At 38.0% G+C, this 285,472-nt stretch overlaps 2 protein-coding genes, 1 long non-coding RNA gene and 3 pseudogenes across 7 annotated transcripts; all 6 read left to right on the top strand.

Moving 5' to 3' along the window:
* Nucleotides 1–29,890: 29,890 nt before the first annotated feature.
* LOC140627678 (cytochrome c oxidase subunit 8A, mitochondrial-like) lies at nt 29,891–30,085 on the top strand. The gene has a single exon (XM_072816158.1). It carries the CDS (start codon nt 29,891–29,893, stop codon nt 30,083–30,085), a length of 195 nt encoding a protein of 64 aa, XP_072672259.1.
* A 17,959-nt stretch (nt 30,086–48,044) lies between these two features.
* Nucleotides 48,045–48,653, top strand: LOC140628488 (nucleophosmin pseudogene; annotated as a pseudogene).
* A 7,031-nt stretch (nt 48,654–55,684) lies between these two features.
* Nucleotides 55,685–241,175, top strand: LOC140627956 (uncharacterized). 5 transcript variants are annotated; one of them, XR_012026433.1, is made up of 5 exons: nt 55,685–55,809; nt 59,690–59,819; nt 117,203–117,339; nt 198,089–198,298; nt 241,046–241,175. It is a non-coding gene; the product is annotated as an uncharacterized lncRNA (long non-coding RNA). The 5 variants fall into 5 exon arrangements; XR_012026432.1 differs by lacking the exon at nt 241,046–241,175 and adding an exon at nt 133,944–134,012 and having other exon boundaries at nt 198,089–199,451; XR_012026431.1 differs by lacking the exon at nt 241,046–241,175 and having other exon boundaries at nt 198,089–199,451.
* Nucleotides 56,401–130,272, top strand: LOC140627955 (elongation factor 1-alpha 1 pseudogene; annotated as a pseudogene).
* LOC140627954 (heat shock cognate 71 kDa protein-like) lies at nt 165,387–168,034 on the top strand (annotated as a pseudogene).
* Nucleotides 241,176–259,738: 18,563 nt separating the features above from the next.
* Nucleotides 259,739–260,531, top strand: ZCCHC13 (zinc finger CCHC-type containing 13). Its single transcript, XM_072817631.1, has one exon. It carries the CDS (start codon nt 259,836–259,838, stop codon nt 260,349–260,351), a length of 516 nt encoding a protein of 171 aa, XP_072673732.1. The 5' UTR covers nt 259,739–259,835; the 3' UTR covers nt 260,352–260,531.
* The last annotated feature ends 24,941 nt before the right edge of the window (nt 260,532–285,472 follow it).

Raw genomic sequence — 285,472 nt, 5'->3', positions numbered from 1 at the left:
AATGTTAGCAGTTTGCTAGAAGGAACTTTGGGAGAAAATAGTATTCCCTGCAGCAGTGCAAAGAGGTATGAGTTCTGGAAGTGATAAGGTTGTGGAAAACTACAAACTCTGCACATTAACTATCCAAATGTAAATGTCTTAGCAGTGGGCACCACCTACTGGAAGGCTTAGAAGTAGGGGTGTGGGGATGTCTCCCCATCTAGTGCATAAAAACCCAGACAAATACAATTATGCACATTAATAGGAAAAGTGAGGGGCCAGCAACCCTGGTATATTGCAAAGACATACAACAGGGTAGGATGAACTAAACTCCAATTATGTACATTAATGTTCAAGGGATATGGTATGGTTAATTAAAACCATGTACCTTGTACAAATATAAGGAACTCAAAGTAATGGGCACTCCCTGCTAAAAGGTAAAGGGAGTGGGGAGAGGGGTGTCCTTATTTAGTGTACAAGACCATGTACAAATACAATTAGGCCTAATCACAAGCCATGAAAAAAGGCCTTAGTGACCAGTATCCTTGCTTTATTATAAAAGGGGTCTGACAGTAGTACCTTATTCGATGGAAGGAGCCATGTGCAATTAGGCACATTAATGTCCATGGTGCATAGCTGTGGTCAGTTACAGTTGTGTTCCTTGACTGTTCAAGTGTGTAACAGCCTTGTAGAGGGGCCACTCCCTGCATAATATTAAATAAAGGGAGTATGGAGAGGTGTTCTTCTCTAGTACACAGAAATCCAGACAAATACAATCATGCACCTCAACAGGCCAAGAAATGGGGACCTTATGGGTCAGAATTCTCTGTAATACTTCAAAGGCAGTGTAAAGGGGAAGAATCCTAATGTAATTGTTATCATGCACATTAACTGTTTGAGAAAGGGGCCTTAAATTGACAGTATCCCATGCAGTAAAGCTTAGAGGCTGTGAAGAGTCAGGGACCCAAGTTAACTCAAAGGACAGTGGACAACTGAAACTACACACATCCAGAGTCCCAAGAGAAAGGCTCTAAAGTGATCAGTCACCTCTGCTTCAATAAGTGCAAAGTCCTGAACTAAAAGGCACAGTTATGGACAACTGAATATGTACAAGACAAGGAAGGTTGTGCACATTAACTGTTTTAGTGTATAAAATCTTGAGTAGTAGGTACCTCCTGCTGGAATATCAATAGTATGGGGAGGATCCTTACCTGGTGCACAGATAAGAGCAAATGTAAGTATGCACATTAACAGTTCAAGAGAGTGAATCTTGGCTAGTCGGAAGCCCCTGCAATAATGTAAATGGGGCAAGGAGATGAGATCCTATTCTAACATAAGGGAGCATGGATTACCGTAATTATGCACATTTAAACTGTGTAGGGAAAAAAAATAAACTGTGTAGGAAAAGCAGTCATAGTTGGTCAACACCCCTGACACGGAGAAGGTGTGATGGGGCTGGGATTCTAGTGCAATTGGGCACATTAACTGTCCAACAGAAAGACTTCAGGTGGTCAGTACCCTCTGGTATAGTACTAAGAAGTAAGGATATTAGCTTATCAAGAGGGCATATGCACATCAAGAATCCCAAGAAAAGAACTTTGAGATACCAGCATTCTCTGATGTAATATAAAAAGAGTGGGAAATTAATTTGAAGAGAAGGATTTTGCACACAAATAGTTCCAGAAAAAAGTGAGGTAATTAATACAAAGAGAGTACAAGGAACTTAAATGAAAGACACAGTGTGGTCAATTACCATGGTTCACTTTATCCTAGTACAAAGGTCTTAAATAAAGTGCATCCACTGCTGAATATAAGGGAAATTAGTGAAATCTTATCTAGTGCAGAGAAAAAGGAACAAATGCAATTATGCACTTTAACAATGCACAAAAGGGGGGGGGCTTGGTGTTCAGCATCCCTTACCATAATGCTAACAGGGTGTGAGTGGGATACACCTTTAATAGTCCCAAGTATCTTCTGCGGTAATGCAAAGAGAGTTGGGGGAAATGGAATGAGATCATAGACTAAAAAAGGAACCACTGTTGTAACTCAACACAAAAACTGTCCTAAGTACTTTCCCAAGTAATGTAAAAGGAGTTAGAAGGCATGGGATCCTAGACTAAGAGAAGGGGACCAAACCTGCATTTAAGCATATTCATAGTCCCAAGTACTCTGGGTGATAATCCAAATGAACTTGAAGAGCATGGAATCCCAGACCAGCGGAAAGGACCACACCTGCAAATGGGACCTTTAACAGTCCCAGAAAGTAGAGGGGATGGGATCCTGGACCACAGCTGCAATTAACACCTTAACAGTCCCAAATACTTTCCCAGGTAATGTAGAGGGGGTGGAAAGTCATGGGATCCTAAATTACAAAAGGGACCACAGCTGTAAGTAAGCACTTTAACAATTCCAAGTACCCTGTGCTATAATGCAAAGACAGAGGTACATGGAAAACTATACTAACAAGGGAACCATGGCTAAAATTAAGCAGTTTATCTGTCCCAAATATACCCCCAGATAATGTAAAGGGAGCTGGTGGGCATGATATCCTACAAGACAGAAAGTACCATAGCTGCAGCAGAGCATTTGACAGGTCCAAGTACTCTCTGCTATAATACAAAGAGAGTTGGAGGTATAGGAATCCTAAACTAACAGAAAGGAACACAGCTGTGATTAAGCATATTTCAGTACCAAATCTGCTCCCAGCTAATATAAAGGGAGGAGGTGGTCATGACTAGCAATATGGATCACACCTGTACTTAAGCACATTAACAATACCAAGTACCATCTGCTGTAATACAAAGGGAGTTAGAGGGCATTGGATCCTAGACTAACAGAGGGCACCATAGATGCAAATGAGCACTTAAACAGTCTCAAAAATCCTCCCAGGTAATGTAAAGGGAGTAGAAGGGGATGGGATCCTAAACCAATGAAAGTTACTACACCAGCAATTAAGTATTTTAACATCCCCAAGTACCCACTGCTATAAAGCAGAAGAGTAAGAGGGCATGGGAAATTATAGACACACAAAAGGGACCACAGCTCCAACTGAGCATTTAAACAGTCCCTAATACATCCTTAGGTAATGCAAGGTGAGCTGGAGGATGTGGGATCCTAGGTTAATAAAAGGGATTAGGATTGCAATTAAGCCCATTAAAAGTCCCAAAGATCCTCTGCTGTAATGGAAAAGGAGTTAGAGGGCATGGGATGCTAGACTAACAGAGGGGAGCACAGCTGCAAATGAGCACATTACAGGCCCAAATCTGTTCTTGATAATGCGAAGGGAGTTGGAAGGGACTGGAAACTGGACTGACAGAAGGGACAACTGTAATTAAACACGTTAACATTCCCAAATCTCCCAGTAATGTAAAGGGAGAAGAGAATGAGGTCCTAGACTAACAGATGGGACCATACCTGCAATTAAATATTCTAACACCAAGTACCATCTGTTGTAATTCAAAGAGAACAGGAGGGCATGGGAAACTATACTAACAAGTTGTTCAATTTAGTGGTGCAGCCCCCTCTAACACTCTCAAAAATCCTCCCGGGTAATGTAAAGAAAGTAGGAAGAGATGGGATCCTAGGAATTACAGAAGGTACAAGAGCAGCAATTAAGCATCTTAACAGTCCCAAGGACCCTCTGTTGTAATGTAAATTGAATAGGAGGGCATGGGAAACTATACTAATAGAAGACACAACAGCTGCAATTAAGTGATACAACAGTCTCAAATACACTCCCAGGTAACACAAAGGCAGTTGGAGGGCCTGGGATACTAGGCTAACAGAAGGTACCGTAGCTACAGTTAAGTCTATTAACTGTCCCAACGCCCTCTGCTGTAATATAAAGGGAGTTGGAGAATACTAGGATCCTCTAACAGAACCACAGGTTCTAAAATTAAACACATTAACAGTCCTAAGTAGCCTGTGCTGTGTGTAGGTGTTGGAAGACACAGGACCGCAGACTAACAAAAGGGACCACAGTTGTAAATGAGCACAATTTAGTAGTCCCAAATCCACTCCCAAGTAATGCAAAGTGAGTAGGAAGGGATGGGACCCTCGACTAAGAAAAGGGACCACAGTTGCAACTAAGCACTTTTAACAGTCCCAAAGACAATCCTAGGGAATATAAAGGGAGTTAGAGGATAGGAGATCCTAGACTAACAGAAGGGACCATAGCTGTAATCAAACACCTTAGAGGTCTGAAGTACCCTCTGCTGTGATGCAAAGGAAGTAAGAGGGCGTGGGAAACTAGATTAACAGAAAGGATTGTAACCACAATTAAGCACATTCACAGTCCCAAATGTCCTGTCATAGAATGTAAAGGGAGTAAAAGGGGATTGGCATCCTAGACCACAAAAGGCACCACAGCTACATTTAAGGACCTTTAGGTGCCAAGTATCCCCTGCTGTAATGCATAGGGAGTTGAAGAGGATGGAATCCTACAAACATAAGGGACAGAGCTGCATTTAAGCACATTAACAGTCCCAGGTACACTGTTGTGCTAATGCAAAGTGAATAGAAGGGGATGGGATCCCAGATTAACAGGAGGGATTGTAGCTATAATTAAGTCCCAGGTACCCTCTGCAGAAATGCAAAGGAAGCAGGAGGGAATTGAATCCTAGACTAACAGAAGGTACCATAGCTGCCTTTTAAGGACCTTAAAGATCCCAACTACCCCCTGCTGTAATGCATAGGGAGTTGAAAAGGATGGAATCGTACAGGAACATAAGGTACGGGAGCTGAATTTAAACATATTTACAGTCCCCTGTACCCTCTGCAGTAATGCAAAGCAAGTAAGAGGGGATGGGATCCTAGACAAACAGAAGGGACTTATAGCAGCAATTAGGCACACTAACAATCCGTAGTATCCTCTGCAGCAATGCAAAGTAAGAGAGGATGGGAACATTAACAGAAGGGGCCATAGCTGAATTTGAGCGCCTTTAAAGTCCCAAGTACCCTCTGCAATAATGCAGTTAGGTGGGGACCCGGTCCTAGGTTAACAGAAAAGATATTAAGCACATTAACAATCCCTTGTACCGTCTGTGGTAATGCAAACAGTGTGGAATGGAATGGGATCCTAGACTAACAGAAGGGATTGTAGCAACAATTAGGCACACTAATAGTCCCAAGTATCCTCTGCAGTAATGCAAAGTAGGAGAGGATGGGAACTTAAACAGAAGGGGCCAGAGGTGCATTTAAAGCACTTTAAAGGTCTCAAGTACCCTATATGTAATGCAAAGTAAGTTAGGTGGGGATGGGATCCTAGACTAACAGAAAGCACCATAGCTGAATTTTAGCACATTAAAGGTCTCAATTACCCTCTGCTGTAATGCATAGGGAGTTGGAGTATAAAATCCCTACACTAACATATGGGCTGTAGCTGCATTTAAGCACATTAACAGTCCCATGTGCCGACCATGATCATGTAAAGGGAATAGGTGGGGATGGAATCCTAGTCGAACAGAAGGGACCATAACTACATTTAAGCATACTAATAATCCCTTGCACCCTCGGTGGTAATGCAAACTCTGTAGGAGGGGATGGGATCCTAGACAAACAGAAGGGATTATAGCAGCAATTAGGCACATTAACAGTCCCAAGTATCCTCTGCAATAATGCAAAGCAGGAGAGGATGGGAACATAAACAGAAGGAGACACAGCTGCTTTTAAGCATCTTAAAGATCTCAAGTACCCTCTGCTGTAAGGCAAAGGAAGTTAGGTGGGGATGGGATCCTAGACTATCAGAAGGCACCATAGCTGTATTTAAGCACCTTAAAGGTCCCAAGTACCCTCTGCTGTAATGCATAGCATGTTAGAATGGAATTCTACACTAACACAGGGGATCATAACTGCATTTAAGCACAGTAACAGTCCCAAGTACCCTCTACAATTATGCAAATGGATTAGGGCAGATGGAATCCTAGGTTAACAGGAGAGACCTCAGCTGCCTTTAAGGCACATTAATAGTCCTTTGTACTTTTTGTGGTATTGCAACCCCTGTAGGTTAGAAGATCCTAGACAAATAGAAGGGACTATAGCAGCAATAAGGCACAATTAGCAGTCCCTTGTACCTACTGTGGTCATGGGAACTCAGTAAGAGAACAGGATCCTAAATTAACAAAAGAGATAGTAGTTACATTTAAACACTTAATTGTCCCTTGTACCTTCTGTAACAATGCAAATGGTTTAGAAGAGGATGGGATTATAAACAAACAGAAGGGACTGCAGTGGGAATTAGGCACATTTACAGTCCCAAGTACCTTTGCAATGATGCAAAGGAAGTAGGAGGGGATGGGAAAATCACCTAACAGAAGGGCTATAGCTGCATTTAAGCACCTTTAAAATCCCAAGTACCCTCTGCTGCAATGCATAGGCAGTTGGAGAGGATAGAATCCTACACTAACTTAAGGGACCATGGCTTCATTTAAGCATATTAACAGTCCCGTGTCCGCTCCATGATAATGCAAAGGGAGTAGGTAGGGACGGGATCCTAGTCTAACAAAAGGGACCATAGTTGCATTAGAGCACATTAAGAGTCCCAAGTACCCTCTGCAATAATGCAGAGTTAGGTGGGGACCAGGTCCTAGGTTAACAGAAGAGATCTTAGCTGCATTTAAGCACATTAACAATCCCTTGTACCCTCTGTGGTAATGCACAGTGTGGAACGGAATGGGATCCTAGACTAACAGAAGGGATTGTAGCAAATTTTAGGCACACTAACAGTCCCAAGTATCCTCTACAGTTAATGCAAAGTAGGAGAGGATGGGAACATATACTAACAGAAGGGACCAGAGGTGCATTTAGCACCTTGAAGGTTAAAACTACTGTAATGCATAAGGCATTGGGAAGGATGGAATTCTACATTAACATAAGGGTCTGTGGATGCATTTAAGTACATTAACAGTCCCATGTACCCTCCATGATAATGTAAAGGGAGTATGTGGGGATGGGTTCCTAGTCTAACGGAAGGGACCACTGCTATGATAAGTTCATTGACAGATTCAAGTACCCTCTGCAAAATGCAAAGAAAATTAGGTCGGGATGGGAACCTAAGTTGACAGAAAAAACAACAGCTGCATTTAAGCACCTTACCAGTCCCTTGTACTCTCTTCGGTAATGCAAACCATGCAGGAGAGGATAAGAATCTAGACAAACAGAAAGGACTGTAGTAGCATGTAGGCACATTAACAGTCCCAAGTAGCCTCTGCAGAAATGCAAAGGAAGTAGGAGATGGGAACAGAAACAGAAGGGGCCATATCTGCACTTAAGCACCTTAAAGGTCTCAAGTACCCTCTGCTGAAATGAAAGGAATTAAGAGTGCATGGGGAAACTAGGTTAACAGAAGGGACGAGGGCTGCAAGTAAGCTCATCAACAGTCCCAAATACCATCTGTTCTAAAACAAAGTAAGTCATAGGGCATAGGATCCTAGACTAACAGAAGGGACTGTAACTACAGTTAAGCACATAAACAGTCCCAAATGCCCAGCCATGTAATATAAAAGGAGTAGAAGGAGAATGGGATCCTAGACTAAGTTGGCACCACAGCTACATTTAAACACCTTAAAGGTGGCAAGTACCCTCTGCTATAATGCAGAGGGAGCTATAGAGGATGGAATCCTATATTAACATAAGAAACAGAGCTACATTTAAGCACATTAACAGTTCCACGTACACTGTCATTCTAATGCAAAGTGAATAGAAGGGAAGGGGGTCCCTAGGGAAGGGACCACAGCTAAAATCAAACGTATTAATAGTTCCAAGTAGCCTCTGCTGTGTGTAGGAGTTGGAAGGCAGGGGACCCCAGACTAACAAAAGAGACCACAGTTGCAACCAAGCACTTTTAACAGTCCCAAAAACAATCCTAGGGAATACAAAGGGAGTTGGAGGATAGGAGAATCTAGACTAATAGAAGGGACCATAGCTGTAATCAAACACCTTAGAGGTCTCAAGTAATGCACAGGGAATTATAAAGAATGGAACCGTACAGTGATGTAAGGAACCATAGCTGCCTTAGAGGACATTAACAGTCCCAAGTATCCTTTGCAGTAATGCAAAGGAAGTTAGATAGGAATTGGAACCCAGGTCAAGAGAAGAAGCCATAGCGGCCTTTAAGTACAGTAACAGTCTCTCTTGCCTTCTGTGATAATGCAAATGCTGTAGGAGGGGATGGGATCGCAGACAAACAGAAGGGACTACAGTGGCAAGTGGGCACGTTAACAGTCCTAAGTAGCCTCTGCAGTAATGCAAAGTTAAGAGGGCATGGGAACATTAACAGAAGAGGCCACAGCTGCATTTAAGCACCTTAAAGGTCTCAAGTACCCTCTGCTGTAAGGCAAAGGAAGTAGGAGTGCCTGGGAAACTAGATTAACAGAAGGAACTATAGCTGCAATTAAGCTCATTAATAGTCCCATTGTACCCTTCATGATAATGCAAAGGGAGTAGGTTGGGACAGGATCTAACAGAAGGGACCTGAACTGCAATTATGCACATCAACAGTCCCAGGTACCCTCGAGAATAATGCAAAGAGATTTAGATAGGGAAGGGATCAGAGGAGACCTTAGCTGCCATTTAAGCACATTAACAGTCCCTTGTACTCTGTGTAATTCAAACTCAGTAAGAGGGAGGGGATTGGGATCCTGGACAAACTGAAAGGACTCTGACAGCAATTATGCACGCTACAGTCCCAAGTATCCTCTGTAGAAATGCAAAGGAAGTAGGAGGGGATGGGTTCCCAGACTAACCTAAGGCACCATAGCTGCCTTTGAGGACCTTAAAGATCCCAACTACTCTGCTGTAATGCATAGGGAGTTGAAGAGGATGAAATCCCACACTAACTTAAGGGACAGAGCTGCATTTAAGCACTTTAACGGTCCCATGTACTCTTTCTGCTAATGCAAAATGAGGAGGAGGGGATAGGATCCTAGACTAACAGAAAGAATAATAGCTGCAATTAAGAACATTAACATTTACAAGTATTCAGTGCAGTAATGCAAAGTAAGAGGGGATGGGAACATAGACTAACAGAACTGACCATAACTGCCTTAAGCACCTTAAAAGGCCCAAGCAGCCTCTGCAGTAATCCAAAAGGAGTTAGGTGGGAATGGAATTCTAGGTTAACAATAGGAGACATTGGAGATCACAATTTTGCACATGAACAATTTTAAGATAAGAGCCTTAGGTAATTAACACCTTTTAAGATGTAAAGATAGTGCAGGGTTCCTGATACAAAAAACACAGTCTAATCAATTAACAGTGTATACATACACTGTCCTAAGTGTATAGCTCCTGAGTAGTAAAGGTCCCCTGCTAAATTACAAAGGGAGTGGGTGTGGCTAGTTCACAGACCGTGTGCCAATGCAATTTGAAAATTATCAATTCAAGAGGATACTTGAGTGATCAGCCCACATTATAGTATGCAAATGGGATACAGTGGCCCTTTCAAATGGACAGGACTCTGCACAACTGCAACTGTGTAAATTAACTGTCCAAGAACTGAGTTTCTGAATAATCTGCACTCCCTAACAATATCCCAGAGAGGTTAGAATGAGGTGGGATTCCGTTTTTTATTGCACAGCACCATGGATATATGCAATTATGGACATCAACTGTTTAAGAGAAGTGACCTTGGGTAATCAGAACTCATAAGCTATGGCATAAAGATAAGGTTATATCCCAGATTAACTGGTGGAACCATGGGAAATGAGGATTTTACATATTAATGCAAAGTGGTAAGTAGTCTGTACTACCTACGAGTAATGAAAAGAGCATGAGTGGGTCTTATCTTTTAGGCAGGACCATGAACAATAATGATTGTACTCATTAATATCCCAAAGTAAAGGACTTTGAGGATGAGCACCTCTGCCATAATGCAAAGAAGCTGCAAAGGACTTGTGTAATGAACAGGGATATGGACAATTGGGATTACACTCATTAATAAATCAAGGAACATGGTCCCAGGTAGTTAGCACTTCCTAGTAGCAGTGCCAAGGAGACTGAGGGTCACTAATCACTGGACAAGATAATGTACAATTTAAATCTGGTATTTAATCCCAGAAGCAGGACAAACATGGTAGGGTGCCTTTGTTTACAAAACAAGGCTGATACAACTGGGATGAGCATGTTAACTGTTTAAAGACTCATGTTTTCTGCAGCCACTCCTGAATTCAGCAAAAGGGTTTAGGACTGTGATCTTAGCCAATAGGTGGGATTATGGACAATTAAAATTTCACTCAGTGTAGTGTTCAGGTGATCAGCACAATATATGAAGACTGCCCAGAAAACTGGGGCTGGGGTTACTGCAGCAATGACAGAGGAATGGTTTCTCCTTCCTCAAAGGCAGGGGAGAGATGATGAATAACCAAAATTATGAACAATGGGTGTCTGATATAAAACTCTCAACTAACACTTTCTAACATTAACACAAAGGTACATGGATTGTTTGTTCTAACATGGGATAGTGGACAAATGTAATTGTGTACATTAAAAATGAGGACTCAGGTAGTCAACTCATAAAATCAGCAATGCTAGAGGGAGAGAGGGTATTCAGTCTTATGGATGAGCAATGGATAAATTATTTTTAGCACCAAATCAATGCCAATTGGAATAACTTTACGGGTGGGGGCTGGGGCTGGGGCTGGGGCCGGGGCCGGGGCTGGGGCTGGGGCCGGGGCCGGGGCCGGGGCTGGGGCCGGGGCCGGGGCCGGGGCTGGGGCCGGGGCTGGGGCCGGGGCCGGGGCTGGGGCTGGGGCCGGGGCTGGGGCTAGGACTGGGCAGATGGGGCTAGTACTGGGCAACTAGCGGTTAAGGCTGGGCTGGGGCAGGGCTGGACACAAGGCAGGGGAAGGGGTGGTGCTAGATGTGGGGGCGTTGCTGGGAGCAGGGCTGGGGAGCATCTGGGGACTGTGGAGGCCAGGCACCACGGAAAATTTAAATTGTGGACAGTTGACAATCAGTAATGGGAAGTGCTGGTGCTAGAGGTCGGGGCGGGGGTTGCTGGGAGCAGGGCTGGGGAGGATCCGGGAACTGTGGAGGCCAGGCACCACGGAAAATTTAAATTGTGGGCAGTTGACAATCAGTAATCTTTGACTAGAGGAACAAGACCACAGCAAGTCAAGTTTCCTGATAGAGAAGTTATTAATTAGTGCAGCTTTCAAGATGGGAACAAAGCAAGGCCTGGACTGGAGTGGGCCTTCAAATATTCCTTATTACATTTGATCAAGTTAAAATTTTAATTATTTCTGTGTCCTAAGACTTCAAAAATCCAAAAGGAAGTAGGTTATTAGGTCAATTTGAAAGTTAAAAAATAGTAAAAAGTTTTTAAATGCCAGTTTGACTTTGAATATCTAAAGCCCAAAAAATGTTTAAGCAATTTATAAAGAAGAAATTGAAAACTTTAAGTAATTTTAAGGAACCCAAAAATGAAAACTCATTAAATGTAATTGAATTCTACAAATAAGCTCCTAAATACATTCCCAGAATAGTCACTTAAAGCTTAAAACCAATACTAGCAAACTACATAATCAAACCATGTAAGACTGACACCCAAGAAATAAATATAATCAAAATCCGACCCCAGCATTAGCCATGGGGTAGGTGTTCCTCTTGAGGAAGGTAGAGACTCCTCTTCTGCCACCTGTTGGCCAAGGATCATCGTGATCCATTTTGGTTCTTGCCAGGACTCACCACCAGGTTCACACCTGGCAGGCATGGAGCACTGCCCCTAGCCATATTGCAGAAGAGCAAGGGCGGGGGTGGGGGGGCAGACTAGCCTTAGGCCATGGCACCAATGCAGAGAAATGGGGGTTAAGGTTCAGCCCATAGCCAAATATCCAACACTGCCAGAAGCAACGCTGGAGGGGAGGGAGCAAATTAGAGGGGAGGGAGCAAGTGAGAGGGGAGGGAAGTGGTAAACACAAGTGTCCTTGGAAAGACCTTGGGTACCACCCACTGGGAGAAGACGTACAAACATGGCTCCTCTGCTTCCTCCTGACTGGCTGAATAAAGACGGCTGTGTGGTGCTATGCTAACTCACACAGTCTAATTCCATCCTCCAGTAATTGGCTATGCCCAATTCTACCACCCTTTCTGATTGGGTGGGTCATGCGGCAATCCAACATTGTCCATCCCACCTTTCTCTCACTTTTCGCGGCAAACACGACAATGCCCGCCATCTTTAACAATGCGGCAGGCCCACCTGGTGCAAAGCCCGCCAAGAATGTACCGGGCAAAAATCCCCGCCATGACGTCCACGTGACAAACTGCCATGATATCCAAATGACAAGGTCTGCCATATTGTCCCTGCGGCAAAACCTGTCAGGAAATGCACACGGCAAGACAAAAGCCCGCCATGTTTTACACTGCGGCAAGTACTCCAGCCGCCATCTTTTACTATGTAACAGAATATTTGCACCGCCATGCTGTGCACCAGAACAAAGACACCACCATGATGTGGCCTTCCCGCCACATGAACACTGCGGCAAAATTGGGTCCGCCATTTTGGACACTCTAACAAAGCAGAGAGCCATGCTGAGCAATGCCGCAAACCCAAAACCGCCATTTTGAACCCTGTGCCTAAGTCTTCTCCCTATTATTTTCGACCAGCCTCTTGCAACATGACACAAGACCATACTGTTTTTCTACCTCATGATACCACGGTTCACGCAAAGCTTCTAACAAGCCCCCAAATCAGCTCATTCAAAACATTTAGCTAATGCAACGCATATAACTGCCTCTGCCTGTCCCGTTATCCATATTAGTTCCCTAATTTATAGTTGGCACAAACAACTAGCTCTCAGCCGACCAGCTAAAGTGGCCGCCATCTTTCCTCCCCAGCCTACCTAACCCCTTAGCCTAACTGCAAAGTCATCTCCCAGCCAAAGCCGTAGGTCCACTCACACAACACCAAACGATTAGCAGCATAAATTTGCAGACATTCCAGATAGCTCAACGAACCACAAAAAACAACACTTCCATCCATAAAAGGCCCCGATGGGCAATGAGAAAAAAAAAATCTAAACAGGTATCCACAGCCCCGATGGGCAAGGAAAAAAAATTAAAAGCAGGTATCCGAGGCCCCGATGGGCAAGGGAAAAAAAAAATAAAAGCAGGTATCCGAAGCCCCGATGGGCCAAAAGTAATTTTTTTTAAGCAGGTATCCATTGCCCCGATGGGCCAGGGAGTTGGGGGGGGGGGCACAGCAGGTATCCGAGGCCCCGATGGGCTAAGGGGAAAAAAAAATAAAAGCAGGTATCCGTGGCCCCGATGGGCAAATTTAAAAACAAACAAACAAAAAAAAAGAATTAAAAGGCAGGTATCCACAGCCCCGTTGGGCAATAATAATAATAATAATAAAACCCGGTATCCGCAGCCCCGATGGGCAAAATATAGAAAAAAGAAGGAAAAAGAAAAGCAAACCACGAAAAAACAGAGGCATCAACCAAAAATCATTCCAATGAAAAATTCTTTTAAAATGGAAAATTGCCTAAAAATATCCCAAATACCTGAAAAATAGGGAGGAGGTGTCAAGAAAACACTCGAAGAAAGTTCAGAATTGTTAAGATATTTTATGGAATTTGGGTGAATTTTCTTAAAGAAATACGGCATAAGGGGTGATTGGAGCTGGAAAACGTTCCAGAAAGAACCACACGGGCGAAGACACCCACTGTTAGCGAGCTACCATCTCGGGAAAGGAAGAAATATGGCGGCAGCAGCAAATTGCAGTGCTTTAAGAAGTGAGGGGGAGGGAACCTGAGGGCGGAGGGAGTAGAAGAGGAGTGGCCTAGAAGATTGAAAGCCAGACATCTTTGTGGTTTAACTGGTTCAAAATTTAACCAGTAACAAGAAAAAGGGATATTTCAAGAAAACAGCAACGTTAGAAAGAACACTAGACTGGAAGTAGCCTTCATTGCTTGAGCACAAATTCAATGGGCTTTCAATGGGTTCTTATCTATAGAATAGGGACGTTGAGGAAGTCAAATTAGATAACTAATGCTAAAATTCTCCACAAACAACATAGCAAATGAAAGGGTTTTAGTTTAGTTTGGTTTTGTTTGAAATGGGAAGAAGGAGGAAGTAAGCTTTGATATGTTGATAAAGAATCCCAATACCTCTTTCAGCCAGAAGGTATAACTCCCCCACCACAGCTAGGAAGGGTACTACATTAAGGTTAGAACCCTCTCCAAAGGACTTTCCCTTTCATTATCTAATGAGATAGTGCCCGTTTGTTCCTATGTTTGATAGATAATGAAGCTGTTATATGATATGCATGAGGTCACACACCATGATTTTGAGTCCGTGTATTTTCTACTCCAGCATTCTGCCTTTGTATGGCCCCCGATCATGGAGATGTAGAAGTGCTTTTAAGTCAAACGGTGAGCAAGAGAAAGGAAGGAACAGAAGGTAATTCACAGAATGTCATTTTGGCCACTAAATAATCAAGAAGCTGTACTGTCTGTGATCTGTTTGCAATTTTTAAACCGTGAGTCCTTAATCTTTTAGTATTTTCCTATTTCCTCCATGAATCTGATGACCCCCAACATTGAACCAATCCTAAGGTCACAGAAGTGAAGTTCACTCACTGACAGTAACTGATAGGCAAAAGCTCTTATAAAAGCCAAAATTGCCCCCCAGAAACCTGGCTATTTCAGTGAGAAGATTCAATCTCATAAACTTTCCTATATTATGTATCAGAGAAACAATGGAGAACCAGAGGGAAACAATGAAAACTAAGTATCACACAATGATTCTTAGAAAGAGGATACATTGCCTTCCCACTGGCTGAACTAAAAAGTGTAACTATTAACCCAAATGCTATCAGGTAAGCAATACCCTCCAGTCTCCAGAAAATAATAAAGTATATAAAATTTTCTTCCTCAGGGACACCTGGGTGGCTCAGTGGTTGAGTATCTGCCTTCCGCTCAGGTCATGATCCTGCGGTTTTGGAATTAAGTCCTGCATCGGGCTCTCCACAGGGAGCCTGCTTCTCCCTCTGCCTGTCTCTCTGTCTCTCTCTGTGTCTCTCATGAATAAATAAATAAAATATTTTTTAAAAATTCTTCCTTAAAGGATACATTCCATCTTCTAAGTGCTCTTGGTTCACCCACAAAAAAGCATCTGACATGTTATTCCAAATGAGGGAAATTGTGTTGTACAAGTGCTACCCTTGAGAAGACAATGCTTAACACAAAGAGAATCTATTAACAGAATTTCAGTCTGGAGGATAATTTTCCACAAGAGCCTTCCTGAACACCCAAAAATTAACTGTGGAGCAAAAGCCAACAAACAAGACCTGCTATGCTTTCCAGATTTGGGACAGGAAATGGAATTATAATTCTGAATGTCTTTAAGATTTCACCCTAATTTAAGTTTTCACAAGTTTCTAGTGAAAGAAATAGGAGGAAAAGGAATCCTGTTGTATAAGTTAGTAAATTGAGATTGAGGGATACTGGTTTCTTTGTGTTTGGCTTAAAAGCTAGTGACAGCATGAGGATCCCAGAATAAAGACTTATAGCTTTGGTTGCACTTTAGTGAAATAATACTGTTGATAAAACTGCCTCGTGTATTAGACGTCTCTAGTGAGAATTGTGGAATTTGTGTGGAGTTCTAAATCACTGTAATGAGGGACACCTGGGTGGCTCAGTGACTGAGCCTTTGGCTCAGGGCATGATCCCGGAGTCCTGGGATCGAGTCCCACATTGGGCTCCCCTGGAGAAGCCTGCTTCTTCCTCTGCCTATGTCTCTGCCTCTTTCTCCGTCTCTCATGAATAAATAAATATTTAAACTAAATAAATAAATAAATAAATAAATCACTGTAATGATCATGTTGCATTCCAAAAATAACCATACCTGTAAAAGTCAGTCGCTACAACCACTTTGATATCACTCAGTCATCAGAGAAAAACAATGATTATATAAATACTATTCCCTTAACACGGGGCCTCTCGGCCTGGATTTACCAGTAGGACTTAAAAAGCAAACCAACTATCATCAGATAATGTTTATCAGGTCACCTGAACAAATCTTAAACTCCTTCTTTATAGGCCATGAACTAATAGTATTACCAGGAATCTGACCACCCCTCCCAACATAGAACTTAATGTGTTTCAGCTTATTGTGTCTTTAGCATAAGCTACCAATCATTAGGGTAACGAGGCCTGCCTAATATAGCTCTGTCCAATAGAATATTCTACAATTTTGGTAATGTTCTATACTTTTTAGATCTTGGGTTAAAGAAACTTTTCTTAAAAACAAGATTCAGATCATCAGCTACAAAAGATTGATAAATTTGACTTTTTGAAATTAAAATGTTTTGTTTCACAAAAACACCTTAAAAGGTAAAAGAAAGACTATAAATTGGTTGTCCTGGAGTTCTGCAGCCAGGTTCTAGTTCCTGGAGAGCAGCCAACCTAGCAGTTTACTTCTATTGGGTCTCATAGTAATTTCTTTCATGGGATTGGGTGAAATGTGGCCACCAAAATGGTGACGACATGCTGATTCTCAATGACTGTCAATGACATCAGACACAGGACATTTCCAGGCTCTGGGCTATTCAGATCCACAGCCAACACAAAGAACTGTGGAGGCAAGAAATCTTTATTCTTTTGATACAAATCGGTTCCAAAGAGTCATTGCATTGGAAGTTATAACAGTGTTGCTACCTTTTCTTATAATGGGAAGTATAAAATTAGCCAGGTATGGTGCATTTGACAAAAAAAGGAACTTGAAAAAATGGTTTTGGGACCTGAAAAAGAAGAGGTGGTACATGGCCATTATTAAGAATTTTCACATGAACTGTTTAATAAACAAATCTGCAACTACCTCTTTCTACACATTATTCTAAATCTTCTTTGCTAAATTACTACACCTCACATGGACCCATGAATTTTATAATACATTTTAATTAGTTACATTGAAAGGATTCCTCCAAATTTTTGCCTAAGATCCTGTATGCCTTAGAGAAGCCCTGCTCGCTCCTACCACTTATCACCTTTGGGCTTTAATTATTCCTCCCCCACCCCCACCCTCAGACCACAGTCCTTTACTTCATGCTCTTCCCTTTGCCTTTACTACTACTTGGCTTTTTTCTGTGGCTATACCCTCGCTGTGTCCACACCTTCTACTTTGGGCTCCCAAATGCATGGAGTACACCAGGAATTACATAGGAGGAAGGAATCAAGACCTGTTTCTGAAAGATTCCAATTATTCTACTTTTAGGCTTGTCATTTTGTTAACCTAGAATTCCTCTCCTCAACTAGTTTAAAAAAAAAAAAAAAAGGCAAGAACTACCTGACTTAGCCAGCAGATGGCAGCATGAAATTAACAAAGAACAGCCAGCCAGAAGAAAAGGAGTCAAAGTCTTCAACTAATCTGAACTAAGGTCTGAGTTGAAGGGGGAAACGTTCATACAAGTTCAGTAACAGAAAAAAAGAATGAAAGAAAAATACGCAAACCCCTCTTATTTGAACAGTTCTCCTGAGTGGAAGTTTGTTCTTGGCTTCAAAGCAGTGCCACTGAAAAAGGACTTTCATAAAGCGTTCAGAGTCAAATTAACAGACTGGTGGGGGCCCTGAAAGCCATCATTAATGAAAAGCAGTTAAAGGAACTAGGACATATTATGGACATGAGAATACTTGTGGAAGGGTTCTTTACAATTCATAAGGACCGTCTACAATGGGAGAAAAATGATGAGCTGTGTTGTGTATAGCTTTATATAAATAAGGATGTCTGAATACTCTGAGTTGTCCAGAGATGGAACAAACTACCCCCAAAACTGGTGAGATGCTAATCTCTGAAGGTAGGAAAGCCAATGACGGAATTAGTGGGTATGCTACGAGAAGAATCATCATATAGAAAAGTCGGATCCCGTGCCCTGTAAGGATCTTCTAACTAGCTCAAGATCCTCTATATGGGATCTTACCTTTTTTTTATTTTTGTAAGGTTGTAATAAATAATTACAATTATCACATAATAACAGCTGATCACTGTGATCCCATAGTAATAAGTGATTCTTATGATCAATTGAAGGCCAAAAATTTAGATAACCTAGATAAAATGGACAAATTCCAAGAAACACACAAACTACCAAATTTGCCTCAAGAAGAAATAGTAAATCTAAACAAACTTATACCAAGTGAGGAGATTGAATCAGTAATGAAAAATCTCCCAACAAAGAAAACTACAGGACCAAAGGGCTTCACTGGGTAATCTAACAAAAGTTTGAGAAAAAATCAACATCAACCATTCTCAAACTACTCCAAAAAACAAAAGAATAGGAAACACCTCCTAACTCATTCTATGACACCAAAGCCAGATGAAAGCATCACAAAAAAGAAAGCTACAAACCAATACTGTTTATGTACACAGATGCAGAAATTCTCAGCAAAATAGTAACAAATCAAATCCAGCACCATATAAAACATTTATACACCATGACAAATTGGAATTTATCCAGGAATTTAAGAGTATTTCAACATCTGAATATCATCATCTTAATTTATATAGAAAAAAAACATTTGATAAAATCCAACATTTTATTGACACAAAAACAGTCACAAGCTATAAATAGAAGAGAACTTCCTAAACCTGTTGAAGGGCATTTTTTAAAAAATTAAAAACCCACAGCTAATATCACACTCAATGGTGGAATTCTGAAAGCTTTTCCCCTATGACCAAGAACAAGACAAGAATGCCCATTTTCACCACTGCTTTCAACATTGTCCTGAAGAAGACCTAAAACAAGCAATTGGGCAAGAAAAAAATATACAAGACATCCAAATTGGAAAAGTAGAAGTAAAACAATTTCTATTCATAGATGACTAGATGATATATATATATATATATATATATATATAATCTTAAAGCAATCAAAAATATTATTAGTGCTAATAAATGAATTCAGCAATGGTACAGGATACCAAATCACAGGATACCAAAGACAACTGTCTTTCTCTACATTAGCAATGAATAATTTGAAAAGGAAATTAAGAATATTATGCACAGTAGCCAAAAGATGGAAACAATCCAAATGTCCATCAACTGATGAATGGGTAACAAAATGTGGTATAGCCATACAATGAAATATTATTGAACAATAAAAGGAATAAAGTGCTGAGATATGCTACAAGGTACATGAACTTCAAAAACATTATGCTAATTCAAAGAAGCCACACACAAAAAGATCACATATAGCAACATTCTATTTATATGAAATATCTGGATAATGCAAGTCCAGAGCCAGAAAGGCGATTCATGGTTGCCAGGGCCTGGAGGGAGTGAGGGGAATGGGGAATTGCTCAATGGAAGAGTTTTTTGTTTAAGGTCATGAAAATGTTCTGGAACTAGATATTGGACTTGGTTGCACAGCATTCAAAGGTACTAAATGTCACTGAATTGTACACTTTAAAATGGTTCAAATGGTAAGGTTTACAGTATGTGTATTTTATAACAATTTTAAAAAGAAAATGTTGGCCAAAAATGGGGGAGGTCATGGACATATTGGGGCCCTGGCCTATATTTAAATAGTTTGATTTCCCTAATAGAAGCCCAGCAGCTTCCAGCCATTCCAGCTACCCCAGCTAAGGCACCAAACAAGTGACCAAAACTATCTTGGGTTTTCCAGCCATAGTCAAACACCTGGTTAGAAGAAGCTGCATGAATGACTCCAGACAATACCATATTAATCATAACTGCCCAGTTGAGCCCACCCAACTCACAGAATCATGAGAAATAATGAATTGTTGATGTTTTAATTGTTGATGTGTAGCCCCAGGTGATTTGATAGCACATCAAAGTTTACCTCTCCAGAAAGGATGGGATAGGACGAGACTGCAGCTCACCTCTTTAAAAAGAATTCAACAAATAAGTATAACCTTGAATAAAATAATCCACCAGAAACTGACCTGGTCTCAATTTTGAGTAGCGTACACTATCAGTAGTAAAAGAAGAATGGCCATAGTTGCCAAGCATACTGTTTCTCTCTTATCACCTCTCAGATTAATTCTATTCAAATTAGTATATTCGACTGTTTCACATAGTTTTTTGTTGTTGATGATGGTATCTATCAGTCTAATAGGCCAATAGGCTAGATCAGTGGTTCTCAAAAAGGGATAGGTCCAGCAAACCAGCAGCATCAGAATTATTTCAAGTTGTTTCATTGTGTTAGCTTCCCTTCTCTGCAATGATAACTACCATTGAACATATATTCCATGTAAAAGCTTTAAATATATTATTTGACTTGATGTTTACAAGAGGCATTATGAGTAGTCTTCATCATACAGATGCAGAAATCAATCTCAAAGATATGAGGTGATCTGCTCAGGATCACGCAAACTAGAAATAGAAGGGATTGACATTTGAACCTGATCTGTCTTAATGCCAGAGTCCATGATAGAAGCACTACTTCACATTGTCTCCAAAAATCTATCCTATCCCGTGGGTGCCAACCATACCAAACTGCCACATGAGGCCCTATTGTGGATTCTTAAAGTCAGGAAGGAAAAAGAGACAAAATAAGATCTTAAATTCAGAGCTGCCAACTCCAACTTTTTAAAACCTAATTCTATCTTAACTTGTCTAAGAATACTTCCTAGGAAGCCCAAACCAAAATTAATTTCTGATTTTCTCATACTTCTACAGTTTGTAACATATGACACAATCATCCTAGCTTAACCCCCTGGCCTTTTGAGATTTAGTATTGTAAGCTCTGTATGTCAACTCAAAGTAACAAAACAAGTGTTACATAAAGTTGCTTCAAAAATGGCTTTCATTGGGGTGCCTGGGTGGCTCAGTTATTTAAGCAACTGACTTGATTCCAACTCAGATCATGATCTTAGGGTCCTGGGATCAAGCCCAACATTGGGGTCCAGGCTCAGCGAGGAGTCTGCTGGAGAATTCTCTCTCTCCTTCTGCCTCTCTCCCCCGGTCATACTCTTTTTCTATCTCTGTCTCTATATATCTCTCACTCTCTCAAAAAATAAATAGATCTTCAAAAAATGGCTTTCATCTTCAACAAATGGTATTGGGAAAACTGGACAGTTACATGCAAAGGAATGAAACTGGACTACTTTCTTACCCATACACAAAAATAAATTCGCTGGACACCTGGGTGGCTCAGCAGTTGAGCGTCTGCCCTCAGCTCAGGGTGTGATCCCGGGATCCCAGGATCAAGTCCCACATCAGACTCCCTGCCTGGGGCCTGCTTCTCCCTCTGCCTGTGTCTCTGCTTCTCTCTGTCTGTGTCTCTCATGAATAAATAAATAAAAATCTTTAAAAATTTTTTAAAATAAATTCACAATGGATTAAGACCTAAATGTGAAAAAAAGACCTAAATGTGAGACCTGAAACCATAAAGATTCTAGATGAAGAGTGCTTGGGTGGCTCAGTCAAGTGTTTGGCTCTTGATTTCAGCTCAGGTCGTGATCTCAGGGTAGTGAGATCAAGCCCTGCATCGAGCTCTGTGCTGGGCATGGAGCCTGCTTAAGATTCTCTCTCCCTCTGCTCTCTCCATTTATGCATGTGCTCTTTCTCTAAAATAATAATAATAATAATAATTTTAACATTTAAAAAATAAAAAAGAATACATTTTTTAAAAATCCTAGAGGGGCGCCTGGGTGGCTCAGGTGGTTAAGTGTCTGCCTTCAGCTCAGGTCATGATCTTGAGGTCCTGGAATCAAGCCCCAAGTTGGGCTCCCTGCTCAGCAAGGGAGCCTGCTTCTCCCTCTCCCTCTGCCCCTGCTCCGGTACTCTGTCTCTCACTCACTCTGTTAAATAAATAAATAAAATCTTTTTAAAAAATCCTAGAGGACAGCACAGGCAGTAACCTCTTTGGCATTGGCCATAGCAACATTTATATATATATATGTCTCTTGAGGCAAGGGAAATAAAAGCAAAAATAAACTCTTGGGACTACATCAAAATAAAAAGTTTCTGCACAATGAAGGAATCAATCAATCAAACTTAAAGGCAATCTATCGAATGGGAGAAGGTATTTGCAAATAACATATCTGATAAGGGGTTAGTACCCAAAATATATAAAAAACTAATACAACTCAACACCCAGAAAAAAAGGGAACTCTTGCCAACTGTTGGTGGGAACGTAAATTGGTACAGCCATATGGAAAACAGTATGGAGAGTCCATTAAAAACTAAAAATAGAATTACCATACAATCCTGCAATCTGGATATATATACAAAGGAAATAAAATCTGTTTCTCAAAGAGATATCTGCACTCCCACATTCCCTGCAGCATGATTACACAATAGCCAAGATATAGAAACAACCTAAGTGTCCATCGACAGATGAATGAATCTAAAAAATGTGATTGTATATGTATATATCTGTGAACACACATAACATTTACATGTGCATACACATTATTTAGCCATAAAAAAGAAGGAAATCCTACCATTTTCAATAACATGGATGAACCTGCAGGGCATTGTGGTATGTGGAATAAGTCAGACAGAGAAAGACAAATACTGTATGATGCCACTTATATGTAAAACACGAGAAAGTCAAATTCTTTGAGTACAGTGGCAGTCACCAAGGGCTAGAGTAGGGGAAATGGGGAGATACCAGTCTAAGGGTACAAACTTTCAATTATAAGATGAATATGTTCTGAGGATCTAATATATAGCATTGTGATTATGTCACTATAGTGGACTGAGACTCCACTCTCCTATCTCCTGGGACTCCAGATTTCAGTTCCCCATCCATTTCAAATCCTGTCTTTGGTTAAACATATTTCTAGCATTGGCCTACTAATCACAGGATACTCTAAGTCTCTGAATGATAGTTCAGGTCTAGACCTAGTAGGCAAACCTAAAGAACATTTCCAATGTAGCTTCACTTAAATCTTCTTGTACTCCAAAAGCATGTTTTCTAATTAGTCAAGTGGCTTTAAGCATACATTCCCTGGAAACATGACAAACTCATACTCTCCCATGCATAAATCCTTTTTCATTTTCTTTTTTAAAAAGATTTATTTATTTATTTTTATTTATTTATTTATTTATTTATTTATTTATTTATTTATTATTTACGGAGGGGAGGGGCAGAGGGAGAGAATCTTCAAGCAGACTCCTCGCTGAGCACAGAGCCTGACTTGGGACTCCATCTCAGGACTCATGAGATCATGACTTGAGCTGAAACCAAGAGTTGGAGTCTTAACCAACTGAGCCACCCAGGCATCCCTCCATTTTCAAAATAAGCAAAACTAAAACCATTTGCAAGCCTTAAAAACAGCTACACATTATTCAAACCTTATGCACCTTTCCTTGGCAACTTACTTCCTGCCCCACCTTTTTACTGCTCTTTAGTATCATTCATTAAACACATAATTGTTGCAAAAGTAGCTCTTCTGCTCAGAATTGAGTGGAAATAAGAGTTAAATGAGTTTGGGGTGCCTGGATGACTCAGTTGGTTAAACATCTGGCTCTTGGTTTTGGCTCAGGTAGTGATCTCCATCAGGGTTGTGAAATCAATGCCCAGTTTAGGCTCTGCATTCAGGGTGGAGTCTCTCTCTTGGAATTCTCTCTCTCCCTCTCCCTCTGCCCCTCACCACCTGCTCACGTTTTCTCTCTCTCAAATAAATAAATAAATAAAATCTTTTTCAAAGAGTTAAATGAGTTTCTCATGTCAAAATTTTTTGAGATTATTATAGATTGACTGACATGCAGTTGTAAGACCTAATACAGAGACACCATGTGTCATTTACTCAGTTTCACCCAATGGTAAAATCTTGCAAAGCTTGATAAAATATTATAACCAGAAAATGATGCCGACATAGCCAAAATACAAAACATTTCTGTCCCTTGAAGAATGGCTCCTGTTGTCCTTTTCTATCCACAGCCATTTTCTTGTCCTACCCTCTCCACACACATCCTGAGCCCTGGCAATCACTAATCTATTCTCCATTTCTATAATTTTGGCATTTTAAGAATGTTATATAAATGGAATCATACAGTGTAACTTTTGGGGATTGGGTCTTTTGCTCAGCATAATTCAATGGAAATCCACCCAAGTTGTCATATGTATCAATAGTTCATTCTTATCGCTTAATAGTGTTTCATGTTATGGATGTGTCACAATTTGTTTAACCATTCACCTGCAGAAATACATCTGAATTGTTTTCAATTTTTGGCTATTATGAATAAGGATGTTATGAACATTCATTTACAGGGTTTTTATGTAACCACAAGTTTTTATTTCTCTGGGATAAATGCCCAAGAATGGATTTGCTAGGTCATATGATAGTGCATGTTTAGTCTATAAGCTGCCAAAGTGTTTTCCAGAGTGATTTACTATTTTACATTCCAGCTGCAATATATAAGTGATCCAATTTCCCTGGCCTTTCACAAGCATCTACTGTAGTCACTAGTTTTCATTTTAAGCATGTTAGTAGATGTATAATGATATTTTATTGTAGTTTAACTTGTATCTCACAATTGGCTAATAATGTTAAACATCTTCACATAGACTTATTTGCCATCTGTATAGGCACCACAGTGAAATGTCTTATCACATTTTGGTGTCAAATATATGAATTCTTTGCCCTAAGATCCAAGGATTTTCCTCTATATTTTTCTGAAAATCATATAGTTCTGCATTTTGCACTTAATTTTGTGATTCATTTTGAGTTAAATGTTAAAAGATATGAGACTCAAGCAAAGGTTCATTTTGCTTATTTATGTCCAATTTATGTCCAATTGTTCCACCATCATGTATTTAAAAGGTTTTCCTTGGGGCAACTAGGTGGTACAGTCAGATGACTCTTGGTTCTGGCTCAAGTCTTGATCTCAGGGTCATGAGATCCTGCTTCGGGATTCATGCTCAACTTGGAGTCTGATTGAAATTCTCTCCCCCTCTCCCTCTGCCCCTCCGACTCATGCATGTGTGCACTTTCTCTCTCTCTCTCTCTCTCTCTCTCTCACTCTCTCTCTCTCTCTCAAATAAGTAAACCTTTAAAAAAAATTTTTAGGGACACCAAGGTGGCTCAGATGGTTGAGTGTCTGGCTTTGGCTCAGGTCATGACCTCCAGGTCCTGGGATCAAGCCCCAAGTCAGGCTCCTTGCTCAGCAGATGAGTCTGCTTCTCCCTCTCCCTCTGCCCCTCCCTCTGCTTGTGTTCTCACACTCTCTCAAATAAATGAATAAAATATTTTAAAAATAAAAATTTAAAAAGTTTTTAAAAAGATTATCCTCACCCCATTGAATTGCTTTTCCAAATTCAACAAAAACCAATTGTACATATTTGTGTGTGTCTATTTCTGGGTTCTCTATTCTCTTCCACTTATCTATGTGGCTATATCTCTTCCAATACCATGTTGTTCTGATTACACTAGATAGGTAGTAGGCCTGTATCAGATAGAATAATTATTTGTAATCTATTTTTTCTCAGATTGTTTCAGATATTCTAGTCCTCTGTGAAACGTGTGATTTGCTTCACTCTTCCCATATAAATTTTAGAAGTCTTTCTGTGTCTATAAAATGAGCTGTGATGTTGATAGCAATGTTATTAAACTCATAGATCAGTTAGGGAAGCTTGACATAGTTACTGTGTTGAATTTTCCAATTCATGTACATGGTTAGTCTTTCCAATTATTTATGTCTTCTTTGCTTTGTTTCATCAATACTTAATATTCAGCATACAAATCCTATATGTGTTTAATTAAGTTTATACCTAAGTATTATTTATTTTCTTTGCGGTGTTTATAAATGCTATAGCATTTTAAATTTAGTTTCTACGTAATTACTGTCAGAATATCAACTGTCAGAAATTCAGTTGATATTTGTATGTTGATTGTGTAGCCTGATGCATTGCTGAACTCATTCATTCTATGAGACTTTTTGTAGATCCCTCTGAATTCTCACATAAACAATCATGTCTTCTGGAAAAAGAGACAGTTTTATTTCTTTCTTTTAAATTAGAATGCCTTTTATTTATTTTTCTGTCCTTACTGCAGTGGCTTGAACTTCCAGTAATATATCAGAGTGATAAGAGCAAACATCGTTTCCTTTCTCCCATTCTTAGGGGGAAATATTCAATCTTTCACCATTAAGTATAATGTTATCTATTGGTATTTTTAAATGCTTTCTATCAAGTTGAGAAATTTCCTCTCTATTCCTCATTTTCTGAAAAACTTTATTAGAAATTGGTGATGGACTTTATTCTGAAGGTGTTGGAAAGGTATAGAAAAGTATTTTTTATCAACAGATTTCAGCACTTAGGGTGAATTTCTGACAGTTAAGATGGACGGATTATATCCAATAATGGGTCAATATTCAAAATATACAAAGAACTTATGGCAACTCAAAATCAAAAAGAACCCAAATAATCCAATTAAAAATGGAAAGAAGACATGAACAGACATCTCTGCAAAGAAGACATACAGATGGCCAACAGACACATGAAAAGATGCTCAACATCACTCATCATCAGTGACATGCAAATCAAAACCACAATGCAATATGACCTCACACCTGTCAGAACAACTAAAATCAAAAATAAAAGAAACAACAAGTGTTGGAAGGATGTGGAGAAAAAGGAACCCTCATGTACTGTTGTAGGAATGCAAATTGGTGCAGCCATTATGGAAAACAGTATGGAGGATTCTCAAAAAACTAAAAATGGAATTAACCATATGATCCAGAATTCCATTACTGGATATTTACCCAAAGAAAACAAAAACACTAATTTGAAAAGATATATGCACCCCTATATTTATTGCAGTATTATTTACAATAGCCAATTTAAGGAAGCAACTCAAGTGTCCATTGATAGATGGATGGGAAAATAAGATATGTCAAACACACACACACACACACACACACACACAGGAATATTACTTAGCCACGAAAAAGAATGAAATCTTGTCATTTGCATCAACATGGATGGATCTAGAGGGTATAATGCTAAGTGAAATAAGTTGGTCAGAGAAAGACAAGTGCCATATGATTTTGTTCACATGTGGAATTGAAGAAATAAAACAAACAGACAAAGAAAAAAGACAAACAAAAAAACAGACTCTTAAATATAATGAACAAACTAGTGGTTGCCAGAGAAGTGGGTGAGAGGATGGATGAAATAGGTGAAGGGGATTGAAGGTATACTTATGATTAACACTGAATAATGTATGGAATTGTTGAATCACTATATTGTACACTTGAAACTGATATAACACTATGTATTAATTATACTGGAATTTAAAAAAATAAGTGAAAAGATATATATTTTTTAAATATGGACTGATTGGAACAGACCAAGTAGGGAGTTGCTAACTTTTCTTGTGGTCATCCTCTCCTGCCTAGTCCTACACTTAATATCCTTATTCAGATCATAGATTAATGAGGAGAGCTCAGGAAGTTAAAATCTGACAGAGAGGAGAAGGTAATAAGCACCCCCTAGGAAGGGAAATAGCCATTTCTAAGCCTGCCTGCAAAAGTACAAGATCCTTTGTCCACAGAAGGCATTCATGACTGGATCTTAGGAGCTTATCTCCTAATTCAGTAGCAGCAGTCTGAGATAACAGATCAGACACTTGGTGGAAAAAGCCATGAACATACTAGAACCTCAAGTTACAGATCAGCTGGGAAGACAGTCTACAAAATTAGCTATAATGTTATACAAAAAAGAAATAAATTCTTCCTTCCTGGTACCTGGGTGACTCAGTGGTTCAGCATCTGCCTTTGGCTAAGGTCCTGATCACAGGGTCCTGGGATCGAGTCCCACATAAGGCTCCCACAGGTAATCTGCTTCTTCCTCTGCCTATGTCTCTGCCTCTTCTGTGTGTCTGTCATGAATAAATAAGTTAAATCTTTAAAAAGAGAGAGAGAGAGAGAGAAATTCTTCCTTCCCTTTTTTAGGGGGGAAATCTTCCCTTCCCTCATGCCATTTTGTGCTCTAGCATACTGTTCAACCCATCCAATGTCCCATGTTCCAGAACCTTTCAGTTATTTCTTCAGTCCCAACTCCTCTATTAAATTGTATCCACCCTTTCTCCAGTTAACTCAGATAATTTGAAAAGAGCTAAGATTTTGATGACTAATTGTGAGTTAATAAGTTTGTCTACCACTCTCAGATAACATTTTGCATTTTGTAACTTTTTTATGTAAATTAAGCTCTACACTCAACATGGGGCTCAAACTCATGCCTCTGAGATCAAGAGTCACATACTCTACTGAGCCAGGCAGGCATCCCCCAAATGTTTGCATTTTGGCAAAATCTGATTGAGGTGGAATTCCAAATATAGGTGTTGTATATGTGGTTGCCTATTCTTCCCAAATGCAGGACTGACCTTGTGATACAGGATGGTATACCACGTCCACCTGGTTCTGGGAATCATATTGAAGTCAGATAACTCTTCACTGACTTGCTATAACCAGTGGAGGGATTGATTGGATCACAGAAAGGACCAAAGCTAGACTGTTAACTTGATGTTTGACTTAAGTGCACAGACACTTTCATTTCTGGGCCTCTCTGTGGTGTTCCCTGACCATTGAGCCACACAGGCAGCAGTGTTCTGGACTTACCTCTCTCTTCAGTTTCAGGAAAGATTCTTCATACATTAGCTTTATATGATAATAGAGTGGAAGGCTTTGTCCTCTACTACATGTATTTCAGGCAGGCACCAGGGCTTTCTAGGCTGCTCTGTTCCACTTCTATACTCCCATTGTAGACAGGCTCAGCCTTCATCACAACTCTCGTCTCCAACTACCCAACATACAAGGTCAAAACTGGAAGGTATTTTAATGATTACTGAATAAACTTTTTCCTTTCACAGATGGGGAAACTGAAGCCAACACAGGAGCAATGGCCTTCCCAGGGTCATGTAGCACATTCTAGCAAAGATGGAACAGTGGTTTTCCTATTTCCCCTTACACTTTCTTCTTTCCTGCCTGCATTTCTGTGTGGTAGTGAGAAAATTCATGTTTCTTTTGCCTCTAGCCCTCTGCCCTCATTCTAGTTTTCAGGACCCTAGGCTCTAATGCATTTATTAACTAGCCCTAGATCAGGTTCCCTCTTCTATGCAAATACTCTTCTTCCTTACCCTCTTCTCACCCTTATATATTCTACTCACTTAGCTCATGCCAAAGACTACAGTTTCTGTCACCTATCTGAGCTGGACAAAGTTTTATGGTCATGACTCTGGGAGCTTTAGAGCCTCTCCAATGACCAACCCCATGAATAAGACAGGGCTTGGAGGATGCCTGGGAGGCTCAGCAATTGAGTGTTTGCCTTCAGCTCAGGGCGTGATCCCTGGCCCAGAGATCGAGTTCTGCATTTGGCTCCCTGCAAGGAGCCTGCTTCTCCCTCTGTCTCTGCCTCTCTTTCTGGGTCTCTCATGAACAAATAAATAAAAATCTTTAAAAAAAGACAGGCTTTGGGGTTCTGAGTTTCCAGCTTATGCTCTTTCTGCCTTTTTTACTTATCACACTCACTTTTCACATATATGTGCTTTCTACTTCAGCCAAACTTTGCACCTTCCTATTTCTATGCTTTTACATGAAAAGTACACATTTTAATATAAAGTCCAATCCAAGTCTTACTTCTCCTTGTAGCATTATCTAATGATCACATCATGAGAAATTGTTTCCTTCAATCAACTCTTCTAGCATTTTATTTATTTTTTTTAAGATTTGATTATCAGTGGCGAGTCTGCTTCAGGATTCTCTCTCCCTCTGCTCCTCCCCCACTCTCAAATAAAGAAATAGAATTTTTTAAAATTTAAAAAATAAAAGTATTTCTAGAGTGCTTATAGTGCTGTATCTTTGAAAGCAGGGGACATGGCTTATTCATATTTGAATGTATCCTTGGCTCTAGTCCCAGTGGCTGGCACAGAGTAAGAACTCTTTAATAAAGAAATGGTTCCCAAACTTGAGTTCCTGTGGCCACTGTCTGAACTCATTCTGTGTGCTCATGTCTGTACTGACAGCATTGTTGCTGAGGGGCCTGACAGGCCTAGCCTGGAGGCTCCTGGTACCGTGCCTAGATCCATTCCACTGGCCATGGGAGCAGCTCAGGACCATTGGGCTCACCTCCTGCTTCCTATGTTTTCTCTTGCCATTGGTCTGGGTCCTGTCACATTTGGAGAGCTACAAGAAGTGGGAGTGAAGGGGGCTGTCCTGTCTCTTGCCCTGTGACCTGAGCACCCTTGGCCTATCTTGATCATGTTTGCTGCATTCTTGGCTGGCCTTCCCTAGATCATGTCCTTCAATTACAATGATCTCTTCTGCAATCATAACCTCTTGATTTCTCCATGGTGACATCCTGGAACTACATATATTGGTTTACAAGGCCCTGCTTGGTAGGTCCTCCACGTAATAATAAAATCTATTTAAATCTGAAAAAATAAACAAGTAGACCCTATTCAGCATCTTTCCCTTCTTATTTCTTATCAGGAATGAAATTTGTATGAGTTTCCATAAAAATAGCATTTCTGTTAGACTGACAGCCTCACTAAAATAGTGGTGAAGCTATAATGTATTTTATTGAAAAACAAGATATATTTGTCATTTAATGGTTCCTCTTCTCGCATTCACTTATTTAGGAAAACATCAAAATTTAAGAGCCAAATATTACCCTTCATAAATGCATACATAAACACACATTTACAGAAATTTAGCTGTTACCACACTAAAAAATGATATCAATATTCTGCCTTGCACCTAGCTGTCTTCTTCACTTTATTATGCATATCCCAGGGAACCTAAACTCGGAGGAATGGTAGGTAGGAGAAAAACAGCTAAGAACATTGCTAGGGATTTACCCCAAAGATACAGATGCAGTGAAACGCCAGGACACCTGCGCCCCAATGTTTATAGCAGCAATGTCCACAATAGCCAAACTGTGGAGGGAGCCTTGGTGTCCATCAAAAGATGAATGGATAAAGAAGATATGGGATATATATACAATGGAATATTACCCAGCCATTGGAAATGACAAATACCCACCATTTGCTTCTACGTGGATGGAACTGGAGGGTATTATGCTGAGTGAAGTAAGTCAATCGGAGAAGGACAAATATTGTATGGTCTCATTCATTTGGGGAATATAAAAAATAGTGAAAGGGAATAAAGGAGAGAAAATGAGTGGGAAATATCAGTGAGGGTGACAGACCATGAGAGACTCCTAACTCTGGGAAACGAACAAGGGGTGGTGGAAGAGGGGATGGGGTGACTGGGTGACGGGCAGTGAGGGGGGCACTTGACGGGATGAGCACTGGGTGTTATACTATATGTTGACAAATCGAACTCCAATAAAATAATATACAAAAAAATTTGAAAAATTTAAAAAAGAAACAGAAGCAAGAAAACACAACAGGGGTTTGGGGGGGGGATGGGGAAAATAAGACTTCAGAACAACTAGACTATGATGCTGTGTTGTTTACCAGTTTTGGGAAGGAGACCCTTGGGATCATTTGAGGAAAGGAAGAGGTGAACTCAAATGAAATCTCAGAAGTAAGGTCATACCTTTGATTTTAGAAATAGATGAATAATTTGGAAAAGAGAAAAGAAGCCTTAAAGAGCAACTGCAAGTGGGGTATTCCTTAAAGTACTGAGAAACAGTGAAAATTTCAGGGGACCTAATTCTACCTTTTCCAAGCTAAGGGACGGTGTAATCTGATGGAAAGGCATCAGAATGTATGAAGGGATGGATCTTCTCAGAAGGTTTCTGCTTCCATAAGAAATAACCAATAAGAACAGAAACCACAAACTTAGAATCGAGAAGTTTTAGTAGCAGAGGAAGAGAAAGAAAAATCCTCCATTTCTCAGTTCACCATTTCTGACTCTTCAGGTATAGATAACAAATGCCTTGCTCTTAGAGGTCAGACCCTGTGTGTATATCGGTAGATTTGGGGTGAGAAAGGAGCCTCCTCCTGTGTTTTCCCCATGTCTCCCTTGCTGCTCTCCACCCACCTCCCACTGACCCAAGCATTGTTGATGACCTTGTCAACCACTCCAAATATACTTGTGGTGCACCTCCTGACATAGCTTCTAGAAATTATCAAACATACTCCCTGCCAGAGATCTTGGAGTAAATACTATCCAGGTCACTGGGAAGCTACGAAATCCCTTCTGGTGATACCTCATGGTTCCACAGCATGTCACTCCTGTTGGCTACCAGCACTATAGGGATGTTGGGGCTCAGGTTGATCAAGTGACTATTCTAGAACAGGAGGTCCATGAGGTCATAGTTCGTGATAGAGTAGATACAGACAAAGCCATCAACCCAGGAGAGGGAACAGCCAATTTGCTCAGGGAAGATGACAATATTACTGTTCTTCTTTATATATAAATGAAGGTAAAGGAGAGAAGCAAAATGAAATATGGTTGGGCTCCGGAGAGATGCCCCTGGAGCAGCATGGTTCTGGCTAGAGCTCTTATAGGCAAATTTGTATAGATACCTGAGTTGGAATTGTAGAATTGAAGGTATAGGCATCCTGGGTAGGAATAGTGGGGAGGAGAATATCTAAGACAAAGTTGAGTTTAACCTTACTGCATTAAAGAAGAAAAATACCTAACAGGTCCATATCACATGTTCTTGCCTACTCTCCGCCTCAAAATTCCTTGGCTGAGGGGTTTAGAGGTAGTTACTAGTCTGAACAAACACTAAACAGCTTCCTCTCTGGAAAGTTTTGGCTACATTTACAAATGAAATATTTTCCACCACTAATTGTATGATCAAATTTATATCACTTTGGAAGTTTCTGAGAAAAATCCCAAGTAGAAATGTCTAATCAAAAACTGTAGACTCAGGGCACCTAGGTGGCTCAGTCATTTGGGCATCTGACTCTTGGTTTTGGCTAGGGTTATGATCTCAGGGTCATGGGTTTGAGCCCTGCATCAAGCTCTGCACTCATCAAAGAGTCTGCTTGAGATTCTCTCTCTCTCTCCCTGCCACTCCCGCTAACTCACACACTCTCTCTCTAAAATAAATATTTTTAAAATACCCTGAAGACTCATCTACTTATTTTCTCTTGTTTTGCTTCTTGAGAAAACTTCTGAATAGAGATTTATTCATGAGTGTGCCATTGAACACTTCTGAATTCTGGGATGCCAACCATTAAACTCTATCTCTGTCTGTCCCTCTCTCTCTCTCTCTCTCATACACATACACAGACACACAGACATACAGACACACACACATTCTGAGCTACAGTCACTCAAATGTGTAGCACTTGGCTCTGGGACTAAAACTTTAGAGCTACTCTCTCAAAACTTCCCCCTCCTTGCTCCCTACTTCTGCCTCTATTCTTGGACATTTATTTCAGCACTTGCTCCTATCATTCTAACCCTTCTAACTTTCCACACCTGCACCCATAGTCACCTACTTCTCATTCTCACTCACTCCTCTTTTATTCCTCATTTTTTCTCATCCCTACTTCCCCCATTAGAAAATCCCAAATCTCTAGCCCTATGTGCGAGCTGACTTGAATAGCCATTGTTCTGCTCACCAGAAAAAGATCAATCTGAGAAAAAGAAAGACAAACATATTCCAAACTCGTTCTCATTTTCTTCTATTTTCTCTCCATTTAGGAGTGGCATTATTTGTGGGGTACCTGGGTGGCTCAGTCGGTTAAGCATTGGCCTTTGGCTCAGGTCATGATCCCAGGGTCCTGGGATCAAGTCCCACATTGGGCTCCCTGCTTATTGGGGACTCTGCTTCTCCCTCTGTTTCTACCGCTCCTCCCTGTTCATGCATTCTCTCTCTCTTTCTCTCTCTCTCTCTCTCTCTCAAATAAATAAACAAAATCCTTTTTTTAAAAAAAGAAGTGGCATTATTTGCTAAAATCAGGTTGTGGCATCAAACACTAAGGAACAATCAAGTCTTTTGGTGAAAAATATGACCTACCTACTCAAGCTAAATGAAGAAATAGCTGAAGATACAGAAATCAAAGATAGTTGGGCAGCCTGGGTGGCTCAGCGGTTTAGGGCCGCCTTTGGCCCAGGGCCTGATCCTGGAGTACAGGGATCGAGTCCCACGTTGGGCTCCCTGCATGGAGCCTGCTTCTCCCTCTGCCTGTGTCTCTGCCCTCCACCCCCCCTCTCTGTGTGTCTCATGAATAAATAAATAAAATCTTTTAAAAAAATCAAAGATAGTTGAACACTCAGACATGCATCTCGATCTTTCTTGGTTAATGACAAATGGGTAAAACCTCTAATGAGTAAATTAGGAGGTAAACCTGGAGAGAAGTGTGAAGTGAATTGGGATTCAATAGAAATTGTAATTTCATTATGTCTGTGAACAGTATACTGAAACTCTTGGAGCTTATTTTGTCTTTTTTTAAAGTGAAGTGCACCATTTTATACTTTGTGGGACAGGCATAAAGGGTAAACAATGACAAGACAGGCATAAAGGGTAAACAATGGCAAGGAGGTTTCAAACAGGAAATATTTTTTGCTCCCTATCTAGAATCTCTGGCTTTTCCTGCTCAGTTCTTAGCCTTAATATTGAGGTATCTGGGCCTCCATAGGTGGCTTTCAACTCACTATCATACTTATTGTAGTTTTATAACCAATTGTTCTTCCAAGAGTATGTCCATCAAATCCCTTGGGAATCAAGCCATAGGAAGTTATATAGGGCAGAGTCCTCCTCCCAGGTTGTGGCTGGAAAGCCCATCTCCTTCTTTATACTGAGAAATTGGGACCTTGACAAACAAATGAGTTTTGCTGGAGCCAGTGTGACATACATAGAAGTAAATCAATGAGGAAACTGGTAAAAATTGTTCTTACATTGAAAGACATAAATGGGGGTAACTTGGACCTGGAGATAGATCTGTTCTTCCACCTATGGAAAGTAAATGGAGATATAAGGCACCTAATCAACAAAACAGAGGTCAAGACTCACTGTGTTGTAGTAGAAAACATAGATCAGGGAATCAGGAGCCATTTGCAGTTCTACAACTTGCTGTGTAACTTTGGACAAATCCTGTCCACATTATGGAACTCAGTTTCCTAGATAAGAATTGAGAGAACCGGATATATGATCTCTAAAAGTTTTCAGATAGAAATACCTGTCTACGTGGGAAAATGGTCCACATTCCATTCATTAATAGCCAGGAAATGGGTCAGGTTTTAAATGTCAGGTAAATAAATGAGATGGGAGTGGACAAGGCACTTGAGAGATATGCGTGTCTCAGGAAAGGAGAGATGCTAGGATTCAGCTTCACCTGCTATCTAATTTTTCTGAGACTCACTTCTCCCTCCCTACCCAGTGCCACTAGCACTCACCTTTTGGTCTAGTCTTAGAGGTGGACACCTGGCTATCCACTGGAGATGTAAGGCCTAGGCTGCTACTTCTCAAAATGGTATCCAGATAATTGGGATCTCCATGGATCTGTCATAGAAAATTCAGTGGATCTTGGTGGTATAATCAGCCCAGAATCAAGGTCCAAGGAAGGAAAGCTTCATAAGGGAGAGGGTTGGCTGAGCCTGGCTGCAGTGAGTCTACCACTCACTGCCCTTGGAGATTCAAGTACAGCACCTTTCTTTCGCTTGGCAATGCTTCTTCTACCAGCTTGCTATGGTACCAACCTAGAAAATCTTAGAAAAATAACTCTTGGAGCCATTTAATCACTTCCTAGAAAAATGGCATAAGTCATAGAGTGCCAAGAAAGCAATGCTATGTATAACTTAAGATTCTTTCCCATAAGCACATACATTATATTTTAATATACATATGTGTACACATTAGACACATATTCACATACAGATAAAAACACATACAGAGGAGGAAAGAATGTGTATGTGTGTGTTTTCTGTGCCTTTCCCAGATAGCCCACTCAGACTAAAAAAGAAAACTTTTGCCTTACCTCATTCTTACTCTCTCAGGGGATTTTTAAAAGATTTTTTATGTACTTATTTGATAGAGATAGAGAGCGAGAGAGAGCGCGAGCAGGAGGAGGTGCAGAGGCAGAAGGAGAAGAGGCTCCCTGCTTCAACACCCAGTGAGCCTCCATCCCAAGACTCCAGGATCATGACCTGAGCTGAAGGCAGACACTCATCTGACTGAGCCACCCAGGCACCCTCTCAGGGGATTTTCTCCTCTAACTCCACATCATTAAATGGATTTTCTAGGGAGGCAGGCCCATGGGGATCTGGGGAGAGTGCCTCTCTGCTAGAAGATATAAACCTGAATGCTTCACCTCTTTTGATGTTTCGGCTTTGTGTGAAGAACAGACACAAAGGCTAGAGAGAAAGAAGAATAAAGTACAGGAATTTCAGGATGGGGAGGGGAAAAGGGTAGAAGAGGAATTAAAGGAAGTTTATAAAAACTTTTCCACAAGGCATTTGTTCCCTGCTTTTTGAGGAGAGTAATGTTGAGAAGATCCTCAGGAGCTACACTCACTAGTATTAGCCTCATGTTTTCCAATAAAATGATCAGTGAGAAAGCTGTGCACCAGAGCTGTACAGCAAGGCAAAGACAACACCTTATACTACCTTATCCTCCTCTTGACTTCCCTCTGTAGAAGCCCTTGGAGAAAAGTCCGTTTCTTTGGTTGAAAGATTGACTTATTTGATGGTGAATAGATCTTTGTTCCATCCCAAGGCAGGCAAATCTTGAAGAATGGTGATTTTCCTAAACAGTTCTTAGCCAAGCCCCAGGAGAGAACAGAAGCAATAGGAAAAGTAGGGAAAGTACCAACCCCCTCTCATGTGAGTTTCTGCACAAATAATCTACCCATAGGCTCTGGGACTTCATCACCCACTTCAACCTGATTGGTGCCATCCTTCTCAGTAAAATTCCTTTGCCTTCCCCCCAAAAAGCTCCCCCCATCAGCCAAGCCTCTTAGTTGTTCATTGTGTGGTGAGGAGAGGTGACCCCAGGGATTCCATTGCCCTTTATCCTCCTACCCCAAATACACATATTTACAGGATGGTCTCTACCTGGCTTCCCCCGGCACCACAATCTTCATGCTTTTTTGGGTGGGGAAACCAGGATGCGATACTCTACAACAGCCATTGGGTGAAAGTTGGTAGAAAACTAAGAAATGGCTGAGGTGGATATGGGCCACCATGACTGCGAGGTCAAAGGCCAAAGATTTCTTAGAGATCTTCAGTATTGCCACTACCATTTCTTTCTTCAAGTGTCACTTCTTCACTTTAACTTTCTGTATCCAATCTCTCTCTCCTGCTTGCAGCAGAAGGGAATCAAGGAGGTATTGATGGGTCTTCTGCAAGAGTAGCCCTCTTCTCTGACTGATGGCAAAGTTGCAAAGAAAAAATATTTTTATCCAGTGAAAGCTGACTTCTCTAAGTCCAAGCCAACCCAAAGTTAAGTTGGGTTGTTCTCAAGACCAGAGAGGGAATGCTGGCATGAGTAAAAAAATAAACTATCAGTACTCCATCTTCCTCACCCCAAGTTTAAATATAGAATGTCTCAGTTGAAAGGCAATTAGGGATCCGAACTTAAATCCTTTATTTGTATAGTTAAAGAAACTGATGCTTGAGGCACGTGGGTAGCTCAGTCAGTTAAGCATCTGCCTTTGGCTCAGGTCATGATCCCAGGGTCCTGGGATGGAACTCCACATCGTGTTCCCTGCTCCTCAGGAAGCCTGCTACTCCCTCTGCCTGCCACTCCTCCTGCTTGTACTCTCTCTGTCAAATAAATAAATAAAATCTCAAAAAAAAATGAGACTCAAAGACTTACTTGCTGGGCAGGCATTTCAAGATGGGGCACTTGGGAATAGGCATGTGGAAAGTCAGGGTCAGAGCTGGGGCAAAAATTCAGGTTTCCAGTTTTCCTATCCACTATGGTCCTCATTGCCACTGTTGGGCTACTTTCTTTAAGTGAAAATTTTGCAGAATTGGAAAGGGGTTAGGTTGTGTGGGTGCCAATTGGCCAAGAAAGAGACAAAAAGCAATCAAGTAAGTACCTTTCTAGGGTGACCTTTGGGCAAACAGACAGGTCTTTTGAGGTGTATTCAGGTTTACTGTTGTCCCAATTTTTAAATAAAAATGTCATCATATGGAGCATACATCCTCTAGTTGTCCATAGTCTCTACAACTCCCTACTGTCTTCTCTCTGGTAACTTAATTCATTTATGTTACCTCTCTGGCCCCGGGAAAAAAGTTGATTGACCAACTGGAGTTATTTGAGGGCAGAGACGATGTAAAATTCATTATCTCTTTATCTCCAAATAGGAAATGGTAGGGAGAAGGCATTGGGAAATTCCCATCCACAACCTCAAGGCGTATCTTTTTGTGACTACTTGTCACAACTTTAGGAACTACCCTTAACCTTCATTAAAAATTTATTTCATCTGGAGATGTGTGTGTGTGTGTGTGTGTGTGTGTGTGTGTGTGGAGAGAGAGAGAGAGAGAGAGAGAGAGAGAGAGAGAGAGAGAGAGAGAGAGACACTGCCAGAAAAGAGAAAGGAGGAGACAAGGAATGATTTGTTTATTGAGAACTCACCTCCCTCATGAACCTAGAGGACATTATGCAAGTGAAAGAAGCCAGACACAGAAGGACAAATATTACATAATACCACTTATATGAGGAATCTAAAATAGTCAAACTCTTGGAAGCAGAGAGTAGAATAGTAGTTGCTAGGGATTGAAGGTAGGGGGAAATGGGCACAGAGTTTTAGTTATACAAGATGAATAAATCCTACAGATTCACTGTGCAGCGTAGTGCCCATAGTTAGCAATACTGTATTGCATTTGCTAAGAGGGTAGATCTTATGTTAGCTCATCATAAAAAAATAAGAGGATGGGGGGAACGTTTTGGTGGTGATGGATATGTTTATGGCATAGACTGTGGTGATGGTTTCATGGGTGTATACTTATCTCCAAACTCATTATATTGTATACATTAAATATATACAGCTTTTTTGTGTTAATCATACCCCAAAAAATAGTTTTTAAAAAAATAGTAAATAAGGTGGAGGCAACTGACTTCTTTCCTCCTGAAATTCCTGCCTGGGTTTCTTGTTATGATGATGGTACAGTCAAAAGGCATATCTACAATCTGAGCCATACTGCTTAGAACAATAACAATATGATATTCTAACTATGTGGTACTTTAGTTTGGCATTTTACCCTTTTTCACATGTGTAAATACTCTCACTTATCTGAAATACTATATAATCCTATGAGTTAGAAAGAGCAAGGAGGAGGAAACATGATCAGAAAGGTTATTTGTCCAAGGTCACAAATACGTGAATAGCCAATAGGCCCCTAGCTCTACTCCTGACTTATAGTCTGATCTTTTCTTCTATACTAAGTCAATATTTTTCTGGAGGTGTTTCATTTATGAGTATATCTTGTCTTTACAATGAGTCTATGAATTTTTAGAAGGCACGGATCATGTATTACTCATCTCTGTATTCCTTGAAGCATCAGAGTCTTGCATAAGGCACTTAATAATTACTTGTGGTTAATTGATTAGCCAGTATATCCACTCCATCCTGCTCCCAATACTGGATATCATATATCTATAACTTCTAAGTGTCAGTGTTTAACCTTTCATTTTAATAAACTTTTGCTGGGTGTGAAAATAATTTGCAGGGCACTATGCTAAGCCCTGCTCTAGAAATTAAAGCTATAAGTAAGATAGGGTCTCTGTACTCAATTAGCTTAAAGTTTTGTCGGAGGTGCCTAAAGACAGGAGAAATAGAGGGATAGAAATAAGGGAAAGGCCCTGGGACCCTGTCTTTTCTCTTTTATTCTAAACATCAGGTTGGGCCCATTTCTGCAAGTTACTATGGTAACAGGACAAGTTTTAAGTTTCTATTAAAATTACTGTCTTTCTAGAAGTGAGCTTTTTTATATCTAGGCTCTTTCTTTCCTGGGGAATGGAAGTAGGGGGTTAAGAGAAGACATGGCCTCAAATTGGTGATATAGCTTCCTCGGAACAACCTGGCCAATTTTATTATAGAGATAGACTTATTCTTCTGAGAAAAAGTTGACCCTGTTGTGGTTATTATATCTAAAATAGCTATCTAGGGGTGCCTAGGTGGCTCAGTTGGTTAAGTGTCCACTCTTAATTTTGGCTTAGGTCATGATCTCAGGATCCTGAGATGGAGCCCTGCATTAGGCTCCATGCTCATCAGGGAGTCTGCTTGAGATTCTCTTGCTCCCTTTGCCCTTTCCTCCACATGGGCTTGCTCACTTTCTCTCTCTCTAAAAATAAATAAATAAAACTTTAAAAAATGAAATGAAATAACTACCTAGATGGGGTGCATCATGAGCAGTGGATATATTCTTCTCTAAGAGGCCTCAGTGTCCTTTACAAAGTAATTTTACCACTACTTTCACTCCCTCTCCTGATTCTGATCAATGAATTAACCAAGTCATAACTGAGCACTGAGCCAGGCAGTATTACACAAGTACAGAGATTTAAAAATTTAGACTCTTGGGGGATCCCTGGGTGGCGCGGTGGTTTGGCGCCTGCCTTTGGCCCAGGGTGCGATCCCGGAGACCCGGGATCGAATCCCACGTCGGGCTCCCAGTGCATGGAGCCTGCTTCTCCCTCTGCCTGTGTCTCTGCCTCTCTCTCTCTCTGTGTGACTATCATAAATAAATAAAAATTTAAAAAATTTAGACTCTTAAGCCCTTGCTGATCTACAGGGAAGAAAGACTAAAGTGGATAAAAAATAGGTTTCACACAAAGCAGTTATATTCCAAGAGCAAAATGAGGGGTACTGATAGTTAATATTACAGTTCAGAGAAGGGGAAGATGCTGTGGTCACAAAAGCTTTCAAAACTAAAGTCTTAAAATATGGGTAAAATTTCGAGTGGTGAAGAGGGGAAGTGGTCAAGGGCAGCCCAGGCAAAAATAAAGATACACAGAAAAGGTATTATGGAATACTATGTAAATTGATTTTAGGTGAAGTAGAAGGAGGGTAGTGAGAAACGAGGCTGGACCAGACACAGGCACCCAGGAATGGTTTGATCTAGCTAAAGAGCTTGGATTTTAATCAGGAAGCAGTGGCAGCTGTTTGATATTTACAGTCTTGATTGCACTGTCACTTCTATATGTTCCAGCTCCTCTACTGGATTCTAAGGTACTTCAAGATGAGAATGGTATCCTATGTCTTTGTACTTCCAGAGTACCTAGCAGTGTAAATGAAAGGACCAGAGATATGAAGGAGGAGCTGGCAGTTGATTTATGAGCTGAATTCCTGATTTTGTTTGTCACCATATGTTAAATTATTTTTTTTAAGATTTTATTTATTTATTCATGAGAGACACACACAGAGAGACAGAGACACAGGCAGAGAGAGAAGCAGGCTCCATGCAGGGAGCCCAATGTGGGACTCAATCTCGGGTCTCCAGGATCACGCCCTGGGCTGAAGGCAGGCGCTAAACCACTGAGCCACCCGGACTGCCCACCATATGTCAAATTAGGTATATGAGACAGAAAGAGGTCCCACTATCCACCTGAAAATTTAGGATAAGTGAAAAACAACTGAAAACTTGAGTTGAACTTGAGGGAGACAGAGACAGAGAGAGACCGAGAGGTCCTTTGCCTATGTATGAAATCAAAGCCTCTTCAGAGAATGACATGCTCTTGAGGAATTCAAGCTTTGCTCTCTAACTAAAGGTGGTAAGAGAGGTCTTAAGACTTGTTCTCCTTGGGCATTTGTAAACTGTTATGCAAAGTTATTTGTAGGGCAAGTAGCCTTCGTGCAACCTCTAAAATTTTACCTTGTACAGTCTCTAACTTACAAATACTTGATCACAAATGATATTTCATATTGGCATCTACTGTCACCTCTACTCTTCTCTTCCCTTACATACTTCCCTCTTCTCCAAGGCCCCTGATGCAACAGGCAGTTGGGCCATTGAGAAGCAAATAAAGTGAATTTTCAGAAAATCTGTGGGAGGAAGGGGCAAAGTTAAACTTTGGAGAAATAAAGTAGGTAAGAGTAGGTTCCCAAGTAGGTCTTGACCTCTGTCCCTAAATATCTTTCATCAAATGGCCTGAATTATTCTCATAAATTTGTTATACTGCCTGAAAACAAACTATATGAAATCACTTTTAGATTAATAAGCACCTTCTTTCTATGTATATAAATACCTCTAGTAGAGTTAGAACAGCTACTAGACTTTTATTTATTAGTATAGTTATGTCAAATAATGGTCCATTGCCTACAGGCTATAATTAGCTTACTTTGCCTCGTGACACATAAATATTAGGATATCTGGAACTGAGAGTTTAGGTTCTGGTAGCAAGGGTAGGTCATTCTGTGAGGCCTAGCAGACTTTCGTGGTATGATAGGAAGAAATTTAAGATGGCCTTCTAAAGATTCCTGGGTTCCTTGTGTACACACACACCTTTTATCAGTTATTTGATCAAACACTCATCTAGTGTTTTTGCAGATGAAATTAAAGTCCTAAATCACTTGACCATAAAATAGATTTTATGGGTAGGCCTGATCTAATCAATGGGATCTTTCTTTAAAAGTAGAAAGTTTCCTCAACTAGTGACAATGCAGGCAGTCAGAGATTTGAAGTACTAGCGGGATTTGATGTGTAAAAAGTTTTTTGTTGTTGATTTGAAAATGGAAGAGGATAAATGGAAAGGAATGTGAGCCGCCTTTTGGAGCTAAAAGTGGTCCTTGATTGACAGCTACTCAGTTCTACATATGCAATAATTGAATTTTGTTAACTTGATTGAGCTTGGAAGAAGACCATGAGGCCCAGATGAGAATTGCAGCCCTGGGCAATACCTTTATTTAACCTTGTGAGACCTGAGTAGAGGATTCAGTTAAACTATACCAGACCTCTAACTCATGGGAACTGTGAGCTAATAAATGGCTATTATTTTAAGCCACTGGTTTTGTGTTATTTTGTTATGTTAGCAATAGAAACTAGTACGTAGGTAGGTGATCTCTTAGGATGAACCTGAGGGTTTTGGCACTCAAGAGCCTGAAAGAGGAGCTCTGTAAAGCAAGGGGCTACAAAAAGTAAACTTACCTATTTGAATATTTTGTTGGTGGACTGGCTCTCTGCTCAAGAAAAAGAGCTTGGATTTTTTCCCTTCCCTCCCCCTATATTCCATCCCATGAACAAGACCTTCTTCTAAGACCTAATGCTTGGATCAGTTCTATTATTCCTATGGTTTAGTTCTACAAAAGTTTGATTTCTACAGTCTGGCCTGAGAGTTTAATTAATATGCATAATGCTGTTTCTATGGGAAGATGCAGTCTGAGTTCCCAAGAACTTAAAATCAAGTTTTTGGAACAAAACCCACTCGTTATAAAAATAGACTGTACTCATTTTAATAGAATATAAAGCCATAAGCCAAAGGGATATGCATATATATATATACATATATGTGTATATGTATGAAATATATATACGTAGTTCAAAGAACCTGAGAGCTGTTATTTGGGAGTGAAAGGGAGAGGAGGAACAAGTCTTTTAACAAGGCCTCTTATAGTGTAGTATATCATGGATCTTGATCCTAGTTGCCTATATTTCAATCCTAGCTCTGTCACCTGCCAGTTATGTGACTTTGGGCAAGTTGCTTAATCTCTCAGTGCCTCCTGTTCTCCATCTATATAATGGGATAGTAGAACAATCTCATAGGGTTTCTGAACAAATAAGAGCAGATACACATAAAGTTCTTAGACTAATACTTGGCATACAACATAAGGGTTAGTTATTACTGTTATAAAACCTCAGAAACGTTTATTCTTTCTTTTTTTAATAAATTTTTCAGAAACTTTTTTATAGTGTCTTTTGCCTCTTAGCTTTCTTAGACATAGCAGTTCAGTTTAGGGGTGCCTGGCTGGCTCAGTTGGTGGGGTATACAACTCTTGATCTTGGGGTTGTGAATTGAAGTCACATGTTGGGTGTAGAGATTACTTAAAAATAAAATCTTGAGGAAAAAATCTAAATTAGTTCATCTTTAAAACTTTAGTTATTTTAGCATCCAGGAATTTACAGTCTTGGAATGTTAGGACTATCTTTAACCATTCCACCCAGAGATTCTCTAGGCTAAGGCAAAGTTAGTATGTTCTTTTTATGTAGACCAAATTCTATCCACCTCAATAGAGGCCTGATACCTTTCTGTGTAGTCACTAAGGAAGAGCAATTCATATTTGTTTGTTTGTTTGTTTAAGTGAAAGAGTATAAAGGTGAGGAGAGTAAAGCAGGAGATGACTTTTAAAACCTCAGTCTTTAGGGTATGCCTAGAATCTAAGTTTAAAGTGTGAAAGTGATCTGATTGAGAAGCCTGAGATCTGAATGAGGATATTATGACTAAATTTAGAATTTTGCTTTTCACTCTGTGGCTGAAGCTTTCAACCCTAATTCAAAATGCACAGCCCATTTGAGCCAACTTGCAACACTCTGGCATATCAAAAACAAATAACAAATAACCATCCTTGTCACAGAGGACCTAGTTTTAAGAACAGCATAAGATAACTTAAAAAGCTTATTAGGGACGCCCGGGTGGCTCAGCAGTTGAGCATCTGCCTTTGGCTCAAGGTGTGATCCCGCGGTCCCTGGATGGAGTCCCACATTGGGCTCCCTACATGGAGCCTGCTTCTCCCTCTGCCCATGTCTCTGCCTCTCTCTGTGTGACTCTCATGAAAAAATAAATAAAGTCTTTAAAAGAAGTTTTTTTAAAAAAAGCTTACTAAAGAAGCCACAAGAGGTATCGGCAGCACATAGCTTTTTCTAAACATTTTTACGAGATAAATGCAAATAAATCACAGACATGTTTTGTATTTTCCTGAAATTAAACAGAGTACAATAGGCAATGAGGTCTAGTTCACATTTGAATAGACTGAGTTTTTTGTTTAGAAGTGATCAATAATGCCATTATTATTCTATTTGGCAAAAAAGCAAGAGGCTGGCAAAGAACTTATGAAAAGGAACTCTAGTATATCCCAGCACAGTTGTATATATCATTTAACTAAGGATGTAGTTACTGACTCCTGCCTCCTTTATACCTTTCAAGTGTTGACTGTGTTTTTGGAAATACCCAAGAAAGCAGATTTTGAGGGGTATGAGGGAGGACAGAAAATGAAACTCATCCAAGCATATCTCTTATAGCTCCAGCACTGTGAGACAAGGAGAATAGGCAAGTCCCTGTGTGTAGAAGTTGTAGGATGTAGTGAAAAGATTATGAAACCTGGATTCTAGTCCTCACTACCATTCAGCATAACCTCAGTTTTCTCATGTGTAAAAATGAGAATACCAATCTCTACTTAATCAACTCAAATGAGTATTGTGAACATCCAATGAGATCATGGGTGAGAGAACATGCTTGTAAACTATAAAGCACTGTGCAAGCCCTAAAACTTCCCCTCCTCTGTGCATTACCTCATACATTTATCACAATACTTGACATTGTACAAAATGAGGTCTTTACTGGTCTATCTCTCCTACCAGATTGTGAAGTCATTAAAGGCATGGAACATGTCTATCCTTTTCGCTGCTATACGCCTGCACCTAGCCCAGAGCCTGACACAAAGTAGGTAGGTATTTAATAAATATTAAATTGATCATAGGAAATTCATATTAAAAAGTCACAGGTATTTTTTAAGATTTTATTTATTCATGAGAGACACACAGAGAGACAGAGATATAAGCAAAGGGAGAAGCAGGCTCCCTATGGGGAGCCCAATGTGGGACTCATCCGGGACTCCGAGATCATGCCCTGAGCCAAAGGCAGATGCTCAACTGCTGAGCCACCCAGGCTTCTGAAAAGGCACAGTTTGCTTTTATGGCCCTTAAGATTTTTTCCCAGACTTTTTTCATCCCTGGTGCTCCTTCTGTTTCAGAGCCTTATTGTCTGACACTTTCCTATTAAGAAACACTCTGGAGAAAATAACCAATAACTTTACTACAAGATGTCAATAATGGACAAAACTTACTGAGATATTTTCTTCTTCCTCTTGAAGAATTAGCATTCCTTTTTTTTATGAATTTATTTTTTATTGGTGTTCAATTTGCCAACATATAGAATATCACCCAGTGCTCATCCAATCAAGTACCCCTCTCAGTGCCCAGATCACCCAGATCACCCAGTCACTCCGACCCCCCGCCCACCTCCCCTTCCACCACCCCTAGTTCGTTTCCCAGAGTTAGGAGTCTCTCATGTTCTGTCTCCCTTTCTGATATTTCCCAAGGAATTAGCATTCTAAAAGGAGTGAAGAATTTAGGCTAAAGGGACAATCTTTAATGGTTGGAATTTCAGGCAATTTTGGGCAACATCTGAGTTTATGCAAGAAGCCTTTGGGAGTCACTGATTTCCAGAGCCAGGAAGGGTGAAATATGGCATTTGCCTTGGATGTAAAATTTAAGAGAGCATCAAAAACTCAGTAATAAATAAGATTTCAATATTTGTTTACTCATTTAGTTTCATTGAGATATAATTTACATACCATAAAGCTCACTCCTTTATTTTTTTAAAGATTTATTTATTTATTCATGAAAGACACAGAGTGAGAGACAGAGGCAGACACATAGGCAGAGGGAGAAGCAGGCTCCATGCAGGGAGCCTGATGTGGGACTTGATCCCAGATCCTGAGATCCCAGGATCACGACCTGAACCAAAGACAGGTGCCCAACCGCTGAGCCACCCAGGCTTCCCAAGCTCACTCCTTTTAAGTGCACAATATAGTGGTGCCTGGCTGGCTCAGTCAATAGAGCATGCAATTCTTGATCTCAAGGTTGTAAGTTCAAGCTCTATGTTGTGTGTAGAGTTCACTAAAAAAATACGTAAATAAAATTGTAAAAAAAAATAAAGTGCACAATACAATGATTTTTAGTATATCTAGAGTTGTGCAATCATCACAATAATCTATTTTTAGGACATTTTCACTGCCCCAGAAAGAATCTTTGGACCTTATAAGTGTCAGTTCTCATTTTCATCAACCCCTAACCTCTCTCCTCCTAGCCCTAGGCAACCACAAATATTTTGTGTCTCTATATATTTGTCTGTTCTAGACATTTCGTGTAAGTTATAGAATATGTGGTCTTTTGTGATTGGCTTCTTTAATTTGGTATAATGTTTCCAAAATTCATCCAATGTGTGAATATACTAAATTTTGTTTATCCATTCATCAGGTGATGGACATTTGACTCATTTCCACTCTTTGGCTATATGAATAATGCTATTATGAACAAGTTTTTCTGTGGGCATGTTTTTCATTCTCTTGGACATATACTTAGCAGAAGAACCTTTGGATCATATATTAACTCTAGGTTTAATTTTTTGAGGAACTGCCACACTATTCCTCATTTTACATTCTCTCTCTTTCTTAAAGATTTTATTTATTTATTCATGATAGACACAGTGAGAGAGAGAGGCAGAGAGACACAGGCAGAGGGTGAAACAGGCTCCATGCCGGGAGCCCAACGCGGGACTCCATCCCGGGACTCCAGGATAGGCAGGCGCTAAACCGCTGAGCCACCCAGGGATCCCTTCATTTTACATTCTCACCAGAAATACATGTATGAAGGTTCAGTTTCTCCACATTCTTGCCAATGCTCGTTGTCTTTCGGTTATGGCCATTCTAGTAGGTGTGAGGTCATGAATGCAATATTTCTTTAAAATTAAAAAAAATTTTAAATTTTATCCATTTATTCATGGGAGACACATGGGGGTGGGGGCAGAGACACAGGCAGAGGGAGAAGCAGGCTCCATGCAGGGAGCCTGATGCGGGACTCAATCCCAGGACTCCAGGATCATGCCCTGGGCTGAAGGCAGGTGTTAAAATGCTGAGCCACCCAGGGATCCCCTAAAATTAAAATTAATGTAAAAATCTATGATGAACAAAATATTGAAACTTTTAATAAAAACAGAAACTGCAGTGCTGTGCTGAGCCATATTAGAGCCTGAGGCAAAAGGAAATATGTGTGTTCCCATATACATGTTTCTACTTATTTTTTTGTTTCTACTTATTTTTAATGGTCATGAAAAAAAACTTTGAAAGTACATTTTATGAATGCAAAGAGATATGAATATTCTTCCTGAATCTGAACATAAAATAAAAAGAAAAGTAAATAGCCTCTGGTGTGATTCCCTCCTGTGTGGCTGTTCTGTGGAACAGTAGTCGTGTGCCTCCTTCTGCCTTCTCTCCCAACTAAGTGCAAACTACCACCCCATGGAAGATTCATTGGACATGGACATGAGCCCCTTGAGGCTCCAGAACTATCTTTTCGGTTGTGAAGTAAAAGCTGACAAAGATTACCACTTTAAGGTGGATAATGATGAAAATGAGCACCAGTTATCTTTAAGAACGGTCAGTTTGGGAGCTGGTGCAAAGGATAAATTGCACATTGTTGAAGCAGAGGCAATGAATTATGAAGGGGGTCCAATTAAAGTCACACTGGCAACTTTGAAGATGTCTGTACAGCCAACAGTGTCCCTTGGGGGCTTTGAAATAACACCACCTGTAGTCTTACAGTTGAAATGTGGTTCGGGGCCTGTGCATATTAGTGGACAGCACTTAGTAGCTGTGGAGGAAGATGCAGAGTCAAAAGATGAAAAAGAAGAGGATATGAAACTCCTTAGTATATCTGGAAAGCATTCTGCCCCTGGAAGTGGTAGCATGTTTCCACAGAAAAAAGTAAAACTTGCTGCTAATGAAGATGATGATGACGACGACGACGACGACGATGATGATGATTTTGATGAATATAAACACAAAAATCTTCAACAAAATACTATCAAACTGAACCTGGGAACATATAAAGGGGATTATATGTCATGAAGAAGTGGAATTTATTACAGAAATACTAGATTGGTTCAATATATAAGAATCAATCACCCTATTAATAGAATAAAGTGCAAAAAACACATGATCATCTCAGTAGATGTAGGAAAAAACTTTAACAAAATCCAAACCCCTTTCATGACAAACAAAACAAAACAAAAAACACTCAACAAAGTAGGAATAGAAGAGAATTTACCCAAACTGAAGAAGGGCACCTTTGATGGCTGAATAATGGCTCCTGTTCTAATTCCTAGAAACTGTGAATATGTTACTATGTTATTTCACATAGTAAAATAGTCTTTACAAGATGTTAGTAAGATCTTAAGATGTGGAGATTATGCTGGATTATTTGGGTGTGCTCAATGTAATCACAAGTTTCCCTATAAGAGGAAGGCAGGGGATCAGAGTCAAAGAGAGAATATGAGAGATTAGAGACGATGTTACACTACTGAATTTGGAGATGGAGGATGGAGCCCATGAGCCACGGAATGCATGTAGTCTCTAGAAGCAAGAAAATGCAAGGAAGCAGATTCTTCCCTAGATCCTCCAGAAGAAACAGATCTCCTGACATCTTGTTTTTAACTAAGTGCAACTGATTTTAGATTCCCAACCTCCAGAAATGTTAAGAGAATAATTTTGTGTTACACTCAATCACTAACTTTGCAGTAAATTGTTATAGTGGCAATAGGAAGCTAATACAGCACCAATAAAAACCCTTTCTTCTTAGATCAGGAATAGGCCAAGGATATTTTCCTCTCACTACTTTTTTTTTAAAGATTTACTTATTAAAAAAAGAGATTTATTTATTTATTTGAAAGAGAGAGTGAGCACAAGTGTGAGGAGCAGAGGGAGAAGGAGAAAGAATCCCAAGCCAACTCCACGCTCAGCAGGGAACCTGCTATGGGGCTCAATCTCTTGACTCTGAGACCAAGACCTGAGACCAAGGGTTGAACACTTAACTGACTGTTCCACACAAGCACTCCTTACTCTTCCTCTTCTATTCTATTCACTCTTGTAGTAGAGATTCTGTCCAGGGAAATTAGGAAAGAAAAGGGTATAAAATAAATCCAAATTAAGAAAGAAGTAAAACTTCACTGGATTCTACCCTTGAAATTAATAATACAGTATAAATCAACAAATTGAATTTAAATTAAAAAAGAAATAAATAAAACTATATCTACTTTTTTTTTAAGATTTTATTTATTTATTCATGAGAGACAGAGAAAGAGGCAGAGACACAGGCAGAGGTCGAACCAAGCTCCATGCAGGGAGCCCGGGTCCCCAGGATCACGCCCTGGGCTGAAGGCAGTGCTAAACCACTGAGCCACCCAGGCTGCCCCTCTATCTACTTTCAAATGTCATAATTTTGTATACAGAAAATTCTAAGGAATCCATAAAAATACTAGAACTAGAACTAATACATCATTTTGATAGGGTTGTACAATACAAAACCAACATACAACAGTTATATTTTCACACATTTGCAATGAACAATCTGAAAGTGAAATTAAGGAAGCAATTTTATTTAAGGGATGCCTGGGTGGCTCAGTGGTTGAGCATCTGCCTTCAGCTCAGGGTGTGATCCCAGAGTTCTGGGATTGAGTCCCACATTAGGCTCCTACATGGAGCCTGCTTCTCCTCCCTCTGCCTGTGTCTCTGCCTCTCTCTGTATCTCTCATGAATGAATAAATAAATAACCTTTAAATTTTTTAAATTTAAAATAGCATCAGAAACACTTAGGAATAAATTTAACAACAAAGTACAAAACTTATACATGAAAAAGGTACAAAATATCATTAATAAAAATTTAAGAACTAAATATGTGGGAAAACATCCATTCCATGTTCACGGATTGGAAGACTTAATACTGTTATGATGTTGATACTCTGCCAAATTTTGTACACATTCACCACAGTCCCTATTGGTGCACCTGGATAGCACAGTTGGTTAAGTGTCTGCCTTCGGCTCAGGTCATGATACCAGGGTCCTGAGGCTGAGCCCTGCTTTTCCCTCTCCCTCTGTTACTCCCCCTGTTTGTGTTCTCTCTCTCTCTCAAATAAATGCACAAAATCTTAAAAAAAAAAAAAAAGAAAACCAGATCCTATCAAAATTCCAGCTTGATTATTTCAAAAATTGCCAAGGTGATCCTAAAATTAATATGAAACCACAAAGGACCAGAATATTTATTTTTTAAAATATTTTATTTATTTGTTCATTAGAGACACAAGGAGAGAGAGGCAGAGACATAGGCAGAGGGAGAAACAGGCCCCATGCAGGGAGCCTGATGCAAGACAGGATTCCAAGACTCCGGGATTATGCCCTGAGCCAAAGGCTCAACCGCTGAGCCATCCAGGAGTCCCAGGACCAGAATACTGAAAACAATCCAGAAAAAAAGGAATACAGTTTTAGCACTCATACCTCTTAATTCTAAAACTCACTTCAAAGCTACAGTAATCAAGATTTGTGTTAGAGTCATAGGTTAGAAATATAAATAAATGAAATAGAATTGAGAGTTCAGAAATAAACCTTTAAAAAAAAATAAAAGAAATAAACCTTCACATTTTATGATCAATTACCTACAAAGAAAGACTGGTTTTTTAAACATATAGTGCTGTAACAACTGAATATTTACATGTGAAAGAAAGAAGTTAGATACCTTTTTTCCACAATATACAAAAAATATTTCAAATTAGATTAACAATCTAAGTGTAAATGATAAAACTATAAAAATCTTAGAAGAAAACTTAGGTGTACATCTTCATGCCCTTAAGTTATAGAATAGTTCCTTAGATATGATATCAAAAGTCCAAGGAATGAAAGGAAAAACTGATAAATTATACTTAATCAAAATTAAAATCTTTTGTGCTTTAGATGACACATCAATAAATTGAAAAAATCCATAGAAAAAGAGAAAATATTTGCAAACCACATATCTGATAATGAACACATATCCAGGTATATATATATATATATATATTTCAACTCAATAGTAAAGGACCAATAATCCAATTGGAAAATGAGCAAAGGATATGAATAGACATTTCTCCAAAGAAGATGTGCAAATGGCCAATAAGTACATACAAAGATGCTCTACTTTGTTATCCATCAGGGAAATGTAAATCAAAACCACAATGAGATACTACTTCACACCTACTAAGCTAACTATAATTAAAATGACAAATGTTAATGAAGATGTGGAGAGATTGGCACTCTGATACTTGCTGGTGGTGATGTTAAAATGGCACAGTGCCTTGGAAAACAGTTTGCAATTCTTCAAAGGGTTCAACATAGGGCTACCATATTATCCAGCAATTCTATACCCAGTTATATGCCCAAGGGAATTGAAAATGTATCCACACAAAAACTTGTACACAAATGTTCATAGCAGCATTATTCATAAGAACTAGTAAGTGGAAATAATTCAAACATGCATATTGGAAAACAATATGTTGTGTTTCCATACAATGAGATATTATTTAATCATAAAAGGAATGGAAAAAAGATAAAGTACTAATATATGCTATATCATGCATAAGCCCTGATAATATCATGCTAAGCGAAAAAAGCCAGTCACAGAAGACGACCTGCTGTATTATTTAATTTACAGGAAATTTTCAGAAGGGATCTGAAATACATAAAGACAGAAAATAAATTAGAATTTGCCACGGACATGTTTTTCTTTTAAAAAGCTTTTATTTATTTATTCATGATAGACACACACAGAGAGAGAGAGAGAGAGAGAGAGAGGCAGAGAGAAGCGGGCTCCCGTGGGACTGGATCCCGACCCCAGGATCATGCCCTGAGCCAAAGACTCAACCGTTGAGCCACCCCAGGCATCCCAATGCCAGGGACTTGTTTGTGGGAGGAAGGAGAGGGGATGAGTGATTATGGGTGTATGGAGTTTCCTTTTGGGGTAATGAAAATGTTCTGAAATTAGATAGTGGTGGTGGTTACACAAATCTGTGAGTGTACTAACAACTACTGAATCATACTCCTTGAAATGATGAATTTTATAGTATGTGAATTACGTTTCAACAAAAGATCTTCAGGACAGGTCAACTTTACACAGAGGAAGTTGTGTGATTTTACAAGTCTCATTATACATCTTCATTTTGTATAAATGCCCTCAACAGTTCAAAGCACATTTATAGATGTCTTCTTGTTGTTGTTCTTCCCATACCCTACATCACTTAGTACAGTGCCTTGCAACATGTATCATCTTAGAAATCATTTTAGGTGTGAAATGTATGTACTATATGTATTAAATACTTTTTCATCTTCTTGAGTCTTCTAATAAAAAACATTATCTAGCTTCATGTTTTATTTTTCTCCACTGATCTGTAATTTCCCTGAGGCTAAGAATCATGGTAAATTCATCCCCATCTTTTTATATCAAACCTTACTTTTACTCCCATCTTAATCCTAGTACAGTGTCTGATATAAAGATACTCCTTGTAATTCTTCTAAAACTCCTTTTATTTTCCCCTCCCCAGCTTGAGCCTAATCTTGAGGACCAATACTGGGTTTCATTCATATTTGTATTCTCTACCACCGTCTTGTGTAGCCCTATTCTTTACATGCAAGTTCTTTTTTATTTTAAGATTTATTCTTTTTATTCGAAAGAGTGCACAAGTGCACTCATGTGAGCTGGGGAGAGGGGTGCAGGGGGAGGGAGAGGGAAAGAGTCTCAAGCAGTGTGGAACCTGACTTGGGGCTCAATCTCACGACCCCGAGATTATGACCTGAGCTGAAACCCAAGAGTTAGATGCTTAATGGACTGAACCACCCAGGCACCCCTACATGCAAGTTCATAATGAATGAATAAATTCTGTTATATCTGGTCTCCTGTTTGCCATATCACTTGTACCTTTTCTCAATTCATGTCTCAAATCAATGTATTCCAGTCTAACTATGCATGCATCTATCATTTGGACTGTCATATACAGGTTCATTACTCATTTGCTTGTGTTAAAAAATAAATGCAAAAGTAAGAGAAACTATTGTCCCAGAGATCATTGCCTGTGAAATTATCTTTGTAAATTCTCCAACTGAGAGTCTGCCAGTTGATGGTGAAACCCCAACTCTTCTTTTCCCTATTTGGATTTTATATACTTGGAGGAGTCATTTTTCTTACCTTTGAAACAATTGCAATGAAAGAGGAAAACTGGGATCTTAGAGAGAATGGAGCAGGTACTAATTGGACCAGGAGTCCAGGAGGACAACAGGATCAGCCTTGAAGAGCAAATATTGTAGCCTGGCCAGAAAATTCTGTCTCTGGTGTTTTCTGGAGGCATTTTTCTTGGCATCAAGGCAGGTAGACTAGGAGAAATATGAGTGGGTAGAGGTAAGGGTATGAAGTTTCTACCTTTGCTGTGAATTAACAGAGCTTTTCTCCCCATAGGTCTCCTGTTACAGCACTTTTTCATTTGAAACACCACTAAATAAAACAATGCATCAGGGTTCCCCCCCTAAAATTAACTAACAATTTCATAAGCTTATTGTTCTATTAATGCTTCCTGCTGTTTATTTATTTACATGTATTTCCTTTAAATCCAAATGGTCATTTGTTCTAGACAGAAAAAGTTATGACAGTCATCAGAGTAAAACTGAAATAGGTTTCACTTAATGTTCTCCACTTTTCTACCTACCCTTAAATTGCCGCAGAGAGATGTTGTATACCTAGTTCAAAATAAATACACTTTGTAGTACAACCAAATCCCCTGCAATACTCAGAATTGATTTTCCATTTATTCTAAATTGTTTGACTCCCTCTTCTCTTAGGATAAGTTATTTCTCAAGAGATCAGGAGTTTTCTCTGCAATTGTCTTCTAGTGGCCTGCCCTACCAGTTTCCAAGATGTGCTCAAACTTGTCTAAACTCCAGGTAATTACACACCTCAAACTTAAGCTAAGACCTCTTCATCTCACTACATGGATTACTGACAATACAGAATGGCACCAGTATTTTACACAAGAATGGCCATAAATCAAGGCCCAGAAGTTTACACAATTATCTACGATTAACTTCTATTTGAGAGTGACTATTATCAAAATAAAAAAAGAGAGTAATGATGAAAATAAATAAAATACGAGGTATTCGGTATTCTATGCTGGGTTCTTGTACAAACCTAGAGATAACATTTGAATGGAGAGAAAAACTATACCTTTGGAAAGGGATCAGGACTGCTAACTTGTCTTTTCCATACTTACACAGCACAAACCCTCACCCACCACTCTTTCACATCATTCATGAACAATGCTTCACAAAGAAGTTTCAGCCTCGTTTTTAAAACATGTTTAGTGTATTTTCCTGCATGGAGTGGGACAGAATAAAATAAACGTTTTTAGAGGTTTCTTAAAAGTGTCAGGGCTGAGCTCAGTCAAAAGAGGAAAGAATTTTGGGCCAGAGAACAGCATCTCAACCCCTTTATGAAGTTGCTTTCTGTCACAGAATTAAACAAGGAAGCAACTTGTTTTGAATCCAGTTTTGTCACTGACTTACTATATGAATTTAGGCTCACACTCTTTCTATTTTTCCTATCTTTTCAATTAGTCGGATGAATTAGACCTCGATCTCTAGCAGAACGGGGCTCACTGAAGCAAAAAGAATTAGGTTCTGTGCACTCTAACATGTACTAGCTGTTGCAGCTTTTGGAAAATTGGTCCACTTTTCTGGGCTTAGTTTCTTCATTTGTAAAATTGGGAAACTCAGTTCCCAGCTTACCTTATAGTATTATAATAATTTGGTAAAATAACAGAAAGACAGTTTTGTCTATTATAAAATGCTGTACATGTATGAGGTAACTGAAAGTCGAGGAGAACCAGAGATATCTAGAATGTAGAAAGAAGAAAGGAGTAGTGGCAAAGGTAAAACAAATTTGGGATGAAAAACTAAAAGGAAAAGAAAGAAAAGAAGCAAGAATGAGGCAATTTCAATGAGGACAAAGGTTGTGCCTAAAAGGAAGGGCACCGGCTCTGGAAAACTGGGGGAGGGGCCGCAGGCAGGCTGGGTCACGTTGTTGGCGGAGCCATTTCAGCAGTGCACGGCGGTTGGGCGCGGGACTTATTTTGCTGTAACGCCCGCTCCAGGCTTTTATCACTTTTTCCCCTAGAGCTCATCTAAAACCTAAGATGGCGGCTTTCGTACTGAGAGGGTGAGTACTGCCAGCTTACTAGGTTTGGAAAGCAGCCAATGAACAAATCTGAGGAAAGTACAGAAACTCGCCAACTTTTGTTTTGTGGTGAGTGCTAAGCTTCACATCCGCCAGAGAAATGTCCGGTAGGAAGGCTACACACTTCGGAATCGCGTGGCCGGCCTGGGGAGGGAGGAGAAGCCGGCCTGTTTTTCATTTTTCTGTCTCTCACCTTTTTTTAAAATATCGGAAAGTAATTTCCTTATTTAGTCACCTTACCACCACTGATGAAGCGGATAGTAGCTCGTAGAAGAGATTCTGAGCCGTTTCCCTTTCATTTTTCCTTGTTTAAATGGGTTTTTATTGACACCATGCGGGCCCAAAATGAGAGATTTTTTTTTTCTCCCCACAGCGCTTTCAGGAGCAGCCTAACCTGTTGGACCTACTTTCCCTTATTTTCTTCATGCTGTATTTCGCTAGCAAACGTTGTAGTTTTGATAAACTAATCAATTTTAACATACTCATTGTAGGCTAGATTTAAAAAAAATTTTTTTTTAATGTCCTTTATGTTTCAGATGACTTCTGGGTAATATAATACTTATCATTTGTTTTGAAAGTGCATTGTTCTGTTCAGAGGTAGGTGTGTGCGTGCGTACAGGTAATCTCTGAGGGAATTGTTAAATTATTTTGTGTCTTACCTTGATTACTCAGTAGGAAAAGAGCTAGATTTTCCGTGTTCAAATCTCTTGGTGAAAATAAATTTATATTAAGCATAATATTTTTGGGGGAAGACAGTAAAAAATTTGCAACTTTGTTTTTATGACGTGTAACTGGAAACAACCTGCATAACCTTCTATAAAATGTTTGAGTAAATTGTGGGACGTTTGTGTCTATGCAATACTTTGCAGCTCTAGAAACAGATTTACCTCTTTACACACTTTTGATCTAGAGAATGCTATTACAATAGTTACGTGAGAAAAGTAAGTTGCAGATGCCTAGTATGATCTTGTGTCTTTGGTGGAAGAGGTGATGAGGGAGTATAAGATTAACTTTTTTCCTTTGTCTTTTTTGGGGGGCTTTCTACATATGTTATGAAGTACTTAAGATATATAAACATAACTAACTTAATGAGAGATACAAAAAAAAAAATACAGTATTCACCATCCAAACATAAAAATAATACATTGCTATAATAGTTGAAGTTCTTTGTGTACCCATTCCTGAATGCATCTCTTTTCTTCCTTCATCCCTAGAGGTAACCATTATTTTAAACAGTGGTTTTATTTCCCATGCATTTCTTAAACTTTTGTGACGTGTGGAACTACTTCTAGGATGGGTAATTTTTAAATAAATTTTGAAGATAAATTTTTAAAAGAAGTGTCAATAAAGATGAATTTTTAATTTTTAAGTGCCTGTTATCTGGATTACAGTAACAGGGGGCATTTGAAGTTTCTCCTAAGTTGAAGGCAGAATCTAATTAAAAAAAAAAAAAAAAACAACACAGGAAATGTTGGAAAGGAAGTAGAGAAATTGGAACCCTGGTACATTGCTTTTGGGATTTAAAATGGTGCAGCCACTGTGGAAAATAGTATGGGGATTTCTTTTTAGGTTACACATGGAATTACCATGCTTCTTGCCAACACTTGTTATTCTTTGTTTTTGTTTTGTTTTAAGAAAATTAGAACCATTTTAATAAGTTTGAAGTGGTATGTCATTGATTAGATTTGCGTTTTCCTAAAGACTGACTTGGGGCATGTTTTCTTGTGCTTGTTGATCATTTGTTTTCTTTGCAGAAATGTCTATTCCGGTCCTTTGCCCATTTTTTAATTTGGGTATTTTTGTTGGTGAGTTGTAAGAATTATTTATATATTCTCAACTGTTATATATGGTTTGGAAATTTTTTTCCCATTCTGTAGGTATTTTTCATACTTTAGGATGTCCTTTGGTTTGGTGTACAATTTTTAAAAAATTTGAAGCCCAGTTTGTCTATTTTTTTCTTTCGTTGCTTGTGTTTTCAGTGTCAAATCTAAGAATTTTTTGTCCAAAGTCATGAAGATTTATCTCTATGTATTCTTCTAAATACTTCATAGTTTTAGCTCTTATATATATGCCATTGATTTATTTTGAGTTAATTTTTATATATGATGTGAGGTCCAGCTTCATTTTTTTATATGCACATAGCCAGTTGTCCCAGCACCATACATCGAAGAGACTTGTCCACTCCCTATTGAATGGTCTTGGCACTCTTGTTGAAATCAGTTAGCCATAGATGTATATAGGTTTAGCTCAGGTCATTCAAAATTATTCCATTTGTCTCTGTATCTGTCATTATACTAGTACCACACTATTTTGATTACTGTAGATTGTAGTAAGTTTTAAAATTGCAAAGTGCCACTCTTTTAACTTTGTTGTTCTTTTTCAAGATTATTTTGGCTTTTCAGGGTCCCTTGCAGTTCCATATGAGTTATAGGATCAGCTTGTTCGTTTCTTTTTAAGTCATAGAAAAAAAACGAGGAGTTGCAAACCAAAAACACAATAGTACTGGCTTTTATATTTATCTATGTAGTTATCTTTACCCATGTTCTTTATTTCTTCCTACGCTTTTGAGTTACTTTCTATTATCCTTCCATTTTAGCCTGAAGAAGTCCCTTTGGCAGTTCTTGTAGGGTAGGCCTATTAGGAAGAAATTCCCTCAGATTTTCTTTATCTGGAAATGTCTTAATTTTTCCTGTCTGTTTTGATAGATAAAATATAATTCACACGCCATACAATTACCCACTTAAAGTGTACAGTTCAGTGGTTTTTAATCTATGTACAGCCATCACTACAGTCATTTTAGAGTATTTTCATCACCCCAAGAAGTCCATGCCGTTTAGCCATAACTGCATATCCCCTTGAACCCTATCTGCTCAGCCCTAGGCAATGCCTAATCTACCTTTATTCTCTATAGATATCTCAGTTTTGAACATCCTGTATGAATGGAATCATATAATACGTGGTCTATTGTGATTGACTTCTTTCACTTAGCATAATGCTTCAAAGTTCATGTTATAGCGTGTATCAGTACTTCATTCTATTTATGACTGAATAATGTTTCAAATTATGATTTACCGCATTTTGTTTATGCATTCATTCATTGATGGACATTTAGGTTGTTTCCACCTTTAGGCTATTAATAATTCTGCTAAAACATTCATGTATAAATTTCTTTGTAGACATGTTATCATTTCTCTAGGTGTATACTTTTTTTTTCTTTTGCTAGGACTCTTTCTAAACAAGAAAAGTTCTCTAGGTGTATACTTAAAGACTGTTTTTGCTGGGTCATATGGTAGCAATGTTTAATTGCCTGAAAAACTGCCTGATTCTTCCAAAGTGGCTGCGCCATTTTACAATCACAGCAGCAGTGTATGAGGGCTCTAACTTGTCTACATTCTCACCAACTCTTGTCATTATCTGACTTCATCCAATTCTAGCCATCCTAGTGGATGTGAAGTCGTATCTCATTGTAGTCTTTTTTTCCCACAAGGTTAATCCTCAGAAGTTGGTCCTCAGGGAGGGGCAATTTGAATATGCCCACAGTTACCCTGGGATGACTGGTTTTGTTAAGGTTGTCTTTCCCTGTCCACACCCAGCAGCCAAGATCCCCTTACTGGGAACTAATTGTTTTCCACAACGCCCTGGGGCATAAACTACTTTGAATGTTAATCCAATCAAAATGTGGGTCCTTTGAAGAAATAGTTTTTGAGGTTAGTATTTGATATTTGTTCTGACCCCAGGAGGGCTCCTCCCACTTGTTTTAGTCTGCAGTTCTTTTCTTGCAAATTAGCTTACCTACAGTTAGTTCAGCCTCTATATTTTGAATCTGCTAACTGGCTTTTATTACAACCTCACTGTTTTTTAGGTCTCCTTTAGACTTGGGACTTTCTCCATGCTCTTGCAAATGAAGTCAGTCCTTTTGGGAAGAAATTAAGAGCTATCTGTTTTAATGTCTACTTCTTCGCTCAAACAAAAGCCTGGTCTCTGGTGATGAGGTAGGAACAAGGCAAATTTCTTTCTGAGTGACAGTAGGTTGTGGAGGGGCAAGTGCAGCCAGATGTCATCAGGGTTTGCTTTTCTCTCTTCACAACCCAGGACAAGGATGGTCAGGGCCCCAGTGTTTTCCATGCACCACACCCAATAAATTATACATTCTACCGGGGGGGCTGAAAGGGCTGGAACTCCTACCTTTCAACCACACTTGCCCAGGACTCTCAACCCTGTTAACAGGCAGCTGGGGGCTGGATAAGAAACTGTTCCTCCTGGGAGGAAAGCCCTCTGAATTGGGTCTTGGTGGGAGGGGTGGAAAGGGAGCCCTGTGTTCTTGGTTGCAGGAATCTGGAGTAGAGATTCCCTTTCCTTGAGCTCAAGATGAGAGAGGGAGGGAAGGGGAATGGTCTTGGTTCAAATAGAGACTCATCTTTGTTAGTGGATTTTTTTTTTTTTTAGGTTTTATTTATTTATTCATGAGAGACACACACAGAGAGAGAGAGGCACAGATACAGGCAGAAGAAGAAGCAGGCTCCATGCAGGGAGCCTGACATGGGACTTGATTCCGGGTCTCCAGGATCACACCCTGGGCTGAAGGCGGCGCTAAACCGCTGAGCCACCCGGGCTGCCCTGTTAGTGGATTTTTGAAGTTGTTCTTGACTATATGTTTCATTTGCTGTTTGTCCTTAGATCAGTTTCCAGAGGCTTTAAATGGCTTTTAAAGAAAAATAGTTTTCATCACTTTCAGTGGGGAGCAGCAGGTCACTCGGGTTCTTCATGCTGTCATACTATAAGCTGATCTTTTTCCTTTAGTTTTGAAAGATATTTTTATCAGATGTAGATTTATTGGTTGGCAGCTTTTTTCTTTCAGCAGTTTAAATATGTCATTGCACTGCCTTCTGGCCTCTGATTTCTGATAATGGGTTGCTTCTCTTTCCTTGCTCTTAGCATTTTTAGGGGGAGGATTTCAACAGTTTGATTATACTACATCTCATTGTGCACGTCTTTGAGTTTATTCTCTTTGGGGTTCATTGAATTTTAAGATATGGAGATTGGCTACTATTCAGATATTCTTCATGAATCATTTTGTTCTAGCCTCATTTTGCATGTGTTGGTACACTTAATGTTGTCTCTTAGGCTCTTTTCATATTCTTCCTTTTTTTTCCTTTTCCATTCCTCAGACTGAATAATCTTAATTTACCTATCTTCATGGTCCTTTATTTTTTCTTCAGCCTATTGAAATTTTATGTTGAACCCCTCTAAAATTTTTCATTTCGTTTATTGTGCTTTTCAGTTTAGAATTTGTATATGTTTCCTTTTTGTAATTTCTATCATTTATTGTTATTTTCTGTTTATTGATATGCTGTTCTCTTGGTTTTTGTCCATGGTTTCTGTTAGCTCTTTGGCATATTTATGATAGTTGATTTTTCTACAAAGTTTAATGTCCGGGCTTAGGGACCCTTTCTGCTAACTTTTTTCTTTCTGTGAATGGGCCATACTTACTTGTTTGTTTAGATGCCTAATAATTTTTTAATGAAAAATTTTCTTGAAAAGTAGGCACTTTGAATTTGGTAGTATGGTGGCTCTGGAAATCAGTATTTCCTCTCTCCCTAGGGTTTGTGTTGTTGATTATTGTGGGGTGCAGTCATCTGCTTGTTTAATTACTTTTCTAAACTATTTTTGCAGACTATATACCTTGTCATAGGTAGTCATTAAAGTCTCCATTCCATTATCTTAGTTGTTAGGCAGTGGCCTGATAAGATTTCTTTATTTTTTATTTTTTTAAAATATTTTATTTATTTATTTGTGAGAAACACACACAGAGAAAGGCAGAGACACAGGCAGAGAGAGAAGCAGGCTCCATGCAGGGAGCCTGATGTAGGACTCGATTCCAGGACTCTAGGATCATGCCCTGGGCTGAAGGCAGGTGCCCAACCACTGAGCCACCCAGGTGTCCCTGATAAGATTTCTTTAAATGACTTTTTTCTTTTCCTTTTTTCTTCTTTTAAAGATTTACTTATTTATTCGTGAGAGACAGAGGCAGAGACATAGGCAGAGGGAGAAGCAGGCTCCTCACAGGGAGCTGATGTGGGATTCGATTCCCAAACTGGGATCATGCCCTGAGCCAAAGGCAGACGCTCTACTGCTGAGCTACCCAGGCATCCTGATTTTTTCTTTTTCTGTTTTTTTTTTTGGTCATCCTGACAATTTTTGTGTTTGAGTTTTAGTGGTTGGGCTTTGTATATATACACACACACATATATTTTTAAAAATTTTTGTTATTTATTTATTCATGAGAGACACAGAGAGAGAGGCAGAGGGAGAAGCAGGCTTCCTTCAGGGAACCCGATGTGGGACTCAATTCCAAGACCTTGGGATCACTACCTGAGCCAAAGGCAGATGCTCAACCACTGAGCCACAAGGTGCCCTTAGACTGACTGACTGACTATCTATCTATCTATCTATCTATCTATCTATCTATCTATCTATCTATCTATCTATCTATATTTTAATTTATTTGACACTGCAAGAGAGCACAAGCAGGGGTAGCAGTAGAGGGAGAGGGAGAAGCAAACTCCTTATGGGGCGGGGCAAGATGTCGGAAGAGTAGGGTCCTCAAGTCACCTGTCCCCACCAACTTACCTAGATAACTTTCAGATCATCCTGAAAACCTACAAATTTGGCCTGAGATTTGAAGAGAGAACAGCTGGAATGCTACAGAGAGAAGAGCAGACTCCTTGGCGAGCAGGGAGCCTGATGTGGGGCTCTATTCCAGGACTGCAGGATGATGACCTGAGCCAAAGACAGACACTTAAAACTGACTGAGCTATCTAGGCACCCCCAAAATTTGTATTTAATGTAAATTTTGATATATTTGGATTTAGGTTTACTACTTACTGTTTTCTGTTTCTTTTTTGTTCTCCCCCCCCCCTTTTTGCATTCTTTTGGGTTATTTGGATACCTTTTAGTTTTCCATTTATTTTATTATTTTTAACTGTATCTTTTTATATAGCTTTTTAAAGTATTTGCTTTAGGGGTTACACAATACATATTTAAGTTTTGACTGTCTCTTTGACCCTATAATTTGGAATGTAGAAACATTAACATCATTTAGGTCCTTTAACTTGCTATCTTTTATGCTGTAATGTCATGTATTGCATTGGCATACATTGAAAACTATCAGAAGATGTTCATATCTTTTGTTTTCATCCTTAAAATAATTTTAAAGAATTCAAGAAAGATAAATAATCTGTTGGATTATCCAGATAAATATTTGTTACTCTTTATTCTTGATGATTCAGGTTTCCTTCTGGTATTTCCCTTCTACATGAAGCACTTCTTTTAGCAGTTCTTATAGAGAAGCCCTCAGAGGCTATATATTCTTAGTTTTCTATCATCTGAGAATGTCTTTATTATATTTTCATTCCTGCTAGTAATTTTTCTCGGTAGATTATTTTAGGCTGATATTTCCTTTTTTCAGCCATTTAAATATGTGTTACTTTGTTCTGGCTTTTATAATTTCTGCTGGGAAATCAGTTATTTGAATTATTATTTCTCTATGTGGTAGTATTTTATGTTTCTCTTACTGCTTATATAATATTTGCTTTGGCTTCACTTTTTGGCAGTTTCATTATGATATACCTGACTATGGATTTCTTTGTTTATCCCTTTTGAAGTTTTCTTGGTTTCTCGAATATGTAGGTATGTCTATTGCAGATTTTAGGAAGTTTTCAGGCATTTATTTTCTCAGATATCTTCAGTCCTACTCTCTTTCTCTTCCTTCTGTTATTATAGTTCCCTGAGCCTTTGTACATTTATGCTCAATATTTTCTCTATTTGATAGTTTTTATTTATCTCTTTAAGTTCTTTTGCCATCTCCATTGTGCTGTTGAGTCTGTCCATTTATGTTTTAATTTTAGTTACCGTATTTTTAACTTTAAAATTTTCACTTTTTGAGCGGGGAGGGTGCCTGGGTGGCTTGGTTGGTTGGTTAATCTGCCTCGGCTCAAGTCATGATCCTGATTCCTGGATCGAGCCCTGCATTGGGCTCCCTGCTCAGTGGGGAATCTGCTTCTCCCTCTGCCCCTCATCCTGCTTGTCCTCTTCCTCTCGAGCTCTCTCAAATAAATAAAATCTTAAAAGAAATTTTAAAATTTAACTTTTTTGATCTATTTATCAGCAAGATTTTCACTTTAAATATTTGTTGCCAGAAATTTTGTGATTGCTTGTTTCAGCATTTCCCCCCCCACATTTTAATAATAGTTGTTTAATAATTGATAGTTTTAAGAACTGTCCTCTTGCTGGCATTCTTTTTTTTAAGTAGGCTCCATTCCCAGTGTGGAGCCCACTGTGGGGCTTGAACTCCTGACCCTGAGATCAAGACCTGAGCTGAGATCAAGAGTCAGAAGCTTAACTGACTTAAGCCACCCAGGCACCCCTTGTTGCCATTTTTCATGATTTAATTCATGTTATGCTGTCCTGGCAATAATGCTACAGAAGTAATGCTGTGCCATTCTCTGTGTATCATATGTACGTGTTGTCATTATGTCTTAATACATATGATGTTAACTTTTATCTCTTGGTTAAAGTGTACCAAAGTTTTCTACTGTAAAATTACTATTTTTTCCTTTCAATTTTGTATGTATCTTGTGGGGATATACTTTGAGATTATGCAAATGCAATGTTTCTTATACTTTTACCCACTGATTTTATCCCTCCATGCCTCTTACTTTCCATAATGATTATGTTAGTGTTTGTTTCAAGGTTATTCAGGATTTCCAATATTCCTTCTGTGTTTAATAATTGCAAGTCTGTAAGGAATAGCTGTCTTTTCTCCCCATTTTATTTACTTAATCAAATATTTATTAGTATGGACTCATTGATACTTATTTCATTGTTTTGGTTATAATCTTAATGCTATCATTTTGTTGTAATAACTATCAGATTTAGCCCCTGGACTTTTCTTCAGATTGCCTCCTGTGTCCTTTTGATATGCTTCCATGTTTTTTGAGCATTGTCCTCCTTTCTTATACGAATATGTGTTAGGCACATCTTATTTTTTCCTCACCCAACTCCGGAATCAACCATTTTTCAAAGGAACCCTGATTCCTGTTATTGGAGAATGGTTTTTAGAAGACACTATTTGTGTGCTCATTGTTTTGGGGATATCATTGTTTTTAGGTCCTCTGAACCGTTAAGAAGTATATGTTTGTAGTCACATGTAGACACCATTCTTTCTGTATTTTTCTGTACATATGTGTATGTGTGTGGTTGTATGTATCTGTAAAACCATGTATTCATATTAATATGTGTGATTCCAAATAAAAGCACAGGGTTCTTTCTCTTCTAGTCTTCCCATTTTTCTTCATTGTAATTCCTTTTTATGGAAGTAAAAAACCTGGTTCTTACTATTCTTGATATATATACTTCCCTTAATTTTAAAATGTTAGTTTTCTGATTGTTTTTATGTTTGAAACAGAGAGTTTTAAAATTACCAGAATATTCCCTCTGAGGAGCACATTTCCTAAGTAGAGTACAGTATTTGTGTACAGTTCATCTTTAGTCTTAAGTTTATAGTAAAACATAATGTTTCTAAAGTTACTTAGTTCTTTACTTAGTTCTTATATGCCCAGTTAAATTTTTTATGTTCCCCATTAGTTTCACAGTTTGGTTTGTTGTTTTTTGTATTCCATTTTGGGTTTTCCCCCACGTATTGGTTATGTTGAAATACACATTTATTTTTTTGGTTGTGTGAAATACTACCATAGTTCTAAGTGTCAGACCTATACAAAAAGGCTTATAGAGAGAAATGTCACTCCTCAAATATTATACATAAGAAAAACATTCCCTATATATAATATAATCAGTCTTAGTAGTTTCTGCTTTATACTCCTTGAATTTATACTCCTTGAATTTCCTTTGCAGAAGTGAACTTATACATGCATAATTTTGTATATCTCATTTTTTTTCTTACATGAGAGGTTGTATTCTGCAGCTGATCTCTTGAAATTTGATTTTTTTTTCCATTTCTAGTATATCCTGGAAGAAGTTGCGCTGTATCAGGTAATAGAGATCTATAGAGATCTTTCTCATTAAAAAAAAAAATTATTGCTGTACATTTTTTTATTGCTTCATTGTTTTTTTTAATAAATTTATTTTTTATTGGTGTTCAATTTACCAACATACAGAATAACACACAGTGCTCATCCCATCAAGTGCCCTCCTCAGTGCGCGTCACCCATTCACCCCCACCCCCCGCCCTCCTCCCCTTCCACCACCCCTAGTTCGTTTCCCAGAGTTAGGAGTCTATGTTCTGTCTCCCTTTCTGATATTTCCCACCCATTTCTTCTCCCTTCCCTTATATTCCCTTTCACTATTATTTATATTCCCCAAATGAATGAGAACATAAACTATTTGTCCTTCTCCAATTGACTTACTTCACTCAGCAGAATACCCTCCAGTTCCATCCACGTTGATATTGCTTCATTGTTTTAATTCACTATAGTTTATTTAATCTTACGGGTATGGAGAGTTAGATTCTTTTCAGTGTTTTCCAGTTGCAAACATGGCTACAGAGAATAGCTTTGCATATATATATTTTTGTATTGTTGAAGATGGATCTGTGGTATAGACTTCTGTAAGAGTTGTTAATTGCTTTTAAAGGCTGTCATTTTCAGTATTGCTAAATATCCCTCCAAATGATTATAAACTTTGTATTCATACCAGCCTTGTGGGAGAGTACCTATGTCCTTATACCTTCACTGAGTATAGTTTTATTTTTTAATTTTAAAAAAAGATTATTTATTCATAAGAGAGAGTCAGAGACCTAGGCAGAGGGAGAAGGAGGCTTCCTGCTGGGAGCCTGATGCAGGACTTGATCCCAGGATCCTGGGATCAGGCCCTGAGCCAAAGGCAGACACTCAACTAATGAGCCACCCAAGCGTCCTTTGAGTGTACTTTTAAACAAATGAAAGATTTTACAAAACATGGTGTATTTTTTGCAATTAACAATAAACCATGATCATGAATGTATACATATGCATACATAATGCATAGATGCACACCTGTGCATATACTTGCAATGGTTTCTTTTTTCTCCTGTATACGTTTATTATTTAAACAAACCTCTCTCTCTCTCTTTTAAATTTTTTAATTTAATTTTAAGGATTTTGTTTATTCATGAGAGACACAGAGAGAGAGGCAGAGACGCAGGCAGAGGGAGAAGCAGGCTCCTCTCTGGGAGCCTGATGTGGGACTTGATCCCGGGACCTCGGGACCACACCCTGAGCAGAAGGCAGACGCTCAACCACTGAGTGACCCAGGTCAACCACTGAGTGACCCAGGTGTCCCTTTCTCTCTCTCTTTTTTTTTTAAAGATTTTATTTATTTGAGAGAGAGAGTGAGCGAGCACATAGGAGCAAAGGTGAAGGGTAGAGGGAGAGGGACAAGAAGACTCCCTGCTGAGCAGGGAGCCTGTTGTGGGGCTTGATCCCAGGACCCTGGAATCATGATCTGAGCCGAATGATGACTTAACCAACTGAGCCACCTTGGTGCCCCCAAGCCTCTCCTAATGAAATTTTACATTTTTTTTACTCTTATATACAATGGTGTGAATAATTATAGTGTTTGTGTTTTGTGTTATTATTGGAGTCACAATCTAAAATCAGTTTCTTTCATCAGTGTTTTATTTGGTTTTCAGTGTACATATCTTTCACCTTTTTGGTTACATTTATTTGTAGGTATCTTACGGTTTTGGTGCAATTTTAAATGGGATTAGTTCCTTGATTTCCCCTTCTGGTGCTTCATTATTGGTATACAGAAATGCAACAGATTTCTGTTTGTTGATTTTATATCTTGCGACTTTACTGAGTTTATGTGTTCTAGCAATTTTTTGGTGGAGTCTTCTGTCTTGTCTATGTGGAGTATCATGTCATCTGCAGATAGTGAAAGTTTGGCTTCTTCCTTGCCTATTTGCATGCTTTTTCTCTTTGTTGTCTGATTGCTGTGGCTAGGACTTCCAGTACTGTATTAAGTAACAGTGGTGAGAGTGGACATCCATGTCTTATTCCTGACCATAGAGGAAAAAGCTCCCAGTTTTTGCCCATTGAGGATGATATTAACTGTTGAGTTTTTCATGCATGGCCTTTATTATGTTGAGTTGTGTTCCCTCTATCCCTACTTTCTTGAGGGTTTTTATCATGAATGGATGTTGTACTTTGTTAGATGCTTTTCCTTCATCTATTGAGAGGATCATAAAGTCTTCTCCTTTCTTTTATTAATGTAGTGTATCATGTTGATTTGCAAATATTAAATGAGTATTACAGCCCAAAAATAAATCCCACTTGATCATGGTGAATGATTCTTTTCATTTACTGTTGGGTTTGATTTACTGGTATCTTGTTGAGAATTTTTGCATCCATGTTCACCAGGAATATTCATCTGTATTTCTCTTTTTTAGTGGAGTCTGGTTTTGGAATCAAGGTAATGCTGACCTCCTAGAATGAACTTGGAAGTTTTCCTTACATTTCTGTTTGTTGGAACAGCTTCACAAAAATATGAATTCTTTATTTTTTTATTTTTATTTTTTTTAAGATTCTATTTATTCATGAGAGACAGAGAGAGAATGAGATTGAGAGAGAGAGAGAGAGAGAGAGAGAGAGAGAGAGGCAGAGACACAGGCAAAGGGAAAAGCGAACTCCATGTAGGGAGCCTGATGTGGGACTTGATCCCAGGACTCCAGGATCACGCCCTGGGCCGAAGGCAGGCGCTAAACTGCTGAGCCACCCAGGGATCCCCGCAAAATATGAATTCTTTAAATGCTTGATAGAATTCCCTTGTGAAGCCATCTGGCCCTGGACTTTTGTTTCTTGGGAGGTTTTTGATTACTGATTCAATTTCTTTATTGGTTATGATCTGTTCAAGTTTTCTATTTCTTCCTGTTTCAACTTTGGTTGTTTATATGTTCCTAGGAATTTATTCATTTCTTCCTTATTGTCCCATTTGTTGACATATATTATTTCATAATATTCTCTTATAATTGTTTAGATTTCTGTGGCTTTGGCTGTTCTTTCTCCTCTTTCACTTGTGATTTTATTTATTTGGGTCCTTTTTTCTTTTTGGTATGTCTGGCTAGGGGTTTATCAATTTTATTAATATTGTGAAATAAACAGCTTCTGGTTTCATTTATCTGTTCTGTTCTTTTAGTTTCTATATCATTTATTTCTGCTCTAATTTTTATTTCCCTTCTTCTAATAACTCTAGCCTTTCTTTGTTCTTCTTTTTCTAGCTCCTTTAGGTGTAAGGTTAGGTTGTCTATTTGATATTTTGATATTTTCTTGATTCTTGAGGTAGGCCTTTGTTGCTATATACTTACATCTTCTGATGGCTTTTGCTACATCCCAAAGGTTTTGGACCATTGTGTTTTCATTTTCAGTTTCCATGTATTTTTTAAATTTATTTTTTAATTTCCTGGGTGACCAGTTTACGTTGTTAAACTCTATGTATTTGTGGATTTTCCAAATTTTTTCTTGTGCTTGACTTCAAGTTTCTTAGTGTTGTGGTCAGAAAAGATGCATTGTATTATCTCAATCTTTTTGTCCTTATTGAGGCCTGATTTGTGACCTAACAAGTGATCTATTCTGGAGAATGTCTCATGTGTACTTGAAAAGAATGTGTATTCTGCTGCTTTGGGGTAAAATGTTCTCAATATATCTGTTGAATCTATCTGGTCCAGTTTGTCATTCATAGCCATTGTTTCCTTGTTGATTTTCTGCTTAGATGATCTGTCTATTGATGTAAGTAGGTTATTAAAGTCCCCTACTCTTACTGTATTGTTATTCCTGAGTTCCTTTATTGGATTGGTTATTAATTATATATATTTCGGTGCTCCCAAGTTGGGGGCATAAATTTTACAGTTGTTGGATCTTCTTGTATGAATTGTCCCCTTTATTATGATTCAGTGTCCTTCTTCATCTCTTGTTATAGTCTTTAGTTTAAAATCTAGTTTTTCTGGTGTATTGCTACTCTGGTGTTTTTGACCTCATTTTATGGTAAACGTTTCTCCATTCTCTCAGTTTCAATCTGCAGGTGTGTTTAGGTCTAAAATGAGTTTCTTACAGGCAGCATACAGATGGGTCTTGTTTTATTGTTTTACTAACCATTTTGTTACCCTGTGTCTTTTGATCAGAGCATTTAGTCCATTTACATTCAAAGTGATTATTAATAGATACAAATTTATTTTATTTACATATTTATTTATTTATTTTAGATACAAATTTAATACTGTTTTATTACTTGTTTTGTCATTGTTTCTGGAGATTTTCTGTTCCTTTCTAGTCTTTGTCACTTTTTGTCTTTCTTTCCTACCCAAAGAGTCCCCTTTAGTATTTCTTGCAGGGCTAGTTTAGTGGTCATGAACTCCTTTAATTTTTGTTTGGGAAACTCATTTTCCTTCTATTCTGAATGATAGCCTTGTTAGTTAGAGTATTCCTGGCTGCAGATATTTCCCATTCAGCATGTTGAATATATCATACCACTCCTGTCTGGCTTGCCAAGTTTGTTTGTTTGTTTGTTTCTTTCTTTCTTTCATTAAAGGCTTACCAAGTTTCTATGCAGACATTTGCAGTTAACTTTATGGGTCTTCCTTTGTAAGTTTAGGGACTACTTCTTTCTTGCTGCTTTTAGGAATTTTCCTTTGCAAATTTAACTACAATATGTCTTGTTATTAGCCTGTTTTTGTTGATTTTGATGAGAGTTCTCTGAGCCCCTTGGATTTGGATGTCTGTTTCCTTCCTCAGATTAGGGAAGTTTTGAGTTATTATTTCCTCAAATAAACCTTCTACCCCTTTTTCTCTCTCTTCTTCTGGGACTCCTATGATACAAATATATTATTACATTTGATGGAGTCACTGATTTCCCTAAGTCTACTCTTGTTTTCTTCTGGGATTAATTCCTCCTTCTTGGCACTTTGCCTAGGGCTGTCTTCTATGTGTTAGAAAAGCTTGTTATTTTTCCTGCTCCCAAGAGTAATGGCTTTATGAAGAAAAGGTCAAGTAGTGTATATACAGCCTGATGCTTCAGTGAGAGTCTCTAGTGTGTGCTGCATACACTCTGCTGCTATGTTTTGACTATTCTTTCCCTTGGGTCAGTCATCTCCAGAGGTTCTCCTTGCCTGCAGTGGGCAATGTTTGGATCTTGGCCAGAATGTGGCGATTTTTAACTAGGTGTGCTCTGGTCTGCTTGTTACAGGAGACCTGATTGTACTTCCACTGTAACTGAAGCCTTGCAGAACTTTATGGTTGGGGGACACCTGGGTGGCTCAGTCACTTAAGCATCTGCCTTCAACTAAGGTCATGATCTCAGGGTCCTGCTCCCTGCTCAATGGGAAGCCTGTTTCTGCCCTTCCCCCTCACTAGTGCTCACACACTCTCTCTTTCTCAAATAAATAAATAAAATCTTAAAGAATTCTATGGTTGGTAGACATCATACATGCAGGGCTTTCTACTGGTCTTCTGGGGAAAAGGTGTGCTGTGCTTTTCCTTATGTATACTTGGCAGGAGTGTGCATTAGCAGCAGAGTGCATGGGGTGGGGGAATTGATGTAACCAGATAAGCAGGTTAGACTGCCAGGTAGCCTGTCTTGGCTCTGTTTTGTTTATTGAAGTTGGTTTATGATGGGGGAAGAGGGTTGGTGGTGGATGGAAATGGTGCCAGCCAGTCCCTTTTTCCTTGGAGAGGGGAGTCTATGTTTGCTGCTCTCAGTGAAGCATTCCCAGAAGAATGAATAATTTCTTCCTGTGTGTCCCAAGTATTTTTTAGATTACTGTTTTCATACTGTTTGTCTCCAGGTTGCTTGCCTTCCTGGAGCAGATCATTGTGCTTTGGCCTGTATCTCACCCAAGCTTGCTGACTTTTAAAACTCTAAACTAGGGGATCCCGGGTTGGCTTGGCGGTTTGGCGCCTGCCTTCGGCCCAGGGCATGATCCTGGATTCCCGGGATCGAGTCCCGCGTCGGGCTCCCTGCGTGGAGCCTGCTTCTCTCTCTCCCTGTGTCTCTGCCTCTCTCTCTCTCTCTCTCTCTCTCTCTCTCTGTGGGTCTCTCATGAATAAATAAATAAAATCTTAAAAAAATAAAACTAAACTTTAGGAAACTGGTGTGCTGGGGACTTACAATGGTCTTCTGAGGTAGGGTCTCAGCATACTGGAACTAATGCAGGTTTGAGCAAGAAGGGCAGTCATGCCAGAGTTCAGGGCTGTGGTATTTGTAGCAAAGCAGGCTAAATAGCCAGTTTCTGATTTATCTGCCCTCAGCCGGTATCTCTGTACCTATGCTGAGGGACAGGGGAGGGAACTGGCGGCTGTGGCTCTTTTGTCTCCAGAGAGGCAATGCTTCCTCTCACAGATATGATCCAGAAGAGTGAACAGTATGTCCCCATGTGCTATAGGAAGTCTTCAAATGGCACCATCTGCTCTGGGTGGCTTACCTGCCTTCTCTCCAGGAGTAGAGCATTGCCCTTAGGTCTGTATCCCAGCCAAGCCAATGGACCTCTAAAACTCCAGCCTTTAAGCCCCGCTGGTTACAAAAACTCTTGAAAATCAGCTTCTCTGGTTTCCCTAGCCAGTGGCTTTGGAGAAATGTTCTTGTGTTTATCCCTATGCATACCACTCTCCATTGCCTTTATCTGAGACCAGTGCTTCCTCCCGGCACAGCACCTGCATCCCATTTTTTCCCCAAAGCACATTTCGATACTTCCTAGCTTCTTCCATGTGGCTTCTTCTCTCCCTCCAGTTGTGCAGTTTGTTCTGATAATTCTCAGGTCGATTTCTTGGCTATTCAGAATGATTTGGTAGTTACCTAGCTGTGTTTGAGGGATGAAGCAAGCCTAAGGTCCTCCTACTGTGGCGTCATCTTAGCTCTTCTTATTTTTTCCCAATTTTCATATTTAAAAAATATTCCCAATTTGGTGAGGAATGGTATTCCAGTGTTTTTTAAATTTGAATTTCTGAAAACTTTGAGTTTAAAGTTTTTCTCATTTTAAGTATCATTTTTATAGGCTTTTCTTTTGTAAGTAGTTAATTCTTTTTTTTCCCATTTATCTGTTCGATTTTTGATAATTTTTCCTGCAATTTTAAAGAATTCTTTATGTTTAATGGGATGTAGCCCTATGTAGAGATAAATTACAAATATTTTCCTTGAGTTTAATTATCTATCTTCCTTTTTTTTTCAAATTAGATAAAATTTATAAATTAAAATTGACTGTACTTTAGTTTGTCCACTTGTTGAAGGACTTCTTGGTTGTCTCCAGTTTTTGGTGGTGAATAAAGCCTCTGAGTATTTCATACTAATTTTGGTATGGCTATGTATTTTTGGTTTGTCTTGGGTAAATACTTAGGGATAGGATTACTGTGTCATATTGTAGGAGTATATCTAATCCTAAAAGAGACTGCCAAATAGTTTTTTTTTTTTTAATTTTTTTTTGCCAAATAGTTTTCCAAAAAGGCATCACTGTTCTACATTCCCACTGAAAACGTATTCCCATCTGAGTTTCCAGATGTTCTACACCCTTACCAGTACTTAATAGTGTTTTTTAAAAGGCCACTCTAATAGGTGTTTCAGAGTATTTTATCATTTTATTTTATTTTATTTTATTTTATTTTATTTTATTTTATTTTTTGTATCTTATCATTTTAATTTGCATTTCCCCAGTAATTATGATGTTGAATATCTTTTCATGTGTTCTTTGACATTTGTATCTTTAGTGACATGTCTGGTCAATTTTTTTGCCCATTTTCAATTGGTTTGCTTGTCTTAGCATTGATATAGAATGTTTCTTTATATTCTGTAGATTTTAGTCCTTTGTCAGGTATATGTATTTTGAATGTTTTCTCCCATTCTCTGGGGTACCTTTTGGTTTTCTTAAGGATGTCATTAAAAGATCAGAAGATTTTTGATGAGATCTGTTTGATAAAGTTTTTCTCTTTTTTGGATTTTATTTATGAGAGAGAGAGAGCATGTGAGCATGAGCAGGAGGGAAGGGCACAGTGAAAGAGAAGCAGACTCCCTGCTGAGCAGGGAGCCTGATGTGGGACTTGTTCCCAGGATCCTGGGATCACAACCCGAGTAGAAGGCAGATGCTTCACATCTGAGACTGAGCCACCCAAGCGCCCAAGTTTTTTTCCTATATGGTATGTACTTTATGTTTTTGTTTTTTTTGTTTAAGTTTTTATTTAAGTTCTAGTTAACATATAGTATAATATTGGTTTAAGGAGTAGAATTTAGTGATTCATCACTTATAACACCCAGTGCTAATCACAAGTGCCCTCCTTAATACTCACCACTCATTTAGCCCATTCCCTGCTCACCTCTCCTCAGCAACTCTCAGTTTGTTCTCTGTAGTCAAGAGTCCCTTATGGTTTGCCTCCCTGTCTTTTTTTGTTCTTTACCCTATATTCGTGTGTTTTGTTTCTTAAATTTCACAAGTGAAATCATATAGTATTTTTTTTTCTCTGTCTTATTTCACTTATACTTTAACTCCTTCCATCATTGCAAATGGCAAGATTTCATTCTTTTTGATTGCTGAGTAATATTCCATTGTATATATTTACCACATCTTTTTTATCCATTCATCAGTTGATGGACATTTGGGCTATTTTCATAATTTAGCTTTTGTGGATAATGCTGCTGTAAAATATATCAGGGTGTATGTATCCCTTCGAATCAGTATTTTTATATCGCTTGAGTAAATACCTAGTAGTGCAACTGTTGGATTGTAGGGTAGTTCAATTTTTAACTTTTTGAGGAACCTCCATACTGTTTTCCAGAGTGTCTGTACCAATTTGCATTCCTACTAACAGTATAAGAGGGTTCCCCTTTCTCCACATTCTTGTTGACACCTGGTATGAGATATCTCATTATAGTTTATATTTGTACTTCCCTGATGATGAGTGATGGTGAGCATCTTTTTATTTATCTCTTGTCCATCTGTATGTCTTCTTTGGAAGAATATCTATTCATGTCTTCTGTCCATTTCTTAACTGGCTTGTCTTTTGGAGTTTTATAAGGTCTTTATAGATTGTAAATACTAATTCTTTTTTTTTTTTTTTTTTAAATACTAATTCTTTATCAGATATGTCACTTCTCCCACTGTGTATGTTGCATTTTCGTTTTGTTGATTGTTTCCTTTGCGGTGTAGAAGCTTTTTATTTTAATAAAGACCTAATGGTTGATTTTTGCTTCCTGCCCCCTCATCTTCAGAGACATGTCTTGTAAGAAGTTGCTAAGGCCAGTGTCAAAGAGGTTTCTGTCTGTATCGTCCTCTAGGATTTTAATGGTTCCTTGTCTCACATTTAGGTCTTTCATCCATTTTGAATTTGTTTCTGTGTATGGTGTTAGAAAGTGTTCTAGTTTCATTCTTTGTGTTGTTGTCCAGTTTTTCCAACACCATTTGTTGAAGAGGTGTTTTTCCCATTGGGTATTCTTTCCTGCTTTGTTGAAGATTAGTTGACCATATAGTTGTGGATCCATGTTTTTTATTTAATGAATATTTTCCTATGCCAAAGTAGAAAAAAAATTCTATGTTTTCTTCCTGTTTTATAATTTTACTTCTTACGTTTAGGTCTTTAAATCCATTAATTAAAGTTAATTTAATTTTTATTTATAGAATAGTTTTAAACTTACAGAAAAGTTGAGCAGATAGTACAGAGTTCCCATACTACTCCCCTCATCATACAGTTTGCCCATCTGTCATTACTGTGGTTCATTTATTACAGTAAATGAACTTACAGTCATATTATTGTTGACTATCATCTATAGTTTAAGGTTCATTCTTTGTGTCCTACAGTTCTAAGAGTTTTGACAAATGCCTGATGTTATGTATGTAACATTACAGTATTATACAGAATATTTTCCCCTGTACACCATCTGTTCATCCCTTCCTATCCTCTGCCTCCCCAAAGTCCCTGGCAGCCAGTGATCTTCTACTGTCTCTATAGTTTTTCCTCTTCCATGTTATGTAGTCTGAATTATATAGTATGTAGCCTTTTTAGACTGGCTTCTTTTATTTAGCAATGTGCTTTTAAGATCCTTCCTTTTTTTCATGGTTTGATAGCTCATTTCTTTTTATTTTTTATTAAATTAATTAATTAATTTTATTTTGTTTATTCATGAGAGAGAGAGAGAGAGGTAGAGTCACAGGCAGAAGGAGAAGCATGCTTCATACAGGGAGCCCAATGTGGGACTCGATCCTGGGACTCCAGGATCATGCCCTGAGCCAAAGGCAGACGCTCAACTACTGAGCCACCCAGGCGTCCCTAGCTCATTTCTTTTTAGTGCAGAATAACAATCCAGGGTGTGGGATGTACCATAGTTTATATACCATTCACCTATTGAAGAACATCTTAATTAATTCTAATTTTTGACAATTGATGTATTATTAAGTAAACCCATATCTTTATGAATAAAAGCTACTATAAACGTCCTTGTGCAGGTTGTTGTGTAGACCTAAATTTTCAGTTCTTTTGGGTAAATACCAAGAAGCATGATTATTGAATTGTATGGTAAGAGTATGGTTAGTTTTGTAATAATTGCCAAACTATCTTCTACAGTGGCTGTGGTATTTTGCATTTTCACTAGCAATGAATGAAAGTTTCTGTTGCTCTTTGTCCTTGCTGGCATTTGGTATTATAAATTTTGTTTTGCTTTGGTTTTTGTTTTTGCTTCTTTTTATATTTTAGTCATTTTGATAAGTGTGCAATGATATTTCACTGTTGTTTTTATGTATTCATGAGAGACACAGAGAGAGAGAAAGAGAGAAGCAGAGACACAGGTAGAGGGAGAGCAGGCTCCATACAGGGAGCCTGATGTGGGACTCGATCCTGGAACTCCAGGATCACACCCTGAGGCGCTAAACCGCTGAGCCACCCAGGGATCCCCCTTGTTGTTGAGTTTTAAGAGTTCTTTGTATATTTTGGATACATGTCCTTTATCTGATATGTGTTTTGCAAAATTTTCTCTTAGTCTCTGGCTTGTCTTTTCATTTTCTTTGTACTCTCTTGTACAAAGCCATGCCGCTTATTTTAGTTAAGTTTAACTTATCAGTCATTTTTTTCATGGATCATTGTTTTGCTGTATGTAGATTATACTTAAAGGAAATATTTAAAACAATTATGTATAAATTGGGGAGAGTCAAGAATCATAAAGGAGGAAGGGTGGTTTCTGCACTTGATTTGAAATAGTAAAATGTTGATAGTAGACTGTGGTAAATGATGTGTGTGTTCATATACGTATTTTTTTTTTTAAAGAAAACTAACAGAACAGAGGAAAAATAAAATGGCAGAGATTAGCCCTAATATATTGACAATTACATTAGATTTAAATGGTCTAAATGTACTTCAGACACTTAAAAACAAGAGACTGTCACTTAAAAGACAAGAGACTGTCAGAGTAATAGCTATGACCCGATTATATGCGTTAATAAGAAACTCCCTTCAAATATGATTACATAGGCAGATTGAAGGTAAAATTGTAGACAGAGATACACCATAGAAACCTCAATCAGGGCAGCCCCTGGTGGCTTAGCAGTTTAGCGCCGCCTTCAGCCCAGGACATGATCCTGGAGACCCAGGATCCAGTCCCACATCAGGCTCCCTGCATGGAGCCTGCTTCTCCTCTGCCTGTGTCTCTGCCTCTCTCTCTGTGTCTCTAATAAATAAATAAAATCTTAAAAAAAAAAACCCTCAGTCAAAAGCAGTAGTGACTTATTTACTTTTTTTGTTTTTTAAGAATTTATTTTTAAGTAACTCTACACCCAGCATAGGGTTTGAACTTACAACGCCAAGATTAAGAGTCACATGCTCTAACTGACTGATCCAGCCAGGTGCCCCAGTAGTGACTATTTTAATATCAGATAAAGTGGGTTTTAGACAAAAGGAAATTATTAAAGAGGAGGACAGTTGGTAATGATAAAATTTACTTAGGAGATATGGCAGTCCTGAAGTGGCTGGGTGGCTCAGTTGGTTAAGTGTCTGACTCTTGATTTTGGCTCAGGTCACAATCTCAGGGTCCTGAGATCGAGTTTGGCATTGGGCTCTGCCCTCAGATTCTCTCCTTCCGCCCCTGCCCCCACCACTCTCCCACTTTCATGCTCACTTGCTCGCTTTCTCTCTCTCAGAAAAAAAAAAGATATGGCAGTTCTAAAGTGCATGTATCAAACAATAGAATTGTGAGACTTCAGCAGTCTTTTCACAATTGGCAGAAATGTAAGACGATATCAGTATGTGTATAGAAGAACTCAACAGTACTGTAAACCAATGAGATTTAGTTGGCATTTATAGAACATTTGATGTTAGCAACTATAAAGAATAGACATTATTTTTTAATTACTGTGGTTTATATTTTAGTTTTAAGTTTACAGAAAACTTGAGAAAATACAGATAGTTCCTGTAATCCTCTCACACGCACCTCTGAATAAAACCAGTTTCCTTTATTATTATCTTGTATTCGTATGGTACATTTATTACAATTGAGCCAATATTGATATATTAGTAACTGAGATCTATAGTTTACATTGCATTATACATTGTATTTTTTTTAAAGATTTTATTTATTCATGAGAGAGAGAGAGAGGGAGAGAGAGAGACAGACATAGGCAGTGGGAGAAGCAGGCTCCCTGCAAGGAGCCCGATGTGGGACTTGATCCTGGACCCTAGGATCATGCCTTGAGCTGAAGGCAGATGCTCAACTGCTGAGCTACCCAGGCATCCTTATTTGTTTTTGATAAATTTGAAATTACATGCATTCACCATTACAGTATCATACAGAGTGGTTACACTATCCCAAAAATTGTTTGTTTGTTTATAGCATCTTATTTATAATGGTAACAATGTAGAAATTCCCAGATGTCTGTTATTTTTTAAAATTTATTTCATTAATTTTTTAGAATTTATTTATTTGAGAGAGTGAGCCAGCACAAGCAGAGGGGAGGGGCAAAGGGAGAGGGAGAAGCAGACTCCCTGCTAATAAGCAAGGAGCCTGCCTGATACAGGGCTCTATCCCAGGACCCTGAGATCATGACCTCCGTTGAAGGCAGCCGCTTAACCAACTCAGCCACCCAGGTCCTCCTTCCCACATGTCTTTTAATGGTTGGATGCCTAAACAAATTGTGGTACATTCATTGCAAGTTGTTAAATTAACATTTTTTAAAAAAGATTTATTTGATCATTAGAGAGTGAACAGGAATAGGGGCAGAAGGAGGGAATCCCCAAGCAGACTCCCTGCCACGTATAGAGTCAGACTGGGGGCTCGATCCTACAACCCATGAAATCACAACCTGAGCTGAAGCCAAGAGTGGGATGCCTAACTGACTGAGCCATCCAGGTGCCCCAAATTAACATTAAGTAGAGTCCCTTGGGATATTTGATGGTGAGCCCAGGTTCTATAAGAGACCACAAGGCAAAATTGAAATAGGGAAATTCATTACTCACAGGTCCTTCGAGGTAAGTGTACCACACATCTTGAGGGGCCACATGAGGAAATCAAGGCAGGGTACAGGTAGACAGCAGTTTAGGACCTGGGGACATGCCTTTGTTAGGGTCTATAGCTAGTGCTTTGGGGTTTCTGGGCTAAGACTGGATTGGTCAATTTAAACCAAGAGAAGCAAGGTTTTGGTAAGCTTCTCAGGGGTCTAATATAAGGAGGGCACAAGGGAAAAGCTCTGGGAGGCAAGGGAGACTTTAGCACAGGGCCATTGGGGAAGTCATATCAGGACTTAACATGTAGTTGTGACTCTGCAGTCTGTTATCTAGGGCATGTGTTTGCATGAAGAGCTAATGTCAGTTTAAGGCCCCTTCAGGCATGTTGGTCAACCAAAATGGATGCCGAGGCAGCAATACCATGGAGAAGCTTAGCTAAACTCTTGATATGTGTAATACCACTTAGAAGTAAAAAAGAATGAAGTTGACACAACAACTTGAATGAATCCCCAGAGAATTATGCCAAGTGAAAAAAAATCCAGTTGCGGAAGGTACCATTTATATAATCTGAAAATGACAAAATCACAGAAAGGGAGAATAGAGTAGTGATTGTTAAGTTTCAGGGGTGGGGTTGGGTGCAGGAGGTTAATGGGTTATAAATGATCACATGAAATCTCTGTGTTAATGAAAATGTTCTGAGGGCATCTGGTTGGCTCAGTCGGTTGAACCTCTGCCTTCATCTCAAGTTGTGATCCCCGGATCCTGGGATGGAGCCCCACAGCCCCATGTCAGGGTCCTTGCTCATGAGGGAGTCTGCTTCTCCCTCTCCCTCTGCCCCTCTTTCTGCTTGTGCACGTGCGCGTGCTCTCTGGCTCACTCTTTGTCTCTAATAAAAAAAAAATTTTTTTTTTTTTTAAATTTTTTTTTTTTAAATGAAAATGTTCTGCATCTTGACTATCAATACCAGTATCCTGGTGGTGATGTTGTAGTATGCTTTTGCAAGCTGTTGCTATTGGAGTAATATGGGTAAAAAGTAAAAAGGTTATCTTTGTAATTTTTACAACTGCATTGAATGTACATTTATCTCAAAATTATAAGTTTAGTTAAAAACACTCTGGTCTTCAATTACTGATTTATCAAACCTTTTTGTGTGGATTTCAAGTTATCTGGACAAGGCTTCATTTTAAATGCAAGTATGATACCATGTCTGGAACTCCCAACTTTTTAAAAAATATTTTAGTTATTTATTCATGAGAGACACAGAGAGAGGCAGAGACATGGAGAGGGAGAAGCAGACTCCATGCAGGGAGCCTGATGTGGGACTCCATCCCGGGACTCCAGGATCACGCCCTGAGCCGAAGGGAGACGCTTGACCGCTGAGCCACCCAGGTGTCCCGTGGAGCTCCAACTGGTTAGCCAGTTAATATGTTTTGAACACAGCTCAAAAGTAGAATAAAAAAATATTTGAATAGCTTAGAGAGGTACAACAGTGTCTGCACTAAAATTCACTTTGAATTCATTTCAGTGTATTTCTTACTTGGAGCCCTTCAGTGCATAATTTTAATAAATCTGGTTTCTAAGTCCATGACAGATTATAGAAAGTAGGAGAGGAGTGATAGCATGATACATTGATCATTACTACAAATGCAGCTCATACATAGCTTAACTGCAGGTAAGGAGACAAATATAAAATAAGAGTAGTCTGGGACAATTTAATATAGAGGGCATCCAGAAAAGGTTACGTTATAGTTATCTTTTCTGTTTTGTTAGGCAGAAATGTATGTTATGCATTTTAGGATTCTCTTCTAAGGTTAAAAAAAAAAAAGTTTGCATATGGTATGGAAACTCAGCTATTCAGAAGACACAGCTTTTGTAGTTCCTGGGAGGAGTGAGAAACCCTTATTGATTTGGAAATGAAGTGTGATTTTTGTTCATTTCTTTTTTTTTTATCCTTTGTTTTCTGCAAAACAGGTTAAATGATAGTAAGTTATTATTGCTTGGATTGATGTAGACATCAGTAGTACTGTTGGGGAAGGGCAATAAGCTGTTAGAGTGTAGTTGCAGTTCTAGGGGAACATAACACCAGACATGGTGGCCAACAGTATAATAGAGTTTTCAGTGTGTGGGCTTTTTAAGGAAACTGCAAAGTGGAAAATATTTTCAGAATAATATTATGTTATTACTTTACTTTTACTGGGTTGACATCTGCACGATGGTGTCAAAGCAGCAGGAAATAAATCTTCTCCCTGAATACGAAGGTGGTGGTATCAAACTGTACCAGTAGTCATTTATTCTTCACTATGCACTTCTACAAAAAAGAAAATAATAATAAAAAGTCAGTTTTTCTTAAAAAATGTTTTTGAGCAATAAATGTTATTAATTATGTTAAATATAGACCCTTGAGTACATGTCTTAATAATGTGTGATAAAAAGGGAAGTAAGGGGGCACCTGGATGGCTCAGCAGTTAAGCTCTGCTTTTGGCTCAGGGTGAGATCCTGGAGTTCAGGGATTGAGTCCCACATAGGGCTCCCTGTGTGGAGCCTGCTTCTCCCTCTGCCTATATCTCTGCCTCTCTCACTGTGTCTCTCATGAATAAATAAATAATATCTTAAAAACATGAATCATTTTTGCAAACTGAGTTATGATGATTGCCTTGGAAAATCACATGTAGCATCATAGAAAACTGCTACTCCATTTACTTACAACAGCTTACTTAGAAGAATAATTATTAGACAAACTATGGTTTTTCATATTTGGATATTAAGCATATGTTTTTTCTAAGTAAGTAAGTGAGCTTCAAGGAAAACAACTGATAGTATGTGTTGCCCATTTAAAATTTTAGCTTTCAAACAAAATTTAGAATTTTTGCATACCTAATGTCCATCTGTGTGAGCTTTTTAGCTTCACCAGTATTTAAAATTAAGACTTTTCTGATGACATGAGAGATCTTAATAAATATGATTTTTAAAATATTGTCTAATGAAACAGGCCAACATTTTGAAGACCTGCATTACTCAGTAAACCAATATTTTCCAAGTGATCCTTATTGGATGTTCTATAATCATTCATGGGTCAAATTGAAAGGGCAAGACAGACCAGCGGATTTTAAGATAACAGGGTATGAAAAGTTATGTTTTTAGGTTCCTACATTTCAACTAATCTTTGAGAAACCACCAGCTATTTCGAGTTTTGGTATAGTACCATTGAAGAATATTCATAATCATATGAAAGGATATTAATATATTTTTTTCAACTTCATATCAGGTAGGATGTTCTTCATATATATTTCCACCCAGTTAAAATGTTTCGTAATGGCTTGATTGTGGAAGCAGATATGAAGCTCCAGCTGTCTTTTTTTTTTTTTTTAAAGATTTTATTTATTTATTCATGAGAGACAGAGAAAGAGAGGGAGGGAGGCAGAGGCATAGGCAGAGGGAGAAGCGTGATGGCGGGCCTCAGTCCCAGGACTCTGGGATCATGACCTGAGCCAAAGGCAGATGGTCAACCACTGAGCCACCCAGGTGCCCCTCCATCTGTCTTCTATTAAACCAAACATTAAGAATTTTAAACATATATAAATGTATGTAAGACAGTGCCATTCATCACTAGGGTTATTTGGTTTTTAAAAGTACAATCATTTTACACAAAAATTTGTTATGTATGTTATATTTATTATGTATGTGATATATTAGGGCTACCATGAGGATTATCAGTAAATTAATTATTTATCATTTCAGCTAAATTAATCATTAAGTTGATTAATTATTAATAGATATTTTGGGGACACCTGGGTGGCTCAGCAGGTGAGCATCTGCCTTTGGCTCAGGTGTGATCTTGGAGTCCCAGGATCGAGTCTCATATTGGGCTCCCTGCATGGAGCCTGCTTTTCTCTCTGCCTATGTCTCTGCCTCTCTCTCTCTGTGTCTCTAATGAATAAATAAATAAAATCTTAAAATTAGATATTTTAAATATTTAAAAGACTTTTTAGTTTACTTTCTCTTGTAATAAATCAACTAAAGCTCTTTCTTTTCTCAATAATTTTTAAGACTAAACTCTTCTAAAAACTTTAAAACCACTGGCCTAAAGTGCATGTTTGAAGGTAGGGGACAGGGAATGTGTGTCCTATCTGGCCTGGGAATCAGAGGGATGGGATCCAAATTGGTAGGTAGAGCATTTCAGCAGGAAACTTCTAGGTAGTTACATTACTCAGGCAGAGAGATACTAGCGCATTGTTGTCCGTTGATAGTTGGTTTAGATTGGTGCAGGGCCCAAACCAAAGGATTGAGGTAGAGGATAAGACTCCTAACAGGGATGAAGGCTAGTCACATAGACTGAGAAGAGGAAAGCTCCAGTTTGGTGAAAGCATAGGTGGTCAGGGCCCATCTTTGTCATACTACATAATCAGATTTTGTAGTGAAGTAGTTTTCAGTCTTACCCATTGGTAGAGAGTGGAACTCCAGAATTACTCTTTCTATAGTCAGTGCTCAGCCTCAGAGAATCCAGCTGATTAACCTGCAATTTTATGTTGGTAGCTACTGAGCTGTTTATTTATAGTAGTGTTTGGACTTAGGGAATATGCTATTCCTTCATATTTAGAAGTCTCTGCATTTCTATCTTCTTGTGCTTCTTTTATGTGATTCTGAACTGTGTAAAATGCAGTTTATAAGTTAACTAAACGATAGTTTAATGAGCCAGAGAACTAATGGCACATATTCCAAGATACAGATGTACTTCTTATAATTTAAATTTATTCATTTTTTAAGTTTATTTTTTATTGGTGTTCAATTTATTGGTGTTCAATGAGCAAATTGATGCTCATCCCATCAGGTGCCCCCCTCAGTGCCCATCACCCGGTCACCCTCACCCCCTGCCCACCTCCCTTTCTACCACACCTAGTTCGTTTCCCAGAGTTAGGAGTCTCTCATGTTCTTTCTCCCTTTCTGATATTTCCTACCCATTTTTTTTCCTTTCCCCTTTATTCCCTTTCACTATTTTTTATATTCCCCAAATGAATGAGACCATATAATGTTTGTTCTTCTCCGATTGACTTACCTTACTCAGCATAATACCCTCCAGTTCCATCCACGTCGAAGCAAATGGTGGGTATTTGTCGTTTCTAATGGCTGAGTAATATTCTGTTGTATACATAAACCACATCTTCTTTATCCATTCATCTTTCGATGGACACCAAGGCTCCTTCCACAGTTTGGCTATTGTGGACATTGCTGCTATAAACATCGGGGTGCCGGTGTCCCGGCATTTCACTGCATCTGTATTTTTGGGGTAAATCCCCAGCAGTGCAATTGCTGGGTCGTAGGGAAGATCTATTTTGAACTCTTTGAGGAACTGCACACAGTTTTCCAGAGTGGCTGTACCAGTTCACATTCCCACCAACAGTGCAAGACGGTTCCCCTTTCTCCATGTCCTCTCCAACATTTGTTGTTTCCTGTCTTGTTATTTTCCCCATTCTCACTGGTGTGAGGTGGTATCTCATTGTGGTTTGGATTTCTATTTCCCTGATGGCCAGTGATGCGGAGCATTTTCTCATGTGCATGTTGGCCATGTCTATGTCTTCCTCTGTGAAATTTCTGTTCATGTTTTGGCCCATTTCATGATTGGATTGTTTGTTTCTTTGGTGTTGAGTTTCATAAGTTCTTTATAGATCTTAGATACCAGCCCTTTATCTGATAGGTCATTTGCAAATATCTTCTCCCATTCTGTAGGTTGTCTTTTAGTTTTGTGGACTGTTTCTTTTCCTGTGGAAAAGCTTCTTATCTTGATGCAAGTCCCAATAGTTCATTTTTGCTTTTGTTTCTCTTGCCTTCATGGATGTATCTTGCAAGAAGTTACTGTGGCTGAGTTCAAAAAGGGTGTTGCCTGTGTTCTCTAGGATTTTGATGGAATCTTGTCTCACATTTAGATCTTTCATCCATTTTGAGTTTATCTTGGTGTATGGTGCAAGGGAGTGGTCTAGTTTCATTCTTCTGCATGTGGATGTCCAATTTTCCCAGCACCATTTATTTATTTATTTATTTTAAAGATTTTATTTTATTTATTCATAGAGACAGAGAGAGGCAGAGACACAGGCAGAGGGAGAAGCAGGCTCCATGCACCGGGAGCCCGACGTGGGACTCGATCCCAGGTCTCCAGGATCACGCCCTGGGCTGCAGGCGGCGCTAAACCGCTGCGCCACCGGGGCTGCCCCCCCAGCACCATTTATTGAAGAGACTGTTTTCCAGTGGATAGTCTTTCCTCCTTTGTCGAATATTAGTTGACCATAAAGTTGAGGGTCCACTTCTGGTTTCTCTATTCTGTTCCATTGATCTATGTGTCTGTTTTTGTGCCAGTACCACACTGTCTCGATTCAGGTTTGTAGTACAACCTGAAATCTGGCATTGTGATGCCCGTGGCTCTGGTTTTCTTTTTCAATATTCCCCTGGCTGTTCGGGGTCTTTTCTGATTCCACACAAATCTTAAGATGGTTTGTTCCAACTCTCTGAAGAAAGTCCATGGTATTTTGATAGGGATTGCATTAAACGTGTAAATTGCCCTGGGTAACATTGACATTTTCACAATATTAATTCTTCCAATCCATGAGTGTGGGCGACCACGGACTAGCTGGAGTAACTGAACTAAACCAGGTCCGGACTTGCGTCCCTCATTCACTCAAAAGGCTCGGGAGCCTAAAGGGTGAATAGTTGGTTGACGCTTGAGAAAGGGCTTGAGCAGTGGTTCTCAGGGCTCGCTTGTACGTGATTGCCGACATAACACAATAGATATATCTTATCTGGCCTGGTCATAAATGTAAATATGGGTCTGTGCTGTCCTTGCTGGTCTGTTTACCATATCTAATATTCCTTTGAAGTATGCACATGTGAAGCAACAAGCTTATCTATTTACCAAGATCTTCTGGCACCCGTGAATCTGTCTTACATGCTGAGAAAGGGAACTTTGGAGGGTTTCACAAACATGCTAAAAATAGATACCTTCTTAACTTTGTTTTGCCCATGCTATAAAATGTTGTAGAACCTTGAATAAAGCTGGCATTCCTTGGACATCATCCACGTGTCCCTCCTGTCCCCATCTCTTTACTTTTCTTTTATTTTCCTCATCCCCTTACCCTCGGGACCCTGATCGTGTTGCCGCAGAGTGCGCAACACATGAGCATGGAATATTTTTCCATCTCTTTGTGTCTTCCTCAGTTTCTTTCAGAAGTGTTCTGTAATTTTTAGGGTATAGATCCTTTACCTCTTTGGTTAGGTTTATTCCTAGGTATCTTATGCTTTTGGGTGCAATTGTAAATGGGATTGACTCCTTCATTTCTCTTTCTTCAGTCTCATTGTTAGTGTATAGAAATGCCACTGACTTCGGGGCATTGATTTTGTATCCTGCCACACTGCCCACTTGCTGTCTGAGTTCTAGCAATCTTGGGGGGGAGTCTTTTGGGTTTTCTACGTAGAGTATCATGTCATCGGCGAAGAGGGAGAGTTTGACTTCTTCTTTGCCAATTTAAATGTCTTTTATTTCTTTTTGTTGCCTGATTGCTGAGGCTAGGACTTCTAGTACTATTTTGAATAGCAGTGGTGCAAGTGGACATCCCTGTCTTGTTCCTGATCTTAGGGGAAAGGCTCCCAGTGTTTCCCCATTGAGAATGATATTTGCCGTGGGCTTTTCGTAGATGGCTTTTAAGATGTTGAGGAATGTTCCCTCTATCCCTATACTCTGAAGAGTTTTGATCAGGAATGGATGCTGTAGTTTGTCAAATGCTTCCTCTGCATCTATTGAGAGGATCATATGGTTCTTGGCTTTTCTCTTGCTGCTATGATGAATCACATTGATTGTTTTACAAGTGTTGAACCAGCCTTGTATCCCGGGGATAAATCCCACTTGGTCATGGTGAATAATCTTCTTAATGTATTGTAGGATCCCATTGGCTAGTATCTTGTTGAGAATTTTTCCATCCATGTTCATCAGGGATATTGGTCTGTAATTCTCCTTTTTGGTGGGGTCTTTGTCTGGTTTTGGAATTAAGGTGATGCTGGCCTCGTAGAACAAGCTTGGAAGTATTCCATCTCTTCTATCTTCCCGAATGACTTTAGTAGAATAGGCATGGTTTCTTCTTTAAATGTTTGTTAGAATTCCCCTGGGAAACCATCTGGCCCTGGACTTTTGTGTCTTGGGAGGTTTTTGATGACTGCTTCAGTTTCCTTGCTGGTTATTTGCCTGTTCAGGTTTTCTGTTTCTTCCAGTTCCAGTTTTGGTAGTTTGTGGTTTTCCAGAAATGCATCCATTTCTACGATATTGCCTAATTTATTGGCATATAGCTGCTCATAATATGTTTTTAAAATCGCTTGTATTTCCTTGGTGTTGGTAGTGATCTCTCCTTTCTCATTCATGATTTTATATTTGAGTCTTTTCTGTCTTGTTTTTAATAAGGCTGGCCAGTGGTTTATATATCTTATTAATTCTTTCAAAGAATCAACTCCTGGTTTTGTTGATCTGTTCTACAGTTCTTCTGTTCTCTAATTCATTGAGTTTTGTTTGAATCATTATTAACTCTCTTCTTCTGCTGAGTGTATGTCTTATTTGCTGTTCTTTGTCCAGTTCCTTTAGGTGCAAGGTTAGCTTGGGTATTTGAGTTTTTCTGGTTTTTTGAGGGATGCTTGTATTGTGATGTATTTCCCCGTCAGGACTGCTTTTTCTGTATACCAGATTTTGAACGGTTGTATCTTCATTCTCATTAGTGTCCGTGAATCTTTTTAATTCTCTCATTTCCTGATTGACCCTTTCATCTTTTAGCAGGATGGTCCTTAACCTCCACGTGTTTGAAATCTTTCCAAACTTCTTCTTGTGATTTAGTTCTAATTTCAAAGCATTATGGTCTGAAAATATGCAGGGGATGATCCCAATCTTTTGGTATCAGTTAAGACCTGTTTTGTGACCCAGTATGTGGTCTATTCTGGAGAAAGTTCCATGTGCACTTTATAAGAATGTGTATTCAGTTGGGTTTGGATGTAAAGTTCTGTAGATATCTGTGAAATCCATCTGGTCCAATGTATCATTTAAAGTTCTTGTTTCTTTGGAGATGTTGTGCTTAGAAGATCTGTCGATTGTAGAAAGCACGAGATTGAAGTCACCACGAATAAGTGTATTATTATCTAAGTATGTCATAACTTTGGTTATTAATTGATTGACATACTTGCAGCTCCCACATCTGGGGCATATATATTGATGATTGTTATGTCCTCCTGTTGGATAGATCCTTTAAGTATGATGGAGTGTCCCTCTTCTTCTCTCACTGCAGTCTTCGGGATAAACTTTAGTTTCTCTGATATAAGGATGGCTACCCCTGCTTTCTTATGAGGACCATTTGAATGGTACATGGTTCTCCAACCTTTTATTTTCAGGCTTGAGGTGTCCTTATGTCTAAAATGAGTCTCTTGTAGACAGCAAATAGATGGGTCCTGCTTTTTTATCCACTCTGAAACCCTGTGCTTTTTGATGGGGTCATTAAGCCCATTCATGTTCAGAGTTACTATTGAAAGATACGAGTTTAGTGTCATCATGATACCCATTCAGTCCTTGTTTTTGTGGATTGTTCCCTTTGACTTCCTCTTTCTTTTACAGAATCCCCCTTAGTATTTCTTGCAGAGCCAGCCTGGTGGTCACATATTCTTTCAGTTTCTGCCTATCTTGGAAGCTCTTTTATCTCTCCTTCCATTCTGAATGAGAGCCTTGCTGGATAAGCTATTCTTGGCTGCAGGTTTTTCTCATTTAGGACCCTACATATATCCTGCCAGCCCTTTCTGGCCTGCCAGGTCTCTGTGGAAAGGTCTGCTGTTAATCTTACATTTCTCCCCATAAAAGTTATAGATTTCTTGTCTCTTGCTGCTTTAAGGATCTTCTCTTTATTTTTGTAATTTGCAAGTTTCACTATTAAATGTCGAGGTGTTGAGCGGTTTTTATTGATTTGGGGGGGGGGGGTCTATTTCCTGGATCTGAATGTCTGTTTCCCTTCCCAGATTGGGAAAGTTTTCAGCTATGATTTGTTCAAATACATATTCTGGACCTCTGTCCCTTCAGCGCCCTTGGAAACCCCAATGAAACATAGATTTTTCTTCCTGAGGCTATCACTTATTTCCCTTAATCTATCCTCTTGGTCTTTTATTTATTTATTTATTTATTTCATTTTTTTATTTTTATTATTATTTTTTTTCCTCTTGGTCTTTTAATTGTCTGTCTCTTTTTTCCTCAGTTTCCCTCTTTGCCATCAACTTGTCTTCTATGTCACTCACTCGTTCTTCTACCTCGTTAACCCTCGTCGTTAGGACCTCTAGTTTGGATTGCATCTCATTTAATTGATTTTTAATTTCTGCTTTAATTGATTTTTAATTTCTGCCTGATTAGATCTAAATTCTGCAGTCATGAAGTCTCTTGAGTCCTTTATGCTTTTTTCTAGAGCTGCCAGTAGCTTTATAATGGTGCTTTTGAATTGGCTTTCTGACATTGAATTGTAATCCAAATTTTTTAACTCTGTGGGCAGAGGACTGCTTCTGATTCTTTCTTTTGAGGTGAGTTTTTCCTTCTAGTCATTTTTCTCAGTGCAGAGTGGCCAAAACAAGTTGTATTGGGAAAGGGAGAAAAAGAGAGAAGAGAAAGAAGAAAAGAAAGAGAAAAATAAAAGGGAAAAAAAAGAGAAGAGAAGAAAAGGAAAAAAAGGGGGGCAAGCAAAACAAAAAACAAGGGGGAGTATCCTCTGATTTTGTATACTGTAATCCCTTGATTTCCCCTGTATCTTTCCAGTCTGCTTGGTGAATAATTTGTTTTTCCCCTTGTCCATCTAGCTGGTCTTCTGGGGGTGGGGCCTGCTGTGCTGATTCTGAGGTGTGAGCACTTGGGGGAGCTGCTCAGCCCCGTGCCTGGTGCAGGGCTTAGTGGGAGTTGTTTATCCTATTTATCCTGTGAGGCCACTGTGAAGCTCATTGGAGGTTGTTTATCCTGTGAGGCCCCAGAAGGAACAACAACAGTGGAGGTGGCCAGCTTTCCAGCCCTAGAGTCAGCTCCTGCAGTAACTCCTAGAGCTCTTGGTCTGCAGAGGCCTGGATGCTCTGGCGACGAGGGCCGCTGATCTGCACAGCTCGGGGCCGCCTGGTGGCAGGAGTGTCTTTGCTGTCCTGTGCCATCCTGCCTTCTTCCTGTCCTGGGGGGAGCGCCGGATCTTGTGCTGTGTCCCTAGCGCCCTGGGCTCCCAGGACTGCGCAGTTGGAATCCCGCTCTCAGCCCCGCAGCTCCATCCACGGAGCTTCTGCCAGAGCCGAGTCGGAGCTGCTCCTGGGTCCAGCCGGGCGCGGGCTGCAGCCCTTTAGGGAGCTTCGGCGCGGGGTGTGGCGCGCTCTCCCTCTGGGTGCAGTTCCTCTGTTAGTGTCCCTGGGAGCCTGAGGGCATCCCCGCCCTGGGATCCTGCTTCCACTCCCTTCCAGTGCCTTTCCATCTGGGAAGATTGGTGAAGCTCCTGCTTCTCCAGGAAGGGGCTTTCCTGTCCTGGAGGCACTCGCCCCGCAGCCTTAGCCCGGCTCCTCGCGGGGCCCCTCCCCCTTGGATGCCTTTTGTTTCTTTATTTCTTTCTCCCCCCCCCCCCCCCCCCCCCCCCGTCTTCCTACCTTGATAGAAGCGCGAACTCTTCTCACTGTAGCATTCCAGCTGTTCTCTCTTTAAATCTCAAGCCTAATTCGTAGGTTTTCAGGATGATTTGAAGGTCATCTAGGTAATTTGGTGCGGACAGATGACTTGGGGACCCTACTCTTCCACCGTCTTGCCCCGCCTCCGTTATGATTTAAATTTAAAAATAAACATCTACCATGTAATAGAGTTGTATGGTTTCATAAGATTGTTTAAACCAAAACAGAGTTGTCGGATTTCCCTCACTCCTGAATTTTCCATTCTCAGAGCAAACCAAATCATGATGAAATTTCAGTTGATTTTTCTCTTCGTCTTTTTTTTTTTTTTAAGATTTTATTTATTCATGAGAGACACAGAAAGGGAGAGAGGGAGGCAGAGACACAGGCAGAGGGAGAAGCAGGCTCCATGCAGGGACTCGATCCCAGGTCTCCAGGATCATGCCCTGGACTGAAGGCAGCACTAAACCGCTGAGCCACCCCAGCTGCCCCTCATTTGATTTTTCTGTTAGTTAGATCTGTGTATCTAAATGATATGCTGGGGTAGCTTTTTTTTTTTAATTTTTAATTTTTAGCCATTATGTGTTGACTGCCTATCTTGGAATTTAATTCTCCTTCATACACATACCCTTCTTTTTTTTTTTTTTTTTTTAATTTTTTTTTTTTTTTTTTTTTTTTATTTATGATAGGCACACAGTGAGAGAGAGAGGCAGAGACACAGGCAGAGGGAGAAGCAGGCTCCATGCACCGGGAGCCCGACGTGGGATTCGATCCTGGGTCTCCAGGATCGTGCCCTAGGCCAAAGGCAGGCGCTAAACCACTGCGCCACCCAGGGATCCCTACACATACCCTTCTAACCCCCACCCTGAATTCAGCTATATTATATACATGCATACTCAACTGCTGGTCATTTCCATTATCTTAATATATTTGTATCACGACATTTACTTTCTTACTATGTAGTGTCTAGGTTTTAAATTTTTCTTTACATTTACTGAAGTATAATTTATTTTTTTTTATTTTATTTATTTTATTTTTATTTTTTAAATATTTTATTTATTTATTATTGAGAGAGAGAGCGAGAGAGAGATAGAGGCAGAGACACAGGCAGAGGGAGGAGCAGGCTCCCTGCATGGAGCCTGACATGGGAATCGATCCCGGTTCTCCAGGATCAGGCCCTGGGCTGAAGGCAGGAGCTAAACTGCTGAGCCCCCCGGGCTGCCCTATTTATTTTTTTAAATTTCTTTTTATTGGAGTTCAATTTGGCATCATATTGCATAATACCCAGTGCTCATCCCATCAAGTGCCCCCCCCTCAGTGCCCGGCACCCAGTCACCGCAACCCCCCGCCCACCTCCCTTTTCACCACCCCTTCTTCGTTTTCCAGAGTTAGGATTCTCTCATGTTCTATCACCCTCTCTGATATTTCCCACTCATTTTCTCTCCTTTCCCCTTAATTCCCTTTCATTATTTTTTATATTTCCCAAATTAATGAGACCATATAATGTTTGTCCTTCTCTGATTGACTTATTTCACTCAGCATAATACCCTCCAGTTCCATCCACGTCGAAGCAAATGGTGGGTATTTGTCGTTTCTAATGGCTGAGTAATATTCCATTGTATACATAGACCACATCTTCTTTATCCACTCACCTGTCGATGGACACCGAGGCTCCTTCCACAGGTTGGCTTTTGTGGACATTGCTGCTATTAACATTGGGGCGCGGGATCCCTGGGTGGCGCAGCGGTTTGGCGCCTGCCTTTGGCCCAGGGCGCGATCCTGGAGATCCGGGATCGAATCCCACATCGGGCTCCCGGTGCATGGAGCCTGCTTCTCCCTCTGCCTGTGTCTCTGCCTCTCTCTCTCTCTTTCTCTCTCTCTCTGTGTGACTATCATAAATAAATTAAAAAAAAAAAAAAAAAACATTGGGGCGCAGGTGTCCTGGCGTTTCATTGCATCTGTTATCTTTGGGGTAAATCCCCAGCTGTGCAATTGTTGGGTCGTAGGGAAGATCTATTTTGAACTCTTTGAGGAACCTCCACACAGTTTTCCAGAGTGGCTGCACCAGTTCACATTCCCACCAACAGTGCAAGAGGGTTCCCCTTTCTCCACATCCTCTCCAACATTTGTTGTTTCCTGTCTTGTTAATTTTCCCCATTCTCAGTGGTGTGAGGTGGTATCTCACTGTGGTTTTGCTTTGTATTTCCCTGATGGCCAGTGATGCAGAGCATTTTCTCATGTGCTTGTTGGCCATGTCTATGTTGAAGTATAATTTAAATAATATAAAATTCATGCTCCTTAGTTTTATACTTCTGTAAGTTTTCAGAAAGGGATTTCACAGTATAACTATTAGTGTAGTCAAATATAAAATTATTTTATAGCCTTAAAATTTTTTCTCATGCTCCTTTATAGTTAGCACTTTCCCCTCACCCTCTAATAATCCCAGTACTATTTGGTGAAATCCCGTGTTTTTTTCCCTTGAACTCGTTTACATCAGTGCCACAAATTAATTGACCATATATGTGTGGATCTATTTCTAGATATGCTGTTTTGTTCCACTGATGTTTGTGTCTATCATTTTTTAACACAGAATAAATAATAAGTTTTGAAATCAGGTAGTGTGAGCGCTCCAATTGTAGTCTTTTTTTGTTTTAAAGATTTTATTTATTCATGAGAGACTTCGAGAGAGAGGCAGAGACATAGGCAGAGGGAGAAGCAGGCTCCACGCAGGAAGCCCAAAATGGGACTCAGTCCCGGGACTCCGGGATCTCCCTCTGAGCCAAAGTCAGAGTACTCAAGCTCAGCCCCCCAGGTGTCCTTTGTTGTTGTTGTTGTTGTTGTTTTTTCAAAGCTCTTTTGGCTATTCTAGTTTCTTGGTTTCCCATAACTGCCCTAAATATCCCTTGTGCTCTGCCCATTTGTGCTTCTGTTCTCCCTTAGCCTCTGGCAACCACCGACTGATCTTTTTACAGTCTCCATGGTGGTTTTGTCATTTCCAGAATGTCAGATATTTGGAATCATACAGTATGTATTCTTTTCACATCTATTCCTTTCACTTCGTAATATGCATCCAAGGTTCTTGTTGTCTTTTTATGGCTTTATAGCTCTTTTCTTTTTAGTGCTGAATATTCCATTATCTCAGTGTACCAGTTTATTCATTCACTTGCAGAGGGATTTCTTGATTGCTTCCACGTTTGGGCAATTAATGAATAAAGTTGCTATAAACATCTGTGTGCAGGTTTTTGTGTATATGTAAATGTTCAGCTCCTTTAGGTAAATACCAAGAAGTGTGATTATTGGATTGTATTGTAAGAGTGTGTTTAGTCTTGTTAGAAACTGTCAAACTATCTTAAAAAGTGGCTGTAGTATTTTGCATCCCCACTAGCAATGAATGAGAATTCCTATTGCTCCACACACTCTTCCGTATTTGGTATTTTCAGAGTTCCAGATTTTGATCATTGTGATGGATATATAGTGGTATCTCGTTGTTTTTTTTAATTTTTAATTTTTTTATTTTTTATTTATGATAGTCACACAGAGAGAGAGAGAGAGGCAGAGACATAGGCAGAGGGAAAAGCAGGCTCCATGGACTAGGAGCCCGACGTGGGATTCAATCCCAGGTCTCCAGGATCTCGCCCTGGGCCAAAGGCAGGCCCCAAACCGCTGCCACCTAGGGATCCCTCTCCTTGTTTTAATTTGCATTTGGATAACAGTCTTTTATCAGATAAGGTCTTTTACAAATGGTTTCCTTCAGTTGGTTTCTTTTTTTTTTTTCTTGATAGTATCTTTTGCAGAGCAGAAGTTTTGAATTTTAATGAAGTCCAACATCAAAATTTGTTTTCATGGATCTTGGTGTATCTAGAACATTTTCACCATACCAAGTTCATCCAGATTTTCCCCTGTTCTTGGAGTTTCATAGTTTTGCATTTTATATGTAGGTGTATGATCCATCTTCAGTTAAGTTTTGTGAAGGCTGTAAGGTCAGTGTCTAGATTTATTTTATTGCATGTGGATGTCTAGTTATTCAGTCTCCAGTTATGGGTAAGAGTTTTTTTTTTTTTTTTTTTTTTAACTGTACTACCTTTGCTTCTTTTCAGAGACCAGTTAAATAGTTTATGTGAATCTATTTCTGGGTTTAGACTCTCTATTCTGTTGATGTTTGTCTATTCCTTCACCAATAGCACAGTGTCTTGATTACTATAGCTTTATAGCAAGTCTTGAAGTCAGATAGTGTCAGTCCTACAACATTATTTTCAGTATTGCATTGGCTACTTGGGATCTTTTACTTCTCCATATAAAATTTAGAACCAGTTTGTTGATAATCTGCAGAATAATTTGCTGGGATTTTGATTGGGATTACATTTAGTATGTTGAAGCAAATTGGGGCGAACTGACATCTTGATAATACAGATGGTCCACAATTTATGATGGTTCAACTCAGATTTTTCGACTTTATGATGTTGGAAAAGGGACATGCATTTAGTTGAAATTGTATTTCAGATTTTGATTTTTGATCTTTTCCCCGGCTGGCAATATCTAATGTGATACTCTTGTGATGCTGGGCAGTGGCAGTGAGTTGCAGCTCCTGGTCAGCCATGAGATCATGAGGATAAACAACCCAATATGTATAAAAGCATTCTGTACTCATATAGCCATTTTGTGTTTTTTTTTCCCTCACTTTCTGTATATTATTCAATAAATTACATGAAATATTCAGCACTTCATTATAAAATGGGCTTTTTTTTTAACAACAACAAAAAAATATTTTATTTATTCATGAAAGACAGAGAGAGAGAGAGAGAGAGAGAGAGGCGGAGACACAGGCAGAGGGAGAAGCAGGCTCCATGCAAGGAGCTCGATGTGGGACTTAATCCTGGGAATTCGGGATCACGCCCTGAGCCTAAGTCAGATCTCATCGGCTGAGCTTTCCAGGCGTCCCTCATCTTTTTTTTTTAATCGTGTCATCTTTGAACAAAGACAGTCATACTTCTTTCTTCCTAGTCTGTATTCCTTTTCTTGTCTTTTTGCATTAGTTACGACTTCAGTTCAGAAAGGAGTAGTGATAGATAGACATCTTTGTTTGCCTTCTTGATCTTTTTAGGAATTCTTCCAAATTCTCACCATTAAGTATATTGTTAGTTGTAGTTTTTTTGTAGAGGCTCTTTGTTAAGTTGAGGAAGTTCTAGATTCCTATTTTGCTGAGAGTTTTTTATCATAAACGGGTGTTGGTTTTTGTCAAGTGCTTTTTTCCTGAATCTCTTGGTATGATCTTTTGATTTTTCTTCTTTAGCAGTTGATGTGATGGTTTACATTCAAGCAATTTTCTAATGTTAAATTAGGTTTGCATTCTTCAGACCAACCCCACTTTGTCATGGTGTTTAATTCTTTTCATATATTGTTGGACTCAAATTCCTAATTTGTTGCAGCTTTGTTAATGAGAGTTTGACATGTTGTATTTTTTTCTTGTAATGTATTTCATTTTGGTGTTAGGGTAATATTGGCCTCATAGAATGAAGAAGTATTTCTTTTGCTTCTATTCTGGAACATATTTTAGAGAATTGATATTATTAAATGTTTGGTAGAATTCACCAGTAAACCCATTTGAGTGTGGTGCTTTCTGTTTTGGAAGCTTAATTTCTGATTCCATTTCTTTAATAGAGGCCTAATAAGATTGTGTGAGTTTTGACAGATTATTAGAAGTATGTTATTTAGTCTGCATATATTTTGGGGTTTTCCAGTTACGTATCTATTGTTGATTTCTGGTTTAATTCCATCGTGGTCTGAGAGTGTATATACAGACCACAAGAAGGATGTTGTTATCTGTATCTTTCCTGGTTCTCTCTCGTAAACTTCTTTTTTTTCTAAACATTTTAAAATTTATGTAAAATTTTTTTTTAAATTTTATTTATTCATGAGAGACGCACATACACAGAGAGGCAGAGACACAACACAGGCAGAGGGAGAAGCAGGCTCCATGTAGGGAACGTGATCCAGGACTCAAACCCGGGACTCGAGGACCACGCCCTGGGCCAAGGGAGGCGCCAAACTGCTGAGCCACCCAGGGATCCCTATTTTTAAAATTATTTAAAAAGGATTTTATTTATTCATGAGAGACACAGAGAGGGAGAGGCAGAGACATAGGTAGAGGGAGAAGCAGGCTCCGTGTGGGGAGCCTGATGCGGGACTCAATCCCAGGACCCCAGGATCACAACCTGAGCCAAAGGCAGACGCTCAACCACTGAGCCACCCAGGCATCCCTCTCTGGTAAACTTCTAACTGGTGTTTTTTAGCTTATTGCTCTCAGTCTCCACTTAATTGCTTACCACCAAAATTTCTTTTTTTTTTTTTAATTTATTCATGAGAGACGAGAGAAAGGCAGAGACATAGATGGAGGGAGAAGCAGGCTCCTCAAAGAGATGCGGGACTCAATCCCTGGATTTAGGATTGTGCCCTGAGCTGAAGGCAGATGTTCAACCTCTGAGCCACCCAGGTGTCCCTGCTTACCACCAAAAATTCTGTTGTTTTGGGGGGTACTCTTAGGATTGATCTTTCCCCCAGTGTATTCCAAATTAAGTCTAAGAGATACCTTCTGAGCTCTCTCTTGTTGTAGCTTATCTCTGTGCCTTGGCAAAACCTCTGCACTGCGGCTCTGGAGCTGAGAGGAGAGGAAATGGCTTATTTTTCTCAGCATGACACCCCTACTTAGCAAGCTAGGTGGTCTGGCTAGGATAGTAGCTTCTAGTTTTCCTAAATGACTATTTTCACCTTCAGGTTAAGTTTTTCCTTTGTACAGTGTGTCAGAGAAGGCCTCTTTCCACATTACAGTTCCTCTCATATACAAAAATATCTTTTTTTCTTTTTTTTTTTTTTTTTTTTTTTTTTATGATAGTCACAGAGAGAGAGAGAGAGGCAGAGACACAGGCAGAGGGAGAAGCAGGCTCCATGCACCGGGAGCCCGACGTGGGATTCGATCCCGGGTCTCCAGGATCGCGCCCTGGGCCAAAGGCAGGCGCCAAACCGCTGCGCCACCCAGGGATCCCCAAAAATATCTTTTAAAAAATCTATGAAAAGTTGCTGAGATTTTGATTGGGATGGCATTGAATCTATAAATGATTTGTGGAGATATAATATCTTAGTCTTCCATTTCATAGGCATAGTATTTCTCCCTATTTATCTAGACCTATTTTGATTTATTTCATTAATATTTTGTTGTTTCCACATATAGTTCTTGCACATATTTTGTTACATTTATACTTAACTTTATTTTTGGGGGTGCTATTATATATTATTTTTATTTTTTCATTTCAAATTCCAATTATAGCCATATATAGGAATATGATTGACTTGTCTTTTTATGTTCTGCTTCTTTGCTAGTCTCACTTTTTCATTCTTAGAGGATTGTGGTTTTTTTTTTTTGATAGAATATTTGAGATTTTTTGGACAGACAGTAATGTTTCCTGCAAGTTAAATTTCCTTTCCAGCATGTGTGCCTTATAATAGTTTTTCTTGCTTTATTGAACTTGTGGGCTTCCCAATACAATGTGGAATGGGGTAGAGAGGGAGAACATACTTTTGTTCTTTCCAGTCTTTGTTAGCTGTAGGTCTTTCATAGTAGGTTAAGTACTTAGCACTCTTTTTAGTGTTCTGGGAGTTTTTGTTTTTGTTTTTTTTTAAGATTTATTTCTTTATTTTAGAGTGTGAACACGTGTGAGAGGAAGGGCAGAGGGGGAGACAGAGAATCTGAAGCAGACTTTCAGCTGAGTGAGGAGCTGACTCAGGGCTCAATCTCTTGACCTGGAGAGCACGATCTGTGCTGAAATCAGGAGTAGGGTGCTTAATGGACTTCACCATTCAGGCACCCCAGTGTTCTGGGAGTTTTTATCATGAAAGTATGTTGAATTTTTCATATGTCTTTTTCTGAATCTACTGATTGTATGGCTTTCTTCAAATTGTTGATAAGGAATTTCATTGATTTTCTTTTTTAGAAAGGAGGGGCAGAGAGGGAGAGAGAGAGAATCTTAAGCAGGCTCCACACCCCCAGTGCAGAGCCCAATTCGAGAGGCTTGATTTCAGAACCCTGAGATCATGACCTGAGCCGAAATCAAGAGTTGGAGCCAACTGAGCCACCCAGGCACCCTGAATTTCATTGATTTTTGAATGTTGAACTAACCTTATGTTTCTTGGATGAAACCCATGTGATTGTAATACATATATTTTTTATATTACTGCATTTTATTTGCTAACATTGGCAATTTTTACATATGTATTCATTAGAGATGTTGATTTGTAATTTTCTGGTAATATTTCTCTTTGGATTTATGAACAGGGTAATACTGGCTTTATAATTGGGACATGATCTTTCCTCTTCTTTTTAATGGAATTGATTGTGTAGAATTGGAATTATTTCTTACTTGAAAGGTAGCATTTACCAGTGAAACTGTGTAGGTGTGAAGTTTTCATCTTTTGGTTTGTAACTTGCAATCCAATTTATTTACTAGGTATAGAGCTATTCAAGTTTTCAAGTTTTCTTTTCTTTTTTTAAAGATTTTATTTATTCATGACAGACAAAGAGGGGGAGCGAGAGACGCAGAAATACAGGCAGAGGGAGAAGCAGGCTCCATGCAGGGAGCCTGATGTGGGACTCAATCCCGGGTCCCCAGGATCACGCCCTGGGCTGAAGGTGGCGCTAAACCGCTGAGCCACCCAGGCTGCCCTATTCAGGTTTTCTTGAGTGAGTTTTGGTGGCCTTTCAAATACCTGTTCCATTTCATCTAATTTATCAAATTCATGAACACATAGTTGTTTGTAGTATTTCTTCATTTTCCTGTCTTCAGCATCATTTGTGACACTGATGATTTATAGCTTCCCTCTGTCCCTCTTTTTATGGTCAACCTGGCTGCAAGTTTATCAATTATATCAGTGTTTTCAAATAATGAGCTTTTTATTTTATTGATTTTTTGGTATTGTTTTTGTTTTCAGTGTCTGCTGTAGATCTTTATTTCCTTTCTTTTGCTTGCTTTAGTTTTGATTTGCACTTTTTCTTGTAGATTCATTAGTACAAGCCTTGGTTATTGATTTTAGTTGTTATTTTCTAGTATATTTAATGCTATAAATTTCCCTGTTAGCACTGCTTTACCTACATCCCACAGATTTTGATATATTGTATTTTCTTTCTTTTCTTCTTTTTCTTTCTTTTTTAAAAGATTTTATTTATTTATGTGTGAGAGACACAGAGAGAGAGGCAGAGATGTAGGCAGAGGGAGAAGCAGGCTCCCTGTTGGAAGCCTCTGTGGGACTTGATCCCAGGACCCTGGGATCATGCCCTGAGCTGAAGGCAGACACTCAACCACTGAGCCACCTAGGCGTCCCGATATATTGTATTTTCATCATCTTTTTGTTTTTTTTTTTAATTTTTTAAAGGTTTTATTTATTTGTTCATGATAGACGGAGAGAGAGAGAGAGAGAGAGAGAGAAAGAGGCAGAGACACAGGCAGAGGGAGAAGCAGGCTCCATGCAGGGATCCTGATGTGGGACTCCATCCCGGGACTCCAGGATCATGTCTTGGACATGAAGGCAGGCGCTAAATTGCTGAGCCACCCAGGGATCCCCTCATCTTTTAGTTTAATGCATGTTTTAATTTCCCTTAAGACTTTCTCTTTGATCTGTATATTATTTAGAAGTTTGTTTTTTAATTTCCAATTATTTGGGAATTTTCCAGATACCTATCTCTTGATTTCTAATTTACTTTTGTTCTGATAATACTTTGCACTTTTTTTTTTATTCATTGAAATTTGTTTTATAAACTAGAACATGATCTTTCTTGGTGAATGTTACACATCTGTATTTTAGAAGAATATGTATTCTGTTGTTTGGAGTGTTTTTTTTTTGTTTTTTTTTTCAAGAGTTTATTTATTTGAGAGAGAGCAAGAAAGCAGAAGCAGAGGGAGAAGCAGAGGTAAAGGGAAAAGCAGGCTCCCTGCTGAACAGGGGGCCCGATGCTGGTCTTGATCGCAGGACTCCAGGATCACGACCTGAGCCAAAGGCAGATACTTAACCGACTGAGCCACCCATGTGCCCCATGTTTGGAGTCTTATTTCAGCATGTCAAGTTGGTTGAGTATTATCAAGGCCTTCCATATCTTTTCCGAGTTTTCGACTGTATTCATTTTTGAGACAGCAGTGTTGAAATTTCAAAATCATTGTGGATTTACCTGTTTATCTTTACATAGCTATAATTTACTCTTATGCATTTTGAAAATCTGTTGTTAGGTACATGTACATATGCAATTACCATGTCTTTGGGGATGTTACTCCTTTATTTTTTCTTAAAGTTCCTCTTTGTCCTCTGATAATATTTTTGTTTTGATGTCTGTGTTGTTTTTTTTTTATTTTTTATTTATTTATTTTTATTTTTATTTATTTATGATAGTCACAGAGAGAGAGAGAGAGAGAGAGAGAGAGAGAGAGAGAGGCGCAGAGGGAGAAGCAGGCTCCATGCACCGGGAGCCCGACGTGGGATTCGATCCCGGGTCTCCAGGATCGCGCCCTGGGCCAAAGGCAGGCGCTAAACCGCTGCGCCACCCAGGGATCTCCTGTTTTTTTTTAAATAAAGATTTTATTTATTTATTCATGAGAGACCCAGAGAGAGAGGCAGAGACATTAGGCAGAGGGAGAAGCAGGCTTTGTGCAGGGAGCCTGTTGTAGGACTCCCATTTCAGGACCTGGGGATCATGACCTGAGCCGAAGGCAAACACCCAACCACTGAGCCACCCAGGCGTCTCTGTGTTTTAAATTAACACAGATTCTCAACCTTTTTTTTTTTTTTTTGGTTAGTGTTATTATGCTATATCTACTTTGTCTTTCTACTTTTTCTCTTTGTGTTTGTATAGTTTGTATGTTTGTGTTTCACCGTAAGCAGGTTGGTGGATGGATTTTTAGGTCAGATAAATAGATTAAGTAGGTAGGTGGTTTGGCTTGTGTTTCACTCCATATGACAGTATCTTTTTACTGGTATATTAGAGGATTCCAATTTTTAAAAATGTTCTACAGAGTGCTACTCATTTAAAGTGTGCAAATAAAACAATTCTTAGTAAGTTTAATGAGTTTTGCAACCATCAATCACCACAGTCCATTTTTATAAGATTTTCACCACCTCAGTAACATTCTTCATATTAGTTTATATTTAACCTGCATTCCCACTCTCAACCCCTGGCAAACACTAATCTACCTTTGTTTCTATAGATTTACTTTTTCTGGACCTTTCATACAATTGGAATTATCTGGTACATAGTCTTTTGTGTTTGAGTTCTTTTACATAGGTTAATTAATTTGACATTTATCTGTATTATTATATGTATCAGTTTTTCACTTATTTTTATTCATGAATAATATTCAGTTATATGAGTATATCACTTTTTGTTTCTCCATTAAACAATTGATAAAAATTTGGGCTTTCTGTTTAATTGTCTGTTATAAATTATGCTTCAAAGGACATTCACTTGGAAATATTTATCTGGATTTTTTTCCATTTCTTTTGAGTGTAAATAGTTGGATTGTATGGTAGTTTATGTTTAAATTTTAAAGAAATGTCCGAATTGTTTTTCAAAGTAACTAGAACATTTTATATTTCAACCAACAGTATGAAGGTGTTGATTTTTATATCTTTGTCTATATTTGTTACTGCATTATACTGCATTAAAATTGCATCTCATTGTAGTTTTATTTGCATTTCATTTCTTCAGTGACTAATAAGTTAGGGAGTTTTTAACTATTTTTATTAGCCATTATATATCTTCTTTTGTAAAATATCTATGTAAATATTTTGCCCAAGGAGCGCACCCAGCTGATTCACTTGAAGGAGCATGCAACTCTTGATCATGACTTCGATCCCCACGTGGGATGGAGAGACTGTAAATAAAACTTCAAAAAAATATTTTGCCCAATTTTTAAGTAGATTATTTGCTTTCTTTTTTTTTTTTCAAGATTTTGTTTATTTATTCATGAGAGACACAGAGAGAGAGAGGCAGAGACATAGGCAGATAGAGAAGCAGGCTCCATACAGGGAGCCTGATGTGGGACTCAATCCCAGGACCCTGGGATCACGCCCTGAGCTGAAGGCAGACGCTCAACCACTGAGCCACCCAGGCATTCCTGGGATTGACTTCTTAATTTCATTTTTTATGTTCAATGTTCATTGCTAGGTTGTAGAAAAAGTTTGTTACTGTATATGGATTTTGTATCCTATAGACAGCTCTCTCAGCTAACAGATGAAGGAAATATACATATGCATACTAACATATATACACATATTTGCAAATATTTTTATATTTATCCATCTGTAGTTATATTAAGCTAAACATGAATTCACATTGATGTCTCCAATTCATCCATTGCCATATTAGTAATTCTAATCATCTCCCCTAGTTTGGTCTATAATCTCCCACTCCTGCAGGGAGCAATCTGGCTCCTAATATTTGTTGTCTAATTGTTTAATTGACCTACATATGTATTGCAGTCTTACTGTATTGCATTACAATATTGCATATTGTAATTAATTGTTTAATTGACCTACATATGTATTGCAGTCTCAAAACTTTCAGAAGAGTTTTACACCTGTGGGAAACAATCTTAACTACTGGAGTATAGTGCTTATGGATAGCTTCTTTTTGCCTTTAGTCTTACAGACCCAACTCATTAATGTTAAGAGTCTGGATACTTTCCCCCCTAAGATCAGGAACATGGTAAGCATGTCCTTTCTTGCCACTCGTACTCAAAATCATGCTGGAAGTCTTAGATAGTTCAGTCAGACAAGAAAAAGAAATAAAAATGTTGATTGGAAAGGAAGAAATAAAACTATTTTTCTTTATAAAAGATTATGTAGAAAATTTTGGAGCATCTCCAAAAACTGAGAATAAGCAAGGATAAGAAGGATGCATGGTACCTGTTGAATATCCAAAAGCTAATGGTTTTCTTATAAGCCAACAATAAACAATTAGAGTATGTAATTTTAAAAATACCATTTCTAGTTACAGCAAGCAAAAGTGAAATACTTAGGTATAAATCTAACAAAATATGTACAGGATATATTGTTGGAAAATTAGAGAATACTAAGGAACAATGTCAAAGAAGATCTAAATGAGATATATTTTGTGTTCAGGAATTGGAAGACTCATTATTACTAAAATGTCTGTTTTTCCCATCCTCATCTGTAGATTGCAATTTCCATCAAAATTCCACCAAAATAAAAAACATTCCACCACAATATTTTGTAGTTACTTTATATGGAAAGGCAAACACTGTAACAAGTAATATAGTGTGGAAGGAGTACAAAGTTGAAGGACTCAAACTACTTGGTTTCAAGACTTAATATAAAACTACAGTTACGAAGATAACATGTTACTGGTAAAAGGGCCCGCATGTAGTCATGCAAATATTGCAAACTGATCTTTGACAAAGGCAAAAAGAGTTCTGAGTGGTGAAAAGATAGTCTTTTCAGGTAGTGTTAGAACCAACTGTACGCTCACAGTTTAAAAAGTGCACTTAGAGACCTTACACTTTTATCAAAAATTCATTCAAAATGGATCACAGACCTTAAATATAAAATGGAAAACTGTAAGACTTTAAAAGCAAATACAAAAGATATGACCTTGGGTTTGGTGATGAGTTTTAGATCCAACATCAAAAGTGTAATTCATGAAAGAAGAAGTTGATAGGCAGGATTTTATTAAAAATGTTTGCTCTGGGGGATCCCTGGGTGGCTCAGCGGTTTAGCGCCTGCCTTTGGCCCAGGGCGTGATCCTGGAGTCCTGGGATCAAATCCCACATCGGGCTCCCTGAGTGGAGCCTGCTTCTCTCTCTCTCTCTCTCTCTCTCTCTCTCTGTGTCTCTCATGAATAAATAAATAAAATCTTTTTTTTTAAAAAAAGTTTGCTTAGAAAACAGTTGTCAAGAGAGAATGAAAAGACAAATCACAGACTCAAAAAAATTTTTGGCAAAACCCATATCTGATAAAGGACTTTAATATACAAAGAACTCTTAAAACTCAGTAATAAGAAAACAACCCAATTAGAAATTGGGCAAAAGATCTGAATATACACCTCATGGAAGAAAATACAGAGATGAACATATTTGCTCATTTGCAATTAGAGAAATTCAGTTTAGAAAATGAGAAATTCCCATACTCATTATGATTAAAATTTTTAAAACCCTAAAAATACCAATTGCTTGCTAGGATGTATAGCAATAGGAAACTCTTAATTTCTAGTGTAATTTTTAGTTAATTTTAAAATTGTTGCTCAGGAAATAATTGTATCTTTTAGGCAGTTCTCTTTTATTTTAGAAGAAAGTAAAAATTATATTTTGTCATTTACATTTATCTGTGTAATTAGCTTTTCTGAATCTTTATTTCTTCATGTAAACTTTTTTATTTCTTCATATGGATTCGAATTAAATCATTCATTTTCAGCTTGAAGGAATTTATTTTTTTCTTATGGGCAGGTTGACTAACAGTGAATTCTCTTAGTTATTTGTCAGTCTTAATTTTTCCTCATTATTGAAAGATAGTTTTCTGGATATAAGCAGCAGCTACTGCTGCTGCTGCTGCTTTCTTTCTTTTCTTTTCTTTTTTTTTTTTTTTTTAGCACTTTGGGTATACCAAGTACTGTCTCTGGTCCTCATTGTTTCTCATGAGAAATTACCAGTAAAGGTTTTCTTTGGGTTACTTGCATGTTGTTTTTCTGTTGCTGCTTTCATAATTTTTGCTGAATATGACAAAATAGTAGTGAAAAAAATCAAAGTAGATAAAAAGATTAATACTACATCTCTGAATCAGAAGATTTGGTAAGATATCAGATCTTCCAAATTTCAGCTATAGATTCAATAGTTGTGTCAGTCAAAATCTCACCAGGCTTTTTTTGTAGATACTGATTAGCTTATCCTAACATTTATATGAAAATGTAAAGAATCTAGAATAACCAAAACAGTTCTAAAAATGTAAAAAAGTTCAAAAGAAGGGGTGCCTGGGTGGCTCAGTTCATGATCTCCAGGTCCAGGGATCAAGCCCTCTGTCTGGCTCCCTGCTCAGCAGGGAGTCTGCTTCTCCCTCTCACTCTGCCCCAACTCTTCTATGCTCTCTTTCTTTCAAATAAATAAACAAAATCTTAAGAAAATATGTGAAAGGGCACACTATACCTGATTCATAGACTTAGGAAAAGGTAATCAGTATTTGGTATTGGTGAAAGGAGAAAAACAAAAATCAGTGAAACAGAGGAAAAAGGGCAGAAATTATTTTCAAGACAAATGCAAAGACCATTCAGTGTTGAAAGGATAATCTCAAAACAAAAGCTTCTGAAACAATTGGAGGACCTCATGCCTAAAGAAAGTGAGCACATTTCACTTTTTATACTAATATTAATTAAAATGAATCAGAAAAATTATATGATATCTAGAGGAAAACCGCTTCAGTTTTAGAGTACTAAAGGCACAATACTAATGCTAATTGATAATTTTTTTTTTTTTTTACAGTATGGGCAATTTTTTTTTTACCAGTTTATTTTTTAGGGCCATTTTAGTTTTATAGCAAAATTGAGAGGGAGGTAGAAAGATTTCTGTATACTCCCTCCCCCCACATATGCATCACCTCTCCCATTATCTACATCTCCCAACAGAGTGGTACATTTGTTACAACTGATCAACTTACATTAATTACTCACATATCATCATCTAAGGAAGGGTATTTACATTAGGGCTCACAGTTTGGACAAATGTATAGTGATATGTATCCATCACTGAAGTATCATACAGTCTCTTCACTGAAAATCCTTGTCCTTCACCTATTTATTCCCTTCCTCCAGCCCCCAACTAATGGCAACCACTGATTTAACTGCCTCCATAGTTCTGATTTGAATGATTTTTCCCCTTCTACTTTCTCCTTGCATCTTAGATTGGGTAGTTGCTGTTGACCTATGTTCAAGTTCCTGATTCGTTGTGTTGAGTCTACTTATGAGCCCCCTTAAAGGCAGGCATATTCATTTCTGTTAACATGTTTTCAATTTCTACCATTTTCTTTGATTCTTTTTTATACTTTCTAATTCTTCTGATATTACCTACATGATCTAGCCTGTTTATGTTCTTAACATGTCCTAGTTATTTTAAATTCTCTGTTATTTTTACATCTCATATCTGAATCTGGTTTTGAAGATTGCATTTTTTGTCCCTTAGTTTTTATATACATTGTAATTTTTCTGAAAGATATGTTAATGTAATAGAGTAGGTACTGAAGTATTTAAGTTTTTATTTTAATTCCAGTTAGTTAACAGTGTTAAAGTGTACAGTATACTGTTTCAGTGCTTCCCAACATCACCCTGTGCTCATCACAAGTATACTCCTTAATCTCCATCACCTATTTAACCTATCTCCCCATCCACTTCCCCTCTGGTAACTGTCAGTTCTTTGTAATTAAGAATCTCTTGATTTGTCTCTATTTTTTTTCTTTGCTTGTTTGGTTTCTTAAATTCTACCTAATGAGTGAAATCATAGGGTTTTTGTCTTCCTCTGAGTGACTTATTTCACATAGCATTATAATCTCTGGCCCCATCCATATTGTTGGAATGACAAGACTTCATTCTTTTTTATGGCCGAATAATATTCCATTATACATATACCACCTCACATTTATCCATTTGTCAGTTGATGGACACTTGGGCTGCTTCCATATCTTGGCTGTTGTTTTTTTTTTAATATTTTTTAAAATTTTTATTTATTTATGATAGTCACACAGAGAGAGAGAGAGAGAGAGAGAGGCAGAGACACAGGCAGAGGGAGAAGCAGGCTCCATGCACCGGGAGCCCGACGTGGGATACGATCCCGGGTCTCCAGGATGGCGCCCTGGGCCAAAGGCAGGCGCCGAACCGCTGCGCCACCCAGGGATCCCCCATATCTTGGCTGTTGTAAATAGTGCTGCTATAACAATATGGGTGCATGTATCCCTTTGAATTAGTGTTTTTGTATTCTTGGGGGTAGATACACTGGATCATAAGGTAGTTCTATTTTTAACTTTCTGAGGAACCTCCATACTGTTTTCCAGAGTAGCTGCCCTAGTTGGCATTCCCACCAACAGTGCAAAAGTGTTCGTTTTTCTCCACATCTTTACCAACACCTGTTGTTTCTTCTGTTGTTGATTTTAGCAATTCTGACAAGTATGACATGATCTCATTGTACTTTGGTTATTTTCTTGATGATAAGAGGTGATGAACATCTTTTCGTGTTGTCTTTTGGTTATTTGTAGGTCTTCTTTGGAAAAACACCTGTAAATATCTTCTGCCTATTTTTTAATTGGATTGTTTTGGGGGTGTTGTGTTAAGTTCTTATTTATATTTTGAATACTACGCCTTTTTTTAAATAAATTAATTTTTTATTGGTGTTCAATTTACCAACATACAGAATAACACCCAGTGCTCATCCTGTCAAGTGCCCGTCACCCATTCACCCCCACCCCCCGCCCTCCTCCCCTTCCACCACCCCTAGTTCGTTTCCCCGAGTTAGAGGAGTCTTTTTCTTCTCTCTTCCCTTATATTCCCTTTCACTGTTATTTATATTCCCCAAATGAATGAGAACATACACTGTTTGTCCTTCTCCGATTGACTTACTTCACTCGGCATAATACCCTCCAGTTCCATCTACGTTGAAGCAAATGGTGGGTATTTGTTGTTTCTAATGGCTGAGTAATATTCCATTGTATACATAAACCACATCTTCTTTATCCATTCATCTTTCGATGGACACCGAGGCTCCTTCCACAGGTTGGCTTTTGTGGACATTGCTGCTAGAAACATCGGGGTGCAGGTGTCCCTGCGTTTCATTGCATCTGTATCTTTGGGGTAAATCCCCAACAGTGCAATTGCTGGGTCGTAGGGCAGGTCTATTTTTAACTCTTTGAGGAACCTCCACACAGTTTTCCAGAGTGGCTGCACCAGATCACATTCCCACCAACAGTGTAAGAGGGTTCCCTTGTCTCCACATCCTCTCCAACATTTGTTGTTTCCTGCCTTGTTAATTTTCCCCATTCTCACTGGTGTGAGGTGGTATCTCATTGTGGTTTTGATTTGTATTTCCCTGATGGCAAGTGATGCAGAGCATTTTTTCATGTGCATGTTGGCCATGTCTATGTCTTCCTCTGTGAGATTTCTCTTCATGTCTTTTGCCCATTTCATGATTGGATTGTTTGTTTCTTTGGTGTTGAGTTTAAGAAGTTCTTTATAGGTCTTGGAAACTAGCCCTTTATCTGATACATCATTTGCAAATTTAAACGTTGATAGAATTCCCCTGGGAAGCCATCTGGCCCGGGACTCTTGTGTCTTGGGAGGTTTTTGATGACTGCTTCAATTTCCTCCCTGGTTATTGGCCTGTTCAGGTTTTCTATTTCTTCCTGTTCCAGTTTTGGTAGTTTGTGGCTTTCCAGGAATGCATGCATTTCTTCTAGATTGCCTAATTTATTGGCGTATAGCTGTTCATAATATGTTTTTAAAATGGTTTTTATTTCCTTGGTGTTGGTAGTGATCTCTCCTTTCCCATTCATGATTTTATTAATTTGAGTCTTCTCTCTCTTCTTTTTAATAAGGTTGGCTAATGGTTTATCTATCTTATTAATTCTTTCAAAGAACCAACTCCTGGTTTTGTTGATCTGTTCCACAGTTCTTCTGGTCTCGATTTCGTTTAGTTCTGCTCGAATTTTAATGAACTCTTTTCTTCTGCTGGGTGTAGGACCCATCTGCTGTATTTTCTCTAGCTCCTTTATGTGTAAGGTTAGATTTTGTATTTGAGTTCTTTCCAGTTTTTGAATGGATGCTTGTATGTATTTCCTAAGGGGGATGTATTTCCCCCTTAGGACTGCTTTTGCTGCATCCCAAAGATTTTGAACGGTTGTATCTTCATTCTCATTAGTTTCCATGAATCTTTTTTTTTAATTTTTATTTATATATAATAGTCACACACAGAGAGAGAGGCAGAGACATAGGCAGAGGGAGGAGCAGGCTCCATGCACCGGGAGCCCGACGTGGGATTCGATCCTGGGTCTCCAGGATCACGCCCTGGGCCAAAGGCAGGCAACAAACCGCTGCGCCACCCAGGGATCCCTCCATGAATCTTTCTAATTCTTCCTTAATTTCCTGGTTGACCCTTTCATCTTTTAGCAGGATGGTCCTTAACCTCCACGTGTTTGAGGTCCTTCCAAACTTCTTGTTGTGATTTAGTTCTAATTTCAAGGCATTATGGTCTGAGAATATGCAGGGGACGATCCCAATCTTTTGGTATCGGTTCAGACCTGATTTGTGACCCAGTATGTGGTCTATTCTGGAGAAAGTTCCATGTGCACTTGAGAAGAATGTATATTCAGTTGAGTTTGAATGTAAAGTTCTGTAGATATCTGTGAAATCCATCTGGTCCAGTGTATCATTTAAAGCTCCCGTTTCTTTGGAGATGTTGGCTTAGAGACCTATCGAGGGTAGAAAGAGCTAGACTGAAGTCACCAAGTATAAGTGTATTATTATCTAAGTATTTCTTCACTTTGGTTATTAATTGGTTTAAATATTTGGCAGTTCCCACATTCGGGGCACATATATTGAGGATTGTTAAGTCCTCTTGTTGGATAGATCCTTTAAGTATGATGGAGTGTCCCTCTTCATCTCTCACTACAGTCTTCAGGGTAAATTTTAGTTTATCTGATATGAGGATGGCTACCCCTGCTTTCTTTTGAGGACCATTTGAATGGTACATGGTTCTCCAACCTTTTATTTTCAGGCTTGAGGTGTCCTTCTGTCTAAAATGAGTCTCTTGTACACAGCAAATAGATGGGTCCTGTTTTTTTTATCCAGTCTGAAACCCTGCGCCTTTTCATGGGGTCATTAAGCCCATTCACATTCAGAGTTACTATTGAAAGACATGAGTTTAGTGTCATCATGATATCTATTCAGTCCTTGTTTTTGTCGATTGTTCCATTGAACTTCTTCTTAAAGGGGAATTTTAAGAGTCCCCCTTAAAATTTCTTGCAGAGCTGGTTTGGAGGTCACATATTCTTTCAGTTCCTGCCTGTCTTGGAAGCTCTTTATCTCTTCTTCCATTTTGAATGAGAGCCTCGCTGGATAAAGTATTCTTGGTTGCATGTTCTTCTCATTTAGGACCGTGAATATATCCTGCCAGCCCTTTCTGGCCTGCCAGGTCTCTGTGGAGAGGTCTGCTGTTATCCTAATACTCCTCCCCATGAGAGTCAGGGATTTCTTGTCTCTTGCTGCTTTAAGGATCTTCTCTTTATCTTTGGAATTTGCAAGCTTCACTATTAAATGTCGAGGTGTTGAACAGTTTTTATTGATTTTAGGGGGGAATCTCTCTATTTCCTGGATCTGAATGCCTGTTTCCCTTCCCAGATTAGGAATGTTTTCAGCTAGGATTTGTTCAAATACATATTCTGGCCCTCTGGCCCTTTCGGCGCCCTTGGGAACCCCAATTAAACATAGGTTTTTCTTCCTCAGTCTGTCGTTCATTTCCCTTAGTCTGTCTTCATGGTCTTTTAGTTGTCTCTTTTTTCCTCAGTTTCCCTCTTTGCCATCAACTTGTCTTCTATGTCCCTCACTCGTTCTTCCACCTCGTTAACCCTCGTTGTTAGGACTTCTAGTTTGGATTGCATCTCATTCAATTCATTTTTAATTTCTGCTTGATTGGATCTAAATTCTGCAGTCATGAAATCTCTTGAGTCCTTTATGCTTTTTTCTAGAGCCACCAGTAGCTGTATAATAGTGCTTCTGAATTGGCTTTCTGACGTTGAATTGTAATCCAGATTTTGTAACTCTGTGGGAGAGAGGACTGTTTCTGATTCTTTCTTTTGAGGTGAGGTTTTCCTTCTAGTCATTTTGCTTAGTGCAGGGTGGCCAAAAACAAGTTGTATTGGGAAAAGGAGCAAAAGAGAGGGGAGAAAGAAGGAAAGAAAAGAGAAAAAGAAAAAAGAAAAAGAAAAAAAGGAAAAAAGAGAAGAAAAAGAAAAAATGAAAGGGAAAAAAAGAGGTGGGGGAAGCAATCAGAAATCAAAAAACAAACAAACAAACAAACAAACACGGGGGAGTATCTTCTGTTTCTGTATACTTTAAGTCCCTTGACTTCCCCTGGAACTTGTCCTTCTAGCTGGTCTTCTGGGGGAGCGGTCTGTTGTGCTGATTTTCAGGTGTTAGGACTTGGGGGAGCTGCTCTGCCCCCTGCCTGGTGCAGGGCTCAGTGGGGGTTGTTTACCCCCTGAGGCCCCAGGAGGAACAACCCCAGTGGCTGCGGCAGCTCTGGAAACCTGGATTTAGCTCCCACAGTAACTATGGAGTTCTCAGTCTGCAGGGGCCTGGAGGCTCCGGGGGCGGGGCCGCTGATCTGCTCAGCTCGGGGCAGGAGCGTCCTTACTGTCCTGGGCCCTCCCGGCCTCTGCTTGTCCCGGGGGGAGGTCGGATCCTGGGCTGTGTCCTGGAGCCCTGTGCTCCTGGCCTGCACTGTTGGATTCGCGCTACCAGCCGCGTAGCTGCCTCTCCGCAGAGCTGCCGCCCGAGCCTCTCTGAGCTGCTCCCGGCCGTGCATCCCCCTCCACGGAGCCGCCGACCGAGCGCCCCGAGCTGCTTCTGGAGCCGCGCAGCCCCCTCCGCGCGGAGCCTCTTCCTCTGCCAGAGCCGCCGTCGCCGAGCTGCTCCTGGGGCCGCGCAGCCCCCTCCACGGAGCCGCCAGCCGAGCCCCTTGGAGCTGCTCCTGTGTCAATGTGTGCACTGCAGCCCTTAGGGAGCTCGGCGCACACTCCCCGGGACGCAGGTGTCTGTTCGTGTCCCAGGGAGCCTGAGGGCATCCCCCCTCCTGGGGTCCTGCCTTAACTCCCTGCGGGTGCCTTTCCGCCAGGAAGATTGGTGCAGCTCCTATTTCTCCGGGACGGGGCTCTCCTGTCCTGGGGACACTCGACCCGGCCTCAGCCCGGCTCCTCGCGGGGCCCCTCCCCCTTGGATGCCTTTTGTATCTTTATTTCTTTTTCCCCGTCTTCCTACCTTGATAGAAGCGCGAACTCTTCTCACTGTAGCGTTTCAGCTGTTCTCTCTTTAAACCTCAGGCCACATTCGTAGATTTTCAGGATGATTTGAAGGTTATCTAGGTAATTTGGTGAGGACAGGTGATTTGGGGACCCTACTCTTCCGCCATCTTGCCCCTCCTCGAATACTAAGCCTTTATTGGCTATGTCATTTGCTGATATCTTATTCCATTCTGTAGGTTGCCTTTTGGTTTTTTCATTGTTTCCTTTGCTGTTGAGAACTTTTTATTTCAGTGTAGTACCAATATCTATAATTTTTGCTTTTGTTTCTCTTGCCTCAGAAGGGTTATCTAGAAAGGAGTTGGTACAACTGATGTATCAAAGAAGTTACTGTCTGTGTTCTCTTCTAGAACTTTTTTGGTTGCAGATCTCACATTTAGGTCTTTAATCCATTTTGAATGTATTTTTTATGTGGTGTAAGTCAGTGGTCCAGTTTCATTCTTTGTATGTTGCTGTCCAGTTTTCCCAATACCATTTGTTGAAAAGGCTTTTTCCTATTGGATATCCTTTCTTGATTTGTCAAAGATTAATTGACAATATAATTGTGGGTTTATTTCTGGATTTGCTGTTCTTTTTCTAGCTCCTTTAGGTGTGGGGTTAGATTTTTTTTTTCTTCTTGAAATAGGCCTGTATTGTTATAATCTTCCCTCTTATAACCTCTTGCTGTGTGTCCCATAGGTTTTAGATCACTGTTTTTATTTTAATTTATTTCCATATATTTTTAATTTCTTCTTCGATTTCCTGGTTGGCCCATTCATTGTTTAGTAGTATGTTATTTAACCTCTATGTATTGTGTTTCCAGAAATTTTTTCTTGTGGTTGACTTCTAGTATCATAGCATTGAGGTCCGAAGATATGCATGGTATGATTTTGATCTCCTTGAATTTGTTGAATTTTTTTTAATGAATTATTATGGCATCTGTTCCGGAAAATGTCCCATGTACACTTGAAAAGAATGTGTATTCTGCTGTTTAAGATGGAATGTTCTGCATATATCTTTTAAATCTGTTTGTTCCTGCATGTCATTCAAAGCCATTGTTTTCTTGTTGATATTGTTTAGATGATCTGTCCATTAATATAAGTGAAGTGTTAAACTCCCCTACTATCATTATAGATATATAGATTATTTCTGTTATGTTTGTTATTAACTGTATTACATGTTTGCGTGCTCCTATGTTGGGTGCATAAATATTTATAATTGTTATATCTTATTGTTCTATTTTCACTTTTATAATTATTTAGTGTTTTTCTTTTTCTCTTGTGACAGGCTTTGTTTTAAAGTCTGTTTTGTCCAATATAAGTATTGCTACTCTGGCTTTCTTTGACATCCACTTGCATGATAGATGCTTCTCCAACTTCTCACTTTCAGTCCACAGGTGTCTTTAGGTCTAAAATGAGTCTCTTGGTCTCTTCTAGGCAGCATATAAATGGGTTTTGTTTTTTTAATCCATTCTGTAACCCTGTGTCTTTTGAGTGGAGACTTTAGTCCACTTACATTCAGTATAATTATTGATAAATATTTATTGCCACTTTATTACTTGTTCTGTGGTTTCTGAAGATTTTCTTTGATCTTTTTTTTCTTTCATGTTTTGCTGATTTACTTTAGTGGTATATTTGGATATCCTTTCTTTATTCTTTGCCTGTATATTAGTGGGTTTAGACATATCATTACCAGTAGGTTTATATATAACCTCTTCACTAATTGCAGTCTATATTAAGTTTATGGTCATTTAAATATGAACCTATTCTTTACTCCTCTGCTCCCCATGTTTCTAGGTGTATGTTTGTTATTTTCATATCCCCCCCTTTTTTGGTTAGGTTCTTGACTGATTTTTTACAGAAATACTTATTTTTACTGCTTTAGTATTTCTTACTTTTTTATTTATTTGAGAGAGAGACAGCATGAGCTGAGGGAGAGGCAGATGAAGAGAGACAAGTAGACTCAATGGAGCCCAACGCAAGGCTCCATCCCAGGATCCTGGAATCATGGCTTGAGCCAAAGGTAGATGCTTAACCAACTGAGCCACCCAAATGCCCTTATGATTTTTACTTTGTACTGCCATTTTTTGTCTTTCTTTTCCATCAAAGAGTTTCACTTAATATTTCTTGCAGGACTGGTTCATCGGTCATGAACTCTAATTTTTGTTTGTCTAGGAAACTGTTTCCTATTGTGTGTGATAACCTTGCTGGAAGGAGTGTTCTTGGCTGAAGATTTTTCTCATTCACCATTTTGAATAATCATACCACTCTCTTCTGGTTTGAAAGTTTCTGTTGAGGGATGCCTGGGTGGCTCAGCAGTTGAGTGCATCTCCCTTCAGCTCAGCTCGTGATCCTGGAGTTCCAGGATCGAGTCCCACATTGGGCTCCCTGCATGGAGCCTGCTTCTCCCTCTGCATGTGTCTCTGCCTCTCTCTTTCTCTCATGAATAATTAAATTAAAATCTTTAAAAAAAATTTATGTTGAAAATCTATCTGTATGGATTTTCCCGTGTAAGTTAATGACTTCTTTTGTCTTGATGCTTTTAAATTTTTTTCTTTGTCTCTATATTTTGCAAATTTAATTATGTTTTGTTACATATATATGTCTTGGTGTACGTCTACTTTTGTTGATTTTGATGGGTGTTTTCTTCCTCCTGAATCTGGATATCTGTTTCCTTCCAGATAACGGAAATTTTCAACTATAATTTCTTATTATCTGCCCCTTTTTGTCTCTCTTCCTTTTGTAGGACTCTTATAATATGAAAGCTCTTATATTTGATGGAGTCACTGAGTTTCCTAAGTTCTCATTTGACATAATTATTTTCTTTCCCTTTTGTTCAGCTTGATTACTTTGCATTTCTCTGTCTTCTAGGTCACTAATTCATTCCTCTGTTTCTTTGATTCTGCTATTCATTCTACAAGTGTGTTTCTCATTTCATATAAAGCCCTTTATCTCTGCTGTGTTATTCCTTATCTCTGTGTTAAGGGTCTCATTCATGTTTTCTACTCCTCAAGTCCAGTGACTATCCTCGTGATCATTGCTTTAAGTTGTCTGTCATTTTCCTTCTGTTTTGCTTAGATCTCTGGTTGTGGTCTTGTCCTGTTCTTTCCTTTGGGATAAATTTCTCTGTCTCCTCATTTTGTCTGCTTTTCTGTATCTGTTTCTCTGTGTTAAGAAAGTCAGCGGCCAGCCCAGGTGGCTCATCGGATTAGCGTCTGCCTTCAGCCTGGGGGTGATCCTGGAGTCCCAGGATTGAGTCCCACGTCACTTCCTGCATGGAGCCTGCTCCTCCCTCTGCCTGTGTCTCTGCCTCTCTCTCTCTCTCTCTCATAAATAAATAAAATCTTTTTAAAGAAGTCAGCTGTGTCTTTTACATTTGAAAGTAGCAACTTTACGAAGAAGAGGTCCTAGAGTGCCCTGTAGTGCAGTGTTCCCTGTTCCCCAGAATCTGGCACTTTAGGAGAGTATCCTGTGTGTGTTTACGCCCTAATGTTGTGTCTGAGTCACTTTTCCTTTCAGTGCAGGTGTCTACAGTGACTCTTTACCTGCCTGTTGTGGGTTTTACTTGCTCTTTGTGGTGGTAGTGGGACCTAGGCAGGCCAGCTTGAGGAGGCATGCCCACCAGGGGACTTGGGAGCAGGGTGGTGGTGTTAGCAAAGTTTGAACTGGCCATTAGTTCTGTGCTGGATCTCCTGAAGCTCTGTGGCAGCTAGGGGTTAAATTCAGTGGCTAGGGGAACATGCAGGTGGGTGTGGTGCATGATGGTGGCTGGGGACACATTGGCTGGACATAGTGTGGTGGGTGGGTATGACTCACAACTGCAGCTGTGCACCCTGTTGGCTGGGTGGGGCGAATTCAGGGGTTTAAGAAGATTTTCCCTGAGGCCAGGGCTGAAGCTAGCAGGCTTGAAGTGGGGGAGTCTTCAGGAGACATCTTGGGCAGGGTGTACTGCTAGCAGGTTAGGTTACAAGTGTCTATGTAGCCGAGCAGCCCTGCCATCCACGGGTAGCTCTGTGTTTATGCTGGGGGTCAGGGGAAGAAAATGGCACTTCCTCACTCCCTTGATTTTGGAGAAGTCCTTCAACATACTCTGAAATCAGAATGAACAGATCTGTTTCCCATTTGCCCCTGGTGTTGTATAAACTTCCGTTTTTATGTTGCCTTTCCATGCAGGCTGCTGTCTCTTTAAGGCCAGTGATCCAGCTATAGCTAGCCTTTGTGGTTTACCCAGTGCTGCATCAGCCCACTTTTAAAGTTACAGGCTCCCAAGTCCTACTGATTTTACACACTGACGGAATTCAGCCCTTTTGGTATGTATATATGTATGTCTGTTTGTATGTAGTTAGTTTTATTGGAACAAAGCAACTTGTACACTTTTAACATTTAAAACAGCATCTGTCCTTTCAAGTGAAACACAAAGAAAATTTAAAAATAAATAGGAACAAAACTGTCATAGAGAATGTCAATTTCAACTAAGATCCTATAGGTTCTGTTGATCTATGGAGTGGCACAGGGCTCTAGTCATAAGTAGAGAATATAATTTTAAAAGTGTCATCTTAAACTGTAAGGATAACCATTAAACATCAAAATTAAACGTGTCATAACAGAAGCCATGTTGTCAAAATGCCCGCTTAACTCACCCAGGCATCTCAAATCCACCCTTTGTTAATCTTCAGTAATCCCATTTTTAAAATTCTTTTTTTAAATAAGAGAAAGTAGAGAGATCTTGGCAAATCCTAACTGTCTATATTCACATAGAGACACAGTGTAATTTCTGAGCCCAATATACAGAGAGAGGAGGAAAAAAGCTAGAATTCTGTTCATACCTAGAATTCTGTTCACTACTATACAGGGGCCTAGCAATTCTCCAGCAGGTTTTCCTTTTTTCTGACAGAGCACAGTAGTTGATTTCATAATGTTTTTGTTGAGAATGGAAGGGATAAAAATGAATTTGGAAAGGAAAGTGGTAGAGATTCTTTTCCCATTGTATTCTGCTGAGGGTTTTTCCTCCCAACATAAGTTCAGAACCATGTTAAAAAAGGAGAGAAAAGTAACTTCAAAAAACAGAGTGAATGAGCAGAAGAGGAGGAAAAATGAAGACTGCAACTTGCTCCCAAGGACTGTAGAAAATTAAAAAAAGGAAGGTTGGAATACATTAGTGTTCTATTAGTTATCATCTTCATCCTCCTGACCTTCCTCTGCTCCCTCATCCTCTTCACTTTCATTCTCATCTCCTTCTTCATCATTATCTTTTTTTTTTTTTTTAAGGATTTATTTATTGGGGAGAAAGCAAGTAAGCAAGGGGAGGCGGGAGAGAGAGAAATCCTCAGGCAGACTCCTGGCTAGATGAGGAACATCATCTCATGATCCCGAGATCCCGAGGTGAAACCAAGAGTTGACACTCAACCGACCGAGTCCCCCAGGCATCCCTTCATCAGTATTTTCCAGTCCTTTGTCATCATCACCATCTTCTCTTTTCCCCTTCATCATTCATATCTGGAACCAAGTAGTACTGTAATGGATTTGGCCCAATACCATCTTTGATATAACCTCTCCTGACTCATCTGCACCAGCCCATCTGTTTGTTTTTTTTTTTTTTTTCCAGCCCATCTGTTTTTTAAAGCCAAACATGGGATTCTTCCTTGTGTGAGCTCCCTGGTGTTAAGAGTCCATTTCTTTGCCCTCTCTACATACATGCAGCTCCCTCCCCTCCTGTGGGCAGCCTCTCAGTGCCTTTCTGACCTTCCTAAGCTTTCAGATGCAGCTTCTTCTCTAGATTTACCAGTGGAGTTTTGTTAGTCTTTGGGTTCTCTGATTTATTGGTTTGGATGAGGATGATATCTAGTTGTAAACATAGAATAGGGTGAGCTCAGGGTCCTACTCTGCCATCTTCCCCCTCCTCCTGATGTAAATATGTGTTATTCTTTGAGAAAATTACACCTTTCCTTTTTCTAGGCTATTCATGTAGAATTTTATGTCAAACTAGTCAGAATTGGGCTGGTTTTAGAGTTTGTTACTATGGTTTCTCTCTGCAGCAGAAACTTGGAACCATGTAATGATATTTTATTGTTGTGTCCCTGTGTGGTTTTGGGTTTCTCCCTTTGCACTGCTTCCCAGAGAAGGTCTGTCTTCAGCTTTCCTCTGTATTCTTCTTATTTCACTCAGTGCTTGTCAGCATATGTTTGGAAGTAGAAAAGGGGACCTTTTTTTTTTTAATGTTTGGATTAAGACTCAGTTTTAAGCAGGCATTGTGAATCTGTGTTTAGGGGCATGGCCTTCACAAGTCTTCTTGCACCTTCAATTATAATGCTACTGCCAACATGTATTTTGGTTCCTCCTCCAGGACTAAAGCTTTCGTTGCTTTTTCACCCCTTACCCAGATATAGTTGGTTCTCACCACTGTGTCCCCACATTGTGCTCCTTAGGCTTTTATTCCTTAGGGAAGATGGGCCTGGTAATAATTTTGGATTGCCCTCTATTCCTCTACTCAGTGCTTCAGAGTACAGGTTTTAATGATCTTCCTTTTGGTTTAAGAATTTTTTTTTTTTTTTTTTTTTAAGAGAGATAGGAAGGATCCATATGGGCAGAATTTTGGCATTACTTGCTGCTCCCCTCCCCCAAATAGCACCAAGGGAATCTTTCTCTGTGATCTTCCCTGTGGCCACCTGTTTGTAAAAACTCCATGTTTTTTGAAACGCCACCTCCACCAAGGGCTTGTCATTCTCATGATAGCCTACACTTGGCACTTAGCAGTATAATTTTTAGTTATACCTTCCTTCTTTCTTGCCACTTTTTGTGGCATTTGTTCCAGTGATCAAATGATCAGATTCTGTTTTTCACTGTAGGTATCTATCTTTCTTTAAATTTCTATATAATTTTTTGCTCTATGACTTTACTTATATGGTTAATAAAATCTGTAATTTGCAATTTGTCAAGCCCTTTTCTTAAGGGATGTAATGAGATGTAATGATGCTATTTGTAGCTTTCTACATGTCTGAGCTGTGTTGTCTTTGTTATTGTTTCTGTTTTTTATTTTTTCTTTTGTATTATTAAATATTTTTAGTATTCAATTTTAATGTTCTTTTAAATTTTTTGGTTATAACATTTAAATTTGTTGCAATAGGGATTACAATAAACATACCTAGTAATCACCTAACAGTTTATATAGATTTAATGTTTTACCACATTTTTTTAAAAAGCCATACTTTTTTTAAAAAAGCCATACTTTTTAAAATGATTTTTTAATAGTTGCCATGTGTTTTATATTTATATATTTTGAAGGCCCACCAGACTGTGTTATGGTTTCTCCTTTTAAGAGTCTTATGTATAATAAAGACCTTAGCAGGAGAAAAATGACCTTTTATATTTATTCAGTCATTTACCAGTTTTGTTCTTCATTTCTAAGGATGTTAGCTTCCCCTGGGTATCATTCACCTTCAGAGTAAAGAACTATTATTTCATCTCGACTTCATTTACAATGAATTCTCTTCATTTTCTTTAAGAATGTGTTCATTTCATCTTCATTCCTGAAGGACTTTTTCACTGGATAAAAAAGTGTTAGATGATGTTTTTTCTTCTTTCAGCACTTTGGTTTTTAATTTTTATTATTTTATAAAGATCTATCTATCTATCTATCTATCTATCTATCTATTTTAGAGAGAGAGACTATGTGGGAAGGGGCAGAGGGAGAAGGAGAGGGAGAGAATCTCCAGCAGACTCCTCACTGAGGCTGGAGCCTCACTTGGGGCTCAATCCCACAATCCTGAGACCATGATCTGAAATCAAGAGTCCGATGCTCAACTGACTTAGCCACCCAGGCGCCCCTCTTCGCCCCTCTTGTTTCAACACTTTAAAGATGTTTTTCTACCATTTCTGTTTTCCATGGTTTTTGATGAGAAGTTTGTGGTAGTTTGAATTGTTGATAATCCATCTGAACTATGTTGCTTTTTGTAGCTGCTTTCAAAGCTTTTTATTTTTGTTTTTTAGCAGTTTGACGGCTGAAGGTGATATTTCTGAGTGTTTTTTTTTCTTTCAGTTTATCTTGTTTGGATTTCCTGGATATAGTTGAATATGTAGATTTATCTTTTATCAAATTTGGAAAGTTTTCTGGTACTATTCCTACAAACATTTTTTTCAGTATAATTTTTTTTTCTCATTCTGGCACTCTGATGACTTGTACGTTAGACATTTCAATATTGCCTCCTAGGTTCTGAGATTCTGTTTTGTTTGATTCTTTTTGTTGTTCTGTTGCTTAGAGTGGGTAATTTCTGTTGATCTGTCTTCAAATTTATTGACATTCTTTTCTTGTCTCCATTCTGCTATTTAAGATCTCAAGTGAATTTTTTAAAAAGATTTATTTATTTGTTTGTTTGTTTGTTTGTTTGTTTGAGAGAGAGCATGAGCATACAAGTAGGGGGGAGAGGCAGAGGGAGAGAATCCTCAAATAGATTCCCTGCCGAGCATGAAGCTGACATGGGGCTCAGTTTCATGACTCATGAGATCATGACCTGACCTGAAACTAAGAGTTAGACACTTAACCAACTGAGCCACCCAGGTGCCCCCTCAAGTGAATTCTTTTTAGCATAGATACTGCATTCTTAGTTAAGAATTTCAGTTTGGGGAAAAAAAAAAGAGTTTCAGTTTGGTTCTTTTTAAGTGTTACTGAGATAAAATAATAGATTTATTCATTTTTTTGTGCACAATGCATTTATTCATTTAGTAAATTTGTATAGTGTGCAGCTGTCACCACAATCCAGTTTTAGGACAGTGTATTATTTCCAAAAATTCCATCAAGCTCATTTATAGTCAGTCCTATTCCCATCCTTAGTCCTGTGTTACTATTGATCTCTGTAAAAATTAGCCTTTCTTTGATAATTCATATAAATGAAATTACAGAATATTCATGATATTTTGATCTCTTTCACTTATTAAATTTTTTTGACGTTTATCCTTGTGGTAGCATGTATTAGTATATATTTTTTTATTTTTATTTTTTTAGTATATATATTTTTAGAGCTAAATATTATAGATATACCACATTTTTGTTTCATAATTCAACATGACAGAAATTTGACTTATATTCCTTTTATTTCCTTTGGCTATTATTAATAAATGTTGCTATGAAAATTTATGTACATGTCCTTTTATGTTTCCATTTTTCTTGAATGGAATAGCTGGGTCATAGGGTAAATATTCAGTTACCTCTTAAAGAAACTGCCAAATTGTTTTCCAAAGCAGCTGTACTATTTTACATTACCAACTGCAGTATGTGAGGGTTAACATTTCTCCACACCTTCATCATCATTTGCTGTTGTCTGTCTTTTTGATTATAGCCAATTTAGTGTGAAGTGGTATTTCGTTATGGTTTTATTTTACATTTACTTAATTAAGCTCTAATGAGATTGAGCATCTTTTCATTTGCTTATTGCTCATTCATACGATTTTGGTGGAATATCATTTAAATCTTTTTCCATTTCTAATTTTTTTCCTAATACATTGTGAAATTGCTTTATATATATACATATATGTATTTTGAACACAAGTCCTTTATCAGAAATATGATTTACAGATACTTTTGTCACTATGTAACTGGTCTTTTCATTTTCTAGAGTGTCTATCTGAAGCAATAAATTTTTTTTATTTTGATGAAGTCCAGTTTATCCGTTATTTTCTGTAGCTATTCTTTCATCAATTTTATATTATCTTGATTATTGTAGGTTTAAAGTAAGTTTTAAAATATGGTAACAAAAGACTCACTACATTGTTTATTAAAAAAAATTGAAAGTGTTTTGGGTATTCTGTGTGCCTTGCACTTATGATCAGCTTGCCCTTTTTTTTTTTTTTTTAAAGATTTTATTTACTCTTCAGAGACACAAAGATAGAGGCATAGTCAGAGGGAGAAGCAGACTCCCTCTGGGGAGCCTGATGCAGGATTCAATCCCAGGACTCAAGGATCATGACCTGAGCCAAAGGCAGATGCTCAACCACTGAGTGGCCCAGGTGCCTCGCCATCTTTTTTTTTTTTTTTTTTAAAGATTTTATCTATTTATGGGCAGTCTGGGTGGCTCAGCGGTTTAGCACCGCCTTCAGCCCAGGGTGTGATCCTGGAGACCTGGGATCGAGTCCCATGTCGGGCTCCCTGCGTGGAGCCTGTTTCTCCCTCTGCCTATGTCTCTGCTTCTCTTTCTCTGTGTCTCTCTCATGAATAAATAAATAAAATATTTAACAACAACAACAAAAAGATTTTATTTATTTATGTGAGAGAGAGCATGAACAGGGGGAGGGGCAGAGGGAGAAGTAGGCTCCTCACCAAGCAGGGAGCCTGATGCAGAGCCTGATTCCAGGACCTGGGATCATGACCTGAGCCAAAGGCAGATGCCCAACCAACTGAGGCACCCAGGGACTTCCCCATATTTTTTTAATACAAAAAAAAGCCTGCTGGCATTTCAGCATGGATTTCATTGACTTTATAGATCAATTTGTTGAGTGTTGTCTTTATAATAATATTGCATCTTTCAATGCAGGAACATAAGGTTTCCATATTTTTTTGTATTGTTCAACATGTAAATTGTTTTTTCTTTTGTGAAATTTATTCTTAAATGTTTTATTATTTTTGATGTTACTCAGAATGGAGTTCTCTTAATTCATTTTTGGATATTTTATTGCTTGTAAAGAAATAAAATTGATTTGGAGCCTTTAAAATTTTTTTTATTTTTAATTTTTTTGAATATAGTTCACACACAATGTTACATTAGTTTCAGGTGTACAACATAGTAATTGAACAACTCTAAACATTATGCTGTGCTCACTACAAGTATAGATATCTGTCACCATACAGTGCTATTACAATGTCACTGACTATATTCCTTTATTTTTTTAATTTTTAGTTTTTATTTAAATTCTTGTTAGTTAGCATGCAGTACAATATTGGTTTCAGGAGTAGAATTCATTAACTCATCACTTAATGTACAACACCCAGTGCTCATCATAACAAGTGCCCTCCTTGATATGTATTACTCTTCTCGCCCCTCTCCCATCCATCTCCCTCCATCTCCCCTCAGTTTGTTCTGTATTGTTAAGAAACTCTTAGGGTTTGTTCCCTCCCCTCCCCATATGTTCATCTGTTTGTTCTATTTTTAACTTTTTGGGGAACTCCATACTGATTTCCAGAGTCGGTGTACCAGTTTGCATTCCTGCCAACAGTGCAGGAGGATTTCTCTTTCTCTCCATCCTCACCAACACCTGTTGTTTTGTATGTTGTTAATTTTAGCCGTTCTGACAGGTGTGAGGTGGTATGTCATCGTGGTTTTGATTTGTATTTCCCTGATGATGAGTAATGTTGACCATCTTTTCATGTGTCTGCTAGCCATCTGGAAGTCTTATTTGGAAAAGTGTCTATTCATGTCTTCTGCCCATTTCTTTCTTTTTTTTTTTTTCTGCCCATTTCTTAACTGGATTGTATGTTTTTTGAGTTTAATAAATTCTTTATATATTTTAGATATTAACCCATTATCAGACATGTCATTTGCAAATATCTTCTTCCATTCTGTAGGCTGACTTTTAGTTTTGTTTATTGTTTCTGTCATTGACTATATTCCCTTTGGTCTAGTTTTTATTCTCATGACTTACTCATTCTATAACTAGAAGCCTGTATCTTTCACTCTCCTTCACCCATTTTGCCCGTTTCTTCACCCCCTATGTCACTCCCCACCATTATGGCAACCATCCTATATTTATAAGGCAATCTGTTTTTTTGTTTATTCATTTGTTTTGATTTTTGGATTCTTTTTCTTTTAAAGATTTTATTATTTATTTATTCATGAGAGACACAAAGAGAAAGAGAGAGGCAGAGACACAGGCAGAGGGAGAAGCAGGCTCCATGCAGGGAACCTGACGTGGGACTTGATCCCGGGTCTCCAGGATCACATCCTGGGCTGAAGGCGGCGCTAAACCGCTGAGCCACCCGGGCTGCCCCTGTTTTTTAGATTCTACATATGAGTGAAGTCATAGGGTATTTGTCTTTCTTAGTCAAATTTTACTTAGTGTCCTACCCTTTAGGTCCATCCATGTGTTGCACATGGCAAAATCTCATCCTTTTTAGGGCCAAGTAATATTTCATTATACATACATATATATCTTACCTTCCTTATGCATTCATCTGTTGGTGGACACTTGAGTTGCCTCCATATCTCGATTATTGTAAATAATACTGCAGTAAATATAGGGGTGCATATAATTTTTTGAATTTGTGTTTTCATTTTCTTTGGGCAGATACCCAATAGTGGAATTAATTGGATCATACAGTATTTCGGTATTCAAATTTTTGAGGACCCTCCATACTGTTTTCCACAGTGGCTATACCAGTTGACATTCCCATCGTAAACATGAGGCTTTCTTTTTCTTTACATCCTTTTTTGTCTTTTTGATTTTGGCCATTCTAATAGGCATATAGCTCATTGTGGTTTTGATTTATATTTCCCTGATGCCAAGTGATGTTAAATATTTTTTCTTGTGTCTGTTAGCCATTTGTACGTCTTCTTTGGAGAAATGTCTGTTCATGTCTTCCCATTTCTTGCCTGGATTATTTGTTTTTTCGGTGTTGACTTTGATTAGTTCTTTATTGATCTTGAAAACTAGCCCTTTATATAATAGGATATTTGCAAATATCTTCTTCTCCTGGCGGTTGTCTTTTTATTTTGTCCACTGTTTTCTTTGCTGCACAAAAGCTTTTTTATCTTGACAAAGTCCCAATAGTTCGTTATTGCTTTTATTTCTCTTGCCTCTGGACATGTGTCTAATAAGAAGTTGTGGCAGCCAAGGTTGAAGAGGTTGCTGCCTATGTTCTCCTCTAGGATTTTGATGGATTCCCATCTCATAGTTAGGTCTTTCATCCATTTGAGTTCATTTTTGTGTATGGTGTAAGAAAATGGTCCTTTCATTTTCTACATGTGGTTGTCCAATTTTCCAAACACCATTTGTGAAGAGACTGACAAAGATTATATTATTTTTAATTAAAGTTTTAAAGAATCCTTTTTTGCATTGGGTTTGCCGCCAGAACACAGGTGTTGTGAAAACCACTGCTAAACCTAAACCAAAATGGGAAAGGAAAAGACTCACATCAACATCGTCATCATTGGACATGTAGATTCGGGCAAGTCTACCACTACTGGCCATCTGATCTGCAGATGTGGTGGAATCGACAAAAGAACTATCAAAAAATTTGAGGAGACTGCTGAGATGGGAAGAGGCTCCTTCAAGTATGCCTGGGTCTTGGATAAACTGAAAGCTGAACGTGAACGTGGTATCACCATTGATATCTCCCTGTGGAAAATCGAGACCAGCAAGTATTATATGACCATCATTGATGCCCCAGGACACAGGGACTTTATCAAAAACATGATTACAGGCACATCTCAGGCTGACTGTGCTGTCCTGATTGTTGCTGCTGGTGTTGGTGAATTTGAAGCAGGTATCTCCAAGAATGGCAGACTCGTGAGCATGCCCTTCTGGCTTACACACTGGGTATAAAACAACTAATTGTTGGTGTTAACAAAATGGATTCCACTGAACCACCCTACAGCCAGAAGAGATCTGAAGAAATCGTTAAGGAAGTTAGCACCTACATTAGGAAGATTGGCTGCAACCCTGACACAGTAGCATTTGTGCCAATTTCTGGTTGGAATAATGACAACATGCTGGAGCCAAGTGCTAACATGCCTTGGCTCAAGGGATGGAAAGTCACCTGTAAAGATAGGAATGCCAGTGGAACCACACTGCTTGAAGTTCTGTATTGCATTCTTTCACCAATTCGTCCAACTGATAAGCCCTTGCATCTGTCTCTCCAGGATGTCTACGAATTTGGTGGTATTGGTACTGTTCCAGTGGGCTGAGTGGAGACTGGTGTTCTTAAGCCTGGCATGGTGGTCACCTTTGCTCCAGTGTTACAACTGAGTAAACTCTGTTGAAATGGACCCTGAAGCTTTGAGTGAGGCTCTTCCTGGGGACAATGTGGGCTTCAATGTCAAGAATGTATCTGTCAAAGATGTTTGTCGTGGCAGTATGGCTGGTGACAGCAAAAATGACCCACCAATGGAAGCAGCTGGCTTCACGGCTCAGGTGATTATCCTGAACCATCCAGGCCAAATCAGTGCTGAATATGCACCTGTGCTGGATTGTCACACAGTTCACATTGCTTGCAAGTCTGCTGAGCTGAAGGAGAAGATAGATCGTCGTTCTGGAAAAAAGCTGGAAGATGGTCCCAAGTTCTTGAAATCTGGGGATGCTGCCATTGTTGATATGGTTCCTGGCAAACCTATGTGTGTTGACAGCTTCTCTGACTATCCTCTCTGGGCCATTTTGCTGTTCGTAACATGAGACAGACGGTTGCTGTGGGTGTCATCAAAGCAGTGGACAAGAAGGCAGCTGGAGCTGGCAAAGTCACCAAGTCTGCCCAGAAAGCTCAGAAGGCTAAATGAATATTATCCCCAATACCTGCCACCCCAGTGTTTATCAGTGGAGGAGGAACGGTCTCAGAACTGTTTGTGTCAATTGGCCATTTAAGTTTAATAGTAAAAGACTGGTTAATTATAATAATGCATCATAAAACCTTCAGAAGGAAAGGAGAATGTTTTGTGGACCCTTTGTGCTTTTGTGTGCGTGTGTGCCAGTTTTAAGTTATTAGTTTTTAAAATCCATACTTTCTAATGGAAACAACTTGACCAAAAATCTGTCACAGAATTTTGAGACCCATTAAAACAAGTTTAATGAGGAAAAAAAATAAAGTTTAAAAAAAATCTCTAAATTATTAATAAAATTCTGCAAAGAGGTATAATCCAAAAGTCACCCAAACACACACAGAGTATATTTAAAACATTTAAAGAATTATAAAACAAAGAGATAATCAAAATATCATAATGTGGTAGACCTACATCCAAACATATCTGTAATTAGATTAAATGTAAATGATGAAGCAAACCTTAGAGCCTGTCAGATTTGATTAAAAAATTATAACCCAACTGTATGCTATCTACAGGATACCCTATTTCAATATCCTAACATAGATATCTTAAAGGCAAGAGATTAGAACTTGATATAGCATGCAAACACCTATCAAAAATGGTTTGGGGAGGTTCAAGATGGTGACACAGGGTAATGCTGAACTCAGCTCCTTTAGACACCAGATCTATACTTATATATAGAATAATTCCTCCTGAAAAAGAACTGAGGGCTAAACAGCTTCTGTATAACAAAGGACAGAAAGAGACAACATAGAGAATAGTTGGAGACACATCGTAGTGAACATAAACCCACCCCGGATGCTTACAACTGCAGTAGGGAAGGATAGTACTGAGGGACCAGGAGCAGATTCATCTGTCCTGGGCCACAGAAAAACTGTATTTGAAAGAGGCAACTGGAATATAAAGGAACCAGTCCTCTACCACATGGTAGGTGGCCTGCTGGAATTCTCTCCAGGGTTGGAAGCACTGATGGAGCACTACTGTTTATATTTCCTCCCACTTTGGTAGTGCAGACAGTAGGAGGGCCTTGGCACTCTCACTGGCCTGCTACCTCAGTAAGCCCCAGCATCCTAGCCAGGTTTCATTCTTTTATATGTAGCTGTCTAGAAACTGGGCCACTTTCTTATACCATATACAAAAATAAAATCACAGTGGATTAAAGACCTAAGTGTGAGTCCTGAAACCATAAAACTCCTAGAATAAAACATAGGAAGTAATCTCTTAGACATCAGCATTTCAACATTTTTCTAGATATGTCTCCTAAGGCAAGGGAAATAAAAGCAAAAATAAACTGTTGAAACTACATCAAAATAAAAAACTTAGGCACAGCAAAGGAAACTATTTGTGCAATAAGGCAACCTACTCAGTGGAAGAAAATATTTGCAAGTGATGTATCTGAAGAAGAGTTAATATCCAAAATATATAAAGCTCTGTACAACTCAGCACCAGAAAACAATCCATTAAAAAGTGGGCAGAGGATCTGAATAGATTTTTCTTCCAAAGAAGACATACAGATAAGACATGATGCATGAGAGTATGTTCAACATCACTAATGATAAGGGAAATGCAAATCAAAACCACAATGAGATACCACCTAACTTCAGTCAGAATGGCTAATATCAAAAAGACAAGTTTTGATGAGGATGTGGAAAATTGGGAACCCTTGTGCACTGTTGGTTAGGAATATAAAGTACAGCCACTGGGGAAAATAGTATGGAGGCGCCTCAAAAAAATAGAAATACCATATGAGCCCATAATCCCACCACTGGGTATTTACTAAAGGAAACAGAAACACTAACTCCGAAAGTTCTATGCACCCCTCATTTTAGTGTAGCATTATTTACAATAGCCAAGTTACGGAAGCAACCCAAATGCCTCAATAGGTGAATGGACAAAGGTTGGTATAAATGTATATATATTTATTTACACACACACACACACACACGGAATATTAGCCATAAAGAAGAATGAGATCTTGCCATTTGTGACAACATGGGTGGACCTAGAGGGTGTTACTCTCAGTGAAATAAGTCAGTCAAAGACAATTTCCAATATGATTTCACTTATGTATAGAATCTAAAAAGCAAAACAAATGAACAACAACAAAAAAACCTTGGAAGAATCATAAATACAGAGAACTAACTGGTGGTTGCCAGAGGGGAGGTTGGTGGGGATGGGTGATATATGCAAAGGGGATTAAAAGGTTACAGACTCCCAAGTTATAAAATAAAGTCACAGGGATGAAAAAAATACAGCATAGGGAATATAGTCCATGATATTGTAATATGGCATGGTGACAGGTGGTAATTACATTTATCATGTTGAGCACAGGGTAATATATAGAATTGTTAAATAACTATTTTGTTCACTTCCAACTAACAGAACGCTGTCAACTATACTTTAATTTTAAAAAATGTCTGAGTGGCTATATCAGATAAAACAGACTTCTGGATAAAGGGGTATTACTAATGTTAAAGAGGGATGTTATTTCCTGATGATAAATGAACAGAGTAGACAGTAACCACAGATGTACATATACCTAATAAAAGTGATCCCAAATACATGAAATAAAACTGATAGAACTGAAGGAAAACACAGACAAATCTATAGTTATAATTGTAGAATCTATATTGCTATCAGTATTTGACGGACTAGAAAAAAATTTTCAGTGTTTGACCTGTTATGTTAGAATAATGTACTGAAAAAAAAAAAAAAAAAAAAGAATAATGTACTGAAAACAGTATAATACATTCTTTTCACATGCACATAGACCCTAGACAAGATAGACTCTATTTGGGGCTATAAACAAATGAACAAATTATAAGTAGTTGGCATAATTTGAGATATGTTCTGTAACCATAACAGATTTAAATAAGAAATATATAACAGAAATATTTGGAAAATCTCCAAATATTAGCTAAATTGCAGATTTCTAAAATCAGTACACAAAGGAAGCCTCAGGAATGAAAGTCTAATATATCAAATTATTTGTGACACCATCTAAAGCAGTAATTTAGTGGGAAACCTACAGCATTTAATATTTATGTTAGTAAAATTGGAAATATCTCAATCCATTAATCTAGGCTTCTGCTTTAAGAAAACCGAAAAAGAGAGGAGGAACTAAAACCCAGAGCATATAAGGAGATATTAGCAGAAATCAATGAAATTGGAAACAAACACTGAAAAAAAAATCACTTAAGCCAAAAGCTTCTTCCTTATAGAGGTATGAGTAGTATTGATAAATTTGTTGCTGTGTATGTGTGTGTGTTTGTTCATCAAGGGAAAAAAAATTCTCAATGAACAAATAATAGGAATTAAAGAGAGGCTGTCAGTGTGGACCTTGCAGAATTTTAAATAGGTGTAAATATGAATAATTCTGTGGCACAAATATGACATGAAATGAACCCTTTTTGAAAACTATCAGAAGCTTGGGACACCTGGGTGGCTCAGCAGTTGAGTGTCTGCCTTTGGCTCAGGACATCATCCCAGAGTCCCAGGATCAAGTCCCGCATCAGGCTTCCTGCATGGAGCCGGATGTCTGCCTGTGTCTCTGCCTCTCTCCCCCTCTGTGTCTCTCATGAATAAATAAATAAAATCTTATTTAAAAAAAAAAAAAAGAAGCTTACCAGAATTCACTGTATAGGAAACAAACATGACTATTTCTGTCACTGTTAGAAAATTAAATTGAGCTACGTACTTTCCAACAAAAATTCCTAACCATAATTGTTTCATTGGTGGATCTGAAATATCTAAGGATGACGTAATAGCAATTTGCAATATCTTTTTCATGAAGTATAAGAGAAAGTTATATTTCAACTTCATTTTATGTGGCCAGCATTACCCTGATACCAAAATCACAGAAAAGTATCACAAATAGAGACTGTAGAATCATATTACTCAAGAACATAGAAATAAAAATTCTCTATTAAGTATTAGCAAATTGTATTCAGGTTAATACATGATAACATTTGGTCTGGTTCAGAATCGAAAGACTAAGTCAATATTTGGAAGTCAAATCATCATACCCGCAAACTGAAAAGGAAAACATATCTCAATAGATGCAAAAAGAAAAGCATTTGACATTATTTAAATCTATTCCTTATAAAAATTGTTAGCAAATTTGGAAGAAGGCAACTTTATTAATGTGATAAATGTAATCTTGTAAGCATGGATGATTATATTAATTATTAAAGACCTTTCTAGGAATAGAAAGTGAGCAAGTATTTCATATTTTTTTTTTTTTTTTTTTAGTATTTCAGATTTTACTACTACTATTCCGCTTAGCACTGGAAGTTCTATGCAGTTCCCTAAGGCAGGAAAAAGCAATCAAAAGTATATAGTGTATTTCTAAATACTAGCCATGTATATTTGAAAATCAAAATTTAATTTACAGTAACTGTCCCCCCCAACCCATGAAATACAAGTAAGTCTTGATTTGCAGAATATTATGGGACTGTAAAAGTGACTGCTAGCTGAAACCATGCAAATCAATGTTTATTAATTGAAAAATAATAATTGTTCTGTAACCTGAAAAATTGTGTCAAAATATTAAAAATTCTTATTGTCAATTATAAATGAAAACGTTTAAAGAATGTTTACTTTATTGCATGCAATAAAGTATAAACATTAGAATCATTTAAAATTGAGTATTTTATTTCATTAAAAATTGTCATGTTTCAATAGTGCTTTCTTGTTAAACTTCTAGAAAGGAGTATCTTATACTATAGTTGGCTAAATTGGCCCCCCTTTCTAAATTTAGATTTCCTTCCAACATTTCATCTTTTATGCTTTCAATGTTATGTATTTCTGAAATTCTCTTTAATATAATTTTTTTTTTGCTGATGTCACTCTCTATTGGATGTCTTCATTCTTTTCAGCACAATTACGATTCTCATTTATATTGATAAGTTTCTACAGGTGCTTATGTAGAATTCTCATATTATGATAATGTGAACATTCCCATTGTTAGCCAGTTATAACTATGTTTGCATTAAATTCAAATTTCCCATCTAGTAATATTTATTACTGCACTTTCATCTCTCAGTCTTTTCTGTTTTTTGATTGTGTATTTTGAAAGATGTCATTGGGTTCATCACTGAGGCAAGGATGCAACATAGCTACATGTTTTGTTTTTTGTACAACTCAATAATTGTTTTGCTGTGACCAATCACTTATAGATCTTAGAAGTAGTGAGGGTTTCAGTTTTGGAAGATGTCAGTCTATCCTAAAAATAAGTAAAAACTTGAACAGACTGAAAAGTTAACAGTGCTTCTTGGATCTGTAATAGAGGAGAAGACACAGGACAAATTGTTGCTCCCGAGTGTGGAGGGAAAAGTGAATATAAGGAGTCATGACTTAGTAGAGCAGAGATGAGCAGAAACCACTGCAGGAACCAGTGTCAGGATAGGAGAACCTAACTGTAATTGATGAATTGCTGGAAGCTTAGTGAGGACAAATGTGGGAGTTAAAAACTCCAGGGGGTTCAGTCATAGACCCCCAGAATATTGTGAGAATTACCTCCAGAGCTACATACTGGAGACAAATACTTTCACACTTCTGTCAGAGGGAAAGCAAAGGGAACCATTTTGAAATAAGCTAGAGTACTCTGTTCTTCAGAAGGACTGACCTCAGAAGAAATTCTATAAACAGAGCCTAAGTTACGTGGGGAAGAGAAATACCCAACTACAGCTCTTTATTGCCATGTCGCCTCATCTACTGGAACAAGAATAAAACTGAGAAACTTGTGGAGTCAGATAAGTTCAGAGACATAGACTCACTAAAAGATTGATATTTAATTGCAGGACTATAAAATGTTTCTCCTTCCCTCACACTTCATCATCATATCACTAAAAACCTGTTTACAGCTGTCATGAAAAAAATGAGGCTTATCTACAAGGGAAAAAATGAATTTGAAGACACAGAGCAAGTATCAGTACCAAAGATACCAGGGATGTTGGAATTGTCAGAATTTAAAACAACTGATTAGTATACCAAAGGCTCTAATAGGTGAAGTAACATTCCAGAAGAAATGAGTAATATAAGCAGAAAGGTGGAAATCCTAAGAAAGAACAAAAAGAAATACTAAGTATCAAAAATACTATAACAAAAATGAAGAATGCCTGTGATGGGCTTGTTTGTAGACTGGACCCAACTGAGGAAAGAGTTTCTGAGCCAAGAGACATATCAAAAAACTTTTATAAACAGAAAGGAAGGCGAACAAAAGACTGAAAAAGTAGAGTATAAAATAACTAATACTTGAAGTAATAATGACTAAAAATTTCTCCCAAATTAATGTCACCACAGATCTAGGAAGCTCAGCAAACACCATGTGTAGGATAAATGCCAAAATCAAAACAAAAAACCCAACTGTACTGAGGCATATTCTTTTTAAATTATAGAAAAACCAGAGCTAGAAAACCTGGAAATAATTCACAGGGAAAAAACACCATACTTACAGAAGAACAAAGGTAAGACACATTTTACTTCTCAGGAAACATGCAAGTGAGAAAGTGTACAGTGAAATAAAGTTATTAGAGAAAAAATAGAACCTAGAATTCTGCACCCTATGAATTTATTCTTCAAAAGTGAAGGAGAAATAAAGATCTTGGGCAAACAAAACTTGGAATTTTTTGCTAGTAGACCTTCCTTGAAAGAAATATTAAGTTATTTAGTGAGGGAAAATGATAAAGGTTGGAAAATTGAACCTACATAAAGTTAAGGAAGAGCATCAAATAAATAAGTGAAAATGAATAAAAACTTTTTTTTCAAAGACTTTGTTTATTCATGAGACAGAGAGAGAGGCAGAGACATAGGCATAGGGAGAAGCAGGCTCCCTGCAGGCAGCCCAAAGCGAGACTTGATCCCAGGATCATGTGAGCTAAAGGCAGATGCTCAACCACTGAGCCACCCAGGGGCCCTGAATAAAAACATTTTTTATTCTTAATTGATCCAACAGGTAAAGTTTGATAATACTAACAATGTATTCCATTATGTAAACATACTCATATGTATATGTTTTTGACATATCACATGCACATATGTATATGCTTATGTATACATACATATAAGTGAAATGAATGAAAGCAGTGATACAAAGAGTGGAAGGGAGGAATTAGGATTATTTTGTTATTATGAGGTACAACACCCAGGAAATGATATGGGGTTGTTTGAAAACAGACTTAGATTAATTGTAAATGTATATTGCACACTATGACAGATGCTAAAAAATAGTTACAAAGGAAATGTAACTGATACACAAAGGGGATAAAATGGAATCATATAAAAAAACTCTAAAAAAACCAACAAAAGGCAGAAAATGATTGAAACAAAAATAGGAACAGAGTAAAAGGGCAGCAAATAGAAAAAAAGGAGTGAATATGGTAGATACTAAAGGAATTGTATCATTTTCAACTTCAGTTGTCTAATTGCACCAATCAGGAATTGTTCAGAGTAGGTAAAACAACAGCAACAACAAAAAAATCAAGACCCAACTGTATGTTACCTACAAGAAATGCATTTTAAATATAGACACATATAGGTTAAAACTAAATGCATGGAAAAACATACTGACACTAATGACAAAAAATGGAATAGTAGTTATGTTGGTTCCAGATGGAGTAGATATTAAAGCAAAGAAAGTTATCACGAATAAAGAAGGACATTACATAATGATAAAAGGTTCAATTCTTCAAGAAGACATAACAGTGTTAATGTACATGCATTTCACAACTGAATATCAAAGTATCTGAGGCAAAAACTATTTGAATTGCAAGGAGAAATAGATTATCCCATTACAGTTGGAGACTTCCAACACTTGTTTCAGTAGTTCACAAATCCAGTAGGTAGAAAACCAGTAAGGACATACTGGAAAGTAATAACACCATCAATCAACTGGACATAGTGAGTATCTGTAAACTACTTAATCCTACAACAGACACATTCTTCCAAGCTAACATGGAACACTGACCAAGGTAGAATATATTCTAGGCCATAAAACACACTTTAACAAATTATTTAAAGAATTCTACGGTGTATCCTCTAAGACCACAGTGGAATGAGATTAGAAAATAATAGAAAGATATATGAACAATCCCCATTATGTTGAGATTAGCAATACATTTCTAATTACCACATGAGTTAAGCAATATCATGAGAAATTTAAAAATAATTTAGAACTAAATGAAAATTGAAACCATACTTACCAAAATGTGTGAGATGTAGTGAGAACAGTACCCAGAGGGAATTTTCCAGAAGAAAATCTACAGCATTGAATGCATATATTAGAAAGCAGAATAAGAGAAATCATAACAATTAGAATAGAAATTAAAAGATAAAGACAAAATAAGTGAATCCAAAAGTTGGTTCTTTGAAACGATTCATAAAATTCATGAAACTATCCAGGCTAACTAAGAAAAAAACAGGATGCAAATTACTGATACTAGAAGTGAAAGATGGGACATCATTACAGATCATGTAGACACTGGAATGGTAATTAAAGAATAAACAACTCTATGCCCACAGATTTGATAAATGGAACAATTCCTTAAAAGACACAATTTGCCCAAACAATAAAAATAGACAATCTCATTAGGCCTATATCTATGAAAAAATTGAATTAATAATTAATAACCTTCCAAAACCAAAAGCACCAGTCCCAGGTTGTTTCCTGGTAAATTCTACCAAACTTTAAAGGACAGGAGGATACTAATATTTGTCAACAATCTTATAGGATAGAAACTAAGAGAATTTATCCTAACTCATTTATGAGGTTACCATTACTGTAGTATGAAAACCGGACAGGGGAGGGCAAGATGGCGGAAGAGTAGGGGTCCTCAATTCACCCAGCCCCACCAACTTACCTAGATTACTTTCAAATCATCCTGAAAATCTGCGACTTCGACCTGAGATTTAAAGAGTAACAGCTGGAACGCTGCAGAGAAGGGCTTTCGCTTCTAACAAGGTAGAAAGGCAGGGGAAAAAAAAAGAATCAAGTAGGGGAGGGGCCCCGGGAGGAGCCCGCTAAGGCCTGGTGGCGAGCCTCCAGGACAGGAAAGCCCAGCCCCGGAGAAGCAGGAACTTTAAAAATTCTGAACTGGATTCTTCCCGAACTGAAAGGCGCTTAGCAGGGAAATTGAACAGAATTGTAGGAGTGGCAGTGGAGGCTCCAGTCTCCTAGAGTCACTAATAGAGGAAGTGCGCTCCCCGTAAAGCGCACCACACCCCAAGGCGAATCTTGATAAAGGGGCTGGAGTGCATCCCGCCGGGCCTCGGGAGAAGCCGGTCGGTCAGACAGCGTCTCCGGACAGAGGGGTCTGTGCCCTGCTGCCTTCACGAGCCACACCCCGGGAGCACGATTCCAGCAGCACAGGCCCGGGATCCTAGGGCACCGGGTGGACATAGCCCGGACCCTGCACTTCCCTTGGGAAAGGCGGAAGCGTTGAGGACACAGGACAGCTAGGACTTTCCTGCTGCCGGGCACCCCCAAGCTGTGCAGGTCAGAGCACGTGCCCGGGAGGACCTAGACCAGTGCGGACTCGGGATTGCGATAGGTACTCCAAGGAGCTGACTCCAGAGCTGGAGACCTGGCGGCCGCCAGCGTGGTGGTTCCTCCTGGTGTCACCCTGTGCCTGGGAGGGTGGTGCCAAGGGAACAGAGGCCTCACGGGGTAAACAGCTCCTACTGAGCCCGGCAAACGGCAGGGGGTGGGGTAGATCCCCCAGGTGCACACACCTGAGAATCAGCACAGCACGCCCCTTTCCCAGAAGACCAGCTGGAAGGACAGGGGAAGAGCAAGTTCTTCACCAATCAGCACTGGCAAGCTACACGGGAAGTGGAGGGATTTACAGTATATAGAACCAGAGGGTACCCCTCTTTTTTTCTTTCTTTTTCCAGTACAACTCGTTTTTATAAATTTCCTTTTTTTTTTCTCCTTTCCCACCTTAACTACAATATTTTACCACCTCTTTATTTTTAAGATTCTTCCCTTTTGACTTTCATATTTCTGCAATTACAAGTACTAGATATATTTTCCAATTCTAGATTCCCTTCAACATACTCAATTTTGGGAGATATACAACATCTGATTTTGTTGTGTGTTTTTTGTTTTCTCTGCCTCATTTTGTTCTACAGTGGCGGAAGTTAATACCGTCTATCACATGACCAGTATGCACCCAGAACACAGCAGTATGCTGTGCTGCTTCATTCTGTGAGATTCCTCATTTCCATTCTGCACCCCCCTTTAACTCATTTATGTTTTGGTTGTCAATGTTGGGGCCCTCTACAAGTATTCCTGGTTTATATAAATTTGGGACTGAGCATCTGCTAATGTACTTAACATGTACTTAATATACTCAGAACCAAGAGGATCACCCTCTAGAACCCCACAGGTAGACTACGTTCTCCCTCCACTACAACTTGGTCACCAACACCATCTGCCAGTCCCCCCCCTTTTTTTCTCTTTTTTTTTCTTTTTTCTTTTCTTCTTTTTCCTCTCTTTAGGATTCCTGGCCTTTTTATTTTTACTACTTTGTTTTAAAATTTTTCTCTTTAGTGGTCCTTTTGTTTTATTTCATTCTGATCTTTGTTTTCAATATCTGGTCTCTGACCTAGGCAGAATCATCTAGGGCGAAATTTACTTAGGTCGTGGTTGATATTCTTGACACAGCCTGCTCATACAGGCACTCTGCACTGAGCAAAATGACTAGAAACAAGAACTCACCACAAAAGAAAGAATCAGAAAAAGTACTCTCTGCCACAGATTTACAGAATTTAGATTACAATTCGATGTCAGAAAGCCAATTCCGAAGCATAATTATAAAGCTACTGGTGACTCTGGAATAAAGCATAAAGGAATCAAGAGACTTCATGACTAAAAAAAAAAAAAAAAAAAAGAGAGAGAGAGAGATTTCATGACTGCAAAATTTAGATCTAATCATGCCAAAATTAAAAATCAGTTAAATGAGATGCAATCCAAACTGGAAGTCCTAACGATGAGGGTTAATGAGGTAGAAGAAAGAGTGAGTGACATAGAAGACAAGTTAATGGAAAGAAAGGAAGCTAGGGGGGAAAAAAAGACCATGAGAAAAGGTTAAGGGAAATAAATGACAGCCTCAGAAGGAAAAATCTATGCATAATTGGGGTTCCAGAGGGCACTGAGAGGGACAGAGGACCAAATTTGAACAAGTCATAGCTGAGAACTTCCCTAATCTGGGGAGGGAAACTGGCATTCAGATCCAGGAGATAGGTCCCCTCCTAAAATCAATAAAAACCGTTCAACATCTCAACATTTAATAGCGAAACTTGCAAAATCCAAAGATAAAGAGAAAATCCTTAAAGCAGCAAGAGACAAAAGATCCCTAAGTTATATGGGGAGAAATATTATATTAACAGCAGACCTCTCCACAGAGACCTGGCAGGCCAGAAAAGGCTGGCAGGATATATTCAGGTTCCTAAATGAGAAGAACATGCAGCCAAGAATACTTTATCCCAAAAGGCTCTCATTCAGAATAGAAGGAGAGATAAAGAGCTCCAAGATAGAAACTAAAAGAATATGTGACCACCAAACCAGCTCTGCAAGAAATACTAAGGGGGACTCAGTAAAAGAAAGAGGAAGCCCGGGATCCCTGGGTGGCGCAGCGGTTTGGCGCCTGCCTTTGGCCCAGGGTGCGATCCTGGAGACCCAGGATTGAATACCACATCGGGCTCCCGGTGCATGGAGCCTGCTTCTCCCTCTGCCTATGTCTCTGCCTCTCTCTCTCCCACTGTGTGCCTATCATAAATAAATAAAATTTAAAAAAAAGAGGAAGCCCAAAGAAATAATCCACAAAAACAGGGAATAAATAAGTATTATGATGACACTAAATTCATATCTTTCAATAGTCACTCTGAAAGTGAATAGGCTAAATGATCCCATCAAAAGACACGGTTTCAAACTGGATATAAAAGCAAGACACATCTATTTGCTGTCTACAAGAGACTCATTTTAGACATAAGGACACCTCCAGCCTAAAAATGAAGGGGTGGAGAACCATTTACCATTCAAATGGTCCTCAAAAGAAAGCTGGGGTAGCAATCCTCATATCAGATAAATTAAAGTTTATCCTAAAGACTGTAGTAAGAGATGAAGAGGAACACTATATCATACTTAAAGGATCTATCCAATAAGAGGACCTAACAATCATGAATATTTATGCCCCTAATGTGGGAGCTGCCAAGTATATCAATTAATAATCAGACTAAAGACATACTTAGATAATAATACACTAATACTGGGAGACTTCAACACGGCACTTTCTGCAAATGACTGATATTCTAAGCGCAACATCTCCAAAGAAACAAGAGCTATATATTTTTTAAAGATTTTATTTATTTATTCATGAGGAGGAGGGGCAAGATGGCGGAAGAGTAGGGTCCCCAAATCACCTGTCTCCACCAAATTACCTAGATAACCTTCAAATCATCCTGAAAATCTACGTATTTGGCCTGAGATTTAAAGAGCGAACAGCTGGAATGCTACAGTGAGAAGAGTTCGTGCTTCTATCAAGGTAGGAAGACGGAGGAAAAAAGAAATAAAAGACATCCAAGGGGGAGGGGCCCCGCGAGGAACACGGCTAAGGCCGCGGCGAGTGTCCCCAGGACAGGAGAGCCCCGTCCCGGAGAAGCAGGAGCTGCACCAATCTTCCCCAGCGGAAAGGCGCTCGCAGGGAGTTGGAGCAGGACCCCAGGAGGGCGGGGATGCCCTCAGGCTCCCTGGGACACTAACAGACACCTGCGCGCCCAGGAGAGTGCGCCGAGCTCCCTAAGGGCTGCAGCGCGCCGGACTTGACCCAGGAGCAGCTCGGAGGGGCTTGGGCGGGAGCAGCTCTGAGGCGGCTCTGGCAGAGGAAGAGGTTCCGTGCGGAGGGGGCTGCGCGGCTCCGGGAGCAGGTCGGAGGGGCTCGGGCAGCGGCTCGGCAGAGAGGCGGCTGGGCCACCGGGAGCGCGAATCCAACAGCGCAGGCCCGGGAGCACAGGGCGCGGGACAGCCCAGGATCCGGCCTCCCCCCCGGGACAGACAGAGGCCGGGAGGGCCCAGGACAGCAAGGACGCTCCTGCCCCGACCTGAGCAGATCAGCGGCCCCGCCCTGGAGCCTCCAGGCCCTGCAGGCGGAGAGCTCCGGAGTTATTGTGGGAGCTGAATCCAGGGCTCCAGGGCCCTGCCACTGCGGTTGTTCCTCCTGGGGCCTCAGGGGGTAAACAACCCCCACTGAGCCCTGCACCAGGCAGGGGGCAGAGCAGCTCCCCCAAGTGCTAACACCTGAAAATCAGCACAACAGGCCCCTCCCCCAGAAGACCAGCTAGAAAGACAAGTTCCAGGGGAAGTCAAGGGACTTAAAGTATACAGAATCAGAAGATACTCCCCCGTGTTTTTTTTTTGTTGTTGTTGTTGTTGTTGTTGTTGTTTGCTTTTTGATTTCTGTTTGCTTCCCCCACCGTTTTTCCCTTTCTTTTTCTCTTTTTCTTCTCTTTTTTCTTTTTCTCTTCCTTTTTACTTTTTTCCTTTTCTCTTTTCTTTCCTTCTTTCTCTCTCTTTTTCTCCTTTTCCCAATACAATTTGTTTTTGGCCATTCTGCACTGAGCAAAATGACTAGAAGGAAAACCTCACCTCAAAAGAAAGAATCAGAAACAGTCCTCTCTCCCACAGAGTTACAAAATCTGGATTACAATTCAACGTCAGAAAGCCAATTCAGAAGCACTATTATACAGCTACTGGTGGCTCTAGAAAAAAGCATAAAGGACTCAAGAGACTTCATGACTGCAGAATTTAAATCCAATCAGTCAGAAATTAAAATTCAATTGAATGAGATGCAATCCAAACTAGAAGTCCTAACAACGAGGGTTAACGAGGTGGAAGAATGAGTGAGTGACATAGAAGACAAGTTGATGGCAAAGAGGGAAACTGAGGAAAAAAGAGACAAACAATTAAAAGACCATGAGGTTAGATTAAGGGAAATAAACGACAGCCTGAGGAAGAAAAATCTACGTTTAATTGGGGTTCCCAAGGGCGCCGAAAGGGCCAGAGGTCCAGAATATGTATTTGAACAAATCCTAGCTGAAAACTTTCCTAATCTGGGAAGGGAAACAGGCATTCAGATCCAGAAAATAGACAGATCCCCCCCCCTAAAATCAATAAAAACCATTCAACACCTCAACATCTAATAGTTAAGCTTGCAAATTCCAAAGATAAAGAGAAGATCCTTAAAGCAGCAAGAGACAAGAAATCCCTGACTTTTATGGGGAGGAGTATTAGGGTAACAGCAGACCTCTCCACAGAGACCTGGCAGGCCAGAAAGGGCTGGCAGGATATATTCAGGGTCCTAAATGAGAAGAACATGCAACCAAGAATACTTTATCTAGCAAGGCTCTCATTCAAAATGGAAGGAGAGATAAAGAGCTTTCAAGACAGGCAGGAACTGAAAGAATATGTGACCTTCAAACCAGCTCTGCAAGAAATTTTAAGGGGGACTCTTAAAATTCCCCTTTAAGAAGAAGTTCAATGGAACAATCGACAAAAACAAGGACTGAATAGATATCATGATGACACTAAACTCATATCTGTCAATAGTAACTCTGACTGTGAACGGGCTTAATGACCCCATGAAAAGGCGCAGGGTTTCAGACTGGATAAAAAAGCAGGACCCATCTATTTGCTGTGTACAAGAGACTCATTTTAGACAGAAGGACACCTCAAGCCTGAAAATAAAAGGTTGGAGAACCATGTACCATTCAAATGGTCCTCAAAAGAAAGCAGGGGTAGCCATCCTCATATCAGATAAACTAAAATTTACCCTGAAGACTGTAGTGAGAGATGAAGAGGGACACTATATCATACTTAAAGGATCTATCCAACAAGAGGACTTAACAATCCTCAATATATATGCCCCGAATGTGGGAGCTCCCAAATATTTAAATAAATTAATAACCAAAATGAAGAAATACTTAGATAATAATATACTTGGTGACTTCAATGTAGCTCCTTCTATACTCGATAGGTCTTCTAAGCACAACATCTCCAAAGAAACGAGAGCTTTAAATCATACACTGGACCAGATGAATTTCACAGATATCTACAGAACTTTACATCCAAACTCAACTGAATACACATTCTTCTCAAGCGCACATGGAACTTTCTCCAAAATAGACCACATACTGGGTCATATATCGGGTCTGAACCGATACCAAAAGATTGGGATTGTCCCCTGCATATTCTCAGACCATAATGCCTTGAATTTAGAACTAAATCACAAGAAGTTTGGAAGGACCTCAAACACGTGGAGGTTAAGGATCATCCTGCTAAAAGATGAAAGGGTCAACCAGGAAATTAAGGAAGAATTAAAAAGATTCATGGAAACTAATGAGAATGAAGATACAAGCATTCAAAATCTTTGGGACGCAGCAAAAGCAGTCCTAAGGGGGAAATAAATCGCAATACAAGCATCCATCCAAAAACTGGAAAGAACTCAAATACAAAATCTAACCTTACACATAAAGGAGCTAGAGAAAAAACAGCAGACAGATCCTACACCCAGCAGAAGAAAAGAGTTAATTAAGATTCGAGCAGAACTCAACGAAATCGAGACCAGAAGAACTGTGGAACAGATCAACAAAACCAGGAGTTGGTTCTTTGAAAGAATTAATAAGATAGATAAACCATTAGCCAACCTTATTAAAAAGAAGAGAGAAAAAAAAAAAGAAGAGAGAGAAGACTCAAATTAATAAAATCATGAATGAGAAAGGAGAGATCATTACCAACACCAAGGAAATACAAATGATTTTAAAAACATATTATGAACAGCTATACGCCAATAAATTAGGCAATCTAGAAGAAATGTGCACGCATTCCTGGAAAGCCACAAACTACCAAAACTGGAACAGGAAGAAATAGAAAACCTGAACAGGCCAATAACCAGGGAGGAAATTGAAGCAGTCATCAAAAACCTCCCAAGACACAAAAGCCCAGGGCCAGATGGCTTCCCAGGGGAATTCTATCAAACGTTTAAAGAAGAAACCATACCTATTCTACTAAAGCTGTTTAGAAAGAAAGAAAGAGATGGAGTACTTCCAAATTCGTTCTATGAATTAATTAATTCCAAAACCAGACAAAGACCCCGCCAAAAAGGAGAATTACAGACCGATATCCCTGATGAACATGGAAGCAAAAATTCTCAACAAGATACTAGCCAATCGGATCCAACAGTACATTAAAAAAATTATTCACTATGAAAATTATTCACCATCCATAAGTCGGATTTATCCCCAGTAGCCGCCTCTCCGCGGAGCCGCCGCCCGAGCCCCTCAGAGCTGCTCCCAGGGCCGCGCAGCCCCCTCCGCGCAGAGCTGCCAGCCGAGCCCCTCCGAGCTGCTCCTGGGTCCAGCCGTGAGCGCTGCAGCCCTTAGGGAGCTCGGCGCACTCTCCTGCGGACGCCGCAGGTGTCTGTTAGTGTCCCAGGGAGCCTGAGGGCATCCCCGCCCTCCTGGGGTCTTGCTCTAACTTCCTGCGGGCGCCTTTCCGCCCAGGAAGATTGGTGCAGCTCCTGTTTCTCCAGGACGGGGCTCTCCTGTCCTGGGGGCACTCGCCCGGGCCTTAGCCCGGCTCCTTGCGGGGTCCCTCCCCCGTGGATGCCTTTTGTTTCTTTATTTCTTTATTCCCCCCGTCTTCCTACCTTGATAGAAGCGCGAACTCTTCTCAGTGTAGCGTTCCAGCTGTTCTCTCTTTAAATCTCAGGCCAAATTCGTAGGTTTTCAGGATGATTTGAAGGTTATCTAGGTAATTTGGTGGGGACAGGTGATTTGGGGACCCTACTCCTCCGCCATCTTGCCCCTCCCCTCACCACTACTTTTCAACATTTTACTGGAAATTCTAGCTAATGCAATAAGACAAAACATAGAAATTAAAGGAATACAGATTGGGAAAGAAGAAATGTAACTATCTTCTTACGTGTAGATAACATGTGTAGAAAATCCAAATTCACACACACACACACACACACACACACACACTGGAACTAAAACAATTTTAGCATAGTTGCAGGTTACAAAGTTTTTGTCCATTGCTTTTCTATATACCAGCACTAAACAAATACAATTTGAAATTTAAAACACAGTACTGTTTACTTAGACACCTCCCAAAATGAAATACTTAAGTATATATTTAATTATATATATATATATATCAGATCTATTTGAGGAAAAATTTTAAGTTATGATAGAAATCAAGACTCAGTATCTTCAAGGTGTCTGCTATTTGCTACATGATTGATAGGCTGAATATATCCTAATCAAAATCCCAGGAACTTATTGTTGTGTATCAAAAAATTGCTTCTAAATTTTATACGGAGGGACAAGAGACCCTACATTCTCAACATGTTACTCTAGGAGAAGGACAAACTTGTACGAATAATACGATCAAGACATTATTTTTTAAAATTTTATTTATTTATTCATGAAAGACACAGAGAGAGAGAGAGAGAGAGAGAGAGGCAGAGACACAGGCAGAGGGAGAAGCAGGTTCCATACAGGGAGCCCGATGTGGGACTCAATCCCAGGTCTCCAGGATCACACCCTGGGCTGAAGGCGGTGCTAAACCGCTGAGCCACCCGGGCTGCCCAAGACTTACTTTAAAACTCCAGTAATCAAGATACTCTGGTATTATCCAAAAAGTAGACAAAACACTAATTTAATAGAATAGATAGCCAGAAGTAGACCCAAATAGTGGGATGGACAAGGAGCCCGATGCAGGGCTCCATCCCATGACTCTAGTATGATCTCCTGAGCTGAAGGCAGACACTCAACCACTGAGCGACCCAGGCATCCCCGCTATTCATTTTAAATTTTAGTATACAAATCTATGTCATGACATCAGTGTGGTTTTTGTCTAAGGATAGAACCATCAATTAATGGAACAGAAAAGAGTTCACAAGTTGACCTACACAAATATGGTTCATAGATATTTTACAGAGGGTTTGAAGTTGATTTAAGGAAATAGTTTTCATTGAAACAAATGGTTCTGGTATTCACTGGCTATCTATACATTAGAAAGTCAACCTTGACAAAATTCACCTAGAAAAAATTAATGCACATTGTAAAAAATTAACTGTTGATCATATACTAAATGTAAAAGTAAATAAATCTGTAATCTTTTGCAATAGAACAGAAAAATCTTTCCATGGGTTAGGCAATGAATTCTTCAGTAGGACACCAAAAGCATTATCCAGAAATGAGAAAAATAGTTAAATTTGACTTTATCAAAATGAAAACTTTTTTCTCAAGGAACGGTGCTAAGAAAATGGAAAAAAGCCAGTAGGAGTGTAGGTTTGCAACTCATTTATCTGATAAACAACATCTATGTAGAATATATGAAACACTTCTAAAACTCAACAACATTAGAAGCAGCAGCCCACTTATTTATTATTTTTAAAAAGACGTATTTATTTTAGAGCCAGAGAACACCAGTGGGGGGAAGGGCAGATGGAAAGAATCTCAAGCAGGCTCCCTGCTAAATGTCGAGCTGGACTCAGACTCAAGACCTGAGATCATGACCTGAGCTGAAACCAAGAGTCGCAGACTTAACTGACTGAGCCACCCAGGCACGGGAGAAGCCCACTTTTTAAAATGCACATCAGTGCAATAGATGCATAGAATCACTTGGCAAAATCCACGTCCTGTTTGTGTTAAAAAACATTTCACAAACTATGAATAGAAAGTAAGTTTCTCCACTGAATAATAGATATTTAGAAATAACCTGCAACTAAGAAACAACGTTAAATGACTGAGTACTTTCCCCTTAAGATCAGGAACAAGACATGAATATCTGCTCTCACTACTTCTTTTTGACATTATACTAGAAGTTTCATTCAGGTTATTTATGGCAGAAAAACAAATTGCATCTAGATTGGAAAGGAAGAAAAACTATATTCACAGATGAAATGGCCTTGTATGTAGAAAGTCTTAGGTAACAACATAAAATTGGATCTAATGATTTTAGATTACAGAATATAGGAAAGTAAGTTGTATTTCTCTATATAGCAGTGAACAATCTGAAAATGAAACTAAGAAAATTTCATTTATGATAGTATCCAAAAGAATAAAATACTTAGGTATAAATTGAACAAAAGAAGTAAGACTTCTACACTGAAAACCAGGAAAACCACATTACAAGAAATTTGAGAAGTAAATTGACAAGACATTTTGTTCATGAATTGGAAGAATTACTAATGTTAAGGTGGTGTCATGGATTAAATTATGTACCCCTAAAAGATGTATTAATTTTGTAACTTCTGTTTCTTATGAATTTGACCTTAGGTGGAAATAGGGTCTTTGCAGATGTCATTAAGTTAATATGAGGTCATTTTGGAGTAGGTTGGGGCTTTAATCCAGTGTGACTGCTGTACCTATCAGAAGAGGAGAGGAAACTCAGAGACAGATACTCAGGGGAAATGCCATGTGATTACAAAGGCAGAAACTGGAGTACTGTTTCTACAAGATCAAGAACACTAAGGATTGCTAGCTACATCAGAAGCTTAGAGAAATGCAGAATATTTTCTCCCTTCCAAAGAAGCATGGCTATGAATATTTTGATTTCAGACTTCTGTCCTCCAGAACTGTGACAGAATTAATTTCATTTTCTTTAAGCTGACAACTTCATTTTAGACTTCTAGTCTCCAGAACTGTGGAAGAACCAATTTTTCTTGTTTTAAGCTTTCCAGTTGGTAGTTTGTTAGGCATCTCTAGGAAATGAATACAATTGGCAATATTCTCCAAATTGATTGAGAGATTTAGTGCAGTCTTATGTCACTGTTCCAACTGGCATTTTTCTAGAAATTGGCAAGCTGATTCTAAAATTCACATGGAACTATGGATACAGAATAAACAAAAAGCAATCTTTTTTAAAAAAAGATTTTATTTATTCATGAGAAGCACAGGGACGAAGAGACATAGGCAGAGGGAGAAGCAGGCTCCCCACAGGGAGCCTGATGTGGGACTCAATCCCAGAATTCTGGGATCACACCCTGAGCCGAAGGCAGACGCTCAACCACTGAGCCACCCAGGCGTCCCTGACAAAAACCAATCTTGAAAAAGGACTGCAATAGAGAACCTCTTTATTTTAATATTTAGTACAAAAATCCAGTAATTAAACATAGTAATATTGTAAGGATAGACACATAGGTTACATAGGCATATGGAAGTATGTAATTGAAAGTTCATGAATATACTTGCATATATATTATTAATTGATATCTGACAAGGGTATCAAGACCATGCAGTAGAGAACAATAATCTTTCAACAAATAATGTTGAGACAAGAGGATATCCTCATTCCAAATGAATGAAGTTGGTCCAGAGACTTAACACTGAAAAATGATGACAGCATGAATCAAATACCTAAATTTAAGAGCTGAAATTACCAAACTTTTAAAACAGTTGTACATCTTCATGACCTTGGATCTGATATGACATATAGAACACAATTAGCCAAAGACAAAATACATAAAATTCATCAAAATCAATAACTTTTATGTTTGAAGAGACTGTCAAAGAGAAATTATAATAAAAAAAATACTTGGTACAATATAGATGAATTTGAAAATATGCAAGTGACAGAAGCCAGGCACAAAATGCCATTTAGTATGTGACAGATAACACACAAAAGGTAGTTGTCAGAGACTAGCAGAAGTGATAGTGGGTAATGAAAAGGGTTAATTTTATGGTATATGAATTATGTCACAATAAAGCAAATGTACAAAAATAGAAATACATTTATTAAAGATATATAAGCAATAGAAAAATACTTAGTACTCATTTGTCATTAAGGAAACAATTAAAATTCACTGTGCTATCACTAAACATCTAGAATGGCTAAGAAAAAACAACATTTCCAAGTGCTGTTAAAGATTCAGAATAAATGGAAGTTGTATGCATTGCTTATCAAATGGAACAGGCACTTTGTAAAAGCAACTTGTCAGTTTCTTATAAATCTTTTTTTAAAGGGATGCCTGGGTGGCCAGTGGTTAAGCGTCTGCCTTGGGCTCAGGACATGATCAGTGTTTGGACAAGCTGATGTCAACATACAAAGAAATGAAGTTGGACCCTTACCTTACACCTTCAATTTTTTTTTTAAAGATTTATTTATTCATGAGAGATACAGAGAGAGAGAGAGGCAGAGACACAGGCAGAGGGAGAAGCAGGCTCCATGCAGGGAGCCCGACATGGGACTCGATCCCAGGTCTCCAGGATCACACCTCAGGCTGCAGGCAGCACTAAACCGCTGCACCACCAGGGCTGCCCTACACCTTCAAAATTAACTCACAATGCATCAGCATCCCAAATAAAGAGTTGAATCTCTATAACTTTTAGTAGAAAACAGGAATAAATCTTCATGACCTTGGATTTGTTTTTTTTTTTATTTTTTTTATTTATTTATGATAGTCACACAGAGAGAGAGAGAGGCAGAGACACAGGCAGAGGGAGAAGCAGGCTCCATGCACTGGGAGCCCGACGTGGGATTCGATCCCGGGTCTCCAGGATCGCGCCCTGGGCCAAAGGCAGGCGCCAAACTGCTGCACCACCCAGGGATCCCATGACCTTGGATTTGATGATAGTATCTTAATTGTGATTATTAAAGCAGAAGCAAAAAGAAGTATTTGATTTTATCAAAATTTAATGCTTTCATGCATCAAAGGACATTACCAAGAAAGTAAAAAGACAATATGCTGAAGATGAGAAAATATTTACAAAGCATATATAAATAAGGGCCTAACGTCAAGAATGTATTGTATATTTTTTAAAACCTGCTAACATCTCAACAACAAGTTGACAACTCAGCTAAAATGAGCAACATTTTGTGGCACCTGGGTGGCTCAATCCATTAAGCCATCTGCCTTTGGCTCAGGTCATCATCCTGGTATTCTGAGATTGAGCCCCACCTTGGGCTCCCCACTCAGTGGGGTGTCTACTTCTCCCTGTCTTTCTGCCCCTCCCTGTACTTGTGAGCACTTCCTCTCTCTCAAATAAATAAAATCTTTAAAAAATAAAATAAAAATGGAGACTCTTGGGTAGCCCAGTTGTTGAGCAGCTACCTTTGGCTCAGGTCCTGATGCTGGGGTCCTGGGATTGAGTCCCACATCGGGCTCCCTGTGGGAAGACCGCTTCTCCCTCTGCCTCTGTCTCTGCCTTTCTCTGTGACTCTCAGGAATAAATAAATAACAGCTTAAAAAAAAACGAAGGAAACATTTTGAAAAGACATTGTTTCAGAATAAATGTACAAGTGGACAAAAAACACAGGAAAGATTCTTCATATTAGACATAAGTGAGGTGCAACTGAGAACAACAATGAGATCATTTCACATCCACTAATTTGTAATTCAAAAAACATGAAAAATAAGTGTTGACAACAATGAACATAAATTGAAACCTGTCTACATAACTGCTATGGTTCAGCTGCTATAGAATAAAGTGCAGATGTCCAAAATAAAAATTGGTACATGCATAAAATGGAATATTATTCAATCACAAAAAGTCATGGATTACTGATAGATGCTGTAGTGCAGATGAAGTTAACAAAATTATGCTAAGTGAATGAACTATCCACAAAAGGTCACATGTTGTATGATTCCATGCATATAGATAATTCCTTTGAAAGAGTTTTGGTTGGTGGCTGCCAGGACCTGGAGGAGAGGGAGTGTGGAACATTAAACTGTTTAATGACCGTAGTGTTTTACTTTTGAGTGAGGTAAACATTTGGTAACTAGATTGTGTGCATGTGCTTTAATGCTACTAAGTTGTTTACTTTAAAATTGTTACTTTAACGTTATATGGATTTCATATTAGAAAATTATGTTTTAAAATATAATCTGCCAAAAAGAATATCCTACTACCACATAAGTTCCCTAGTGAGTTCTTTCAGATATTAAAGAAGAATTAATACCTCCCTTCAACCTCTCTCAGAAAATAGAACTAAGGGAACTCTTTAACTCATTTTGAGACATTTCTGTCATACCAATGTCAGACAAACACAAAGACAAAACCTATAGGTCAGTGTGCCTTATGATTATAAATGCCAAAAACCTTAATAAAGTACAAGTAAACTAAGTGTAGCAACACATTAATATTAATATATAATATTTCTATTAGCTCATACATTTATTTTATTGATTTTAATTTTTGTAATGGGTATGAGGTAAAGGCCCAACTGCATTCTTTTCTAAGTTGCTCTGCAGTTGTTAAAGGACCATCTGTTGAAGACATTATTCTTTGATAATTGAATGGTCTTGGCAATCTTCTAAGAATCCATTAGCCAGAGATGTATGGGAGTATTTCTGGACTCTCATTTTATTACTTTGAACTATATGTCAATCCTTATGCAAATAACATGCTGCTTAGATTACTATAATTTTGTTGTAAGGTTTGAAAAAAGGAAGTGTCATCTAAATTTGTTTTTCAGGATTGTTTACGCTATTCATGGTCCTTTGCAATTTTGTATCTATTTTAGGATGAGCTTTTCCATTTTTGGGAAAGAGACAGTTGAGATTTCAATGAGGATTGCATTAAATCTGTATATCACTTTAAGGACTGACATATTGCTAAATTATGCTTTCCAGTAAATGAACACAGGATGTCTTTCCACTTGTTTAGTTTTTTTAAATTTCTTTCAACAAAGTTTTGTAGAAGCAAATTTATAAGCTTCCCATCTACTTGAATAAATGTACCCTATTTTATTCTTCATGCTAATACTGCAAATGGAATTGTTCCCTTATTTTCTTTTTTGCATTGTACATTGCCAGTGTATAAAAATACAACTGATTTTTGTTTTGCATATGCTCTGAAACTCGAATTTCTTCAAAGATCTGTTAGTTTTTTATACAGATTCTTTAGGACTTTCTACATGTAAGACCAGGTAAGAATAGACAGTTTTATTTCTTCCATTCCAATTGTATTCTTTTTCTTGCCTGATTGTTCTGGCTACAACTTCTAGCACAAAGCTAAATATAAGTGGCATCCTAGTTTTATTTGTGGTAATAAAGAGACAACAGACTTTTCCCATTAAGTATGTTAGCTGTTTATTTCAAAAATGCCTTTCATCCTGTTGAGGAAATTCCATTCTATTCCTAGTTTGTAGAACTTTGTGTATCATGAAAGGGTATGGATTTTGGCTAATGGTTAACCTGAAACAAATTATAATGTGGTTATTTTCCTTTGTACCATTAATGTGGTGTATAAAATTAATTTACATATGTTGAACCACCTTTGCAATTCTGGAAAAAATCCCATTTTGCTCATAGGGCATAATCCTTTTAATGTGTTGCTACATTTGGTTTACTTGTACTTTATTATGGTTTTTGGCATTTATAATCATAAGGTACACTGACCTATACGTCCTCAAGTTCATTTGGCAACAGAGAAATAACAAAAACTACAAGCAATACTAATATTCACCCTCTAGAATGTCTAGAATAAAACGGAGTTAGGATGCCAAATATTGGTGAGTATTGTGCTAACAAATATCTTCCATAGAGTAATGGTGGAAGTATAATTGGTGAGTCATGTGGGAAGACCTTTTAATGATATGTTTTAAAGCCGAACATGCACATATCCTGTCATTCCAAAATTTCACTTCTATGTATATGACCACAAAGATAGGTACGTATATGTTCACCTAAAGCCATGTGTTAACTACAAAAAAAAAAAAAAAGCCATGTGTTAATGTCTATAGCATTACTATTGACAATAGCTCTAAACTGGAGAACATGCAAATGTCTATCAATAGATTAGATATGTTAATTTTGGTGGTGTTTCCTTTTAGTGGGTTATGATAATAAAAAATAATGAATTGTGACTATGTCATGCATGTATCCCACATTCTTTTCAGCAAAGCAGCAGAATGTATTAACAAAAAGTCAGGATAGTGGTTCCTCTGGGTGAAAATATAATTACAGTAGAATACATGCCACTTTAGTGATACTGGAAATGTTTTCTTCCTTAAGGTTGTTAAATTAGTCTTTAAATATACATATAATTTATACTGTCTTCTGTGTATCATAGTTTGTAATGTAATTTTTAAAACTACATTAAAATAAAATACCAATTACTGAGGATCCTCCCCAGAATGTACTCTATATTCTTAAATCAGCTCCAAAGTGGAATCATTATTTCTTTTTTGATGAACACCTATGAAGCACTTCAAGCATATGGTCACCATTTTCCTTATTTTTTGATTAAATTAGTTGCACTGATAGGCATAAGCTATTTAACCATTGACAAACTACTTTTTTCTCCTTAATCATTGTTTCATGTTTGTAAGTATATATATATATTGATGAACACTAATGATTTAAATATGAATCAAATGTGATAATACCTCCCTGCTCAGTGGGGAGCCTGCTTCTCCTTCTCCCTCTGCTGCTCCCCCTGCTCATGCTCTTTCTCTCACTAATAAACAAATATGACAATACAATAGATGTTCTCTGTTTTATGTGAATGTGAAAGTGTACAACAGGGAAAATACTGAGTGTGGACACTAGTATTAGTACAAGAAAATTGAAAAAATAGTACAAGTCATTGTAGAAGTACTGTAAATTACAGTGAGTCTTGCAAATCACTTAACCATTCATTACTTGTTACCATGCAGGAAAAAAATCATATTTGGTCCATATTCACTTCAGTTGATATGTGCAGTCTTCTCTGTCTGTTGCTTATATAATTGTTAAAAATTCCTTAGTATCTAGATTGTTTAGATTATTTTCTTCCCACAGTGGTGAGATTTTAAAAGTAGTCTAGAAATTTGGTTAGATCTACCTTCTTTGTCAGTAAGAGAAGAAATTTATTAGCAAGTGCAAGTTAATTTTTAGCAATAGGAAAAATCGTCAAGTTTGATGGTATAATGGAATTCAATAATTAGGAAAAGGAAGCATTTTAGGGTATGCTGTAATAAGTAAGTACTGTGATGTATAAATGTTGGACAAAAGTAGTTTTTAGAGTGAAATATGAAAGGTTTAAAAAGTTGAAATTAGGGATCCCTGGGTGGCGCAGCGGGGGATCCCTGGGTGGCGCAGCGGTTTGGCGCCTGCCTTTGGCCCAGGGCGCGATCCTGGAGACTCGGGATCGAATCCCACGTCGGGCTCCCGGTGCATGGAGCCTGCTTCTCCCTCTGCCTGTGTCTCTGCCTCTCTCTCTCTCTCTCTCTCTATGTGACTATCATAAATAAATAAAATTAAAAAAAAAGTTGAAATTAAAAAGCAAGCCCTATCCTCTACTTATTGAGACACTTTATTGCAACTCTTGATCTTTGGGTTGTGAATTTGAGCCCCATATTGGGCATAGAGGTTACATAAACAAACAAAAGTAATGTAGTCCTTTAAAAAAAAAAAAAGGAAGGAATAAAAAGAAGTTCAAAAGAAAAATTTGCTTTACCCAAGAAGGAATTTTAGTTTGAGAATCTAAAAAACATATCTAATGTCCTCCCTTTAAACTTTAAGATGCCAATTTGATTAATTCCTCAGATAAAGATAATAGCTTTGAAAGAATAAAGTATCAAAAAATTGACAATGGTAATAATAAAAACTTGTGAAATTGAGGTGTTTCCATTTTTTAAATGGCACTGTAAGGATTTTGTGAATCCACTCTCCAGTGAAACAAATATAACTGGTGAAGATGAGCAAAATTTACAACAGTTTAACACTTCTTGAAATTCTAATGGCATACAGCAAATGAAAAAATTTTGAGAATTGTACAAAAACTGAATAAAAACAAGACTATGGCATTTGAACCACCACTCAGTCCTCCCATCTCAATTCACGAAGACGGTCACCGCTCCAAGTATTTGCTATGAGGAATACAGGGATCCCTCTTTTTCGCTAACAGTTGAGGTCTATAGTCCAGAATGGAGTGATGTCACAATTTCTTATCCCCACAGCTCGGTTTTATAGAGGCTCAATTTCAGGTAATTGTAGCTGATAGGAAGAGGACTTCTGTTCTCCCAACCCAGACAAATACTGCAGAAGCTCTTCCTCATGTCTGATATGCTCAGAATACTGAGCCTCTTCTCCTCACCCCAGGTTATTTGGACCATTGAAGTACCATACCAGGTGAAGCAAGTTGAGAAGAACAAGCTAATCCTTATAAATTTGGGCTGTTACTTTGAGGAAAGGTAGTCACTGTTCCCTCTCCCCCACTCCCTGCCACACACAGCCTAGTGGACCTGGATGATAAATTGCTGAGTAGAACAGGCAGAACAGGAGAATAGGGAGTTCTTTTATTTAAAAGAGCATGAGGGGATCCCTGGGTGGCGCAGCGGTTTAGCGCCTGCCTTTGGCCCAGGGCGCAATCCTGGAGACCCAGGATCGAATCCCACGTCGGGCTCCCGGTGCATGGAGCCTGCTTCTCCCTCTGCCTATGTCTTCTGCCTCTCTCTCTCTGTGACTATCATAAATAAATAAAAATTAAAAAAAAAAAAAAGAGCATGAGGATGTTCAAGCCTATGGGCAGTCTCAAAAAATGATAATTCAGTGGTAAGTAATTAGCTGGAAGTTTAATGAGAGCAACCTGCTAAGCTGTAGGCTAGCTAATTTCCCACGGAACCATGTGTGAAGAGTTAAGAACAGCATTCTTATAGTAAGAACAAAGACTGGCATCATAAACTGCCCCTGCAAATGGCTCGAGTTTAATTGGATTAGGATATACACTAAGATATGCCCCCAGAGCATTGTTACAAACAATAGGAAAATTAACTTACAATTAGTGTAGGCTAGCAGCTCAATATGTTCAAGAATAGAGAGAAATTGTGCACTGTCATCCTAGGATAATGGGCATTTCCAGGGCTGTGCTCTCTGAGGAGCAATATCATAGGCTCCCATCATATCATGGGAGAAATAGACTTCACTAAAAGTCCAGTCAATCACTAAACATATTAAAAATTTGAACAGTAAATACCAGTCCTGGATTAATTTTATGGTTAACTATCCAGTATTGCTACCATGTATCATTTATAATGCCTACTTTTGAGCTGAGAAAAAAAACTTGAGACATGCAAAGAAAAGGATGTGGCCATGTAGCAAGAGGTTGGCAACAGAACCCACATTTAAATCTGTTTTATCAGGGGCTCCCTGGGTGGCTCAGAGATTTGGCACCTGCCTTTGGCCCAGGGTGTGATCCTAGAGTCCCAGGATTGAGTCCCACATTGGGTTCCCCGCATGGAGCCTGCTTCTCCCTCTGCCTGTGTCTCTGCCTCTCTCTCTGTGTCTCTCATGAATAAATAAATAAAATATTAAAAAATAAATCTGATTTATCAGATAAATATTTTAAATCAACTGTTACAGACATGTTCAAAGAACTAGAGGAAACCGTGCTTTAAAAGGTACAGGTATGAAGACAGTGTCTCATCAAATAGTATCAATAAATAAGTAGGGATTCTAGAAAAGAGCCATAAGGACAATCTGGAGTTGAAAAGTATAAACAAATAGAAAAAAATCACTTGTGAGTTTCAACAGTAATATGAATGGTCAGAATAAATAGTCAATGGGCTTGAACACAGATTGACAGACATACAGTTTAAAGAATACAGAAAGAAGGAAGAGCAGTCTCATAGAAATGTGGGATGCCATTGTGCATACCAACATATATATTATGCTGCTGCTAGAAATAGAGGGGAAAATATGGTTAGAAATGACATTTGAAGAAGTAATGCCTGAAAACTTCCAATTTTTTTTAAAGATTTTATTTATTTATGGAAGATGCAGAGAGCAAGAGACAGAGACACAGGCAGAGGGAGAAGCAAGCTCCATGCAGGGAGCCCGATGTGGGACTCGATCCTGGGACCCCGGGATCATGCCCTGGGCCGAAGGCAGACGCTCAACTGCTGGGCCACCCAGGCGTCCCAAAACTTCCAATTTTTTATGAAAAATATTAGCCTAAACATTCAAAGGAAATAATATTTTGAGACAAATGAAAACAAAACATGCCAAAAATTATAGGCTGCAGCTCCGAGAGAAGATTATAACAATAAATTCCTACATTAATAAAAAAGATCTCAACCTAACTCTACACCTTAAGAAATTAGACAAAGAGCAAACTAATGAGTTCAAAGAAGGAAGAATGTAATAAAGAGCAGATATAAATAAAATAGAGACTACAAAGACAACAGAAAAAATAATAAAACTAAGCTTTTTTAAAAAAGAGAAAATTGGAATACTAGATATTCTAACCAAGAAAAAAGAAAGGACTCGTTAATAAACAAAAGAGACATTACAACTGATACCACAAAAGTACAAAGGACCGTAAGTGGCTACTATGACAATTATATGCTAACAAATTGGATAACCTAGAAAAATGTATAAATTAATTCTGTTTTTGGTCTGAAGGTATCACTAGTATAGAACTGTAAATGAGCAAAAATAGAAAATCTCAGAGAATCCTTATCTTTCTGGTCAGTTGATTGGCTATTGGGCACTTGTAAGCTGAGGCATACAGGAAAAATTCTTATTCACATTTATTCTCCACATCTCTCTCTATCTCTCCCTTCTGGCCTCCTCCTCCCGGATTTTCCCTAAGAACAGTTAGAGTTTCGGAAGTGCATCATGGTGATGGCTGAGGCACTGAAGTCTGCAGGAGGAAAAGCCATCTTTATTGGAGCAACTTGCAAAAGGGTACCCTGTAAATAGAAGAGTCCATAGAATTCCTGTTAATTCTCTTTATTTTGTTGCTTTTCCCAAAGGTTACTCCAATTGTGCAGATCTGCATTGCAACAAAAGTGGCTTAATATCCAGGGAAAGCATGTATCTAGTCTACTTTGGAGTGAGAAAAGGATGCCCCTTGGAGCTGGAGAATAGGGTAATTTTAGAGATGAGAGAGCTGGGGCACCTGGGTGGCTCAGTGGTTGAGCATCTGCCTTTTGCTCAGGGCGTGACCCCGGGGTCCTGGGATCAAGTCCCACATCAGAATCCCCACAGGGAGTCTGCTTCTCTCAGCCTATGTCTCTGCCTGCCTCTCTCTTTCTCTCTCTCAAGAATAAATAAATAAAATATTTTAAAAAATACAGATGAGAGAGCAAAAAAGGGATCTCCTTATTTTGTATAGGAACTGAGGCAGTTTGAGTTCATCTTCATTGTGAAGCTGAAGCTTCACATAATAGCCCAAATTAAACCTAGAAATAGCTTTGAGAATTTACAATTTGAAGCCCCACCCATGTTACAGATGAAACTCAGAATCATATGTGAGGTAGACCCAGATGATCATAGTAAGGACTGAAAACTAGATATTGGAAGCACATCTCATAAAAGGGGAAATAGAAGTTGTGCTCTGATCCTAACTGAATTGATTGCCTTTTTAAAAAGGCATTCACACATATTGTCCAGGAGAACTTTAAAGAGGTCAGATTCTTACAGTGTAATATGCAAAATGCCCCACAATCCAAAAATACAAAGAACCAGGGAAATAATGACTTAGAAGTGACAATGAATAGATGCCAGACACAGGATATTACAGATTTTGGAATTACAGAGATTTTAAAGCAGCCATTAGTACTATAATCCATGGTATGTCAGTACTCTCAAGATGAATTAAAAAGAGAACTTTTTGGCCTAGAAAATAAAACTTAAAAAGAACCAGATAGAATTTATTAAACTGAAAAATACAATGTTTAAAATTCATTATAAAAGGTGAATGAGTGGGGCACCTGGGTGTTTTAGTTGGTCATGATCCCAGGGTCCTGGGATTGAGCCCCATGTTGGGCTTCCTGCTCAGTGGGGAGCCTGCTTCTTCCTCTCACTCTGCCTGCTGCTCCCCCCTACTTGTGCTCTCTGTCAAATGAATAAAATCTTTTAAAAATAAAAAAAAATAGTGAATGAGTTCAATAGCAGATTTAAGGTGACAGATGATCAGTGAACCTAGAAATTAGAAACTATCAAATCTGAAAAACATTTTGAAAAAAATTAGGGTTTCAAGGATCCATGTGACAGTTTCAAAAGGTTCAACATTTGTGTAATTGGAGTTCTAAAAGGATAGGAGAAAGAGATGGGCACAGAAAAAAATATTCAGGGAAAGAATTTCTAAAATTCAATTAAAGACAAATGTACATATTCAAGAAGACTTGTGACCTTGAAGAGAACCCAAATGCATACCAGTACACAATGTAATCAAACTGATGAAAGTGAATGATGAAACAATCTTGAAAGTTCCTACCAAAATTCACTGTATTACGTATAGGATAACAGTAATTTTTTAAAAAAATATTTTCTTTATTTATTCATGAGAGACACAGAAGCAGAGATACGGGCAGAAGGAGGAGAAGCAGGCTCCCTACAGGAGCCCGATGCGGAACTCAATCCCAGAACTCCAGGACCACATCCTGAGCTGAAGGCAGATGCTCAACCACTGAGCTACTCAGGCGTCCCAACAGTAATTTTGAATGACTGTATTTCTTATCAGATACTATAGAGTCCAAAAGACGGGACATTTCTAAGGTGCTAAAGGTAAAAAATTAATCCAGAATTCCATAACAAGCAAAAATATCCTTTAAAAAGAATTCAAGATAAAGTTTTTCTCAGATGAAGGAAAAACTAGAGATATTTTTCATCATGGAAATGCTCTAAAAGAAATAATAATGAATATTCTTCAGATAATGATATCAAAGAGAAACTTGGTACTTCAGGGATAAAGTTTGAGCAACAGTAGTGGTAGATATCTGGACAAACAGGATAATTTTTTCTACTAATTCCTTTTATATGTGCCTGACTCTTGGAAATAAAATTACAATGTTATCTGGAGGGAGATTTCAATATATTTAGATGTAAAATGTATGAAAATTATCACATAATATAGGTGTTCTGAGATAACTTTAGCAGTGAGCAGGTTTTTTTAGTTTGTTTTTTACAGTGTCCAAGTAATGTTTTCTTCTGGGACAGAAGTTGGAATGTGTGAAACCTCTTAAAACATATAGATTACCCATTTTGGGAGAAGAGCCCAACAAGCCTTGTCAGATGGCATTAGTATTTTTAAGAAAGCAGAAAACCTGGCCCCTGGGTTATCTCATCTTTGCTTAAAACTGTTGCAGCTTTTTGGGAACCTTTATTTCCTGCTCCCCCATCTGAAGCAAAGCTTCAGGGAAAGCTGACTCAATGGGGTGCTTAAGTCACTAAGATTCCCTAATCTAGTCCCTGTAAGACAGTCAGGTCAGCTTCAACTCATTGGCCAGGATTGTTTGGAATGATAGAATTGCCCTAAGGTTCCAAATTGGAGGCAAACGCAAAGCCTCTGCAATCACTAATACATCCTGTGGTACCTGGATTAGTCCCTTGGGCCTATTGGAAAAGTCAATATATGGAGAAGCCAAAATATTCAGGTTTCCTAAACTTGAGATTCCTCACCTGATGCAAATCTATTACATGTGCAGCAGAATCTATATAGACCACTTCTCTTTGCCCTCTTGGAATGTGGTGGGAGGCTTGAAGAACAGTGTAGACTCCTCATGAAATCAATGTGAAGATGCTTGTGCTTCTGTGTCATGAATAATAAAATCTTTTGTCACTGATGCATGATTCTGTCTTCTGCCAGAATTCATAAAACTGTGTCAAGCTTACTTTTAGCTTGCATGTATGGCAAAATCATAGTTCACAGTTTATGACACGGGAGATGGTAATAGGACATATGTGGTTCTAAGATTTGTAGGTTTTATTTAAGGTAGTAATATATTAATGTTTAGTACACAGGAAAATATTAGGTGTATGTATTGTAATCCTTAGAGAAACCTCTCAAAAAATATGAAGACATACTAAAACATTTATTAAAGTAGGATACTACAAAATATTCAAATAATCCAAAAGAATAGAAGAAAAATGAAATATTAGAGAGTGGAGAGATAAATAATAAAAGAATGAATATGTAGCAACCAAATAAATACATTCAAGGGCACCTGGGTGGCTCAGTTAAGCGTGTACCTTCAGCTCAGGTCATGATCCAGGGTCCTGGGATTGAGCCCCAAGTCTGGCTCCCTGTTCAGCCAGGAGCCTGCTTCTCTTTCTCCCTCTACCATTCCCCCTGCTTGTGTGCTCATGTGCTCTATCTCTCTGTCAAATAAATAAAATCTTAAAAAAAAAACCCAACCAAATACATTCATTTTACATGGTCTAGAACTTTTGGCTCAAGATTAGTGGAATAGATGCATTATGATATTTGCCAAAAATAACCTGGACATTACATATAAAAGATGTATAAAAAGACTGAAAAAGAAATGAATGTAGGGGTGCTTGGTTGGCTCAGTCAGTAGAACACACAATTTGTCATCTCACAGTCATGAGTTCGAGCCCCACGTTGGGTGTGGAGCCTACTTAAAACAAATGTAAATAAATTGTAAGTTAAGAAAGAATGAAGAAGAAACGAATGGACGTCAGCAAGAGATAGATGAGACCCAAGAAAAAACTAAATGGTGAGTTGCCTATTTTTGTTTTTCTTTTTCCTAATATATCTCAGGTTAAGTGCTAGGGAATCTGGCAAATAGATCTAAACAAAAATCAAAACAGAGAACCCTAAGAAAAGGGTTCTCTCTAGACAGTGTCAACCCATCAAATAAGAACTTTTAGATAGGGGCAGCCCCGGTGGCTCAGTGGTTTTGCACTGCCTTCAGCCCAAGGTGTGATCCTGGAGACCCAGGATCAAGTCCCACTTCAGGCTCCCTGCATGGAGCCTGCTTCTCCCTCTTCCTGTGTCTCTGCCTCTCTCTCTCTCTCTCTCTCTGTCTCTCATGAATAAATAAATAACATTTTTTAAAGAACTTTTAGATAATATTACCCTGTTCCATCCAAACTTCAGGATAAAAATCAATCATTCCACACCCCCACAGTAAAGGGTGGGTGGATATCTAGCATTGCCGAGCTAGAATGAGCCTCTCATACCCCCTCAACCAGTGTCAAGATGGTATCAGAGAAAACCCACTGGACAACAAAGTCTTTACTTCACAGTGGCAACACTAACCCCATCACAGCATAAGAGGAGGCCTTGCAGACATCTTGCGTTTATACTCACATCCAGCAATAATGAAGAGCTCTTCCCGCTCCTTGTTGGTTGTCAGATGAAGCCACGTACTTCGATGAAGCTATCCGGCCCTCATTAAGATGCACCCAACTTGGTATCTGTGGATGACATGTGTTGAGGAGTGTTAATTAAAATATGCTGTTCTCTCATACCTACATATGACCAGCAGTAATGAGCTTTCTCTCACTCTTGGAGTTTAAAGAATGCCAAAGAGAGAACCTATCCTTCACTTCTACCTGGTACTTAGATGCTAGAATCTCCCTCCCTCACCAGAGTTGTCTCAGCGGAGGTCTATAAGAAGAGAAGATTCAAATGAACTCCAGAGTCTCACATACCCAAAATGTCTAGTATAGGATTAAATCACCCATTATTATCACAAACCAGGGGAATTTCAACTTTGAGACAAGACGATAAATAGCTGCCGTTAGAGACGAAACAGATGTTGGAATCTGATGAGAATTTTAAAGTAGCTCTTATCAGAATAATAAAACAAGCAATTACAAACATTTGAAACAAAATACCTGAAAGTCTCAGGAAAGAGGATATGCAGAAACAAATGTTTAATTTCAAAACTGAAAAATATAATCGGTAACTAAATGGAATGGAGATGGCAGAGAAAAGAGTGAACTTAATATATAAAACAGTTGAAATTATTTTTTTTAACAGTTGAAATTATTAAGACTGAGCAACAGAAAGCAAACAGACTAAAAAAAAAAAATGGAGAAAACCTCAGTGATCTTTGAGACCGTAACAAAGAGGTCCATGTTGTTGTCATTGGGGTTGTAAAAGGGAGGGAAGAAAGTGGGTGAGTCCAAAATGTGTTTGACAAAATAATGACCAAAGATTCCCCCAGTTTTTGAAAATACATAAACCTATGGATTTACTTACTGAAACCTAATCCTTAGAATCCCAAAGAAATTTGTTCTGAGGCACATTAATAAAGCTTTGAAAACAATAGATAATCATGAAAGTGGCCAGAGGGGGACATTACTTGTGCATTACTTGTAGGAAAAAAAATGCAAATGACAGATTTGTCATCAAACTGTGGAGGCCAGAATGAGGTTGTATTACAAAATAATCAATATATATAACAGTTAAATTTTATGCATCAAACACCAGACAATATCAAACACCAGAGGTCCAGAATACAGAAAGTAATAACAGATAAAAAAATAATAAAATTAACAAATAGAATTGATAAGTACACTTCTTACAATAGTGGATAGAATTAGGAAATTAATAAAGAGACCTGATCAAAACTATGAATTACCTTGATTTAATTGACATGTACAGAACATCCATTCAGTAATACCAAAGTAAACTTTCTTTTCAAATGCACATAGGCCATGTAGAGAATAGGTTATATTTTGGGCCACGAAGTCTCAACATGTTGAAAAGAATTTTAATCATATAGAGTATTTTATGACCACAGCAGTATCAAAGTAGAAATATATAACTGAAAGGTAACAGGAAATTATTTTTAAGGATTTATGTATATATTTGAGAGACAGAGTGTATGCATGCACTCTGTGAGGAGTGAGGAGATGGGCAGAGAAAGAGAGAGGGAGAGAGAATCCAGAAGCAGATTCTCCACTTAGTGCAGAGCCAGACATGGGGCTCTATCCCAGGACCCTGAGATCATGACCTGAGCTGAAACCAAGAGTTGACTGCTTAACTGACTGAGCCACCCAGGCAGCCAGGTAACAGGAAAATTTTTAAACATTTGGAGACAAACCAACATATTTTTAAATAAGCAATTATTAAAAATAAAAAATTAAAAAATTAAAAAATTAAAATAAATAAGCAATTATTCAAAGATGGTGTCTTAACAGAAATAAAAACATGAAAATTAATTACATTTAAAATATAGGGGATCCCTGGGTGCCGCAGCAGGTTAGCGCCTGCCTTTGGCCCAGGGCTCGATCCTGGAGACCCAGGATCGAATCCCACATCGGGCTCTCAGTGTATGGAGCCTGCTTCTCCTTCTGCCTGTGTCTCTGCCTCTCTCTCTCTCTCTCTCTCTGTGACTATCATAAATAAATAAAAATTAAAAAAAATAAATAAAATAAAATATAAATTATGTGAGACACAGCCCAATCAGTACTGAGAGAAATTTATATCACTGAATACTTAGAAAATACAAAAACTTCGAATCAGTAAATGAAAACACCTTAAGGAACTGGGAAAGGAATAGCAAACTAAATCCAAAGCAAGAAAAATGAAGAAAATGAAAAGAAGACCAGATATCAAAATTAAATGAATCAAATGAAACAATGGAAAAAATGAACCATAAAGCTGTTTCTTTGAAAAGATTAATGAAATTCACAAACCTACCAAGATTAGCAAAAAAGTGAAGCCACAAATCCTCAATAACACAAGTGAAATGGGATATAACAATAAACCATAAAGACCTTAAAGGGCTAATAAAAGGAAACTATGAATAATCATCATGCTTGGATTAGACATGTTAAAATGGGCCAATCTCTCAACACTAATTATCATAAGTTACAAAAGAAATAAAATGAGTACCCAATAACAACTTAGTAAATTAGATTTATAATTTAAAAACTCCTGGGAGGGGCACTTGGGTGGTTCAGTCAGTTAAGCATCTGACTCAGGTCATGATCCCAGGGCCCTGGGATGGAGCCCCACATCCGCAGCCGACTCCTTGCTCAGCGGGAGCATCTACTGCTCCCCCTGCTTGTGCTCTCTTGCTCTGTCAAATAACTAAATCTCAATAAATAAATAAATACTCCTGAGGAAAAAAAATCTCCAGGCCCATTTTGTTTTACTAGATAATTAACCAAATATTTAAAGAATTATCACCAATGTGTATGTGATCTCTTCCACAAAATAGAAAAAACACTTCCTAGCTCATTTTGTAAGGCTAGTGGTATTGTTATACCAAAGGGAAAGGCAGTTAAAAATTATTAAACTGGGATGTCTGGGTGGCTCAGCAGTTGAGCCACTGCCTTTGGCTAAGGGCGTGATCAGGCTCCCTGATTGGAGCCTGCTTCTCTCTCTGCCTTTCCCTCTCATTCTGTGTCTCTCATGAATAAACAAATAAAATCTTTTTTAAAATGATTAAACTACAGATTACTATCTCTTAAATATAGATGTGGAATTTCTTAAGAAATAGACAATTTGAAAAAGCCCTTATTTATTAAAGAAATTAAATCAATAAATAACCTTCCCAAAAGAAAACCAGAAGGTCCAGATGGTTTCACTGGGGAAACCTATCAACCATTCAAGGGAGAAGTTATACCTATACTCTACAATCTCTTCTAGAAAATAGAAACTGTAAAAATACTTCCTAACTCATACAATGATATCATCATTCCATATACCAAAACAAGATAAAGACATTATTAAGGAAACTACAAACCTCTATCTCTCATGAATATAATGCAAATATTCCCAACAAAATATTAGCATATCAAATTCAACAATGCATAAAAATGTTATGCCACAACCATTTAAGATCTTATTCATGTGAGATGGTTTCAACATTCAAAAATCAATTTCTGTAATTCACAATAGGCTAAAGAAGTCATAGATGATCATATCAACAGATACAGAAAAATCATTTCACAAAATCTAAAACCCATTCATGATAAAAAAAAATATCAGTACACTAAAAATAGAGTATAATGTACTCAACTTTATCAAGAACTTCTAGAAAAAAACCTACAGGCAATATTATATTTAATGATGAAAAATACCAATTTTCTGCTAAGATCAGGAATAAGCAAGGGTATTTCATCTCTTCACTTTTTAAAAATATGCTGGGAGTCCTAACTCAAACAATAGTACAAGAAAAGGATATAATAGTTATGCAGATTAGCTGTCTTTTTCTTAATTTTTTTTTCAGATTAGCTGTCTTTGTCAGAGATGACATAACTATGTAGAAGTTTCAAAGTAACAAAAAAATCCCAGAACTAATAAGTGATTATAGCAAGGTTGCATGATACAAAGTTAAAAGTCAATATTTAAAAGTCAAATGCTTTTATGTATCAGCAATAAACAAGTAGAATTTGAAGTTAAAAACAATATCATTTATATTAACACACACACACTGATGTGAAATAATTAGGTCTGCAAAAATCTACTAAAATAAGTTACAAACCAATGATGAATGAAATAAAAGAATTAAATAAGTAAATAGATATTTGATGTTGGATAGGAAGACTTAATATTGCCAAGTTGTCAGTTCTTCCGAACTTGGTCTATGGATTCAATGCAATTAAAAATCTCAGCAATGGGTCTCTTGAACATGGTGCCAGATCTGCAGACGGCTGTTCTCTCCTGGAGCTGAGCCCGGCCCACACAGAAGCAACTATGTCTAAGGGATCTGCAGTTGGGATTGATCTTGGCACCACCTACTCTTGTGTGCGAAAATCACCGAATGATTGATCGGTTATGCTGCGAAGAATCAAGTTGTGATGAACCCCACCAACACGGTTTTCGATGCCAAACACCTGATTGGATGGAGATATGATGATACTGTTGTCCAATCTGATATGAAGCATTGGCCCTTCATGGTGGTGAATGATGCTGGCAGGCCTAAGGTCCAAGTAGAATACAAGGGGGAGACAAAAAGTTTCTATCCAGAGGAGGTGTCTTCAATGTTTTGTTTTGACAAAGATGAAGGAAATTGCAGAGGCCTACCTTGGGAAGACTGTTACCAATGCAGTTGTCACAACACCTGCATACTTCAATGACTCAGCATCAGGCTACCAAAGATGCTGGAACTATTGCTGGTCTCAATGTACTTCAAATCATCAATGAGCCAACTGCTGCTGCTATTGCTTATGGCTTAGACAAGAAGGTTGGAGCTGAAAGGAACGTGTTGATCTTTGATTTAGAGTGGCACTTTTGATGTGTCAATCCTTACTATTGAAGATGGGATCTTTGAGGTCAAGTCCACAGCTGGAGACATCCACTTAGGTGGAGAAGACTTTGACAACTGAATAGTCAACCGTTTTATTGCAGAACTCAAGTGCAAACACAAGAAGGGCATCAGCGAAAACAAGAGGGTAGTCTGTCGTCTTCGTATGGCTTGCGAACATGCTAAGCGTACACTTTCTTCCAGCACCCAGGCCAGTATTGAGATTGATTCTCTGTATGAAGGAATTGACCTCTATACCTCTGTTACTTGTGCCCGGTTTGAAGAATTAAATGCTGACCTGTTCCATGGCACCCTGGACCCTGTAGAGAAAGCTCTTTAGGATGCCAAGCTAGACAAGTCTCAGATCCATGATATTGTCCTGGTGGGTGGTTCTACCTGTATCCCCAAGATTCAGAAACTTCTGCAAGATTTCTTCAATGGAAAGGAACTGAATAAGAACATCAACCCTGATGAGGCTGTTGCTTATGGTGCAGCTGTCCAGGCAGCCATTCTTTCTGGTGACAAATCTGAAAATGTTCAAGATTTGCTTCTATTGGATGTCACCCCACTTTCTCTTGGCATTGAAACTGCTGGAGGAGTCATGACTGTGCTCATCAAGCATAATACTACCATTCCTACCAAACAGACACAAACATTTACTACCTACTCTGACAACCAGCCTGGTGTGCTTATTCAGGTCTATGAAGGTGAGCGTGCTATGACCAAGGATAACAACCTACTTGGCAAGTTTGAACTCACAGGCATACCTCCTGCCCCTCATGGCATTCCTCAGATTGAATTCACTTTTGATATTGATGCTAATGGTATCCTCAATGTGTCTGCTGTGGATAAAAGCTCAGGGAAAGAGAACAAGATTACTATTCCTAATGACAAGGGCCGCTTGAGCAAGGAAGACATTGAGCGCATGGTCCAGGAAGCTGAGAAGTACAAAGCTGAAGATGAGAAGCAGTGAGACAAGGTGTCTTCCAAGAATTCACTTAAGTCTTATGCATTCAACATGAAAGCAACTGTTGAAGATGAGAAACTTCAGGGCAAAATCAATGATGAAGACAAACAGAAGATTATTGACAAGTGCAATGAAATAATCAACTGGCTCTATAAGAACCAGACTGCAGTGAAGGAAGAATTTGAACATCAGCAGAAAGAGCTGGAGAAAGTCTGCAACCCCATCATTATGAAGCTATACCAGAGTGCAGGAGGCATACCAGGAGGAATGCCTGGAGGCTTTCCTGGTGGTGGAGCTCCTTCCTCTGGTGGTGCCTCCTCTAGGCCTACCATTGAAGAGGTTGATTAAGCCAACCTGATGACAGATATAACATTGTTCCACACATTTGAAGGACCCAAATTTGTAGCAAATTCCATGGCAGTTTTAAAGTCAAGCTGCTATAGTAAATATACTGGGCATTCTTGATACTTGAATATGGAATATGTGCACAGGGAAAGGAAATACAACATTGCACTTTATAAGCACTGTATTGTTAAGTGGAAAATGCAATATCTTAAATAAAACTGTAACTGGGAAACGAACTAGGGGTGGTAGAAGGGGAGGAGGGCGGGGGGTGGGAGTGAATGGGTGACGGGCACTGGGTATTATTCTGTATGTTAGTAAATTGAACACCAATAAAAAAAAAATAATTAAATAAAACTGTATTTAAAATTGGCAAAAAAAATCTCAGCAATTATTTTGTGGATATTGACAAACTAATTCTAAGTTTATATGGAGAAGCAAAAGACAAAACTACCAACACAAATATTGAAGGCAAAGAGCAACGTCAGAGAACTGAAGATAGTCATCTACTACTACTACTATTACTACTACTACTACTACTACTACTACTACTACGCTGCAGCAATTAAGACAGTGTGGTTTTGGCCAAAACAAAAGAAAACAAAAAAAAACAGATCAATATGATAGCATAAATAGTCCAGTAATATAGCTGCATAAATATAGGTAACTAATCCTTGACAAAGGAGCAACGACAATACAATGCAGCAAAGATCCTACCTTCAACAAGTGCTGCTGGAACAGTTGGGACTTACACAATGTGAAAAAAATGAATGTAGACACAAACCTTACACCTTATACAAAAACTAACTTATTGATCATAGACCTAAATGTAAAATGCAAAATTATAAGACTCCTAGAAGGTAGGATAGGAGAAAACCTAAATGACCTTGGATATGGCAGTGACTTTTTTTGGTACAACACCAAAGGCACAATCCATGAAAAAAATCATTGAAAAGCTAGATTTCATTACAATTAAAAACATGTGTTCTGCAAAAGACAATGCCAAGAGAGTAGGAAGACAACCCAGAAACTGGCTTTGCAAGACACTGGTAAAAGACACTGAAAATATTTGCAAGACACTGACATCTGATAAAAGACTATTAGCCAAAATATACAGCAATAAGAATGGAATCTGATTTTAAAATGAGCCAAAGAGGGGATCCCTGCATGGCTCAGCGGTTTAGTGCCCACCTTCATGCCCAAGGCATGATCCTGGAGTCCCAGGATCGAGTCCCACATCAGGCTCCCTGCTTGGAGCCTGCTTCTCCCTCTGCCTGTTTCTGCCTCTCTCTCTCTCTCTCTGTCTCTCATGAAAGAAAGAAAGAAAGAAAGAAAGAAAGAAAGAAAGAAAGAAAGAAAGAGAAAGAAAGAAACTTTTTAAAAAATAAAATGGGCCAAAGAATTTAACTTACATCTCACCAAAGAAGATACACAGATGGTAAATATGCACATGAAAGACATTCCACATTATATGCTATCAGAGAAATGCAAATTAAAACAAGGAGATACCACTACACACCTAATAGATTGATCAAAATCCAGAACACAACTCCAAATTTTCTTGAGGGTCTGTAGTAATAGGAGCTCTTATACATTGCTGGTGGGATTACACAATGGTTTAGCCAGCCACTTCAGAAGATACTTCAGCAGCTTCTTACAAAAGTAAACATACTCTTGCCTTATGACCCACCAGTTGTGCTTGTTATTTACCCATTGGAATTAAAAATTTATGTCCACAGACACATGTGCAAATGTATGTTTGTAGCAGCTGTATTCATAATTGCCCAAACTTGGAAGCACCTGCTATGTCCCTCAGTAGGAAAGAAAATGTAACTCAAATGGCTTAAACAATTTATTAAAAGATTTATATAGTGCATGTTATCAGTCTACCTGATTTTAAGACTTTGAATTGTCACCATTATCAGGTCGGCATGGTTTTGATGAGGGGAAAGAGACATATCAATGAAACAGAATAGAGAACCCAAAAATGGGCCCACAGAAATATACCTATTTTGGACTTGCTTTGGACAAATTTCTTTTCTTTTTTTTTAAATTTATTTATTTATGATAGTCACACACACACACAGAGAGAGAGAGAGAGAGAGAGAGAGAGAGAGAAAGGCAGAGACACAGGCAGAGGGAGAAGCAGGCTCCATGCACCGGGAGCCTGACGTGGGATTCGATCCCGGGTCTCCAGGATCACGCCCTGGGCCAAAGGCAGGAGCTAAACCGCTGCGCCACCCAGGGATCCCTGGACAAATTTCTAAAAGCGGTTCAATAGAATAAAGATGGTATTTTCAATAGTAGGTTCTGGATCAATTAAATATAAATAAAATAAACCTTGGCCTAAGCCTCATATATCTTCTACCCAAATTAACTCAAAATTGATCATAAGCTTAAATATTCAAAACAATAAAACTTTTAGATCTAATGATAGGTGAAAATATATGATCTAGTGCTTGGCAAGGTATTCTTAATCATGAAAACAAAAGCACAATCCATTAAAGAAAATTAATTGATAAGTTGGATTACGTCTTTTATGCTTTTACTCTGCATAGTTTCCTATGAAGAAAATGGAAAGACAGTCTGCATTTTCAGAAAAAATATTCACAAAACACTAATATGTTACTGGACTTGTGCCTAAAATACATAAATGACCTTTAAACTCAACAATCAAAATGCAAACCATATAGTTAGAAATTGGGGCAAAAGACATGTAAAAGCATTTTACTGATAAGGCTAGAGAAATGTTACTAAGGACATGGAAAGATACTGAAAATTGTTAGCAATTAGGGAAATCTGAACTAATACCATGATGACATAAAATTACATACTTGTTACAAAAGTTAAAATATATAAAATTAACCATACAAAATTCTGATGAAGATGTGGAGAAACTGTCACTCATACATCTCTGATAGGTATATCACATTGTATATCCACTCTTTAGAAACCACTTTAGAAGTTTCTTTTAAAACTGAACACACAGTAATACTCAATAATTGCAGTCATGGGTTTTTATCTTAGAGAAATGAAAAGTACCTACCCAAAAGCCTATATTTAAATATTTACAACAGTTTTATTTGGAATAGTCACAAACAAGTCAATTTACATTTCCTTCAACAGGTGAATGGTTAAAATTTTGTGGTACATCCATACCATGGAATACTACTCAGCAATAAAAAGAATGAAATATTGACATACACCAAAAATTGGATATTTCTCAGGGGTAGTCTAATGAAGGAAACACTTGTTTCAAACGCTCACATATGCATGATTACTTAATAAAATTATTCAGATGGAAACATTATTGTCATCTGTTAGGTATGGCAGAGGGTATTGGTGAGCGTGATTATAAAGGAGTAGCACGAGGGATATATTTGCAATAATGGGATAGTTCTGAATTTAGATTGCTGTGGTGGCTACACCAATCTCCATATGAAATAAAATAGCATGGAATTATACACAAACTTTGTATTAATATTGATTTTCTGGATTTGATATTGTACTATAGTTATGCTAAAATTTTAACTGTGGGGAAAATTAGATGAGAGGTATGAGTAACTTTCAATACTGTCTTTGCAATATTATGTGTCTGCATGATTATTTAAATATAACTTGTTAAAAATATAAATCACCCAGAAGAAAAAGAATACTCACTTTAAATAGAATAACAAAGTTATGTTACAAGTAATAGGAAGATAAATTATAAACCTTGTGAACATGAATCAAAAGAAGGATGGCATGACAAGACTTGAGAACAGAGAAAATTACTTATGTTATTCCTAAATTTGGTTGCAGCTAACTGCAGGTTTTCAACATACATGAAACAAAAAATCAAAATAGAAATAGATCCAAAATTATTCTAGGAGACTTTAACTATACTTTCATTATTCATTAATTTATTATCTTTTTTTTCATATGTTGTCTCATTTTTCTTTATTAAAACATATAGACAGAAAATATAATGGATGTGGAAGTCTGAACACTATCAATCAACTTGACTTAAATGACATTTATGGAATACTCCATTCCACAACAGTAGATCGCAGATTCATTCACTTGAAACATTCAGCAGTATTCACCATATGCCTGACCAAAAGAAAATCTGATCAAATGTAATATAGTCACAGAAAGCATTATTTGTGGCAATAATGGAATTAAAGTAGAAATCAATAACAGAAACATCTAATAATTACCACAACATTTGGAAAGTAACCAATCAACCAAAAGCTGATTGGTTTAAGAAATTTCAGTGCAAATTAGAAAATATTTTGTACTGAATGAAAAGGAAATATATCAAAACTGGGATGTTTCTAACATAGAACTTGGAGATTTTTAACATTGAGTGCTTATATTGGAATTACAGAAAGGTTTTAAATCAATTGAAACTTTCCTTTGAAAAAGCTAGAAAAAACAAAATGATGGCAAACAACAGTAATGAATAATAAATATGAGAACAAAGACCAAGAAGTTGGGAAGTGGGAAACACTGAAGGGAAATTGGTAAAAGCATTAAGTTTTTAAAATCATTAATTTGATAAGCTACCAGCCAAAATCTGCAAGAAAAGAGACAATACAAAATTATTCTAATTAGGAGTAAAAGAGGAGACATTACTAATACCCCAAAAATATTTAAAAATATTAAAACACTATTACAACGCTCCAAAGAACAGAAAATCTAAATAAGTCCATATTAATGAAAGCACTTAAATTTATAGTTAAATAACCTTTCAGCTTCAAAATTCTGGTGGAAAGTCAATGACCTAAATTAGGTGAGAGACATAGTGTGTCCATGGATTGGAAGACTCAGTGTAGTAAGGATGCCAGTTTTCCCCAATTTGATCAGTAGAATTAACAGTATTCTAAACACAATCTCAGAAGTTAGTACAGTGCCCTCCTACTAAGTTGTGTTCGATAAATATTTTTGTATGATTCAGTGATGAAATCAATGACAAAATGAAAATACAGGGCAGCCTGGGTGGCTCAGTGGTTCAGCGCCGCCTTCGGCCCAGGGCCTGATCCTGGAAACCTGGGATGGAGTCCCATGTCAGGCTCCCTGCATGGGGCCTGCTTCTCCCTCTGCCTGTGTCTCTGCCTCTCTCTGTCTCTGTGTTTCTCATGAATGAATAAATAAATAAATAAAATCTTTTTTAAAAAAGAAAATACATTATAAGTAAACCTTTTATGTAGAACCTATTTTTAAGTTTGAGCTTTTCATTGTACATCAGTTTTTCATTTGTTGAATTAATATGTGAGATTTTAGTTTTTAAAAAATTCAGTGCAGGGTATCATATGATTATAAAATATATTTAATTGTATTCAGTATCATGACCTAATACCATACATGTTTCATACATATATTTTAAAATGTTATATATTCTATTATACATTTTCTTATTTGTTTACCAGAATGTTTTTTTATTTCTCCATGTTCCCATTGCAGATGTATTTTTTAAATGGAGGATAGATGAGAAGTAATATGTAGTGACTACCATGAGATTAATTTATGTGTTTTGGGGACTTTTGCTAAACTCCATAATTTTGCTGCCTCAGCATCCATTTTGTATGGCCAAGAGTCTGCAGGAACCTTGACTGACACTAGTCCTCCCAAGAATGCATGCCCTAGATAACAGCGCATAGAGTTACAACTAAATATAAGTTCCTGATATGACTACCTCAACTGCCCTTTTGATAAGTGTTCTCCCCATCTTCCAGAGCCTTCCCCTTGTGCACCTTATATAACACCTCCAAGAAACTGACCAAAACCCTGCTCTTTTTGTTTTGCATTGCCTAATCTGGCTGTAGCCTGAGAACCCCAAAGCACTCTACCTGAAGATCCTAATAAAGGCATGTGCCCCAGCTCCTTCCCTGCTGTCTCTGCCTGCACCCTTCCTTGAACTCTCCTGTGTGGCCCCTTGAGGATGCTATGTACCTCCACCAGGACCTGTGAATAACAAAGTTATCTATTTTACTTCCCCTGGCAGTCTTTTGTTGAGCTGTGAATCACCATTTGACAACCTGCAGTTCTTAACAAATGTTAATTTAACAAAGTTACAGCAGGCTTCAACTTGACTGGGCTAAGTGATGCCCATATAGCTGTTAAAACATTTTTTTCTGAGTGTGTCTGTGAGAGTGTAACCAGAAGAGATTAATATTTGAATGAGTAGGCTACATAATATCTTACAACTCTGTGGATGGGCACCATCCAATCTGTTCAGGGAGTGAATAGAACAGAAAGGCAAAGGAATGCTATGCTCTAACTTTGAAACCAATAATACATTATATGTTAATGAATTTAATTTAAATAATAATAATAATAAAGGCAAAGGAATTCTCTCTCCTTCTCAGACATTTGAGCTCCTGGTTCCCAGGCTTCAGATTCCAGGACTTCTACCAGCACCTCTTGCCCCTCCCCTAGGCTTTCAATCTTGACTAAGAGTTAAACCATTGTTTCCCCTAGTTCCCACAACTTCAGACTCAGACTGAATTATACCACCAGATTTTCCATTTGTCCAGTTGACAGACAGCATTCATAACCACATGAACCAAATCCTATAATAAATCTTCTCTCAGGGAGTCTGGGTGGCTCAGTTGGTTAAGCATCCCACTCTTGATTTTGACTCAGGTCATGATCTCAGGGTCGTAGGATTGAGACCCACGTCCAGCTGTGTGTTCAGTGCAGAGTCTGCTTGTCCCTCTCCCTCTGGTCCTCCTTTTACTCTCTCAAGTAAATAAATAAAATCTTAAAAAATAAGTCTTTTACACATTTGTATATATATGTCTGTGTGTACATAAGTATGTATATAACACATAAAGTTGTGTGTATATATGTAACAGAAACAGAACACTGTTTCTCTGGAGAACCCTGACTAATACAACAACTCTATGGGTGTGTAACTCGAAGTAGTAAGAAACAACACTTACAAATTTAAATCTCAGGGCTTAGAATGCTCAAATTAATTTTGGAAGACTGACTTTTAACAATTAGATTAAAATCCTCATTTCTATTTCATAATATTGTCAAATGTTAACTTTAAAAGTCTTGATTTTGGCTCTGGTTATGAGATTGATCCTTGCATTGGGCTCTGCACCAGGTGTGGAGCCCGCTTAAGATTCTTTTCCTCCCTTTTGCCCCTTCCCCCTCTAAAAAATGAACAAGAAAGGTTTACCAGTAAAGCAGTTATACCCTACTCTGGAAAATTTATTTTTAAGAACCATTATAACTGCTTATCAGTACTTTTTTAATTTTGAAAAATTCCATTTATTTTTTCATGAGACACACACAGAGGCAGAGACATAGGCAGAAGAAGAAGCAGGCTCCACGCAGGGAGCCCGATGTGGGACTCGATCCCAGGACTCCAGGATCACGCCCTGAGCCGAAGGCAGATGCTCAACCCTGAGCCACCCAGGTGTCCCAGCTTAGCAGTAATTTTAAGTTGGGCTATATTAATGATACTATATTCTCCAAATAAAATATTTCCTAATATATTCACAAGTGTCTGTCATCAAGATTTTTTGTAGACTAATAGAAATAAAAAATGTTTTGTGTTTTTTACTATAACAGTATTAAATATGCCAATTATTGAAGAGTAAATTGCAATTGCAGGCATTAATAAAAACATTGGAAAGCAAGTAAATTATTTTATATACATTTAGAATTCATAGTAGCTGAGTATTTTCTTAAGTCTGGGAAATATGTTTAGGTAACAACACCCCTTGGTCCATCATTTTTAAAAATAAGTTTGTAGCAAACAAATCATAAGGCAACCCCTAATTTCTTACCTACTAATGTTGATAACAATTTATGTTGGCAACAACAACAAAAAATCCTTTCCCAAGGTAAATATTTAATTGTGATTTACCCTATAGAGAACCAAATGAAGAATTCCCATGACATACAATGGGAAGAGGCCATTTTGTCTTGAATGACATATTCTAAATATTAAATATACTTACGAAGACCTCTATATCACTGAAGATTGTCTTCATATTAAGTGGATGGCAAGCTGTTATATAAATAAACCAAAAATGGCCCCTGTGTATTAGTCCTGTATTTCCTTCACAGCAGGCCAGAACAATTAGCTTAAACACCCACTAGTGGCAAACTCAGTTTTTTACACATTTAAAAATTCATACAATTTTTACAAATGTATACATTTTATGCAGTTGCTTTAAATGCAGCCCTTATAACGGCATATGTTTAGCCGTTTGGGACTTGCCTGATCTGCATGCTTTGTAAAGCTGCACTTGTAAATCTGGCCACAGATAAGATAAACCCTGTGCTATAAACGACTCCAAGCCACTGCTGCCCTGTGGACTCTTGCCCAGCAAGAGTCCCATCTTGCTGCTGAATGGTATTACATAGACAGTAAGACCCTTTTCCTATTCCCTTCTTTCTTTGAAGTTTCTTTGCCTCCTCGTCTTCTGAGTGGTGAGACTCTGGAAGGTCCTATGCTGTAAGGAACTAACCCATTCCCTATTCTTCATAGAAATCTATAAAGTACTACCTGAACAAAGCTCGTGGTATGCTACTGCCACCTTGTGGTCACATATTTTTCCTAGTTTGGCCAGAGACTTACAAACTCACTACAGAAACTGATTCTGCTTATAAATGTTGTCTCCTTCTCTATAAAGATCATTTCAGAAGTATAACAGATAATTGTCAAGAACTATTTCTAGAATCCATTTGAAGAGGCTATGATGTATTCTAATAATATTTTATTAGCACTGGAAACTACTACCATCTAGTATATTTTTCAGGACTACTCTTAAAAGTTTAATCTTTTTTTCTTTATAAGAGGGTTTATGAAATATCTACTGTGATGTAACAAACATTGCCCCAAAATGTAGTGGCTTAAGAGAACAAACATTAATTACATAGTTCGTAGGAGTTAGAAATTTGGGTATAGCTTAACTGGTATTTCTGGCACAGCATCTCTTGGGCTATTGAAAATAGGGAGTCTGCTCAGACTACTATTATCTTGAAGGTTTGACTGTTTGTAAGATTAACTTATAGAATTGTTCAATCACATTAAAGGTCAGCAGGTTTGGCTGAGATAGAGCACTGGGGGCACTGGCCTACTCCTGGAAAGAAGGCAGGCAAACAACCTGGAGGCAGACAGCATGGAAACAGCTATATGAAGAAGACCTGGGGCACACAGAGGGTAGATTATTTGTTCTCCCAGTGCATCCCTGAGAGGCAATATTTACAGAGACACTTCTCCAGGGACTAGGGAGCTGGTTAGCACCATTTCCCTCCGTTGCTCCTCAGGATAAACACAGAGCCATCTGTGGGAAGCATTGCAATTCTGACACTGGCTGCCTAACTTGCTTAAACCAAGCCCCACATACCTGCACCCTGATTGGACTGCCCTTCTTGGTCAAGCTTGCCTCAGTCCCAGTGTGGTGGGATCCTTTCCCAGGAGACCCTGCCTGTAACACATCTCCCAAACAGAGAATTCTACAGGGCTTCAGTTCTAGTGGAAGTAATTTCAGGTCTCATGTAACAAGCGGGCCAGAGCACACCAACTTAAAACTTGCTGCATTCAGGCCAAGGACTAAATACTGGCCCACTGCAGGCAAGAGATCTTCTGCAGATGACTGGTCTGAAGGATAGAGCAGCCAAAATACAATACCAGAGTTTACACAGCACACAATAGAGATATTTCTTGAAGCTCCAGGCCATGGACACTACACGACCTCTTCATAAAGCCATTACTCTCAGGGACAGTAAGCAAAACTGGCATTTCTAACACACAGGAGAAGGCAGACACTTAGACAAATGCCAAGATGGAGGAATTCATTCCAAATGAAAGAACAAGATAAGGCTACAGCCAGGAGTCTAAATGAAACAAATATAAGTACCATGCCTGATGGAGAAGTTAAAGCATTAGGATTCACTGGGCTTGAGAAAGAATGGAAGACCCTTACCACAGAGATAAAAGAGTTAAAAAAGAATCAGTCAGAAATGAAGAATGTAATAAACAAGATTAGAAATAGATTGGTTGCAATGAACAGCAGGCTGGAAGAAGCAGAGGAAGGAATTAGTGACCAAGAAGACAAAATAATTAAAATCAATGAAGTTGAACAAAAGAGAGAAGGAGTTATGGAACACATGAGACTAGACTTAGGGAACTCAATGACTCCATCAAACATAATAACATTCATATTATGGGAGTCCCAAAAGAAGAAGAGAGAAACAAGGGTCAGAGAATTTCTTTCTTTGAGGAAATCATAACTGAAAACTTCCCTAATCTGGGGAAAGAAAAGACTTCCAGATTCAGGAGGCACGGAGAACTCCCATCAAACTAAACAACAGCAGGCCAACACCAAGATATATTGTAATTAAATTTGCAAAATACAGTGATAAAAAATCTCAAAAGCAGCAGCACAACAGTCCTTAACTTACAAGGGAATACGCATTATACTAGCTGGAGATCTCACAACAGAAACTTGGCAAGCCAGAAGAAAGTGGCATGATATATTCAACATGCTGAATGGGAATAATCTGCAGCCAAGAATATTCTATCTGGCAAGGTCATCACTTGGAATAGAAGGAGAAAGAGATTCCCAGGCAAATGAACAATAAAAGAATTCATGACCATTAAACCAGCCCTGCAAGAAATATTAAAGGAGACTCTTTGAGTGGGAAAAAAAGACCCAAAGTGACAAAGACAAGAAAGTGTCAGAGAAAATCTCCAGAAACAATGAAATAACAGGTAATACAATGGCACTAAATTCATATCTATCAATAATCACTCTGAATATAAATGGACTAAATGCTCCAATCAAAAGACATAAGGTGGGCAGCCCCGGTGGCGCAGCAGTTCAGCGCCGCCTGCAGCCCGGGGTGTGATCCTGGAGACTCAGGATCGAGTCCCACATCCGGCTCCTTGCATGGAACCTGCTTCTCCCTCTGCCTGTGTCTCTGCGCCTCTCTCTCTCTCTCTGTGTGTGTCTCTCATGAATAAATAAATAAAATCTTTAAAAAAAATAAAAAAAGAAAAGACATAAGGTTTCAGAATGGATTTAAAAAAAAATATGCTGCTTATAAGAGACTCATTTTAGACCTAAAGACACCTGCCAATTGAAATGAGAGGATGAAGAAATATTTACCACACAGAACGATGGCGAAAGGAATAGCAATACTTATACTGGAAAAACTGGACTTTAAAACTAAGACTATAACAAGAGATAAAGGGTACTATACTATGATATATATAAAGGGGACAATCCAATAAGGTCTAACAATTTTAATTATTTATGCACCCAAAATGGGAGACCCAAATATATAAAAACAGTTAATAATAAACATGAAGGAACTCATTCATAATATCATAATAGTAAAGGACTGTAACACGCTACTAACATTGATGGGCAGATAATCACAAAAAATCAGCCAGGAAACAAAGAATTTTAATGACACACTGGACCAGATGGACTTAACAGATATATTCAGAACATTCCATCCTAAAACAGAATACACATTCTTTTCAAGTGCACATGGGACATTCTCCAGAATAGATCAATATTAGGTCAGAAATCAGACCTCAACAAATACAAAAAGGTTGAGATCATACCAGGCAACTTTTCTGATCACAACACTATGAAACTTGAAGTCAACCAGAAGAAAAAATTTGGGAAGACCAGAAATAAATGGAGGTTAAACAACATGCTACTAAGCAATGAATGGGTCAACCAGGAAATCAAAGAAGAAATTTTAAAATACATGGAAGCAAATGAACAGGAAAACACAGTGGTACAAAACCTTTGGGATACTGCAAAAGCAGTCCTAAGAGGGAAGTATATAGCAAACAGGCCTACTTCAAGAAACAAGAAAAATCTCAAACAACCTAACACTATATCTAAAGGAGCTATAAAAAGAACAACAAACAAAGCCTAAAGCCAGCAGGAGTGAAATAATAAAGATTAGAGCAGAAATAAATGATATAGAAACTAAACACACAATAGAACAGATCAATGAAACTAGGAGCTAGTACATGGAGAAAAATAGTAAAAGTGATTGACCGCTAAAAAATTGATAAACCTCTAGCTAGCTAGACTTATCAGAAAGAGAAAGGATCCAAATAAATAAAATCATAAAGGAGAAAGGAGAAAGAAAAACCAACACCACAGAAATACAAAAAAATATAAGAGAATATTATGAAAAAATATATGCCAATGAACTGGCGAACCTAGAAGAAATGGATAAATTCCTAGAAACATATAAAATACCTAAACTGAGGGGAGCCTGGGTGGCTTGGTTGGTTGGGCATCTGCCTTTGGCTCAGGTCATGATCCTGGAATCCTAGGATCCTGGGATCAAATCCCCCATTAGGCTCTCTACTCCATGGGGAGCCTGCTTCTCCCATTCCTGCTCCTCCTGCTTGTTCTCTCTCTCTCTCTGAAATAAATAAGTATATATATATATATTTTAAAAATCCTAAACTGAAAGAGGAAGAAATGGAAAACTTGAAAAGACCAATAACCAGTGAAGAAATTGAATCAGTAATCAAAAATCTCCCAACAAACCAAAGTCCAGGGCCAGATAGCCTCACAGGTGAATTCTACCAAACATTTAAAGAATAGTTAGTGCTTTTTCAAACTATTCCAAAAACCAGAAAAGGAAGTAAAACTTCCAAATTCATTCTATAAGGCCAGCATTACCCTGATACCAAAACCAGATAAAAACGTGCCTAGCTGGTTCTTTCATTCATTTCATATGAATAGCATATGACTCTTGATCTCAGGGTCATGAGTTTGAGCCCCACATTGGATATAGAGATTACTAAAAAATAAATAACCTAAAAAAAAACAGAAAAAGACTCCACTAGAAAAGAGAACTACAATCAATATTCCTGATGAACATGGACACAAAATTTTTCAATGAAATTCTAGCAAATTGAATCCAACAATACAGTAAAAATAATCATTCACTGGGATCAAGTGGGATTTATTCCTGGGTTGCAAGGGTGGTTCAGTATTTGCAAATTAATCAACATGATACACTACATTAACAAAAGAAAGTTAAGAACCATATGACCCTTTAAATAGATTCAGAAAAAGCATTTGACAAAATACAATGTCCATTCATGATATAAATACCCTCAATAAAATAAGTTTAGAGGGAATATACCTAACAAAGCCTATCTATGAAAAACACAAACCTAGTATCATCCTCAATGGGGAAAACTGAGAACCTTTCCTCTATGGTCAGGAACAAGATAGGTAAGTCCACTCTTACCAGTGTTATTTAACATGGTACTGGAGGTCCTAGCCATAGCAATCAGACAAGAAGAAGAAGTAAAATGCATCCAAATCAGCAAGAAGTCAAACTCACTATTTGCAGATGACATAATACTCTATATAGAAAACCCAAAAGACTCCAATAAAATTTTGGTAAATCTGATACATGAATTCAATAAAATCACAGGATATAAAATCAATATACAGAAATCTGTTGCATTTCTATATACCAATAATGAAGCAGCAGAAATAGAAATCAAATAACCAATTCTATTTATAATTGCACCAAAAACCAAAAGATACCTACAAATAAACCTAACCAGAGGTGAAAGATCTGTACTCTGAAAACTATAGAACACTTATAAAAGAAAGTGAAAATGACACAAAGAAATGGAAAAACATTCTGTGCTCATGGATTTGAAGAATAAATATTATGAAAATGTCTATACTACCCAAAGCAATCTACACATTGAATGCAATCCCTAACAAAATACCAGTAGCATGTTTCACAGAGCTAGAACAAACAATTCTAAAATCTGTATGGAACCACAAAAGACCCCTAAGTAGCCAAAGCAATCTTTAAAAAGAAAGGCAAAGCTGGAGGCATCACAATTCTGGACTTCAAGTTATATTACAAATACTGTGGTGATCAAAACAGTATGGTACTGGCACAAAAACAGACACATAGGTACTGGCACAAGAACAGAACAGAAAATCCAGAATAAACCCACAATTATGACAAAACAGGAAAGAATATCCAATGGGAAAAAGATAGCCTTTTCAACAAATGGTATTGGGAAAACTAGATAGCAACATGCAAAAGAATGAAACTGGACCACTTACTTACACCACATAAAAAATACATTCAAAATGGATTGAAGACCTAAATATGAGATCTGCAACCACTTTTTTTTCTGTCTTTGAGGTTACATTAGGATGGGACATTAGGTCCCTAATGTTTTTAGGGACCCTCTTGCAGTTTTGGTGGGAATGCAAACTGGCGCAGCCACTCTGGAAAACACTATGGAGGTTCCTCAAAAAGTTAAAAATAGAACTACTATTGTGATCCAGTAATTGCACTACTAGTTATTTACCCAAAGAATAAAAAAATACTAATTCAAAGGGATATATGCACCCCAATGCTCATTATAGCTTTATCTACAGTAGCTAAGCTGTGGAAACAGTTTGACCAAAGAGTGGGTAAAGAAGATGTGATGTGTGTGTGTGTGTGTGTGTGTGTGTGTGTGTGAATATTAACTATAAAAAGTAATGAAATCTTGCCATTTGCAATGACATGGATGGAGCTAGAGAGTATTATGCTAAGCAAAATAAGTCAATCAAAGAAAGACAAATAGTATGTGATTTCACTCATATGTGGAATTTAAGAAACAAATGAGCAAATGGGGGGGGGGGAATGAGAGAAAGAGATGTGGTACACGAAGAAACAGAATCTTAACTATTGAGAACAAACTAATGGTGACCAGAGGGGAGGTGGGTGAGAGATGAGTTAAATAGGTGGTGGGGATAAGGAGTGTACTTGTTGTGATGAGCACTGAGTATTGTATGGAAATATTGAATCACTAAATTGTACAACTGAAACTAATAAAAAATAAAGTAGAAAAATAAGAAAAAAAAGAAAACTCATCTATATGCTGCCTGCAAAAGATTCACTTCAGATCTGAAGACACACACAGAATAAAAGTGAAGGAATAGAAAACCATACACCATGCAAATGGAAGCAAAAAAATAATCGGGGGTAGCATTACTTATATCAGACAAAATAGACTTTAAAACAAAGACTGTAGCAAGAGAGAAAGGTGGTACATGATGATAAAGAGATCAGATGAAGAACGGAGTATAACTGATAAATATCTATGCAAGAAGCATGGGGACACCATGATAGATTAAAAAAATGTGAACAAACATAAAAGTAGAAATTCACAGTAATATAATAATAGTAGTGGATATTAACACCCTACTTACATCAATGGACAGATCATCCAGACAGAAAATCAGTAAGGAAAATGAGGCTTTGAACAACACATTAGAACAGAATGACCTCATAGATATATACAGAACATTGAATAAAAATACAGAGGAATACACATTCATTTCAAGTGCACATGGAACAGTTTCCAGAAGAAATCATATGTTAGGCAACAGAACAATTATCAAGTAATTTTAAAAGATTGAAATCATATCAAGCATCCTTTCTGACCACAGCAGTTTGAAACTAGAAATCAATTGCAAGAAAAAATCTGGAAGGAACACAGATATATGAAGGCTAAACAAAATGCTATTAAACAATGAATAGGTGAACCAACAAATCAAAGAAGAAATTTTAAAAATTTCTTAGACAAAAGGAAGTGAAAACACAATGGTCAAAACCTTTAGGATGCAAGAGAAGCAGTTTTAAAAAGGAAGTTTATAGCAATATAGACCTAGTTCAAGGAACAAGAAAAATCTCCAATAAACAACCTAATGTTAAACCTCAAGGAGATAGAAAAAAGAATGAGCAGGGGCACTGGGATAGTTCAGTCAGTTGGGCATCTGATTCTTGGTTTTGGCTCAGGTCATAATCTCAGGTTTCATGGGATTGAGCTCCATGTTGGGCTTTGTGCTGGGCGGGGGGGAGAGTTGGCTTGAGATTCTCTTCCTCTGCTCCTCTCCCATTTTTTTCTCTCTCCCTCTCCCTAAATATTTATTTTTAAAATAAATCTTTTTAAAAATAAACAAAGGCCAAAGGTAGTAAAGGAAATAATAAAGATTTGAGCAGAAATAAACTAGAGACAAAGAAAAATGGAAAAGATCAATGAAACCAAGAGCCAGTTATTTGGAATGATAAAATTGAGAACTCTTTAGCCAGACTTATCAAGAAAAAATGAGAGAGGACTCAAATAAAATCAGAAATTAAGGATAAATAACAACCAACACCACAGAAACAAAGGATTTTAAGAGAATATTATAAAAAACTATATGCCAAAAAAATTGGACAACGAGGAAGAAATGAATAAATTCCTAGAAACACAACCTCACAAAACTGAAACAGGGAAAATAGAAAATTTGAACAGGACCAGATGAAATTCTAAGACCAGAATTTGGTGAATTCTGCCATACACTTAAAAAGTTTATACATATTCTTCTCAAAGTATTCCAAGATAGAAAAGGAAGGAAAGCTTCCAAATTTATATGAAGACATTACTCTGAATTCAACAATACATTAAAAAATCCTCTCCCACAATCAAGTAGGATTTATTCCAGGGACACAAAGGTGGTTCAACATTTGCATATCAATCAATATAATACATCATCTTCATTATATATATACCACATCTTTCTTATCCATTCGTTTATTGATGGACATTTAGACTGCTTCCCTATCTTGGCTATTAAAAATAATGGTGTAATAAACATAGGGGTGCATATATCATTTTGAATTTGTGTTTTTAATGAATCAGCAGAAAGAGAAATTAAGAAAACTCCTTTTTACAATTGTGCAAAAATAATAAAATACCTAGGAATAAACTTAACCATGGAAGTGAAAGACCTGTACTATGGAAACTATAAAACACTGATAAAAGAAATTGAAGGGACACCTGAGTGGCTCAGTGGTTGAGCATCTGCCTTTGGTTCAGGGTATAATCCCAGAGTCCTGGGATCGAGTCCCACATCGGGCTTCCTGTATGGAGCCTGCTTCTCCCTCTGCCTATGTCTCTGCCTCTCTCTGTGTCTCTCATCAATAAATAAAATCTTAAAAAAAAAGAAATTGAGGATGACATCAACAAATGGAAAGACAAATGCTCATGGGTTGGAAGAACAAATATTGTAAAAATGTCTATACTATCCAAAGCAATCTACACATTTAATGGAATCTCTATCAAAATACCAACAGCAAAAAAAAAAAAAAAAAAATACCAACAGCATTTTTCATAGAACTAGAGGAAACAATCCTAATATTTGTATGGAATCACAAATACCCCAAATAGCTAGGGCAATCTTGAAAAACAAAGAAACAAACCCACGGGCAGCCTGAGTGGCTCAGTGGTTTAGCGCCGCCTTCAGCCCAGGGTGTGACCCTGGAGACTGGGGATGGAGTCCCACCTCAGGCTCCCTGCAGGGAGCCCTGCTTCTCCCTCTGCCTGTGTCTCTGCCTCTCTCTCTTTCTCTGTGTCTGTCATGAATAAATAAAATCTTAAAAAAAAAGAAGGAAAAACAAACCCAGAAGTATTGTAATTCCAGATTTTAACTCATATAACAAAGCTGTAGTAATCAAAAGAATATGGTACTGGCATAAAATAGACTCATAGATCAATGGAATGGAATATAAATCCCAGATATAAACCAGTGATTACATGATTAATTCATCTTCAACAATGGAGGCAAGAATATGCAATGGGAAAAAAAGACAGTTGCTTCAACAAATGGTGCCCCAGGAAAACTGGACAGTTACATGTAGAAGAAAGAAATTAGACCGCTTTCTTACATCATACACAAAAGTAAACTCAAAATGAATTAAATACCTAAATGTGAGACCCGAAATCATGAAGTCCTAGAAGAGAGCACAGGCAGTAAGTTCTCAGACATTGGCCATAACAACATCTTATAGATATGACTTCTGATGCAAGGAAAACAAAAGTGAAAATAAACTATTGGGACTGCATAAAAATAAAGTTTTTTGACAACAAAGGAAACAATGAACAAAACTAAAAGAAAACCTACTGGAGTGCCTGGGTGGCTCACTTGGTTAAGCATCAACTTTTGATTTCGGCTTGGGTCATGATCTCAGGGTACTGGAAATGAGCCCTGCATCAGGCCCCCCTGCTCAGTGGGGAGTCTGCTTGTCTCCCTCTTTCTTTTAAATAAATAAATAAATCTTTTAAGAAAGGATTAGTATCCAAAATATATAAAGAACTTATACAAGTCAACACAAAATATACAAATAATCCAAGTAAAAACATGTACAGACATATCTCCAAAGAAGACATACAGATGGCCAAAAAACACAGAAAAGATGCTCAACAACACTCATCATCAGTGAAATCAAATCAAAAGCACAATGAGGTGTCACTTCACACCTGTCAGAATGGCTAAAATGAAACACAAGAAACAAGTGTTGGCAAGAATATGGAGAAAGGGGAACAGTCATGCACTGTTGGTGGGAATGCAAACTGGTGCAGCCACTATGGAAAGTTATAGTGGTTCCTCAATAAGTTAATAATAGTATTACCATATGATCCAGTAATCACCAGGGTTTTTTTAAAGATTTTTTAAATTTATTTATTCATAGAGACACAGAAAGAGAGAGAGAGAGGCAGAGACACAGGCAGAGGGAGAAGCAGGCACCATGCAGAGAGCCTGACGTGGGACTCGATCCAGGGTCTCCAGGATCATGCCCTCGGCTGCAGGTGGCTCTAAACCGCTGCCCCACCGGGGCTGCCCAATCACCAGGTTTTTACACAAATATGAAAACACTGAGTCAAAGTGATATATGCACCCTATGTTTATTGCAGTATTATTTGCAATAGCCAAACTATGAAAGCAGCCCAAGTGTCCATGGATTAATGAATGGATAAAGAAGATGGAATACTATTCAGCTATAAAATTAATGAAATCCTGCCATTGGCAACAACATGGATGTATCTAAATGGTATAATGCTAAGTCAAATAAGCTAGTCAGAGAAAGACAAATACCATTTGATTTCATTCATATGTGGAATTTAAGAAAAATCAAACAAATGAACAAAGGGAAGAAAAAAGAGAGAGAGACCAAAAAGAAAAGAAAAGAAAACAAAACCCAGAGAGAATAAACAGATGGTTAACAGAAGGGAGGTGGGTTGGGGGATGGGGGAAATAGATGGAGGGGATGTACACTTCTGCTCCAAAGAAGACATATAGATGGCTAACAGACACATGAAAAGATGCTCAACATCACTTATCATCAGGGAAATACAAATCAAAATTACAATGAGATACCACCTCACATGTGTCAGAATGGCTCAAATGAACAACACAGGAAATAACAGATATGGTGAGGATGTAGAGAAAGGGGAACTCTCTTACGCTGTTGGTAGGAATGCAAACTGGTGCAGCCACTGTGGAAAATAGCATGGAGGTTCCTCAAAAAGTTAAAAGATAAAAATAAATAAAAATAAAAATAGAGCTATCCTACGACCCAGCAATTGCACTACTAGGATACAAAAATACTGATTTGAATGGGCACACGCACCCTAATGTTTACAGCAGCAATGTCCAAATAGCCAAAATATGAAGAGTCTAAAAGTCTATCAACCAATGAATGGGTAAATAAGTGTTGTGTATATATGTACTATATTAACATTACTCAGCCATAAAAAGAGTGAAATCTTGCCATTTGCAACTATGTGAATGAAGCTAGAGAGCATTATGCTAAGTGAAATAAGTTAGAGAAAGACAAATACAATATGATTTCACTTATATGTAGAATTTAAGAAACAAAACAAATGAGCAAAGGGGAAAAAAAGAGAGGCAAACCAAGAATAGACTCCTAACTATAAAGAACAAACTGATGATTACTAGAAGGGAGGTGGGTGGGAGGGATGGGTTAAATAGGTGATGGGGATTAAGGAGTGCATTTGTTCTAATGAGCACTGGGTGTCATATGTAAGTGTTGAATCACTAAATTGTACACCTGAAACTAATATAATTAACATACTAACTGTCTATTAACTGTAATTTAAATAAAAACTTCTAAAAAATTGCTACCATTTGTCCTCATACAACACTATCAAAATATCATTGAATATATTCCTTATGCTGTAACTTTTATTCCTCTGTGTGTGTGTTCGTGTGTATGTATGTGTGTGTGTGTGTGTGTATATATATATATATATATATATATATAGTAAATAATATATATATGGTAAATAATGCTACAATAAACAAAGAGGTGTATATATCTTTTCAAATTAGTGTTTTAATTTAATTTCAGTAAATACCCAGTAGTGGTATTATTGGATTATATAGTATTTCTATTTTTAACTTTTATTTATTTATTTATTTTATTTTTTTTTATTTTTAACTTTTTGAGGAAACTTCACACTGTTTTTCCACAGTGGATGTACCAATTGACATTTCCACATCTTTGGCAACATTTGTTATTTCTTGTTTGTTTGATTCCAGCCATTCTGATAGGCATGAAGTGATATCTCATTGTGGTTTTGATTTGCGTTTCCCTGATGATCAGTGATGGTGAACATCTTTTCATGTGTTTGTTGGACATCTATATGAGGAGGATGTAACAATTACCCTCCTAATAACAGAGCCTTCAAAATATATCAAGCAAAAATCAACAGAATTGAAGAGAGAAACAATTCTTCAATAAGAACTTTCTATAATGGATAGAGCAACCAAACAGAAGATAATAAAGAGAAGACTCAAACAACTCACTGGACCAAATAAAACTAACACACATATAAAGTACACTCAACTCAAGAATGGGAGAATAAGCATTTTCTCATAGGCACATGGAATATTCTCCAGGATAGAGTACATAGTCAACCACAAAACAAGTTTCAATTGATGTACAAAGATGGATATGATATAAAACATATTAACTGACCATGACAGGATAAAGTTAGAAATCTATAACAGAAGAAACTAGAAAATACATAAATATATTAAACAACATAAACAATCAATAGGTCAAAGAAGCATTTACAAGGGAAATTAAAAAATACCTAGAGACAAGAGTAAATGAAAACAAGACATATCAAAACAATGGGATGAAGACAAAACAGTTCTCAGAGGGAAATTTATAGCTGTGAATGTCTACATCAAAAAAGAATTAAGATCTCAAATCAATAATCTTATTTCAACCCGAAAGGGACCAGAAAAGGAAGACTGAACTAGCCCAAAGTTAATAGGAAAAAGGAAATAATAAAGATTAAAGTGATGATAAACAAAATAAAGACTGATAAAGAAAATAAATGAAATCAAAAGATGATTCTTTGAAAAGTAAAACAAAATCACCAAATGGTTAGCTAGACTAAGAAAAAGAAGACACAAATAACTAAAATGAGAAATGAAAGTGGCAACATTACTACTGACTTTAACAAAATTAAATGAATTGTTAGAAAAATGTTGAATCACTAAATTGTACACTTGAAACTAATATAATTAACATACTATATATTAACTGGAATTTAAAATTGTACATCAACAAATTAGATGACAGAAGAATGGACAAATTCCTTGAAATACACAACTTAATTAAACTAACTCAAGAAGAAATAGAAAATCTCAATAGACACATAACAAGTAACTGAATAACTAACATAAAACCCTCCAGCAAAATAAAATCCTGAATTACATGGCTTCACTGGTGATTTCTCTAAACATTTAAAGAAGATATAATACCAGTACTTTTAGAACTCTTTCAAAAAATTAAGAGAAGAGGACACTTCCTACCTTATTCCATAAGGCCAGCATTACTCTGATCCCACGTCAAATAATAACATTACAAGAGGAGCACCTGGGTGGCTCAGTGGGTTGGGTGTCTGACTCTTGGTTTCAGCTCAGGTCATAATCTCAGGGTTGTGGGATCATGGGTCTCCTTGCTCAGCAGGGAGTCTGCTGGAGATCCTCTCCCTTCCCCTCCCTCTGCCCTTCCCCTCGTCTCTCAAATAAATAAATAATTTTTAAAAACACCACAAGAAAGAAAGTTACAAATCAATATCCTTTATGAATATAGATGCAAAAGTATTCAACAAAATATTAGTGAACCAAATCCAGTAGCATGTTAAAAGGATCACTCACCATGACCAAGTGGAATTTATCTCAGCTATGCAAGGGTGTTTCAACATAAGGAAATCAAGGTAAGATATCGCATGGGTAGAGCAAAAGAAGAAATCCTGATGATCATCTTAATTGATTCAGGAAAGGCATTTGACAAAGTCCAACACACTTTCATGATATACACTCTCAGAAAAGTAGTAGAGGGGAAATTTCTCAATGTAAGAAAGGGCACTTACGAGAATCTCACAATTAACATATTCAGTGGTGAAACAATGAAAACTGTACTCCTAATGTCACTAGGAAGACAAAAATGCCCATCGTCACCATTTGCAATTCGATGTTTTACCAGAAGTACTAGTCAGAGCTATTAGATAAGAAAAAAGGAAAGGGCATCAGAACTGGAAATAAAGGAGCAAAACTACCTATATTCATAGATTATATGATCCAATTTTTAGAAAATCCCAAAGAATCCACTAGAAAGCTACTAGAACCAAAAGACAAATTCTTAAAAGTTGCAGGGTACAAATCAACACATAAAAATAATTTGTATTTCTGTATGCCAGCAACAAACATTCCAAAAATGAAGAATGCAGTTCCATTTATAATATTTTAAAACATTAGATCTAAAGGGAGTAAAGCAGAAGAAGCTGTGGCCTCTGATATTGTCATCAGAGCAGCTATGCCAGAACCGAAGGGAGACCCAGGCTGCCACCCCATTATTCCTCTTTTCTGCTAATTGCTCCTGCATATTCAGACTCATTCCAACAGCCTGTTAAAGCATATGAATTACTATGATGTTCTTAGGCATGCAGAGACACGCTTCAGCCAAGAATAATAAGAAGGCATATTGGATACTGGCACTGAAATGGCATCCAGATAAAAATCCCAAGAATAAAGAAGCAGCAGAGAGAAAATTCAAACAGGTGGCTGAGGCATATAAAGTGTTAACAGATTCTTAAAAATGAGACATCTATGACAAATATGCAAAGAAAGAATAAATTATGGAGGTGGAAATGTAAGAAGTCTTTTTGGCAGTCTGCTTCAGTTTGGCTTAATGTTCCATAATCCAGATGACTTTTCAGGGAATTTTGTGGTGGAAGACCCCTGTTTTCATCTGGCTTCCTCAGAAACCCTTTTGAAGACTTTTCTGGGAATCAAAAGAGCCCCCTCACTGTGGGAGCAGGAGATAAGGCACAGGGTTGTTTTTCTCTGCCTTCAGTGGATTTTTGCTTTTTGGAGGTGAGTTTTTTCTCTTTGGATTCAGGATTTACTTCCTTTGTTTTACTAGGTCAGAAATGGGGGTGGGGGGCTCACTTCATTTTCTTCCATGTCATTTGGTGGTAGTGGGATGAGCAACTTTAAATCTATATCAGCTTCTACTAAAATGGCTCATGGCAGAGAAATTACTACAAAGAGAATTGTCAAAAATGCTCAAGAAAAAGAAAGAGGATCAGCTGAAGTTCTTAACAATAAATGGCAAGAAGCAGTGGCTATACTTGGGTAACATGTAATTCAATGCATGCAGTTAACAGAAATATTAAACTATAATAAGCATCATTTGAAGATTAACAGGAACATTAAAAAAAAGATTTCAAAAGAATTCAACTCTCAGTATAAGTGCGCCTCATCTAAAGTTTTTATGAACAGCTCAACAGAGCCCCTATTTGTCATAGACTTTTGGGTTTATTGTTGAGATGATAGTAGCATTTTTTTAATCTTTGAAATTGTTGTAAATCTCTATATGTACTTTGCTTTTTGATTCATGAACACCAGCACAGACCTGCTTTTCCACTGTGTTTCAAATGTGAGCTAAGTAGTGCCAGTGTTCTAGTTAATAGTGCCAGGATGAATCTCCCATAAAAATAATTTCAATTATTTTTAGTATTTAGTAGTGAAAAATATTAATTTATTAATGGTAATACAAGTCTGGCTTAATGTAAATTGAGGATTTTTCTAGTTGCGTGTGAATACTGGCAACTTAGCAAGTTTTGACAGTTGTTTAAATATTTAACATTAAGCTTACGTTTAAAAAAGTGAAACTGGTAAACTAAGTCTTTGTCATTTGTTTAAAAAAAGAAATTTTAATGTGTTTGGTGCATACTTTCCTAAATGAGACCTGTAAAAAAATAAAAAAATAAATCATTAGGAGTAAATCTAGCCAAGGAGGCAAAAGACTTGTACACTGAGAACTATAAAACGTTGCTGAATGAAATTAAAGAAGATCTAAATAATTGCAAAGACATCTTGTGTTTATGGATTGAAAGACTTAATATTATTAAGATGAGAATACTACCCAAGATAATCTACAGATTCAATGTAATCCATATCAAAATTTCCATGACTCTCTTTGTAGAAATAGAAAAACCTATCCTAAAATTCATATAAAATCTCAGGAGACCCATGTTAGTCCAAACAATCTAGAAAGAAATGAATAAATTCAGAGGACTCAGAATTCTGAACTTCCAAACTTACTACAAAGCTACGGTAAGTAAAACAGTATGGTAGAGTTATTATGGATAGACATATAGAACAATGGGATAGGACAAAAATCCCAGAAATAAACTCTCACATATATGATTAATTCATTTTTTACAAAGTTGCCAAGACCATTCAGTGAGAGAAAAGACAGTTTTCACAAATGTGCTTTAAAAACTGGATATTTACAAATAAAAGAAAAAATTAGATCTTTAACTTACAACATATACACAAATTAACTAAAAAATGCATGAAAGACCTAGAATTATAAGGTAAAACTACAAAACTCTTAGAAGAAAACCCTGCAGAAAATCCTGATAACATTGGATCTGGTGATTTCATGGATGTGATACCAAACACACAAGAAACGAATGAAAGAACAAATTGGATTTCATGAAAATTAGGAAATTTTGTACATCAAAGGATGCTATCAAGAAACCAGAAAAACAACCTTTAAACCATATATCTGATAAGAGATTAGTATCCAGGATATTTAAAGAACACCCAAAATTCAACAACAAAAAGAAAACCCAATTCAAAATTGGGCAAATGACTGACATTTTTCCAAATAAGAAATAAATTGCCAGGGCAGCCCAGGTGGCTCAGCGGTTTAGTGCCGTCTTCCATCCAGGGCATGATCCTGGAGATCCGGGATCGAGTCCCACATCAGGCTCCTTGCATGGAGCCTGCTTCTCCCTCTACCTGTGTCTCTGCCTCTCTCTCTCTCTCTCTCTCTCTGTGTTTCTATGAATGAATAAATAAAATGTTTTTTTAAAAAAGAAGTCAATCGGAGAAGGACAAACAGTGTATGTTCTCATTCATTTGGGGAATATAAATAATAGTGAAAGGGAATATAAGGGAAGGGAGAAGAAATGTGTGGGAAATATCAGAAAGGGAGATAGAACATAAAGACTCCTAACTCTGGGAAACGAACTAGGGGTGGTGGAAAGGGAGGACGGTGGGGGGTGGGGGTGAATGGGTGACGGGCACTGAGGGGGGCACTTGACGGGATGAGCACTGGGTGTTATTCTGTATGTTGGTAAATTGAACACCAATAAAAAATAAATTTATTTTAAAAAAAGAAATAAATTTCCAATAAGCTCATGAAAAGATGCTTAACATTATGCATCACTAGGGAAATGTAAATAAAAACTAAAATGAGATGCTATTTCACACCTATAAGGATCTATAGTTAAAAAAAGAAAACAAGTGTTGGCAAGGATATGAAGAATTTGGAACTCTTGTGAATTCACTGCTGGTGGAAATGTAAAAACGCAGAATTGCTGTGGAAAATAGCTTGGCAACTTCTCAAAAGGCTCAACATTGAACTACCATATGACACGGCAATTCCACTCCTAGGCATATATCCAAAAGAATTCAAAACATGGACTCAAACAGATACTTGTACAATGTTCATAGCAGCTGTATTCACAATAACCAAAAGATGGAACCAGCATGAATAGAATATTATTCACTCATAAAAAGGAATGAAATTTTGATGTGTGATATAACATGGGTGAGCCTTGAAAACATTATGCTTAGTGAAATGAGCTGGACACAGATGACAAATATTGTGTCCTTTCACTTTTAGACATACCTAGAATAGGCAAATTCATAGAGACTGATGGTAGAATAGAGGTTACCAGGGACTGGAATGGGGGAAGGGCAAGTCTTTGTTTACCTGGTAGAGAGTTTTTGTTGGGATGATGAAAAAGTTTTGGGTATTGATTTAGTGGTGATCCTTATAGAACATTGTGGAATATATTTAATGCCACTGAATCTTACAAATGGTTAAAATGATTAAAAGATTACATATACTTTACCACAATGAAAAATGAAGGAGAAATTAAGGGATACCCAGACCTATAAAAACCCAGTTTGTCACTACCAGAGCTGCCCTTCCACAAATGGTAAAAAAAGGAGTCCTTTATGCTGATATGAAAGGATACTAGATGGTAACTCAACTCCACATAAAGAAATGAAGAACAGCAGGAAAGATAACTAAATAGGTAAATGTAAAAGACAGTATTATTATATTTTGGGCTTATGACACCTTTTCCCTTATACTTGTAGCATTTTGTATATATACATGTAAACATGATGGTTTATAGCAGCATTATTCATAATAGCCAAAAATGAAAACAACCTAAATGTCCATCAACTCTTGAGTGGATAAACAAAATGTGGCATAACCATACAGTGGAATATTATTCAGCAATAAAAAGAAATGAAGTGCTGATACATGCTGCAACATAGATAAACCTTGAAAACATTACACTAAGAAAAATAGATACAAAAGGCCATTATTCTGAAATAATCAGAATAGACAAATTCATAGACATAGAATGGATTAGTAATTGCTAGCATATGAGAGGAAAGATGAATTTGGACTAACTGCTAGTAGGTATGGTTCTTTTGGGGGGTTGTCCATTGAAATGATCTGAAGTTAGATAGTGGTGATGGTTGCACTAGTGAATATACCAAAAACCACTGAATTATTTAAAATGGTGAATTTTATGTCATGTAAAATTTATCTGAATTTAAAAACCCTATATGCTTTTCTATGGCCACAAGTTATTTACAACCCTCCCACATGCAAAATACACTCAACTCCTACCAAGGCCCACAAAAGCCTCCTCTCATTACATCTCATTACACCATTAGCTCAAAGCCTATGATTTCATCATCTAAATCAGATTCATATGCAGATGAAGTTTCTCAGGTGTACTTTGTTAAATAAATAACCTCAAGTATGGTTCCCCAGAATTTGAAGTTGTGTACATTTCATTTATTCAACACACAGGGTGAGACTGTATCTAAAGAAAACCCCATTGACATTCCTATTCAAATAGGGAAAAAATGTGAGGCACAAAGGAATACATAGAAATTCTGAAATGTAAGCAGGAAAATTGTATAAGTTTCTTTATTAGGACGTGGTCCCATTACTGCCCAAAAGTAATTTTCCATGGTTCTCTCTCAGGTTCTTTGTTCCAACCTCTATGTTATCCTTCCTTTTTTAAATATGATAGGCAGCCTGTATTTTCAACTGTGTAGCTTTTGCAAAAGGTTTTGGGGGTCCAAAGTCCTGTTTTTCTTTTTGTGGTGTTTCTGTCCTTGTCATTAAAAGTTGGTGATGTGTCTGAAAAGAAAATTCTTTCGAAATCATTTTTGATCTGTAAATACACATCACACCCTGAAATCTCTTCCATTCAGCTTTTCTTCACTCTGATTTTCTTTTGGGAGGTTTGTATAATATAGTCTTTACATTTCTTAAAAGCCCTATTGTTTGATGAAGAAATTCTCCTAAGCACACTCTTAAGCTCTTTAAAGTGCTTTTGTCCAACTTAATATTCTGAGGCACAATATTTTATCTCTCTGATACCTTGACAAAAAATTTTAGAGCCATAGCTTCAGCTTCACCTTGAGACCATATTTTCCTGGCAAAACCCTGGATTTGATCATTACGTAGAAGCCATTACTTAACTTTAACATATTTGGCTTTCAGGGAATGCTAAAAAATGTTCAAATCATTAGGTCTAAACTCCTTAGTGACTAATACTCCTTTTAGTTTCATCCTTCACATTTCATCATAAGCATCAAAAAAACCAGGCAACAACTTTAACACCTTACACATTTTCTTCTTTCCCTGTTATTTCAGGCAGCAATGTTGATAAACTGTTATTTTAATTGGGATATAAGTTCTTTATCAGATGTTTAATTTTGTTTTTTTCTCCCAACCTTTGTCTTGACATTTCTTTTCCTTTAAGTGGTGTTTTTTTTTAAAGTCAGAATTGATATAAGGTATTAACAGAATTGACATTAGGTATATTTGACATATAATAGGGGCACTTGGGTAGCTCAGTCGGTTAAGCGTCTGCCTTTGGCTCAGGTCATGATCCCAGGGTCCTGGGATCCAGTCCCGAGTTAGGACCCTTCCTCCCTGCTCATGATCTGTCTCTTAAATAAATAAAATGTCTAAAAAATAATGGACATATAATAAAGTGCATATGTCTAAAATGTACAATTTGATAAGTTTTTACATATGTGAAACTATCATCATTCAAGATAATGAGCACATTATTATTAACTTGTTTTTGGTCAGTTTAGAATAGTTCTCATTTTAAAAATTATGAGTAGGGATCCCTGGGTGGCGCAGCGGTTTGGCGCCTGCCTTTGGCCCAGGGCGCGATCCTGGAGACCTGGGATCGAATCCCACGTCGGGCTCCCGGTGCATGGAGCCTGCTTCTCCTTCTGCCTGTGCCTCTGCCTCTCTCTCTCTCTGTGTGACTATCATAAATAAATAAATGAAATTCTTTAAAAAAAATAAAATAAAAATTATGAGTAGAAAACATTGTACCTAAAGAAAATAAAAACCCTAATTTGTTTTTTTTTTAAATTTATTTATTTATTCATGAGACACAGAAAGAGAGAGAGAGAGGCAGAGACACAGGCAGAGGGAGAAGCAGGCTCCATGCAGGGAGCCCAATGTGGGACTCGATCTCGAGACTCTAGGATCATGCCCTGGGCCAAAGGCAGGTGCTAAACCGCGGAGCCACTCAGGGATCCCCCACCTTTTTAAAAAATTTTTATTTATAAAAACCCTAATTTGAAAAGACACATGCACTCCTATGTTTCTTGAAGCATTATTTGCAATAGCCAAATATGGAAGTAAACCATGTCCATCTAGATGACTGAATAAAGATACACAAATGGAACATCACTTAGTTGTAAGAAAGGATAAAATCTTGCCATTTGTAGGAACATGGATGGGTCTACAGGGTATAATGCCAAGTGAAGTAAGTCAGAGAAAGACAAATTCACTCCTAGGTGGAATTTAAAAAACAAAACAAATTAACAAAGGAAAAAAAGAAACAAAATAGCAGATTCTTAGAGAATAAACTGGTGGTTGCCAGAAGGGAGGTGGGTGGATAGGTAAAGGGGATGATGAACCTGAATAATCTTTTCTTTTTCTTTATAAAAAAAAAAGATTTTATTTATTTGAGAGAGACCACAAGTAGGAGGAGTAGGAGGAGAAGCAGGAGAGGGAGGGCTCAATCCCAGGATTCTGGGATCATGACCTGAGCCAAAGGCAGATGCTTAACCGACTGAGCCACCCAGGCACTCCTTATTAATTTTAAACAAACGTGGGGTTTTATTTCACTTTTAAAAAAACTTTTTAAAAAGATTTTATTTATTTACTCATGAGAAACACAGAGAAAGAGAGAGAGGCAGAGACACAGGCAGAGAAGCAGGCTCCATGCAGGGAGCCTGACGTGGGACTTGATCCTGTGTCTCCAGGATCATGCCCTGGACTGAAGGCAGCGCTAAACCGCTGAGCCACCCAGGCTGCCTCACTTTTTTTTTTTAAATGTATGGTATGGTTTTGCTGATCTTCTCTAATGTGTCTGTTTTATATTTCATGGACTGATGCTTTTACCTTTAATACCTCCTTTTTCCTTTTCCTATAGTTCTTACTATATTCTTAGCTGGGATACTAGGCTCATTAATTTTTCACCCCCCTTTTTTTTAAGTATTTAAGGCTCTAAATTTCCCTTGGAACATTCTTTCACCATGTCTCACAGGTTTTTAATGTGTTTTCATTATCATTAAATTTTAAGATGTCCCTCATGATTTCTTACTTGATCCATAGAAGGAACCCTCAGGCACTGTTGATGGGGAAAAAACCTGCAACCTTGGTGAAAACAGGATGGGTGTTCCTCAAAAAATTAAAAGAATTACCACATGATCCAGTAATTCCACTACTGGGTATATACATTTTTAAATATTTACTTATTTCAGAGAGAGAGAGAGAGCCAAGTGCACAAGCTGGGGAGACAGGAGAGGGAGAAGCAGACTCCCCACTGAGCAGGAAGTCCGGTGTGGGGCTTGATCTCAGGACCCTGAGATCACAACTTGAGCTGAAAGCAGACACTTAACCAACTGAGCCACCTGGGCACTCCCTACTCCTGGATATTTACCCACAGAAAATGGAAACACTAATTCAAAAAGGTATGTGAACCCGTTTATTGCATTCTTTACAATAGCCAAGATACGGAAGCAACTCCAGTGTCCATCCAGAGATGAATGGATAAAGAAAATGTAGTATATATACACAATGGAATATTATTCAGACATTAAAAAGCATGAAATCTTGCCTTTTCAACATGGATGGAGCTACAGAGTATAATGCTAAGTGAAATAAACCCAACAGAGAAAAATACTGTATTTAGAAATGTGCTTTAAATTATGAAATACACATAGATGTTTTATTTACCTTTACTAATATATAACTTAATTGCAGTGTGTAAGACAGCATGAATCCTATGCCAATTCTTTACATTAGTAAATAATTTTTTTTCTGATCTAATGCAGAATCAGTTATTGTAACTGTTGCAAATGTTTCAAATGGATTATTTCTAGAATTCTTAAAAACAGAAATGCATATATTTCCATTTCCATTTGGTAAGGCTTGTGAGTTGGGTTGTGTAAATCTTCTGTATGCTATTGATTTGTATATGTGAGTTCTCAATAATTGAAAAGGTGTTGAATTAGTTCACTTGGTGGATTTTCAAGTTCTCCTCAGACTTCTATTAATGCTTTGTATATTGTCAGGCTATTTTTAAATGTATATGCAATATCACATGACATTTTCAAGGAAGTAACATCCCATCAACTTTGCCATACCCTGTTGGTTAGAAGCAAGACACAGATCCTGCCCACGTTTAAGGGGAAGAGATCACACAGTGTAAGGATCACGATAGATCTTTCAGATCTACCTTTAGAGTCATACTTTTACAATAAATATTTGTTACTATTAAACACCTCCTGGATAATATAAGTGGCTTAGAACACTTACACTTCAACTCCATTTATACCCATCCCAACTTACATTGTCCTACATTTGACAAGGTAGACTTCATTAACTTAAAAACTTTTGCTCTGAGTAAAGTACTATTAATGGAAAGACAAGCCAGACTCAGAAAACCCATTTCCAAATAACATCTGGCAAGAGACTTGTATCAAGAATATATGAGGATTTCACTCACATGTGGAATTTTAGAAACAAAACAAACAAGCAAAGGGAAAAAAGTAAGAGAGGGAGACAAATCAAGAAACAGACTCTTTAATTATAGAGAACAAGCTAATGGTTACCAGAGGGGAGGAGGGCAGGGTGGGGGTGGGGGTGGGGAGAGGGGCTGGGTGAAACAGGTGATGGGGATTAAGGAGGACACTTGTGATGAGCACAGGGTGTTGTACAAAGTGTTAAATCACTATATTGTACACCTGAAACTAATATAACACTGTATGTTAACTGACTGGAATTTTAAAAACTTAAAATAATAGGGGTGCCAGCATGGTGCAGTAGGTTGGCCATCTGACTCTTGGTTTCAGCTCAGGTCATAATCTTGGGGTCATGGCACCAATCCCTGTGTAGAGGCCCACATGCAGTGTGGATTCTGCTTGGGTTTCTCTCTGCCTCTCCCTCTGCCCCTCCCCACCTCTAAAATAAACAGGTAGATCTTTAAAAAAAATTAAGAATATATAAGGAAATCTAAACACTCAATAGTAGGAAAAATACACCCCAATAGAAAGTGGGGAGGGGCGTAAAAGATTTGAACAGATAGTTCACCAAAAAAGATATTCAGATGGCAAATAAGCATATGAAAAGCTGCTCAAACTCTTAAGCCATTAGAGAACTGAAAATCAAATCTACAATGAGATAACACTATATACCTAGCAGAATGGCTAAACATTTAAAAAATGTATAATAATACCAAGTTCTGGGGAAGATGTGGAGCAACTGGAACTTGTACTGGTGGGAATGCAAAATGACAGAGGAAGTTTGGAAAAGCTTGGTACTCATTCCCACTCCTAGGCATTTACCCTATAGAAATGAACATTTATGTTCACACCACACCAGTACCTGTAAGTTTATAGAAATTTTATTCATAATTGCCCAAACTGGAAACATCTTACATGTCCATCAATTAGTGAATGGATAAAAAACTGTGGTACATTCATGCAATGAAATATAACAATAAAAAGGAATAAACTAATAATTCTCATAACATGGATGGATCTTAAATGCATTTCACTAAGTGAAAGAAACCAGACCAAAATATCTACATATTGCATGATTTCAATCATATGACCTCTGGAAAGGGAAAAACCATAGGGATGGAAAGCAAATCAGTGGTTTTCAGGGATTGGTAAAGGGGAAAGAGGTTTACAACAAAAAGAAAAATTGAGAGAAAGTATTAGTAATAAAACTGTTTTTGAATGATACTAAAGTAGTATATATACATGATTATACTTGTCAAAACCCATAGAAATGGGGTGCTTGGGTGGCTCAATGGGTTAAGCATAGGTCTTCAGTTCAGGTCATGATCTAAGGGTCCTGGGATGGAGCCAGCCTCTCTCACCCCATCCCCTGCCCGGTGGAGAGTCTGCTTTTCCCTCTGCCCCTCCCCATTGCTCCTGCGTGCTCTCAAAAAAGTAAAATCTTAAAAAAAAATAACCATAGGACTATGAATCAGGGCTGAATTTTACTGTATGTAAATTACAAATAAAAATCTCTAATAGAACAGATATATATTTTTACCTATTCAATGAGCAGAGATTTATGAAAAGAGAGAAAGGTCATATTTTGATGAATGTGTAGAGAAATACACACATTTATACACCACTGATGGGAATATAATTTGTACAACTATATTGGGGACAATTCAACATCTTTCAGATGCCCAAATAATGGTCTCATCACTGAAACTCAGCAATCCCAATTCTAGAAATTTACTGCAAAGAAATAATTAAGAATGTACATAATGATTAATGTACAATGTTTATTACATTTTATAGGCAAAACTGGTAATATGCAAAATGTCCAGGAGCATGTAATCATCTACCTAAATTTTGTGAGATCCATATGAAATATTATGTAACACAATACTGTGTTTTCAAAGGATGGTAATGACATGGAAATACACTGTTTATTTTCAAATGAAAAAAGATGGAGAACAACATACACAGTATGATGTCAATTTTGCTTTAAAATTATACACCTAAAACTAATATAACACTGTATACGAACTGGAATTAAAATAAAAACTTAAAAGGAAACATACTCAAATATTGAGTTGTTTTCTAGGTTATAAGATTATAGGTGTTCTTTTTTTTTTTTTATAGGTGTTCTTTATTTTTTAATTTACACCTCTGATTTTTCAACAATGATCATGTTACTTTTATCATCAAGAAAATAAGTATTTTTAAAATTCTGAAACAACAAACAAGCCCAGCCCAATCTAGCCAAGTCCATGATCTTTTCTGTTGCCATCTTTACTTAGAAGACCACACTGTTGTCCCCTGGATGCTTGTTGTCCTCTTGTTCCTTCAAGTACTGGACTCATACTACAGATGAACACCTGTCAAAGCAAGAGAGTGGCAGTATCTCTCCAAGAGCATGAAACTTCTATGTCAATACTGGCCTAGTCAGCACACAAGCTGAGATTAGTGTCAATCTCCATGACCTATATAGGGAACAGATGCTTTTAAAAGCTGTAATGCCCATATGACATAACTGGAAGTTCCCCTTTTTTTAAAAAAAGATTTTATTTATTTATTCATGAGAGACACAGAGAAGGCAGAGACATAGGGAGAGGGAGAAGCAGGCTCCTCGCAGGGACTCGATCCCAGAACTCTAGGATCACGCCCTGAGCCGAAGGTAGATGCTCAACTGCTGAGCCACCCAGGAGTCCCAAGTTCCCCTCTTCTAAATCTCTTCTATGAAAGAATCTTTTATGACTTGTCTCCAAAGCAGCTCTTCTTGTTAGATATTCTATCATGCTCTAGGGATTGACAAATAATAGGTCTAAGGGTTGACCTTTCATTGTACTGTTTCCTTATAGCTGCCTTACCAGGTGTTTGGAGTTGCCTAGAACCACTGTGCCCTCTGCCCCTACCCCATCCATCCTAGATGAAAAAATCCGAGCTATTTGATACTATTTGTGCTATGTCCTCTGTCCTCAACTCCTTTAAAACTCTGTCACTGATCCAGAGATTTCTAAGTTGCAAACCTTGTTCTGGGTTGTTTCCCAATAGGGGTCACAACAGAAATTTTCACAAAGGCAGCTGTACCTGAGAAGAGTGCTTAGCAGAGACTCTCACACCAAGAGCAATGGAAGTAGTGCAACAACTCATCTTTAATCCACCTTAAAAACTGGTTTATGAAGCAAATCTCAGGGCCTCCTCCAGGGACATAAAGGATTTTATGACCTCCCTCACTTTTCTCCCCTCTCTCCATTACTAAGGGTAATAAGGAGTTCATTCCTATCTTCACTCACAAACATCAGAGATCTCAGGTTTGCTTCCTTCATTAATGTAGGTTTCTAGGTCCAGTTATCTACTAAAATGTCAAATTTCTGTTACTCCAGTATGGTATTTCACAGCCTTCTTCTCTCTCCTTATATCCAGAGAAAAACATGGGTGCCACTCCAAACACTCACTGAGGCTTCATTTACTCTTTCACAACAAGGCTTCTCCCAGATGATGGCTGCTTCAGATGGCCTGAGGAAAGGAAAAGAAAAAAAAACACCTGCTGAAATCATCAGGGTGGGCAGGGAATAAAATGTGGTTAGTGAGAGCAAGGAGTGTGCAGAAGGGGGGCAGAAGAGTAGGCCCTCCTACTAGTATTTTGTAATCAGCTGAGACATCAGGATTAAGTCCTGGGGTCCATAGGGTTACTGGCCTTGGCTACAGCTTTTCCTGTAGCTGCCATGATAGCAGGTGGGAGTGGGTATCAGGCTGATTAACATTAGTATTCTCCAACTGCAGAGTCAAGTATGACAAATTCGATCCCGATTCTAGTATTCATGACTCTCTGGGTCTTAAGAGATGGAAGAAGGAAGTGCTAATGAAAGAGAGTGATTCCTAATAGCATATACTGAGGCCAGAAAAGTGCCAGTGGAAGGACAGAGTATGGCTTTGGTTTGCTGTCATCAGTGATCTCTTAGTCAAGGAGCTGAAGGAAGAAGAAATAATGAGTGCAGGCATAGGGGTTACTTTCAAGTCAATTGACTGTCTTCAGTCCATGAAGCTGGGGTCTTATTGCTGAAACCCAAACTCCTCCCTGGTGGCCTATATTCTAGCAATGGAGATCCAACCATTTTTGACTACTGAAACCTAACAAAGCAAGCCTCATACCTTATTTTAGGTATTTTTTTCCTGTGAAAATGGAGTACTCTTTACGGGAAGGGACAGTTCATATATGCACACACAGTACAATTGCTGAACAGAGAAAGTAGCTGAGGGGGCCAAGCAAGTGAAAATGAAAGGAGCAACCTGTGGTCTGGAGAGTCTCAAGAGAATGATCCTTCTGTTGAGTCATGCTTTGTGAAGCTGAGATGAAGACAGGCGGTAGTCATTCTCCACGTCCTTCCTTTTCTTCTGCCTTGCACAAAGTCTTCTACCAGATCCTCCTAAGGAATAAATATAAAGCAGACCCCACAGGAGGGGATGGGCTGTCTGAGGGCCTGCCTGGTCATTCTATCACAGTGGCTCTAAACCTTCATTGAAATATTGACTCATATGAAGACTATAACTAAAGAACAATGACTACATGAAATGTCACAGGGTTCATAGGACTCTCTTCTCCTACACTTGGCCTTCAAAGTCCTAAGGGACTTTGCATCAATCTCCAGCCCTCCTTTGCAAAGGCACAGCTGATATCAACAGTATGTCCACAAAACTGGATGTATCCTGACTTTAGAGTGGCTTTCACCAAGTGGTTTTGTTTTTCCCCCATCGATGCGAGCTTTCTTTCATCTATCCTTTATCTTAAAAGCTCAATTAGATAACCAGACGGTCTTGTCCTACTTCATCAATATGTGTGTTTTTAAAGTGTTGTGCCTGTTTTTTCCTAAAGGACAGTACCAGCATCCTCCTCAACTCAGCGACTCAGAAGCCAAAGTTCATTATGGAACGGCCAACACAAGCTTGTACCATGTAATAAAGTTAGGTCAAGGTCAGGGAAAATTTTGATCCTAAAGAAACCTTTTTGGGTCACATCAAGCTGACCAGTCTGCTGAGATATGACCACAGCATTCCATCAGTTCTAAGGGCCAGCAGCTCCCCTAGCTGTCCTTGCTTGGGACTGCTGCTCATTCTCTCATACCTGCTAGATGACAGACCCAAAAGGGGTAAATGGATTAGCACAGGGCAAGGTGCTGAGGATACAGCAGGCACTCACTCAGTAAAGGAGGGGATCATTTTAGCTGGGCATTCTGCAAGCCCACACTGCAATGCAATGTGCAAATCATAATTTTTGTAACTTCTAGTAATCCCTACCACCCTTCTGTGGCTCACACTACTATCTCACTACACCCTTTCTTCTTTTGCATCTGCACAGCTGCCATGAGCCAACCTCTAATCATTCCTCAGTCACTGAAGCCTATTATATCTGGCCCACAGCATCCATTCCCAGCGCAGCTTCTGCTATAATCCTGGGTCACTTCAATATTTATATAACTGACCATCTGACATCCTAGCTTTGCAAGTATCTTGACCATTCCAATTTTGAAATCTCAAGGTTTCAAAATCCACTCTCTGATCGTAGGTCCTATTATTCCAATTTTCCAACCATTCAACACCCATCTTGATCACATTAAGTCCTCTTTTTATTCAGACTTTGAGCTCACTTCTGACCTAACTGCCTTACACATATAGTCTGGATTTTCAAATTCATTTCTGTGTAATCCCTCTCTCACTAGCTGTCTACTCCTCAAACAGTATAGGTCAGTCCTAGGCAAACAAGTTTACTTGTGACAATGGCCTAAAACCACTTTAATTTCCTGAGTTTCTAATCGAGTTTCAAGCTAGTTTCTCAGTTAAACTGAATATATAAGTTGATATAATATAATAGTACCTCACTTGAACATACCAAAAGGCCCAACTCCAGCCTTTTGGTCCGAATATTCCTTAGACTCTGGTTTGTCTCCAAAATCCTGTCGCTGGTCAGCTTTCTCTCCATCATTCACCTCCACAATTACACATCTTTAACACCCTTATTAGGTACTCTTCCTAACTCCTATCCCTATGCTCCAGTGAGGAGGTAATTTCTTTCAACTAAGGCTATTATTCCTCTCTACCCATATTTTAAAGCCATAGGTTTCACCCTCCGAACCCACATCACCTCTCAGGATCTTATTCCATTTGTTACCAGCTTTCTCTCCCACATCTACGAGGACTCCCTTCTCAGTTCTTCCTGCCCCAAAGTCTGCAATTTTCTCCCACAGTAAAGGGGAAACTTCTATGACTCACTGTAGCACCCTGATGGAATCGTTTAACTTGTATTCTAGTTGTCACATCTTCTAACAGAAAGAAGGCTTCTCATGGAATAAGAATAATTAATCATATGAAATAAGAAAAGAAATATGAGCCTGTTGGGTGGTGAACGGAAAGGGGAGGCCTACCTGTCAGTGTAGGTAAGGGGATAGCTGAGGTAAAGTTGAAAGGGGAAACTGTGAATACCAGCCACAGGAGCAAACCCCAGACTGTGAGGATGAAGTTTCTGATCAATGATCATTTTGGTCCTACCCAAGGAGCAACCAGCAGCAACTGTAGTAGTAGTAGTAGTAGTAGTAGTAGTAGCAGCAGCAGCAGCCATGCAACGTCTGCAAGTAGCCAAGACTAAAATGCAGGCATAGAAACAGAGTATTTCATGGAAAACATAGTATCAAATATGACATATATGTGGCACTTGTGCAGCTACTCCCCCTCCTCCCACCCTCAGCAAACATCACTGATCAGTTATAACTCTCTTTCACACTGAACTGATACCTGGCTTCAGAATCCTTTTTATAAAACATAATCAAGGCAGGTGATACCAATCGATTGGAGATAGTACTTGAGAAGAAGTATATTTGCTATCCTTACACTACACAGAAAAGTCCTCAGCAAAAGGATTAGAAGATAGGAGTAATGAAGTTTCAGGAGAAAGCATACTGAAGACAGCTTGGACGTTGTAGGCAACTGGCGGGGAAAAGCTGAGCCCATGGAGATCACAGAGCAGGCGCCCAATTAATGTCTGTTGATGATTCATTTTTTCATTCAACAAACATTTAATGAGGCCTACAATGTGCACGGGATTAGGCACCGAATACAAAGATGAATAAGGCACTGTCCTTGCCTGTAAGGAATTTAGAGTCTGGTAGACGAGAGCCATAGCCACGGACAATGATAATACAACCTGATAAGTGCTAGGACACTTAGCAGGTTGTATTATATCCATCCGAGTAGGATTTCTTCAGAAGAGCACAACTCCAGGTTGAGGTTGGATCCATGCAGTCCTCCCAGCCACCAGGGCCTGCTGTTGTTTCTGTCACGTGGTGAGTATCCCAAGAACTAACAATGATAGCTATAATTTATAGAGTGCTTACGACATACACTTTACTAATATCCTCAAAGAAACCCTGCAAATTAATTATTTTATTAGATAAAGAAACTGAGGTTCAATGAGGTTAAGTAACATGCCTTAGATCACACAGCTAGTAAGTAGTTGAGTCAGGTTTCAAGTCCAGTTTTGACCAACTCCAAAGCATTTTTCTACATTTTTAGGATAACCTTTATTCAGGTGTAACACAACTTTTCAACAGGTTTCTATTTGGAAATAAGAGCAAAGGCAATAGATTAGTGATCAGGGCATGGACAAAATTCATCTGGTTTTCCAACCTATTTGGCAGAGAAGAAAAAGAAGGCAGAGAATTGACTTCATACTAGCATACCATTGAAAACCTTCATGTCAGTTAGTTTTCCTTTCTTTCTCAAACCCCAGTAGCTTTGTTGACAATGTAAAATATAAGCACCTCTAGTTAACTATCTTCTTTTAATCCTTGTCACTGTCAACATCATTATCAGCAGCAACTATAGTTGATAGAGCATTTAGCATATTTCAGACTTGTTCAAAGCAATTTACACAAGTAATCCCATTAAATCCTTATACCCACCCCCTCAAATCATTGCAAAAAATGATTATTACTCCTATTTAAATAAGACAAAGGACAGTTCCAGAGCGGTGAAAAACCATGCTTGACGCCACACTGGTGAATGTAAGAGCAAATCTGAGTCTAGGCTATTTAAGTCCCAAGGCCCAAACTCTTACTGTCCTGCTTTGCTGTCCTACTCAGAGCTTCCTCTCCCAACCCTTCTTCCCTGACTGCCCTCTGTGATGGCTACTTACACAAGGTCGACTGAAAATACATAAGGTCTACTCAAATATAGTCTCCTATTAATCATTCTAATCAGAAATCCATTCTCTGAATCCCCAAGGCCACTATTCTGAACCTAGGTGGAGAATTTTCCAAAGGACATGTTCATACTGCTTTGAAAAAAGAGGAAATAAACACAACATGTACAGATTTTTGATCAGTGAATAGATTTTGCTTAGAGGTGTAACCATAAGTACTGTGAAATCCCGTAAGCAAAATAAAACAATTGAGACAGTAACAATGAGGGCCATTTCTTCCCTTGAGTGGGTTTTAGAGATAAAAGCCTCCACTTTGACTTTGGGTAACATGTGATAGAGAGGGCTGCTACTGATGAGAAGGACCAGGAACTAAGTGATCCTATTAGAAGTCTGCAGCTATTCAGATGTCTGAGAATCAACTTTTCATATACAGCTGCCATCCCAAAAAGAAACTTGCAAAAACGGTAGTTAAGCCCTGGTCCAAAAGAAATCAATAGTGATGCCTATCTAAAAAACATGAAAGGATTTCTCATCAAGGCCAGGGATGGAGGTAGGTGAATGCACATTCTCCAGAGTCTGAGAGGCTTAATTTCCCCCTCTATTAATTTTCTCATGTTCTATTATGTCCACATTTTTATAGCTTCTCATTAAGAGGTTATCTCCTTTTCTCCACTCCCATTCCTTCTGGCCTTAGATCATGTATCATCTTAACCCTACTATGGTATCCTTCTAACTAATCTCCCTGTCCAGATCTGAAAATCTTCCAGAACACACTATATAGCACTTCCAGAGTGACCATCAAAAGCATCTCCTACTTAAACAAAATGGGATCTGCATTTCATGGAATACTATGTAAGGATCTATTGTCAGCCTACATTTCTAACCTAATTTCAAGAACTACTTGTAGTTCCCCCAGTACATCATTCTATTTCCAATGTCCACGACTTTGCTTAAAAGGACCTTCCCTGTTTTCTTCCTGGTCAAGCTTTACTTCTTTTAAGAACCCACTTAAGCTAATTATTTCCTTCAACCTCTGGCATCTCCAAACTAAATCAAATGATTTCTCTTCTCAACCCCATAGTATCTTGTACATACCTCCATTGCAGAGCATACCATACTGTTGTAATTATCTGTGCACACGTCGAACTCTCTCACTAGACTAAGAACTCCTGAAGGCAGGGACTCTGTCTAAGTCCGTCTCCATATCCCCATCATCTAGCACAGTGCCTGGCAGCTCAAAATGCAGCAGAGAGAAGAAACTGAAGATGCAGGAGAGAGAACAATAAAGCAATTATTTTTTTGAGTTGGGGTACAATACAAATATACTGATTAAGTTGAAGCTGTAAAAAAACATATTTCAGCTCAATACTGCACAGAGATCTTCAAAGAAGAAACAAGCTGACTTAGGAAGAAGTTCCCCATTTCTAACTGTGTTGACCCACAGGCGAAATTTAAGGCCATTTCGGGGTATATTTTAAAAGAATTTGAATTAGGATCAAAGTGAAATAAGCCGGTTTGGCTCTGAGGCTTTTAAGGTCCTTCCATTCCTGAGGTTCTAAATCTGCAACCTTATACCATATTGAAGAGAGCCATTACGCTGAGCCTACCTCATAGACCCAAGGGGGACTGGTGGCTCCCAGAATCATGGCAAGGGCTGAGGCTTCATTCCCATCCATACTAGACTGATTGCAAACTAACAACATAACACATTCTCTTGTGCCCTGCTTCCCAGGTGTCCATTGAACCTGGAGCAGGCCTAGCAAGAAGGATCTCATGACCCAAAGTATCTTCCACAACCTGCTCTCTAAAGCCTGAAGTTTTCTCCTTAAACCTTAGTGCCTTTGATTAATGTCTGTTAAAATGCCATTTAATCTAATGTGGTGAGTTGGCATTCATCAAGTGTATACTAAACGACAGATAATAGCAACACAATCCCTTCTGTACCCCCACCCCCAGAAATCATCTAGCCTGACCTTTTCCTTCCTCCAACACAAATCAAAGAATACGCACAAAATACACTGATTTTTAATTCTTGTTCTCAGTTTCCTCAACTGCAAAATATGGAGATTGTATTGAATGGTCTCCCAGATCCTTCTTACCCCAAAGAAACTCAAAGAGTTTCTAAACCTATGTTTTTCCACTTATAAAATAAACATGTGAAGTCTGTTCTTCCAAATTCACAAAATTTTTATAAGGGCCAAATAAAACCATATTTCTGAAAGGTTTCTAGGTCCTATACAAATTTAAGGAATTACTCCTGTAAATTAAGATATACTGGAGGAGAAAAAAAAAGATATACTGGAGGAGATATATTGTAAATTAAGATGTACTAGAGAAGTAAACTCTGCCATTCATTTAATGAGTTATCTTAACAAATTTATTCAACCTCTCTGGGATACCTCAGAGACTTGTAGTGATGATTAAATGGGAACATGTAAAGTAGGCACACAACATGTAAAGTAGGCACACTCAGTTTCAATTGTCCTTATTGAAATAGTCAGAATGCCAGAAATAAATGTGACCTTTAGTGCATGCAATCCAACCTCTCATTACAATGCAGAAGATTCTCAAATTCCATTCCAAGTTGTCATAGAAACCACTAGATATCACTTCCAAGAATATTTTCATCTTTGGATGGCTCCTAAATCTGATTATCCATTAACTAGTACTGCCTTCAAAAGCAGCCAAAATCAACTATTCCTGACTCTATAAAAGATCTGAAAACAGATGCCTAAAGTCTTTATTTTGGACGTATTGTCTCCCACAATCTAAATAGCACTAATTCCTATAATGCTTCTCATGGATATTATCCAAGCTCAAATCCCTCTCAGAATTCCAGATGTTCTCTAGCTCCCTTTTGGAGGGTGCTATTAAAATTAAAACAGAACCATCAAGTGGAATAGGACTCTTACCTCTCTGATTCTAAACTTTTGTAGTGAGAACACAAGTTAGCCTTATATTGGAGGGCATAATGGTCTTCAGTGGATACATATCCTGTATACAATGGGCACTGAGTTCCCAGAAGCTTGCAGGATGGAGGAAGCACTTCTAAATGGGAAAGAAGAGGGTCAAAGGGATGCTGACAGCACTAAAAATAAATGGCTTAGTACATCATTTCCCTATTATTAGAAATCACCTCTGTAATTAATACAAAACAAGGATATGGAACATTATCAATAATTCAGACTCCTAGGGCCACATGGAAGAAATGTTACCATCATATCAAAAACTACATTTTGTATGACCTTTTTTTTTTAATTTTTATTTATTTATGATAGTCACAGAGAGAGAGCGAGAGAGGCAGAGACATAGGCAGAGGGAGAAGCAGGCTCCATGCACCGGGAGCCCGACGTGGGATTCGATCCCGGGTCTCCAGGATCGCGCCCTGGGCCAAAGACAGGCGCCAAACCGCTGCGCCACCCAAGGATCCCTGTATGACCTTTTATACTGAAGAATCTAGTCTATGCAGATGACATCTTCTGTACTTTTCTCAAAAGAACCTCAGTTCCTAGGACATCTGCCTATTTCTTTCAGAAACTAGGAAAAATATTGAAGATAAGAAGTGTAATAGACACACATTGATTATTTAAGACCTGAATAAAAGGAGAAACATACCACATTCATGTATTAGAAGATTATAAAGATGACAGCTCTTCAAAAATTAATCTGTGCCATTCCAACTGCAATTCTAATGGTATTCATGGTGAGGACTTGACAAGTTGTTTCTAAAGGTCTCCTGGAAGAATAAGCACATGAGGATAAAGACAATTTAAAAAAAATTAGTGTACCATACTAATCACAATGTGATAAAATATACCTTAAATATAATTTTATATGTAATTATAAAGATATATAAGCTTACATATTATATGCTTTATATATAATACATACATAATTATATAACACATATGTCATGTATCTATGAGGTAGTTCAGACCAGAAATGAAATTCTTAACATGAAGAATCACAGTAAATAACTATTGGGTCAGAAAAGAAATGTAAATTATGATCAAACACACTTAACAAACAACAAAACAAAAACACCACTTTTGAGATTCAGCCAGTACTACATAGAGCCTGATGTTCCCTTATTTATTAAAAAATAATGAAAAAGAATTACTCAGTAAAGATGACAAGCATAATGGGAGTTAAAGGTGAAAAGAGGACAGAAAGAATATGTGAATAAATAACAGCCAAAACTCGCCAGATCTGATGAAAAGTATTAATCTATATACATCATGTAAGAAGATCAATGTATACCAAAAGGATAAATTCAAAGACATTCAAATCAAATCTAGACTCATAATAATCAAATGGTCAAAGTGACTTCAGAGTCTTGAATGCAACAGAACAACTACTCATCATATATAACGGATACTACATAAATTTTCATAAACCATAGAGACCAGAAAATAGTGGGATGATTATATTCAAACTACTGAAGGAAAAAGAAAAGAATGCTGACCAAGAATTCTGTATCCAGCAAAACTAATCTTGAGAAATGAGGGAGAAATTATGACATTCCCAGATAAACCAAAATTAAAAACATTCAGTGCTAACAGACATGTCCTACAAGGGATTTGTGTTCAAGTGTTTACATTGCATACAAATGTATGCTTGTATAATAATAACAGCACAAAGAGGGGAGGGAACAAAGATATAGTGGGGCAAATTTTGTACACAATTGAAATTAACTTGGTGTTAATCTGAAAATAATTATTTTAAGGTAAGATACTAATTGAAATACCAGAGCAACCATGAAAAAAATGTTAAAAAACACAGTAAAAGAAACAAAGGAATTAAAATGGTAAGAAACTTCTTAACATAAAAGACAGTAGTAGATGAACAGGGAAACAAAAAGACATAAGGCATGTGGAAAACAAATAAGAAAACAGCAGATATCAGTCCTACCTTATCGGTGTATTTAATTATATTAAACATAAATCTGGGCAGCCTGGGTGGCTCAGCGTTTTGGCATCTGCCTTTGCCCCAGGGCGTGATCCTGGAGACCCGGGATCGAGTCCCACATCAAGCTCCCCACATGGAGCCTGCTTCTCCCTCTGCCTGTGTTTCTGCTTCTCTCTCTCTCTGTGTCTCTCATGAATAAATAAAATCTTAAAAAAACCCCAAAAAACATAAATCTGCCCCACCCGTGTGTCTCTCATGAATAAATAAGTAAAATCTTTAAAAAATTAAAAAGGTATTTTATTAAAATGGAAGGATCAGTCCATCAAAAAATATAAGCACCATAAACATACACACACACACACCCCTAACAAAAGAGCAACTAAAGTAAGAAAAAAAAAGATGGAAACAAGAAAAAAATAGATAATTCAGCAATAACAATGGGAGATTAGCTACAGGTTTGTCTTTTATTGTTATGGTTTCAAAAAACCAAATTTAGTTCCCCCGATTTTTTTTTCCTATTCTTTTTTTCATTTATTCCTATTCCAACTGTATTATTTCCGTCTTCCTGATTCACTTGGTTTAGTGTGTTCTTTTTAAATTTCTTAAGGAAGTTTGCTTATTGATTGGAGATCTTCATTTTAATACAGGTAATTACAGCTACAGTATATACAATTACATACTGTGTGTATATATATATGTTTATGGTGCTTATATTTTTTGATGGATTGATCCTTCCATTTTAATAAAATATCCTTTTTAATTTTTAAAATATTTTACTTATTTATTCATGAGAGACACGCGGGTGGGGCAGATTTATGTTTAATATAGTTAAACATACTGATAAAGTAGGACTGATGTTTGCTGTTTTCCTATTTGTTTTCCTAGTGTCTTATGTCTTTTTGTTTCTCTGTTCATCTAGTACTGCCTTTTATGTTAAGTAGTTTCTTTACCATTTTAATTCCTTTGTTTCTTTTTTTCCCTTTGTTTCTTTTACTGTGTTTTTTAACATTTTTTTTCATGGTTGTTCATGAAAAAGAGAGGAAAAATCTCAAATAAATATGACCAGGAATAAGAGAGGAGACATTACCAACCTTATAGGAATAAAAGAATCACAAGGAAATACTATATAAAAGTGTATGCCAATTAGATATCTTAGATGAAATGGGCACATTCCTTGAAAGACACAAACAACTGAATCTGACTCAAGAAGAAAAATCTAAATAGACTATAAAAATACATTAGATAATCAATCCATAAAAGTCCCCAAAAGAAGAGTCCTTGAACAGATGGCTTTAATGGTAAATTCAGTGAAACGTTTAAAGATTTAATACCAATCCCTTGCTTAAAGTTCAAAAAAATTTTGAGAAGGAAACTTTTCAACTCATTCTATGAGGTCAGTATTAGTCTGATACCAAAGCCAAAGATAAAATGAGAAAACTACAGAGCAAGCTACCTTTTGAGTACAGATTTCCAAAAACGTCCAGTATAACACTAGCACACTAGATCTAGAAACGAAAATGATTATATACCATGACCAAGTCAGATTTACCTCAGTAAAGCAAAGTTGGTTTAATATCTGAAAATCAATGAATCAAATACACTGTAGTTACAGAATAAAGAGGAAATCTCATGATCATATCAACAAATGTAGAAAAAAAGCATTTGATAAATTTCATGACAACCACTCTTGATTTAAAAAATGAAAACCTCAGCAAACAACAGAAGGGAACTTTCTATACTTGACAAAGGACATCTACAAAAAACGTATAGCCATCATTGTGATTTATGGGAGAAAGTAAGTGTATTTCCACCAAGACCAGGAAGACTGCTCTTGCCAATACTGTACAGGAGATTTTTAGCCAGAGTAATTAGGCAGAAAAAAGAAATAAAACTCAATGAGATTAGAAAGAAAGAAGTACAATGATCTGTATTTGTAGGGGATATAATCTTATACATAAAAATCCTAAGGAATCTACCAAAAAAACCATACCCCACCTAATATTAAAACTATTAGAATAAAAAGAAGCAACTCTAAGCAGTTCAAAAAGCTTAGAATACACAATATCAATTAAAAATATTTTTACTTCTATATACTAGCAATGAACAATCAAAATGAAATGAGAACAATTCTATTTTCAATATCATAAGAAAAGCAGAACATTTAGAATACTTTTTTAAAACAGAAATGCAATACTTCTTATCCTAAATATTACAATGTTAAAGAAATTAAAGACTAAATGAATGGAAAGATATCCCATATTAACAGACTGAGAGAGTTAACATGGCAATATTCCACAAAGCAATCTACAAGTTTAACACGACCTTCATCAAGATTCCAGATATTTTATAGCAAGTGACAAAATGATCCTAAAATTCATATGGAAACTCAGCATCCAATAATCATGAACCAAGTTGGAGGATTCATATTTCCAGATTTCAAAATTTACTACAAAACTAAAATAATCAAAACTGTGTGATCTGGGTATAAGGATATAGAGACAAATGAAAAAGAACTTACAGGCCCAAAATAAACCCCTGAATTTCGAATCAATGAATTTTCAATACAGGTGTCAAGATAATTCAATAGGATAGTCTTTTCAATTAGTGGTGGTAGGACAATTAAATATCTACATGCTAAAGGATAAAGTTGTACTTCTACCTCACACCACATATAAAAATAAATGCCAAATGGATTAGACTTCAATGTAAGATAATGGTTTGTTTCTTTGTTATGACACCAAAATCAAAAGCGACCAAAAAATAGGTAAAATGGATTTCATCAATATTAAAAATTTACATTCTGTAAACAAAGTTAAAAGACAACATAGAAAATGGGGGAAAATATTTGCAAATCACATACCCAGTAGGAGTCTATTATCCAGTTATATAAAGAATTCTCACAACAATGAACAAAAAGACCTATAACCCAATTCTAATGAACAAAGTATTTGAATAAACATTTCTGCAAAGAAATACAAATGGCCAATAAGCAGATAAAAAGTTGCTCAACACAGAAATACTAGTCAAAACCACAAAGAGATACTTCACATCCACTAGGGTGGCTATTATAAAAGAAAGTAACAAGGGAGAAGGGAGTAAGTTGAAATCCTCATACACTGCTGGTGATATTGTAAAATGGTGCAGCCACTTTAATAAGGTTTGTCAAAATTACAACATTAAAACAGAGTTGCCATATTACAAAGAAATTCCACTGCTAAGTGTATGTATACCAAGGGAAATGAAAATATGTCCACATAAAAACTTGTATGTGAATGTTTACAGTGCTATTTATAACAGACAAAAGGTGGAAACCCAAATGTCCTTCAACAGATGAATAAATGAAATGACGTTAAATCCATAAAGTAGAATTTATTCAGACATAAAACGGATGAAGTATGAATATATATATACTATAATATGGATAAACCACCAAAACATGCTAAATGATAGAAGCCAGACATAAAGGCCATATATTCCATTCAAATGAATGTCTAGAATAGACCAATCCATAGGGACAGAAGTTAGATTAGTGGTTGCAGAGATTGTGAAAGAAGAAAATGAGGAATTACCACTAATGGGGCTTCTTTCTGAGGTGATAAAAATGTTTTACAGTAATATAGAAATGATGATTGCAACAATTCTGTGAATATACTAAAAGCCACTGAAATGTGGAGAGTAATCTCATAGTATATGAATTATGTCACAATAATAATAATAATTCTTTACAAGAAGTTAGTTGCCATATTCAGTCACACTGATTAGCAGGGTTGCTAAGATAGACATTTAATCTTATTACAAAATTGAGAGGACACTTGTTAGCTATAACTCCATTGACTGGTTGCCTCCAAATAGTGGTTACCAGTATCCTGGCCATGAGTGAAAGTAAAGTATTAAGCATCAAACTGCCCGGTAATAGGCATAACATGTAAACATGTAAGCAAAGATTAGAGATAAATACCACATGGAGATCAGCCCTATCATTGAAATGTTTTCATCCACTAGGAGATGTAAGTTTTCCATGACAGTTTTCCATGATTTAAGTTTTAACATCATGAAGTCAAAAGATGATCCCATATTATAATTGGGCTAAATAACAATCTAGTAGTGAAGTAGCAGAGTCAAGACTTGACAAAGAACAGTCACTAAAAGAACCTCAAAAACAGAAGGTATGCCTACATTTGACCACAGGTGGTAAAAAGAAAAATCTCAGCAGGATCATATCTATAATACAGAGGAACTGCTGAATCAATAACTAGACAGCATATATTTCTGGCAGATAGGAAAATATGACAACTCACAACCAAACAAGACAACAGAATACCAAAATCTTCTTAATGTGGAAAAACTCTGAGACTTACCAAATATATTTGAATCATCTTGGTGACTATGGTTTAGATTAATACTATTCAACAAATGATGGCTCACCATGATAAAATTCTGGGTACATTTTTTGATTAAGTGAACAATGGCAGCAGTATTAACAACTTACGGACCTATGGTTTCATAAAACGGCAAATAACAGTACTTCCAGAACCACTCAACCCATAGGTGGCAGATCCTACCTAATACTTAATGTTTTACTAATAGACAAAATCCCAGGCAGTCAACTGAAGGGGCAAAGGGCAGCTAAATAGTTAATACTGTTAGAATAGCAACACTGAACTAAAGGTAAACCATGAACAGTTATATACATGACACATTATAATGTGCTGAGCAACATAGGTGACAACATTAAAGCACAATAATTTGCAGCAAATTCTTTAAAAGCCTCATTGTATTGGTATAGAATTGAGGGATTCTAAGGAAATGCAACTGGAAAATACCCTGAAAAGTTGACATGTAATGCCACCCATAGAGAGACAAGGCAGAGTGGACCATGAGAACTCCATAAAGCCACACTGCTATTTGTAAGTCTTGAGACAACATCGTCAAATAAAGGAAAGAGGACTGAAGTCATAGTATAGGACATTAGTAATACGAGTTAGTGTAAATACATAAATATGTAAAAGTATAGCTATCTAGGTTTTTTATATATCTATCATAGTGTCTGATGAGAATGCCAAATTTCCCACAGAATACTGGTATCTGATAGCAAAACTCTGTATTATTGCACTATAAAATCCAGTTAATGTCTCAATATTTTGAAAATGGGTGTCCAATCTGTAACCTTATTGGGTAACATGACTGTACTATTTGCCCAGGATGGAAACAGCCCAACTAGGTAATAGGTTTTCTAAGTAAAATTAAACACTGCACCTAAAAATATAGTGACTGGTGTATTGCTATGTGTTTATATGTATATGAATGAAAAATCAAAAGCCCTTAAGATCCAACAGTCTTTTTTTAAGAAGCAGCAAATTTTTACTAAAATTTTACTAGGAAAAAAATGTTTACTAGGTCTAAACTTTGGAACAGAGCTGTGCACTAGAAATTTCCAAAGGACAAGGTCACAATTACATACAAAATATTTATTTGCTTCTCATTTGTCCACAAAGACACCAAAACTGGAAATTCATTACAACCATATACATGGCAAGATAATTATTTGCTGAGTTTAGCTGCTGACCAGGTGTTAAATCCTGTCTGAAGAACGAATTAAGCTAGAAAAATAAAAGCCACACCATGTCTGAGATGGGCATCCTATTTCAGGACAGCAATTCTCCAGAGGTGGCTGTTGGCAATACAACAAAGGAGTGTCTACAAGAGCATACTTAGGAAGGACAGATGGATAATCAGAAAAGAGGCATGGCAGCAGCACACTTTCAAGAAAACAAAATGTTCCAAAAGCATTTATTAAAAAATTGCTAGGCTTAGTTGCACTACCAATGTAGGGAATTGGCTATAAAATCTTAACTTTATGAAAATTTAAGTAATATGTCTTAGGCAGGAGAATGCTTGAAAGGAACAATGGCTACTAATAGTAAGAGATGTTAGGCAATTCTAATTTCTTATTAGTATTGAGGTGTGATGGGAGGTACTTCACAATATGCCGAGGGGTCCTAGAAAGAACCATTGTATGTATGGGTCCCAGACTACTGGGAGACCTACCTTTTTTAAAAAAAATAGATTTTATTTTTTTAAAGATTTATTTATTCATGAGAGACACACACACACACACACACAGAGAGAGAGAGAGAGAGAGAGAGAGAGAGAGGCAGAGACATAGGCAAAGGGAGAAGCAGGCTCACCATGGGAAGCCCAATATGGGACTTGATCCCAGGACTCTGGGATCACGCCCTGAACCAAAGGCAGATGCTCAACCACTGAACCTTCTAGGCGCCACTAAAAAAATAGATTAAAAAAAAAAGATTTTTACTTACTTGAGAGAGAGAGCAAGAGAACTTATAGGGGGGAGAGGGAGAAGCAGACTCCCCGCTGAGGAGGGAGCCTGTGGAGGGGCTTGATTCCAAAACTCTGAGATCATGACCTGAGCCAAAAGCAGACATTCAACTGACTGAGCCATCCAGGCACCCCAACCTATGTGTTCGGATTCACATACTCTAGTAAAAAATAGGAAGGGAGCAATGAAGGTAAACTAACCTTAATTTCTGAGCATGAAATCTTCAGGCACAGCATGGGGGGGGGCTTCTTTTAATCATTAAAATGGCCAAGTAGCGGAAGTGTATTCATGAATCCCACCCACACTCCAAGGACATGGTAAAAAAATATATATTCCTCCCTTCTTGCGGAAAGCTTGCCCAGTTTATAGTTAACCCATGCATAAAACCAGATGCTTTTCATTTAAAAATGCCTGTTTTTTCCTTCTCTATTTTGTGGAGTCTAAAACTGACAACTCAGAAGCTGGTTTTATTCCCATCTCTGCCACTATCACTTTTAAAGCTTAAAATAAACCAAATCTTTTTGACAGGTAATTGATGGCGAGATGTGAGCCAGGAAATGAAAGGGAACCTTTCAGGGCCCTTTTAAAAGCCAAGCACAGTAAAAGTACCTCATCCAAGGGGCAGACAACTCAATATAGGGAAGGTAAAAGTGAACTGGCCATTCTGGCTGGCAGTTATCAAAAATTACCTTTACCAATGTTTGTGGGCATTAAAAAGCATTTTGGGCTAAGTGTACCACAAACAAAAGGCACCAGGCTTATCCTTCCTCCCGATGAAAGCAGGGCTAGTTTTTGTTCATTTTATTGCAAAACTGTTCTGGATTATTCTTGAGGTCATTGCCCACAACATCCTGCTGGCTAAAAGCCACCTCACTACATTCTTTAAGATTTTATTATTTATTTATGAGAGACACAGAGAGAGGCAGAGACATAGGCAGAGAAAGGAAAAGCAGGCTCCATGTAGGAGCCCAATGTGGGACTTGATCCTAGAACCCCGGGATCACATCCTGAGCCAAAGGCAGACGCTCAACCACTGAGCCACCCAGGCGTCCCCCTCACTACATTCTTTACCACATGCTCTCATTCTAAAATAAGCTATGGGATTTCTTAAATCTTTTATTTTGGAATTTTATCCAAGATCTCCTTACACACTGCACTACTGCACTTAGTTAAAAGGCACTAGGGTAGTGAGTCCCTGAGATGAACACCAAGCGTTCAGTAAAGCAGCATCTATCTGGACAACCTTCTGGTCCTGATAAGTAGAAGCCAGTCAAAGTACAGCTAAGCCAAGGACATCCATTCCAAAAGACAGTTGGAATTTCATCAATATATAAGAGAACCCTTAGAAGACCTAGGGCCTTGTTTACATAGTATACCACTCCCAAGGGAACAAACATTGGGTGGTGGTTCCCACTACCTTGTAGAGGCATTCTTATCTTTGAAGAATACTGGCTTCCTATCTCAGGTAAATACAGTTTCAGCTTCAATTCAAACTTCTTAGTAAGTTTACTTCTCTTAACCTTATCCTCCAGTATAAACCATAGGAACTAAGAAGTGCTTAAAGTCAAGTTACTGAAGCAGATGGCCCACAATCTAATGTCTGTAGTTCTATTTGTTGCTTAAATATCCTGTAAGATTTTTTGAAGCATGAGAAGTCCACAAAAAAATGTTAAGATCTTACCACACCGAATTCCCCATTGTAGTCCTCGACTCCTCTCCCATCAACCTCCAAATTCAACACTGTGGTAGGACACAGCCTGGCCCATCAATCTCATAACGCACAAGACAGGGAAAGGGAAGCGAGGATGCTCAGATATAATGGAGGATTCTCAAGTTGGGACTTGACTATTCCAAGATGATGGTCCACAAACTTTTCAAAATACTGAGAAGTTTTGGAGTTATAAACTGTGATGTGGCAAAGGAATAGTTTTTTTCATAGTCACTGCTCACAACTACAGTGTCTACTAGATAGAGCTGGGTAACAGAGCTGCAACCATCTCTGACTTTGGGGGCACATATTAGGTGACAAAAACCTGTGCCCCGATTCCTACAGGATATGCACCCTTTCTTCCATGCTGCCCCAAACATCTCTGCTGCTCCCCATCACACTGATCTCTGCTGCTCCCCATCCCACAGGAAACCACTTCTCCCCTACTACTCGAGGGGCCTAAGTGACCACCAGAAGTGGTTCCTGTCCCAGTCCTTGGATTCACCCAGTTACAGAACATCACTGACCCACAAATAACATAGAACCATTAAGGAGACAGAGGTGAAGCTGGGCCTTGACAAGGAAATGGGGTGATGTGAAGATGGCTGCTGGGATCACATTTCTTCTTGGACTCTGATGCTTGATTTCTTTAGAACACTGCCTCTCTTCTTTGAAACAAGATCCATCTGGATCCTCCATCCCCTCCTCTTCTTTCCCTCTTGTCTCAAACCCTCAGGCCCTCACCCCTAGGCATCTTTCCTACCCAGTAACTCAAATAAAAAGTCCTAATAGCATCAACCTGCATGACTGGAAATGTTGACCAGCTATTCACTATGCCACATTTACTCCCTATTTCCCTCCTGTTTTTTATTAGATGGGAAGCCAAGATTCTAAAAACCCCTTAAACATCAAAAGCAAAAATACTGGAAGGGCTCACATGGTTTGCTTCAGTTTTTAACTGAGCCCAAGGAAGGCTGGACAAGCTACCCCAAACCTCAGCGTTCACACATAAAAACTGCTGAGGCCTAATCACGCAATCATCTATTTAGATGTAATACTCTATAGACTATGGACTTGTATTCCTTCTCTCAAACTGCACACCTCTACCTTGAGGCTTGGGAGAAGCACTGTCCAAACCAAAACAGCTCTGGTAGTGACAGTGACCTAAAAGGACTTTGGACCAATTTCAATCATCTTCTGATATGTACACCTATCCTATAAACTCCTCTGACTGTAACTATTACACTGGCCCAGCATTTACACTTAAAAAAAAGAAAAGCCAATTCTTGGGTCGCCTTGGTGGCTCAGTCTGGTTAAGCGTCTAAGCTCTTGATTTTGGCTCAGGTCATGATCTCAGGGTTGTGGGATTGAGCCCTGTTTTGGGTTCTATGCTCACCGGGGAGTCTACTTGAGATTCTCTCTCTCCCCCACACTCGCTTGCTCTAAAATAAATAAGTATATATATTTTTAAAAGGCAATTCTTAAAAAGAGTTACTGATCTTCCTAGGAGCACAGTCACCACCAGATACTGAAAAGGACCTTTTTTTTTTTTTTAACTCACAACTGAAGCATCATTTTTAAAAAAGAGAGCCTACAAGAACAGAGACTTTGAGGCCAAAGTGCCTGACTGTGACATTTGGGGGCAATGTTACTAAGTGTAACTGACCTCAATTACCTTATATGAAAAAATAGGAGATAATTATTAGAATGTACTCCTGAGCATTAAAACTGAGTGAATGACACATACAACAGTGTGTAACACTTATCACGTGTGCTCAGTTAAAGTGAACTATTGTTACCAAAAGACTACTATAGAAAAAGAATACTGCATAAAATGGAATGCTGCTGGGATCCCTGGGTGGCTCAGTGGTTTGACGCCTGCCTTCGGCCCAGGGCATGATCCTGGAGTCCCGGGATTGAGTCCTGCATCAGGCTCCCTGCATGGAGCCTGCTTCTCCCTCTGCCTGTATCTCTGCCTCCCTCTCTCTCTGTATCTCTCATGAATAAATAATACAATAAAATCTTTTTAAAAAATGGAATGCTGCCTTTCTGAAATAGAACAAATAGATAAGAAGTAATTAAGAAGTACTGAAATGAGAAAAAAACAGTTGAATTTGGTAGGAAGTGCTGGAAAAACTAACTAAAAGGGTAAAATAATCTTATGATCATTAGAAGCATATCATTCTGTGAAAGAGAAAGGAACAGGGGCAGCCTGGGTGGCTTAGCGGTTTAGAACCGCCTTCAGCCCAGGGCCTGATCCTGGAGACATGGGATCGAGTCCCACGTCAGGCTCCCTGGATGGAGCCTGCTTCTCCCTCTGCCTGTGTCTGCCTCTCTATCATGAATAAATAAGATCCTTAAAAAAAAACAAAACCCTGGCAGAATTGACACAAAATAGAATAATGAAAAAGGTCAAGATGGAGCCTATTTTAGTAAATTGCTGAAGTGAGGAAGTCAGGGATCACAATGCATAGTCATTATTGTGTAGAACCAAGAAATTTGGAATATACGAAATTGCATCACAAATGAATCTAAATATGGACAGGCAGCAAATGGCCACAGCTATTAGTGACATTTATAATACTTATAAATCAAAATAATTCCATAACTGTCACAGGAAAAGAGTTAACGACAGAAACCAGTGAGCCCCAAAGGAGACTCAAATTATGAGAATTTAGTATTTAACATATATAATTTTATTTACTTTTTTTAACATATAATTTTAAATGAGTAAGCAAAGGATAGGTTTTCAATACATAGTACTGGATAAATGGCTGGCCCTTTAAAATCAAATGTGAGATTATATGATGACTGACATCAAAATATGATACAAATGCAGCAGTAATTTTAATTAAACCATAAAAATACTAAAAAGAAGTTCAACTTGTAGAGCTACTCATATGATGGGTTTTCCTTTGACCTACAATGTCCTATATTATATTCACAGATTTCCTAAAACTGAACCATCCTTGCACTGCTGGCATGAATATCACTTTCCTGTATACTACTCATGAATTTGCTTGTGGATTCTTCTCACCAAATTTATATTTGGGTTCTTTGCTTGTATATCACTACCAGAAGTTGGTCTACAGATTTATTTTTCAGTTTTTATCAGGCTATTTTTCTACAATATGCTGACTTTATAACGACTATTGACTTATACATGCAGAGACTATCTCTGAAATTAGTAACAATACTTGTATCTGGAAAGAAGGAAGATTGAGAAAAAAAAAAGAAGATTGAGGACTAGAAAACCAGAGGTGGAAAGGAAACTTTTAACTATATTAACTCTAGTGCAAATTTAATTTTTTTTTGCAAATTTAATTTTATATTATTTACCATGTGCATGTACTATTGTTTTTGAAAACACTAATAATGTATGAGAGTACAACTGGAACATTTCAAAGGATATCCAGCAACCTAATGAATCAAATTATTAAAACTACATACTCTTTACTCATAAATCATGATATAGAATTACTAGTGCAACTACCCAAAAACAACTATATAAGATATGTAAAAATATAAATGTGCAACACATTGTTTGCATTTAAGGGATGATACACATAGTATCATATATATATATGTATGATACTAATATATATGATACCTATATATATGTATTATAGCCATATTAATGTTTATTCAACATTTAATGAGCATCTACTACATGCTGGGCAGTTTTAAGAGTGAGAATCACAACATTCTAAAAGGACAAAAATCCTCTGTCTACAAATGCACAAATCCTTGTATATATCATCAAGAAGCTTATATATCAGCAACAGCAACCAAATAGCCACTAGGTTACCAAATCAATCAGGTGTTCTACAAAAATACACCAAACATGGCAGGCCACCTTATATAATTCCAACCTAACCAGTCTCGAGTGTTAATGCTTAGTAGACTTCTACAAATTCTAAAATACCTTTGACCTCCAGGACTCTGGTAGAAATTCATTGGTTTTAAGAGATTCATATGACCTATTGAAAGTGGTGAAGTCTATAGCTTACATTACAACGATGTAATTTCAGATTCAGGCTATAATGCTTAGATAATATAACAATTATTCGATCCCAGGTACTGACAGACATATCATGTAGTCTCTTAATTAGAAAATAATCCCAAAGTATCAAATTACCAATTAAAGATCAGTCCCTAAAATTACTACTTGACCCCTTGGGATCTTTATTTGGCCTAATGTCAGAGGGACCATTCTGGGTCAAAGAAATGCCCAAGCAGAACTTAAGTCAGACACTTAACATTACTTCAACAGGTTTTTAAATTTCTACAAAATGAAAATAATCTGGAAATTACTCCAGGTTACCAAAGTACCATGACTCCGAGAGAAAGGAATGGATGATGACCAACAACAGCTTAACATGAAATAAAAATGGACAAAATTTTATCTAGGGACATCACGAAGGCTTCACTTACGATAGGACATGATTGCTTATGCAAAATTACAGTAATTTTAGCAGAACACCTAATGTACAAAATCAGGTCTTCTGGAACCTCTAAAAGTTGAAATATATATATAGTGCAAAGTCCATTGTGACAATACCAGAAGTTCTTCAGAGAATAATAAGATCTACCAATGTTAGCCTGCTTAGCTGTTTCCAAAGTGGGATTCTACCTTAGTATGTCACTTTGGTAAAAATTCCCGAGATACAACGTTACAAAGTCTTCCTGTCCTTTCTACCTTGGCTTTATATCTTCTATACTGTTAGGCAACCTTCCTACATACCTTACACTTAACTCTATTATACTTCCCCTAGCTTACTGAACTCTGAGAAAACTTAGAAATTACTACATGCACAGGTGTATGTCCAGTAGCCATGGCATGGGAGGCACTGAATTTATACAAGTTGAACAAAAAGCTAGTCAAGTAAATGAGAGACCATACCTACAATTAAAAAAAAAAACACATATTAGGGACACCTGGGTGGCTCAGTGGTTGGGCATCTGCCTTCAGCTCAGGGTATGGTCCCGGGATCCAGGATCAAGTCCCACACATCAGGCTCCCTGCGGGAGGCCTGCTTCTCCCTCTGCCTGTGTCTCTGCTTCTCTCTTTCTGTGTCTCTAATGAATAAATGAATCAATCTTTAAAAAAAACCAACACATATTAAAGACCAGTAGGTAAAAGAAATCAATAGGTCAGTGAATACAATCCACTTAGAAATATACACAAATATATGAAAGTTAGAGCAAAAATTAAAGGTGTATTTTGTCACTGGAAACTTCTAAACGTATCAATTCTGCTACCTTCCCCCTCCAAAAAATTATATATAGAAAATCCTTGCCATTATCCTTGGATGCACCCACCCCATTCCCCCAGCAGCAACAGGTAACCACTTTTATATAATCTGTTTTTTTCAAACATAAGCATGTATATTTCACTAGTTTCACTTAAAGACATTCCAGTGCCAGACTGCTTCCTCATTCATTTTTACCTAGTATTCCACTGTGTTAATGTACTAGTTTATCTAGTCCCACATGGATGGGCCCCTGGATTGTTTCCAATCTTTTGCTATTATAAAACATTCTTTAATGTTACACAGGCAATTTGTTTCACATTTTCAGATATGTAGGATAATTTCTAGAAGAGGGGCAACTACAATTTTGATAAATATCTCCGGACGTGCCCTCTATAAGAATTATACAATTTTGCTCTACAACAAACATTCCATGAATGCCATTTTTCCCATAATTCCTTCCAATAAAGTTCTCAAATGTTAAATTTCTTTAGTTTTATTTTACATTCCTCTTATGAGATTGAACTTTCTTTCATAGGTTTCATTGTCGTTTGTTTTTCTATGCATTGTCTGTTCAGGCTCATTGTTCATTTTAAACTATGGTTTCGCAAGTATGACTTGGTCTTGGCATTTAGAATTTGCTTCTAAAAATACATCCAGGGGCTCCTGGATGGTTCAGTCAATTAAGCATCTGCCTTTGGGTCAGGTCATGATCCCAGAGTCCTGGAATCAAGCCCCGTATCAGGCTCCCTGCTTGGCCAGGAGTCTGCTTCTCCCTCTCCTTCTACCCCTTGTCCCTGCATCTGCTCTCTCTCTCAAATAAAATCTTAAAAAAAATACAAAGTCAAACACGTAATATTTCCAAGTTGATTAAATTTTATGTCATGACATTTATCAATCCTTTATATTAAGAATTTTGCTTTTGGTATTATGAAATGATGGACAACCTTAATATCCTTAATATTTTAGGTACTCTTTAAAGAATAATATTTTAATGTTGTTTTAGAAGTGATTTCCATTGTAATAAGCCTGTCTTCACTTGGCTTCTATGGGAAGTTTCTGTCTCCCGAGCCCAAGACTAGTATTCCCAATTCCTGGCTGACTAGCCTAGGAGAAAGGGTCACAATGAAAGGCTTACAACTGATAAGCACTCAAGTTTTAATATGCATAGCCAAGTAAGAACTAGAACTGGATCTACTTGGTGAGGAAGATAAATCATGAATAAGCATTCTGGATACTAACCCTTCATTGGATACGCCATTGGCAAATTAATCTTCTCCCATTCAGTGGGTTGTCTTTTAGTTTTGTTGTTTCCTTTGCTGTGCAGAGGCTTTTTATTGTGATGCAGTCTCAATCATTTATTTTTGCTTTTGTTTTCCTTGTCCAGGAGACCTATCTAGAAAAATGTTGCTATGGCCAATGTCAGAGAAATTACTGCTTGAGCTCTATTCCAGGATTTTTATGGTTTGAGGTTTCACATTTAGGGCCTTAATCCAGTTGAGTTTATTTTGTGTATGGTGTAAGAAAGTGGTCCAGTTTCATTCTTTTGCATGTAGCTGTCCAGTTTTCCCAGCACCATTTGTTGAAGAGACTATCTTTTCCCCATTGTATATTCTTGCCTATTTTGTTGAAAATTAATTGACCATATAATCATGGGTTTGTTTCTGGGCTTTATATCCTGTCCATTGAACTGTGTGTTTATTTTGTATCAGCACCATACGGTTTTGATTACTACAGCTTGTAGTATAACCTGAAACTCTTGAATTGTGATACTTCCAGCTTTTTCAAGATTAAAGCACTTTGGCTATTCAGAGTCTTTTGTGTCCCAAATTTTAGGATTGTTTGTTCTAGCTCTGTGAAAAATGCTGTGGCATTCTGATAAGGACTGAATCTGTGGGGCAGCCCCAGTGGCGCAGCGGTTTAGCTGCGGGGTGTGATCCTGGAGGCCCGGGATCAAGTCCCACGTCGGGCTCCCTGCTTCTCCCTCTGCCTGTGTCTCTGTCTTCTCTGTCTCTCTCTCTCTCTGAATCAATTAAAAAAAAAAAAAAGGACTGAATCTGTGGATTGCTTTGGGCAGTATGGGCATTTTAACGATTCCTGTTCTTCCAATCCATGAGTATGGAGTATCTTTCCATTTGTGTTATCTTCAATTTCTTTTATCAATGTCTTATAGTTTTCAGAGTATAGGTCTTTCACCTCTTTAAGTTTATTCCTACGTATTTTATTATTTTTGGTGCAGTTGTTAATGGGGCTGTTTTCTTAATCCCTCCTTCTGCTGCTTCATTATTAGTGTATAGAAATGCATCTGATAAAGGGTTAGAATAAAAATATATTAAGAACTTACACAACTCAACACAAAAGCCCCCAAATAATCCAATCAAAAATGGGCAGAAGACATGAACAGACATTTCTTCAAAGATAGACAGATGAAAAAAAAAAAAAAACAAAGATAGACAGATGACCAACAGACACATGAAAAGACGCTCAACAGCATTCATCATTAGGGAAATACAAGTCAAAAACCACAATGAGGTACCACTTCACACCTGTAAGAATGGCTAAAATCAACAACATAAGAAACAAGTGTTGGCAAAGACAGGGAGAAAAAGACTCGATCCTGGGACTCCAGGATCACACTCTGGGCGGAAGGCACGCGCTAAACCGCTGAGCCACCCAGGGATCCCCAACTGCAGCATTATTTACAGTAGCCAAATTATGGAAGCAGCCCAATTATCTATCTATAGATAAATGGATAAAGAAGATCTTGTATATATACACAAAGGAATATTATTCAGCCATAAAAAATGATGTAAGAGAATGGTCTAGTTTCATTCTTCTGCATGTGGATGTCCAATTTTCCCAGCACCATTTACTGAAGAGACTTTTTTCCAGTGGATAGTCTTTCGGGCTTTGTCGAATATTAGTTGACCATAAAGTTGAGGGTCCACTTCTGGATTCTCTATTCTGTTCCATTGATCTATGTGTCTGTTTTTGTGCCAGTACCACACTGTCTTGATGACCACAGCTTTGTAGTACAACCTGAAATCTGGCATTGTGATGCCCGCGGCTCTGGTTTTCTTTTTCAATATTCCCCTGGCTATTCGGGGTCTTTTCTGACTCCACACAAATCTTAAGATGATGTGTTCCAACTCTCTGAAGAAAGTCCATGGTATTTTGATAGGGATTGCATTAAATGTGTAAATTGCCCTGGGTAGCGTGGACATTTTCACAAGATAAACTCAAAATGGATGAAAGATCTAACTGTGAGACAAGATTCCATCAAAATCCTAGACAAGAACACAGGCAACACCCTTTTTGAACTTGGCAACAGCAACTTCTTGCAAGATACATCCATGAAGGCAAGAGAAACAAAAGCAAAAATCAATTATTGGGACTTCATCACGAGAAAAAGCTTCTGCACAGCAAAAGAAACAGTCCACAAAACTAAATGACAATGGAAGAAGATATTTGCAAATGACCTATCAGATAAAGGGCTAGTATCCAAGATCTATAAAGAATTTATTAACTCAACAGCAAAGAAACAAACAATCCAATCATGAAATGGGCCAAAGACATGAACAGAAATTTCACAGAGGAAGACATAGACATGGCCAACAAGCACATGAGAAAATGCTCCACATCACTGGCCATCAGGGAAATACAAATCCAAACCACAATGAGATACCACCTCATACCAGTGAGAATGGGGAAAATTAACAAGACAGAAAACAACAAATGTTGGAGAGGATGTGGAGAAACGGGAACCCTCTTGCACTGTTGGTGGGAATGTGAACTGGTACAGCCACTCTGGAAAATGGTATGGAGGTTCCTCAAAGAGTTCAAAATAGATCTGCCCTACGACCCAGCAATTGCACTGCTGGGGATTTACCCCAAAGATACAGATGCAGTGAAATGTCAGGACACCTGCACCCCAATGTTTCTAGCAGCAATGTCCACAACAGCCAAAACTGTGGAAGGGGCCTCGGTGTCCATCGAACGATGAATGGATAAAGAAGATGTGGTCTATGTATATAATGGAATATTACTCAGCCATCAGAAACGACAAATACCCACTATTTGCTTCGACGTGGAGGGACCTGGAGGGTATTATGCTGAGTAAAATAAGTCAATCGGAAAAGGACAAACATTTTTTTTGTGGATAATTTATTTATTTATTTTTTTGGATAATTTATTTTTATTGGCAAAAAGTGAGGAATGCAATAATAAACTCTCAATGTAAAATGTTCAAGCATATAGAAATACATAGAATCTCTTCCTTAGAGCAAACCATTGTTAAACAGGTATATAATTAGCTTCCTAGAACTACCATAACAAGTTACCATAAAATGAGTGGCTTAAAAAACACAGGATTTTTTCTCTCTCACAGTTCAGGAGGCTAGAAGTTCAAAGTAAAGTATTGGCAAAGTTGGTTCCTTCCGGCGCCTCTGAGGGAGAATCTGTTCCATGCTTCTCTCCTAATTTCTGGTGGTTGCCATTAGGCCTTGCCATTCATTGACTGGTAGCTAATGTCACACCATGTCTCCATCTTCACATGGCCTTTTTCCTGTAGGTCTTCATATGACCTTTGTATACCAATCATTGGATTGAGGGCCCACCCTAATCCTAATCCTGTGACCTCATTTTTACTTAGCTGATTCTATCTGTGAAGACTCTTGTTTCTATATAAGATCACATTTTAGAGTTCCAGAAAGACATGAATTTTTGCGGGACACTATTTAATGCAGTACAAGGTGTGTATGTCAACAGGCTGTTTTCTATGCATTGCATACATATATCACTTATATGATTTTTACATAATAAATTATTCACTTAACAGTGCCCTAGAAAATCCTCTTGTAGATGTTGTGTTTCATTCCATAGATAGATTATTGTATTTTTAGATTCCCATCTATTGGTGAATGTTAAAGGCATTTCCATTTCTTTAGTATTTAAAAAAATGCAGAATAAATGACCACCTTTAGACATATTTTTGTGCATGTATAACTATTTCTGTGGGTACTGAGAAGTGAAATTATTTAGGTCAAGGACATGAGTATCTAAAAATAGTAAGATACTGCTAAATTGATGCTGATTAACATCAGTTACTCTTTTGGCTTCTTTTTTCTTTTTTATAAATTTATTTTTTATTGGTGTTCAATTTGCCAACATATAGAATAACACCCAGTGCTCATACCATCAAGTGCCCCCCTCAGTGCCTGTCACCCAGTCACCCCCATCCCCTGCCCACCTCCCTTTCTACCACCCAAGTTCGTTTCCCAGAGTTAAGAGTCTCTCATGTTTTGTCTCCCTCTCTGATGACCATATGGTCTCATTCATTTGGGGAATATAAAAATTAGTGAAAGGGAATAAAGGGGAAAGGAGAGAAAGTGAGTGAAAATATCAGTGAGGGTGACAAAACATGAGAGACACCTAACTCTGGGAAATGAACGAGGGGTAGTGAAAGGGGAAGTGGGCGGGGGGTTGGGGTAATGGGTGATGGGGAATGAGGGGGGCACTTGGCAGGATGAGCACTGGGTGTTATGCTCTATGTTGGCAAATTGAACTCCAATTAAAAAATTGAAAAAAGAAAAAAGAAAAAAATGAAAGCTGGCTATTTGCAACAACACAGATGGAGCTAGAGAGTATAATACTAAGTAAAATGAGTCAGAGAAAGACAAACACTATATGATCTCACTCATATGTGCAATTTTTTTTTTCTTTTTCTTTTTTTTTTAATTTTTTTTCATATGTGCAATTTAAGAAACAAAGCAAATGAAAAAAAAGAGAGCCAAAAACAGACTCTTAACTATAGATAACAAATTGGTTACCAGATGGGAGGTGGGTAGGGGATGGGTGAAATAGGTTAAAAAGATTAAGCGTACATTTATCTTGATGAGCACTGAGTACTAAATATAGTTGTTGAATCGCTCTATGGTACATTTGAAACTAATAACACTATATGTTAATTATTCTGGAATTAAAATGTAAAAAATATAATTAAAAAAATATATAATTAAAAAAAGAAACTGTGAGGTAGCAAAAGCTCTATGGTAAAGAAGGAGATGGGGAGGGAACAAAAACAATCAGAGGCAAGGTGATGACAGAGCAGAAATGCAGACCAAATATGGCCAATAAAGAAATATAGAGGGGTTTTCCAAATGTCTCCATTTCCTGATGGTTTTCTAGTTCTCATCCCAGGGAGGTATAACCTACTCACCGGTTCATTTCATGGATTTCCACTAAAATCCCTACCTCCCGTTATCCCCTGTAGCCTTGCAAATTATGACACCCCCCCCCCTCCGGTTGGATGAAACTGTATAATAAGTCTGGTTTTTGTCCCCTTTTGGTAGCTCAGAGCTCCAAAAAACTTTAGAGAAAAGGAATATTCTTTTGTTATTAATCAGAAGCCCCTTTTGACCACACCTGAGTTTATGCTTATGAGATGACTCAAGGTGGGCCCTAGGATAGTTTCCAGAGAGAAGGGATGGCCATGCCAGAAAGACCAAGCACAGGCTGGAACTTTCAACCCCACCACCTAGACCTCTAAGGAGAGAAGGGCTGGAGACTGCACTTAATGAAGTGGCCAAGGACATAATAAGACGCAATAAATCTCTGGACACCCAGACCTCAAGGAGCTTCCTGATTGGTAAACACATTGATGTGCCAAAAAGGTGATGGTACTAGAGTCCAAAGCAAGAGAGCACAGAAGCTCCTTATCTATGATGCCCCTGAGACCCTGTTCTGTGTTATCTCTTTCATTTGGCTATTCCTGAGCTATACCCTTTATAATAAAACTGTTTAAGTATAGAGCTTTGAGAGAGTTCTGAAAATTGTCCTAGCAAATTAACAAACCTGAGATGATCATGGGAACCTCTGAATTTGGCCAGTTGGTCAGAAATACGTGGACCTAAGACTTGCTGAAGGGAAGGCAGTCTTTAGGAAGGTTCTGCCCTTAACTATAGGATGTGGCATTAACTTGGGGTAGTTAGCCTCAGAAATGAACTAATTGCAGGACAGTCAGATGGTGTCAGAACACTATCAATTTCTCATTGTTAAACTACCAAATAAGTACATTATTCACTTTCTCTCAATATAGTGTATTTTCACTAAGAATAAGAGAATCAAGGAAACCAAAACAACAATTAATTATCTAATCCCATATCAGAAGATAAGCAATGTGAACATTTTGGTGTGCAGATACCAACATTTTTTAAAGATTTACTTATTTATTTGAGAAAGAGAGAAAACATGAACCAGGGGAGGGGCAGAGAGGAGGAGAGACAAGCAGACTTCCTGATGAGCGGGAGCCTGACCCAGGGCTTGATCCCAAGATCATGATCCGAATCAAAACCAAGAGTTGGATGTTTAACCAACTGAGCCACCCAGGTTCCTCAACATTTTAAACTTTACCAGGAAAGTGCATCAAAGAGGTTACAGCAAGTCCTTTAATTTCTGATAATGGGCAAAGAGGATTACCTCCTAAAGTGAATTATGTCAAGATAGCACAGTTAATCTGTTTTTAAATCTTGTCAAATGGAAAGGCTAGTTATTTTATTTATTTATTTATAAAGATTTTATTTATTTATTCATGAGAGACACAGAGAGAGGGCAGAGACCTAGGCAGAAGGAGAAGCAGGCTCCCTGTGGGGAGCCCGATGCAGAACTCAATCCCAGGACCCTAGGATCACAACCTGAGCTGAAGGCAGATGCTCAGCTACTGTGTCTCCCAGGTGCCCGTGACCTAGTTTTAAAGAACACTACCAAAGGGAAACTGCCAACCCCCAGGTGAAGTTGAATGGGTAGTGTGACATGCCCATTTTTCACACCATATGTGAAAAAGGGAACACTATGAATAAGCCAAAATTATGAAGCAGCAGAAGCTATGAGGTCATAAAAGCATTTATAAACATGCTGTGTTAGCCTGTGGATTTTTTTTTAAAGCAGACTAATAGCTCAAAGTCAGGCTCCTTGTAGAGAGCTGAAAATCCTGTCAATATTGGGCTGTTTTCCCACTAGGCAACAATCGAGCCAAGGAATAATGACCTCCTTTGTATCAAAGGTTCCTGTTCCATGGACCCACAATCCCAAACACTCCCTACTAATCCTTTCAGAAGTATCAGCTGCTCTTTACCATCCAATTTGTACTCTTGTTTTTAAGAGTAGAGAAATCCCTTTCCAAGGTCTCTATCAAAAGTAGATAACAAAAGAAAAGCTCCCCTGCACCCCCCCACAAAAACCCTTAAGCAGCATTTGAAGAAAAAAGAAAATAAAGATCAGAAACATGTTACACATTGACCCCATAGGCATCTGCAACTGAAACCCCAGAAGGTGGAGAAGCCAGTTGTTAATGGATGCATTAGAAGCCAGAAGAAATGAAGCAGGGCCAAAAACAAGCAGAGTAGTAAGAGTGGACAAACAAATCACTAAACACTCTTAAAAATATAGAGAACAAACTGGTGGTTGACAAAGGGGAGATGGGTGGGGATATGGGAGAAATGGGTGAAGGAGATTAAAAGAACACTTACCATGATGAGCATGGAGTAATATACAGAATCGCTGAATCATTACATTGTATACCTGAAACTAATAACACTGTATGTTTAATTATACTTGAATAAAAACAAATAAAATAAAAAACAATTTCTATACCAAATTGGGGAAAATATTTGCAACATATAGCAGATTCAAAATCTGAATGAAGGGCAGCCCTGGTGGCACAGCGGTTTAGCGCCGCCTGCAGCCCAGGGCGTGATCCTGGAGACCCCCGGATCGAGTCCCACGTCAGGCTCTCTGTATGGTGCCTGCTTCTCCCTCTGCCTGTGTCTCTGCCTCTCTCTCTCTGTCTCTATGAATAAATAAATAAAATCTTTAAAAAAAATCTGAATGAAAAAGAAACTCAAAAAGAAGTCCCAAGGAAGTTTTTAAATTTTTCTCTCATTCAGAATCAAAGAAATAAAAACTAAGACATCACCTTTGCAATTGGCAGATTTTTACAAAACTCTAATACAGTGTATTGGGGAGGACATGAAAAAAATAGGCATTTTCCTACGTTATTAGAGGGAGTGTACATGTAATTAAACCTTAGGAAACAAATATGGATACGTGCAGAGATTTATGTACAGAGAGATTCACATCAGTATCATTTGCATATTAAAAGAGCATTAATTGAACAAGAACCCAATAAAAATTAAAATTTTTCATTAATGTAGTAGTATATTATGTGTCATTTAAAAAATGTTATTAAAGTATATTTAATGGCATGGCACATGTTTGAGATCTGCTAAGTTGAAAAGATCAGGCAACAAGATTTCATTAATGATCCTAAATTCTACAAAAAATCTGAATGAAAAAGATTGCTGCTCCAAACAAAACAGAAACAAAATAGTAAAAAAAAAATAAAAATAAAAATAAAAAATAACATTGAGAATAGCAAATTTAGGAAACTTACTTAAAAATCCTTGAAAAGTAAAAGCTTTTCTTCTAGAAATGCAAGGTAAGTTCATTATTAAGAAAGCTATTAAATATAATACAACAAAAAGTAAAAAAATTCACTTCCATGTCAAAATAATCACTTACGTGACTGAGATATCTGTTCCTTTGTCCAGATCACATTTTTGGGTATCACTGGAAGGATTAATTCCTCCTATCCCGAATGAGAAATTTAGGTTTTGACACAGCAAATTACCCAAATCACAGCCTCCTACCTTGACTTAGGATAGTGATACATCTAATGTAATTTCTGTGTTAGACTCACTTATGGGCCTAAGTAGTGTAGAATATATAGGCTGGTGAAGAAGGTAAACAAACACTATAGAGTTGATAATGTAAGGATAAGAAAAAAAATGGCATATATATTCCGAGTCATGCAAAGAAAAACCTACTGTATTAAAACCAGACAAAGATGCTACAAAAAAAGAAAACTTCAGGCGAATAGCAAATCACACTCAACAATAAAGGATCATTAACCACGATCAAGTGGGATTTATTCCAGGGGGCAAGGATGGTTCAATATTTGCAAAGTCAATGTGATACATCACCATTAACTAAACAAAGGCTAAAAATCATAAGACTGTCTCAATAAATGCAGAAAAAGCACTTGACAAAATTCAACATCCATTCATGACATGAACTCTCAATGAAGTGGGTTTAGAGAGAACATATCTCAACATAAATAAAGCCATATATGGAAAACCTTAACATCATACTCAATTGTGAAAACCTGAGAGCTTTTCCACTGAAAGCAGGAACAGGACAAGGATGTTCACTCTTACCACTTTTATTCAACATAGTAGTGAAAGCCCTAGCAACACAGAAATCAGTTCTGTTTCTATATACTAATTATGAAGTAGCAGAAAGAGAAATTAAGAAAACAATCCCATTTACAACTATGCCAAAAATAATACATACGAATAAACGTAACCAAGGAGATGAAAGACCTGTACTTTGGAAACTATAAAATGTTGATAAAAAAAAAAACTGAAGACGACACAAATGGAAGCACATCCCATGCTCACGTAGTGAGAGAATTAATAGTTCAAAGGTACATGCTACCCAAAGCAATCTACAGATTCAATGTAATTCCTAACAAAATAGCAACAGTATTTTTTATAGAACTAGAATAATACTAAAATTTACATGGTGGGAGGTGCCTGAGAGGCACAGTCAGTTAATTGTTTGACTCTTGGTTTCAGCTCAGGTCGTGATCTCAGGGTGTATGTGTGCACACGCGCGCACACACACACACACACACACACACACACAAATATTACTCAGCCATAGAAAAGAATGGGATCCTGGCATTTGCAACAACTTGGACCTAGAGGGTATGACACTAAGCAGAATAAGTCAGACAAAGACAAATACCATGTGATTCCACTTACATGTGGAATCTAAAAAAACAAACAAATGAACAAAAAGCAGAAAAGGACCTATAAATACAGAGAACAAACTAGTGTTTGCCAGCAGGGAGGAGAGTAGAAGGACAGGCAGAATGGGTGCAGGGGAGTGGGAGATACAGGCTTCCAGTTATGGAAGGAGTAAGTCAGAGGGATAAAAGGTACAGTATAGGGAATACAGTCAATGGTACTGTAACGGCATTGTATAGTGACAGAAGGTAGCTATGCCTGTGGCGAACACAGTGTAACATATAGGCTTGCCAAATCACTATGTTGTATACCTGAGACTAATGTAACATTGTGTCAACTAGACTTCATCAAAAAATATATAAAGGAAACTCCATGGCAAGGAAGAGGATCCTCTAAGGGATGGTAATAACATGCCCCATGAAAATGCTATTACTCTACCAAGAAATCAAGCCAATATTTAGATGACTTTTAAGTCATGGGCATCATGCACAGATCACAAGACACTTTTCAGTGCTGATGCAAGTGCAGTTGTGTTACTGTATCACAGGAGTTATGAATAAAAATCACCTTCAGTGTTTGCCTTAATGTATCACCTCAAATCTTCTTGTTCTTCTCATATGTATCATGTAGAGTGGGGATGGCATACCCATGGGCTGAATCCAGCCTGTTTTTGTAAATGACATTTTTCTTGGAATGCAGCCCTGCGCATTTGTTTCCATACTGTCTACATCTGCTTTCATGCTATGGAGTGGGGAGATGTATTAAAATTAGATAAAGTCATAATTAGGAAACATGAGTTATAACTTCTTGGATACCTGAGAATGTCTAAGTTTTAAAATGGTTATTCCTGAAAGGGAAAAACTGGGGGAACCATGTATGATAAATTATTAACTACAATGAGGCATATAAAAACAGTTCTTTCTGTATACACAGACCAATTTGGGAATGTGCTGTTTTTGGTGAACTTAATCTGAGTGGGAAGAAATCCAGAGGCAAACTGACCATTATGAAATTCTGTACTTTCTAGGATTAGCTAGTTCTAAATTCAAGTCCCACAGAAGAGAAAAATGGATGGGGGTGAGTGGGGGGAAGACAAAGATTTGTAGACACAGTACATTTAACCTATGCCAGGAGTTGGGAAACTTTCTGTGAAGGGCCAGATGATAATAATTCAGGCTGTGGCCCATACAGCCCATCACAACTACTCAACACTACTGTAACACAAAAGGCAACCACAGACAATAGAGAACAAGCATGATCCTGTGTTCCAGTGAAACTGTATTTACAAAAACAAGTTGCTGCCATGTGGGCTATAGAATGCTAGACCTTAGTCTATGCCAACTATCTGGACACTATCACTTTACCAGCAACAAAATTTACCTAAGTATTAATTGATAGGTATCCCTGTTATTTTCCACTTGATACATACAGAGTAATTTTATCAGCACTGTTTGCTGGCAGAATGCAATGTTTATGTTGAATTCCAGCTGGGACATACTGATCTGCACAGCAAGCTGCTCTAGCTCTTGATGCACCTGCACCTGAGTTAACATTCTATAAGCAATGGATTTTCAGTTGTGACTCCAACTCTTGCTATTCCTTTTTGTTTGGTATAGAGGAAAACATAGCCTCATAGAAATTTTCTGACATAAACATCATGCAGGAGGATGGGAGTAATAATAAAAGGTGAAAAGACAAAGATAAGCACACAGTGCATAGCTGGGGGAAAAAATAAATACTAGTTCATCCAAAGTGGTTATTTCTAGAAACTAAAGGGACCTACACATCCCTCGTGCCATCTCTCTTGCACATCTGAATCCACCTTTGAAAACAAACTCTTCACATGTGCCCCTATGTACTGGAAGAAGACAGTGATAAGGGACCCATGAGGAGGCAGGCATTCTCAACAACGAAGAAATATGCTCGCTACATTCTAGTGCTTCAAGTATAGTAAGGTAGTTAAGATCTTTGGAGTATGACACATACAGCTCCACCACTGGCTCCCTGTAGCATGTTGGTGACCTCACCTTTCCAATTCTCAGTTTTATTATTTGTAAAGTAGAAACAAATCATACTTCCCAGAGTTACTGTTAAGTTAAAATGAGACAACAAATATGTGTAAAGTTCTCACTTAGAACATTAAAAGGCATTTATAACTAACTGATAATCACCGTTATTATTATGACCTCAGGCAGAAAATTTTCAGAAGTTGTGCATGAGTGCTACTACAGGGGTAATGGCTAATCTAAAGAGAGAGACAAAAGAAAAAAAGAACCACAACAGACTTGCTGTCGCAAAAATAAAAAGCAGAGGCGCCTGGGTGGCTCAGTCGGTTAAACATCTGCCTCTGGCTTGGGTCATGATCCCATGGTCCTGGTGGCTCCCCTGCACGGTGGGGCGCCTGCTTTTCCTCTCCCTTAGCAGCTTCCCCTCCTTGTGCACTCTGTCCAATAAATAAATAAAAATCTTAAAAGAAAATAAAGAGCAGATAATGGGGACAGGGAAACCCCAGGGAAAGAACTGGAGTTCAGATAGAAGCCAGATTTATACAACCGATTTTGGCCCATATAGAGAAAGACGGAAGACTTGTTTTTTGACAGCATGCTAACATTCATATCCTTATACAAAACCAACATCATTTTAATATAAGTTGTGAAGGACATAGAACGTGGAAACTCCCTTTATATCAAAGACTATCGGGCAGCCCGGGTGGCTCAGCGGTTTAGCGCCTTCAGCCCAGGGCATGATCCTGGAGACCCCAGATCGAGTGCCATGTCGGGCTCCCTGCATGGAACCTGCTTCTCCCTCTGCCTGTGTCTCTGCCTCTCTGTCTGTCTGTGTCTCTCATTAATAAATAAAATCTTAAAAAAAAAAAACAGACTGTCTCAGGCTTCTCCTTAGGGAAAAGACCATTTTCCTATCATTCAGGTTCCCTGTGCAGGCTAATGATCTAACTCTGTCAGTAGGAATTATCCAAATACTCCAGAGAGTTTATAAGGAACTTATGCTATGAAGGCACCATCTCAAGACCATGCTCATAGGAAAAGATGACCCTTATTACTTTTATAAAAATGGCAGACACCAAGGAATGATCTGGCATTCCTTAAAAAAGCTTAAAGTAGTGGTGGCCTCTGCAGAGATATCACAGGAATGGTCATATTATATATGCTGTCTATTTTAACTCTGGATCATTTAAGTGCTCCCTGAAGCCTATCAGGGGACTGACCCCTTAGGAGCCAAAAATGAATACCAGTCCAAATGGTTTGAGTGCAATCCAGAAGACCCTGCTGCCTCTGAAATTAGTAATCCAAAGTGCTATATACTTCACTGATGCTGAAATAATGAGCCTCTGCTATGGCCAGAATTTTGACAACATGTATAAAGTTCCACTCTCAATATAAACTCCCAACAAGTCTGGTTAAAAAGAATAGACTCTCCCCATAAGGAGAATATAATTAGTATTATTAGTATTATACTTGGGAACCCTTTTAGTTCCAATCCTTTGTAGGGGTGATCACAGACTGGGTAAGCATGTAATTTACCCCCAATTGTTTTGAGGAGAATATACTACAGAATAAACTATAGGCTTTAAAGGTATTGGCTCCTGAAAATCACATTTCTATGAGTTTCCCTGACAGGAGTCAAGGCAATCATCCTTTCTTCCCCTATCTACCTAATTCATTGTGTTACCTTATTCACCAAGAATATCCCCTCTTCTGCTACACGTGGACTCATGTAGAAGAGCTGGTAGACCTTCTAAAACACTTTCCAAAAGACATCTTTCAGAATTCAGTCTAGTGAGGGGTTACAAGAAGGAAAAAGATTGCTTTCATCATCTATGACCCTCCCATTCTCAGCTCGGTCAGCCTCCACTGTACTAAAAGACAGTAGCAAGTATTAAAAGGAAGAATGGAGAGGGGAGGGAGGCGTTCTGTGTGGCTCAGTGAGTTAAGCGTCTGACTCGAGAAACTTGATTTTGGTTCAGGTCATGATCTCAGGGTCATGAAATCGAGCGCCATGTGGAGCTCTGAGCTCAGTGGGGCATCTGCTTGAGATTCTCTCTCTCTGTCTCTCTCTCAGCCCTTCCCCTAACTCATGCTCACTCACTTGCTCTCTCTCTCAAATAAATAAATCAAATCCTTTAAAAAGAAGGGAGAATGAGAAGCAGAGAAAAAACACAAGGTGTTCCTTAGTCCAAACCACCCGTTTTAAACATAATTTTTATACCGTAATGGAAAAACTTGTGATGTAACATTTATGATACTTTATGCTTTTAGTAGTTCGTTATTCCTTTGTCTACTCTCATGAGAATAAAAGTTCCACGATGGCAGAACTTTGTTAATATCTAGAATGGTCTCTGGCCCCTAGTGAGCACTTAATAACTATCTGTTGAAAGAAGGGAAAAAGTGCCACATCACAACCATCTCTTCTCTACCACCAACTAGGGAACCCCCACCCAAACCACTGGCAACTTACCAAGGCTTCCACCTCACAAGGACATCTATGGCAATGGAGGAGATTCATTCTGGCTTGCTGATGAACCCACTGGGCAGGAAGCCGCAATATAAGTGACAGGTAGGTGGTAGTGTTGACCAAGGACAAGGTTTCTGGCTGCCCAGGAATCTGCATTTTTAGAGGCATCCTAGGTGATTTTCTGCATAAACAAATTTTACACCATGAACATTTCCTTCATTGGGCAGGAACAATCTCAGAGGCTATTATAAAAAAAATGTTTCACTGTGGAATGAAAACATTTCTTTAAAAAAAATATTTTATTTATTTATTCATGAAAGACAGAGAGACATAGGCAGAGGGAGAAGCAGGCTCCCCATAGGGTGCCGGATGTGGGACTCAATCCCGGAACCCCAGGATCATGTCCCAAGCCAAAGACAGACGCCCAACAGCTGAGCCACCCAAGCGTCCTGGAATGAAAACATTTCTGTCTCACATGGCTTCCCTGGACTCAAATGGAACCTAAAGGAAGCACTGGGTAGAAGACACAGTACCTGGCTTATATTTAAATCCACTGCCTACACTAGTTATAATCTTAGGCACGATAAGCAATTCCCCCATCAGCAAAAATGGGAGAATGAAAAAAATGAAAGGTTAGATACATTACTTTCTAGTGTAGTCTAAACATTTTAAGACCTTTTTTATTCATACCACAATGGGGAAAATATCAATTAATTGCCTAATACCTACTAACATTACCTTCCCTGCACCTTTCCACTAACTGGGCTAGCCTGCCAAAGCCACTTACCAGACTTCACAACGATTTGATAACCATGTGCAGGATGTTGGTTTAAGCCTCTCCCAATTTTCTAGTAACCTCACTGGGCTAGACGGGGCTCAATATACCTCTTCACCAATGGCATGGCTTCTGATCACATCTGGTGTCACCTGTAGGATAAGAAAGAAGGAAGAAGAAACAAATGTAAGGCAGAATAGCCAAGGTTTGAGATATAGCTTCGATTTACTTTTACCACCTTAGTCAAGTAACCCAGCCCATACCATGGACCTCAGACTTTGTTTTTATCTGGCAGACTGCTGCAATACCCACAACTATTTTTTTCTACAACTATTTTTTAATAAGGATTCTTATATTCATTTTAAATGAGATAACTTGGGTACAGAGGCACCAAGTAACTGGCTGTCTCCAAGGGTTAGAACTCATCTATTCTAATGCTGATCTTCCTAGCTGCCTGCAAGTCTTTCCCCTCTTTAGACTTCAATATCCCTCCTCTGAGGGAGGATAAACTTGATTTCTTAGGGACCCTTCTGCATCTGGCAATTATGAATGACCCTCCATTCTATAATCCTGGCTTAAAGAGTTCCCTTAAAGTGGATGAAACCTCCATCTATCTAGCCAGTGGATGGCATTTGGTTCACACTAATGAGGAAAGATAACAAAACCCTGGGCTATGGGCCAAGGCCTGCCATTCACAATCTCAAATCCCACCAGGACTCACTTTCCCTGTATGTTAAAAGGAACTGAACATATCTATTGCCTTATGAGCTGCCTGGGTTACAAAAATGATCAAAGGGCCCTAGGTAGACCAATGGCTACTCCCCTAAGATTCAACAACTAGGAGGAACGGGACTCTGAGACCTAAGACCCACACAGGATAAGTCAAAGATCCCCAAGGGTCCTTTCTTTCTAAGAAAGCAACCTACTGCCTCTAAGTTTCCCAGTCCCTAGCTGCTTAGCATGAAAAGCAACACAGAAATCTGGCAATCCAGCAATGGCTATGAAAATCAGTAGATGCGGAACGGCTGGGTGGCTCAGCAGTTAAAGTGTCTGGCTTCAGCTCAGGGCATGATCCTGGACTCCCAAGATCGAGTCCTGAAGCAGGCTCCATGCAGGGAGCCTGCCTCTCCCTCTCTCTGTGTCTCTCATGAATAAATAAATACAGTCTTTTAAAAAATCATTAGATGCTGACAACACCAGCTAATGCAAACTTCGTTTCCTGTTACCCAGTGAGGCAGACAACCCTCGAGGCCCAGGAAAATTCAAGGAGCCGTTTCTCAGGGCTCATTTTTAACTGTCTCATTTCCCATCAGTAAACTGTCTTACAATCTACTAATCACAAGGGCCAGGCAGAAAGCTCTCCTGCCATTAAGTGGGGAAGATTTCATGCTGCCAAGCATTGGGGAAGGGGAGCAGAAGCCTTGAGGAGTTTGAGCCATCTCTTTGTTGGATAAAGTAAAGCAGCCATTACTAGAGCAGGATCTGCACACCTACAAAGTGGCAGCTGCCACTAGCAATTATTTAGCTTATTAAAGCCCATGGGGACAAGAATGGGAAAGAAATTTGTGGAGGGCATACTTGGGAAAGAAATGGTAACTGTAAATGTAAATGTGGACTCACTACCGTGAAATGCCTGCACAAAGAAGCAAGCCAAGTAGTTAGTGCCTTTTTCTGAAGACAGAGATCTGATTTCCACCACTCCTTTCTCCCACTCCACCTGGCTCTTTTCTAAACTAAACTAACTTCTCTGGTTTCCAGCCCCCTTGCTGCCCAATTTATTTCACTTCTGTTTAGGTCAACAAATTTCAAAATAGAAATACTTTCAATGTTTGTCTAACTTTGAAAGTCCTAAATGCACACTGTGAAAAAAAATCCAGAATTCCAGAATGTTTAACACTCAGAGTATGTTCTTCCAATTACTTTCATGAACACAAACACTGATTTTTATTTTACAAAAATTGGCTGAAAACCATACTACTGCTCTCTAGCTCTTTTTCAATTAATATATTTGAAAATATTCCAAGTAAAATATTCATCTACAAGACTACTTTTTATTTTTAACGCCACGTTGTAATATCACATGAATACATCAAAATTTATCTACCCAAATTATTATTCATGAATAGCTAAGTTTTCCTTCCATTTTTATTGCTATGAATGTTGTAAACATTCCCAAACCTACATCTTTTAGAATATCCTTAGAATAGTTCTTTAGGATTTTAGCATATTTCAGGGTATACCCCTAGAAATGAAATTGCATGGTCAAAAGACATACAATATTTATTCTGCTACAACATGTATTGCCAAACTGCCCCTACGAAGGATTACACTCAAACTGGATAACCTCACCAACACTAGTATAGCATTTTTTAATAATTGCCCATGTGATAGATATCAAATGCCATAATGCATTTTTTATGAGTACAAACATTTATTACTTAAGAGAATTACAAAGACGAGTAAGATACAGTCTCTGCCCTTGAGCTTAAATGAAGGGAGACAGACACAAACAGGTAACATTTACCATTGTTATGTTCATGATGGAGACAAATTAAAATTTCAGTTCATGGTGCTTCCTAAATTGACTCTGCATCTATTGCTAATAGAAAAGATCTAAAAAAAATATTATTTGAAAGTACTCCAAGTTAAAAATCTATCTGCTAAAATTCCAAGGAATTGTACTAATGCTAAATCACCTCAGTGGTATTTTGATGTGACTTTGTTGTTTTCCTTCATCAAGTCTAAAAGTTAAGCACCAAGTAGAAGCTGCTCAGAAAATGACCTGTCATCCCTCCGCCCAGGCAGTGAAGTGAATGAAATAGGGCAATGTATTATGGGAAAGTTTCACTTGACTCTGGGCCTGGACTTCCATCTTTCCTTTTCCTACCATTTCCAGTAAACAGTGAGCTGTAATCACTTTCTTTCAGACACCAAATGGCTTCTCTTCCTGCAATCTCACTGCCAGGCAGATCTGCTTATGCATTGTTAGGCTGCAGTAGTATCCATTCCAACTTGAAAAATACAGATAAGAATAAAAAGAAACTTTTTCAGTACCACGAGTCAGATACAGATGAGCTCAAATTGGACACTACCACAAGCATTTTAAAAGCCTATCCAACAAAGATGGATGGGTATGCAATAAAGCAAATATAGCAAATTGTTCATTGTAACATCCAGTTGGTAGGTAGATAGGTTTCAATGTACAATTTTTCAACCTCTTTATATGTATATTTGATTTTTTTCATAAGACAATACAGGGGAAAATCCAACAAGCAGCTTGAAAAACAAGGCTGTAAGGGCCTTTTGCCCTATTTTACTCCTAGAATGAGACTATATTCTTTCCTTTTTGTTTTGTTTTAGATCTAGCTTTCTTGACTTGGGACTTGGGAGCTCTCAACTTTTTAATGACATGAAATGAATCACAATATACCCACAGGCAGGTTCCCAAGACAATGTGTGGGAGGTTAGGGAGGGTAATGGGGAAGGCCCTAAGCTCTTGGAAGTCTAGGCTTCCTAACTGTATTAAGAAGTCTAAGTAAGTGAGTATTTCAGAAACTCCATTTCTTTGTGTATTAGCATTCAGACCCTGTAAACATTTGCCTTGGCCTACCATTCTGCCTTATCTCACATCAGTTTGTTACTTTCCATATTCTCATGGCAAAGAGCTGTGTAGGAAGGGGGGGGTGTTAAGGGATAAGGCACCAAGGTATGATATGGTGAACGAAGTGAATTCTTCAGGTTAGGATATAACAAAAGGAATTTCTAGAAATGAAGCTCCAAACTTGATGTTGAAGTACATGGTATAACTGACTAACTGTAGGACCCTGGTGAAGGCCTTATAATCAATCTAGTTTGAAGTGTGTTCTAGCAGGCCCACCTGCAAAATAGGAAAAAGACCTGTTATAAGCAATAACAAATGAGGTAAATAAATAAATGAGTTTCTGAGATGCTAAAAATATCTTTGGTGAATGGAGAGGAACATGAAACCATCAGGGAGGCATTCTTTTTCTGTAAAGGACAGGTGTTATGTGCCACCAGGTCTGATGTAGCTACTCAACTTTGCTGTTGCAGGCCAAAAAAGGCCACAAAGAGGGACCGCCTGGGGCTCAGCGGTTGGGGGTCTGCCTTCGGCCCAGGGCATGATCCTGGGATCCTGGGACTGAGTCCTGCATTGGGCTCCCTGCATCTCTCTCTGCCTCTCTCTCTCTCTCTGTCTCTTATGAATAGATAAAATTTTTAAAAAGCCACAGAGAAATATCAACAAATAACATGTGTTCCAGTATAACTGTATTTGCAAAACCAAGCAGTCCATGGGTTGTATTTACCTACCCCTGATCTAGAATGTGCAGCTCTACCTAGGAACACCATTTGAAGGATGACATGAGGAGGAGTGAAAAGGAGATGAATCTACAGATAGGAACCATTTAGCAAACACTGGGCAGTGAGGATGAGGCTCCTGATCTGTTACCCAGGCCCCACCAAGGAAGAGATGGTCAGCAGCAGCAACAATAGCAACATCTGTAAATACCAAGGACTGAAATTCAAACACAAAAATAGCATCATCTCAGAAAAACTCCTAAGACAAATACAGAACTAGAAAGAAATAGCAAGCTTCTGACCACATGCATTTTGATTAAACAGTTGACAGTCCAGAGCCTGTGGAGATCACCTTAGCAGGCACACGATAAATGTTTGTTGATGAGTCATTCATTTATTCATCCAATAAACATTTACTGAGGCCTACTAATGTGCCAGGCTGGGCTCTGGAGAAGAAGACATTGTCCCTGCCCTCAAGGAGCTTACAGTCTAGTTGAGAACACAGGAAGGGAGACAGGCATATACACAGACAATTACAATACAACCTGGTAAGTGCTACAACACTTATCAGGTTGTATTATAATGGCCGATGTAAAATTTCTTCCCAGAGGGCGCTGCTCCAGGCTGCTGCTGGCTGTAACATCAAGAGAAGGGAGGAACAAAACAAATTATAAATATCAAAAGTTAAAGGCTTTTAGGCTATTTCAAATATTCAGGCTCTCCCTAATTCCTGATCAGAGATGGGTTTGGGAACTAGACACTGGCTTGTTGTAAAATGGGACTCCTACACTTAAAATAAGCAAAGACATCCATTAAAGAATCTTCTCAACCACCTCCTCTACAGTATAAACTCTGCTGTTTTGTTTTGCTTATTATACATCCCTTGACCACCCCCATACATGTAAGCCTCATTTAACATCTGCAACTAACAAAATGCTGAAAAATGGAAAAATGGAGCTTATGTATAACTGGAATAACCCAGTGTAACTGGATGGCAAGGAGCAATAAGTAACAAATCACTTGGCACTTCTAAATCCTATAATTCCCACCCTTCACTTTTGAAAAAGTGAAAATTAGAATGTTATTAAATATATAAGATAGTACATAGCTCATGTTTTGGGAATGATAATTTAGAAAGGTTTACTTAATAAATATAATTAAACAGATTCTCCGAACCACAAATAACAGACCCAGTTTCAGGAAACCTTCTAAGACACCCCACCCCAAAACCTTTAAGAATATCTATTCTAAATTACCTATATAATAAGAAAATAAATAAGAAAGGAGGCAATACACTCTTCCCAACTGCTTTTCAACATTGAGTGATAATAGTAAGAGACTCCTTGAGGAGAGATTACTGGTGTTAACTAGTCATTTGGTTCAGATGGTTTTATACAAAGGATGGAATTTTTGTGTCCCATACTGTTCTTAATAAGGCCTAGGGTTTTAATGGCTCTTTTGTCCCTTTGCCAGCAAATTGAGCTGATGACATCAACAGATTGTTGCCATTTACACTGAGATCCCTGTCTCTGAGGCCACTATTTTATAAGCTTAATATACTATTTTCCCCCCAAAGTCATTATATTGCTCTTGCCTACACTGTTCCATTCTGCCACTGTCAGCCCACACTCACAATGCCTTCTCTTGTGTTGCAGTTTGTTCCTACTAGCATTTTACACCCCCAGAGCTTAATGTTACCTATAAATGTGGATGTTACACTATGTCCACATCCTCCTCCAGATCACTCAGAAGTATTCAAAGGAAGATCAGTCCCAGATCAGATGGGGGAGAAGGTTCTGTTTTGTGTCTTGTCTAAGTTGGTTTCTTTTTAAAGACAAGATGTTGCCATGTCTTCTTCCCACACCCATAGCCAAAGACATGGCTATCTGTTTAAAGGAAGACAAATGTTATCACAAAGTGGATAGCAAGAATCTGACATGTATACCACAAAGCAGTTGTCTTTGGAATCACATCATTTCTTAAGACTCAATGGCAATACATGCCAGAAGTATATGTGCAACAAACCGCTTTTGTCATTTGCAATAAATGACAAGGGATAATAAATCCTTATACAGAACACACAATATACAGCTCTTACAAATACATACATTCAGACCCAAATTGAATAGTTCACAAAGGGAAGAACTAATAATTAACATTTGAGAATCCAGTCTCACCAGGAATCAGAGAAGTGGATAATAAAACAAAGATACCATTCTCTTACATACAGGGTAGCAAAAAAATTCTTCTAAATAACCAGGTACAAAAAAAATGACATAATATTCTGGAATGTTACTATAGCAAGTCTTAATAATGTTCAAACTTTTTGATGAACAATTCTAATTCTGGAACTCCATCCTATAAAGAAATAACTCAAAATAGGTAAACAATAAAACTAAATGAAAATGAAAAGACATTCATCACATCATTTAAAATACTGAAAATTTAAAAATATTTCCATACAACAAGATATCATGAAACCATTAGATGACAATTACAAAGAATGTTTAATGTGGAAAAATGTATGTTATAATGTTAAACAAAACACAACATAAAATAGTACAAATTTATGATCAACTGTAGAAAAATGCAGGGAATGAAAAGATGTGAACACATTTATAAACACAGGGTTATCTCTAGGAGGTCAAAGTACAGATCCTTTTCCCCCAAACTTGATGGTTATCCTCAGACAAAGCTGCAATGACTATCTACCAATTTCTAGATTGAGGGAACTATTCAAACTTAAACAATGGAAGAAAAATCACAGAATAGGAAAAAGATTTGACCACTTGCTTGAATCTCTCCTAATCCAAAATTTAAATACAACAATTAAAAGGCAAACAATAGCATGGAGTATATAACATTGCAGAAATCTGAGTAATACCCTTTATTTGAAGAACACTTTCAAACAGATAATAATAACACTAAACTAAAACTCCAACAGATAAATCAGTACAAGATCTGAACTAACATCACATGAAAGAAAATTAAACTGCTAAGAAATACGTGGAGGAAAAAGGAATCCAAACTCACTAATAACCAAAGAAATGCAAAATTAAAATAATACTAGTTTTTGTCCATAACATATATATTTTTTAAAAATAAACACCACTCAATGCTTGTTTAAGTAAAAATTGGTACGACCTTTACAGAATGAAATCTGTCAATACATACTGTTAAAGGTGTTGACATAGTAATTGCCCTTCAGTGAATCTATTCCAACCAATAATAAAAGAAATGCATGTATTTTCAGTATTTTATTGTAAGAAAAAAAGCAATAACCTTTCCTTTATTATTGGACATTTGTATTACCACACCAAAATATTAATAATGTGTAAAAAAAAATCTCTACTGCAGCAAAAGACTGCTGTGTCAAAAGCATTTGACCAGATCTCAAATCAGGCAAAACAAGAAGGGTGTGTCCAGTCTGCGGCAGTCGGCCATTTTAAACCCTCTGCAGAACAAAAAGCATAGAAGACAAGGGTAGATGAAGATAGCCACCCCAGTAGGCTCCCAACCAACAATTCGTTACTTTTTGTCTTCTACATATGTAACCCTGTATGAGGCACTGAGTAAAAAAGTAGCCAAGTGCAAACAGGTCTCCTAGCTTAAAAAGCATAGGTAAATTGCAAACAAAATTTGAAATCATAAAAGGGTCCTTTAAATGTGAACCCTCATCTCAGGCGATTAAAGCATAATTAAGAGCACAGCATTACGAAGTCATACAACCTGGATAAAAATCCAGTTTCAGCCATCCAAATGGATGTAAAGCCTTGGACAAGTTACTTGATCTTGTGTCCCCCATATTTCTCATTTTTAAAATATAAATAATGGCACTGCTACTTCATAAGATTGTCAAGGGTACTAAATGAGGTAAGGCATGTGTAAAAAGCACGTAGATCAGTACCTGGCACATAGTTTTAAGTGCTATAGACGTTTAAATATAATTATTACTATAAGCAGAGAAATAGACCCAGGGAAGGAAAAGAACCAATATGAGATCACAGCCAGGATTACTGGGAAAGAACTGTCTCTTCAATTTTGAATGTTTGTGCTACATATTTAAGTGCTAAACTATTATTTTTAGCGATTTACAGTAGATCCTCACTGACAGCCCTCTGAGATCCACAACGGTACAGCAACCTAAAAAAAAAAAAAAAAAAAAAATCTTCCCCCTAGGCTACAGTTTCAGAGAAAAAAATAATTTAGAGGAAAGGATATGAACCCTGGTCACCTTCATACCATCATTACCATTTACCCAAATCCTAGGTTTAAACACAGCCAAATCCTCACCCCTATATTCTGCAGCGGGTGGAAATCAAGGGCTTCTGACAACATAACAGAATTCTCACGATACTGCAATCACTGTGTTCTGCTACTCTGATGGGATGAGAGAACGTGTCCAGAGCTAAGTACAGCGGCCCAAAGTCTGACAGAGCCCTCCAAATGTGTATTGCTGGAATGTGGCCTGTCTCCAATGCTTCCGTTTTCCACACACAGCCAGCTGCCGAAACCTTTGAGAGTCATCATCGCCTCTGCATTTTCAAACCCAGACTTATCAATGGGCCAGCGAAAGGCTTAGATTCTGGGTTAATTTCTAGTGGATTTGGCCACAGCCTAGGACAACTCCCACTCAGTAGATCACCCAACCAGAAAGGTAGATTCTATTTCTCTGCAGGGCTCCCTAGCCCAAGATGGCCAAGCAAAGACAACTTACCTACCCCCTCGCCATTTTGCAATCTTAATTACACTAGGGTGCGCGCCTCCCCTCCCCGTCATTCCGTCTGAAACACGCCTGCGCTACTCTCTCCTCCCAAAGCCAACCGTCACAATGTCGTCTCAAATACGCATGCGCTACTTCACTCTCCCAACTGCGGCTGCCAATTGCGTACTAGAAACTTTGCTTTCTTAGATATGCAATTGACGGCCCCCGCCCCCAACGCCCCAAGCTTGGGCGTGCTTACCTCCCACTCTCCCCAACTGGGGCCCCTTCCCCCTCACATCAGACCTTCTCAAATATACGAGCGCGATCCCGCGCCTCCCCCAACCTCTCAAATACACATGCGCAGCAACACGAGCCTCTCCTATTCCCTGCCCTCCCTCCTACGTTTCTTAGATATACACGCCTGATGCTATCTGGACGTATTTCTCGCCATAGTTGTGCCTCACTACTCAAGGAGAGACACTACCAGCATTTCCTCATTGGGGTAGGTGTGATAAACTAGGGAAGTGGAATACTGGAAAGACGGCATTGCTGGTAACCGCAGAGAGCAAATCTAGATGGAATCCGCCCCGGCCCCCAGGGAGGAGCTGGAGTATCCTCAGAGTCCCTAATTAGATCCACCACCCAGAACAAAGGCAGAGAAAGCTCTCATAATTGGATGAGCCCAGTCCTAAACCAATCCTTTAAATACACTTTCTGCTGAATACGAGGAACCCCAAATTTTTAAACAGAACATTATGAAAAATACCGACGCTCATGTACCTCAACCCTGATTAGAGAGGAGAGGAGTCTATAGTCTTTCACAGTAGAAAGTAAACGCTCAACATCCTTTTGTAGGTCTGAAACCCATGCTCTCCCCCACTTTTTCCTCCTGTGAACCGGAAGAACACACAGATCAAGGATCTCCCTGCTACGAGTTCCCTCCGCCGCCCTCCATGTTCTTTTCCTACCTCCGGGCAGAATCGAGTGTCGTAGCATGAATTCTTAGCGCTTGCTGCCTCAAGACAGGGTACAGGGAGCGGCGGCACAGAGTTCGCAGATCTAGGGCTGCTGCACAGACCAAGGTAGAACTGGACAGTCAACTGAGCGACACCCGCGCCTCCAGCCGCAGCGCTGATGCCAGTTAAAGGACTGCCTCTCCAGGGTCGCCGCAGTTTGCGTCTGGCGCATGCGCTGAGTACGCCCTCTTCTCTCCACCCCCACCCACTACCGCTTTTCCGAGGTTAACCTTTTGGCCCGCTTCACCTTTTCCCCAGGGCCCAGGGCTCTAGCCTATCCTGCTTCTTCACCTTTTCCTCTCCTTGGTCTCACCGGCCTCCATCACCATCCCTTCTTTAGCCCATTTTCCCTTTGTCAATCCCTCTCCTATTCTTAGCTCAGCGTTTCATTGCTAAGTCCCCTGTTGGCTGCCTTTATTTGCTCTTTGTATTCTTTTCGTCGTAAGTTTTATTGAGATATAATTTTGTGTCATACAGTGCCCCACCTGAAGGTGTACAATGCAATGGATTTTAGTATATTGACATAGTTGTACAGCCATCACCACCATTTTAGAATTTCCCTTAGAAAAAGAAACCTCACACTATTAACGTATCTTTGTGTTCTTTACATTTTTGTTTAAACATGTAATGTTTTAACATCGACATTTTTGTTTTTATAACTGTAACAATGTGTCATTCTAACTATTTTTCCATGTTTCTAATTCTTATATTTATCTTTTTAAATAAATGGGCATTCATTTTTTAAGTATTGTAAAATTGAAGTCAGCATATAATAATTCTTGCAGATGTAGTTACTTGCTCTTTCCACTTCTCTTCCTTTTGATAAAATTTCCCTAATCTACAATGGTCCCATCTGAAAAGAAATTTAAAAAGGAGGCATAAGCTGTTAATTTTGAACCCTATAAAATAGAGTCTTGGGCCTACCTATTTGTCTGAACTTTCCAATTCATAAGCAGTTCCTCAGAAGTGGTAAAGGAGAAATTTGGAGACCTCTGGTGTATCTGCCCATTTTAGGCTAACATTCTGAGGCTATATTTCCCTCTTTTCACTCACCTTATACCCTCTCTTAGAGGATGTGATGGTTAATTTTATATGCCAACTTGGCTGGGCCATGGTGCCCAGATATGTGGTCAAATATTATTCTGGATGTTTCTGTGAGGGTGGTTTTGGATGAGATTAACATTTAAATCTGTGGACTTTGAGTGAAGCAGATTACCTTCCATAAGGTGGGTGGCCTTATCCATTAGTTGAAGGCCTGAATAGAAGAAAAGACTAACCTTCCCCAAGCAAGAGAGAATTCTGCCAGCACATAGCCTTTAGACTTGAACTGCAACATCAATTCTTCTAATTGATAAACCCTATTTTACTTCCAGAACTATGGCTACAAATGAGTACAGAAAGTGGACTTTTTGACTTTCCAACTTCTCAAACAAGAATAATAATTAAGGAACGCCTGGGTGGCATTGGTTGAGAGTCTGCCTTCAGCTCAAGGCATGATCCCAGGGTTCTGGGATCAAGTCCCACATTGGGCTCCCCACAGGGAGCCTGCTTCTCCCTTTGCCTATGTCTCTGCTTCTCTTTCTGTGTCTCTCATGAATAAATAAATAAAATCTTAAAAAAAGAAGGATAATTAAATGAAGATTGAGTAAGCCAGTTCAGAGTACCCAGCTCAGTGGTACATACAATAAAGGGATTATTCAACCGGGAGTTGGGAAACAAGAGATGTAGTCCTAGCTCTGTCACTGTCTTAACTTGATCTTGGGAAGATTACTTCTTCTTTTGGGCTTAACAGAGTTTATCTAGTAATTATTGAAGAGAAAGATTTTAAGCAAGAGAATGATGTGGTCAACTTTGCATTTTAGAAAATCACTTGGTTAAGAGATAATGTAGACCTGCTTTAGAGGAGTTGTGGGATGAGAGAAATGTTATGCCTTAGAGAAATATTTAAAATGTTAAAGCATTTTGTAATGATAAAGGGGGTGATTTATCAAGAAACCACGACAACTAAAAACATATATGAACCTAACAAAAGATCCCCCAAATGGGAAAAAACAGACAACATTGAATAGGTGAATGAATAATCCAACACTAATAATGGGAGACTTTAATATTCTATTCTCAATAATGGATCCTACAAGTAGACGGAAAATCAGCAATGATATAGAAAACTGGAACAATACTACCAGCCAAATTGATCTAATTGACATCTAGAGAATACTCCAAAATAACATGCTAGGGAATGCAGAACAAACATTCTTCTCAAGCACTCATGAAACATTTTCCAAGACAGACCATATGCTAGACCATAAAGCAAGCTTCAATAAATGTAAAATGATTGAAATCATACAAAATATATTCTCTAATCATAATGGAATAAAATTACAAATCAATAATAGAAGGAAATTTGGGGAAATTACAGAAATGTGGTAATTCAATATTGCAGTCCTGAATATCCAATGGCTTAAAAAAGTAATCACAAAGAAAATTAATAAACACTTTGAGATAAATGGAAAAGAAAACACAACATACCAAAATTTGTGGCATGCAGCTCAGAGGACATAGCAGTGAAATATGGGAGTAGTGCTCAGAGGGATATATATAGCTGTAAATACCCATATAAAAACAGGAGAGGGGCAGCCAGGGTGGCTCAGCGGTTTAGCGCCGCCTTCGACCCAGGGCATGATCCTGAAGACCTGGATCAAGTCCCACATAGGGCTCCCTGCATGGAGCCTGCTTCTCCCTCTGTCTCTGCCTCTCTCTCTCTCTCTCATGAATAAATAAAATCTTTAAAAATATATAAATAAAAATAAAAACAGGAGAGATCTCAAGTCAATAACCTAATCCTCCACCTTAAGAAACTGAACATAGAAGATCAAGCTAAGTTTAAAGCAGCAGAAGGAAAGAATAAAGATTAGAGTGAAAATAAATGAAATAAAGAGTTAAAAAAAAACTAGAGAAAATTGACAAAGCCAAAAGTGGCTTTTTCAAAGATCAGGAAAATTGAAAAAATCTTTAGCTGGACTGGCCACGAAAAAGAGAAAGGTGAAGCAGTGGTGGTGGAGGGGGTTGGGGTGGAGAATTTGAAATGTGTAAGTGTAAGTGTACATCTTTTGGTGTAGACCAAAAGATGGTATAGGTAAGAGAGGGCTAAATGTTCATTCTCTGAAATGAAAAATCATATATAAATTGAAACATCTAAAGTTGTAACATCAAGAACTCATAAGTAGTATTTATAGTTATGACTCTTTAAATCAGTGTTTTAAACTGTGAGTTACAATCATTTAATGTATTTGAGAGATCAGTTTAATAGGTCACCACCAGCAGTTACTACAACATGAATAGAAAATATCATAGACAAATTATGGAAAGAACCCAAATGTCCATCAACTGATGAATGGATAAAGAATATGTGTATATATATAAATGGTGTGAAGAATGAATTCTTGCCACTTGCAACAAAGTGGATGGAGCTAGAAAGTAGTATGCTAGTGAAATAAGTCAGTCAGAGAAACACAAACACCATATGATTTCACTCATATATAGAATTTAAGAAACAAAACAGAGGAACATTGTTGGGGGGGGGGGAAGAGGCAAACCAGGAAACAGACTTAACTATGCAGAACAAGCTGAGAGTTACTGAACGGGAGGTAGGTCAAGGGACAGGTTAAATAGATGATGGGTATTAAGGAGGGCACTTGTAGTGATGAGCACTGGGTGTTGCACGTAAATGAAGAGTCACTAAATTCTACACCTGAAACTAATATTACATTGTATATTAACTAACCGGAATTTAATTAAAACTTTAAAAAGAAAAAAAATAAAAAGGTATTTGCCTCAAGGGGGGAAAAGAGTTGCGGGTGCTCACAAATTCATCACCTAAATCCAAAATTTCATGTTGTCTTCCCATATATTAAACTGAATTAGATTTTCAGGATCTCAAGTCTCAAGAAAAACAGGAAAGAATATATTTCCTTATAGAAATCATTTGTGGGGCCCCTGGGTGGTTCAGTCGGTTAAGTGTCTGCCTTTGTCTTGGATCATGGTCCAGGAGTCCTGGGATCCAGCCACACATCAGTTGGGCTTTCTGTTCAGCAGGGAGTCTACTTTTCCCTCTGCTTCTCACCCAGCTCTGGCTCTCCCTCTCAAATAAATAAATAAAATATTTTTTAAAAAAGAAATAATTTGCTCTCCTAATTCAAACTTTATGTCATAGTGTCTAGTGTTCTATACATATAGAATGAATATTATTTCCTCTTTCTTCTTTTCTTACCCAGCAGTCCTAGGCTAGGAAACACAGCTGGTGGTATAATGAACCTAAGATATATAGATATAGACATATAAATTTCATAGTTACTTCATCATTTTAAGTTCCCTTTTGCCGTATGCACTATTATGCCGTATGCACATTCCAGTGTGTGTAGCTTACATTATTATATGATCCTAATTTTTAGGTGAGTCTATTTTAAATATTTTAAATATATTGGAAATTTCTAAATTAAAAAAAATTTTAAGGTCTTATGTATTTATTCAAGAGAGACACACAGAGAGAGGCAGAGACATAGGCAGAGGGAGAAGCAGGCTTTATGCAGGGAGCCCGATGTGGGACTCGATCCAGGTCTTCAGGATCATGTCCTGGGCCGAAGACAGGTGCCAATGCAGGCATCCCTAAATTAAAAAAAAAATAGTTAATGGATAGAGAACTTGTTAGATTTTCTAGTTGTATCTAGTTGTATCAAGTTATGGTAGTTTGTGTATTATAAGAAATTTGTCCATTTTATTAGGTTATCAAATTTATTGGCATAAATAAATGATTCTTTTAATATCTAAAATAAAAAACATCAAAGTGCATTGCACACATTAAAAGTAAATTTTTTTCTTAAATTTTTTGAGTTCTAACACACATATCTTCTATTGTGATGTAATATGCATATCTTCATGTCTTAAAATTGTTTGAAAATCAATACTTAAGCTATGGACATATATTACTTCTATAAAAGTATAAACCTTAAGGGAGATATAAATGTGATAATTAATAAGGTTAATTTAATACGTATATATCAAGTTTTGAACCACAGAGAGAATTTTTGCCTTTTGCAACCATTTATGCAGCATCATTTAATTGTTAGGAATAAAACTCTTTTCATTACTATGTATATATGGCAACAGCTCATGCTTTTTGGCTGTAAACATTCATTAATTTTTGAAAATATTTATCTTTACTCAAAATGGATGAAAGATCTAAATGTGAGACAAGATTCCATCAAAATCCTAGAGGAGAACACAGGCAACACCCTTTTTGAACCTGGCAACAGCAACTTCTTGCAAGATACATCCATGAAGGCAAGAGAAAAGCAAAAATGAATTATTGGGACTTCATCAAGATAAGAAGCTTCTGCACAGCAAAAGAAACAGTCCACAAAACTAAAAGACAACCTACAGAATGGGGGAAGATATTTGCAAATGACCTATCAGATAAAGGGCTAGTATCCAAGATCTATCAAGAATTTATTAACTCAACAGCAAAGAAACAAACAATCCAATCATGAAATGGGCCGAAGACATGAACAGAAATTTCACAGAGGAAGACATAGACATGGCCAACAAGCACATGAGAAAATGCTCCACATCACTGGCCATCAGGGAAATACAAATCCAAACCACAATGAGATACCACCTCACACCAGTGAGAATGGGGAAAATTAAGGCAGGAAACAACAAATGTTGGAGAGGATGTGGAGAAAGGGGAACCCTCTTGCACTGTTGGTGGGAATGTGAACTGGTACAGCCACTCTGGAAAATGGTGGCTTTGAACTCTTTGAGGTTCCTCAAAGAGTTCAAAATAGATCTGCCCTATGACCCAGCAATTGCACAGCTGGGGATTTACCCCAAAGATACAGATGCAGTGAAACACTGGGACACCTGCACCCTGATGTTTATAGCAGCAATGTCCACAACAGCCAAACTGTGGAAGGGGCCTCGGTGTCCATCGAAAGATGAATGGATAAAGAAGATGTGGTCTATGTATACAATGGAGTATTACTCAGCCATTAGAAACGACAAATACCCACCATTTGCTTCGACGTGGATGGAACTGGAGGGTATTATGCTGAGTGAAATAAGTCAATCAGAGAAGGACAAACATTATATGGTCTCACTCATTTGGGGAATATAAAAAATAGTGAAAGGGAATAAAGGGAAAGGAGAGAAAATGAGTGAAAATATCAGTGAGGGTGACAAAACATGAGAGACACCTAACTCTGGGAAATCAACAAGGGGCAGTGGAAGGGGAAGTGGGCGGGGGTTTGTGGTGACTGGGTGATGGGCACTGAGGGGGGCACTTGGCGGGATGAGCACTGGGTGTTATGCTATATGTTGGCAAATTGAACTCCAATAAAAAAATTTAAAAACTAAAAGTAAATAAAAAAGAAAATATTTATCTTTGTCATTGCATTTATGGAACTGGTGGCACATTCCAACCAAGTCATTTTGAAAATAAAGACCAACGGCTACACATGCGATTCTTATGTCTGTGTTTTACCAAATATGTTTGTATTGCCTGTCTGATAAAAATTCAGATGCAAAACATATAGTTAACTAGTAACTTAAAGAAAAATATTTATTGTGAGTTTTTTAAATTACCAACAAACTAAACTCATTTCAAAAATAGTAAAGTACAGGGAAGGAAAATACAAAGAAAAAAATTGTATTCAATCATAAAAACCCAAAATAGCTATGGTTGATATTTCAGTGTCTAATATTCCATACTTATTTGTATATCTATATAAATGAACATGTCCGTAAATCTTGATGTAGTTTATATAAGACAAACAATTTAGAAAACAATAAAGAGGAAATGTGTCCAATTTTAAATTATGGTTGTATAACTTATTTTCCAATTAATAATCTGTTCTTTATACTGACTGCTTCACCCCTGTTATGTTTTTTAACTTAAGTGGTGATGATTATGTTGAAAACTAGGATTCCTTCAATAAAATATGAAAGATTGTGAGTAAATCCCACTGTGGCATTTTATTTATTTATTTATTTTTAATTTTTTAAAAATATTTTATTTATTTATTCATGAGAGACAGAGAGAGAGAGGCAGAGACACAGGCAGAGGGAGAAACAGGCTCTACGCAGGAAGTCTGACATGGGACTCGATTCTGAGACTCCAGGATCATACCCTGGACTGAAGTCGGAGCTAAACCGCTGAGCCACATGGGATGTCTCTTATTTATTTTTAAAGATTTTATTTATTTATTTGACAGAGAGAGAGGGAGAGAGCAGGAAGCAGGGGGAGAGGCAGAGGGAGAAGCAGATCCTGCGCTAAGCAGGGAATCTGACTGGGGGCTGGATCCAGGAACCCAGTGATAATAACCTGAGCCTATGGCGCTTAACTGACTCAGCCACCCAGGTGCCCCTTACCGTGGCATTTTAAAGATTTTTTCTACCTTACATACCTTACTTATATCTTTATGAACATTTGTATTTTATTTTTTAAAACAAAAAGGACGTTAGTCTAATTTGCTATAATTTCTTTCCTTTACTAGATTAATCTCATACAGATTTTTCGTATGTACGTAGGGAATATACAAAAACGTCATCCACTAGATCACAAAGAAGACCTAACTCTTAATTACAAGGAACCGTACAGGGTATATTTTCTGGACTGGGAGGGATTCAAACAAACTTAAAGATCCAAGTGTTTATCATTTTAAAAAACACCAACACTCAGCCCTGCTTTTGGCTTCAAGGATAGAAAAAGTCAGGGGGGGAAGGGCAGCTGGAATGCCGGTGACACATAATTGGGGCCATACGCAAACCTTGTGTGACGTTGCTGAGGCCCCTAGAGAAAAACGGCCACTTGTTTCTAAGCCGCCCTAAGGGGAGTTGCGTCTGAGCCTCCGGGGCAGTGGTGGGCCCGCTCACCCTAAGATCTCACTGCCACCATGAGCAGTAAAGAATGTTTCAGGTGTGGACGCTCTGGCCACTGGGCCAGGGGATGCCCTAGAGTAGGAGGGAGTCGAGGGCGCGGAGCTAGAGGCCGTGGCAGAGGTTCTCCGTGCAGTTCCACCAACCTACCTGACATCTGTTACCGCTGTGGTAAGTCTGGTCATCATGCTAAGAATTGTGACCTTCTCGAGGACATCTGCTACAACTGTGGGAGAAGTGGCCACATCGCTAAAGACTGTATTGAGCCTAAAAGAGAGAGAGAGCAGTGCTGTTACACTTGTGGCCGACCAGGCCATCTGGCTCGTGATTGTGACCGTCAGGAAGAGCAGAAGTGCTACTCTTGCGGTGAATATGGCCACATTCAGAAAGACTGCACCCAAGTTAAGTGTTACCGTTGTGGCGAGACAGGCCACGTGGCCATCAACTGCAGCAAAACGAGTGAAGTCAACTGTTACCGTTGTGGCGAGTCGGGACATCTGGCCCGGGAATGCCCCATTGAGGCCACCGCTTAATATTTCCCCTTTGTCTTCCCCCTCTTCCGTTTACTGATTGATAATTGTATTATTTTCTCTGAAACCTCTTCACTGACCAAAAGTTGATAAATGGAGGCTAATTCCAGGTCAGTGAGCTTTAATTACCACGTTGAAGGAGGAAACGGCTGGAAAAATCTCAAAAAAAGTTGTTCACTTTTAGATGTCTTATACTGTAATGTGTTTCCGCGCCACTGGTGAATCTGATTATTGGACAGTCATACTAGGCATTAGGCAACTTCTAGGGTCTTCATACTTTGATTTAACATGTAACAAACTACTACTGTGTGCCAGCCACTATGGAGGAATTGGGGATATATCAGTGAACAAATCAGATCAAGTTTGGGAACATAGGCCTAGAATCTATTAACAAATAATATAGAGTGTCAGTGAAGATAAATTGCTACAGAGAAAAAAAACACCAGGTAGAAGGATAGAATGTGCTGGGGAGGGGACATGTGTTTCTGTCTTAGATGCACAAGGCACCCTGAGGAAGTGACATTTCTTCAGAGATTCATTGATAAATAAAGCTGATTCTAAAAATGTCTATGACCTTGCCAAAGTAATTTTAACTTTACTATATATTGATTGCTTTGAATTATCTGATTTCATTAGCTTTTAAATAATGTTGAAAGATATCTCTATCTGGCCCTACATAGAGTATACACTTTAATGAAAATAAACCAGAAAATGTGTATAATGTATGTAAGTAGTTTTGAAAGAGAGAGAGCAATGAGAAATGAAAAAAAAAAAAAAAAAAAAACCTTAACAGCAAGTGGTTGACATAAACATATTTATGACAAAGTTTGGACTTACATGTTTTTCAAATCTAAGAGAACAAATATAAACATTGACATTAAACATTGATTGGGACTTCGACGATTAAAAAGATCCATTTGCATAGATAGGAAAATTATATTTATATTTAGGAGTTTCTGAAAAGTGTGTTGTCACAGATATAAAAATGTTGTTTCAAATGCTGGAATCTATTCTTAAATCAAATCTGAGAGATGCCTGGGTGGTTCAGTGGTTAAGCGTCTGCCTTCAGCCCAGGGTGTAATCCTGGAGTCCCGAGATCCAGTCCCGCATCAGGCTCCCTGCGTGGAGCCACTTCTCTCTGTGTGTGTCTCATGAATAAATAAAATCTTTAAAAAAATCAAATCTGAAAAACAATTGAGAATCTATAACTTAGAAAAGGTACTTTTAAATTCTAAATAAAACCTGGGATGGGAGAAGTAACTATAATTGAAGTTGTAATAGAAAAATTATTTGTAAAGTAATAACTTCATGTCATGCCTAGGATATGATAGAATTTATATTAGAAAAGATAGTGTACAGGGTACAATTTTTGGTCTATAAACTCATGAGGTCAAGGAAATTTAACTGATTTTATAACTGAAGCCAATTTCTTTTATGAATCTCCATAAAACTTCATGTGTAATCTTTCATTCCCATCTAAAAGATCCCTTCAGTGCAGCTGAGTTTCAACTTCTGTGACTGTATTGGGTTCCTTAGAAATTGATTCTGTCTTTGTGTGCTGTTGCAACAAGATAAACTCCGGCACACTCACACTCTCAGCCCCTAAGTGAGGCAATCCTCATTTCAATCTTCTAAGACTCAACATGAAACCCCTATATCACTCTGAGCCAAACAATTCTCCAGTCTTATCACTGAGACTCATGCTGAGCTCTAGGAAAGGAGAAACACAGATCTCTGCATTTGAATCCCCCTAAACAATCTGGAGTTTCATTTCCCATGTCCTCAGGAGATTGGCCCAGAGTTGGAGGGGGAAAATACACTATGTTGCTTTTAAAGAACACATTTAACATTGAAGTCTTCTTTACATTCCTTCTGGGCATTTTTTTTCTATTTTGGGAGGAAAGGAAGCCCTACTTTGACTCATTAGTATCCCTGTGTCAGAAGTTACAAAATGGTAGCCCTTTTACTAAATCAGATCCATACTATGTTTAGTCTGACCTACACGTTGTTTAACAATATTCATGAATTAGATGCCAACATTTAAAAATTGCAACATTTTCTGTAGAAATTCTCATTTCTGATCTCTCTAGAACATAAAGATCAGGAAGCAATAGTCACCCATTTCTGGGTGGAAGCTTTCAGCTGAAGGTGAGTAGCATTTTCTCCCTATAGGCAGGTCACATGTCCCCATCCCCTCTTCCCCATAATCTTGCAAAAACCCAACAAGCAGTTCCTTTCTCATTAACTTTACCTGCCAGGCTCCTCTAGTTGCTTGAGTCTATAACCTTTGCTGTATGCTTGGGGATAAACAACATTCACCACAGAAGTTCAGTTAAAGCTGTTTATATTCTCATATTTGTAGATACAAACTGGAAAGCACATTATCTTAATAGAGGCAAAAAAAATTTTAATCAAATTCAAGTTCCTTTCTAATTTAAAAACGAAATAACAGAACATCTCTTTAACTTAAAATAAGGGGGCACCTCAGCGAGTTGAGCGTCTGCCTTTGGCTCAGGTCATGATCCCAGGGTGCTGGAATCAAGTCCCGCATCAGGCTCCCTGCAGGGAGCCTATGTCTCCCTCTGCCTATGTCTCTGCCTCTCTCTGTGTCTCTCATTAAATAAATAAATAAATAAATAAATAAATAAATAAATAAATCTTAAAATAGGGCTAATGGGGCTTCTTCTTCCAAGAAGATTGAATAGATGCACTTTTACCTATTCCCATTCAGTGCAGTAGAAACCTCAAACATTATAAAACAAACATGAGAAGACTCTGAAAGATAGAAAAAGATGGGTAAAGGCCTTTGGATCAAAGGAACTACATTGCAGTGAGTTCCCTGTTTTCTTTTCTCTTTTCTTTTTTTTTTTTTTTTTTGCCTCATATATCCTGAACTTGAAGCTGAAGAAATTTTAACAGGCACAGAAATAAAGGCCCAACAAAAGCCTGCTTTCACTAGCCAAAGGACCAGGAGAGAGGCAGCCTAGAAAGATAGAAAACTTTTATACAATAATTGCTTTACTTCAGCCGAACATCACAAGTAAAACTATGGCCCCACCCACCACCAGCAAAAGCCTAATGGGGAGCCTAGGCTTACCCTGATAATGCTGCAACAAAGTGCCCCAGCATCTCAGTTGGAGTGCTGTGCAGAGAAAGCCCATCAGTAATGAAGTGGCTTTTTGAAAAGATTTTAAAAATTGATAAAAGCTCCAGCAAAACTAACCAAGAAAAAAAAAGAGGAGAGATAAATTATCAATATCGGGCATGAAATAGGGGATATCACTATCAAGCCTGCAGACATCAAAGGAATAATAAAGGATTATGATAAGAAACTATACACACATGAATTGTACAACTTAGATGAAATGGACCAATTCTTTGAAAAACACAAGCTATCACAACTCACCCAATATAAAATGGGTAATGTGACTAGCTCTTCAGCTATTAAGGAAATTGAATTAGTAAATAAATATTCCCCCTCAAAAAATCTCCAGGCACATATGATGTCACTGTAAAATTCTATCAAATTTTTGAGAAAGAATTCATACCAATTCACACCAATAAAAAGCCTCAAGAGAAGTCCACTTTCACTAGCCAAAGGTCCGGGGGGAGGCAGCCTGGGAATATAGAAAATAGAAGAGCAAGGAACATTTCCCAATACATTTTATAAAACTAGAATTACCTTAATAAAAAATTAGACAATGACAGAACAAAAAACAAAACCACAGATCAATATCTCTTATGAATATAATGCAAAAATCTTTGACAAAATATTAGCAAATAAAATTCAGCAATATATCAAACGAATTATATATCATACCCAAATGAGATTTCTTCCCAAGGACACAAGATTGGTTCAGGATTCAAAAATCCATAAATATAAGCCAATGTATAAATAAACTAAAGAAAAAACCACATACTCATGTAAATTAATGCAGGAAAGGCATTTGATAAAATCCAATATTCATTCATGATATAAGCTCTCAGAAAAATAGGAATATAGGGGAACTTCCTCAACATGATAAAGAACATCTACAAAAAAAAACTACAGTTAACATATTTAATAGTGAAAGACAGAATGCTTTTTTTTGGAGATCAAGAAAAAGGCAAGGATATCAGCTCTCACGACTCTTATTCAACATAGTGAGGGTAGTTCAAGTTACTGCAATAAGGTAATAGTGGGAAATGGAAGGCATACAAATTGGAGAGAAACAACTAAAATTCTTCCTGTTGGCAGGTGACATGATTGTCTATGTAGAAAATCCCAAGTAATCTCCAAAAGACCCTTCCTAGAACTAATAATTTCAACAAAGTTGGAAGATAGAAGAAAAACACAAAAATCTATTGTATTTCCATATACTAGCAACAAATACTGCAACTAAAAAAGGAATACTAGTTTTAATCACTCAAAAGAGAGAAATATCTAAGTGTCAATTTAATAAACATGTACAATAATTGTATGCTGAAAAAAAACAATTGTATGCTGAAAGGTACAAAACGCTGATGAAAGAAATCAAAGGCCTAAATAAATGGAGAAACAAGTTGATGCAAATCCTATAGAAATCTCAGCAAGATTTTTTTTGTATATATAGATTATTCACTTACAGGCAAAGGGAAAGGAAGTAGAATAGCTAAAACAATTTTGAAAAACAAGAATAAAGTGGGAGCAATTGGTCTATCCAGTTTCAAGACTTATTTAATTGCCATAGTAATCAAAACTGAGTGGTATAGGTGGAGATATAGATATGTGTAGATCAATATAATAGAACAGAAAACACAGAAGTCGATTCTTATAAATATGCCCAACTGAACTGTGATAAAGGTGTAGAATCAGGGGATACCTGGGTGGCTCAGTGGTTTAGCGCCTGTCTTCGGCCCAGGGCATGATCCTGGAGTCCCAGGATCGAGTTCTGCATTGGGCTCCTTGCATGGAGCCTGCTTCTCCCTCTTCCTGTCTCTCTCTCTCTCTCTCTCTCTGTGTTTCTCATGAACAAATAAATAAATCTTTAAAAAAGGAGTAGAATCAGTTTAATGGAGTAAAGAAAAAGGAATCTTAGACAAAAATCAATTAAAAACAACCACACACTCAATTGTAAAATGTAAACTATAATACTTTTAGGAAAAAAAGTTTTTGGGATCTATGGGTAAGTAATGAGTTCCTAAGCATAACAACAAAAACACAACCAAAGGAAAAATTGATAAATTGGACATGAAATTTTGAAGCTTTTGCTCTGAAATATCCAACAGACAGAATGAAAAGACAAGCTGCAGAATTGTAGAAAATATGTATAAACCACATATCCAAGAAAGGACTAGTATTTAGAATATATAAAACAACTCTTAAAACTCAACAGTTGCAAATTTGAACAACCCAGTTACAAAATGGGTAAAACACATGAAGAGACTTCTCACTAAAGAAAATATACAGATGTCAAATAAAGAAACATTAAGATATTCAATATCATTATCCACTAGGGAAATGCAAGCTAAAACCACAGTAAGATATCACAACATACTTATCAGGGTTGCTAAAATTAAAAAAAATAGTGGCAACATCAAATGTTGGCAAGAATGTAGAGAAATTGAATTATTTATACGTTGCTGGTAGGAATATAAAATGGTACAGCCACTCTTGAAAATAGTTTGGCAGCTTCTTTAAAAAGTACACATGCAACCACCATACAACCTAGCAATTGTACTCTTGGGCATGTAACCAGAATAATGAATACTTCACGTAAAAAAGCCTGTACACAAATGCTTATAGCAGCTTTATTTGCCAATAAATGGAAACAATGCAGCTGCCCTTCAATGAGTGTATGGTCAAATTGTAGTATAGCCATAATGCATTATTACTCAAAATAAGAAAGAATAAACTATCAATTCATAAAAAAATGTAGACGAATCTCCAGAGAAATAATATTGACTGAAAAAAGGCCAATTCCCAAAGATCATATACTGTATGATGCTGTTTATGTAACATTTGGGAAATCATACAGTTAGAGAAATGGATAACAAATTAATGATCATCGAGGATTAAGTAGGGAGTGAGAGTGAGAAGAAAGTGGGTGCGGCTATAGAAGCATAACATAAAGGATGCAAATGGTGATGGAAATGTCTGAGTTTTGACTGTATCAATGCCACTTTTCTAGTTGTGATATTGCACTATATTTTTATGTAACCATTGGGGAAAACTGGGTACATGCGATATTTATGTATTACTTCTAACAACTATATGTAAATCTATGATTGTCCTACAATGAAAAGTTTAATTTTAAAAAATAGAGCTTCACAATGGAAAAACCTGACAAACACTACCTAAAACAGGTGATCAATTTCAACATGCACAGTCACAAATAATGTTGATAGTAGGTACACATTTTTAATTAAGTTTTTTTATTTTAATTCTAGTATAATTAACATACAGTGTATAGTAGTTTCAGGTGTACAATATAGTGATTCAGCAGTTCTGTACATTATTCAGGGCTCATCACAATAAGTATATTCTTTAGTTCCCATTACCTATTTCATCTACCCCCTCACCCATTTCCCTTATGGTAACCATGCTTGTTCTCTAGAGTATGTTTCTTGGTTTGCTTTTCTCTCTTTTATTGTTGCTTCGCTCATTTGTTTTGTCTCTTAAATTTCACATATGAGTGAGATCAGTCTTTCTCTAATTTATTATGCGTAGCATTATACTCTCTAGTTCCATTCATGTCATTGAAAATGGCAAGATTTCATTCCTTTTTATGGCTGAGTAATATTCCATTATATGTATGTATACACCACATCTTCTTTCTCCATTTACTTATTGATGGACACTAGGACTGCTTCCATAATTTGGCTATTATAAATGATACTTCAATAAACATGAGGGTATGTGTATCCCCTTGAATTAGTGTTTTTGTATTTTGGGGGTAAATACCCAGTACTATGATTACTGGTTTGTAGAGTAGTTCTATTTTAAAGCTCTTTGAGGAATCTCCATATTGTTTTCCAGAGTGACTTTACCAGTTTGCATTCCCACCAACAGTGAGCAAGGGTTCCTTTTTTTTCTCCACATCCTTGCCAAAACTTCTTATTTTTTTGTGTTTTTGATTTTAGCCATTCTTACAGGTGTAAGGTGATATCTCATTGTAGTTTTTGATTTGCAGTTCAGTGATGATGAGTGATATTGAAGTATATACCCTTTAAAAATATTTTATTTATTCATGAGAGATACAGAAAGAGAGAGGCAGAGACACAGGTAGAGGGAGAAGTAGGCTCCCCTCAGGAGGTCCCAATGTGGGACTTGATCCCGAACCCCAGGATCACACCGTGGACTGAAGGCAGGTACTTAAGCACTGAGCCATCCAGGCATCCCTGTACCCTTTATATAATATGATTAAAACAACACTTTACCTTGCCATCTTTCTCCTACAAACATGTAACCCTAGTCTAATCTTGAGAAAAACATCAGATAAATTCTGAGAGAAAGGATTCCTACAAAATATATGACCTGTACTCCCCCAAACTGTCAAAGTCATCAAAAATAAGGGAAGTGTCAAAATGATCACAGTCAAGATGAGTCATGATGAGACATGACAAGTAAATATAATGAGATATCCTGTATAGAATCTTGGAAGAGAAAAAGGACATTAGTTTAAAAGTAAGGGAATCTGAATGAATTATGGATGTTAGTTAATAATTAAGTATCAATATTGGTTCATTAATTATAACAAATGTACCATACTGATAAAAACTGTTAATAATAGGGGAAACTGGGTGCAAGGTATATGGTGACTCCCTATACTATATTCCCCTTTTTTTGTAAGTCTAACACTTCTAAAAATTAAAGTGTATTAAACATTAGGGCTCTTGGGTGAGAGGATTCTGGGAAGATGGTTGGGTAGGAAGCATCAGGAATCTGTCTTCCCTCCTAGACAACTGCACTGGCAGAAACTGTCTGATGTAACTATTTTGGAATTCTGGAGTGTATTGAAAGATCAAAACTTCCAGGGGAAGGCTTGGATAGCAAATTGAAGTTAATTTTGGTCAATTTCAGTTCTTAAAATGGTAGCAGCCACTCATTTCCCATCCCCAGCCAAAGGCAGGCAGCTATGCATGTGTCCCTGGAGCAGCTTACACACAGCTTGCAGGAGCCATGGTAGGCAAAAAAGACCATGTTCTCCAACTATCAGTGATCTGCCTTCTGATCATCAACTGTTGGTTTGAATCATAGAGATACAGACAAAAAAGCAGTGGCCACTGTTGTTGCATCTCCCTGTATTGTTACAAATCCCATCCTCTTTGGCTGAAGTGACTCTCAGTGGATTTAAAGGGCTGGTGCCTTTTCCCCTCCTCTCCCCTTTGATTCCTCATTTTTCTCCTTTAGAGAGCCAGATATTAGAGATCAGGAAATGTAAAAACAACTTTATGTATGGGGAAATTAGAGAGTGAGCATGCATGCCCACAGAAAGGCTCAAAAAAGACATGAGAAGATCTTAAGTTCCTACCACAGGCTGAAACTCAGCATAGAGACAGCCTAAAACAATTATAGCAAAAGACAGCAAAATCTGTGGAAGAGGGAGAATCTGATTTTTGGAATTACTACATTATTAGATTCAAATGTCTAGTTTTCAACAACAAAAAATCACAAGCCATATAAAGAAAAGAAGTATTCAAAGGGAAAAAAATCAACAAAAATTGTCCCTGAAAAACACTTGGTGTCAAATCTACTAGAAAAATATTTTAAGCAACAGTCTTAAAGATGTTCAGTTAATTAAAGGAAGATGTGGAGAAAGTCATAAAAATAATGAATAGCAAAATGGAAGTATCATTAAGGAGACAGAAAATCTAAAAAGGGGGGATCCCTGGGTGGTTCAGTGGTTTAGCGCCTGCCTTTGGCCCAGGGTGTGATCCTGGAGTCCTGGGATCTAGTCCCACATCAGGATCCCTGCATGGAGCCTGCTTCTCCCTCTGCTTGTGTCTCTGCCCCCTTCTCTGTGTGTGTGTGTGTCTCTCATGAATAAATAAATAAAATCTTAAAAAAAGAAAAAATCTAAAAAGAAACCAAAAAAGAAATTCTGGAGCTGAAAAGCACAATAACTAAAATTTAAAAATCACCAGAAGGATTCAAAGGCAGATTTGAACAGACATAAAAAATAATCAGTAAACTTCAAGATGGGGCAATGGAAGGTATTGAGTTTGATTAACAGAAATAAAAAGAATAATGAAAAGTGAACATGAGCTGAAGGGACCTGCGAGATGCCATTAAGAAGCTTTTTTACACATTGTGGGAGTTTCAGAGGGAGAAGAGAGAAGAAAGGAGCAGAGAGATTATTTGAAGAAATAATGGCTGGAGATAGCCCAAATTTGATGAAAGATATGAATACAAACATCCAAGATGCTCAAAGAATTCTAAGTAAGATGAACTCAAAGGGATCAAACTTACAAATGCCAAAGGAAAAGAGAATATTGAAAGCAGCAAGAGAGAAGCAACTCATCACATACAAGGGAATCTTCAATACATATTATCAGCAGGTTTCTCATCAAAAACTTTGGAGATCAGAGGCGGTATCCTGATATATTCAAAGAAAAGTCCCAGGAAGCAAAGATTCTATATTCAGTAAAATTGTCCTTCAAAAGTGAGGGAGAAATTAAGACATTCCCAGATAAAAGCTGAGTTTTTTTAAAAAGAATTTATGTATTTATTCATGAGAGACACAGAGAGAGAGAGAAGCAGAGACACAGGCAGAGGGAGAAGCAGGCTCCATGCAGGAAGCCTGAAGTGGGACTGGATCCCAGGACTCCAGGACCACGCCCTGAGCCAAAGGCAGATGCTCAACCGCTGAGCCACCCAGGCATCCCTAAAGATTTTAATAATAGGCAATTATAAGAGGTACTATTATTATAACTTTGATTTGTAACTCCAAAATTTTTTCTACATGATTTAAGAAGCTAACACATTTTAAAAGATTATTAGTTTGTGTTTTGTGACACACAGTGTATAAAGATAATTTTGTCACATTGACAACTGAAAGAGGTGGAGATAGAGTTGTGAAGGAACAGAATCTTTGTATGTTATCAAAGTTAAGCAGTTATTTTTTTTAAAGATTTTGTTTATTTATTCATGATAGAGATGATAGATAGATAGATAGATAGATAGATAGATAGATAGATAGATAATAGATAGATAGATGATAGATAGAGAGGCAGAGACACAGGCAGAGAGAGAAGCAGGCTCCATGCCAGGAGCCCGACGCAGGACTCGATCCCGAGACTCCTGGATTGCGCCCTGGGCTAAAGGCAGGCGCCAAACCGCTGAGCCACCCAGGGATCCCCAAGTTAAGCAGTTATATATTAAAATTAGGATGCTAAATGTAACCCTTGGTAACTGCAAATTAAATAGCTACAGAAAATACATAAAAGGAAATGAGGAAGGAAATTAAACATTTCACTACAAAAATCAACTAAACACAAAATAATACAGTAATGCATGCGACGAGGGACAAAAGCTATAAGATATATAGAAAACAGATTGTAAAATGCAGAAGTCCCTCCTTATCAGTAATTACCTTAAGTGTAAATGGTTAAACTCTGTCAAAAGGAAAGAATGGATAAAAACACACGAGCCAACTATATACTGTCTACAAGAGATTAATTTTTAAATCAATTAATTAATTAATTAATTAAAAGTTTTTATTTTAATTTCACTCAGTTAACAAACAGTGTTATATTAGTTTCATGTGATTCAACAATTCTATACATGACTCAGTGCTCATCAGAACAAGTGGACTTCTTAATCCCCGTCACCTGTTTAACCCATTCGGCTACTCTCCTCCCCTCTGGTAACCATCAGTTTGTTCTTACAAGAGACTCATTTTAGATATAAAGATACAAATACATTGGAAGTGAAAGCATGGAAAAAGGTATTCCATGCAAATTATAACCAAAAGAGATCAGGGATGACCATACTAATATCAGCCAAAATAGACTTAATTTATTTTTATTTTTAAAAACTGTTTTTACAAATATTTTATTTATTTATTTATTTATTTATTTATTTATTTATTTATTTATTTACTTACTTACTTTTATTTGAGAGAGAGAGAGAAAGCACAGGCAGGGACGGGGCAGAGGGAGAAGCAGACTTCCTGCTGAGCAGGGACCTGACATGGGGCTTGATTCCAGGACCCTGAGATCATGACCTGAGCCAAAGACAGCTGCCTAACTGACTGAGCCATCCAGGTGCCCCCAAAATAGACTTTAAATCAAGAAACTTTACAGGAAACAAAAATATAATTATATATTAAAAAAAGATTCAGTACAGTTATATCTTATTGACTAAGGTATGAAGAAATGAAGATAGAGAAATGAGTCACTGCCAGAGAAGCTGCCCAAAATTCAGAGAAATGCCCTGGCATCTTTCTTCCTCCCAACCATGGAGACTTTTCTCCAAGAGGCTGAGAGCAGGAAAAATAGAATAGTTTTGAAGGCAAACACAGCCAGGAGCAGCACAGACTTCAAAAAGCTGCACCCCAGGGACGAGAGTGAACAAGAAGTAACATATCCCCTTTCATTACAGCTTATTAGACCACTGCTCCATTTTAAATACAGATGACTCTAAGCCACTATATTCATAACAGAGTACAAGTTAGACCATCTGGAACTATGTTGGAAGAATTAATGTTGTGATTGATAAGATGACTGGTACAGCATCATATTTTCCCCCAATTTTTCTTCTTACCATATATTTGTAGAGCCATGTATTTTGTTGTGCTTTAGATATTCATAAAAAAACTTTTCTAGGGTTTTTAAAAAATTGTGATAAAAAGCGTTAACATAAATTTTACCATCTTAATCACTTTTAAGTGTATAGTTCAGTAGTGTTAAGTATATTCACAGAGATTAAAAGAATGGATAAAAACACACAATCCAGTCAGAAGTTTTTCATCTTACAAAACTAAAATTCCACACCCACTAAACAAGAACTCTCAAAAATAAAATAAAATAAAAAATAAACAATAACTCTATTTCCCCCCAATCCTCAGTCCCTGGTAACCACCATTTTTTACTTTCTGTTTCTATGAATTCCTCATGGATTTTATACATACACATGCATACACACACACACACACATGAACAGAGAGACATTAAATCAAATATGACAAGATGTTAACATTTGTTGAATTCACATAGTGGTATACAGAGTACACTGCATTATTCTTTTAGCTTTTCTGTGTTTGAATTTTTTCATAATAAAAATGTGAATAGAAAGTAAATGATTTGGCATGACAAAAATAGTAGTGATAAGATAAAAATGGACATCTCCAGTGAAACAAAAACTGAAAGATTTTGCCACTAGAACAGTGGAACTAAAGGAAGTTCTAAAGAATGTTCTTCAAGAAGAGAAAAATGATATCAGATACTAGATCAGATATAATGAATTGATGAAGAGCAGTGAAAACTGTGTGCACTTTGTGAAAATAATAATGTCATTGACACTAGAGATGAAGGTGATATATTATATGAGGGTAGCAGTGATTCAGTTTTTAATTCAGTGAATGCCTAAAATTAAGAAAGTTCTCTACATACACTGGTGATAAAACATCTTGCCCTAGAGGTAGTGATTTCCTGGGCTTTGAGGATAAAGACAAAAAGTTTTCAAAGATAAAATAAAGATAAAAATCTAGTATGGCAGCTCCTCAAAAAATTAAAAATAATATTAGCATATGACTCAGCAATTCCACTTTTGGGGATATATCCAAAATAATTGAAAGTAGGGTTCTGAAGAAATATTTGTATGTAGCATATATAGTTCACAGTAGCTAAGAGGTGGAAGCAACCAAAGTGCCCATCAACGAGGAATAAATCAATAAAATGTGGCATATACATACAATGGAATATTATTCAGCCTTAACAAGGAAGGAAATTCTGACATGTACCATGAGATGGATGGACCCTGAAGATATTATGCTAAGCGAAATAACCCAGACACATGAGGGCAAATTTTACATGGTTCAACAAAATGAAAAGGCAACCTACAAAATGGGAAAAAATATTTGCACACTATGTATCTGATAAAGTGTTAATATCCAAAATATATAAAACATTTATACAATGAATTAAATAGCAAAAAATAATCTGATTAAAAATGGACAAAGGACTTGAATATCTTTCCAAAGATATACAAATGGCTAACAGGTTATATGAAATATTGCTCAATATCACTAAACATCACGGAAATGTAAATCAAAATCACAATGAAATATTATCTGACAGAATTGTTAATATAAAAAAGAAAAAAGATATCAAGTATTGTCAAGGATGTGGAGAAAATAGAACCCCTGTACACTGGTAGAAATGTAAATTGATAGTCATTTTTTTTTTTCAAAAAAATTTAAAGTATAATTACAATGTACATTGTACATTGCAATCCCACTTTTGGGTGTATATCCAAAGGAAATGAAAACAGGATTTCAAAGAGATATCTGCACCCCCATGTTGACTAAAACATCATTCACAGTAGCCAAGACATGGAAACAAAGTGTTGTATGGATGAGGAAAATGAGGGTCACGGAGATGAAAATACAGCATAAAGAATACAGTCAATGATATTATAATGACATTGTATATGACAGATGTTGACTACACTTATTGTGCAGCATTAAGTAGCATATAGACTTGCTAAATTAATGTGTTCTACACCTGAAACTAATATAATATTGTATCTCCATTATACTTTAATAAAAAAAGAAAATGTGAATATTATTTGGTCGTGAAAAAGAAGGAAATTCTGCTATTTGCATCAACATAGATGAAACTGGAGAGCATTATAAAGCGAAGAAAGCTGGAAAGAGAAAGACAAATACTGTGTGGTGTCATCTATATGTGGAATCTTAAAAAAAAAGTAAATTCACAGAAGCAAATAGTACAATGATGGTTACCAGTAGCTGAGTGGTGGGGCATATATGGGGAGATATTGGTGAAAGGAAACAAACATTCAATTATAAAATGAATAAGTTCTGAGGATCTAATGTGCAACTTAGTGGCTGTAGTTATAACATTGTATTGTGTTCTTGAAACTTGCTAAGAGAATAGATCTTGAGCATGCTAACCAAACATAAATAAATAAATAAATAAATAAATAAATAAATAAATAAATAAATAAATAAAAAGGCGATTGTGAGGTTATTTGTTAATTAACTTGATTGTCGTAATCATTTTACAATGCATATGTACATTAAATCATCAAGTTGTACACATTAAATATATATGTAATTTGGGGCACCTGGGTGGCTCAGTGGTTGAGCTCTGCCTTTAGCTCAGATCGTGATCCTGAGGTCTTGGGATCAAGTCCCTCATCAGGCTCCACACAGGGAGTCTGCTTCTCCCTCTGCCTGTGTCTCTGCCTCTCTCTCTGCGTCTCTTATGAATAAATACATAAATAAAATCTTTAAAAAAAATAAGGGGATTCCCGGGTGGCTCAGCGGCTTAGCACCTGCCTTTGGCCTAGGGCGTCATCCTGGAGACCCGGGATCATCGAGTCCCACGTCAGGCTCCCTGCATGGAGCCTGCTTCTCCCTCTGCCTGTGTCTCTCCCTCTCTCTCTCTCTCTCTCTCTCTCTGTCTCTCGTGAATAAATAAATAAAATTTAAAATAAATAAATAATAAATAAATATATGTAATTTTACATGTTCATTATACCTTAATAAAGCTGGAAAAATGGTTGAGATGGTAAATATTATATGAATTAAGAATTAATTCTTTAATTAATTAAGAATAAACAATAGTGGGGATCCCTGGGTGGCGCAGTGGTTTGGCGCCTGCCTTGGCCCAGGGCACGATCCTGGAGACTCAGGATCGAATCCCACGTCGGGCTCCCTGCGTGGAGCCTGCTTCTCCCTCTGCCTGTGTCTCTGCCTCTCTCTCCCTCTCTCTGTGTGACTATCATAAAAAAAAAAAAAAAAGAATAAACAATAGTGAAAGTAATACTTTTAGTTGTATTTCTAGTGTGGGTAAATGAACGTTGATTTGTTATTATTATTACTGTATATGTTAAAAATATGCTCTATTAGAGCAGAGCATCTATGTATATTTCATGATAATTTTCAGAAAATAATTTATAAAGATGTCATTTTTTCTTAATTGACAATTTAACAGTTCCTAACAAATATACTTACATGGTTTCTTTATTTGATTGGTTTTTGAACTAGACAACCTGATCCCTTAAATCATGTGGAAAAATATACATGTAAAAAGATGCAAGAAAGGAAGAGAGAAAATCTCTCCAGGACCAATGACAAAAAAAGTGATAAAATGGCAGTAAATACATATGCATAAATAATTAAGCTGAATGTAAATGGACTAAACACTCTAATCAAAAGACATGGGGCATCAGAATGGATTAAAAAAATAAGACCCATCTATATGCTGCCTACAAGACACTCATTTTAGACCTAGGGTACCTGCCAATTGAAAGTGAAGGGATGGGACGCCTGGATGACTCAGTGGTTGAGCATCTGCCTTTGGCTCAGGTCCTGATCCCAGGATCCGGTATTGAGTCCTATATCAGGCTCCTTGTGGGGAGCCAGCTTCTCCCTCTGCCTATGTCTCTGCCTCTCTCTCTCTCTGTGTCTCTCATGAATAAATAAATAAAATCTTTAAAAAATGAAAGTGAAGGGATGGAGAAATATTTATCACATAAATGGATATCAAAAGAAAGCTGGGGTAGCAATACTTACACCGGAGAAACTAAACTTTAAAGCAAAGACTACAACAAGAGATGAAGAAAGGCATTATATCATAATAAAGGGGACAATCCAACAAGAAATACTAACAATTACAAACCTATATGCACCCTACATGGGAGCACTCAAATATATAAAACAGTTAATTACAAATATAAAGGAACTCATTCATAATAATACCATAATAGTAGGACTTTAATACCTTACTTACATCAATGGACAGATCTTCTACTAAACAGAGAATCAACTAGGAAACCATGGCTTTGAGTGACATACTGGACCAGAGGGACTTAAAAGATATATACAGAACATTTCTTTTTTAAAAAAGATTTTATTTATTCATGAGACACACACACACACACACACACACAGAGGCAGAGACACAGGCAGAGGGGGAAGCAGGCTCCATGCAGGAAGCCTGATGTGGGACTTGATCCTGGGTCTCTAGGATCAGGCCCTGGGCTGAAGGCGACACTAAACCGCCGAGCCATCCAGCCTGCCCTATATAGAACATTTCATTCTAAAACAGCAGAATACACATTCTTTTCAAGTGCACATGGGACATTCTCCAGAATAGATCACATACTAGGTCACAAATCAGGCCTCAACAAATATAAAAGATTGAAATCATACCATGCATCTTTTCTGACCATAAGGCTATGAAACTAGAAAGAAACCACAAGAAAATATTTAGAAAAACACAAATACAGGGATGCCTGGGTGGCTTAGTTTGGGTAAGCATCTGTCTTCAGCTCAGGTCATGATCCTAGGGTCCTGGGCTCAAGTGTTGGGCTCAGCTCCCTTCTTGGCAGGGAGCCTGCTTCTCCCTCTGCCTCTGTCATTGCCTCTGCTGTGCTCTCTTAATCTCTCTCTCTCTCTCTCAAATAAATAAAATAATTTTTAAAAAGAAAAAACACAAATACATGGAGGTTAAATAACATGCTACTAAAGAATGAATGGGTCAACTGGGAAATCAAAGAAGAAATTTTTTTAAAATGTGGAAATAAATGAAACTGAAAACACAATGGTCTAAAACCTTTGGGAGGCAGCAAAAGCAATCCTAAGAGGGAAGTATGGCAATACAGACATACCTTAAGAAGGAAGAAAAATCTCAAATAAACAGCCTAACTACACCTCAAGGAGCTGGAAAAAGAACAACGGATAAAGCTAAAGCCAGCAGAAGGAAGGAAATAATAAAGATAAGAGCAGAAATAGATGACATAGAAACTAAAACAAAAACAATAGAACACATCAATGAGGGGACACCTGGATGGCTCAGTGGTTGAGCATCTGCCTTTGGCTCAGGGAGTGATCCCAGGATCCGGGATTGAGTCCCACATTGGGCTCCTTGTGGGGAGCCTGATTCTTCCTCTGCCTATGTCTCTGCCTCTCTCTCTCTCGTAAATAAATAAATAAACAAATAAATAAACAAACAAACAAATAAATAAATAATCTAAAAAAAGAGAACACATCAATGAAACCAGGAGCTGGTTAGTTGAAAAACTTAGTAAAATTGATAAGCCCATAGCCAGACTTATCAAAAAGAATAGAGAAAGGCCCTAAATAAATAAAATCAGTAATGAGAGAGGAGAAATAACAACCAACACCACAGAAATACAAGCAACTATAGAAGAATATTATGAAAAAACATATGCCAACAAATTGGGCAACCTGGAAGAAATGGATAAATTCTTAGAAACATAGTTTATATCAAAATCAAAATAGGAAGAAATAGAAAATTTGAATTGACCAATAACAACCAAAGAAATTGAGTCAGTAATCAAAAATCTCGCAACAAAGTCCAGGGCCAGAAGTCTTCATAGGGGAATTCCACCAAATATTTAAAGAAGAGTTAATACCTATTCTTCTCAAACTATATTGAAAAATAGAAATGGATGGAAAACTTCCAAATTTGTTCTATGATGTCAGCACTACCTTGATACCAAAACCAGATAAAGACTCCACTAAGAAATAGAACTCATTCAGTTCCCTCTCCTTCCCTTATGATCCCTTGCATTATTCCTCCTTATATTCCACATATGAGTAAAACCATATAATTGTCTTTCTTTGATTGACTTATTTCACTTAGCATTATACCCTTCAGTTTCATTCACGTTGATGTAAATGGGGGAAAATCAGAGAGGAAGACAAACTGTGAGAGACTTTTAACTCTGGGAAACAAACTGAGGGTTGCTGAAGGGGAGGTTGGCCAGGGGGATGGGGTAACTGGGTGATGGGCATTAAGGAGGGTACATGATGTGATGAGCACTGGGTGTTATACTATATGTTGGCAAATTGAAATTTAATTTAAAAATTAAATAAAAAAGAAAGAGAAGTCCAGGGCAATATCCCTGATGAACATGGATGCAAAAATTCTTAATAAAATACTAGCAAACTTAATCCAACTATACATTAAAAGAATCATTCACCACTATCAAGTGGAATTTATTCCTGGGTTGCAAGGGGGTTCAATAATTGCAAATCTATCAACATGATACACCACATTTTAATAAAAGAACCACAAGATCCATTCAATAGATGCAGAAAAAAGCATTTGACAAAATACAACATCAATTTATAATAAAAACCCTCAACAGAGTTAGAGGGAACATACCTCAACATAATAATGGCCATCCACAGAAAACCCACAGCTAATATCATCCTCAATGGGGAAAGGCTGAGAGCTTCTCCTCTACGGTCAGGAACAAGACAGGGATATCCACTCTTAGCGCTGTTATTTAACATAGTACTGGAAGGCCTAGCCACCAATCAGACAACAAAAAGAAATAAAAGGAATCCAAATCAGCGAGGAAGAAGTAAAACTGTCACTATTTGCAGAAGACATGATACTCTTTTTCTTTAAAGATTTTATTTATTTATTTATTAGAGAGAGAGAGAGAGAGAGAGAGAGAGGCAGAGACACAGTCAGAGGGAGAAGCAAGCTCCATGCAGGGAGCCCAACGTGGGACTCAATCCCGGAACTCTGGGATCACACCCTTGGCCAAAGGCAGCGCTAAACCACTGAGCCCTCCAGGCTGCCCGAAATGATATTCTTATACAGAAAACCCAAAAGACTATGCCAAAAAATTGCTAGAACTGATAAATGAATTCAGTAAAGTTGCAGGACACAAAATCAACCTACAGAAATCTGTTGCATTTCTGTAAACAATAATGAAGCAGCAGAAATAGAAATCAAGGAATCAATCCCATTTATAATTGCACCAAAACCCCTAAGATACCTAGGAATAAACATAACCAAAGAGGTAAAAGACCTGTACTCTGAAAACTATAGAATGCAGATGTAAGAAATTGAAGATGACAGAAAGAAATGGAAAGACATTCCATAATCATTGATTGGAAGAGCAAATATGGTAAAAATGTCTATATTACTCTAAGCGATCCACTACACCTAATTGCATTTAATATAATCCCTATCAAAACACCCACAGCATTTTTCACAGAGGTAGAACTAACAATCCTAAAATTTGTATGGAACCATAAAGACTCTGAATATACAAAGGAATCTTGAAAAAGAAAAGCAAAGCTTGAGGCAAAACAATTCCAGATTTTAAGTTATATTACAAAGCTGTCATGATCAAAACAGTATGGTACTGGCAGAAAACTAGACACATACTTCAATGGAACAGATAGAAAACTCAGATATAAACCCACAACTATATGGTCAATTAATCCTCAACAAAGCAAGAAGGAATATTCAATGGGAAAAAAATCTCTTCAACAAATGGTGTTGGGAAAACTAGGCAGCAACATGTAAAAGAATGAAACTGTACCACTTTCCTACATCATACACAAAAATAAATACAAAATGGATTAAAGACCTAAATGTAAGACAGGGAATCATTAAAATCCTAGAGGAGAACACAGGCAGTAACCTTTTTGACATTGGCCATAGCAACTTTTTAGATATGTTTCCTGAGGCAAGGGAAACAAAAGCAAAAATAAACTATTGGGACTTTACCCAAATAAAAATGTTCTGCACAGTGAAGGAAATAATCAACAAAATCAAAAGGCAACCTACAGAATGGGGAAAGATATTTGCAAATGACATATCTGATAAAGGGCTAGTCTCCAAAATATATAAAGAACTTAGAAAATGCAACACCCACAAAAATGAATGATCTAATTTAAAAATGGGCAGAAAGCATGAATAGGCATTTTCCCAAAGAAGACATGAAGGTGGTCAAGAGACACATGAAAAGATGCTCAATATCACTTACCATCAGGGAAATAAAAATAAAAAAAACTACCAAGAATTATCACCTCACACCTGTCAGAATGGCCAAAATCAACAACACAAGATACAAATGTCAGTGAAGATGTGGAAAAAAGGGAAACCTTTTGCATGTTGGTGGGAATGCAAACTGATGTGGCCACTCTGGAACACAATATGTAGTTTTCCCAAAAAGTTAAAAATAGAATTACCCTATAAGCCAGCAAATGCACTACTGGGTATTTACCTAAAGAATACAAAAATACTAATTTGAATGGATACATGTACAGTGATGTTTATAGCAGCATTATCCACAATAGCCAAATTACAGGAACAGTCTAAATGTCCATCAACTGCTGAATGGATAAAGAGGTAATATGTATGTATATAAGTGCATACATACATACATACATACAATGGAATATTACTGAGCCATTAAAAAGGATGAAATCCTGCCATTTGCAATCATGTGGTTGGAGCTAGAGAGTATTATGCTAAGTGAAATAAGTTAGTCAGAGAAACAAATGTCATATGATTCACTCATATTTGGAATTTCAGAAACAAACCAAATGAGCATAAGGAAAAGAAGACAGAGGCAAACCAAGAAACAGACGCTTAACTATAGAGAACAAACTGATGGTTACCAGAAGGAGGTGGGTGGGTTTTAAACAGGTGATGGAGGTTAAGTAGTACACTTGTGGTGGGCAGTGGGCATTGTATGGAAGTGTTGAATCACTATATTGTACACTTGAAACTTGTACATATGCTAACTAATGAATTTCAATAAAAATTTTTAAAAAAGAAAAAACATGCTTCCTTAAATGAGTAGTTCTTCTCGAATGTTCCTGGAAGGTCAGGATCATACAATGACACTGTTCTAAATTCTATTCAACGATGAATGAAGCCTTTTTTCTAGCTCATAGCTTACCTTTTAAAGTTACTCTAATTTTTGTTGATTTTGAGATGTATGTTTGATGATAGTATTGTGGTTATGCTTAAAAAGGAGAATCCTTGCTTTTTAGAAGTACATACCAAAATTTTTACCGGTAAAATTATATGTCTGGAATTTGCTTCAAAATATTCTGAACATTGGAGTGGGGCAGTGATGATATGAAGGATTAGTGGAGATGTGGAATAAGCAAGATTGGCCATGATGTGATGATTGCTGAAGTTGGGTGATTGGGTTCATTTTGATATTCTGTCTGTGTTTATCTGTGCTTAATGAGTAATCACTGATATCAGAGTTTTCTTTCCCTACCCTGTCAGGATTTCCCCACCCCCTCCTCCAGCAGCCTTATGACTGGGCACATTAGAAACTGCCTCAGGCTAGGTATGGTATACACTAATTAACTCATGGAGAATGTATAGAGAATGCAACTAAATATAGTTCTGAAGGTGCTGGTGTAGATAATGAACCAAAATTTTAAAGAGGTTGAAAATGACCCTAATGAATGTAGTACATTCTGTTCAATCCCAAGTCTCCCACTGGAGAGATGTCTACACTTCTTCTCCCCTCCATAATTCCTTCTACACTTTAGCTCCAAGTTATATGCACTTATGCCATAAATCCCCAGTTCTAGTAAGTCTTGAAAGGGAACAGATGTCACTCAGAATGATTGAAAAATGATAGAATCTGGAAATTTCAGAGAAGGTGGACCAAATATTCCAGAAAACTCACAAAAATGACAGCAATGGGATATTATGAAGGTGTAAGTCTACTACATTCTAGAGAGAAGGAGACAAATAACAGCAACATAATTTTGGAAGAAGGAAACAATGAAACTGACTTTGCATACCTGAGACAGCTGAATCCCAAGTAATGGAGAAAACTTAAAAGTAATCCAATTCACCCTGAGAAACCCCCAAAAGGGTCAGGAATTGGCAGCACTGAGTATTCCTGAGTATGAGAATGAAGATGATGATAAAAAGCAATGGTTGATTGTCTAAATTTTATCTAAAATTAGTTAAATTTCTGGATTCCCACCCCACTGAGCACAGCCAGTCAACTTCCTTTCTTCCAACTTGGCTAAAGATTGGAGATTCATTCTTCAGAGGAGGTAAAACAATTTCTGGAGCAGGGAACCCCAGCACAACTGAAGTGAGAAGTACTATATTTAAAATCATAAAATTAATTTTATGAAAGTTTACATACTCAATATTGATACCCACCTAATCCCAGTCTCTGAGATTATTGCCATTTAGATTTACTACAGGGGAAAAATTGAATGGCTCTTTGTGAGGAATCTGATCACTCCAACAGAAAAAGACTAAAAGATGTTGACATGGGGAGTTGCTCCCCAAAGTAGAGCAATCAGAACACCTACAGAGTAAATTAATCTCTAAATCCCATCCACGTGCACAGAACCTCTAATCAGCTTCCTAGTATTCAAATCTTAAGTACAAGTAGTGAACCATGGATCATTACGCATTTGAGGAAATATGAATATAAATAATACGAAAGAGGACCAAAATCAATAGAGAAAGTAACTTTGGAAAAAACAGAGGCCATACATGGAAAGGAAAACTTAAGGAAATCTAAACATTCCATTTCTCTAACATTTCTTTAGCATGTTTCATGGTGTGTCTTCCTTCTTTGGGACCCACTTTATCACCTCAGCAAAATCCTGAGTCACCTTCAAATCTGGTGTGTGCTAGATATTCCTACCTCTAGTAAATTGCTCATGTATGTGCCTTGCCTATCTGGAAGCAATTGAACTTTATTTTAAAAATTTGCATCTTAATTAAGTATTTAGAAATAAAAGGCCTTGACATCTATAATTTATTCTCAAGTGATTTAACAATAGCAACAAAAACAGCGTAAGGTATATGGGAATTCCTTGTACTATTACTGCAACTTTTCTACAGAAAACTTTTACATTTACATTACACGAACATTTTCATTTACAAAAACACAAGTTTTACATTTAAAAAAAACAAAAGGTAAAAAAAAATTGTGTTAGAGAACACATATATACCTACAGCTCTATGTGACAACCTTCCCTTGGGATTTACCACAGGAAATTTTATTTAGAAACTGCTCAGCTGGTACAGTTCCAATTTCCCATTTGAAATACTCTCTTCCTGCACCCCAATGTTTACAGCAGCAATGTCTGCAATAGCCAAACTGTGGAAGGAGCCTCGGTGTCTATCAAAAGATGAATGGATAAAGAAGATGTGGTCTATATATACAATGGAATATTACTCAGCCATTAGAAATGAAGAATACCCACGATTTGCTTCAACGTGGATAGAACTGGATGGAGGGTATTATGCTGAGTGAAGTAAGTCAATCGGAGAAGGACAAACATTATATGGTTTCATTCATTCGGGGAATATAAAAAATAGTAAAAGGGATTAAAAGGGAAAGGAGAGAAAATGAGTGGGAAATATCAGAGAGGGTGACAGAACGAACATGAGAGAATCCTAACTCTGGAAAATGAACAAGGGGTAGTGGAAGGGGAGGTGGGCGGGGGGATGGGGTAACTGGGTGATGGGCACTGTGGGGGACACTGGACCGGATAAGCACCATGTGTTATACTATATGTTGACAAATTGAACTCCAATTAAATAAAATGGATATGATCTTTAAAAAAAATGAAATACTATCTCTTGAAGGTCACTGCACCCAGTGATTCTAAGGGAAAGAATTCAGCTATCATATCCCTCTCCCTTTGAAAGAATATTTCAAACACCATCGCAGCTGATGCCAAGTTCATCTTGATTTCTTTGTGTGATTTTTCAAACAATCTGAATGCCAGAAATGTACATTTCTTGGCTCAGACTTAAGGTATGTTTAGATTTAGGTCATGTTGAATATGACTCTATAGTTCCATTATCATGGAAAAGCCCCCGAAAGGTAATCATTATAAATACTGCACCCATGTGGGTCCAACTGTTTCAAGGAGTTGTATTCAAGGAAGATATTCAAAAGATCTTAAATAATTTAAAAATATTTTACATTTTTATCTTATGTCCCTTTCAGAATATGAAATAGAATCCAATTTATACATGCCAGCAACACTTTTTAAAAATTAGATTTAAATTCAATTTACTTAACATATAGTGTATTATTAGTTTTTGGGGTAGAATTTAGTGATTTATCAGTTGCATATAACACCCAGTGCTCGTTCCATCAAGTGCATCCTTAATGCCCATCACCCAATTACCCCATCTCCCCACCCGCCTCCCCTCCAGCAACCCTATTTGTTTCCTATAGTTAAGAGTCTCATGGTTTGCCTCCTTCTCTGTTTTTATCTTATTTTTTTCTTCCCTTCCCCTATGTTCATCTGTTTTGTTTCCTAAATTCCACATATGAGTGAAGTCATATGGTATCTTTCTCTCACTTATTTCACTTAGCATAGAACCCTCTAGTTCCATCCACCTCTTTGCAAATGGCAAGATTTCATTCTTTTTTTGATGGCTAATATTCCATTGTGTGTGTGTGTATATATATATATATATATATATATATATATATATATATATTTATCTCACATCTTTATTCAATCTTTTGTCGATGGATATCTGGGCTCTTCCCATATTTTGGCTATTGTGGACATTTCATCAATACTTTATATATCCTCTCTCTTTTCAATTTTCTTTTTTTTATTTTTTTTTATTTTTTTATTTTTTATTTTCAATTTTCTTTTTTTAAAAAGATTTTATTTATTCATTCATGAGAGACACACACAGAGAGAGAGGCAGAGACACAGACAGAGGGAGAAGCAGGCTCCATGCAGGGAGCCTGATGTGGGACTCGATCCCGGGTCTCCAGAATCATGCCCTGGGCTGAAGGCAGGGCTAAACCATTGAGCCACCTGGGCTGCCCTCTTCAATTTTCTTGCACGCCCCACCCTAACATGTCTGGGGCCTCTCATCTGCAAAGATGCCTTCAAATATTCTTGTTTCCACCCCCCCCTTTCTCCCCAGTATCTTCTGGTTCTTTATAATGTAGGTTAGTTTTGCTTCTCTCTTTACATACTTCATCTTGTTTGCCCACCTTTGATATACTGTCTTCCTCAGTTTATTTTTCTATTTCTGCATTGCAAAATGTCTAAGAATTCACTTGGTAGGATATTAGTCTCCTGAATGAGGCTGATAAACTGGAAAGATTCCATCTTTTTACTTCCTTGAGGGAGAGAAAAAACTTGAGAAACCTGACACCT

The sequence above is a fragment of the Canis lupus genome, chromosome X, assembly GCF_048164855.1.
Source record: "Canis lupus baileyi chromosome X, mCanLup2.hap1, whole genome shotgun sequence".
Classification (NCBI taxonomy): domain Eukaryota; kingdom Metazoa; phylum Chordata; class Mammalia; order Carnivora; family Canidae; genus Canis; species Canis lupus.
This window is presented reverse-complemented; position numbering and strand designations above follow the sequence as displayed.

What these genes read in the sequence shown, in the direction of transcription:
- LOC140627678 (XM_072816158.1), top strand. Translation starts at nt 29,891, where the DNA reads ATGTCTGTACTGACAGCATTGTTGCTGAGGGGCCTGACAGGCCTAGCC.
- ZCCHC13 (XM_072817631.1), top strand. Translation starts at nt 259,836, where the DNA reads ATGAGCAGTAAAGAATGTTTCAGGTGTGGACGCTCTGGCCACTGGGCC.